General features: G+C 40.8%; 1 long non-coding RNA gene across 2 annotated transcripts; it reads right to left on the bottom strand.

The window, feature by feature from the left end:
- Positions 1-4,463: 4,463 nt before the first annotated feature.
- On the bottom strand, positions 4,464-243,096 carry LOC113748329 (uncharacterized). 2 transcript variants are annotated; one of them, XR_003464279.1, is made up of 4 exons: positions 242,736-243,096; positions 241,690-241,764; positions 24,121-24,186; positions 4,464-4,515 (listed from the first exon to the last, which is right to left on the bottom strand). It is a non-coding gene; the product is annotated as an uncharacterized LOC113748329 (long non-coding RNA). The 2 variants fall into 2 exon arrangements; XR_003464278.1 differs by lacking the exons at positions 4,464-4,515; positions 24,121-24,186 and adding exons at positions 195,027-196,443; positions 225,826-225,914.
- Between the last annotated feature and the right edge of the window lie 45,262 nt (positions 243,097-288,358).

Below are 288,358 nucleotides of genomic sequence, written 5' to 3' on the forward strand. Positions count from 1 at the left end.
TTTTACTGCTTTCAGTGGTTGATGACTGTGGGGCTGAAACTACACATTGCTTGTCTGAATTGTTCCAGACATAACTGACCTTTCCACCTTTCCACTTTTCATGCTGTTGGCTTTCTTATTCCCTTAAACACAACTACAAAATAATCCTGGACGCCCACCTCATGAACAAGCTGCAAGTAAACTTTGTGTTCAAGAACATGTTGTTACAGCTATTCTTTTTTTATTTGTGAGTGTGAACGATTGGCAGTGTTAATATCACACTGAAATGTCTCCAATGAAGTCATTACTAGCATGTTGCATGAGGTCATTTTTTGTGAAGTTTGGACAAACAAAGCGTGGATTGGCAATCTTCTCCAAGGACTAAATCCTCAAAACTCAAAAATTATCAAGTGTTTTCTTTCCTTATAACCTCATAAAACCTCCAGACTTCTTTAGTTTTCACTTAAAAGTCTGAAAGTTGATCGCCAAAACGCAGGCAAACGCAACTCTTTCGAATGTTGGCAGAGAACATGAGTAAAGAGGAATCTGGCAAAACAAGAGCATGTGTAAGCAGTCCTCTACTTACAGAGAACTAGCTGCCAATGAGGAGCAGCTGTGCAGGCATGTGACTGAGTCAGGGGGTTAACAGAGGTGGGGACACCTAGTGGGCAGGTGAGGGATTGAAGATCTGGAAGGTTCTGCACTCATTACCAGGATTGGAAACAGATGAGGGAGGACAGTAACTTAATTTTAATGAAGCTATGATGAAAAATGTGCCTGTGTGCACTAGCAGGCTTTATTTGGTAATGAAAACTTCAAAAAACTAGTCTGTTTGTTGAAAGTTTACAGACACATGACCATTTGGGCAACTCTTTTCTTTCCCCTGTTGTATCTTTTGGTCTCTATCTAGTGAGCTAGAGGAAATGTCTGCAGTGTTAGCACACTGTGACCCTGAAAAGGAAAGAAAACAAAAGCAGTAATTGGTTGCACTCTGTCCATCTTACTGTGTGATGAACTCTCCAGAATTGCAACAGCGCTAGGAGAAAACTTGAAACAGATTGAATACTGTTAGAGACTTGAGTGTAACACCCATCATGAAACTCTCTTCAAACATTACTGGGTGAGAACATGGAAAAGTGACATGCTGTGTTGGGAGAGTGGCTTTGTCTTTCAAGAGAAAGTCAGCTTCAAAGTATTCTTACATATGCACTGAGGACACGGGGCATCTGTCAGAACATCTACTTGGGTGCGGTGACATGCAGCTTCAAAGTGCAACTCAAAAATACATTGAGAATATTGGACATTCATCTTAACACCCCTCTGTTCTAACATATATCAAAGAGTCGCACAGCACCACAGGGCAATTCCTTCAGTCCAACTAATGGGATTTAAATGAGGGGGAGGTAGGAAAGTTGCTTTCTGCTAAATTTTACCTCATAAATTAACACATCGAGTGAAGCTCTCTTTCATTTTGTAGATATGCTTAGAGATATTGTCCAATGCTGTCACTATGCCTATCGAGATATGAGCTGGTTTGTTTGTACAATTGTTAAAGAGATTGAAAGGATAACATTGTAGTAATTTATTACTCTGTGAACCTTTTTATCCTGAATTAGTACAAGCCGATGGAGCTGCTGCTTTCAGCCTGCAGTTATTTAAAAAGGCCAACGAGATCACTTGTCAGCTCAAACTTTATCTTCTGAAACAATCTGTTCTGTGTTCTGACAGGCGTGGTTTCAAGGATGACTAAACCTTCAAAACTCCAATATCAGAGTGATTCGTAAAAGATGATACCAAGGGCTAATCCTCAATTCCTCATACTAAAATGACAATAACAGGTAACATGTCAGTGTCTTTTAATTCTGAGTTCAGACTACATAGTTTTGTTTTGAAAAATGGTCACTGTGTCAGAGAAATTATGGCCGGATATTCTTGCCGCAAGACATGTGGACTACATGTCCCTGGCCATTCCATCATTGAAAAGGAAGTACTAGGGACCCAATCCCTTGAACAAGAATATAAATAAACAATTGGCATCAAAACTGGTGCATATGATATGGAAAACTGAGTTTAATTCTGTTTCACGGTTGCACCTCACAGCACCAACATGATTTCTCCTTGCTTCACTCTGTTTTCACTTGTGCATGGAGAAGCAATCTCGGTTCTGATATAGTAACAACCGAACAACACTTGCGCAGGATATCGGAACAACAACACAACAACCCTACCCAAATTTGGGCCATTATCGGTCTGATAACGTGTAGAATGACCCTGGCATTTAATGATCGCTATAACAATTACAAAAAGACTCAAGTAAGCTTTTCCTGATAATCCTCTTCTGTGTTTGAAGGCTATGGACACCCAACAGGTGTTTTCGATTAACCTGACTGATTGGACCTCTGCTCAGGTTGAAGTTAGCTGAAGGCAACTACAGAAATGTCAATCAACCAAGTCCACACAGTCCAGAAAAAAGGTCAAATCACGTAAACACGTGAAAGCAACAGTATTGGGATAATGCAATTAAAAGAGGACGTCTTTCCGCTCAGTCCAGTATTGTATGGTAAGAACACTGAGAGCTGGACGCAGCGACCTTAACAGTGTCCTTTTCATTATGGGAAATCATTCAACAAGTCATTGTGATCAGGGTCATTAAAAGCACTGTCAAGAAACAGGCTGAAAATCTGACATAACTGGACTATTCAGTGTTTCACACTGTTGTCAGACCTCGATGTTACTGACTGGCGATTGGGTTAAGGGTGTAAAAAGATTATGGCAATCTTTGAGTTTCACCAAGAGAATGGTTAACAAAGTTACAATAGTCAAATCTTTTTTTTTTTCTGGTCTTTAAAATTCAATACATTTAGAATCATCAAAGAATCTGTTTATGCCCTAAAGCAAAAGGTTTTCAAAATGTAACACTGTCCCCAAAATCCCCCCAAACTATCTCTGAACTATCTTTTTAACCAAATCACACACATTTAGGAGATTCTCTGTGATCTCCTTTTGATAAAAAAAAAAGTTATGTTTTTTTTTTTCCACTTTCATTCACCAGTCTTTCCCCTGAAACCGTTTGGAGACCTCCTTAGGGACCTTGACGTGAAATAAATGGCTGTATTCACTCTGTGGGCATCTTTCTTTCGAAGGGACGACCAAGGCTGTTTTTTTCTGGTTGGTTCTAGCTGAGCAGGTATAGTGATTAAAAAAAGAACATCTTGAGTAGAATAGCACTGCAGAAGTAATATTTTGTTTTTCAGTACTTAATCCTCCTCCTGTCTCCTTATCTCCGGGATCTGCAGTATCCATTACCTTGGTCCTTGCAATCCCCCCCTAAAATTACTTTGTTATCATCCATCTATATCTGTCTCTCACTTTATTTCCCAACTCATGCCTCACTTCTTCACTTTGTTTTTCGCTCATACAGCCTCCTCACCTCCATCCTCCTCCTTCGTGTCTCAGCTAATTTGATTAATAGAAACCAACCACTCAGACATCAGTGGGTTGTAAAAAGGCCGATGCCCACCCCCCACTTTTCCGAGATAAAGAGAGGAAAGGAAAGAGACCGAACAAAAGAAAGAAAAAGAGCTAAAAAAAAAATAGACCAAGAGGGGGAGAGTGAGGAGAGAATCAGAAACAAGAGAGAAGGAGGGAGAAAGGAAAAGTAATTAAAGCGAGGGGAGAGGGGGAGCGACAAGAGACCCCACTTAATAAATCAGAGCTGCCGAGCAACCTGTCAGTCTCCAGGCTCTTTTTATTGGTCACTGAGGATCAGCTAGTATTAGTCACTGGGGTCTCGCAGTGTGGTGATTGGGTGGTTGAGTGGGCAGTGTGTGTGTGTGTGTGTGTGTGTGTGTGTGTGTGTGTGTGTGTGTGTGTGTGTGTGTGCGTGTGAGTCTTCGCGTCTGGAAGGATTCCATCAATAACACATGGACTGGGGCCACAAGCAGAGACAAGGAGTCATGTTGGAGAACGGTGGGAGATGTGCAGAAGAAGAGCAGCGTCCATGTGCGTGCGTGCATATGTGTGTGTCAGTATGAAAGAGAGAGAGAGACAGAGAGAGAGAGAGAGAGAGACAGAGAGAGATAGAGAAAGAGAGAGAGAGATAACAAGTGAGGTATTCATGTTGGGTAATGAAAGAGCATACAGCAGGAGAGAGAGAGAGAGAGAGAGAGAGAGAGAGAGAGCACAGGGATAGCCATCATTAGACAAGCCAGTCCTCACTAATGATCATCAGGACCAGCAACAGCAGTCTGTGTGTGTGTTTGTGTGTGTATGTGTGTGTGTGTGTGTGTGTGTGTGTCGATCTGACTGTGAATGTGCACAGCCCCGAGCATGCGCACCACCGAGTGTGATGAATCATGATTCAAGGCCTCCTTACGATCCCTAACACCCACAAGCATTAAGGTCGTTATTGATGACAGGACTCCTGATTCTGGGGTGTGTGTGTGTGTGTGTGTGTGTGTTTGAGAAGACACCATCGGGACTCACCCCACCCTCCTGACTCCTATTACAGCTGCTCACGGTAGCAGTGGGGTCAGCCTGAAAGAAACAGAGATAGGTAGGTGAAATCCGCTCTAACAAGTCCTGGAAGACTGATTGACTCGCACGCGCAGGAGTTGGCCAATCAGTACTCAGGCTGCTGCGATGACACGAGTGATACCTTGGGAATCCCCCACCACCACGTACACACACACACATCCCCATCTTCAGGTTGCTAAGTTGCTGACGAATTGAGGATGGCTCAGCGTTTAAGCTTTTAAGTGCCGGCTGACTGCCTGCTATGTCACCTGACACATGCCGCAGAGTGGGTCAAAAGATGTCAAACATACCCTGCGGAGTTCCTCTTGAAAACACACCCCGGTTTATGATCACATCCAGAAAACACAGCTTCTCTAGCCTTAAGGTCTAACAAACACAGGGAACACACAACCTCATATTTACCACATTTCAGAAGACATGTCTTTTTCACTGGTGCACGATGCTACTGTCAACAACTGTCAAAGTCAGTGGAGTAGTGTGAACCTGGGAGAGGTCAAACATCTCCTTTTTTCAGTGCATGGAGTGTGTATGTGTTTCAGACTATGCTGGAATTCTGTTTTTTGCGCAGTGTCTACAGTGTGTACAGAGAGAGGTTTTATGGGTAACTGCAGGTTGCAGAGGCTCACGGGCAAATCAATTCGCACACACATCCGAAATCTCAACACTGCGTATAAACCTGTGCTTCAGGCAAGAAGATTGGTTGATACAACTACTGTTAAGGGGTGAGCCCGTAAAGTATAAGAAAAGAAAGAAAACTATACTGAAAACAGCCATGAAAACATTGTCGTATGAACTGCAGGTTCGTCTACAGAAGCATGTTCAGGTGCAGATCATCCAAACATATAACAATATGGATATTCAAAAGCAGAGAACAATGGTGGTGAATGGTTGTCGGCCTCAGACTGCTCAGAAGCTCAGTCTAAAACTCTCTGGCAAGGAGAAGAAAACTCTTGAAGTACAGTACGACAGTGTCAGATCAAACGGGCAAGAGTGATGAGTTCTTGTGAGGTGCAAAATGAAAAGCCGCATATGACCCTACACATCAGCTAAGTATTCTACAGATACCATCAGAGAGATCAAAAAGTTTTTTTGGAGGGGGGGGGTTGCAACCTCATATCCCTGTCCTTTCACATAAGTTCTGCCATGGTAGAATTTTTTATTTCTCAAGCCTCAGCGGGATCGTAAAGTAGAGTTCAATCTTCAGGAACTTTTCCACCCTTCTTCTTTACAGTAAGATCATAGCTGTCAGAACTGTCACATCTCACCAATGACCGAATCGTTGGATACATGTTGAAGAGGTTAAGTTTAATTTCGTCGAGCGTTGGCCACAAAACCTGGTAGAAAATCGCAGTTGTTCATCCGTCCATTGGAAATAATGAATGGAATAGTCAAACTCTGTGTGCAATAGCCCAGTCATTTTAACTATGGAGCAATATTGACTGAAAAGTATTATTAAGAATTCATTTTAGATATTAATAGGTGTTTGGGGAGAAGTTGTATTTTGTTTTTCCTTGCTGGCAATAAAGTCTTTCAAGCGATTCGAGGTTTTTGGACTATGTTGGGCAGGTGCTACAAGTCTTCTGAGGTTTTTGTTCATTTTGTTTTGCAAAAACATAATTCAACCTTCGAGAAGACATTTCAGTGGATATCAATATTTCAAACATATGACAGCAATTAAATACACTTTAGAAATGCAGACTATGGAGCATTTCTTTTAGAAGGAAAGAAATCAATGTTTGACTTCTACAATCAATGTGCTGACTCCCATCAATCAAGTCTGCTATTAAATGAACAATGGTTTTGTCCGAGCCCTCTTTGAAATGTATAGGAAGGATAGCTCTTTAGATTTAGATGGAAAGTCAGAATAATTTGTTTACAGCTTTATGTTTGTTTCTGCAGATCTACAGTTGCTGCGGATTGAGGAACAAAGACATTTAGACGAATGAGAGCCTCTCTACTCAAACTGCTTAATGCCACACAATGGCATCTTTTTTTTTCCGGCGAGGCCTTTCGACGAGATGCGGCGCCAGAGTCTCATCCCAGTCGCGTGTGCAGCTCGGCAGCAGTGCAAAGGCATTATCACCTTCGGGCAGGGGGAGAAGGAGTAGAGGATTACCCCCGCAACAGTCAAATATTGCTTGACTCTGAGCCATTATCCCAAAGCCCCCTCATTCACTTCTCAGCCCTGCATTCATCGCCTCTGGATCCTTGAGCAGCTCGGCTGCCTTTCACTTTGCACAGACGGCATGTGTAGACGCTGCTTCTTGGCAACCACTTCTCCCTGTGGTGTGTATGTACAGTTGTGAATCGTCCTGCTAAGAAAAGAATAGCGGCAACAATGACTACCAGTGCCTATCTACTGAGTGAAGGGAATTACATCATTTTGTGTTTGAACATAATTTGTAATTTAATCCTCTTCTAGTTGTTGGAAAATGGCTTGGTCCTGAATTTGTTATGACAGTGATTTTCTAACATTCAGCTGCAAAATGCATCAGGCTGGGGTACTTTCACGTGGACATGCTTACAATAGGGCGGCAAAGTCTAGCCAGAAGTCTATTCATATCCGCATTGATAACAGTGATATTGTAATGTGTTTGCGTCTGAATTCATCTGCCTCATCTTGTTTCTCACAGAAAAATAACAGACACAGATGCTGTCAAAGCAAACCAACATAACAGGTTGTATATTTGACATAATAAGAGCTCTTCATTCACGTACACCTACGACCCTCTATCTTTTTACTCTGCGTACTGCAGCTTCCTTTAACAAAGTGCAAACTGTTGCACGTAGTATGCATACAGTTCACACTACCTCATCATCGTGTGCCTTGAACTTTGACCCTCCCACTAATACATCCATCACAGTTTGAAGTGCGAAATTTGGAAGTGAAAAGACGAAAAAGCATGTGATTAGGAGTAGATGCTACGTTACTTAACGTTCCCTTGGAGATGCAACAAAACTGCATTTGTGGAGCTTGCCAGAGACGGCGGTCAAGCCGGTGAGCTCTGATGTTGTTATGTTGCAATGTAAGTAACAGTACAGTATTATATTTAAAATTACATTTGGATAATCATAATCATGATGTTCCATCAACATGGTTGTAATATTCCTGGAAGTCTGGGCATAATTATTTGTGTATCCATCCATATGCAGACATTTGCTGAACAATTGTGTTGCATTGGAAATATATCACATTTAAATTTGGCATTAGTTAGTAGCCCAACTGAAAATAACAATATATACATGCAGTGAAATATACAGGCCTGCAAAAATGATGGAAAGCACTAATACTTGTCCTATTGGGAACAACATACGTTCAAACACAATCTCTCAGATATCCAAGTAAACAAACAGCCTCAAACTTGGACAACAATGCAAAGGTCAATAGTTTTCTCTATGAAATAGTGATTAAGCAGCCACAGAGAAGAGCTTTATGGGGAAATGGATCTGACAAGTCTTCAGCATCCAACTGACTAACTAGCTGGCAGACTAGAGACACAAGAGACGTTTTGTTTGCTGTTATCCAACATTCTATTGACTCAGGCGAAGATACTGCACTCTGCGAGATAAAAAGGCCTTTGAAAAGACATTTTGCATTTGGAAACAATAACAAGATTAGTGTGACAGTCCAAGCTCCAGTGTCTGTCTGGCCATCTTTTGTTTGAGGACACTTTGTCACCATTATAATAGAGAAAGAACATACACACACACACACACACATAAATTTGATTTTCTGTCACTGTCAGGAAATGTATTTCCCAAAATGTTTAAATCGAATCCAACAATTTAGGCTCAAATGTATTTAAAGATTTAAAAAAGGTCAGTAGCATCTTCTTTCTGTTTTTTTGTTTTTTTCTGCTGTTCTGTGTAGCCATTATTAAAACATTCATTTGATGTTCATTTGTGTAATGAAAAGAAGACGGAAATGTCTGGATCTTTTAGTTTTCCAAGCCATTATTTGCACATTTGCTCGTTTATTCATTCATCTCAAAGAAGGACACCTTTTTTATTTTTTTATTTTCTCAGTGCAATGGAAAATGGAGTGCGCGGTAATGAATACACATTATTAAACACTCAAGAGATATGCCGGCTGCTATGTTGGATGCACGGCTCCCACACATTTTTAATGGGTCCTTGTCGAGAGGCTGAGAGGAGGAGAACGCTGCCGCCTGTACAATTGTAAATGGCCTGAGTAAATAGGAAGATGTGGGGTTGGACGGGGGTCCTATTGTAGTGAAAACATGCACAAATATACAATATTCATGATGTAAGCTTGCACATATACCTAACACAGTCCACTTGTTGCATTCTTAATTTATTATTAAAATCATGCATTCATTCACTCGTTCGAACTCTCTATGTTCCAGCCATAGTGGTATAGCAAAAGAAGACGAGGAGGAGGAGGAGGGCTGGGTCAATACGAAGCTTCATCTTAAGTACGTCACAACTCAAATAGGACTGTCAAATCCTAATAGATGGTGCTGGAATTGTAGCAAGGCCAGGCACATGAGTGGGTGCACCAAGCCAAGGCTAACATACTGAGCTTAATACTAAAATAAATGTCAACTCAAACAAGAGGAATCAATCTTATCTGGCCGTTTCAATCTGGCTGACTGACTGCTAGGTGGTGACCCATGCACACCTGTGTGGAAATATTATCTTGTATTTGTTCATACTATTCATATTAAACCAAACAAACCATGGGTTGCTTTATTTGTCAATTTGCCAATTGTTGGGCTGTGTGTCCACCAAGATTAGTGACAAGTCTTGACAACTATTGGGTGGATTGACCCAAAGACATTGGTTGGACTGGGTGTGTTTGGAATTGATTTGCCACATAATGTGCACATGAATATTCCAGGCACTCAAATGTGCCTCATGGGTAAGTATCTATTACTAGGCCTATGTGATGGATAATTACCATTCCGTTCTAAGAAATCCTCAAAGCCCATAATACAATGGCATGAATTACAGTTGAACCACTCAAAATGACTGAGTAAAATTGAATGATTTGGTTGCAAAGTCATTGCCAATGGACCTACTTGATATGTATCAGGTGCAGGGACGTTGCAAGTCCATCACGGTTGGGGATGCTGAGAGAGGGTCACTGTATATATTATGAATTCATGCTAAATGGGGCGTAATATTCACGTGTTTGTTTGAATTAAAAATACCATTAAAACATAATTAAGAGCAATTTACAACAGTTTGAGAATGGTTCACACTAGAGCAGGCAACACCAACATATGACTACACCGTCAACAACAAGGAGCTACTGCATAGAACTGTAGAAGATGAAGGGCAGACAGAGGTTGACCAGTTCATCAGAGTTTCCAGAAGAGCAGCGCAGTGGTGATGCAGACGTTATATAATGGAGGTAAGAGTACATAACACAGATCTGTCTGCCTGTTTGTCACAGCCTCCAGTCTGCAGTGTCCTTCAGTTCATACACTTGAGAATAGTGGAGTGAAACTATGCTTCGCGCAAAGATAGACATGCACCGTGTAATCCTTGTGGCTACAGCTCTGAATACGAAGGCGAGGCAATGCTCATGGCTTGATCATTCATTATTTCCAGATGATCCCTTGCCTTTATTCAAGTGCAACCACCTTTGTGGTTTTAAGATCGATTTCTTGGCGACTATTGGATGGTTTACCATCCAGTCCGGTACAGAAGCTCATGAATTTAATGGCTTTTATACGTTCAGGTGTACTTAGCATTTACTTCTAATCAGCAAATATTAGCAGGCTTAACATATTAAAATAAGATGACATTATACATATTAAATATTAGCTTTGTCTTGTTGGTTGATCAGTTCAGCACTGGTTTGATCTTTGTCAAGAATCATATGAAATATCACCAGGCTAAAACCAGGGTGTGGATTTATTTGGTTCTTTTCATGTCACATCTTGTTTATGACGATTTCTCTACTTTAATATATGTTGAACATTATGTCGATGCTGTATGTTTAATACAGCGTGTTGTATGAAAAATAAAAAAAATAAAAAAACATAAAAGCTGCTTTCACAACCTCCTGTGAGAAAGCCTCTCTCAGCAAAAGGATTATGCCCTGTAGCCTTGATGGTGAACCAGCGGGGAAAAGATTAGCTCAGCAGACACCATCACGACTGAAGAGATGGTTGGAGAGTGCTTCCCAATTATCCTGGATATCTACTTTAAGGAGCTTTATAAACAGAATCTCTTGTTAAAGGAAATCACTGTTACACAATTAGATATCATCTCTCTGGAGTATTAAGTGGAGTTATTTCTGAACTTGTTCTAATGTTCACTTTTATGGCCACATTCAAGGCAACACATAATACGCAGAAATAAAGGATTCAGCATTTCAACATTGTAATTAAACCCTGGCAGCGTTTAAAGAGTTTCAAACAGCGTTCAGTCCTTTATGTTGGGAAATAATTATTAAAGCATTTTATTGTTTGGCAATGGTCCTGTCCTGGAGAATGACTTTGGTAACAAAACAAAACATTCATTAAACTCTAAAAACTATGGTATGTGGTATATATGGAACTATATTTTCAGCTGCAGTCTTTTTCAGTTTTTGCTTTGTGTTTTTCAAACCAAATATCCTCAGAAAAAAACAAACAAACAAACAGACTAAACATCTTTTATACAGATTAAAGAAATGCTTGGCTGCAGTGCTGCCTCTCAAAATTAGCTCCGAGTCTGTTCATCTATTGATGTGAGGAGGAAAAAGAAAAAGAAAAAAAATCAAACAAAAAATGTCATTTCAGGACAGAGAAAGTCTATTTGAGTGGGATGCACAAATAGATTCTATGCACAGAATTGCTGTAGCTGTGCTTTCTATGTGTAGGTGAAGAGTGCAATAGCAATAGTGATAGCATAGTAACTGCAAGAGAATGAAGAAGAAGTGAGTGTTCTCCTTTATTCAAAATGCGACATGGACTATTGATGGTTCTTTGGTTGAAGATATTGCCGTCTGTGCCTCTTCTTCAATTCATTTCTCTCTGCTGAATGTCAGTGCAAAGTGGTGAATGTAGAGCGAAGCTCTTGCTTAGAGCCTGACTGACAAAAAAAAAAACCCTGACATTTACCAATGATGTGACAATTTTTTTTCTCCCCCTCTATCTACATCTCTATTCCGTAGCCTTCGTTATGATTACAGGTCTCATATAAGTGGTATCCCACGTATAAAGAGTGAAACAAAGCGGGGGACAGGGAGACATCAAGCTTGACAGAGATGAATATAGAGACGGAGAGAGAGAGTGAGAGAGGTTGATGAAGTGAGGGGAGAGGAGGAGTACGGGGAGGAGAGTGAACGCTATCAGTCAGTGAAATATACCCCATGCCATCGGCACCAAAGGAAAACATCACTGTTCTGGGGTGTCAAGCTGAGATGGACGACCAGGACACTTGCTCCGTGTGATATCCTCTGTGTATGTGTGTGTGTGTGTGTGTGTGGGCATCTGAGTATGTGTGAGTGTGTGTTTGAAAAAAAAGAAAAAAAAAAGAGAGAATGAATTCCTGTTTGATACATCACAGGCACAAAAGTAATGGCTCACTGTGAAATTGTTGCAAGCTGCCCACTGTGTGCACTGCGCACACGCACATGGAAAGTCAAGCAATCAACACCATCACGGTGGTGGTCTGCAGTGGCGGGTAAAACATAAAAAAAATATATATATATATTAATGCATTGCCTCGGGAGGCGTGAGTCTCATAAGTGCAAGTACAGGGCAGTTATTTACTTGCCAGGCATAGAGCTTGTGGTTGAAACCCTGCAAAGTAAAACAGTGTATCATGGGTATTTTTAGCAACCAAGCTATCAGGAATGTTTTTATTTTTGTTTGCTTTTTTCTCACTTTCTAATGGAAGTGGATATTGCCCAAAATATGTCAAACTAGTCCCGGTATACAAGGGCACTTTTGTAAACTTTGAAACAATATGTTTGGAAGTTTGGAGCTGCTGACAAGAACAGAACAGCATTTCTTTCTTTTCAGCTCATATACAATACTCAATACATACAATTCTATATGGAGAATAGAAATAGGTATTTTTGCAATTTAGCACCCTGAGTTTTAGATTGCAATACCACTGTGGTACATATGGACAGCTGTACATCAGCCCAGCTTGGCATCTGTCTCCGTCAAAGTCCTCTTCTGTCTCAATTACATTGCCTGCTTACTGGGCTCCGGTTCTGGCATGACACCGGTTCCACTTGACACTTGAAAGCCTGAAAGCCTTGTATTCCTGACAGTCAAGAACGTCTGTGGTACAAACACTCCCCTGGTGCTTGGAGCTCGCGGTTTGGACAGCCCGGCTAACAGAGGTGACATTTGCTAACAGCAGCTACAGTTCACAGCAATTTACTTTCTGTCCATTGGAAAACTCTGTAAATCACAAAGAGTTGATGCAGAAGACACCAAAGGGAAAACCGGAAAACATTTTCTCAATGAATTGTGACCCAATCTTACCCAAATCGGAGCACATAGTTACATAATGCAGTTATTCACTGCACTGAATTTTCACCTGATTTAGTCAGTGAATGATTTAAAATCTGTTATTTTACGGTATAAAAGTTACACAGTGTCACTTTAAGTAGGGGAAGATAGTTATTAGAACAAAGACCAATCCTTACCTTAAACCATGTGTGCAATAATCCAAGCACACACTTGGAATAACAAAAGTTTACTGCTCTGAATTAATTCCTCATTTTTCCCAGAATGCACACTTTCCTTTCTGCACTTAGATGCCAAGTGGACCGGGTAAACTGAATTCTTTCATCTGCTCATGACTTTTTTTTTTTGATGTAATCCTGGCCAGAAATGATTGTCTATAAACACTTTTTTGAAGTCTTAGCTCTTCTATACACACATAAGATTTATTTCTTCAGGCTCTCAAATTTTCTTCACAGATTTCTTGCAATTTGTGTCAGTGAGCACATCTCCTTTGCAAAGGTAATCCATCTACTTGACAGGTGTTTCCCATCAAAATGCTGATTAAACAGCATGACTGTTACACAGGTGTGCCTTGGACTGGTCACAATAAAAAAGGCCACTCGAGGCGGTGCAGTTTTATCTTGAAAACAGACATTTGTCAGGGTCAGAAAACCCGTCATGATCTGCTATTTGCATGCAGTGCGACACATCTATTTCACATAGAGCCGATGAGGTTGTTGAGTGTCGCCTGCAGAATTCTGGCCCACTCCTCGTCAACGGCTCTGCAAAGTTGCTGGATATTGGCAAGAATTGGAACATCCTCGTCCAGAACATCCCAAAAAAATGCTTGATGAGTAAGTAGGCCATGCAGCAACTGGAATGTTTTCAACTTCTAGAAACTGTGTTCAGATCCTTGCAACATGGGGGTGGTGCACAATGATGCTACGGTGGTGATGGTGGTGAATGAATGGGCCTCAGGGTCTGATCTTGGTATCTCTGTGTATTAAAATTGCCATCAGTGATAATTCACCTGGGTGATCGCTTATGCCTGCCAATAGCATGGCTCCGCGGTAGCGAGGCGATCTCAATAGTGGGTTGATATCAACAGCTCTACGGGGAAGAAACTTCATCATGGAGCTGTGATTGGCAAGAACAGCTATGCTTCGGGCACTGGGTTACCCCCCAGTTGAACCACTCAGCAGTGATGGCCAGGCGATGATAGATCACTAATTGGATCGACAGCTTAACAAGAAGCCTGTCCGCTGAGGTAGCATGGCTGTCTTTAACCGATGTAGACACCCTCTGTTACTATATGAACACTTCCGCTTCCACCAACCTTTCTACTTGTCAATTAAAAGAAAAACAATTATATCGCATGGGTAATCACCCACCAGTCTTATGACTAAATCATCATGTGTACTTGTAAACCATCGTCGGCGATGGTTTGTCGATCGTCATTATCAAATGTCAAAGACGTGATTAGTTCATACTTGACTTTGCCATCATGACAAGTAAGTAGGACTAATCAAGAATGTATTCATATTGCCATGTGGTCAGGAAGTTAGGGTGCTGAGGGGGAGGTTTGACTTTGTTTCTGTATTAAACAACAGCTAAATACAATCTCACGTCCAACCCTGGTTAAGCCAATGCAGGTCAGATCTAACACCAAAACATACGTTGATGTGTTTTAGGGAGTATAGAGGGTCCCACTGAATCAAAGTGAGGAAAGACATTGGGGCACATGGTAAGACAGACCCAGCAAGTCCAATCCAGCGAGCTAGAGTAGAGTACAAGATACAAGAGTAAAAGGTCACTGCAATTACTGCCACATACATTGACACATATCAGCCATTAGTAGAACAGGACATGATTGAGAGACAGAAATTGAACATTTGATCATGAAGCTTCATGTCTAATTCTCAATAATTTATCAGTGGAGTGTATGAACTACACTGCAGACTTGAGTTCCTGTTAACAGCTGTTAACAGCAACCAGAGTGACAGCTGTCTCATATGAACGGGTCCATCACTGATTAAATGAGCATTGATAAATTCATGTAGAACGCTCGTCTCCTGTATGAAAAACAAGTCTAGGTGCTGTCTCTTTCTCTTCCTGTCCTTGCAGTTTTCATGCATAGTTAGTTTCCTGTCTGCGGAGTTGCTGCGGCTGCTTTGACATACAATGTGTTAGTGTTCATTGTTGTTCAGCATTTTGTGTGTATGATGTCATTAAATAGAAGCTTCTCTCAGCATCCCAACAGCGACTTCCAGCGTATTCTTCCTGCATATTGCAATATAAATCGATCAAAGCATGACCCCAGAGCCATTCATAGATTTCAAGGCTAACCCACTGACACTAAAACAGCCCCCTGGTCATCACCCTCCGAAGGGTCACAAGATAAATCTGAGATGAGATGATTAATGGGGTTGTGAGGGGGAAAGAACTTGCACGTTCATTTTCTTTGAGAATTTGCTCTGATCTCTGCTATTTTTTTGTCAAATGTTGACATCAAACAGTTAATGAATCAAACCATCTGAGAAGTCTGGAGGGGAAATGCCTTTTGCTAACAACTCATGTGCATGTGATCACAGCTTTTTTTTTTTTTTGGTGGTTTGGTTGCATCATTCTGTTCTGTCTCTCTTTTTTCATCTCCACAATACCGGATCACTCTAAAAAAACATGTGCATCCCTGGTCTGACGTATATCTGAGGTAGGTACACGCATCTCTTTTTATGAATACAAGTTGGGAAATGTTCCGTAGTTCAAGCCAGTGCAGGGATGTCTGCATTTGAGCGAGGAAGGTGGGTTGTACAGTAGGTAGACAACAGAGATCAAAGTGTGGGAATCAAGGAAAGACAGACAGAGTGGAAAAGGGCATGGAGGGTATAAAGGGGGTTGTCAAAGGGTTGGGGCACACAGGGGGAGGAAATGAGGAGGAGCAGCGGTGGGAATGGAGGGAAGGGCGAGCCAAGTAAGCACTTTCCTGTCCATTTTTCATCAGGCAGGCTAAATTAGGCCAGGCTCGTCTCCCTCTCCCTCTCCCTCTCCCTCTCTCTCTCTCTCTCTCTCTCTCTCTGTGTGTGAGCATCTGCTCCCACATTCCCGACACGTCTCTCCTCTCTCGGCAACCCAGAGCGCGGGGTAGCATCGCTTCGAATACCCTTCTCAGCATCCTGCCTTTTCACCGCCTCTGATTTATTAGTCGGTGGGTGCTGTCCATCACACCATGACGCAGGGAAGCATCGTGTTTTCTCTGTGTGTGTGCACTTCACCATTCTGTTCCTCCCCCTTACCCCTCTCTCTCTCTATCTTTCTCTCTCCCTCTCCCTCTCTCTCTCTTGTTGTGATTCCTCTCTGTCATCTCATTCGCTGTTTTATTCGGTGACCCGCCGACTCTTGGTTGACTTCTCCCCTCTGAAGCCTGTCATTTGTAGTCCCATCGTGTCTGCCATTTGTACTCTCTTACATAAAGTGACTAGAAGCTGACATTTGGATCAAGGAGGATATTTTGGTTTGGGTGCAACCTTTGGAGGCCAAAAGAGGCCTATCATATTTTTTAAACCAACACTTGTTTGCTTGTTAATACTATGCTGGCAGCTATTTTGGAAGCAAAACAACAATAAAGATTATAGAAGAATCTGCTAGAATCTTTAATCAACTGGAATCATTGTTTGGTTTTAAGCAATTCTCTGCTGATCAAATCAAAGAGTCCGATTCTTGGAAAGCCTGCACATGCTTTTAACTGAAGTCTTGCCTACAAAAAGTTAGATTTCTCCACCATGCGTTATATTGATTTTCTGGTTCAACAGCACACATTCCTCTCCTGTCAGTAGCAGTGGGTCTAGTTTCTGTACTTTTTCTTTATGAACCTCCAATTCTGTAGAAAAATCAATGGCTATATAGTCGTATAACACTCAGTTTTGCTGAATGTGGTGCTTCATGAGTGCAGCCAACAGAGGCACAACGAAAGGCTTTCTACGCGTGTTCACCTCATGCCGGGGGTACAGAGCACTGTACAGATGCAAAGGTTATTGACATGTAAGACAACAAGATTCCCTGATTTGACATCTCTGTGGTTAAGACATGGTTAGCATTGGGGAAGAAATCGTGGTCATTCAAAAGGAACTGATATTCATTGCTAGTTTGTAGGAAACTGTCTCCTGTGATAAAGCCTCAGGTTTGTCACCCCATCCAACCATCCTGACCTTCTACCTTTGTGGACTTTGTGGCTCTAAAATAACACCACACCATTCCATACCAAGGGTAATAGTTCCTCCAAAAGTGAAAGATATACTTTTTTGGGAACTGATGCTGTCAAATTTCAAGAATCCCAAACAGATTGACAGCATTGGCACCCCAAAATGACATAAGCTTTTACGCTCAAGTGACAAATCCCTTTGGCAGCCGTAGTTATTGTGTGTGGGGCAAAGGATGATCTAAGGTTATGGTGTTAAAGTCAACAAAACCTGACTTTAACAGAGGAGACTACTGTTTGCTGTTTCCAACAGACTTTCTTCCTTTTGCTTCCAAACCACCACTAGTCATTTTTGTGTCTAAATTCTTTCAAAACCTAACCATAGTAATTTGTAACAGTTTTAGGAGGCCAAGCCCTAAAAGGGGCGTCAGATCAGAAAATGGAATATGCGTCTATATGCCATTCTAAAGGGCATGGACAAACAGTGTATTTATCATTTAATTTTGGGACTCAGTCCATTTTTTTTTCTTGGACAGACTTGAAAGTGTTGTGAAATTCGAAAGACAAAAGAACAGGCCTGCCAAAAGACTGTTTGTGTGAATTGGAGTATTGTGGTTAGATACACAAGGTGACCCTCCCCACAGGATAAGCCGTTAGAGATAATGGATGACAGTTAAACACAAAGACAACACTGGCAATCCACTCTCAAAGAGGACAGTTAAGAAAGTGAACCCAAAAGAACCCAACATTTAACATTTTCCCTTTCATCATCTCATTGGCTGCGTGTCAAAAGGCCAAGACTTAAAATGAGAGCGACGCATAATGTAATGCTGAAGGTAGAGCTGTCACAAGGTTCAGCATCTCTACTCCCTCAATCCCTGAGCAAAGCGATTCTGATGCATTTCTACCATTATTGCTTACTATTATGCCGCATCACAACTCCTATTTTGCTTAACTTTGCAAAAACAGATCTGACTTGCAAGATTTTTCAACATTTTCAACTAGAGCCCGCAAGCTGATCACTTAATCATTGAGTCCTCCCCCCCTCATAATTCACAAGTATCATATCAAACAACAGATTTTTGTATGAAAGGCCAAATGTGGACCGTTTTCGTCACGTTGTTTTTCTCTTTAATCCCTTAATATATCAGCTTGTCTAATTTGTAATCATACTCCTCTTTTATCAGTGCCACATGTTCAGAATTGAGTTCTGATTACAGTCCTGTCATGTTTTCCTCTTCATGGGGACTCCCCCATCCAGCGAGAACAATGCAATTAACTAAATGAATAAGAAATGCCTCAACTGGCAGGTTACTTCCCTCAATTACCAACATGCTTTCCAGCTGACACCTGGGTAATAAGATAAGCAGGTAAAATGTGCTTAGACTAAGTGCTAACAACAAGGCACTCTTGGTGATGAATAAATGCCACTGCAGGCTTTGGGAAAAAGGAAGGATTGGCAGCTACTTGAGGTCTTCTGCCAATGTCGCCTAAACGCAGCCAGCATAGGTTCTTAGTTTGAAACAAATGCAGTTTTGAGGAGACAGTAATAGGAGCAATCAATCAGGACATTAATGCAAAAATATTTTTAATTTTACATGTGAGGGTCCTAAGTCTTCCAATTAATAAAGTTCATAATTACAAGAATAAGCAGGCATATGTGAAGTGATGAGAGACTGATTTAGAGATTACACAGTGAATTCAGAGTTTGGTCACGTCTTTCGGGACATTCAATAATACATAAAGGAAAATTCCAACATGATTCCAAGAGACGTAGCAAATAAGAACATTTTCGCCTGCAATAATGATAGTAGATGATAGATGATTGTATAGTAGCACACCATGTGATCAGAGCAGGTCCACTCAGATATATTTAGAAACCCAAGACCTGCTGAAATACACTACACTCTACACTACCTTGGTCTTTGCTAGAAGGAACTAAAATAATTTTTGAAGGCCCTTGCAAGAAAAGAGATGGTGTAGTCATTCTTGAATGAAAGCTGAACATGTATTAACCAAACTGAACTTCCAACAATCATCAAAAAAGCACATTTAAGGGTCCATTCAATCGGAGGTACTTTCCAAAAAAAAAAAAGTTACTAAAGCTACTTCCTCCAATGACCCTCAACTTACCGGTTGTGGTGTTGATGCAGTTGCATCACGGTACAATGAAGGATGGCTACAATAGCAATGAGCATAAATAGAAAAAAAGAAGGTGTTATTCATTTATACTTGCAGCAGCTTAAGTGCCCTTATGCAACAAGGCAGTTGAGCCACTATCTCCATCGATTTCCTCGTTTTTCCTTGTTATGCACAGTGAAACTGTTTTTTTATCAAACACCTCAATTGGTGCAGATGACTTAATACCAGTGATTATGGACACTTGAGTTACACAAACGGCCCTAAATGTTATGAAAATAACAGTGTGGCCGTGTGAATTGCTCATGCAACGTTAAAGGGTGCCTTTTAGAATTAATTAATGCTTCACTGATCCTATACTGTACACTTACTGATAATCCTCTATACATTTAACTGCAGAATGGACTAGTTTTGTTTCAACAGCAAAACCTGTTGGTTTTGTTCTTTCTTTGAATAATTACACACTTTTTATTGGTTGGTTGTGTACTAATAACATCCAACGCTGTTTTTGGAGCATGCACGTGCTTTTGCAAACCTCAGAAAAGATGCCGCGAATAGCAGATTTAACAACAAACGCGCTCGTCCTTGTCCTCTGGAACAACATTTCAAAGGGTTTTCTGATCTGATGCCTCTATTGACAGAATGAGATGGTTTGCTTCAGTTTACTATCTCGGTTAGGTTTAAGGAAAGATAACGGTTCAGATCCTTGAAGTTAGTTTGTTGTTGTCATGCTGTCATGGATTGTTGAGTCTCATTTACAGCTTGTCAAATACTGTTACTTAGGGTTGATTTCTGGAAGATAGTTGAATGCTTGGTCTCATTCCCAGCAGAGATGTCTCCTATAGTGTTGTGTGGCCTGCTCCAAGGCAGGCACTTTGTTTCACATTTTCAAAAACCAAAAGGATTGGTATTTGACAACCCTATCTGACCCCACCTTTAAGTTTCAGGAAGGATCACGATCGTGATTAATCGAAACCCATGACTGCTGGTACTGTAGTAAATGGCGAATAAACACTTTGCTCTTTAATAAAGTCACACTACATGTTCCCTTGCTCCTGATGGACAAGAGTCATGGATATAGTCATTTGGCTAGTAGACAAGATAAGATAAGATGGGATAAGACAAGATGAGATTTATCTTACACCGAGGAAACTCGCTTGTTACAGCAGCTCAGGATACAACATGTACAGGAGAAAAGTCATAGATGCGAAAATACAGAAGAAAAGAGAGAAACCTGATCTTAAACTGATCAGCAACATGAACAGAAAAGCCATTTTGAAGAATGATAAACAATTAAAAAACCTGCGATTTCACAATTTTCATGTAATGCAAAAAATACTGGACTTAAAATATTCTACTGCCCAACCAATCCACTCAAATGAAGCGGTCAAACGCTCACATGTCACTATTTCTGTACATCTGCTGCAGCCGTGCGCAGCGGTGACTCACAGCGAGCGCAGAGTTCACTGCATAAAGCACATGTTGAGATAAATAATGAGTCTCGGAGATGTAACATCGTTTTAACACATAGCCCTTGAAATCTCACACTACTCCCGCTGACCCCGACACCTTGTCTCACAGCCAAAACTCAATAATGCAAATGATGTAAGCCGAAATTTTCCGTGGTCTTTACACCGATTTGGCTGCCTGTGCTGCGCAAGGACATTCCTTTTTGAAAGAGAAACTCAGAACTGCATTGTCGACTATCTATTGATAATTAGAAGCTCTTTGAGTTCCTGAGGCCACTTAGCCTTCACTATTTTCAATAGTCTAAAGGATAAAGATCTCGTTTAACACACAGCTTGGAGCCAGAGGCCATGTGCTAAAGCCTCAGCTTTTACCTATAATCGCCCACGAGAAAACAGACACACGCACACACACAAACACCATCATTTTCTTTTCTGAATGCCCTGCAGGGTCCATCTCACCTTCTGAAAACAAGTGCAAAATATTTGATCAGCGTGCTGTTTCCAGAAGGTCAGCTTTTAAAAGCAGGTTTCCTTAATCAACAGTGGCGGAAGGCAGGCGGTGAATCAGTACTTCAAAGATCTTCACTTCTAAGGCATTATTTCCACAAGAAACATTCAAGGCCGAAATGTTGTGTTGTGTCCAACTTCCCCCCTCACCTTGGCTTTGGGAAGTGTTTCAGATGAGTGGATCAATAAGGGTATGGCCTTTTGCAAATATTCTGCTATTGATTTTTTTTTTTACACAACGTTTTGGACGAAGCTTTGAATCTGTTATGTTCCTCGAAGATTGTTGGGACAAAGGCAAAGACGTACAAAATGTCACTACTGTCCTACTGCTCCTCTCGCACACGCATATTATGATATACATCAGGGATTTGAATCATCAGTCGATGAGCTCCCACATTAGTTACTGAACACAGATCAAACCACGACTTTGCTGGACATCTGTATTACATGCTGTGCATTTAGACTGAGCTACAAATTGATTATGAAACATCATGTCTCTTATCGGAGTGAGGTCAAGCAAAATGTCCTCACCAAGATGTTTCTCACCCAAGGACAGGAGAACAGAAATATACAGACACAGATACAGACGCTATTGTTTGCATACAAAGCAGCAATTTCTCGACACCAGGGGTACTTTATAACTTGCAGGTGCACTCCTGACACTGCCTTATGGATGCTCATGAGTCTTCTTACGGCTAACACACACACACACACACACACACACACACACACACACACACACAGCACAAAGATGAAGCTCTAGCCGTATACGTATATGCGCTCTGAAGGCAAGAGGTTAACTTTAGTTGAACATCACCGCTACGCTCCTGATGTCAACAAAATTTAACACCAGCATCCAATGTATGGTGAAAGATAACTAGCTCTGGCTACACACAGTGAAACTATGTAATGCCTGTGCTGCTGGGTTGTTATGCTTATTACTGTAGGCAAATGGGGACAAAAGCTCACTGTAATTACTCCCTGCCTTCCCAGTGGGTGATGGCGGCATTCTCGGAGAGCTTAGCAGTGCCTTCCTCGTAGCTCTCACCACATATCAGCTGGGGAGATCCAACACATGCTGTTCCCAGCTTTCTTTTTTTTCTCCTCCCCATCCATCTTTCGCTCAGTTCCCTGCTTGTTTTTCTTTCCCCGATTTCATAAATATGGCAATGGAAGACATTCTTTTGAAACTTTATTGAATTTTTTTACGCTGTCGAAGTGTTCATTGATTCATAACTTAACTCTAGTTAATGCATTTGGAAGCTATGCGAGGACCACGCTGAGAAAAAAACAAAACATTTTGTGTTATTTTGTGAACATAATGACCATTTAGATTGATTAGCTGCTTTATCTCAAGGTGGATGGAGTATTTACATCCTAAAAAAACACTGCCATTACAAGTAAAAGTACTGCATTCAGGTATTATCAATATACTAAAGATGTCAAAAGTGAAATTACTCAACTCATGTATTATTATATATCACATTCTATGATTTTTTAATAGTAATTCAACAATGCCTAAGTAGCATTTTACTGTTGAACTACTCTATATACAGGTAGGTAATTTAGTCCAGTTCCCAAGTAGGGTTCGGACCCCTGAGGAATCAGTGATTAATATATTGCGTCACTGTGGGGGATCAAAAGCCAAATCATTGGTTTAATCTTTAACAATGCGTTGTATTTAGCCTATCACGTGTTGTAATGTAAGGAGGAATAAATAGCATGTTGTATCAAGTGAGAGTTAAGTAGTACCTCAATGCTGTACTTAAGTAAATGCACATACTTACTTTCCGCCATGAAATATCTCATGTTTTCTGTAAGGTACACAAGCATTTCCATAATTATCAAGACTTCCACTGTGGTAGTCTGTTGAGATCCTCACACAAATAAAAACCTCATCTACATGAGACAGACTAAATATATTTATGCCAACAAGTACCCAGACAAAGAGTGAGAGCCAACAAATCTCTCTGGAGGTAAATAGCAAGTGAAAATCACAAAGCAATGCCCAGAAAACACTGTTTGAAATTGCAAGGCCAATATTTCCTCTGCTGTTTTGTTTGCTGATTTTTTAAAATCCCAAACTTTTTTTTTTTTTAAAGCCAACTTTTCACCCACTCTTTCACTGCCTGTATGTGCATTTATTTTGGATAAAACAAATAAAAATAAACTGTTAGTTCACAGTTTTTGAATAAATATTCATGTGCAACAAATTTAAGTTTTATTTGTAGGTTGGGGTGTTATTGATCAGTTCCCCAAATTTCTCCTCTGCATATGTCAGCTTCAATAAAACACTGTCAGAATTCAGAAACAGCCTCCCACAGCCAGTCAGGAAGTCATTTGATCATCACTTAATATTAACTGGCTTTACAAATGTGTTTTTGTCTGTGAAAGTACTATCTTGTAGAAGTCCTTCCTGTATAATTTTCAGAAATGTGTGCAAAGTAATAAGACGCAAAAATGTTCAATAGGCAATAAGCTGTAAGATTCTGTTTTTAGTGGCACAGTACTCCCAGTCTGGTGTTGTTTAACCCTCTTACCCAATAATCACTTGGAGCTGTAGACAAGACTGTGGCATCCTTGCCACGTCTGGCAGCACGAGTGTTAAATATGTTTCTTTTCTCTTGACTGACAAAAGTTGTTTTGACGCTCAAACACATTGTCCTCATGCTAAGCCGATCACAGCCCAAAAATATCCTTGTGCCGTCGTTGGAATGGTGTGAAGTGATTTACCTGTGCACCTGGATTTCAAAAGTAGGTTCATCACAACTTGTGGGATTTCTGTGTGTGCCAGCGATGGATACAAATAACCCTGGCTGGCTAGGTAATAATGAGGACTTACAGTACGAGAAGCAAAGCCACCGTGACGACTCACCATTCTAGGGGAACCTTCAAAACCTCCACCGTCTGTGTCTATTCTCTTCATGAGCTGTAGTTTCATCTGTGAAATGAGAATGCAAATCATATTTAGTAGTGTGTGAGTGTGAACTGGCAAGGCAGAACATTCAATTCAGTCTGATATTACCAACAAGGAAAGGGAGCAGGACGATTGAAGCCATGTGCTGTGTGCTTGTCACAAGTCCAACTGTACAATGCCTGTAAAAAGGGTTTATTCTGCCTCATTTTCTTTATGAAATCATGTTGAACAGAATAACATACAGCTCTATTTGGGACTACTTTACATGGTAATACTGTATTTATATTTTTAGAGTGGGGCCATTTTGTAACACATTTATTCTAGACTATTCCACAATTGAACAAAAAGCATGAACACCAAATTCAATCCAGCGGAAGAGAACAGACAGAACAGGATGATACTTGACACATTTTTGAGAGTTATCCCCTGAGAGATGGTTTTTTTCCCCAAGCACCGACTCCACTCACATGTCGTAACTTCTAGCTGTCTGCCATCTCCTCCGTGCCCACCACTCAAATTCTACTGAGGAAGCAATTTATGTGCCCACCCCAGGAAGAATTACGGGCCTTGTATTAACTGCAGCAGCCCTCATGTTTATTTCTTGAAATGTCCCATTGGTCTGGGGTAAATCAGTCAAACTAAAAAAAGCCCAAGAGATCAAAAGTTTAGAATACATGACAGGTCTTTGCACTAAGAATCCTGGGTTTACGATAGAACTGCATTAAGGTTGATGTAAGTAACACATCGGCTTTCCATTCCTAACCCGACAGGTCAGAGATCATAACACACACAAGGTTGTATTGAGTGTGAGAAAGAGTAATAAAAGAAAAATACATTTCTATAGTTCCTGTCCTGAAACTGACATGATTTAAAGCCTTTAACTTGATTACAAGAAACAAAAGTTCAGATGTTTCTCACCCTGAAAAGTGAATCTTCCCTTAATGGGAATCTGAACCTTATCTTTAGCCTTGAAGGTTATCACAAGAACTCCTTGTATAGTTTGCTATCCACGGCAGGCACTTGTAGCAAGTCACAGCTGCTAGATAGAAAAGTTGCAAACTGTAGTCACATTCCTAAAAATACAGCATAGGAAAATACAAAATACGATGCAGTTAAAGGTTACCATTGTAATGGATAAATACAGATTCAATGAAAAGACGAGATTGGACGAGATTTCAACCAGGGTGGCTCAAACTGATGTGAATGCGTTTGTGTGAAGTGTTTTAACTCAGATTAAAAAAAGGCTGATGAAGACATGTTTCATGTCATTTGTTTTGAGTAATAGGTTTGATGTGCCCGATGCAGGAAACAAACTTCAAACTCTTTGAGTATCTTTGACAAGGCGCATTAGGAAACACGGGTTTCCTGTGATCTTTCAGATAAACTAGACTTTAATTTATTTACCAAAGTTCCTCCCACATTTCAGCCATCTTATGCAGTTTTCCAATCTGGAAGGCATTTGTGCCAGCCTGAGCAGATTTTCAATTGGTAGCAATCTGCCTCTTGGTACAGCAATTGGCTGAAACGCTCAAAGGGCTATTGAATAGAGGGGTCTAAGAATATACCAGTACTCTCCTGTATTACACTTAATGTCTGGGACAATTAAAGCCAATCAAGTTTGAATTGTGTCTCAATGGTTCTGTATAAATATGTAATGGTGAGTGTTAGAATGGGGACATGGAAACACTGGGAGCTTGTGAAACCCTCCAAAGAGCCCACACCTATTGATGTGCCAGGAACATTGAAGAAAACAAAAAAAAGAGAGTGAAGAGGTTCTTGAGTGTGAATTTTCAAAGATTTTAAAACCAAACAAATTCAGCTAATTATTCATGAGAGCCGCTTCACCTCTCATTTTGGTCACTGCTGGTTATAATTACTAATAATGGAGAACATCAGCGACAGCTTTGACTATTGCTCATACCATGGTTTCCTTTCTTGACCACCACAAACGACAAATAAAGCCCTCCAGCTGAGAGGAGCATGACTTTCTGTCAGTCACCGGAACAAAGTTTTTTGTTTTTTTTCGCCCACAGGTCATTGAAGCTGTGAAATGCGACCTGTCAGTCCATGTGAGTTATGTTTACGACTCTCGGCTTGGTTTGAAATAATGCACTGTGAACCCTATGTGTACTAGAAATAAAGCAAAAAAAGGAACAATGAGTTGTTTTTGCTCTTTTTCATGAATCAAAAGTGCTGAGTGGTAAGTGGTAACACTTAACGTGATGGACTATTTCTCGGCTTAAAGATTTGTAGGCTTTCATTTAACCCTCTAAAACACAGGAAAATTGTAGAATGTTGCTGCAGTTATTTCCATTTACCACATTTGAAAAACACAACTTCCTCTTGAATTTCAATTTTAGTCAACACTTAGCACTACAAATGTTATAAATAGCCTTTATAAGAACAAACAGTACAGCTACAGCAACCCACACTGTTGTAACAATCAACAGTAATGTGGTAGTAGGTAGTGTTTTTGGTAACTTAAGGGAGAACATGTCATTGAAGTTATGTAGAAAGTCTGTCTTCCCTGCTGACTCTAAGGCGAACTGCCCCCGGAAAACAGCATTCATCTCTCACAGTGAAAGTCAGGTAAGTCCTGCCATTTACTGATGGTGATTACAGTATGTGATGCGATGTGAGTGAAACACTTGAGCTCACAGTGCTTTCCACTATACCGTCAAGATCAACCTCCCAAGGCAATCTCAGGACTTCCATAAGATTGCAAACTCAGGGATTGTCAACTTGCCCGAGTGGTCCGGAGGCAAAATAATAAGAACATGACTCTTTGGGTGAATGTGTTTATTAACACACATACAAAACCCAAACACTTTACAATAATAATACTCACAATCCAATTTCCAATACTCTCCAATCTACAACCAACAAAGAAATTATGAGTCACTTTTAAACCTCTGACCTTAGTCACACAACTAATTAGGTTCAACCATTGATAGGTGTTTTCCATATTTACACAAATATTAATAAACCATAAATATTTACATAAACACAATATATACAATATAAAAACCTATTTACAAACCCATATACCCTTAGTAAACACCCAGAAAATGGCAGCGACATTTTTAGGTTTACAGTGGAAACCGGGTGGAAATAAATCATAGATATCAACCCAATGATGCATATTTCCATGATGATGACAACAATATTTCTACGATACACAGCTCAAAACTTTAATTTCCGTGTTTTGGGAATGGGAACCCTGGGGATGATTTTAAAATACATAGATATAGGCACTCCTGGGTGCTCACAGGTGCTCTGGGGCGCTACGGGGTTTAGAGGGTTAAAGAACCCATAGGCTTATTATGGTACTCATAAACTGATGTCTCACATTTGACTCAGTCCACTGGTGCACACTCACTGCACCCTGTTTTCCATCGCCCTTTTTCTACAGCTACAACACACTGCATGTATTTAAATTCCCCATATGCAAGAATCACTGACCTTCTGTCTTGTCCCGGTTCTGACCAACTCCCTGCATGCTGGTCCTTGTTCCTAAAACCGTAAGATTTACGACTCTGACCTCCAGATTCTCTGTCTCCGTCCATGTGTCTCCTATCGCTTGTATGGCGTCTTCCTTTGCCGGCAGATGACATCCATCAGCCTGTGTGTCTTGACCTGCTGGCTTTAACCTTTCACTGAGACCTACTTAAACATCTTGACAGCCAAAATAAACCTGCGCCCTTGGCCTGCTGTAGCTGCTTTCACACAGAACTGTAGGAACTGACATGCATTTAGTAACCTTTTAAAAAGGCCACTTAAACAATATAACACCCCCTTCGGAGCACACCACCACAAGCTTGGGCTACAATAAAATCTCATAAAAAGCTACGTTCCTCATTCATACCCAGACAGCACGTGAGGTTATGTAGAGAGGACAGTCTCCCTCGTTGGCCTGAAAAAAAAACATTTTCAGTTTCAGATACAATCTTCTGACTGTCTGAAGTGTCAGACCAATCAGTGGATATGACATCAGGTCTTCAGTGATTTCCTTTTGGATTATCAAAGACATGCTCATTTTTATAATGAAATGTATCTCTTCAGACTTTCATTTTAATTATCTGATCTTTTAGATTGGGCCTGTGCTTATTTGTCTAAAATGTCTTGAGTGTGTTTTTTTTGCTTTATCTGCTCGGGTTCTTGACCTTTATTAAACCTTTCTTAAGGGGGCAGAGTGTAAACTGCAACCCCCTCCACTCACCCATCCATTCCAAGCATGAAGGAGAAACTACAAGGGTCGTGAAACATGCAAAAAATGTGAAACGCCTGTGTTTCGCTTGAGCAATCTGGACAACTGTGCAAAACGCATGTACACTGTGGACCTGTGCCGTTAATTAAAGGGCTAATTCTAAGGGGACACATGTATTGATTCTTATTTTCTGATGATTATACACAAATGAAACCATAGTTATGCACATTAGATTCATTTTCTGTCATAGAGACCGCTAAATCATACACATCTTAAATCCTTTGCTCCATTGTCTTTGACATGATTCATGCTTTGGTCCATAGGCATTCATTATGAGAGTTATAGTTCTTTATGGTTATTTCCTGGAGTGCTAGATACATTTTTCATTGAACAAGCACATAAGGCTATATATTTAAATGGGCCTCTTTGAAGTTTCTGTATAAAACCAGAGTTCCAAAATTCACTTTTCCTTTATTTAATTTTAAATACGTTAAATGATTAATGTGTGGATTAAGTTTAGATTTCTTTGCCTCTCGTGTGGCTCTAAGGATGATTTTGTCTCTCAACGCTTAGATTGCCATGAAATCCTGCACCAACATTCATCATCCATTGTTAACTTTTAACTTCAAACTTCTAACTTTTCCACTAGAGCCTACAGACATTCATGTACCCCTCAGGACAGATAGTAATAATTTTGTTGTTCCCTTCACTTTTCATTTAGTGCAGGGGTCTTCATTTTCCAGGCTAAGGAATCCATAGCTGACCGAGACACAGACTAGGGACCCACTACTACATATTGTATATCGTCTACAATTATGTTGCATATAAATTTGGTCTAAAAGAATATGTAGAGTGGTGAGTACAAGCTCACATGACCCAGGATCTACTGCTATCATCTAGTCACAAAAGTAGGTTTATGAACAAAACTGATAACATTCCCAGCAGCCTCAACCACACGTTTTTTTCTATTGATAGCAATAGACACTATAAGCATGCTTACACATTAAACTAAGACAGCGGCAGTCATAAACATTATACCACACTAAACATCTGTATGCAGGCACTGTCACTGGGAGCAAACCATTAGCTCCAAGCACTGTCGTGCCTATCTTTTTACAAGCTAATTTCCATTGAGAAGTTTACAAGAGTGTAAAATAAACTTGCTGAGACACAAGCACAACACTCCTGCACTCACTTGTAGTCCATATGTAATGTTGCATGCTTTTTTATGTACCTATCTAGGGCAATGTGGACTAGCTATGTCTGCTTCAGTATGGTTTAACAAGGTAATGGGTCTGCTGGATTTGAACAGAGATGGCGGGGGAGGCCTTCAATGAGATGCTGTTTGGTTAACATGCCTTAAAAATTCACGAGTTAAATGTGATTTTTAATGACCATAAAGTGTTATGGCAACCTTCCCCAGTAATCAGTACCCGTGTGCAGCTTTGAGTGACTCCCAACACTGGAAGAAAGAAGTCGTTTGCAACACTTCATTAATACTATTTGTTCAAATTCCATCCAAGCCTGTTGATAGTCGCCAGACCTCTGGAGAATCCATTAGCGATCACAATCACAGACCAGGAAGGCTGATAAACCAGTGCCTCAAGCAGGCGTTTTCTCCATGCCCCGTTTGCACAAATGTGAATACACATTACAGCAGCGAGAGACAAAACGAGTCGCAACAGCAGAAAATTAACCAAATGAACTGTGAATCAACTCACGCCATTGTGACTCTGTGACAATAACTGCACCAGCTGGCTGACTCATTTGAATTCCTCCTTATATTTTCAGGCTGAACATAAAACACAAGCTCCACGGACGATACGAGGGATGAGTAAGCACATAATTCAACAGAATTCAAAGGGATGAGAGGGGGGATATGTCATGCGGACGGCGCAGTGCTTTGTTATTGAAAGTGTGCCACTGGCAGAAAGCACCTTGAGAATTCATGCACACATATGGTCTGGGGGAACTGGGGTACCACTTGGTGTGTGACTGTGAGTGCACATGTTTGGAGGTTGAATAGGGATAGCGTTACGTTGGCGTGTTTCTAACCTATCACCGAAATTCCAAGACATCAGCCCAGAAAGGAAATCTAAAAACAGATTCCATATACTCTGCGTAACACTATGACAAGATGGCAAAATTGTTGTTCCGGTGCGTGGTTTGTTGCTAAAATTGGCAATTGTTTGTATTCAGGGTTAATGTAAATGCAGGCAATGAGATCATCCTTGTATTCATTTTCACTGTTGGGTTTGAGCAAACAAATTGGCTTTATTAATATTCAATGCATAAACCTGGCTACTGTGCAGCGGAAGCACATTGAGTTTATTAGTACTAATATAAATTTTATTACTTGCTTCACATTAAGTTCATTAGGTAATTTATATTTAAACTATGTAATTCAAATGAATGTAAATCTAGGCCTAAAGTTTTTTTTTTTTTTTTTAGTGTGGGTCTAACAAATAAGAAACAATTGGGTTGCATTATGGGAAATGTAGGATCCTGTGTTTTTGGAACTTGAGCACTACTTGAGGATAAAAGTCGTGTTTTCTTGCACATTGCTGCACCAAGTTTTTTTTTTGGGACTAAAAACTTATAACAGTGACTTGATTTGAGAGCAGTCCTCAAAAGACTTGAGGCTCGACATGGACTTGATAAACAGCAGCAATATCATGGCGGACACACTTGCTCCATTTGTAATAAACCGTACAGAAAAAACATACTAAAATGCAACATCTGTAGTATCAAAGGATGCCGGATCAACCACTTAAAACTTTATCAGGTGCCTGAATAAAACACCCAGATAGGTGAGTCACCTAGATGGTTAGCTGGCATGTTTAACTCAGCATCGCCTATTTAACATTGGCTTGTTACTGGCTTTATAGCTACTGTAAAGGAGGTTAAGCTGTTGAACTTGCCCTGCACTTGGGAATAAAAAATCAGCTTTTCTTGGTCATTGTTGCACGTTGCAAGTTTGACCTTTTTTACAGGCGAAAAAATTATTTTGTTGTAATTTTTGTGTCTGTCAAAATAAGTCATGTCAGAATAACTTAATACAACCTGAAACAACAACAAATCCACAGCATACAAACTGTTTAAGATTCATTTGGTTATCATTACAATATCAGCATGTGGCAGCTACATTACGGTTATGACAATAAAGGTAAATTGGTGCTGCTCAGCTGAATCCCAAGGATCAGATGTTGGAAAGTCTTTGAACACACCAGCAGTGAGAGTTTCCAAAAAACAGTCTGCTTGCAACTGCAAACAATATGTCCCCTTGTCAAAAAAATACAAGCCGCTGTGATGGATTACACATTTACAGCTTGTTTCTGGGCTGTGGTTATTTTAATACACTACCGCCATGAAATCTAACCAGTGGCTGTGAATTGTTGAGGGACTATAACACGAAGCTGTTTTTCTGTACGTGTGTCTGACTGCATGTGTGCTTTATAAGGTTGCTACTGCAGCCCTCTCTGTCAGCCTGTCTCGGCTCTCTGTATTAAACTGTAAAGGCACCGCAGGGTGCTGACGGAGCTTAAACCTTTTAGCTGACTCAATGTTTCACAGCCAGACCCACTTTGCCGAACGCCAGACAGATGTATCCTCTCCCCTGCCCGGTTTGTTATCACCTGACCAAAGCAAAACTGCACTTGGACCCATAAAAACCAAAGAACGATAACATAGAAAGAGTGATGGCCGGAACTTTTACGAGTGATGTTTCTACTGTGGGGCTGTTGAAACAGCAGACAAGAAAAATGTGGTACACACTCATCTCAAACATTTGATCCCATTCTTTCGGCCTCAGATCTGCTGTATTTGGCTATACGAAGTTAGCCTATTAACAAAAAGGCAACATTGCTGATGTAGTAGTCAGTCCTATCCAAAATTAATGTTTTACAGTGGCACCCAGTGTGGGAAATACCCCATAACAATGAATGAACAAATATGGTGGCGCTGGAGAGGTATCTTTGGAGCTCACCTTAATACCACCAGATACAGTTTAGGAGCAGTTTCCTAAGTTGATTCACTCCTAGACCAGACAACAGTCAGACCCAAACTGTGTTACTCTGAGAATGCTTCCAATGGATTTCCTTTTCCAAGATGCTTGATAACATATAGAGACTCAAGTCTTCGACTTGGATTGGCAACTTGACTTGAGACTGGTCCTCAAGAGACTCGACTTAGACTCAAGGTTTATGATATTATTATCATTCCCAACCTTACATATCTGGTGTACAGATGACGGTAAACTGCAACATCATGGTAAGCACACCTGCAGCTGCTGTCCCATTTAATTACTTCACACAAAGTCCAACAAAAGAATTACTAAATGCAAAATCTGCACTATCAAAGGTTGCTGAATCGACGACTTCCAACTACATCACACCTGAAAACTCACCTAGATGGATGGGTCACTTGGACGGTTAGCTAACATGCTTAATTATTTAATGTTGGTTCACTACTAGCTTTGTAGCTAAGGGGGGTTAATCTGATTAGTGTTCATTGTTGAGTGTTTGCTTGTGGGTGACTATCAACCATGTTCCACTGCCACCATATACTGGCTAAGATTGAACTGAAAGCATGGTAACGTTAATTATTTCAGAAGATCCAGAACGCAGCAGCACGCCTGGTTTACAATCAACCCAAAAGGGCACACGTAGCAGCCCGCATTAAATTCAAATCATGATCTCCGGTACTGCAACCACCTACTTGAATGCCCTGACACCGGCATATGTTACCCCACAACCATTGCATTTCTCCAATGAACAATGCCTGGCTCTGCCACCCGTTCACTCAGGGCAATCCAGACTCTTCTCGTCTGTTGTTCCCCATTGGTGGAACGTCCTACCAGTTCCTACATCCTGAAGACCCAGCTCTTCAGAGAGTACCTACTCTCCGAGCACTAACAACAACTGAAGATAAATCTATCCCCTTCTAGAACTGTTGCAGTAATTATTGCTGCACTAACATGTCCTAGTCGCTCTGTACCTTGTTTCCTTTTTTTTGTTAAGTCGCTTTGGATAAAAGCGTCAGCTAAATGACTAAGTGTAATGTGATGAAATGTAATGTCTTCATCAACTACAGGCAGGTTACATCTTTATTGTTGACTATGAACATTACAGCCTTGTTAGGTCACCATCGCACTGCGTCTGAGAGGCCAGAGGAATGTTTCATTTACATTAAATTATAAACTGCAATTAGTTTGCAACTCAGTGTAATTATACAAAACAGTCATGCTCTGTTAATGAAAAATTGCTTACTGTTATTATTGTATGCCTGAAAGACTTAGACTTGACTTGGCCTTGCAAAAAATAACTTGTGGGCATCGCTGCTTGGTAAATATAAACATATGCCACTCCACAAACCACCTCCCTTTGGCAGAGGGCAATCTTGTAATTTTTTCATTAATGTGGTGTAAGCAAGGAAAACATAAATCTTTCTGTTTTAATTAAGTGTTCAAAGTTTCCACACTTGTTGCTAAAACTTTGTAGAAGACGTGTAAATGACACATTACAAGTGGTTGAAGTTAAAAATGGTGACATATGTATGCATACATAAGGGTACAAATAATCAAATAGATAAATAAACATATCAGTCCCAGTGTTTTTTTTTTTTTCCACTTTGTCATTACTGATGATATTACAGGGAGGAAATAGTCAACTGAACTTCTTTCCTGTGCTGATTTAATTTACTAAACTGAATCATCAGCTAGCGGGTCATAAAAAAGATTCTCCAGCTATTTTCTCTCCATAAAACAGGTTTACAAAGCAAAAAGGCATCAGAACACTTCAACTACAGTCCATTAGAGCGTACATTAGCAGTAAAAAGCAGCAGCAAATTGGCAGCAAGTTAGCTCTCAAGATCTACATATGGATAAATACAATAAGAATAATGAAATTAAATTTCCTCTGGCGGCCTGAACTCTTCTCTTTGGTCTGTTGTTGTCTTTGGTTTCTGAGTGTCCAACGGTAAGAGGTCGATAACAACCTCATTTTTCTCTCTAGCCCTGCACACTTTCATCATGCTCCATCCCTATTTGCTGGCTAAACATGAACTCGATGGGAAGCATTTTTGCCTTTTGATTGATGACAGGCAAAATTAGCCACTGGACTTTCAAATCAAACTCCAATCTAAATGCAGTGTCCTCACCCTTTGGTGACTTTTCCCAAACATGCCGTTTTGAATTGATATTTCTTTTTTTTTTACTCACAACATGAAAAAGGAATGTAATAATGTTGACAGTTTTCTTTACTGGAAATGGTCCTATTAGCTTCACGGCAACGAGCCGAAGGGGAAAGTGTTTATTTCAGTTCAATAAATACGAGTCCTGTCGCATTTATCAGACAGAGACAGTTACCATAAAAAACTCACCATCAACTGTGTTTTCACACAAACTGTATAATTGCTCACAGACCTCAGAGGATGTGGGTGATGATGAGGATTCAGGTAAGATAAATGATCTTTGTTTTTGTTTTGTTTGGTTCCACTAAAAAAAAACCCAGCAGCTCAAATCATTGCTAAAAAAAGTAAACACCAAACAACCAAACAACAGACGAGAGCCTGATGGCGGGAGTACCTGTTCACACAAAGAAATGACTCTTCTCAGATGGCTCATTTTTACAAATGAATGTATAGGGGGAAAAAAAAACACTGATGTCTGTCTTCATCACAGAATCACAGGCTACTTTTGAATAACCACCTCAAGTCCTTGAAAATAGTTTATATTTCTCTGCATCTTTAACTGTGATTGTTGCATATTTAACTCAGAAATATTTCAAGTTTTAGCAGTATTATTATAGACCTTAACACTCAAAATCTCAGCTGACGTGCTCATCATTGGTGCTCAGAAATACGCAACATCACCTTTTTCCAACTGACCCCAGAGTCCAGACAAAAAAAAAATAATAATACAGAAAGTCTTTTCATGTAAGAAACAGTTGCTCACACTAAGAAGTTGATACATTTTAGCGCCTTTAAATAAATGTTTCATATTTTAAATGGATTTACATGGATTTTATGAATGATTCCAATCATATGCAGGTGGTTCCGATCCCTGATTCTCCTGTTTATGTCCACCTCAGTTGGTAAATTATTAATTTCAAGGCTGTCCTTCATGTTTCCACAGAGCACATTGGCCTAATCAAAGCTATTTTATGATTCTAGATTGAAATCAGCTAAATCCAGCCTATCTAACACTGACAGAGTTCACAGAGCAAAATAAATAAATATCCATTCAAATCTATCCTTTTGTCTATGATGTAACACAATTTTTCCATTGGTCAGTAAGATTCTAAATGATGACGGTGGATGGAAGAGAATATTCACATTCCAGATTAAAGTCAAAATCATCAACAAAAGTGGTTTTCATTGGCGACAACGCATTCCTTTGGTTTGCCAACAAACACACACAAACACACACAAAAGATTCTTATGAGCATCCTCTGATCCTGTAGACCCTGACCCTCTTTAACAGATTTTACCAGCATGATACTTCTTGACTTTTTCTAATTTTATGAGAATTGTCCAGTCAGAAGACGACGGCTGTAAAACCAGCTGAACACTGTACGATACAACGGATTTACATCTTCTTTTATATCAGCACTTTATATGCAACACTATTAGTAGTCTATTTGGAGTTTACAACAATGACAAGAGGCAGTTAGACCTCTCATGAGAATAAGAAATGTCATTACGTTTGATGAGTTGCTGTGACGGGCTCTAAGCTAAGCCACACTTCATGGATGAACTCGTCTTTACACCCTAAAACACAACTCAGAGCACATTTACAGCGATTATCTGCACAAACTAGAACATAAGCAGAGCAAACACATCACAGACAAGGAAAATGTAACATTTACACTTTTCTAATGGTCATAAAACAGCAAGCTTAAGCAGCTAATTAGTGCTGTGCTAATGAGAAATGAGGGCTGTCGCTATAATAGTGTGTATTTCTAAAAAGATTTGTATGCATTTGGGGTAAAATGATTGTTAGCACTTCAGTAATTATCTATACATTGGCTGGTTGATTATTTTTATTATTATTAGTTGATTACTGGTTTATATTTTTACACATACACCAGTTTTGGAGGTCTGTGGGACCCCAAACTGTGAGCTGATGTCAGGCCTGCGCACTAAGATGGTGTTCCCCACATCATCAGCCCAGATGTCAGAGAGCGGCAAAGTGTCTGAACATGTGGGATGAGATGAGAGATGGGGATGATCTTAACCGGAGGGTGTGATTACCTATTCCAAAAGCGAAACCTCTAAAACTCTCTAAACATCTGCTGTTGACTATTAGAAAACTGTAACAGTGGATGAACTTTACACAGCAGGATTAGATGGGAGGGGTGAATTGTTCACAGTAGGCCAGAGGGCAGTGTGTGTTTAAGCTCAACTCGAGTGCATGAGCTGCTTCTTCAGGTTTAATTTCTTCACAATTTGAAGCAATAAATATCATCATTATAATATCATGAGCTGCATTATTCACAAATTATCTGGTGCTGCTTTTTTCTGGGCTCACTTTAGCACCTGAAGACTATTTTTACTGCTTTCTAAGCCTTCTATCAGACAGAATGCACGTGGATTGAATGTGGAATGCCTTCTTTTTTTTTTTTTTTTTGGGGAGGATTTTGCACATTTTTGTTTTTTTTTTTCTCTCAGTAATTTCATAATGCATCAGGATCAGAGAGGTGTGAATGTGTGAGCATGCAAGGCCAAATTTGGAATTCATTTGCTGCCACATTAACCAGCACCAACACGCACACATGCGCGCTGTCGACACATATCAGTAATTACCGAATACATTAGAAAGATCAGAAGGTTCTCCATGATCCTCGGTGAGACCGGGCCAGCTGTTTGCACTCTGAGCGTTCTTTGGTGTCTGCATAATCATCAGAGCGCTTCTGCATAGGCGCCTGCTGAGGCTGCACTTCCTGTGATGAGCGGGCGGGAGGTAAGGCATCTATTTTCTTCTTTTATTATTCTTTTTTTGATTTTTTATTTATTTATTTTTTCTTCCTCTGTCTTTTAAACTCGCCTCCCCCACTCCCCCGCACCCTGAGGTGAAGTGGTTATTAGCTGGGATGTGCCAGGAGTTCTGAACTGCTGCCAGCTAGAGTCTATAGAATAAAATCTGGGACTACTTTTCTCTTTTTTTTTTCCTCCCCGGCTCCAAAAGAGATCATCTGACACTTCATCTAAAAAGCAGATAAGGCTACAGCAACAACTGTTGGGGATGGATTGCATCTCCAGCAAGGCCAAGATGTAAGATAGGAATGAAAAAGCACTTAATTACCCTTAACTTCAACAGGATCAAAAGATATTCCACTTGTGTTTTAGACAGGAGGGAAAAATGTCAGAGAGATTATCAAACCATAGTTTATCAGAAAGATGTTGGTAGATCTTTATTTTTCCCACTGTAAAAGCTCAGCGTGTTTACGACACCCGGCTAAAACCCTTATTTGACTTTGAAATTATAACTCCGCTGCCAAATCGTCTCCTTTGTCAACGAGACGCAAAGTAAATCATACAAATGTCTGTTTTGGGGAAGGGTGGACCTGAGTGATAGCGCTGTTTAGCTTGTTATTGAATCGGGGCAATTGAAATACTGTGGGATGAACAGCTTGGATGGAGGGGCAGTGTGGCTGAATTATCTGCGCTATTATAGAGCTTATAGCCAGTAATGGTGATTCTGACTGTAATGGCTCAGATGGTTGATAGGGTAAGAGTAAAAATGGCCGGCATTTGATGTTGTGCATCACAGACTGTCATCATCATTGGATTTTCATAGCAACTGCATGTCAGAACTCTGTGGTATTTTCAATTATGGATTTTTGGTTGGTGTATGGAAGTAGTTCTATTTTTGGACCCAGTCAGGGCTAAATCATTTACAATGCCTTGTAAACTGATGCAGTCAGAAACTAACCTAAACTCACATCTACTTTCATTGATAAAGACCTGATACTTTGATAGACGGTGTGTATTTCCTCTACATCTCAACTAAAAAGATCACTTTCCCTCATTGTTCTTCACTGTCTGATCTGCAATTAATGTTCAATCTGTGTGTCCTATGTAGGAAAATACTACATACGACTCAACAGGCTCCAACAATCAGAGGGTTGGAGCAGCCTGTCATCATTGGGTTTTGCCTCAAGTAGTCTGCGAGGCAAAACCCAGGGCAAAAAAAAAAAAAAAAGAAAGCCCATTAAGCAGTAATTGCTGTTTGATTGCTGTGAATTCATGGTAATAATTGAAAGAAGGGCCATAGACACAAGTTTTAGAAATGCTATGAATCCCTTGATGCACCACACCCTTCAGAAAAGTATCAAAAATGTGTCAATTCTATGTTTTTAAGATCACAGAAACATCTTATTGTATGTATTTTATTTTAAAATGGTAGAATATGAACCCAGGAAACAAGTACATGACCTCAATAAGTGACAGGGATGAGCAAAATGTTGATACTTAACATTTCTGCAAAATGTTCACGGACAGTTTGATTTGTTTTTGGCTCTTGCTATGTAATATCTATATCTAGGAACTATAGGAACTATAGGAACTAAAGAATAATTTAATATCTAGTGGTGTTTAGGCCATTAGAAGCAGTTAAGGGTAAAGTTGTAAAAATATATTAACTTGCTTGGAAAAAGGGCACTATTCAGAAAGATTTTAAACATATACAGTGTTTATTTGAATGTATTGTCCTGCCTAGAGCTTCTGTGAAATATAAAAGGTCCCTACAATAATCCAGCAGTAGTGGAGCAATTTCTAACTTCACACTTTGAGGCACCTGTGCAACGGTAACCCTGCATCCTTGGATACCGTGACCTTGAAGCAAAGCGATGCGGAACGTGGTGGCAGCTCCTTGAAGCTGGTAAGAGAGACATTTCTCCACCGACTCTTTCACTAAACCCCATTAAGCACGCTCACACTTTTCTCACACACTCGTATCACTCCATTCCTGTTTGAGCGTTTAGTGTAACGTCCCCTCTCATTTTTTTCCACCTCTTCCTCCTCCATCTACTCATGCTTTTTCACAGTTAACACCCATTCCTTTCCCCTTGTGCCCTTCCACAGCTTGAGTTCAGCTCATTTATGTCCCCTGTGATGAATGTGTCACACCGGCAACACTTAAGCGGAAACGCACATATACGTACACACACACACACACAAAGACGCGTAAACACACCCACCTACACACAATGCGTGTACACTCCATTCCCCGTGTCAGCTAGCCACAGTGTGATCTGATAAATGGGTTTTGGTGCAGGTGCTTTTTTCATTAATACACCCTCGCAAACCTAGCCTCGTAGTGCCCTACGGCTATCCAGCATATTACAAAGAAAATAGACAGAAGCAGAAAAGAAGGAGTGAAGTAAAAAGAAAGAGTGGAAAACAATCAAAAAAGAAGTCATTTCCCGTCCGAGAACCTCAGGTGTTTCTGTATATCAAGCCATTACTTTGGATAAATTCTTCCTTTAACCTCAAAGTTAAGAGTTTTATTTTTTTTTTCATCGGGCGTATTGATTTCCCGATAGGGAATATATGTATTGAGCAATGTGTCACTTAAAATGATGCATGAAAGGATCATAGGTCCCCAGTTTGCCATTTCACACCGCTATCCATTTGTGTTGTTCCTCTTCAAATATAGGTATTGGCATTTACAATGAAACGGCCTCTGTAATTTGTCAGCTGTTCTTCTGTGTTCATCACTTTGTTGTTCATCGCCACGATTCAGAGAGGAGGTCACACCAGCTTAGAGCAGGGATTAGGGAATCAGTGTTTCATTATCAGCCTTAAATAGGTGGGAAGAAACACCCTATCAGACATATTACGAAGGAGTCAGAACTCAAACCCACCTTGAATCCTGCAAACGTGTCGCTAATATACCTTTCACATTAAAAGCCCCGCATGCCAGCAAGAACTCCATTATTTTACCTAGGTGAGGTGAAGGAGAATGCATAGTCAGACTCGAATGTCTCATTTCAAACTGACTGACAGGAAGTAGTTTGGCTATCATCAGTGATATTGCTGCTATTTGGCAGATGGCCTCGCACTTCACTCATCCATTTCAATGCCACTTTCTTGGAATGGATATTTCCTACAAGTAATCATACGGCCACATTTTATAATGATCATTTTGGCAAATAGGGTGAATCTACAGCATCTCATTGAAAACTAACATTAGACCTTTGACATGCTATATGATTTGTTTATGTCTTATGATTTCTTCAACTTCATTTGCTATTCTATGACTTAGTTTGGCACAAATCATACTCTAAATACATTCAGGTTGCCAGACTTTTCTTCACAGCTTTCATGATGATTTTTAACTCCATGAGATGAAAGATGCAGACATTACTGACACATTAAGGGGGGTTAGGGTTAAGGGAGTTCAAGAAATAAGATAAAAGTCTGAGATGCTTAACCATTGCAGGGCTGTGCATAGTTGCTTAAATGGTCATTCTAAATCCGCACGTGTAAACATTGAGGATATAGCGGAGAAAAGCTGGCAACTATCGGGTGGATTGTCAAGAAATGTACAGACATACATTCATTTTCCTAAGTGGTAGAAACTAACTGACTTATGTGGTCCCCCTGATCTTGTTCTAGCACCACCAAAGGGTTGAAAATGTTATTTCATGGGATTGCCATGACATTTGGTAGATATTCATGGTTCCCATAGGATAAATCCTACTGACTTTGAGCTGCTGATGACATGAGAGAAAATGTTAGTAAATCATACATTCTTTTTCATTCATTCATCATTTATTTTACTAACCCAGTGAAGTATCCTCAGCATCTGCTAGGTGGATTCATTGTCCCTAGAGGATACATCCTAATTACTTGTATGATTGCCTTAATCTTCCTCTCGAGCCACCAAGAGGTTGACATTTGTTGTTTAATTGAAATATCTCAACAATTTCATGGATTGTCATGAGATTTAGTGAACGTGCAGGTTCCCCTCAGGATAAACTTTAACAACTCTGGTGATCCTCTAACATTACATCCCGCAGCAGAGACCCACTTCGGGGACACTTCTCCGTGGCATTTTTGATGGAATTGCACTCATTGTTTTGAACAGGCATGATCTGCTCAGGTCACCGAGGTACAGCTGGAACGTGCCTTGACGGTGCTCAGTGGAATTTAGGGGTGAGACCTCATTGTTTCAGTAAGGTAAGTACCATAAGTTTACAAGCAGAAGCAGGTATACCATGGAAATTTGAAATTCACATAAAAATCTGTTTTTGGTTTGAGTTGCTAATGCCAAATGAGCAATCTGTTTGCAATTTGCAAAACTGAATGGCAATTTAATTACACCACCTCCATCCATTGCAATATTGCCTATTATCTACAGGTAAGAAGCAAGGTTAAGTACAAAATAAGTGTATATATTGTGAGGTTTAACTCAGGCAGTGAGCAATGTTCGTCCTTCCTTCAGAGCTACCCTGCCTCATATGTTTGTCTAACACTCCAGTCTGTTGTACGAGGCACTTAGAAGTCCAAGGGTGTTCTTTGATGAAAGTCAGTGCTGCTTTGGATCAGGTGCAGCCAGTTGATGTGTTATGGCTTTATCCCCAGAAGGAGTTTGCAGTAAGAGCTGACATGTCCCACAGGATGCAGAACAGGGGACCAACCCAGGACTTTTCAGTGATTTCAATGTCTCTCAGCTGGCCAGAGGACAGGTGGAACTCCCCAAGGAGGAGCTGGGAAAGGGGACGTCTGGCTCGATCTTTAAACCTGCTGCCACACTGACCCTCCCAAAAGGAGTTTGAAAAAAAATGGCCAACGGGCCAGATGTTGTCAGCACTGCTCATGGAAAGTGAAATAAGGCCAGCTGCTGCAGTTACTCCAAAAAGGGAGAATTTTAATGGGTTTTTCTCAAGGGAGAAAGTAAAAAAAAAAAGTGCTTTTGTTATGAAACTATTTGTATAACTGTGCTCTTGAATTGAATTCAAATGAATTTATCTGGGCATTGTCTTTTTCACAGTCGGCCAAAGAAAAGTACTTTCTTCTTTATCCATATGTGTCTGTGAAGACTACCCACCTTAAGTGTAGCTGCAATTTCCCAGCCTTTTGTTTTTAGAGTGCTGCTTCTCTGCTGTGTTAGAGCTCACATTAAGAGATGTGGTATACGGCAAGACACAGGGCTAGCTAAAGCTTTTAAGCTGTCGTCCATCGGCTTTTTGGATGATTGATGCAGCATATAGCGTATACACCTTTTATCTACAATAAAAGACAATGTGGGGAAAGATAACTGTGATTATATATGTCATTCCCTCTAAGAAGCTTTCTCTCCAGTTCAGACATCCGTCTAGTTACGATTTCAGAAAACAGAAAAAGAAAAGTTAACACGCCAGTCAGTTCACAGGCTTGATTAAGTGACTAACACAGTCGAGTAGTTAGTTTTCTGAGGCCGCTGCTCATCAGATGTTACTGTGCAACTGAAATTGGAATTGATTTTTGTCACTGTATATCCTTTGTGCATGCTTTGACTTGTGTCCTTTGAAAGACCGATAATAGTGTACCCTACATTAGAGAGTGTGAATTTCTGCTGCTGAATGGTAAGTCTGACTCAAAGGGATACGTTTGAACCTTTTTGACATTTAATGAAATCCAACAATAGCCCCAAGGCAGTATTAGACTCTCTGTTAACACATTACTTTTGATTGACAGAACTCTTGGCTGAATGCTGCTGTTATATAACCTCTGATTGGCAGAGCTCAATCACGTTTTGATTCACAAATAGCACCTAAAATGTGACCAGTGAGGTTAGATAGGAGCGGTTCACAGAACGGCTGAAAACAAATATCAAATTAGTGATGAAAATTGGCTTCAGGCTACAGTGTAGGATCATATTTTACATTTTAGCATGTAGTTATTATTACCTCCAGGAAACGACAATTGGAATAATTGCAGTGAGATTCATTAGAGCTGCTCAGTTCTACCACACAACTGAACTGCTGCCCAATGCTATTGCTCTGCCAGAACAATAGAGGGGCCGGTGACGCTCAAGGACATTCGCCTTACATATTTCCCAAACCGACTTGCACACATTCAAAGCAGATACCTTCGGGGCCCTTATCAGCACTGCAGAGAAAGAAACTATTGTACATCGAGCATGACAAATGAGCGACACACTGAGACATCATCGGCCGTCTCTCATAAGACTGAATGACTATAGTCTATCAACACTAGGGAATGTATTCATTATGTTGAATTTGTATTTTTAAGAATCATCACAGCGGCTAATGAAAATGTTATCGTAATGGCATTTAGGAAAAGGTATATGTTTCTATTCTTAGACTGGCAATTACCTGTATGACAATATGTATAATACAAATGTCACACATACACCATAGGGATGTAAAAAAGAAGAAAAAAAGTACAAATTAATGAGAACTAACATTCCGATCTGAATGTCATCCATGTGGGCTCATTTGCTCCGTGCAAGACTCTCAAGAGATCACCACAGCCTTCAAGGTAAGGGTCATGTCTTAGAATGTCAATTTGTACTGTGCGAAGGTAATCAGCGAACAAGAGAGTCCTTAAAGTAATACAGTTAATCAACCCACTGTATCGTTTCTAATTATGTTCACAGAGCTGTACTTCATCAACTATTTGAATGTAAATCAATGCAAAACTGTTCGAGTGTTGAAACGATGATTATGTGAGGGACAAACCAAATAAAGATTTGAAACAAGCCAGCTCCGTCCAAACAAACCTCTATCTATCTCACCCGGGAGGCGAGCTACTGTAGCAGGTGACTTGTGCTGAGGTTATGTTACTGTGACAAGGCCAGGTTTTACAAAGTCAACAAATACCTTCATCTACCATATTCCGGTCTATGGTGACAAATACAAAGACCGGTTTCTTACCAAACACACACAAACGTCGGCAATTCCCTTCCTTCCTCTCACGTGAAGTGCTTGGAATTTATGAGCCACCAGAGTGCTGTTTTCTCATTCTGCATACATTTAAAGTAAAAAAAATAAAAATAAAATAAATAATAATAATAATAATTCACAGAAGGAAGGAAATAAATAACTACCAGCATTACAACAACTGCACTTGCTTATTTCATTACTTTAAATCTATGTAATGAATATATACCAATGTCAGGGGATATATACAGGCCTGCACATGCAGTATAGTGTGAGAAGTAGAGCAACAATGGTGGTGTTACTATATTCAGAGGATTATATGGATGTTCTTTTGGGAATAAGATGACTGCATCTTATTTACATCTGACATTTGTCTCCATGCAGATGAATACACAAGTGTATGTAATGGATGAGCACCACACTAATCAGGCAAAAGCTCACTTCCTGTATTCCCAAGCCTAAAACTGAAACCAAGCCTTGTTTTTAAGGCAAATGCAAATGTGATAAGATTGCCCGTGAATCCCTCTTTGAAACCCCTTGCAACCAAATAAATGCAACATATTCTCCCGTGAAATAACCTGAGGGAGAAAATGAAGCAGCGGGATGCCAGCTTAAGCTGTTTAAAACAAGACACATACACAACGCATCGGTCTGAAGTGATTGTGTTACATGACTGGGGAGAGCTGCCGGCGACTGCTCAATAAAACATTCCTAGATTCCCCTTGTGAAATCCTAAATACAGCCTACACCACGGGCCGAAGACAGCGGATTAAGACCCAGAAATGTAATCCGCCTCTGGAACAAGCGTTAAAAACTACTTTTTGCATCAGCTTCAAATGCAGGAGTAGACTGGAATGCATAGACAGCTGTGCTTGTATCTCACATATATAATACCTGAAATATTAAAGGTCCCATATGTTCCACTTTCTGATGTTTTTTTTTTCAAGTTTTCTCTGGAGCTCCCTCCAAAGGCGTGTTGTGTTGTGTTGTGTTTTGTCCTATTAATATTAATGAGCCTCTGTTATTGGCTGACTTTTATCTGAGTGACTCCTGGCCAGGCCAACCACAAGTAATAGATTGAAACCTACCCAGGCGACAGGCTTGGGCAGGCCATGCTGGGGTCATAACTGAGGGGAGGGGACTCTCTAGTTGTGACATCACAACTTTACCTGATGACTCATTTAAAGGCACAGTTTTGAAATACAGGCTGTGTGCTTTTCACTGTAGATTGCGTGCTTTAATACTGCATTGTTATAGCACCTAGACCGGCTTTATGATAATAAAAAAAGGTCATGTCACCCTCTCCAATATGGGGCCTTTAAACATCAAGTATGATATGATTATAATAATCTGCCACATGTTCAGTACATCACAATTACTTAGATTTCGATCTGCATGTTGGATGGAGACTCCAAAATCTAATTAAAATCAACATTTTATCTGAACTAACAGTTGCTTGGTGCAGAAAATAAATAAAACATGGAATATAAAATGATCCGTCCTCAAAGAATCATTCGTTCTGCCAAATTTAATCATATCACGCGGACTGAGTGCTGTTATTGCACCTCCTGGCATCAGTGATGCTCGTAGCGTATTGATTTAGAAGTCAATGCAGCACATACCAAAATATTTATATAAAGATGTTTATTATATTGTGATTGACAGCTTAATTGAGATCATCTAGATTTGCGTGAAGGGCAATTATATTGTTTGTGTGAGAAGTATACAAATTAGAGTTCTCTGCAACACGTAGCATGTACCTGTTGATGTGCAATAATGCAATTTCTGGCATTGCATAAAAAGGTGTAGATGCTTAATTAACAAGCCTACACATTGCTTAGTATCACCAGCCAGCCATTTCAATGCATACTTATTATTATGTGAATGTACTGTATTAGTATAAATGCAGCATCTATTTCCAAAGGGCAAGGATTAGCATGATCACCCAGCACTTATCTGCACACGGGTGCAAAGGATTGCCTGCAGCTGTTTTTTTTAAAATTTATTATTATTTTTTTTATTTTTTTTTTATGAAAGAGCCAGTAACCGGGCGACAGGAGGAGCTTAAAGTTGCTGAATGGGACATGACTCAGCTCAGACGGGATTTCGTCTGCCTCATTCACAGACTAGACCTAGTTTTTTCTGTTTTTTGTTGTTGTTAACGTCGCACCTGTCACGCTGATTATGACTATCACCCCCACACGATGATTGCTCCTTTCTCTGCGAGCTGTTTCCATACCAACCGAATACACAAACATACACCGGCTCTCCAAAGTCACCTTCACACCTGCGGTTAGGGTGTCCAAACTCCATATTACACACCACTTCTGAGCATGTTTGCAGTTTCTGGGGTGTGTGGCTTTGGAAAAAGTGGCAAAATGAAGTTGGCCTCAAAGCATTTTAGAAACAGACTCGGAGCTCTAACCGCATCATGTGTAGCCAGTCGATATAAATGTGGAATATGTGCGCTTTTAAGGGATTGCATCTCGGCTCTGACGTCGTCACTCCACGTGGAAACACCAAGCTCAGCACAGTAATGAGTGAGGAGTGACGATAATAAATTACAGCCTTGGGTAATGTAGAGGTAGAACTTAATAGTGGATGCAAAGCCATTAATGAAAAAGGGGCGTTGGATGTATGTTATATATAATATATGGTATAAGGTACCACCTAACCGAGCTCACGGGTTCTCGCACATAGCTTTATTTATGTTCTCAAGTGTCATGGAGAGCTAATGAACAATAACTCATTATGCCTATTATTATTACATTATGACTAATGTAAGTCCTAATTTCTTCTTTTTTTCTTTACTTGATCAGGAGCACTCATGTAATGGTATGTGTTACCATGGTAACTAAGTTATTTTTGCATAGCAAAAGTCTTGGTATTAGTTTAGTCATCCAGTCTCCACCAAAGTTTGATGGACACCTTGGGCAACAACGTAGAGGCCAATGCACCCTAAGGGGGAGGTGCACCTCTACTAATCATATGACTCTGATTCATTTCAAAGGATCACTTCGGGAGCCCTCAGAAGGGCACCAATCACAGAAGTCAAGCAAAGAGGCACTCGGGCTGGTCAAGTGCCCTCCTACCATTGCATGCTGGAATAAAAACCTCCTGAACATTAGCAGGCATTTCCTTTTTTCAAACAAACTCTTACCAGATTCTGATTTTTACCTCATGAGGACTTTTGTGTGAAGACTCAGGCAGACATAATTCACCGATCAAAAATGTGACAACAAAGATATGCGCTTCAGCTTCTCATAATGTCATAGCGTCGCTCAAAATTGTTTCTTTCAGCTGCAATACCTCAGTTCAATCACCTGAGGTGGCTTTAATTAAAAACCCTCCTGCTTTCTCCCCCTAATTCTACGTATAAACATCTCCGTGTGACGATTTTCTTCAACACCTTCATTACAGGCATCATCAATCAAAAATCATTTTGAAATATCATGTGGTGACAGCGCGGCTTAACACAGTGATTACACACCACTAATGAGAAAATAAATGTTGGCCTGTGTCTGGATGAAAAATCAAGGCCCGAGTGTGGCTGGGCAGCCGGGACGGCACTCTTCTCTGAGCTGACATTTATAATCAAAGGCTGACATCTGTCATCATTCCCTGAGGGGCCTTGTCTGTTGTGATTACAGTTCAGATGAAGCATATTTACATAATAAATGCAGTTGACTCAATGGCAGTTTTTTTGACTTTTTTTTTTGTATTTTTCTTGAGAGTCAGTGCTCCCTTGAGATGAAACACGTGAAGTGGGTACCCCCCGTCTGATAATTGGTCAGAGAACAGAACGTGACACTTTTCCGTGCCACATGTCTGATTACAGTGATTCTGAAAACCCATCACGATGCTACGAGGCTGACTCACGGTTATTGGCGTGTTGATATGTCTGTGAAATGTGAGAAAATTACAGTGAACAACCACAGGCTCGCCCTCTGATATTTACTAAATACCAAGAGGTCGCCGTGATTTCACATCGTCCCCGTCAGCAAATGAGGTGTGAGTGAGAAAAGTAGGTACACATTCTACAACAGAGCGTGTAAAAGACATCGACAACTGGCATCAGAGAAAGAGAGGACAACAGTGTTCAGAAACAGTAGGTAATACACTGTATTAACATCATGTATAGTTTGTATTGCTGGTCAATTGGAAGATTGATTATTCTTTTCTAAAATGTTGAGCAGTGTGGCTGGTAGTTGGTTGGTCAGTCCAGCACTTTAGTCTGGACTAAAATATATCCATAGTTGTGAGTTGGACTGCCATTCATGGTACCCAGAGGATGACACCTAATGATTTTGGTGATCCCTGACTTTCCTCTAGCACCACCAGCAGGTTTATATTTATGTTTATTGGATGGATTACCATTAAATGAAGTACTTCATGGTACCCAGGGATAAATTCCAATGGTTTTGGCAACCCCCTGATGATTTACTGTATGTAGCACCACAAGCAGGTCAAAGTTTTCCAGGAAAAAAATGTTGACATATAGGATATGGACTGGCACAAACATAGTACAGAGGAAACACCTTATGACTTTGTCAATCCCCTGATTTGTCATCACACACCATCAAGTTCTATTTTTAATTTGTTCCATTCTTTGGTTTATGACCAAAAATAGCCTTAACTAGCATCACCCCATTAGCCCTCTTTGTGTTTAGTGCTAATTAGCGAATGCTAGCATGTGAACATGGTAAACGTTGTAGAGCGGAAACAATCTCTTGAGTCATTGACCGACAGATTGATTAATTAATCAATTGTTAGAGCAGACATAACCGGATAATGAGGATTCTCTGCTTTTCTCTGTCATATACTGTATGAGGGCTCATTGTCCAAGCAAAGTCCGTAATCCAATTTGAAGATTGGCAATTCATAGACGAAATGAATATGACTAATTGAGAAGCAATTAAAATAATTGTCAGTTCCAGCCCTATAACGTCACTGCTGACATCATCAACATGCTGTGCTTGACCAAAGCCTCACTGGTGTTGTTACTCAGCGCTACCTGTTTGATATTTTAGGAGAGCAGGAGAGAGTAGGAGAGCTATTCACTGTGTTGGAGATTTCAAGAAATGTTGCCTTTCTATTAACCCAAACAATAAAAAAAAAAAAAAATCATTTCCAGACTTCCACAATATCGATGGCATCCGATTTTATGCTGTGCTGCTTTGCTATATTTCAAATGCGATTCAAAGTCTTGGCCAGGTAACAAATAGCTGTAATACTCCCATCCCCGGCTAAGCTTTGTGAATGCACAGCAACATTTCCATGCTGAGCTCTACTGGTTCTCCTCCCCCCCCCGCCCCATTCCTCATCAAATATATTACCCCTGCATCCTTCCTCCTTAGCACCACACTGCGCTACTGGCTATTTATAGCACAAACATATTGATCACTCTCTGCACCACGCTCTATCACTCTGTCCTGGGTGAGAGCACCAAAAGAGAGTGAGAACGCTTTATGACCCTCCATGCAATGCACGTGTGCGTGTATGTGTGGGCTGGGGGGGGATTGTCTGTGTTTGTGCCTATACAGTATATGTGTATATGTGCAAGCTCAGGGAGAAGGGGCTGCCCTGTAATTCAGTTCCAGACAGAGTTAACTCTGATTAAACAGCCTCATGGGGCTATAAAATCCCTGAATATAAAAAAAAGGCAAAGCACTTCACCGGTGCAACCACTTTAAAGCTGCGATATGGAAATCGGCTGCCAACAGTGTCTTTTGGTTCACAAAAAAAACAGAAGAACGGGCCTTATTAATTTATCATGTCGGCTTCATTTCCACCGCAGCCACACAAATAAGGAAAGAGACATCAATAAAACTCAAGATGCATATAAACCCCTCTGGGAAAGTTGGTCATACTATATGCCGTGGGAAAATACCATGACGATAGCAATATAACTGTATGCACAAATAAGCTCTTATATATCCATAGATACACAATTAGTTTGTTGTATTCAGAATCTTCACTGCATCTTCAAAATGTACACACTTGGTTTTACAAGCAGTTGCAGAGTATTTTTAGCCGTGGCATCACAAGAGGACGTGATCATGATTGACACTTCCCCCTTAAGGAACCGTGTTAATCCTCTTGATTTTGCCAGGTTTGCAGCATTTGATTTCACACGTTTTGCTGCCTCCACTCGCAGGTTTGCATCATGAGTCACCGAAGCTGTCACTGCCTGCCAATCAGAACTCTCTAGTGTGTTATAACGTCAAGTTCGATGAGGTTAAATGGCCATTAACCTGTTTAAAGTTCAGTATTCTGTCCACTTTGCTCGACAACTTCTGACTGAAGAAAATATGTTCCAATATTTGGTGGAAAAAAAAAGGTAGCTGTAAATAAAGCACCTGCACCTTCTGGATGCCGGCCCTATCTTTTTCCCCCACAATCTTTACTGTCAAAGTCCAAACTGTCTATACAAATATCAGATATCATACAATATTTGGTTCTCCCTATCTCCAAATGGCTAGGATTAGATCCACAGCAAATGCCTGAATCCACCAGAATGTTGCAGAATATAGTAATCCCCACTGTTAGCCCCTCAATAGCTGTCTCATCAGATTTGATAATCAGAAAATGACAGCAATCCTCACACTCATATCTTTTTGGCAAATATGTTTCTCGAAGGCCATGTGGAGATTGTGATTGCAGAAAAGCTTGAAAATCTGCTTGGGGTTTTCGGGGGCCTTGCGACAAAAGCGTTCGTGGGTGTTTATCGAGCTGTCCAAAAGCCATACCATGGACTGAAAGCCAGAATCTGGGCTTGAGTGGCTCCAACCTGGCAGCTGTCTGGCTGCAGAGATGTCCATTATGATTTGGTGGTGGGGGAATGTACTGCAAAGGAAAAGCTGGTAAAACAAGCTACCACTGTGCATCAGTGTGCAAACACGTCTTGTTTACCTTCACTTGGCTGCATGCAATTTGCATTTTTTAAGGTCAGATTATTTGGTTTAAATACACCCACTGGTTTATATTACAGCTGCCCATCATTTGATATTAAATTATGACAAATTACGATGGGTGCTTGACAGCTTCCAGAAAGTCAATCAGTGAGTGTTTGATTTTATTTTTGACAAACTAATAGATAAAATAATTTTGCATTTATTAAGAAAAAGCAACATTTTTAAGTATTTTTTGATGTGCTACTGAGGTTTTCTCTCAAATAAATTGGCATTTGTGGAACTAAAGCTATCTACAGTCCTCATCCTCAACTAAACTAAACTGTTTGTGACCCCTTAGTTCAAATCACTGTTAGAAAATAAACCATCAATCCATAATAATGATCTTAAGGCTAAGGTTTGGTCAGATTTAGGGAAAGATTATAGTTAAAGGGCTAAAAACATGACCTTCGACATTATGGTTACAGTAATAACCACATGGTTATGGTTAAGACAATCATTCGAATGCTTTAAACAAAACAAAAAACAAACATATATACATACATTATATACATCCTTAGCTGTCAATTTTTTTGTTTTGACAGGAGGAAGGTATTCTTATTATACGGCAGCTGCAATATCGCCTGAAGGTTTGCCTTCAGTGCTTTCGCTTTAATCCCACAGGAACAACTTGTGGCCAGGAAAGATTTTAAAGGATTTCTAAGCACGTGACCACTTTCACCGCCTGTTGTTTGGGAGCTTTGCCAATCAACGTTAACCGAAAATTGGATGAATGAGTCAGTACCCTTGGTTTGTCCCTGTGTGCATTGAGGCGGCTGTCTGGCCAGGAGCCAGTGGCTCAGGCCAAATGCGTAGGTTAGGTAACTATTGTGCTAGCGTGTTGATATAGCTGAGGTGAGAAGTAGTTGGCCAGGGAAATATTCTGGTGGAACAGATGCAATTGTTCATTTTTCTTTAATTAAATTGGTTTTTAATTGCTTCTACAAATATTAGAATCAAACTTAATGTTCAGCTGAATAGCAGCATGCATGTTGCTCCCTGTTTGTTTCCCTTTCAATGTCTAGTACATCCCTGCACTCCTCCAGCTGCTTGTTCCTACTATTATTTGTTGGTACATTATCTCTTTCCAGCCTTATCTGTTGTTTGTTTCTGTTTCCGTTGCCCCTTTGTCATGTCTCTCTGTGTCTTTATGATAATCCCTAACTGCTGTCTATCAATATGGAGTGTTTGCTCATAATGGTTTAACCTTAATATACAAGCCTTTAAGCCTGTCACAGTACAGAATTCTGATGCACTGTTCTATTTAAGGCATGCTCATTCATGTCCAAACTCTGATATGAGAACAATGGAACATTTTCTTGTCCAGATCTCCGGTACTGTACTGTATGTATCATTTGTGGGTATAAACTGCTTTATATAACTGAAAGCTGTATGATTATATGAACAATGGATAGATTGACGCAGTGTTAAAAGGTTTATTATTAATGATGAAAACACCCAACCACCCATCTCTGGTTATTCTCTTGGAGCATTTCAGCAAGCAGTTAAGGAGCTGGAGACACAATATGCCACAAAAATACCCAATGCATTGGTTGCACTGCATATTTTGTATTGGTTAATTTAATTCTAAGTGAGTATCATTATACATTGAAATTTTTTCTGCCGTAGTGTACAACCTACTGAACTAAAGATGGAATCGAGAAGACAACTAACCTGATCGAACACAGCTGACTGCTGGAATAGCCAACCCCCAGTCAGGGCAACAACACAAAGGAACCAATAAATATCCTGGAAGTGGAACTGCAGTTGAAGAAGGGTATTTTTAACACTGAGGATGCCAGTGGAGAGGACGCAAGCTTATTAAAGGTCCATGCTACTGCTGCAATGTTGCTGTTTGGAAAAACCCACTGGACACCGGTTGAGATTAAGCCGAGCCAACGCTTGTACAGACCAGATTCTAAATGTACAACTGGTGTACTAGCCATGTGTTCCTTGCTTTACAACAGAGTTTATTGAACAATAGCAGTTGCGTTGGCTGTTAAGTGGTTCCTGGTGGATCTGTGTCCAGTACACTGGCCAGTCTTTCCTATTAACAGTGGTGCAGAGAGAGTGCATCATGGAACTGTGCTGAGAAGATGCTGCTTACCATTAAAGAGGATCTCCTTGCTGGCCATGAACTTGGCTACAAGCCAGTAGCCAGTGTGACAAAGAGAACAGATCTCATTGGTGGCAAGCACCATTGGATGAAGCTTCATAGACTTTTCCGCCAACACCAGACTGCTGGGTACTCTGTTCTAGCTTCTCACTGTATGTATTTTTTTATTAAATATATTGAATCTGTTCTGTTTTTGAAATAAACTACATCCTGGGACTCTTTAAACTTTACTGTTCAATTTAAAATAACCTACTGATAACTGTTTTTTTGCATGGCTTTAAGAAAATATAGCTCCTTTAGTTTAAAGCTATTTTATTGCCATAAACTGTGTTTTGTTGCCTGGATTTAGCTCAGTTCCCTCGGCTTTGGATGTATTTTACTTCAAGGTTTAGTTTAGTTTAGTTTAACAGCTTCCTAACCTGAGAGAAAATAGTCTATTTTTTTCCACAAATTCAGTCCTTGGGCCACTACCTTCCCTTGTTGAACCTAAATTGAAATCTAGTCATCGAGTCAAAGCCGTGAGAGTTCATAGGCTCTTAAAAACCAATGTGGCATTGTCGGACAACCTCATACAACAGTAATTGGGCCACAAACACTTTTTGAGTCGACATATAAAGAGTGAAAGCAAAGTTCACGAGATGTTCCAAGTTGATCTTAATAGACCGGTTTACATGTCCAATGGGACATAGTAGTTGGCAGAGAGGGAAAAAAATCCAAAAGAGCCTCAGGCAGGCAGAATAGGAAACAAAGGCAAGAACACTAACAGAGGAAGGAACAATGAAATGTGTGGAAACCGAAAGACTCAATCAAAGAGAGACACACAGAGAGTACAAACTGAAACTGAAATTTTTGATGTCTCATTATTCATGGGATACAAAGTATGACACGTCTTCTTTGGGACCAAATTCATTTTTTGTCATTATTAATTTCTGGAGGTGTATTCAAATGGATTAAAAAAAAAAGCCAAAGAGATGAGGTATTTTGTCTTTTGATCACATGATTACAACACCGTAGACACTTTTTTCCCGCATTGTTTCTACATTTCTTTTCAAATGAGGCTGATTAAAAGCTGCTGATTGACTGCTCGGTATCTCCGCAACATACTTCATCTACCACCCACACTGCATTCTGTTTTCTCACAATACCTTCAACACCTCATCCATCCCTCCTTATCCCATGTCCTCTTCAAAATGACAAAAAAGCAAATAAAAAATCCCATTAATTAGTATCACAGTTGCATACATTCAACGTGTCCAAAGGGACACCACTGTTTAGAGTGAATTCAAGTGATTCTACCGTCGCTGATATCACACGCTGCCTCAGTCTAGACATGTACTAAATGCTTGTCTCATCTTAGTGTTGTCGCTCTTGAGACGTCCATTAAGGTTTCCCTAATCACAGTGCGGAATGGTAATGCCTCCCACACTCACTCACTCTTTCACACACATACACACACCAGCCTCGCTCTCGAGCTGTCACTTACACAACGACAAAGCTACGTGAGAGTGTAAACTAAAGAGCTTGGCTGAGATAGGTGGTCACGTAATTGATCAAGGTTGGCAAACCGAGCTGTGGAGCTAATGAATCAAGACAATGGGCACTGGGTTTAATTATGGCTGCAAGGAGGGAATCATTAGAGGAGTTCATCTGCAGGAGGTGAACTCTCTCCCCACAGTTCCCAGCCAGGTCATACGATAAGGACCTTTATCGCTTGGGTCTAATCTCACACCATTACTTATGCACTGGAGCTCTTGCATTAACCCTCTTTCAAGGGCCCTGTGTGGCCTGGACTTCCTCTTAGGTTAGCTGCTATCAGGCAGATTAGCGCTTTAGCAGAGGGTGTCTTGTTTGACTGATGAGAAGAGCGCCAAAGCAAATCTTTATACATGGGCAAAGAGAGTTCTCGAGGGGCGGCCTTCTTTGAAGCTCCTCCACCCCAAGTTTTCTCACTGCTATTAGGTCATATTATTGCCTTGTTAGCTCCAACTGCAGGAAGATTAGGTTGAGTTTACCGCAACCTAATCATCCAGCAATTGATGACACTGGGAGGTCCAGCCCGGATTGCTATTGCGAGGTTGTTTACATCACGGTTGATTTATTATGTCCGTTATCAGGCCATTAAGCAAGAGGCAACTCCTACAGAGTGGATTCAATTCTAAACAACTCCTTTTGGTTTAAAGTGCTCAGAGTCTGAAACAGGTGGGATAAATAGTGTTAGTCCAAATGTGTCTAGCACTATCCTAACTATGATAGTACTTTTGGCGAAATGATCAGCAGGTAGTGCCTCATGCAGTACTCCTGGGACTAAGCGTTCATTTATATTCAATAAAAGTCGACCTGGCATTTTCTTCAGCAGGAGATTCCTGGGCTATAGCTCAAACAAATCCTAAAGCTTGTCACCTATAGCAATGTTATTCTTTCTGATTGGCCATCTATGAGTTGTTAGCTTAGATATAACACAGATACCACACATAAGCATTTACATTTGGCCAGAAATGTGCTTCCAGTGACTGTCAAAGCTTGAGCGGGCCAAGTCAGCTCGCATTTCCTGCTTTACTAGGTTGTGTCACTCACTCTGGTCGGTGTCAAGGACACAACCCTGACCCCTACAAGTCTTGTCCTGTGCAGAAACAAGTCTCTGCTGTTTTTTTTTTTTTTTTCAGTTTGCTGAGACAGGGACAGAGGTGTAGGTGTGTGCCCTGGAAAAGGGAAAAGCAAGGTGACTTGACTGATTTGTGAATAAACACGAAATAAGGTGTAAAATCAAATATATAGGGTAAAATGTGCCAAATAAATCCCGTACATATGCATAATTGTACCCCCTGTCTGGTGAATCACATTATATCACATTATATTTACTAATTAATCGAATTTAGTACATGCTCAGCCTGTGGGAAACACTCAATGATCTTAATTTTATTGAGGTTTGACTTTTCAACAAGTCTTTTCTGTTCTTGGGATATTGTGGCAATCACTAATTTGTACATTTAGCTCCTGGGTTAGTTCCTGTTAGTTGGAATGGGCACAATTATAACAAATAACCCAACAACACCATCACCCCATTTGGGAAATAAGGAGTTTTGCAGTTACATTTCTCAGTTAGTTAGACATACAGGCAATAAAAACTCTGAGAAATAACAAAGTTGCAGCTACTTTAAAGCTCGGGAGCCATGCACATGCTGAAAATGTGAGCACATCGTCTTATCGATGCCTCTTTTAAGCCACAGAGGGAATCATTTATATTGTCTTGTCACTTTGAGGCAATGGACCTTTGCTATTCACAAAGTCTGCACAACTTGCCGGAGGGCAGTGATGGGAGTTAGGGACCAATATGTGTTCATCACATCACACTTAGGGTTCGTATGAAAGGAGCTAATGTAGTTCATATGCAGCCACATATTAAATTCCTGCTACCATCTTTTTGATAGGTGATTTTTATTATTGGGTAAAGTAGAGCTATTTTCTAAAGGATGCTTTCCTGTGACAATTCCATTATACTACAGTGATACAGTCGTAATGCGAGTTGACTGTTGGAGCTGGTGTAACTGAACTTGTCATGGTAAAATTTCATGGTTATTGGTTTTGTGAGAGCAGAAAAGTTAGCTAGAAAGCTTTATTATTTCCATATTATTTTTTATTATGTCATCATGAACTACTTAAAGGTCGAGCGTGTGGGATTTAGCGGCTTCTAGTGGTAGAGTTGCGGATTACAACCAACTGAATATAGCTCGGCTCACCCTCCTCTTCCAAGCGTGAAGGAGAAATTATGCTGATGGTGAAACTCACAAAAAAAAAAAAAAAAGAAAGGTCCTACGTTGCTAGTGTTTTGTCTGCTCTGGGCTACTGTAGAAACATGGTGATCTAAAATGGCTGACTCCGTAGAAGAGGACCCACTCCCTCTGTGGCGTGTTCAATTCGTAAATGTACTTCTTTAAAATGTATTTACTTTTTTAATTGAAGCCTGGTGTAAACAAACAGTGACACAGCGTCTTCTTCTTCCTTTGACTTGTAGTTCCCAGTCGCACATTGCAGCTTTTTAATTGATTAATCTTTTCCATGAATGCTTTAATATGAACATTAATTTCATGCGCCGGGTGCACATGCCGCTCTTTTTGTGTCTTAAGCACACAGCTGATATGTTGGCCTTCATTAAACAGCCTCAATGAACCCCTTCACTTACAGACGGGGGCATTATTTATAACCACAACTATCATAACCCAACTGAATGCATGATGTGTTGAACTTGTGACTTTTAAATATGGAAGCGTGCACATGAGGGCAGCATGCATTATATTCCTTATTAAATATGTATCAAGGTCAACCTGTATGGGCTTCTTTCTTTTTTTTTCAGAACTTACAGTTTAGACTTCAACTTGCGGATTTACTTATTACATGTAGGATGGCAGGAAAGGCTTTCTGGAACTGTAAAATCAGTAAAATAATATATATTATTGATTCCTGTGGAGAAATGATCGTTTCACCTCTGTGGGAGGTGAAAGTACAGTTTCAGCTTCAGTGCGGCACCGCTGGAGCTGGTAGGAGCTCAGCGGGGTGTGTATTTACAACAGGCGCAGAGCTTAACATCTGGTTAAACATTTTAGATGTTGGTACACATGCTGTTCCAGCATGTACCTTTGCTTGTTTGTGTGCAAGAGGGAGAGATGGCGAGTTGTATAAAGCTGAAAGTATCAGTTTGAAGGTGACTGCTGTTTCTGATTCACAGGCTGCGTGTCTTCTCGTTTGATTCCTCCGTACGTGCCTGGCCCCGGGGACAGACATATGAAATGTGTCTCTGCATAAAAAAATGCACTGCACAATTTTTTCGAAGCGAGCTGCAGTGAGGGAGAACGGCTCGAATTTGGGATTTGGCGCCATGGATTAGTGGGTTTTTACTCACTGAGGTGATGCAAAACAAAAGTCAGTGATCAGCTTTTTTTTTCAGCGATTTTAGCAGACAGTCATGTATAGCATTGCTTCAACTGCAGGTTTTAGTCAGACATAAACCAATTTAATCATATCATGGTGGAATCGCGCTGCTTGCTCCATTTTAAAAGACTTTGAAACACATGACACATGGGTCACTTTAATATATTTATGGCCCAGGATAACTAGCTACAGTAATGAGCCATTTCCTTCAATTTCTTCACTAATCTGGACCCTCTCTTAGAGAGAAACACACGCAGACACCATATGATACTCAACAGCTCCTGTCACCCCTTTGGCGTCTTGCAAATGGGCTATATCAGACAAGTCAGGGATACTGCCATACCGCTCAAAGTGGAGGATGGCTCAATTTGGCTCATTCCCACATGTATCAGACACATGTACAGGCCGGATGCAATTTATAGCAATGCCCAGTTCAAATATAATTGGCAAAGTGGACTGAACTCGCAGCATCACCTCAGAGTGTCTCAAGAATGTTTTTGTTGCTTCTAGTCTTTGATTCAATCGATGTCATTCATTGTTTCTTAAATAAAAGACCACAGCAGAGCCTCAGATGTACTTCTGCATGGCACAAATCAAGCAGAATGTGGGCAACACTCTTGACATCAGCTTGTCCAGCATAATAAGTGCACTCTCCGCTGGTTCTGTGCTCACTAATGCACTTTCTGCCTCCAATTTGCGGTAATATATATATATTCAGTTTCTCCCGGATTTGCGTGGGACATGCACGGCTCCGAAAGGGAAGAGTTAAAAGATAGCAGCGACCTTTCTCGTTTCAAGAAAATTCTGAAGAACCCAAGATGAGTCTGCTTTCGTGAACATAGTAGATATAATAAAGACAAAATAACTGACAGAAATGCACCAAAGAATTTCAGCATTTGTAATGCAACAATAGTAGTAAAGGCTTTTATCATCGTCAAAAGAGAGTAGCCTCGACTTTTATGTGCGTTGGAATGTACAGTGAGCCTGAATGCTCTCACTTGAAACTGTGAATGCGTTATTTTCTTTGTTGGAATTTCTTCAGTTGAATCTTTAAACAAGGACAGTTCATGCCTAATGGTACATCGGGTGCATTTGAAAACATCTAATTTCTTCAGTAGAATCCATACATCTTAATAAATGTGGATCTTCTTGCACTGTGTGTGTGTGTGCGTAGATCGTATTCTTGCTTGCCTGAATGCTTGTCCTGAAGTGTCCTTGACTGCTGACCTTCTTCCTCAAGAAAATCCCTCCAGTGCCTGTGAGGTACACATTGCCCAGACACGCTCGCACACAATGTTCTGCGAGATACAAGATGCAAACACATTTTCCAAAGGTGAACAATGGGCTTTGGCGTCTGGTCTCAGCCATCGCTAATCTCTTTGTTTGATCTCTTCTTTGTCATCCAGCTGTTGCTCACAGCTGATAAAGGTCAGATACCTGGTTGACTGAAAGGACATATGGATGAGAACATTTTCCTGATCTGAAACAACAGACTAAAAGGAAAAAAGGACGTGTGTTTTCTGCCTTTGTCACACGGTGCTAGAGATGAGCCTCGAATTTTACCTTTAATAAACGTCTGAAGCGTTTTACAGAGCATAAAATATGTGCTTTGTGTGTCTGGGTTGTTCATGAAATTACTGCATTTATCACAGAATCAAAATGAGCAGAGACGGTGCGTCACGTCTGAGAACTGAAAGTACAATGAACATCTTAGATGTCTCGACACCCACCTCTGAGACACCCATGACTTTTTCCTCACAAACCATTGGTATAAAGTATGCTTGATAATACAAAAAAGAATTAAAAAAAATAATAAAAATATATATAGTTATGAGAAAATTCCTTGACCTGCCACTATGAAGCGGACATTTTTGGTTTGTCATGAAATGTCTAGAGCATCTTTTGGATGAATTACACTGGAATCTGGTGTTCACATTCATGCTCCCCTGAGGATGTACCATTGCACTGCTTTGGTTTATGACCAGATACCTGAATTACCAATGACATCCCCATCAGCCTGAACTGTACTAGTGCAGTCAGTAAATGGTAACATGCTTAACTAAGACGATCTGCATGTTAGCCTTGTTACTTTGAGCCTGAAGGCTATATCAAGCACATACTGGATATGGGTTACATTATGCTATTAATATAACATTTTATGGATTTATAAAAAGCAGTATCAAAGGTGGTACTTCTCTAATTTAAAGCACATTACCTGTTAATACCTGATGTAGTCAAGGACATGCATTTACTATACTTTAAATACATGCACATTGCTTAGTGTAAAAGGCTATATGAACCACAGCACTGATCGATTAGCTCAAGGCTGTTGAATACAAAGAAAAACATTCCAGCTGTGATGATACAGTATTTATATCCGTGGCTTTGGTGCCAACAAAAGTAAAATCGCCGTCGGTCTGCCCCTGAGAAGTTTGTTTGTGTGCAGAGATTTCCCGTCGCAGCTGTCTCGGTTTGGACAGTCGAAGTGGGAATGGATGAGGCTGGCGGCGTGTGTCACTCACAGTGACGCCATGTCTATCACACACAGTGAAGAGGCAATCCAAGTGACAAGAAGGGGGTCACTGGAGTCACACACACGGTGGACTCCACTGGAGTGTAAGGTGTCGGGGTCCGTGGACTTTCAGGGTGTCAAAACGGGAAGCAAAAAAAACAGTTTTTTTCATGAACAGTGTAAAATTAACGCATTCCAGTGGGACATAGAGATTTGAATTGAGATTATATTTACTTGAAGAGTCCATTTGTGCCTCACAACATTAATTCAGGATTTAGAAAATACAGGTTTTTAGTTGTTTACGCAGATGCACTGGGGGAAACCAGAGTGAAGAAGAATCACAGCTGGCTTGTATACAGTGTAGTATAAAAATGAATGCATGCTTTAATCTTTAATCAAAGGCCTCAGCGATGGGCGCCTCAAAGTTTGATTCTTGCTTTGAGATATATGGTCAAGAGTAATCAAGGGGAGAATTATGTGGAAATTAATACGATGTTATGTGAACACGAAATGCTCTAAATCAAGTAAATAGCACGTTATGTTTTAAGTAAAGCTGGTTATGTGTGACAAACCTCTTGTCAGGTTATAAAAATAAAAAAATAAAATGTGGTAAATCCCAGATTTGACAGACATGTCCACTTAACAATCTGACAAGTTGGATAAAATCTTCTGATCAAGAGAACTTTTTGACAACAACAGCTGCGGTATACAGCCAGGGTGCTATTTGGTACAATTTGTGCCTCTCTTATAAGTGAGGCCTGATTACTGGATTGTTGTTGGTTCAGAGACGCTGGCTCAGGAAATTTGGTTTGAGAGTACGCTCACAGTTTTGCCTCTCCATTTGTATTTCAGGCTAGTTTGGGTTTCCATAGTTTCCGAGCAGAGTTTATTGAAACCCACAGAGCAGGTCTCCAAAAAGATTTTCTACTTTACTAGCTGACTTCAGCTCATTGCAGATTTCTTCATGTGGTCGTTTGCTCTAGGCACAGCACATCCATGCATTACATCCACTCAATCTAAGTTATCTGATCTCTCTGCTTAGGACTACTCTCCATACTTTTGAAGGTTGTTCTTGCAGAAACTTCTTTTTTCGGGTTGTGAAGGAAAGTTAGTTCCTTCATATGGCTTTACTTGTTGCTAAAGTAACTGCAAACTACTGCTGTAGCTGCTGTTAGCTCAGTTAGTTAAACCATTCCTCTTTTGTCAAGCAGTTACGTGGATGATGCGACACAGCTAATAAGCTATGATAGCTTCCTCCCTGGCTCTCTGGTCCGTAAACAGTGTCAACAAAGTTTGGTATCGATCAATGTCGCAAATATGTGAAAGTTAACTTAAGCAAGGACTGTGGCGATTCTCCTGAAATGAATTAATTTCACAGTTTTTTAAGGCTGCTGTGATCAGGCCATTACTCTGTCACGCAACAACTTAAATGTTAAATCTTGACATGCATTGGTGAGTTGGACTCTACTAGGTCAACATTTCAAAGACTTTTCTTTGATGGAGACCAATAAATAGTTGATGTCCATTTCAATAGACATTGGGTCTGAAAGAAACACATGTCTCTGCTGTTAAACAGCTCCCGGGAAGAGCTGGTCTGTCTGATGTTTTCCAAAAAGCCATATATCAGAAGAAAGCCTGTGATGTCCTGTCGACTTCCTGCCTAAGTTTCTAAGCCAATCTCGGTCACGATTGGCATTTCAATTCTAAGCAAAAGAAATCACAGTGAATTGTCACATGAAATTAACTAGTTTGTAAACTGAACTATGAATACATTCATTTTCATACTTGTCTTATTTACTTTGTTATCCAAAAACTTTTTATTGGTCCGACAATTCAGCCAGTTGACACAGTTCCACTTCTGGCACTTTTTCGGTAATTAACATAATCATCTTTTTAGTGGGTGAGTTGTTTTTTTTTAAAAAAACATTTGTACAGACATCTGTTTCACTAATGATGTGATGAGATGCACAACATGCCAGCCTGAGGGAGAACCTTAACACACTATAAGACAAAGGGGGCGAGAGATACCGAAGTGGGCAGTTTTAATAAATACCTAAAAGGAAGGAACTATGCCAGGTGGCTCCACATGTGCAAAGGTCTAATCTAAACTTTAAAGTGAGTTAAATTTGCTAAGTGACAGTTACAGGAAAATACAAAATACTGTACATAATGCACGATGAGCAGAAAGAGAGAGCTAACATTAACTAATATTGACATTAATAAGCAAAAGCCATATTTGTTTATTGCTTATGAGCTCAACCTTTTATTAATAGGAGGAAGATCATTTTTCCCCCTCAGAAGTTAAAAACTGTAACCTTTAGCAGTTTTGTTTCTCTTTACGATCCACTATACTTGACATTTCAGATTGATGAATAATTATAGATATATATGTGTGGTAAATATTTACCACAGGGCTTCACAGATAAGTTCAAAATATATAATTGGTATTTATACTGAGTTAAATAGCAATATTGTAATATTTATATACCTAAAAATAAGTACAGTACAGGTATCCATGTAGGCGGTAGGTATAACAGTTATAAGTGAATCAGTGCACACTGGAAGGTTGTATAGTTCAAATTAAATGGGGCCTAAAACTGAACCCTGTGGTTCACCATTGGAGGTGGGCACAGATGGAGATGTCCCAGAAATGATCAATCCTAACTTGTAGTTACAAGGCAAGCAAGCCACTGCAAAATCAGACCCTGAACACTGGCCAAACAGTGTTTGAGACAAGAGGATCAGAATGACCAACTGCATTTAAGGGCAGCAGAGAGGTTTAATCGAATTTAGAAAAAAAACAAAAACAAAACAAAACAAAAACTCCATGTGTCCCAGAGACTAAAGACACCAAACAAAGTCATTTCTCATCCTGAGGATAGCTGACTCAGTGCTTTAGTGCGTCCTGACACCTGACTGGAGTACATCCAGAAAGGTGTTGTGGTCTAAATCTGAGAAGCTGTTAAAATGTGTGGGAAGTGAAGGTGCTGCAGTACCACCTTCTATCAGTACAACCATTTCAACTAATACAGTTCTTTCTTAATACTGCTGTATTTAAGTGTAGTACTTAAAGGTACCAAGTGTTTGTGGAAGGTTAGCACTATAATTCACTGTTATGCTGCTGATAGCATTACAGGTATTTCAGAGGACATTTCGAGAGTCCCTGAATAAAAATACATCAATGAGCACATTCATCAGTGTATGTTTCATCCCTAGTTGTACAGTACCATCAGCCACTGCATTGGTAAAAGAGGCCAGAGTCAAGTCCAGGCAGTTGCAGTAGCTAATCAGCAAAAGTGAAAGTCTACAATCCACATATGGTAAGGCTATAATTAAGGACTGCCACACTGAACTAATCACATACTGCTATTTTTTGTGGTGGCATATTTATAACTACTTATTAGGAGGTTGTTGTAGATTTTGAAGGTTTTTAGAGTTAACTATGATAATTCTAGTTGTCTCTCTTCCACACTACTGCGTCAGTTCAGTTCTGCTTTGCACGGTTCATATATAACATTCTAAAATAAGCCTGCAGTATTTTTTAATAGCGGTCCCTAGATATATATATATATAGATATATATAATATAAATAAATAAATGAATCAAAAATTCAACATTGCACAAAAAACTGAAATGACATCATTAAACTGAAATAGTTGGCCGGAATTTGATTGCCAACCCAAATCAATGTCAATGCAAACACTGCACATATGGGGTGGTAGTCTTGTAGGTTAATATTAAATGTTATAGTGTCAGCTACCAAATTATGGCAGAAGATAAGAGAGCATCTTATGCAATAGTTTTCTAAGAATTAAGAAATAACAAATTCAGAGCTGTGGCGGCTGTGGAGTTCTCCTTGGGGACAAGTCTCTGAACTATGAAGACTGAGATTAAACCTGATCTGTTACCATATTACAGAATGTGTTTTAACACACAAGTTCTGCACATTTATGCATATAAACCAACATTTATTTTGAGTCTAGATTGATGTGTGTTAAGTATTGCGTTAATGTAGATCTCCCATCCACTTCAGAATTAATCGTCACACAGTAATATCAGCTCTGTAGAGCCATAGAGAAAACACTGCATACTGTAGGTCCCATTAACATTTGGTTCATAAAGCATTAATTACATCTGCGATAGAGCAGGCTTGTCCTTTATGCTAAATTACACTGAGCGGTTTAACAGCTACAAACAAGCAGACACTAAATTCCAGGGGGTTCTGGGAGAGTTCGGGCTTCTCATCTTCCGATCCAACATTAATGCTAGTTCCACTCAGCAGGCCATTAGTCGAGATGCAGAAGCTGACAGGTTAAGAGAGCATACGCGGATGAATATTCCCCTTTGGATGTAGTTGCATGGCATTACCGACGTGACATATAGCACCTTGTTTGTTTTTGCACTGTTCACTAGAATCTTGTAGTTTTATCAATTAATTGCAATATAATTGTCTCATAGTTTAGTCTAATGAAATCATTTGATTCGAGGTATTAAAGCAAAGGTATTAAGTTTAGGCTCAAAGACAAAATTAGGTGCATTTAAGATGAAACGTTCCTTTTTTCTTTTTTTTTTTGAGTTGTTCCTCTTCATAGTCTGTGCCCCTAATGAAGTTATGCCTGACATTATTCTGTGCAAGGGTGGGTAGGATTCTGAGCAGGCGAGTAAGAACCTGTGGTTGAACTCGGGCCTATTGTCAGATTGTTTTTCTGGTGATGGATGGGAGCTGGCAAAGCTTGCAACTGACATTCATAGTCCGATACAGTCCATAGAGAGATGGCTTCCACTGGGGCATAAATCACAGCTGTTGCAGAGACACACAGCTATAGGGCCTTCAGAGGGCCATTTCAGAAGCAAGCAAGTATGTGTGCTTGCAAGGCGAGACAGAGAGTGAGCGAGAAAGAGAATGGGGGGGAAATTGTGCACGGACAATGGCAAAAAAAGGTTCTCCCAAACTCTTCGACATGCCCAACAAACTTCCATTTACCATTCAGAGTCGCATAGACGTGCAGCATACCATTCAATATTATGATTTAGTTTATAGGGCCAGGAGGTGATATTATCTTCAGAATGGGAACAATATAAGCATATGAGCCTGTTAACCTTAGCACACTGCTAAACCCCGAAAGCGCAAGGAACTATTCACGAAGGACATTGAAGTGTGAGTGTTGAGAAAGCAATTCAGTCGCATATTTATCCAAGATAGGAATGTAATAATGACACAGTGAGGACAGATAGAAATCTAATTGATTGGTACTATCCGCTAATACACACCGGCATTCGATTTCCATCTCCACAGCCTAAGAACACTGCTAAAAACTCCTCATACAAGTCTGTGTTTGGTGCCGGGGATCAAGATGTCCCCTTTTTCCAATTGTTTCCACTGTCAGTATTTATTTATTGTTCTTTCCAAACCTAGAGCATCTGAAACCCCCTTTTGACAGCAGGATCAGGTGGGAGGTGGATCTGACATTATCTTTCACTTTACCCTGTGACTGGACAGGTGTACGGAGGTGTGAAAGCAGACAGGGTTTCTTTCGTTGAGTGTGGAATAGGTATAAACGCTTTCGCCTTTGGACATACTGAGACAACACGTCTTACAACCTAGTTTATCTGAAGCATGCTGAACACTTTCACAGCGAGAACACCAGCAATTCAACCTTTTGTTAGGGGTAAGACCAGATCCCATCAGCTTTATCTTTTAACAAGATGGCCTGAGACACATTGTTATTAGATGTTTTGTGCTAGTTCACACATCTGGTGAAGCTCTAGGACACATTATCAGTGATATAACCCGAGGTCAACAGGTGTTTCGGATCTGTCAACATCAGATATGGTTGCCCAGGTGACCCAGCGAGAGTTGAACGGACTATAGCTTGTATCCAAGTAACATGTGGTCTACGTGTCACTTCTTTTAATCCACAACCATCCTGATGCCTTTTCTAAGCCATTAGATGTTCCCGATGACTCTTTTTCTTTCCAATCCTGTGATGCCAAGGAGGTGTAAGTCTTGATCCGTACAAATTGAACGGATAGTTCAAATTTCAGCAGGGCTGGTTGCTTTGCTTTTTCAGACATCTAGACCATTATCTGGCCCGAGTGTGGTCTCTGCAGTGGTATCTAGGAGCTTGAGTTGCATCTCTAGGTCAGATCGGGGGTGCTTCCTCTTCCTTGACAAAGCCAATTGTCATCCTCGTTGGAAGCAGTTGTTTACCGATGACAGTTGCTGCACAGATGGTACCTGCTTGCCCTCAGCACTTGGTTGAGATGCACTTGTCTGGCACAATAGGCATAATAGTGTTTCTGCCAGACATCAGTAAATAAGGTTGGATAAACTGAGAAGGAAATCATAAGCTGACTTGGACCTAATGTAGTTGCTCTGCCTTCCAGAGAACTAACCAAATAATCATTTAATTACACTTACAGCAGTGAGTAAACAGTACATTTGAGGGCTGGATAGCAGATTTGAGTGATATTTGTTGTAACAAACATACACTTTCAAACATTTTGTTTTTACAAGACCCAGGAAAAAAACCCAGGCAAGTTCCTTAGGCCATTTTGTGTACAATTACACAAGATGGTACATCAGATTTTTCTGTCAGTGAGTCATTATGCAATTACATAACTTGAACTCAATTTAAAATAGCCTAAATATATAAATATAATACAGGATCTGGTATTATTAGGCAGCTCAAAACACCCAAAATGTTGTGCAGTGGCCCTGATCAAACATTAATATCAGTTCAAAGAAAAAGAGAAAAATCCATTACTGGTCAAGAGAACTGTGTCTAAGCACTTATCAAGTCTCATGCCATTTTGCAACAGTTGCCATGGCTAGTGACTCGAGACCCCCCTTGGTGCACAATGGGATATTATCAGAGGGTAAGAGGTCATGTTTTGCCAGTGAGAGCTCATTGAGAGCTGCCAAGCTCCAACGTGGGAGGCGGATTCCCTGCGGAATATTTTGCACTCCGAGTTGAGACAACTCTCTGGTGTTCCACGCCCCCCCCCTACCACCACCCCAAATATGACATACTTTTTTCAACGCAAAATGTCAGCGGAGTCTCAAGAGGAGACGCGGAGGAAGAAGGGGGGGAAAGCGGGTTGTTCGTCGTCTCCTTCTAAAGATTAGTTTGGTTAAGTTCAAAGTCTCAAAGGCTTGCCGCTCAGACTCCGGGGGTCTACAGGGAGTAAAGGAGGCCGAGTGAGAAGGACTGAAAGGGAAAGAGGGGTGTGTGAGGGAGAAGCAGCAAAACACAGAGAGCGAGCAAATAGCCCAAGCAGAGCTGGCCCGGGAAGCCCAATATGTGCTTGAGGGGTTTGCTAATAGGTCATTGTTCTTTATTGCCAGGATGAAAGCAGCTGAGAATGTCAAACCCCGCTTGTTCATTTGCATAGTTGACTATGCTTTGTCTATGTGTATATGCGCAAGATAACATTAAGCCAAGATGCCAAAACGCACACAAACTGTCTATTTGGAGTCCATTCAGACACTTGCTGCATACCTTACACAATGTATACATACCCGTACAGTCATGCACGTACACACGCAGACGTTAAGGGCGCTAATGTAAGACTGAGTGTTCTCTCAGCTTAAATGGTGTCAGCGATGGCTCCCACCGTGAGACACAAATCTGGTGCCGCTCATCATCTGGTGTTCCCATCTGTCAGCCCGAGTGTGCCTCTGTGAGATAGCGTACAGTGTGTGTGTATGTGTGTTCGTGGTGGCTTCACGGAAGACAACGTACGATACATATGTGCTGTATCTATGTGTAATAGATACAAAGGAGGAGATACTCTGTGTGCATGTGCGTTTAGTCATGGGGGATAACAGGAGCGTGTGAGATATGAGGGAGGGAGGAGGAGTGTGTGTGTGTGTGTGTGTGTGTGTGTGCCTCACTCTCCCTTCGGCCAAACCGGCGCACAGGCAGATCTGATATATAATTCAGCACTTTACATAATGCGGCCTGCCCCAGTTTAGAGAAATAAAGACCGGTAACCCTTTAATACTTTAACGCGCAGACACACACGCTCGGTCAAACAAAAGACACACAGTGACTCACAAAAGAACACACATGCACGCACAGTGCTGTAGGTTGGCTGAAACACGCCACTTGACTTCAGCAGTTATTGGTATGAAACATAGTGTGATGCTCAGTGGGAAGTGTACCATGATCCGACATGTGTGCGCCTTTAAGAGATTCGATGTGTGGCGCTTTAACATCGGCTTGTATCTTTAGATTTTATATAATTAGACCGACAGTATATAATTACAGTAAACAAATGAGACCACTGCTGAGGAGGTTTGCTTCTAGAGACCATGCCCAGGGACAAGTTAGAACACAAGCCTGTAACTAACAAGGGCTCTAAAAACTTACAGTGTGCAAATAAAACTGCTTCTTGTTATTTTCTTGTTTATGGCAATAAAACACACATTCATACAGCTTATTTATGTGGAATGGTTCCATCCAGGCGAGAACGGGGACTGACTGGCAGTGAATCGCGAGGGAGAAGTGCTCACGTCAGAGGTTCCTAAAGAAAATTCTGTCTTCCAAAAATGGAAATAAGAAAAGACAGGAGAGAGAAGAGAACGGGCGACAGTATACACCAGGACCGACTTGGCAGTCTTGACATGCTGTCCATTTAAAGTCAGCTAGCGAGATAGCTGAATTTTAAAAGACTCGATCAGTGACTTTATGTGACGTTGGGCTCTTGGGTGAGTAAGGCTGAGCAACAGCCAGTAACAATGCATCTATAACCATGCGATTTAAGGGCTGTTGTTGTGCACAATGAAAACTCCAAGTGGAAGAAAGTTATTGATTTGGTGCCCAACGGGCCTTTTCATTTCCATTTTGTTTAAAATTTCCGCATATGTTCTACTTGGTACGCATAATTAGTCAAAAAAAAATCTGCTCCTGATTTAATTCTTGTGTTTGGAAATAACATAAAGTAGATATTAGAATACAAGAGAGTTTCAAGGGTGCAAGAGATAGACGTATTTAAATGAATTCATGGTTCAAATGGGTTCTGGAGGTTTGGATACAGCAGTTGTGCAGGGTTGGTGTGGCCTACAGTAGTGGGGCCCAATGTAATATATTTTCATGGGGCTCAAAAACCCTAGTTGCGCTGCATTGGTGCCGTGCATAAATATACTAGCACAACAATTGTGTATTCACCCATAGCTGAAAATAGTCCCCCTTAAAATACTCCAGTTTGCTATGCTAACCAAACAGAAACTGTGTTTCGACAAGAATATGTCGATCAAACACAGAAGTCTAAAAGTGTCTAAATGATGTTGAGAGCATCGGTTGATGATAGCCAACAATATACACAGTTGTTCCACGTCCAACAGCTAAAAAATGCTGAGAAAGCATCATTCATAATAACATATGACAAACAATGACAGTTGGTTTTAGGCACCCGTTAACTTCAGTTTACACTTTGCTAAAAATGTAATTACTTTCATACGTTAAGAGATAATCAAATTGCATTACTATGAAAGAGTAAACAGTCCTCTTTGAATGCAAATGGATTTATAGAAGCTGTTTTAAATTTGAGAAACACAATCTCAAACAGTAACAGCAGTAAGTGTGTGACACCGCCTACCCGATGTCTCAACCATGGTCACATTTAATAACAGTAATTATGTTAAGGCATCAATTAATTTGACAATGATGTTTCTTCTTTTTTTATCTAATGAAAATTACTCAGTGGTTGCATCACTAAGCGCAATCTACTCAAAGTAGAGGATGAAATAAAATACTGCAGGTGGAGATTTTTTTCACACATCCAGGACTATTTATCTTTGAATGTGGTGACTTCTCGACTCTGAGCAGTGCAACTCAAGGACGACTGGAATGCACAGCTTGTGTGTCTCTATGTTGTATGCTATTCTGACCTTGATGATTTCTCAGTCTGTACATTGCACTGAAAAATGGTGAACTGAATAGAATCGGTTTTATATTGTGGATTAAACCAAACTTGCAGGTGTTAAATTTGACTGACGTTTCTTTTGTACCTTAGAAAAACTGCACTCATGGCTTGTTTCCAAGGTAACCTGTACAGCAGTAACTTCCTTTATGCCATAAATCAACATGCAGTGAATTAAATGATAAATGCATAGTATCACTGTATGTTTCAGCTAATAATGTGATGGAATGTGTTTGCTTGATGTATTTATTTTTTTCTGCCCTGCTGTGGAATCACTCGAAGATGTTGTGCACAAACACTGTGTCTGCATGGGGTGCATATGTGACTAGCTGTTCGGCTTTGTATTTCTGGGCCTGCTCATGTTTCTTTTGTTGTTTTTTTCCTCACTCACAGCAGTGGGCATCCAAGTGATGCAACAAACACAACAGCAAAGAGTGCTCGCATACTGTACCATAAGGGATGCCATACAGAAATAAAACATAAGACCAGTAGTAGATGAAACAGTGTGTGGGAATTTTATTCATTTTTATAGAAGGTAAAATGCGATTAAGTCATTTGGATGCTTGCCATTTTTTAGCTTTTTCTTCAAATTCAAGGTTAACAAATATCATGTACACCATTTTCTATTCTGTTCCTTCAAGTTTGTTTTAAGTTGTTATGTTTTAATTCAGCATTTCAATAATTATCTCCAATTATCTGTCCGGTTACCTCTACCTATTACCCCTGTGATGGACCATTACTTGTTTTGTGTAATTCCTTTTTTAGACCTCTTCCTATGACATATGGCATGCCACAAGGCTCGATCCTAGGCCCCGCTCACTTTTATTTTAAAGTCAAATTCATTGTGTATGTTTATTGTGAGTTTTCTTTCCTTTTCGGCAAATTAATTACACTCAAATGACGAGTTCAAGGAGGTGAAGAGTCTGTTACCATAACTGCACAAAAACTTTCAAAAAGAATAATAACACCCAGTAAAGAAAAATAAAATTAAGAGGTACTATCTACACAGTATTTGTCATATGTTTATTATTAAGTTTATATCAATATGTATGTGTCACATTCTCTGTTACGCAGATGATACACAGTTATACATTCCTGTACGAGCCAGTAACTCGACTGTTTCATCTTATATCTGTGGATGACACCAAGTACCACAGGTCACAATTATCTTCAGCTAAACTTGCGAGGTTAGGTTATTGATTGTGAGGTTATTGATATGTTGAGCCTGTTGAAGTGAGTTGTGGCTGCTATCTGATAAGCGGCGGAGGGTAGAAAGCAGAACGCTTTTCAACCACAACATTAAAACACACAATGAAATAACCAAGCTACATTTATCAAAGTAACATAAACGTTCGCAGTCTAGCGGCTCACCACAGCACAAACCTCACATAGCTCACACTCACTTCTTTTTCAGATCTGAAAGGTATACATGGATCATGCAGAGAACACACATAAAAACCCCAAAGCAAAACATGTGCATCGAGGTGTACTGACAGGAACAAAGACGTGTGCCCTGAAGGTATCATATGTGCGAATTGAAAACAAGGAGGGCTTGAGGTGGCTTGAAAGGAAGCCGTCAACAAAAAGCATTTGTTTGTGAAATGGGTTTTGAATTTGTTTGTCTACTTTAGATGCATAGTGTTTACACAGAAAGAAAAAAAATAAAATTACAGAGAAACACTGTTATTTTACAGATTATCCATGAATTACAACTTCAATGTATTTCTACTTGACTTATACAGTCTACACCCATTTCCAATGATGGCATCCTCAAGAATACCACGCAGATTCTTCCTGCATGTGCCTCTGCATGTGCAACACACTCTCCCCGCTCTAATCCACATCCATGCTGGCTAATACTGCATGTGTGCAAACATGCCACACACAGAATCCGCTCACAGACACACATGCACATCCTGTACCGCATACACAAGTTTGGCTACTTTGGGCCAAATCCACATATGGGCCTATAATCTGGTCTCTCAAGGTGTTTGGACTTATCTTTAATTCAGCAGGGGAACGGGTCTGCCAGCTCCTTGATTGCTTAAACCACATTATCCCTCTACTCTGCATCCTAATGAATGTCCACCAGGCAAAGAGATGTGTGCGTATGTGTGTGTGTGGCAGAGAAGGTATGTGAGCATTTCTTTGAACCGCAGTGTGTATTTGCATGCCTGGTATCTGGCACGGTTGTGCGAGGGTTTGGCCACACATCACTGCGTTCCCTGGCACGCCTTGAATCTTCATTATGTTTAGCTGCGGGGCACAAAAACAATTTGTAACTTCACAAGGTGATGTAGCCACTAAATGGAATCTTTTTGGGGGTCGATGGCTTATCTGCCATACCTGCTACCATCTACCTCACCATGCTAAATAGTTTATCATAAAGACAGGGTGTTAAGATGTCCTTTGAGCGTGCTTCCTCACTGTAAAGTCACAACCAACTAATTTTGATATAGTCAGGTTAGGATTTTAAAATCAGCCCTCAGCTAGTTATTTGTTTGCGCTGGTCATTGTCTGACAAAACAAAATAAAACCTCAGATGCAGCTTGGCATGATTCTTTTTCAAATCACAGGCAATGCAGAGTTGCACAGCGGGAATAACAGTATAATGTATATATATAAATATAAAGTGCCTGTGAAAAATGATACCATTATACTGCCAATAATGTGGTGCTTTGACTTGTTTCCACAGTTTTGATATCAACTTGCATTACTTTTTTCTTTCTCCATGATGCATAAGATTAGATGCATTGCCTGGAATAGAAATATATGTCAGACAAGACCAGCTGAGCAGCATTACAGGACCATACCAGGTGCATGTTTAAAATGTTGTACGAATTATGATTTCTCAAAGCTTTCAGCCACCTTTTAGCTTCTGTAATACTTTCATTGATTACCATTTCCTTCATAAAATCTGTAAAATTAAGCACTCACATTACATTTACTTCAAGTGTTTAACATTCAAGCCAAAACACTACAAAGAGGTGAAAATAAGCCACTCTGTAATTTTTGAATACAACTGTATAATAAGTTGTTTTAGCCACAGAATTAATGAACCGGGGAACAGATGGTGTGCCTCCGAATATTTTAGCCACTCTCAAGATTACAACTGATTCAAATAAATATGTGTAAGGATGTATTTGTGTTAAGACGCATCTGACAAAAGTTTTACGTGCTTCCTGAAGCCTTAGGGTGAGCAATGAGTGACTTATGTTGGGGACTGTAAACAAAATTCACTAACTGCAGTTTATATGTTCTTTGTTGCCTAGGGAGAATATCCCTAGACTCCCTTTAAACATCTGAATTTGTTGAGTTGGGGGAAACTTTATGAGCTTTGTGAAACGCTGTTCCTTGGCACCCACTGTCAGTTGATTGTTGTGTTGCCGTACCTCCTCTTTTCAGTCAGAAATCATTGTACTGAAAGCAGGAATCCTCGTTATGTTTCATACCTTCCAAACATTTTTAAGACCCCTTCCGTACATTTTAAGACCTCCCTGGCACTTTGAGTTATTTCGTTTCACGAGAGACACGGCGCACTTATATTTACCTGATAACTCCTCAGACGAGTTGATTGGGTGCAGCATAATTCAAATGTTGAAATGATGAGGCGGACGTGAGTGATGGTAGTAAAACATTGTTTAGGTTGTTTGCCAGTTTCGCTGATTGTGTTATCATTTTGCAGACTGCACAGCTTTCTGTAAAATGTTCCTCAGAGGAACCATTACCTCCCTGTTAATGATGCTTTCATTTGATCCTGAACTGCAAAGTAGTCTGTTAATATTAAATCGCTCTTCTTCTTTGCCGGTCTTCTCATTGACGGGTCTATAGAGTAGAGCAGAGCAGACAGAAGTATCGATGTGCAAACGGGGATGTTTCTACATCTGTTTATGGATAATTGTGGGAATGAGGCTCAGGCAGGTGCATCCATTTCCACGATGATTGAGATTCATAAAAACACAATCAGCTTTATAAATTGGATGAAAACATTGCATATTTCTGTCTTCTGTCTACAGACTTCTTTATGAATCTAGCCCATGCTGTAAAGGGACGTTTGCGTAGCGTGACTATAGAGTGATCAAGTTCACGTTTTCGTGAACTCTGTGCCGGATGCCAACTGTTGATTGTTGGAAAACCAAGTGTTTATGTGCCGTCGCGTCCACTCTGAAGTCAGTAAATCATTTCCGTAGAACATTTTGTACAAGCCAAACAGACTTTGACAACGTCTATGTCTTAAAATCATTTGTATTCCTTGTTGAGTTCCCGAAGATCGCTTCTGGATCCAATGCTATGGCGGCGTTGGAATAGCACCTGAATGCACCAGGAAGGATTCACACATCATTGGGCCATTTTAGAAACTCTAAAATGAAGTGACTTTAACAAAAAACAATGCAGACATCCGTTTCATTATGATGCATTAGCCGCGTCGAGCAACTTTGGAGTCTCGAGGTGATATTGATGCCGCATTGAAATGAACTGAAACTAATGGGCCCCTGGAAGGTAGGGGGGAAAATGCATTTAACAATTACGGGCGCCACTTACATAAATTGGGAAATGCTGTCTAGGATTTACTGCGCTGACACTGCGTCACATTTAGAGGTAGCACCTCTCTGTATTCGGCTCCAGGTAATGATCTGTTTTCAAGCACAAACATCCGCCATTTTTGTAAATGAACTCTTCATCTATTACCATGTAGTTAGTGATCATTAGCTGCACCCTCTTCCTTTCCAACATTTACTCTATTCTAATTTCATGCTTTTAAGAACAAGCTTTAATTTCCCCCAAGTCGTCAACCACAGCCACCCCCCCGGAGAGACATGTTCAACATTAATGCAATTATTACGCAGGCATATGCTGCAGTTGTTATTTTGGCACTGCGAGGCCCTGTGGGCTAATAGGCCTGTCTGTTGCCCAGATGCTCATAGGAAAGGTTTTGCCTTTGTGGAGGTGTGTGTGTGTGTGAGGGACCAGACAAAAGCAGCATAACAGGTGGGATTGTGTGTGATGCATTTAGGGGCCAGCTAACTTGAAACCCTTCTGAATTAATTCCCGCCTGCGGACGTGGCTTTGAATCTTCTTCCCTTTTTAATGCCTTTTCTTGTAATTAATTTTCATTTGCAACCCCGGCTCCGTCTCCATGCGTGTAACCCACAAGTGCTTGAGCGTGTTTGTGTGCCGCGAGTGTGTAGGAGGGGCTTTGAAAAACCGGGAGGACTTTCTCTCGCACATGCAGGGGCACATTAGTCATGTTCTCTCTGTCTCGGAGATGATGATCAAATCAAGTCCTGTGCCTCTGCCCATACACCCCAGCTTGTGCATGTTGACAGTAACCTCCCACAGTACACTCCCAGCCCAAGGTGACGCTCGCACACACACACACACACACACAGAATCGCACACATGCATGCACACACACAAGCCTGAGGTGACACAGATGACAGCTCAATTCTGGGTGAGTCAGCTTGACTGTGTCCTTGCCCAGACATGAGAAGGAGGCGGTATGTGGTGTGCATCGTGTGTGTGTGTGTGTGTGTGTGTGTGTCAGTTGGTTGGAGGTGGTGGTGGAGAAAGGTGCAAAGGTGAAGAAGAAAGCGTGAGAGAGAAAGAGAGAGAGAGAGAGGACAGGAGGGGGGGAAGAGGACAGCGGGTGACTTTGAAACAGTCACTCAAGAGTGTGTGTGTGTGTGTGTTTGCAGTACTCAGAAGCACCCAGCGGGTGACAATTAATACATTCTCATCTCACAGTATGTGTGCATGTGGCCGGGGAACAACAAACAACGTTATCACCAGAGCTCTGCTTGACTCTCCCCATATCTTGACGTCCCAGAATCCTCCTCGGTTTCAGGCCTATAGTACGTCTCGATGCTATAGAGAGCCGGCAGGCGATTTAAAACACCGTCTGGCTGCCATATGTCACGTCCATACGGGACTGACTATGAATATAAGGTGCCAAATGGGCACAGACCCATCGTGATGTACCCCTAGTGGTATAGGACATGTTCGATTTTGTCATGGTGTGACTCGTGATTAATTGAAAAGTGTCAGCACTGGCAGAAAAAAAGTAAAAGGTAACAGAACTGCAGCTCCAAACACACCGCACTGAAGGTATTGGACCACATATTTTGCATGTTTCAGCTGAATAAACATCACTGTGTTATTCTATTCTTAAGTACAACCTTTTTTTATGACGGGCCGACTGGGCTTTAAAGATTATTTGATGGTGTTTCGCCTCCATTAGGCTGTAAGCTGTCTATGACGATGGGGAACACAGGAAACATTCTGGACCAAAATCAATTCACCTTTGACACTCCATTGACCAGTGCCGGCTTGGGCCCATTTAAACCACCAGGGCCAGACTGAGGCCAGCTGTTGTTTTAAAGAGGGTGGTTAAAAAGCTACCCCGTGGACAGCGGAGGAATGCTACCAGAATATTAATTCATAGTACTTGTAATTGAATATTTCCATTTTGTGCAACATTATACCGCTCATGAGGCACGCAGTCCACTATATTTGTCTAACAGCTTTAGTTACTAGTTACTTTCCGGATTACAATTGTTCAAACTCAGCTGCGTCTACTGAAAGCCATATCTCCTAATTTGCAGACTTTGAATGTGATTTTTTTGTTTCCTGATATGAAATGAAAATAGTAATTTATGGGTTGAGGAAATTCTCCTACTTCTTAAGCTAAATAAACTATTTAATCCTATTTTGGCTGGTTTTGTAGCGTCTCCTTCATGCTGCGAAAAATAGAGAAATTAGGGGGTTGCAATAGCTAACTACACCACTAGAGGGCACTAAATAATGGATAGTGGTCCATTACTACTTCTTTCACTGGAATTTTTGGCCACTAGTAGTGCAATGGGGCAACATTTTTTGAGTTTTGAGTGTTTCAAAGATTCATGCTGATGACCTCCATTCTAGCCGTCAGTTTCACACTGTTCCAGTAGGTGGAAGGCCGCTGAGCTCAGAGACCAGGAAAAGTATACAAACTTCACTGTGTGAGCGTTTGACCACACATTTACTGACATTTACCACCCGTCACGAGCAAGAGGGGACGCTGCTTCATAACGAGCTATGAAACACGGGAAGACGTGGCCGTGAAATAACACTGTTACTGTACGTGACAAAGACGATCATTGTTAAAATGATAGTCATGTCTATTTTGGATGAAGATCCACCAGGAGCATTATTGCCACAAGGGCACTGGCCCCCCTTGGCCCCCCGCCTAGAACCCCCCACAGCTGCTAACAAAATGTGAACAATTTTGACAGCGCTGACCTCTAAGTCCAAAATGGAGGCTATTATATCAGTATGTGAATGAAAAGCAACACCTATACACCTCTTTATATCCATTTTGCCATGAACCAACAGTAGCCATTGTATGACCCCCAAAGCACTCACTCAAGGACACACATGTTTTTCACTTTGTAACTTTCTGGTGCCGTCGGGCTTGTGAACTACTTGAAGTCCGACATTTAAGACATTAACAATAAAAGATACAAAAGCTAATAAAGAGGTGCAATAGGATTCACAGGATATACTGTCACATTCTGAGGCATTTAGTTTGGAGTCAGCACTGTTTGTTGCCTTAAGGATGACAGAGTTCTACATCTTTTATGCCTTACAGGATCCACGTCTTCGGAATTTGTATTTCATTGAGTAAGGATCAGAAGAAAAGAATATAATGTGACAGTGCCATATGCCAAATGTGCAAACAATGTCTGCTCCACGCTGATTTAACACTTTTTTTCCCCCTCGGTGTCTTTGTGAAAATGTTCAGCGACATCACTCAAGAACTTTAAATAGCCCTAAAAATAAACCGATGCTGATTATTTTTTTTGATTGTAACAGCACAGCACTCTACGAAATCTAAAGGACACTTCAAAACGCTGCGTCAGTCAAAGTCAAAATCACATTCAAAGCGCAGAACACGGGGGCAATCCTTAAAAGCATTTTAACACTGAGGGTATCATAATGGCTGTGTGTCTGAAAAGCTTTTTAAAAAAAAAAAAAACAATAGTTGCACTTGAATGTCTGCTTGGAAATTGTCGCCAGCTGGTAAGAGCAACGTTTCAAGCGATAAATTAGTACATGTCATTAAGTTTTCTCTAGACATGGAATCACTACAGTATTATGTGGATTTAGACCATTCAAAATAGCATTTCATCTAACCATTAAGCATACAGACAGGATGTAGTGATGCTGTCTTCTAGAGACAAACCCTGGAGCTGCTCCATAGACAGTAATTCAGCATGCAGTGGCAGCACACATGGTGGCTTTGCAGTGTTATGGGCATATTCTCTGCTACTCAGCTGGAAACACATTCAACAGCACCTCATTTGAACTTGAATTACAGGCCGCATCATGGAGTTGAAAGGTCCAGCTTTAGGGGCAGATCAAAATAAAAAGTGTTTTCACCCACGCTGGGAAAAATGATACTTTTTCATCAGCGCTGTAGCATCGCTGATGGATATGAACAACAACAGACTGTTGAATGCATCTTCTCTTTGCTTCAGTTAAAATGAAAATACATTATTTTGTCCCGGGAACGGATAGCCTCACCTTCGGCGCTCCTTTAAGGGCTTTATCTTGACAAGATTTATTTTTGGAGGCGGCTATAGCTCTCATCTATCCAACACATGCTGTACAAGAGGCGAATAAAAATGCAAAGTTTGACATGTCTGATGTCCGTGAGAGGCATGGGAGCGGCTTTGAATGTTTTCTCTCGCTGTCAGCACTAAAGCTCTGCATCGCTGTTAGGGCTTCGTAAGCAATTCTGTCTAAACTATTAACATTTGTGGATTAGTTTCACAAAAATAAAACCTGTAAAAAACAGAAGAGAAAAGAAGCGTGCGGCATCACCAGTGGCTGCAATCACTCGCTTTAACACCATCACAAGGACATTGATATCCCCAGCTGAATAGTCCTAGCAGAAAAATGGAGGCCCTTGAATTGACCTGCCTCGGCGTGTGAATAAGACACACCATTAGTACAGTCTGTTTTCACAGAGTATTTATCATGAAAAGCAGTGCAGACTACTTCATGTTGTATGAATGAATAAATGTTGCATGTTTGTTACATATTTAAAAAAATCACATTTGATTGGCAAATGAAGCACAAGTTATGCGGCTTCATGGATTTTAACGATCTCGCACAGAAGCCAAGGCAGTTAGGATTAAAACCACAGTCAGTAAGCATAAATCTAATTTTATAATCTGCTTTGTTATCATCGCAAATTATTATTATTTTATCAGTTGCAAGTTTGCACAAGTTGGTGTTTCTAACATGAATCAACCAGATGGTACTCCCACTACTCACAAAATGGCCAAAACTTCAGGGTCTCTGTAGTTTTGTGCCAGGAGTGTTTTTTTTGTTTTGTTTTTTTTTTCTCACCACTGTAAAAACTTCATTATATTTTATTTTATTGGCCCTCAAACCATCATCCTTTATAACATAGTTTTGTGTTTGAAAGACAAAAAAAAAAAACACATTTTGTTTGTCTCCACGTGGAGAACAAAGTGAAATATTTCTCAGCATGTGACAGCTAAGCAGTTTGACTTTGAAACTGTATCCAGCTGTGAGGAGAGTCTCTAATGGTTGTTTACTTATTTTTTCGAGTTTTTTTTTTATTGTATTGCGGTCTATGGGATAAAAGTTGCGCACGCAGTATGAATAGGTGTGAAAAGAATTTTGACTTTGGTGTCAGTGAATCCTCTTGGCTAAAAACTCCCAGGTTAATGTGAGAGAAACCAACAAAGACTGTTGGTAGAAAGACAGGACATGCGTGGTCTCAACATCACACCCACCCTGACTTTTGATTTGTTTGCAGGAGTGCTATATCACAAAATTTTCACCAGTGCTACTCAACAACAACAAACAACCATGCATTTTTTTCCCCCAACTCAACGGAGTCCAGGTTGGACTGGTAGAAAGTTAGCCCTGAAGCCTTTTTCGCTAGATACCCCAAGCTCCAAACTCAAGGGATTCCAATGCATCCCAAGGCCTGATGTGGTCAGATATGTAATCCCTTTTGTGTGTTCTAGGTCTGCCCTGGGTCTCTTCCAAGTTAGACGTGTCTGGAATACCTCTGCAGGAAGACATCTGTAAGGCATACTAAATCTATCTATCTACTAAATGTCCAAAACTCTTCAACTGCCTCATTTTAATGCAAAAAAGCAAGTAGTTATACCCTGGTGAAGTCAAAGCTCCTCAAACTCTATGTAAGGGTCAGCCCAGATATTAGGGATGCATGGATCAGTATGAAATTCACCCCGTCTCTATGGGTCACCCAAGATATTATGGATGCATGGATCAGTTTCAGGTTCACCTCGTCTCTAAGGGTCTTCCCAGACACTAGGGATGGGCAATTTCGATACACTGCATTGTTCTTGTCCATGACATTACCTCAGTTTGTTTGTCTGTGTTTCCACAGTCAGTTGAATTCATTTAGTCACAGACAGAGAAACACTAACTCTTATTTCAGCCTTTTCACTGACAGTGTGTGATAAAGGTCACAGGTTAGAGATCACCAGCAGAAAACAGATACTGTCAGTTTTTCTAAAAAAAAAAAGACGGTGATTATCTGCACAACCATAATAGGCTGCTTGTCAGGAAAATACAAACATGCTACACTTTAGGTGTTAGAATAACAACGCTATTGATAGATACTAGGAAATCTGTCAGAAAGAACCTCACGACTAAACTGAAACCCATAATTGTCAGTAGACTGACAGTCCACTTTGAAAAGACCTTACCTTATTTCTACCTATGAAACCATGTGGCCTCACAAACACACACGGATTAATTAATTCACAGACAGGCGGCCTGTTAGGGCATATAACTTATTCATAATACTGTCATTATCCCTTTGATCTCATTATACAGAGTCATCCCAAGTCCCGTTTGCAGAGAAGTGAGCCTCCCAAAAGGTTGCAGCGCCTTAAAAAACCTCCGTTTAAAAAAAGTACAGACATGACATAATACTCTGATTCAAACCCTGAGAGGTTGGCTGAGTCTGTAGATGACACCGTTCTCTCTGAGTGATTATGTTCCTTAAGGGCAACCTTTCACTCCCTACTTTTATTTTTGCATCGACAATGCTCCATTTCACACACTAGCATATTTCGAGTCATATCACTGAAACTGATACATATATCAGTCCAAATATTACCCATCAAATTAAAAGCACAGACTGTGAGAACATGATCGGAGTGTGAGATTTAGTCAGAAACACGACTGCTGGGTCTTGTCTGATGAGGTGTCTTGCAACCACCAGAAACTTTGTATTGTTACAATTGCCTACCATCAGTACTGAACTACAGATTGTACCTCTGTAAAAAAAAGTACTGCCATCTTTCTACTACAAAGACATCCCAGTTTATAAAAAAAACATCTTTCCAGCTGTGAAATACCCCTTTAAGCACAGATCCAACTTGGAGGCACCTGTCACCTGAGTTGCATGTCCCGATAGTAGCGCACTTGTCAACAACGGATTGTCAAAATTGTGGGGAGCAAGTAAAATCACTTGTTTACTGTCATGTGCATGACAAAATCCACCGTGTGTGAAGTACTGAGCATTTTTTATTTATTTATTTTTTTAACGAGGACTGTATAAAAATGACTAATTAGCCAAATGTAAATATAAGACAGCAGACATGTTAATGCCAGAAGGAAAATGGGGGGCTGTGTTTGAAACAAGGCAGTCTGGCAGGCGGACACGGTCCAAAATTTCTTTCCGGCCAACTCCAGCAACAACATGTCTGTAGGTGATTGAAGCAACGCTGAAATAACTACAAGAACACCTGGAAGTTAGAGTTGCCAAAATGATTGCCAATGATTTTCAAGTGTTCGCTGTTTCCATAAATCCTCTTGTTCTTTGTTTGATACCACTTGCATGTTAGGTAGTTATGTGCTGTGTTTTTTTGAAGTAACAAAAACACAGTTGTAGTAGTTTTAAATGAGCTGCAGGTCACTTCTGTCTATTGAATCCAAGAAAGTATTTTTTTTAACCAGTGAAAAAGGTACTGAGGAATTATTTGAACTCGTCTCGAAGCGTCTTTCAAGAAGAATTAAGTTGTGTTTTTTTGTGTTCTGGTTCTGGTTTGTGTTCAGATACAGACACATTTCTACGTCTTAGAAAACAAAACAAAAAAGATTGACTTTAAGGCAACTGGAGCGGGTTCGACTTGTTGCAATGGAAGAATTTAAAATAAAGAAAGAAAAAGAAAAAAATTAATTTCCACCTCGTGTTCAGTCAGAAACAAATAATGTTGAACGCATCTCCCGAACATATTACAACATGTCAAAGCATCGACTCAGAATAGTTTATCTGCAATATCTGTGGATCTAAAATATGATGGACTGTACAGTTTCAGGAGCTCAAAGTAATTCAACGGTGACTTGAACACAGTGCACACTGTGTCAAAGCCCACATGCTTTAACCTGAACCCTATAATCCAAGCATGGGAAGTGTTTTACAAGGTGAAACACGAGTAAAACAAACATTTTGTGCAGCGGTCTTGTTCTATTTCCTTTCTGAAGAAATTCTCAAAACACTGGTTCACAGATAAGATGTCTATTAAGTGTGGTGTGTACCCAGGTGAGGTAAAAAAAAAAAAAAACTACTCTGCCCTCTTCAATGTTCAGAAAACAGGTAGGGGATTTGTTTGCCCTCCCTAATGGACTGCTTCAATCAGTGAGGGCAAACAAGTCCAGAAGAGGAGCAAGCAAACCGGCGAAAAACCAAAAACAGATGGAGCACACAGAGATGTGGTGGCGGTAAATATGATCTGACAAATGGTGAAAGGACGGATATGCACACTGGGGTTGATGAGGGAACAAGTGTGTTCTGATGGCAGGTGGGTGGCCCCAAAAAGGCAGGAATGTCCAAGGGGCATCCGGTGGACAGGTGGAGAATAGGAAAAACTGGAAAGATCCATTATGAGAGAGCCCAAGGCTGAGGAAGGGAAACAAAAGGCACAGAAAGTCTTCTTATGACAGCTTGAAGAAAACGAGACAAATAATAGACAAAAAATGTCTTGGAAGGAGATTTTTTTTTGCAGCATTCATATTGGGACTAACAGCTGCAAGCTGTCTTTTATCTCTTTTTTATGACTCTTTTCTTCAGGAAATGGCCGGAGAATCCCATAAAACAGTATTGGCTCTATGACGATGCAAATAAACCAAAAAGACATTGTTATTTTCATTTGAATGGCCCTCAACCTAAAATAACACGGTCCTGTGAGGGAGAGTCTGCATCCTCATAAACAATCTGGGAGTCAGCCACTCTGCTCTAAATATCCTGTCAGGAGAGGCGACCAGACACCAAATGAAAACACATTACAGTCCATCTTCATGTCTCATGGCCTGCGATGACTACAACCACTGCGGAGTGAATATTTGGTTTAAAATGTATGAGTGGAATTCACACGGGTTTTGGCAAAGAGGGGAGGATGAGACCCAGACAGAGGATGAGATATGAATTTCAAATCCAAATAGAATATTTCATCACCGCTGAGCATATAAATTAGGGGAGAAAGTGTGTCCACAATCCCTCGCTGAAAGAATACTTCCACCTTCTTTTGATGAAGACAAAATTGTGCAGTTGCAAAAGAAGGAGTCATGTCTGTTCAGCTGGCATATCAGGGAAACATTACACTTATTTTTGGTTAGTTCAGACCGAACTGATCCGACAGAGAGGTTGAATCAAAAAGCCAAAAAGAAGTAGTTTCCAGTGCTTCAGCACTTAACGCAGTGTGAAAACTACTGGCTAATGTGTGATAAGCACATGTCTTTAAATATTATTCAGCAATGTTTGGGATTATTTTTTTTTTCTTCTGTCATCTTTCACACCTCACAGAGCTTGCACCAGCCCGGGAAGTGGCTCCATGGTACTAAAAGTTCTCTCCAGCGGGGTCAAATCACACACAACAAAGAATGATACAGCAATTTATGAAACATCTTTAGTGTGGGTTTCAACTTAGGTAAAGTGGCTATTAAATACTTATCATATGATTTGCTGGATTTATGTTCTGTTTCAGGCTACATGAGCACTTTTAAGCCGCTTAAGTGTCTGATAAAATAAATCAAGCACTTCTAAAAACTGTATGAATATATAGTCAACTCCATTTTTATGCCCAGGTCTGCAGTTCAGAGGTGTCCTTGTCATCCATAATAGACACTGATGGGAAACAAAGGACCCTTAACTTTTTTTATTTTTTTTTATTTTAATATATTAGCCTATAAATCCACTGTGCTTCATTTAAAAGCTGGGATGTTGTAACAGTCAAAGACCATTACTGACCACGATGGAGCTGTTGAAGAGTGCCTGAGTAAACTCACAATGCACACGCGCACACACACACACACACACACACACGCAAGAAGGCCGATGCTAATACGGTATAATTATGCCCGAGTACGAGGTAACCTGCAGCAAGCTGCAGAGGCGTGATGAGAATGTTTCTCCTTACTGCACTGTGTGTGTGTGTGTGTGTGTGTGTGTGTGTGTGTGTGTGCGTGCAGGGCCAGTGAGTGGATAGTGTTTCACCCTCAAATGTTCCAACTGTGGAGAGGCTGCAATCTGCCTGACAAGTGAGTGTGTATAAGAGAGTGACACACAGTCTCTCAAGATCCAACCACAAGTATTTATTTTTTTTCCTTCTGCCCTGCTGCTAGTCTCAGATACTTTAAAGAAAACACACAGCGAGACCAATTTGTCAAAAAAATAAAATAAAATAAAATACAGAAAGTGTCCCTGCAGATGTCCAGCAGGGTTCGAGGTCTGTGGAGGGGAGCTTCATGTAAGTCATCACTCCCCGCTCTGCCTTTGACTTCAACATCGCCTGCTGGAAAATAAATCCTCCCCCCGCCTCGGCACAGTCGGATACTTAATCAACCCCGCAGAAGCACGAAGAAATGACATATTATTACAGTGACAGCCATGCAAACTCACAGAAACAAATGGGGCTGGATAACTGGAATGTCATTGTTGCATTAAAAAAAAAAACACTGCAGGAACAGTCCAAAATGTGCAAAACCAATTCCTTTTTTTCAGCCGCTATGCATGCATGAAAACACAAGCAACACTGCAGCTTAATTAAATAGCCACAATAGCAAAATGTATCAGTGGTCATCTCATTCCCTATAGATCGGGATGGATGGATGGATGGATGGATGGATGGATGGATGGATGGATGGATGGATGGATAGATAGATAGATAGATAGTGTTTACCATACTATATCAAAATGGCTGCTGTGAAAAAGGTTCATGGCGGAGTTTGGCCTTAGTTCTTTCTTGCTTCACACCAAACGCCATTTCAAGTTTTTATTCCTCATAGACAAATGTGAGAGTTTTGCATGAGCCTGCCACCCAAGTGAAAGGCACATGCTGGGCAGGCATGTGTATTACACGCTTTGGTGTGATACCGCCTTTGGGCTAATGGGAATTTGGTTTTGGGATAATGGATTGTTGGATTGGTTGAACGGGACATTTTTCAGATGTTTCGAGTTTCGGAACAACGGGCAGTCCTCGTCACAGTCGCTTCTTTCTATTTCCTCTGCACTATGCAGTTTACTCCCCATTGGAATCTCTCAGGATCGTGCATCACTTCATTCAATAGTTACTGAAGAGGAGGGCAAAAAAAAAAAGCACTCTGACCTCTCTAGCTCGTTAATGTTAACAAGCTCATTAGCTAGCCAGTTCACACAGTTTATTCAAAAGTGGTATCTGTATCATCGACTCCTGTCTCATAATTGCCTGGAAACCTTTCCTCTATTGTGGAACAGCTTAACTCCAACACGTTAGATAAAAGCGGATGGTGCAACACAGCTAAAGCCTTATTCACACCGGGGACGCTGCAGCGCTATCATTCCGTAGCACCTCTATTTTTGATGTGAGCCGCTGCTAAACCACGTGAATCTCAACAGAGCGGATTGCACCAGAGAGGAAATCCGACACAGAATCAACCTAATACCCCCTTTCAAAATAAAACACAATATGCAGTTCATGAAGCCTATCACAACTTCACATCAACGTTACGTCATGACCGGTGGCACCAAGTCAGCAGTCAATCGATCAAAGGGTCTCAACATGAACGACAAGAGACTAATTGTTGAAGTGACACGCCTGGTGGGGATTAGCGCTTAAGTCCCTGGTGTGAATCCTCAGTAATAGGCAACGATAGCTTCCTCCATTGTGGCTCTACTAAGGTCAACACTGTCAAGACGGGTTGCCATTGGTCAGCGGTTCGAATGTGCGTGTCAAAGTTCATCAAAGTTAAACTGATCGCTGACTGCGGCATAATTTGTGCCGTTTCAAATGCCAGTCTTAAAGTAAAAAATGGTATCGTTTGACCCACGGCGAAAAGATGAGATTGCTTTGCCAGCAGCGAAGCGATCCTCTCTCAACTTTTCAGGTTCCATTTCGTGTTTCTAAAAACAGAAAATAATATTTATCATTTATGAATATATTCGCGGGTGAAGAGAGAAGCAAGGAATTTTTGATGAGCGATGAAAACAAACCAGTTCTTGGATGTTGTTCCATACAACATGGGAGTATAAATAGCAGACTCAAAGTGTATTGTGTGTGATATGTGTGTGTGAAAACCTGCAGGTATTTACCTCAAACTGGGTGAATGATAAATAATTAGGCAGCCTCAGTCCACGAGTCAATACAACCACAAGTTTCCCATCGATATTTCTTTTCTTAATATTTCTTGGAATGTCTGTGCAAGTTTATCAGATGAATAGCCTCTCTCTCGCTCGCTCTATCACTCCTTTATTTTCTGCTGAGTCTTTATGAAAGGCGCCCACTCACTTTCACCTTGCATCGCCTCCAGTGCTCTTATCTGCTGGCCTTATCTCTCCCTTGAAGTCTCTGACTTTAGCCGGTTACCCCGTCGGCTAAATTCAGAGTGTTTGCACCCTCCTGCCCCTCCGGTTTGAGTCCGAAGCCACTCTCGCTGCTGACATACCACATTTTCAAAGTTAGGTTTGAATACAGTGTTTTCATCAGGTCACGGCGAGGTTAGAATCCTGCAGGGCTGAATAGTTTTGCAGTGGTAATGATTTAGGTTTTGGCAGATTCTCAGAGTGGATCGACTGGCAGTGTTTAGTTATTTTAATCTATGGCCCTGCTACAGTGCTAATGAGAAAACGTGCTAGTCTCAGATACCTGATGGAAATGACAAGATGCAGCCTTGTCCCTCGATCAAGCACACTTTGTTTTCAAGTCACACATCAAAGACCTTTTTATAGTGAAAGAGATTAACCTCGGATAACCACTGACAATCTCATTTATCCTGCCCGCATCCAGCGCCAGAGTGTGCGTTTTCACAAGAGAAAGCACTTAGAAATTCCTGTCACTCTTCAAAAGAAAGAAGCCGAAAGGGGAGGTGGTGTGCCTGCTCCTGTTTCCAACCAAATATTCCCATCACATTGACTCTCGTCATCGCAGGCCACGAGACATGAAGATGTGCTGTAATGCGTTTTCATTTGCTGTCTGGCTGCCTCCCTAGACAGGATATCAGAGGACGGTGGCGTACTCCCAGACTGTTTATGAAGTACAGCGGCTGCCTCTCAGGACCGTGTACCAGATGAGAAGCGACTTGGCTCTTGAAGTGTGAGACCTTCATTTGAACTCCGGTCCTTGGAGAGATGGCTTGCACATGATTCCAGGAAACACAATTTATTTAAAAAGAAAAACAGCCTGATGACCGAAAAAGCAAGTCAGAGAAGCAATTTGCTTTAAAAAAAACATGCTGCGCATCGCATCAATTATTAGAGAGATCAAGTAAAAGTAAACAATTCATCCATTAGTTCATTCATCTACCATTAATCAATCCATTGATTTGTTAATGAATGCATTATCTGCACCACTCCCCACGTCAGGTCTATAAAACAGATTGAACTAAGGTTATTGTAGCCTCTTCTCTACCACACTTTTGCACAGCGTGAATGCACTTTTTTTTCCCCCATCAATATTTTATTAGATTTTTAATTTCAACACGAGCACCAGAGTGCGGGATGATGAGGTGCTGAAATGAGTAGGAATCCAATACATTTGGTAGATATTTTAAATTATAATGCAGCAGCAGCAGCAGCAGCAGAAAGAAGCTGCGAACACCAACCACCTCACAGATACAGACCAAGATTCATTTAGTAGAGTTTCCAGCCCCCTGATTAATGTGAGCGCAAAGTTTTTTTCTTTCTTTAGTCCTGAGGGAAGTATTTAGGTCTTTAGTTGCTAAATGTGTTCATCAGCTAATGTTGTCTGAACCAAAACAGCAGTACCTTCAGGGCCCAAAAACCAAAACATGCTTTAAAATCTCAGTCTAGCACAGTAGAACTGCAGGATTGGGTGATAATTATTTGTCAGTCCATCACTATGAGTGACCCCTTTTCACATTTGTTCACTGGTAACATAAAAATACATTTTAGAGCCCCGATGTAACTTTTGCTAAACAGCGGACATTTTGGGCCCAAGCTAAAATCGCAGGATAAAAAGATAAACACTAAAAGTACAAGTCGAGAAATGTCATGAGGTCAACAAACCCGCTCCTGTAATATCTAACATTAGCCACCATGAGCTACTCGTCATACCAGGTCAAGTAAGACTGTAGCAGCAAAACCTCCACATGCATTGGATTTAGAAACGGTGCATTTTAGACTTGAACTTTTGATTTGCGAGACAAAGGCTGACTTCAAGACTACAGTACCAGTCACTCAGAACTGCAGCTCCACTCAGCTGCCAGCCAGATAATATCCATTCATTCTATTCATATAAGCAAGTGCCTGTCATGGATCTGTCACAGACCAGCCGGCAGTTTTAAGCTGCATTTATAAGTAATGTTTGAAAGAAGAAACGCAGAGTACAAAGGCAGCACAAATAAAGATATGCAGTGCATTGGCGGACTTAAATGGCAGCAAGCACTGCAGTGAACTTAAATATTCAGAAATCCACTAACACCATGTCAGTAAACTGCAAACAAGACGTACATGTTTACCAACCGTCACTGTTCGCTGCTATTCGGGAGCGAGGCAGTTTCTATTTTGGCTTTGTTTCTTGATTCATCACTACCTGCAGGTGGAGAAATGTACCCGACTCCAGAACTTCATTTGTGCAAACAGGCAGGTGTATGACGATTCATGAGTTTGTATGGAAGCACCGCATTTTAAGGGGGCTAGATTGAGTCAAATAGTAAAAATGTGAAATTCAGGCGGGAACGGAAGCCAATTTTATACAGGACCCTTACGCCCAATATGATGCACAGGTTTTATTTTAGTGGAAATTATATGTACTCCCCGAATACACCTCTCTATACGTCCTTTCGGTTGACAGACCTCACCGAACATCTATAAATAAGAAGCATAGACCCATTTTGGGGCTTATTACAAACACGGCGACTTGATAAAAGGTTGGTTATGTGTAGAGATTGCAAACCAGCACTGAAAAATGTAGGTAATGTTTAAAAAAATCCAAAGCACTTTCTTTCTGGGATATAAGAGAACTGATGTTATGGATACTTTCTTTTCTTTTTGAGCCTATTATCATGTATCTGGATCTAAGACGGCGATACCACATTTATGAATAAAGTACCTGCAGTGGGACATGGGGGAAAAAATAAAAAAACTTGCTGTTGCTTACAGCTTCAGTGTCTTTCTGTTCTAGCCTGGTGTCTTTTTATGTTGTTGTCCTCAACCTGAGTGTGAGGTTAAGAGAAAGACGGCGCGAACAGAAGGCAGTGACAGGTTGCCCTTGAGGAGTATGCTAAATGTGGGTTGGAAAAACATACGCAGTAAAAAAAAAAAAAAACGCAGTCATCCCAGCATGATTCGATTGTGCAGCTGTAAAGTACTGCGGTGCATCTTTTACTCAAAGTTTGACAAGGGGTTTTAGGCTTTGAGAGGTTCAGCGCCAAGCACCGGGGGACTTGAAATGGCTGTTAGCATAATGAGAACAAAGAGACAATGACAGCGATCTAAATAATAAATAGGTGTGTTTGTTTTTGATGGTGTTTATTCCAATATGAAGTTTGAAGGAAGACATCAAGATGAACACTGTCAAAGCTTTTCCATGTCTGACGAATCGATGTGAACTCAATACAGTAGATGACTCGACATCCACAAAGGATGCACATTTTGACTGACATATCATAGACTCTGAGTCACATAGGAATCTGCCTGGGATGCCTTTTACATCAAAGTCTGAGCAGTGTCTTTAATATGCTAGAAACAGCATGCACAGTCCATTAGGTGACGTGATACGAAGGCTGGATTATCAACCACATGACCTGTGCCCACTGCATGCCAATATAATCTTGTGGAGGGGACCTTTGTCAGATCCCCCATTTACACTTAGTCACTTTATGCATCTTGGGCAGATCAGATAGCAGTCTGATCTTAACAAAGCTAAGAGTAATTGCATCCAAGAAGCATTCAAGACAAATTGAAATCAGATTGCCTCAAACTGCCAACAGACGGGGGATTTGAGACTCACGGCGTAAATGCTTCTGTCAGTGAGCAGTCTGTGAAAATAGCCACTGGCTGTCTGATGGTGTTAAAAGGTGGAGACAGTCAAAACGGTAGCTAGTAGTTGGAATAATGGTTTAGGTATCCAGGTCATCAAATAATTAAGGGGGTGAGGGTGAGCTTTAACTCATTATTGGCACTTGATCGCACCGTGCCAATAATGACATTAAAGCACACCCTCTCGTGTAATATTGCAGCTTATACAACAATCACCAACTTAAATAAAATATATGATCAAAAGATTCATGTTTGCTTTCAAAATAACTTGTTGTGACTAAGATATATGCTGGAAAATAATACTAATTGTTCCATGGACAGATTTAGCTCCTAGGTAAGTGTATGTGACGACCGAGGTGCAGAAATGCCACCTTTGTATGTTTCCCTTTTCCACCTGGAAATAAGTCTCAACAAATCAACTATATTTCTCCAGTATGGACCCACATCCATGCTCTGTCTCCTCTCTCCTTGTGATAAGGGCAACTTTTATCAGCTAGTGTAAGTGAATTCATACACACACGATCAAATACAAAGTGCACCGAGCTGCTGTGGCATCTATCTGATCTCTGATCGGTTCAACCACTCAATGATCTTGTGTGGGTGAGGGAGCAGTACGAGTGAAGATTAGAAAACTTGTGTTGAACTTGTAGCTCGAAAATATGATTCATTTATGTGTTTGTGATGTTTAATAGATAAGTACTGTGTTAAATCACTAGATAGCTAAACTATAATTGTTGTAACTAAACCACTGAACAGAAAAGCAGAAGTTATTTTTCCTTTTTGACTGCTATGGCCAACCCGTATTTGCATGTAGCGGTGCGATTGAGTTGTGATCCAGCCAACGGAGTTGTGTCTGACGAGAACGAAAGTGTCTTAAATATGAAGCTCATAAACTGAGCTGGAATGTATTCTGATATAAAAAAAAATAATAAATAACAAAAGATATCCAACTCAGACTACTGCATTTAGCAGATGCTGTGAGACAAGTAAGGCATTGTCACGCTATAAGTATGTAAATTACATATAATGCAACTTTTGTGAGCGTGACAAAGGGTACTAAGTGCATGTAAGCGTGTCCTCACACTTTAATTGATTTGTTTGTCGGTCTATACCTGGAGAGTAAGCAAAATGGATTTCCCATCACATTCTAGCAAGCTGGCTACCCGTCATGCAAATAAGGGAGATGTTCCTCCTGCACCGAGCCACGGGAATGAGTCATGCATTACTGTGTAGCGATGCTAAACTGCATTAATCTTAATGAAAACTATGTCGCATCAAAGTATACTGAGACAACATTTTTCAAGGTCAAGGCTGGAGTGGAAATATTTAATGTAATGCCTATGTGGCATCAACAATTCATTAAAACTTGTATGTTTGTGGGTTTCAATAATAAATGCATGCATAATGTGCCAACTATTTTAACATTAGGTTTCAAATAATGAGATTGCTTCACTAAAAGGATTCCCAAAAGGAAAAAGTAATTTTTTTTTCTCATTATTTTATTCCCTGCAATGCATTAAATGGTATCATATGATCTCACAGTTGCATGTGGAACTTCTAAATTAGTAAAAATCCAATGGGACCAGTTAACAAATCTGCATTAATGTGGGGTTCTTGGCAACAATACACTTGGGCTATACTTGTATAAAACTATGTTACACAACTATGATACCTGAGTGAAGCTAAGTGAGAAATAGTTTGGTGAAGAAGCAATTAAAACTGACTGTACAAACATAATGAATGAGCGAGCCGGCACGTCAGCCGTGGCATTATCTATATTGTTTTAGATTAATGTTGGAGGCACTTTTCATTTAATTTAACATATCGTTTCACTTCCATGTTGCAGTGCGACTTAACAGAAGCCGAAAGAAATGTGGGTGACCCTAACTGTGAAATTATCACCAAGACATCTCCTACCTCTACTCGCATGAGAAATGATGGCATCAGTGATCGTGATGGATGTACATTATTCTGATGATCCAGCATGTGCAGGGTGAGATAGATATGGCAATCCGTGGCTAGAATGACCTCTTATTTTTGTTTCAACCTTTCGACACTAGTTATTTCAAGTGTGTGCTCGGGGCCTGCATCAGTTGTCTTTTGTATTTTATGAAGAAACAACTCGCCATCTCTTGAGTAAGCTGACATTTCGCGGCACAGAGAAGTGAACTTCAAAACATGCTTCGCCGTGTACGCTTTAGGATTCATGGTAATCAGTATTCAGTCTTTATGGAAGTGTGTTGCTGAATGATCGATGAGGTGGAATAATGCAGAGACTTCAACAGAATGCTGATCGTTGTGGTACGTTGTTTCCCAGACGAACTGTGGGCGAGCTTTAATATGATTTTCTCCATGTATCCTCGACTGAGTCTTAAAGTCAACATAAAATTGGTGCAACTTTCTATATACAATGTCAGAACTGAAGTAAAATTGTAGACTCACTAGACTTAAGAACTGTTTAACTCCTGGCAAACTTCTCTTAAACATGCCTGCATCATTTCCCATGAAATTACAAGGTTTATGGAATATCCTCTGTGACTGTTTATCTTGGCTTTCCACTGAAATAAGACCAGCATGTACCATATCTGTCCTGCAAAGGTGTTATTCAAAACGCTGCTGTTTACTAAGAGCGCACGCTGAAGCGCGAGCTAAGAACTGCTTGTCCCTTTGGGTATTACCAGGTTCTTATCACATCCTTCAGAATCAGTTTTAAACCTCTGCACACAGCAGCTATGTTTGGCGCTTGGATTTGAGGGACTCATGTTGCCTCTTATTACAATACAATTGCTTCTATTTAAAATGTATGAGGCATACTGTGATATTTCAAGGTGTTTCCCATTGGTTTTCCTTTAACAGCTTAGTTTTGACTTGCTAGTAAATATTATAGCATTATAGCGTTTCTACAAACCCAAGAACTGACAAACGGACTCTAGATAGGACAAGTTTCACGGCCACTGTAGTTTACCCTTCATGCTTTAAACTATTCAGTTGGTTGCAATCTGCAACTTCGCCACTAAATGCTGTGAGGTCAAGCTGGGTTTTTGTCTTGTCTTGTCATTTCCTGTTTTATTTTGAAAAGTCTCTTTCCTCTTGTTTCAGGTCACTTGCCCTTCCTCATGTGTCACCAGTCCGCTTGTCGTCCCTGATTCCTGATTGTGTCCACCTGTTTCCCATTGCCCTCATGTGTAATATAGTCTGCGTCTCCCTTTGTGCCAAAGTGTTTTGTCTCTGTTTGTACACCCAAGCCCGCTCCAAGTCTTGTTCATAGCCAAAGTCTGTTTGTTCGTGAGTTTTTGTTTCTACCTCGTAAGAGTGATTTTTGGTTGTAACTTTTTTCTTAGTCTTGCTTTTGGTTTCTAGTACTTAGTTTAGTGTGTAATATCATCTAGCCTCCACTTTTTTATGAGAGTTTTGTTTGCTACTGTTCTTCTAGTAGTGGTTTTAGTTAATGTTTTGTAGCCTTTTGATTTTCCTCCTTGAGAGTGATTTTGATTTTGATATTTTGCATAACCGATAGAGTTTTTCCTCCTTAGGAGTGTTTTTTGTTGTATTTAGTTTGGCCTCGTTCTCTCTTCTGAGAGATTCTGTGAGGGAGGTTTTCAAAGCCTTTTGTTTCGCCTCACTCTGTCGAGAGGTTTTGTTTCCTTCAATAAAACTGCTCACGGACACTGAGTCCTGTTTAAGTTCCAGCCTGACAGATGCCACTAAATCCCACATGTAATCTAAGGTTTTGGATAGTAATATCTGTCTTGCATAGAACATTAAATGACCCTTTTTAATTTCAATAATATGTCTGCAGCTATGCTAGCAACTCTAGGGGGGCTGTACCTAAGTAGCCATCATCTTGGTAACGTCAGCATCAAATCCAACATGGTGATGTGATGTTTACCATGTCTACCATCTTCGTTTAGCTTGTGATCATGCTAAGCTTTGTCAATTAGTGCTAGTCACAAAGTACAGCTGAGGCCAACAGGAACAATAATTTTGACCTTATGATGGTGTTCAATGAAAAGTCAGTGGATCACTAATGTTTTTAGTTCACCATGAGAGCAACTTGAACTTCTGTCCTGAATTCTTTGCCGATCCATGTAATAGCTTTCATGACATTTAGTCCAAACCACAGGTGGTGTTTTTGTCCACACAAATGGAAACTATACTCTGGTAAAAGTTTGGAATCATTTCATTTATTCAGTCTGGATAAAAAATACTCATTATTATTTTTTGTATTATGTATTATTATGTATTAAACCTTCTTAACCTAGCTAGTTCCAAGTATACACATACTTTATGTTTTTCCCTACTTACAATGACACTGAAGTGAATTAATTCTCCTTCAGTGTTTGTTTTGGCCTGCTGGCAGCGCCATATGTTCCTATGGTAGCGTAATAACTTTGGGAACAATGAAGTTTCCTACATAGAGCCAACAGAGATCAATCAATGCAGAAAACATTTCAATTCATTTCAAAACAGTTATTTCCATACTTTTGTGTGCTTCCTCTTTCTTGCATCTACTTCTCATCTAAGTCCCTGGCCTTCTCTCAGTCATGTTTCTTTTTCTGAGTCTTTGCCCCCCCCCCAATGGAACGACAGTGCAGCAGATTACCAAACACAGATTGCATTGATTGCTAGGACTAATTGAAAGGAAAGCATCCCTGGTGCGGAGTGCATCTGCTTGCCTGTGCAAAAATGGGCATCTGTGCCCTACCTCACCTCATCAGGAAAAGGAGCCAAGAAGCCTCTCTGTCGTCAACCACTTAACTCAGTGCTCAATCACACTTTGGGAAGACTCCTTTCAGATGAGGTGGCAGGCCTGATAGACGATGTAGGAAAAAAAAGAAAAGAGAAAAAAAACTAAACAAAACAAAAAAAAAAAAAAACACCCCCCACCTGTTCGACGGCGAGAGACCACGGGGGAAATCATCCACGAAGATGGATGGAAATTCAGCAGAGCAATTGATGCACTTCCCCATTTGGCTGGGACAAGATCTGAGGGACTATGAAGCACTTGTCGGGGAGGATGCGAGAAGAGAACGAGGGCTCTGCCGTTGATGCCTCGACCACTTTGCACAATTGCTCCCCATGCTGGACTCCTTGGATTTGCACTGATTGAGGAGCAGCATTTAATATATCGGGGCATTTTTGCATCCATCACAGGCCTCTTGATTTTTAGACAATGGCATGTTTGATTGAACATCTGGGTTGGATATTGTCTCAGCATTCTCAAACAACAAACTAAATATCACAAATTGCCACTTTCTGATTTCATAACCCTCGCAGGAAAACAAAAAACGAAAGGCCACGCAAGCTTCTTTTTGGTCTGATTGAGCAATTTTCCACAGCACTGTTGAATCATCTGTGTCTAACGAGGTTAAGGATTTTCAGCCTGTCCCCTGTTCTCCACCAGGCACAGCTGCGAAATGTTAAGAGCCAGTGATCAGATAATCTTTGACTTGACGTGTTTTGAGCCATCCACACTTAAAAGAAAAGCAAAAGGGATGAAGACTTTCTCAGACTTACAAGGGCATTATCTTTTGTCCGTACTGTTACCACTGAACCAGTTGTTAAGCCCCTGCGGGGATCCATGTGGCTTTATTTTCATGCCCAGCACCATCTTAAGGAAGGAACAATTGGGCATGGGATTTACGCTGTGCAATGTCATGATTTTTAATACTTAAGATAATAGTGTTGCTGCGTCTCTTGCTGTTTTAAGACGCCCTGCTTCAGTATTGCTGCTGCTAAGGACGGTCGTGCTCGGTGGCTCATGAACTTCTGCGCTCATTTGCATGCAAATCCCATAATATGCAAAACTGCTGAATAAATGAATTACAAGCATTCAGACGTACATTGCTGAGGAATTTGACAGTATCCAAACTGATGCCGCAGGTTTATTAGTCATATGTCTTTTTTATGGCTTCTGACAGATGGTTTAGGTGTCGATGTGTGAGTATGGAGGTTTTGGAAAGGTGATGGCATATTTTTCGGGAGACTTTGACATGTTAGCTAACACAACGTAGCCACAATCTGCAAGATGTCGCTACGAGAATGTCAGCATGTTGTCAATGTCAGTAAAGGGAAGAGGAAGTGTGTGTGTGTGGATTGCTGGGGATGGGTATGAATGTGTCCTGGAGTGAACTATCATAGCTCGAAGGTAACGGGAGGCAAACTGGATAAAAAATTTGAACTTGAAGCGTAATGAAAAAACATGTTTGTTCATGGAAGTAATTAAGAAGCCTCACATATAGAATACAACATTTTAGACATGTACTCCAATTTATCACATACTATGACATGTGTATTGAAAAAAAAAAGCCAACATGGAAGTGCCAAAAACTGTAGTATCTTGAACGGCCACTTGAGGCTGGCTACAGGAGGAAAGTCCCCATGCTACAAATGTCCAACTTAACATCAGAAATAAACATGTTTCCATCCTGGTTTTGGTCTCTATAGCTGCTTTTCCCATCTGAGATGGATGGATGGATGGATGGATGGATGGATGGATAGATGGATAGATGGATAGATGGATAGATAGATAGATAGATAGATAGATAGATAGATAGATAGATAGATAGATAGATAGATGGTTGGTTAAAAGTGTCATTAGTGGATGATAAGGATGAAATGGTCTCTTGGCCATTTTACATCCATTTCTGACTAACATCAGCCCATCACAACCTGCAGACTAGAGCAAAGTGCTGGCCTTAAATATGTAATCACACGGTAAAAATAACACCTGAGCAACATCACTCAAGTTTGACCGCCCAAATCTGGTGAAAACTGCTAAAAGTTTCAGAGAATGAAGTTCTCTACTGAAAGTACAAACCTTTTTTTTTTTCTTACCTATAGCCTGTTTATTCACATTCTGGCAAATCTGCATCAAGGATACACACTAACAGTTTCTGTTCAAAGTGTACAGAAATCCATTAAATGGATGAGTGCTGATACTGAATGAACAGTCCGAAACTTATGATCTGAGATTTCAATTCCTATGAGATGCCTTTTTAAGTGCAAATTGCAAAAATGTGAAGGCTCTTTATGTCTGTTCATATCCAAACAATGTTTCTCCTGTATTGACCTTCATCATTTGCACTACTGGGGGCGCCCCACTAAAAAAAGAAGAAAAAAAAAACAGCACGTTGCAGCAAGATTTAATGATACCAGGGGAAAGGTGACAGTCGGTGAGAAGGTGTCTCCTGCCCGGACAGCTATGGACCCCTTGAGACAGTCCAGATGAGTCAATCCTTCATTTCTACGGCCGGCAGAAAGGAGAGGATAATTGCTCTGTTCTCATGGCTGCTTCAAATTGCTTTGAGAGATGGAGGACAATCATAAAGCCAGGAGTAACTAACCACCTTGGCTCTGACAAAAGCCCGGAGTAAGACCGGGAAAATGTTTCTCCCGTTTGTTCTGTACTAACCCCAAACTGACTCCATTATGTGAAATGTTTGCAGTACATACAGCACGCCTACTGAGCTGAGCCTGTTTAGAAAAGGTAGATTTTACAGGTACTTCTCAGTGAAGAGTTAAAAGGTTGTATTTTTCTACGCTGGAGTGAAATTTCTTTGTCTTACTGCCGGCAAACGCAACATAAGTGTTTCTCAAATGGTCACTTCACACCTCACATTTGCAACGGTAAGTGTGTTTTTGATAATCATGCAAAGACAGGGGTGCTCTTGGATTCTGTCAAGTGCCTTTCACAAACAATGCAATGAAAAACAGCCAAGTCAAGCTTTTTATATACTACTTCATTATGTCATCTCATGCACATTCATTCTAACTATTACCGTTTGACCTGAGAAAGGTTTTCTGTCAATACGCTGCAGGCGACGGAGGATCTGTAGTGCAGTATACCAGCTGTGCAGGTCTTAACAGATTCCCCTTCAATCTGCAAATGTGATGAAACAAGGAAACAACAATACGACGGCATCTGCATATCGTAATGAAGAGGAATATGCAACCGCAGCTGCTCACAGTATGCTGAGCGAAATGAGCAAAAAAAAAACAAAAACTAAATACTGCGAGCGGTTATTCCCACGCATGCATTAGCACGGCCATTGCCTCTAACACACCCCTGAGCGAAAGCAAGCTCGTCGGTGCTGTTACCCCGGTGTGCCGCGTCTGTAGCCGGTTCGGCGTGGAGAAGAATGGTGCAGAAAAAGAAGAAGAAGAGTGCACACACTCAGCAAAAAAAAAAAAAAAAAAAAGTAAAAGGTCAAAAGAGGGAGCCTCATTAGCGCGTTTGTAACAATGTCAGTCTTTAAATAGAAAACGCACAGAATAGCCGACCAGAGCGGGTGACAGATCTGGTTTAGGGAGAAAAAACAACTGGGTAATGCTAAACAGGAGTGACATAAGTAGAAGAAACAACATTAAATCTAATTAAAGAATCAGAGGGTTGTTTTTTTTTTGTCTGGGACGCCTGGACAGAAATAAAATATGAGTCTATTTTGGGGTTCGGGACTCTAAATAACCTGATGTTGACATCCATGATCTTTTAAGGAAGGGGACATGTACTTAATTATTGCTAATGGACATAAATAATGTAGTTAAAAGCCAGATATGTGATGTGATTTAGGTGCAGCAGACTGTAAAACACATTATGTGTTTATGTCAGAGTTGGGAATTGCTACTAGTGACCGAAAGTGGTGCAAAGCTATTTAATTCCTGCCTTCATGACCTCTATTTCTACTAACATGTAGAGTCTTAAAATGGAGTTCGATCCCTCGCACTCTTAATAAGTGCCTTCTTTTGATTCCAGACAGAAGAGGAAATGTAAAAGCAAAGCGCGCTGTGGTGAAAATAAAAGCACGGCATACAGGCAATATCAAAAAGACAATGAGAGGGAGAGGGCAGGAATGCTGGGACGGCACAATGCACTGTGTGTGGCGAGAAACCATATGGCTGAGGGACTGGTGTGTGTATACCAGGGAGCGCTGATGAGAGGATTGGGAGCAGACGTGCAGGTGTGTGTGTGTGTGTGTGTAGAGGTCAGGTGACGCAGAAAGGTGGAAACGCTCTGAGGACGACTGCAGGACGGGGGAGGGAACAGCAGGCTCTGACATGGCAGAGGAGATTAGTGACTGGCAACAGAGCAACGTCCCGAGAATGATTCAGCGGTCGCCATGACATTGAGCCACCCTTTTGTTCATTTGGCTACATTTTGATTCGCATCCACCTTTCTACCCTTGAATAGACCAACGCCAACAGGGAATTAATCCTACTAACAAGCATTGTGTGTGTGTGTGTCCAGAGCCTGACATTATTCCTCTGTGTCATAGAGCTGTATTGTTAAAAACTCATCAATGAGCCAAGCAAGCACTATGTACTCCAATTTGAGTAACATTACCTTAAAACTACAGTGCCCAAGTATTTTAGATTTCAAATTTAATTTATAATGTATTTTATTTCATCCTTTGGTTTTTGTTTTGGAGATAAAACCATCTGCAAAATAGAAACACCGCTCTCACTTTTACTTTGAAATCCTTTTTCCCAGTCAATGATCATCATATATACGACATGTCAGAGCTGCTCCTTAAATATTCTAGTAACAAAAGAGCAAAACTTGCTCACACACACTCATGTGAAATTCATTCTGACGACCGGGGGCGTACACACTAACAAAATGGATTCTCCTTGTTGTTGTTGTTGTTGCACGCTTCACAGTCACACTCTGAGTCATTTAGCGTCTTAAAAAATTCAGCTGCTCGCCTTCTGAAAATGTTTTTTTTTGTTCTACCAAGTTCACAGAGTCGCACGCCGATGTGGCTTTTATCAACGCCGGGCATCCAGATGAGTGCCTCTGGAGCCTCGCTCAAACAAACAAACACACGTGCTTAACAGGCACATGTGAACACACACACACACATATATACATACTTCCTGTCTTGTTGGAAGCGCCATGGCACAGAGCCTTTAGCGGGCGACAGCAGTAAGTGATGGATGCTGCGATGTTGACAGGAGGAGTAATTATGCTTTGTCCCATGGTTCCCGGTATGGGGGCCACCCATCACTCTCCATTACGCCCCCTGTGTTGTGGCAGCCTTCCACTTTGTTTAGCAAATGAAATGCTTTTCCACCTGAGTGCTCCTGAGAAATAAAGAGAGGCGTGGTGGGGGTGCATGTCAGGGGGATGTCGGAGAACAAGGGTGAGCCGGGGCGCCAACAACAACACCCAGGGTATATTTTTGTAGCAGCTTGGCTGTGTCTGTGTGGGAGATTTAGGGCAAGCTATGAAGGAAAACACGTGGAAAATCATATGTTTTGGAGAGGCGACGCAATATATCACTCATGTATCTGTGTCTAATTGTGAATAGATCCAGTAGGAGCTGCAGAGCAATCATTTCTAACCTATATACAATTCTCTCCGACGCGCCAACAGCGGTTTCTTTCATCGGAGTTTGTGTGTTTTCCTTCCCGTACGTTGCTTTTATGTCAGAAACATCAAACGGATATGAGAGCGGGACATAAATAAAGTAATGGGACAATGGTATCGCTGCTTGTGATACAACACATTGTTCTTGAGTTTGAAATGACAAAGAATAGAGACAGCTTTTTTTTTTCAATTTCTGTCACAGCGTAAATAAGAAAGGATGCAATTATTGACTTAGCCTCTGATCGACAAATGAAGGGAACAATCTAGCTCAGGGATGGATATAAACACAGCTGGTGGCAGGGAGTTTGTCCTACATGTCTTATTTATTGAACGAATATATGTGTCTGCCTGTAAAAGTTTCCGTGCGATTGCATGTTTACACCGCCGCGTTCTCCCCATCCAGCTCACTCGGCCTAATAAGATTTCAGCCACCTGGTTCCTGAAGGTATTATGAGCAGTGATTGGCAGCAGCCATTATTGATATCAATCATCATTTGCCTCAGCACATTAGGACCATGTGTATAATCAAGCCTCCGGCCAAGGTCAAAATTATGAAATCATTACGATCTTTCCCATCTAAATGACAAGACTAATCACTGCGTCTCGCAACTATTACGCTGTGTGTGTCCTCGTCCGCGTGCCAGCTCGCTTGTGTATGTGTGTGGGCACGCCTTTGAGCAAAGTTGCACTTGTACGGTGATTAATCCTTGCTGTTGGGGGTTAATAAGAGTAATTTGGCCATACGTAATGGTCCCAACTTCCCCAAGTTTAATGGCGTTTTGATTTTATTATGCAGCTTGTTTCTCTCAAGATTGTTAAGGGATGAAGGAGCCGTGTAGGTCGAAGGGAACATACAAGACCATGCGGCTATATTTAACCGGAGGGGAGTGTGTTTTTTTTTTTTTCTCTGTCATTGAGTGAGGAAAGTTTGCGATGTTCTTGATGCTAATAGCCTCATTTCCTCACTCTCTGCTCCACTAACCGACTAAATCCACAAGATGCAGGAAAGCCTCAAGACCTAGTTAGAGTAGGTGAACGCTGGAATAAATTTCAATATGAATGGTTCCATTAAGTCCGTTTTCGACAGGCTGAGCATAATATTATTTAGAAGCGTGGCTGGGAGATGATAACAGGAGAAGGAAAAAGCACCAGTGCGACCAAAATATAGAAAGCGATTGGTATTTGGTCTAACTTAATAGGGTTTACTCTTTGCAAGAGGAGAGTTGAAGAATCGTTTGACGAGATTATTTCCTGATTGTTGTTGGATTGGTATCAGTTTGCCAGACTCATAACAAATATGTAGAATAAACGTGTTTCCAGAGACTATAAACTCTAACACACACACTCAAAAAGAGGATTAAATTCAGACTTCACTTTAACACTTCAACCTACGCTGAAGCCCTGATGTCGACCAAAACACCGTCGAGGTCAGCGAGGCTCTGAGCAGGCCCCCACAGGGGTTTCCAGCTGTTCGGGCTAATTACACCTCTGCTGAGATTGAAGGCGGGTGGAGCCATGCTGGGAATTACATAATCTCATTGGACCATCTATAAATAGTAACGATAGAGCAAAGGACAAAGGTGTGTAACCGACCAAAATAAATGAAATGTGGGTGTGCGTGGGTGAACTTCGGGCGAGCGGGAAGCAGGAAATATATTAGTAAATAAGTGTAAAAAATAGTCGTGGAAAATGGAGCCATTTACTATTAAATGAACTTACAATAAAAAAAAAAAAATCTGGCATTAAGCGACTGTGAAATAGCAACGAAGCCTACACACTGAGCCACCCGGTGAGTGAGAAAATTGTAGTTGGCCAGCGTGGACTGCGTATGTTTGAAACCAAAAGTAATCCCAGTATTCTCTCTGTTCTTAGTAATTCATATAGTCATCTCCACTAGATATTAAAAATGGCTAAACATTGCAATTAAGTATTTACAGTAGCAGCGGCTTATGACTCAGCTGCCTAAATGACCATGTTGCCAGACTGCTTACAAGGTGTGATTCTTTTGGATTTCAATCAACGTTTGGGATCCAAGATTTGGGACAGTTCACCAGATCGTGTCAGATATTTGGAATCTGTTACAGTTTTTCAACCGTGTAAAAAAACAAACAAAAAAGTCTTATGAAAGAAAATGGAAAGTACAACCTCAAATATGTCTGCGTATGACAATTTCATGTGTGTGTAGCACAGGCAAAGCAGTCTTTGTAACCAGCCAGTGCCACTGGATGGAAATTAGTTAAATGAACGTTTAATTTTTTTATTGTGTGTGATTATTATTTATTGGTCTTCACATGTCTAAGCAACTGTTCTATGTCCATGGTGTTAATGACATAATAAAATCAAATCAATCTTTTTTTTAACTCGTGCTGGCTATTAACAATTACAGGGTAAGAGTCTTCTGTAGCAGCAAGACAAACCCTCATAATGTCTATATTATGAATTAAAAAGAATCAATCTGATGTATGGAATTACAGCAGGACATGGGCTGATAATGTAAGACAGATCCGTGCCATGGTGCCATCAATAAGTGAAATCTGATGAACTCTTGGAGCACACGAGGCCTCTAGTAAGCTTTCAGCAACTAGCTTGCTGAAAATGGGCCATTAAAAAGGCAGATATGGAGAGTGTTAACGTAGCTTAGTCAAAAGAAAAGTCCTGATCAACGTTCATTAGTTGGTGAGATGTAAGTGGCAAACTTCAACTCTAGGAGGACCCAGTAGGGGTTGCTGCATGACGTTAGAATGTATTTAAATGAACATAATGTTAGTCATTAGTAATGTTGGTGCCTCTTGTAAAATGTATATTTTAAGAGCTCATTGTATTGCTCTGTAATATGGCACAATATCAAATGTGTTACTAACAAAATTCCTTTTTTTCAGCCCTGGAGCTCAAACCAATTTCTGATGCCTTGAAAAATAAATACATGAAAATCATATATGTGAGATAACCAGTCAAGTAATCGGCTTGAACCATGCAGCAGCCATGCTCCGGACAGAAGCTGTTTCCACCTGCTTTCAGTCTTTATGCTAAGATGTCCAATCCCTTTGCTCTAGCTTCATATTTGTTCCAAAATAAACTATTCCCTATATGATAGGTCATATTGTTTGTGCTCTTTCATCAGTACATGGTGTGTTTTTTTTTATTCAATAACCTCCTATTACATTAGTCTGGACATCCCACTGGTGACAATTAGCCCAATTATTTTTTTATGAGACATTTTCTCATTTGGCTTCCTCGTTAGTGCTTATTCTTCACACACTCTTGTCTTCACACGGTAGTTAAAGGAAGTATTTCACTGGAAAGTACTCAATTTACAGTTTTTAGAGCTATTTATACTGGTTATGGGAAGTTTCCTCATGTTTTTTTTTTCTAAAAGCATCATAGTGACAGAAAAAAAGGGCCAATTAAACAGCTGGGACTCAACATGGCAGATTAAGCAGGCCGGTAACAACTGCAACTGCAACTTCTGAGTTGCTACAAAACACCTGTTGTGTCAAAACTACCACTACAAATTGAACAGCTATCGCCAGCGAGGGGAAGACAGATATATCAGTCACACAGTGTAAGCAGTAAGTGAACCATTTCACTTGAGTCTGGACTTTTCCAAACAATGGACAGGTCAGTGATAACAGTAAAAAAAAAAAAGTATGTTCAAGGAAAACATTTTCCCCTGCCTGGTAAGGCAGATCTGCTCAACAGTTTACTGTCCATCCTATTGATGGGCTTGCACTTTGTGTGCACACACCACACACACACCCGTTGACCAGTCAAACCACTGGGTAAATATTTGTATATACCCCCCTGAATGTCCGCTTTCTCATCACAAGTGAGGTGCTGACAGTCAGTGCAGGGTGAGCAGCAGGGAGACATTTTGGACAGTTCAAGTAAATATAAAAATATATATATATATAATATATATAGTTGTAGTCTCCAGGCTACCGTGTGTGTGTGTGAGTGAGTATATGTCTATCTGTCAGAAGCCCGCGTAAGGCAATTGTGACACCTGGGATTGCACTGTGTGTCCTGTCGAAATCCACCAAGCCGTTGGCATTTTAACAGGCCTGTAAGCTACGTAGTAAAAAACCAAAATGGAAAGAAAACATTTAATGTTATTGCAACACCTGTATTACAAACAAAAGCTTATAAACCTGTCAGAGCTGTCAATGTGTGGTAAGGCTGATCCTGAGGGTTCTTCTGATAAAGCAAGTGTACATGAGCAGCATATTGTACAAACACATCAGATATACCCACCTAGACATAAAAATAGAAGTTGTGTTTATTAATATTTTATCACCACAGTTATTATGATAGCTTGGAAACTACCTAGATGATGCAGCTCATATCTCTAAGACATCTGCAAGGTGGACACCCGCCTCCAAGTTGGATCACTTTAGCATTGAACACAAAGTTCAGCTGAGACTGATGAAAATGGGAAATTCCTCAAAGTTTTGTAGGGATTACATCCCAAACCAAAGTACTGGATGAAAAGGTGTGGTGGTTTATCCTCACGAGAACATGAATGTACCAGATTTCATGTAAAAACAATCATGTTTCACTCAAAACAACAAGTGCCAGTAGATGGAGGCGCAAGAGGAAGAGTTCGAAGTCGCCAAAGTCAGTATGGTTTATCATGTAGGGACCATGAATATCTGTCTAAAACACTTGTGGTGGACAGACCCACAATACAACACTCTAGAACTAGCATTGCTGCAAAGCTTCTCCATGGTCTTTCCATCAGTAAAACAAGCTCTGAAACTGCTAACAATAGTGTGTGATGAATGCAGAACTGAAACCTCCAAATGGAAACCGTACTGTCTCACTGAACAGCTGTTGGAAGACACCGAAGCAGAAGTTTGCTGAATCATCTTCATGACCTGCTGCTCTTTAATTATCAGCTAATAAGAGAGTTAACGACGTACCTGCCCTTTCACATGCAATGCACTTGTCACAGCTGTAAATAAGCGAGCAGTACTACACAGTTGGCCTTTTTACTAGTTGTCGTTAAGCTCACCATTACAATTGTACATTGCGTTGCCGGAACCCATGACTGCAATAACATGCAAGATGGCAGCCAGGCCTAGCACGGCTAGCCAAAAAGTCCACATTTTACATAATTTAGGATGGCTTGTGAGGTTTAACTCAACCAATCACATCATTTCCACTTCCAGAGCAGCTCAGGCTCTAATCATGTGTCTAGCTGAACTCCTTTTTGGCATATTTTGGATATATACTTAAAAAGCTGGGTCAAGAATGGTCAAACAAACTGAAGCTGAAAGCTATTCCTCTGCTAGAGTGGAAGCTTTTTAAGCTGATTCTTTTCAAAAAGCCCGACCTTTCCTGACCTACTCGGCCGTTCATTACACATGTCTCCGCTACTAGGGCAAGACGTTTTGAAGTGGAGCTGTGGGCAAAGCACCTGCTTCCAGTGCACGGAGGCAGCGGAGCCTTGCTTCATGCTCGAGTCAGTGATCGTGCAAGCACGCTCTTCTTTCACACTGCGCTTGCTTGGCTTGTGTCTGACCATTTTAGCCTAGATTATAGCCTCCGTCATACTGCATAAACAGATACAGACAGACAGACATGGCGTGGGCTGCAGTGACACACACACGGTACACGAGCACACATGCAGGCTCAGGTAGCTTTTGGTATCGGTTGTCTGCGCTTACAGGTTTTAACCCAATGCACCGTGTGGCATGCACCCCAGGTGTATGTGTGTACGTGCAGAGATACCCTCTCTGGCTGGCTCAGCTCTCTGATAATGCTGGAGACAGACCAAGGGCACCTCTCCTTCACTGTTCTCATCAGTCGGGTATGTTAAGTTCACGGAATCGCCTTCTCCAAATAAACTTGTAGGATATGCAGTCAGAGTTGAGAGTGTGTCCTGATCCCTCGTGGGCATCTTTTGAAGTGAAACTCATTTCATACAGGTCAAAAAGCGACTTTCTGCCTTTAACTACAGTTTAAAGCTTACAGCTGACATGCATCATTGTCAAATATTTAACCCGTCTAATCAGTTTGGCTACTTTTTTTACTGAGACAAGCAAATGATACCACACAGGCAGCAAGGAATCCAAAGATTGCCATAAATTATATGTTGTTATATGTAATAAAAAAATAAAAAAAATCAATCAATCACTCGATACATGGGAACAAAGAACACACTCTATGGAGTCAATACAAACATGGTGATAATGAAGCTGATCGCCGCCTGCAGGTATTCTACATAATTCATGCAGACAACCACACACAAACAAACACCAACGATGAGGCTACAGATCAGGGGACTTCACTTGCTCCCAGAACTTAAATTAGGTCCAAACACATACACACACACACACACACACTGAGTGTTAATATTGACTGAATATGATGCCCATAGGCTGGAGAAAATTGAGTGCAGATGCTAACAATTCATCACATGTCAGATCTTCTCCTTTGGCCTGACAGTCAGAGAATGATATCAATAACACGCACACAGAGTGCCACCCACCTACACACACACACACACTCTTGGACATCTATTTAGACTGCATGTTGAGGAGTTATTAATATTAAAAATGATTTAAATGTATGGCTATTGAAGTTGTACTAAATACATAAATGATCAACGCTATGCAAAAGTCTAAGACTACAAGTTCTTCTTAAAGGTGCAAAATAAAATGAAAAAAATTTAATTTTTCTTATACGTTAATTATAATTATAATTAGAACATCTCCCTAATAGGGTTGCCAGACAGGGCCCGGGTGCAGACAGAAGGCGTGCAGATGCAGGAACAGAAAGCAGACGATGTGGAAAAACTGACTGAAAATTACTGGCAGCATAATAGAAGGAAAAAAAAAAAATACACAGCTCACATCTGGACACAGACAGACAGGAAACGCTTGCAAAAAGTTACATATATTGTGACATGAATACTAATTTTACCTCCTTTACACGCTGCTTCACTTTGTTGGAGAAAGTTTTTTCAGTGCTGGATGCTGGGGTGGTGGTGGGGGGTCCTCACCAACCTTTTTGACCAGTTCAGGTAGGTCTTGATGAGGGTATTAACACTGTTTTGTCACGTTGCTGGTGCACCGAAGCAAACCAGACAACTGGCTACTGAAGTAAATACATAATGTATGTTGTGTGTGACTGTCATGTGCGACTGGATTTATTGATTTTCCGTAAAGCTCCGCAGAGCCCAGGGCAACTGCATTGCAAGTGATGAGCAACACCTTTCACATGCAGGTGATCCATTGCTGATACGAAAAAAAACAGCGACTATAGCCACGTCAGCTGAAGCTGGAACTACTAGTTTCATCTCCAGCAGTTCCAGCTCGAGTTTAAAAAAACTCCAATAATTCTGCATATTTCAGCTCCCACTTTGCTGAATTCCGCCTCCGGCTATCTGTCAAATTTTCTCGTAGAGAGTCGACCTTGTGGCATACAGTGTCAAATGTAGTGCAGAGACTGATGGAGCCTGCCAACTCCTCATTATTGATCTCATTCATTTACTATAATAGTATTTGCAAATTAATGTGATAATTTATTGAAGTTACAGTGCTATGTGTAGCCCATGCAGAATAGTCTTGCCCTCGCTACAATGGCATACATGTGGTTTACATATGCTTTGTGCTCTTGTAATGTATTCCGCAATGCATGGCATGACTTGAGTATTAATATGAAATGTACTGCTGATTGGTTTTCATACACAGCTGTATTACGCAGGACAAAGATTAGAAAGGAATGCAGCTACACACATTAAATTTGGAAAGTAGCTACCACGACTCCAGTGCGCTCAACCATCTGTTCCCCTAAGTTAAGTTTATAACAACTCGGACTCATGGGATCAAACGCTGGCTCTCCATTTAGATTGCCAATTTTGTAAATCAATTTTGATGATATACTTTTTTTTTTTTTTTCTTCTTCGTATTTTTTTTTGACGGCCATCTGCCACACGCGAAACCGCGTCAGCGTTTATTCGACATCGCAGCGGGTTCTGATCATTTACTTTTATGCAGAATGCACTTTCTCCTTCACTCCGAGGTGAGGTGAGCCTTGGCTCCGATCCATCCTGATTTAAGAGGTAATGAGGTCTATGTTTCACTGTGATGTCAGTCGGTGGGGGGTCCAGCTAATGAGTCGGACCACCGCCGATCACGTCTCTGTCCATGTAAAATGCACGTCGAACGTATGCCTTAAAACAGCATGCGAAATGCATGCGTCTTTGATCAGGCGGTTACTCAATGATATTTAGTACGAGTGTGGGTGAACACATGGTGCTGCCACTTTGGTAATACATGGAGTCATTAGCTGCTACAAGTTCATATTTTGTGCCCAAAGGCTTTGTTGCCGTGGGTCCAATTAAGATTATTTAGAACACTTGGCTCTGGGTTTTAGAAGGCAAACTGAGTTCAGTCATACATACACACAAATGGACACATAAGGTTATCCCGTCTTGCTTTCTAATCAGTGATTCATTCACTCTCACTCTCTCCTAATCGTTCATATTTAGACATGCAAGCAGCATAGCTCTGGGGATGCCAATGTCAAGTTGTTCGGTCAACAACTTTGGTCCGGGTGTGACATAGCTCAGAAACTATCAGATGGATGGTTGTGGGATTTTGTACCGACTTCAGTGATCCCGTGACTTCTCTAACGCCACCAGCAGGCCAAAGTTACGTCATGGCTTGGCACAGAACTTCAAACAGGCATTCATGCTCCCCCGAGGATGAATTCTAACCACTTTGGTGATCCCTTGACTTGTGGTGGCACCATGTTGCCAAATGTTTTGGTTCATGGCCAAATGCCAGCACACAAGTGATGAGACAGCCATCAGCCTCAGCTGTACGGTGCGTTTTGTGCTTATTAGCAAATATTAGCAACTAACTAACACGCTGAACTTTAATGGTGATCATGGCAAACATTGTGTCTGACAGCCTAACCGAGCTGGGTAACACTTAAGTCTTTCTCTAATCCAAAAAGAAAATATCAAATTATTTTGAGAGCTTTATTTTGGAAGAGTGATGAAAAATGATACAAAATAACTTTTGAATGTTTGATGTGATTTTCTTTGTGCATCTCTACTGGGCAGAATGGTTGTATAATCGGCATTTGGTTCTAATTATGGCTCTGGATATAGACTATACTCTGGTCAGTGACAGATCATTCTCACACTCACATATATAGACTCCACTAATTTACCTTGTTTTCAGTTGACAGTTACATGCCGAACATTTATCTGGAATGAAAACTGACTGACTATAAAAAGGAAGTGCAAGAAAAAGCTGCTAGAAATGGCAAAATTTTCGAGCACATACAAGACGCAGACTTGTAATACTCATTTACAGCCGAGGTTGTCCTTGTTATAAGGGTGACAGGCTTTACGGAAATGTTTGAACATGTTTTTCTTCAAGGCAAAGCCAAATGCACGGAGACAAATCAAAGTCGAAAAAAAAGTTGAATGAAAGCCAGGGCGAGACATCACAGTTTACAAGCAGACACAGAACTAATAATAGACGCACAATCATGTCATTAATGTCACTCGACGTCGCCCTGCCTCTCTTTCCTCTCCCTCTCTCCCTCTGTGTTGCTCTCATCGGGGAGGTTAGCCAGATTGCAGCCAGAGGTTTAGGCAGCGCCTCTGCTCCTCTCGCAGATCTCCCTGAGATCAGTCATAATTACAGCGACTCCTGCCGCTTACTGACGTCTCTCCCTGCGTTACCATGGAAACGCCTGCCATCCCGACGAGGCGGGAGGATTGGCGTGAAGGGGATCTGTATTTCCCATCGGCCATATCTGATTAAAAACCCCAGCATAGCTAACAAAGAGAGAGGGGGGGGGGGGGGGGGGGGGGCTTTTTAATTTCCACACACTGCTGGCTCTTGAAGGTCTCTCTCATCCCGGAGAAAGATACAGGGTCGCCGCTCGTGGCTCTAATGGCTGCCGCGGGGGTAAACCGTACTTGCATTCTGGATAAGACAGAAGGGTGATGATAGATCATATGGGTTAATCTAATAGGTCTTCACTTGTACGATTTAAGTCCATTACGGGTGTGTATGTGACAGGAATTGTCTTCATGATTTAACGGGTGAAGGAGATACGCATACACACACACACACATTCCCCAAGACTTCTTCAAGGTGAAGGTATAAATTGTACTTTTATCGCAACCAAAGTGTGCATCTACAAGTTTGACGTGTTGTTATAGTGCCATAAATAATAAAAAACCTCATTACTTTTCAGCATCGGAGAGAAGCCATGCAACTTAAGGGGCTAAATTATGAATGTTAGACCAAAAACATACTTCATTATAAAATCAGGTAAGGTTGAGTTAGGAAGCAGAAACCTCAACTGGGAATTCAAGCTGTGTTTGGTTGTCTCCTCCACCTAATTCCCCTAAGGTCTGGCTCCAGTCGACCAACAGAGGGATGGTCAGTTAATTAAGCAAGCAGGAAATGGACTTCATGAAAAGTTAATTAAGGCGTTAATGAAAGCAGGGTGGGCTGGACCGGTGCTACACTGATAAAGCAGTGTGAGGCATGCATAGACGTCTGCACATATGCACACGCGTTTTGGCATCAGCCGACAATAGGCTCAAGGCGGTTGAGCGTCGGGAGAATATTGGACAACACTCATGACTTCCTCCCGGGATGAAAATAAATAGTTTCTTTGCCGTGGAACGTTGTGGCCGTTTCAATTGAATCCATCAAATCGTGCGGAGAATGGGTTCACATATTCGAGGTTGCGGTCGTGTTTGTGAGGGGATCAAGCAGACTCTTATCTGCAAAAGGCTGTTGTTTTGGCCTGGATTTCAAATAGGTTACCAGGGATTACTTTCCGTCTCATCTGCCTCACAGTTCACTGTGTGTAAAAGTAGTATTTGGATTTGTGAGCTAAGACTAAGCCTGTTTTGCTATTTTTGTTCTCAAATACAAAATTGCAATGAAAGAGTCAACAGCCAGTTCTTTTTCTCTTTTTTTTGAGTCCCTCATACAGAATGTATGTTTGCACATGGATGTCAAACTAATTAAATCATAATGCATCCACGCAAAACATTAATTATAAATGATTGTTTCGGCTTCTTACTAATGTATCAATTAAACGCATGCATAAATGTATTTATCTACTGACAATTGCTACAAGTTGCTTAACATATAGCATAGCCTGCAGGTGTGTTTTGCGTCATTGTCATGCTAAGAAACAAATAATGGTCCCACTGAACATGCTGCATAGCTATAGTCGATATGTTGATTAACTGTGCCTTGAATTTCAAGGTGGGAACCACACATGCAGATACTACCCATATGCCTTACTGCATCTCACAAAGGTGTGGCCGATGGAATCAGAAATCTCAAATTCCATCACTCATCGGACCAGAGTCCAGATTTCCACTGGTCTACTGACCACTCATTGTGTTTCTTGGCCCAAGCCATTCCCTTCTCCTTCCTCAGTTGCGGTGCCTTCACAGCAATTCGACTGTTAAGGCCTGATTCACGCAGTCTCCTCTGAACAGTTGATGCTGAGACGTGTCTGCTACTTAAACTCTGTGAAGGATTTATGGTGGGCTCTAATTTGAGGTGTCATTAACTGGAGGGTGGTCGTAATGAACTTCTCCTCTGCAGCAGAAACAACTCTGGGTGTTTCCTAGGGCAGTTCTCACAAGGCCAGATTCATCATAGCACTTTTCGCAACCGCATTTGAAGGGATTGGACTGACCTTCATGTCTAAGTAATGATGGATTGTCGTTTCGTTTTATTTGATAGTTGAGAGGATCTTGCCATACTACAGATTACTACAGTAGTGGGATAGGACTATTGGCTGTAAGCCAACACTATCTCTGAACAACACAACTGATCTCCAATGCATTGAAAGGGCAACAAATTCCACTAATTAACTGTTTCAGATAACTACCTTATTTTGCAGTTTTGACATATTCAGTGTTAATCTGCAGAGTAGAAAGTAATAATTCTTTGTGCCCACTTAGCAACATGATCAACGGCTGCTGCAGCAAAGGCAAATTAAGGTATTAAAAATCTAAGCTCAATTTTTGAAGTTCATGTAAAAAAAAAAAAAAAGTACACTTCTACACTTCTTCCTAACTTACTGAAATATGTAGAAACAAACATAATACACAAATATTTAAATTCAGTGGGGTTTACACTGTGAGGATATCAACATATCTGATGCCCAATGCGAAAAAATAAATAAATCCATAAATCTGTTTAGAATTCAGAAAAATTATTATGCTCTACCTAACTCCAGAACTTGTCTAAATGTAGTGCAGCATGTGTTAATATGAAGCAGGATTTTAAAATAGTTGGGAAGAGGCAGTGTTCTTCTCTGAGATTTAGATTCTAGACTCACTCTTTGCAGGTGGCTAAAAATTGTTTTTTGGTTGTTGTTTTTCTGTCCATTAAAACGTCCAACCACAGTCGATTTTCCTATCCAACTTCATCACAGTAGCTTGCAAAGAGATGCTCTTTACAGAATAAATAAATGTTTTAAAAAACACCCAATGACTCACCTATTTTGACAGACGAATGAAGTGGAGAACATCATGTGCTATCTGGGGGAGGGGGACTAACAAACAAAAAATGGTTAAATGACAAATTTTGGGGTTTTTTTCCAGGATGGAAACTCTTGAGATGAGGAAGGAGTTGTTGTGCCATTATGAGCAGTAATAGAGGATGGAAATGAAACAGAAATAACAGTTTTTAGAGAGCCAATCACATACACAACATGTCTTTGTTTTCTAATAGTTTTGGCCAGTTGTATTCACAATCCATACATAAACATGGACGCATCATTTGCCAAAGATAAACTAGTATTTGGTATAAAAAAAAATAATAAAAAAAAGTTCTGAGATTTTGCACCATGGGTGATTTTTGACGTGGACATGAAATGTAAGGTGAGAGATGTGGGCATATTTCTTTGCCAATTTAACTGATTGTGCTATTATTTTGGAGTCTACACAGCATTATGTAAACATCCATCAAAGGCACACATGGGTGAAGGAGTGATGAATTTCGCCATTCTTTTTTATTTAGACTCGAGACATAATTTCCTTGTTAATGATCTTTTCATTTGATCATGAATTCTGGAGCAATTTGTAAAGTCTGTTTTAATGAGCTCTATAAATGAATCATCGATCGCCATTGTGACTTTTAATAATGATTACTGAGATATCGCTTTACAGGTGCATGTGATGAATTAATATGGGAGCTATAAATAGCTGCGTGTTATTGACGATGCAACACTACTAGTTAAATTGCACTTCTACTTCTTTGCTGTTCTTTCCATTGACATATGTAATGAATAGTGGAGCGGACATGTATGAAGGAGTTATGTAGTCTAGTTTTCTGACCACTCATGATGCTTTTACAGTCTCATTCACACATTCAAAGGCTACCAAGCAAGGATCCACCTGCTAGTCAGACACATTCCCATCACACACACTGATGGGACAGCCTTTGGGAGTATTTCAGCACTCAGTATCTTGCCTAAGGAAAACTTCAACATGCAGACTGGGGATCAAAGCACAGATCTTCTGATCAGTGGGTGACTCCTGAGCCACGGCCACCCCGGGGTGTTTCTACATCCATTTCTGAGAGTCCAGCTGAGCTTGAGATTGCTATGCATACACACGACTTCATAAGTCCACCGAAGAGTCTCTGGTCTAAGTCTGTGCACAAACAGATCATTCGAACACGTGATACGTGACAAATAGTTCATTATTCAAAGCTTCCCACCAATAACTGCAACAGGATGACCTTTTTGCCTGAAAGCTTTCCATAGCGCATTTAACCGCGGATCTGCACATTTGCGACTTGACATTCTCCCCGTTCTTCTTCATCGTCTTTGACCATTCTCTCCGTTTTACTCCTGTGGCTCAATGCACTTGTTGTCAGCGCTGGAACACAATGCTCTTGGAAATGTACCCACGGGTGGATTATGTTAGCCCCCACAGTTTGAAAGATGAATGAATGTGGTTTCCTACCCCTGGGCATTTCGAGCTCCAATCGGAGCCGCTTTGTGAAGTGCTGCACGTGTGGTGATTAAACAGCAAATGCAGAAGAAAAAAAAAAAATCTGTCACTTATCTCTGCACGTGTCAGTCATAATCATTCCTAGTGGTGTTGCTATAGTTACATACTGAATATTAGGAAGGGCTTCATACTGTTGTTTTTTTTTAATAGAAACTGTCTTAATAATAGAAATCATCTCTCAATCCTCAACTTAGTCATTTTCAGGGAATTTAACCATGTACAATCCACACATTTTGATATGTTTACAATATATGCAGCACTTTATTTAACATTTAAAATATTTAAATATGTATCAGCTGAAGCCTGTATAATATTAATGTTGCATTGTTCCACACTCGAGCTAGTGTGAAGTTAAGCGGCCGCTGCCTCACTGTCAAAATACACTGTACTTTTGATATATGAAACTGTATAAGCTCGGTTCTGAATATTTGTGGGGTTTTTCCACTTAAGTGAGCAACTGTTTAAGTCAAAGGGATGTTTCTCTCTGCACTCTTTACTTTCTTTTTGCATGACTTTGATGGATTACCCAAAGTCTATCAAGTATCTCAAGGAAATTTTTATGTTTCCGCAACTTCATTTTCATTCTATGGTGATACTGAAACCAGCCTAGAAATGTATCTCCATCTCGGTTTAGTGTGTTAGAATGCTAATTTGCAATAAAACCAAAGTACACCTGAGGCACTTTGGAAATGTCATTATTCTTTTTGCAGGGATCTGGTCATAAACCAAAGCAGGGGACAAATTGAAAGTTGAAAAGGATGATGGCAGCAGATGAAAAGTTAAGGGATCATAAAATTTTGTGGATTTGGTGGAGTCGATGGCAACCTATTCAATAGTTGAACAATTTCACTCAAAACTCATGGTGATGAGATGCAGGAAAAGTCATTGGGGGGTAAAGTCATTTGGATTCATCCTCTGGGGATCATGAATGGCAATACATTCAGTATTTTTTTAGATATTCCAGGCTGCACCACCCATTGTACCAACCAAAACTTCTAAATATAATAATAATATGATAATAATGCTGCTAAATAAAGAAATTACTGCTTTTGACGGGATATTTTTGCACATACTCCTTTTTAACGTACTCAAACCTTTGGTTTAGCTTCCTATTTGACATATCACATACCAACCTTGCACAGTTAGCTACAGACAATGCAAATTCTCACTGTGAGCTCACAAACAAACAGTATGTATGAAACATGTCTGGATCAGCAGTGCTGCACATTATATTCTAGGCCCTGCAAATGGAATAAGATCTCTCATTCCCTCTGTAGCACGGAGTTTTGCACTTTGGGTAGAGAAAGGTTAGCTGTCCAATTGGCAAGGGCTCCCGCCGAGTATGCCGGAGTCAGACTTAAGTCAAAGCTATTACAAGGGGCAAATAAGTTGCATGAAATATTCACCTGAGCCCATGTCCAGAGAAACACGACCATAAATAATTCACAAGGGCAAGTTCCTGGCATGCCTGTGTTCCGCTGGAACATCCTAAGGTCTGCATTATTGGTTGTTTTGTTGATTGTGTAATCGTTCTTCCATTTGTGTATGTATTTGTGGCGCACGATGGAGAATTAGTTCCTAATTTCACATTCAAGAACTGGGTCTTCGTGCATTCTTGACATACTTGAAGCGATGCCAAAATGTTAAAGTGGTTCACTTATAAAAAGCAGGAAGACAGAAAGCTATCGCGCACACTGAAATCATGCTTTCATAAAAAAAAAAGGGAATATATTTGTAGGATGCTCAAACAATTTAGAAAAGAAGGAGCAAAGCGAATCACACGGATGACAGTATTTTGGTCTGAGCCAGCTCTGCAGTTGTGTAAGCTCGGGTGAATCCAAATCCTACATAACAATTTGTTGTCATGGAGCTTAGCATCCTGGACAGAGCTCACTCTGCGTGTGTGTGTGTGTATTTGTGTGTGAATGCGTACACAACTTTGATGACAACAAACCGCAACGAACACAAGCGAGCACTCCCCTGCGCTCCGGCTCTCTGACCTGAATTAATCAAGAAAACTTTCCGATCAATAATGCTCCGTTGGCCTCGGGCAGAGTTTCCAGGTCCGCCGGTGCCAGGCATGCAAAAGATAGTTATCACTCCGGCTGAGAAATGAGCTGCTCAGCATCGGCGTGGAGAAGTTTAAAACTCAGCTTGAGGAAACGAGAGGAGGAGGATGATGAACGACATCTCTGGGAGAGAAAAAAAAAAAAAATCAGACGATGTAGCTGCGGTGGAGGTTTGTGTAAAAGATGATGTGTGAGAGGGAATAAAAAGCTGGTATGAAAAAAAAAAAAAAAACACGCGGGTGTGATTCGGAGGCAGCATTCTTGGAAAAGATAGAGATACAGAAAGGCAGGAAGAGGGAGACTCAGATCAGAGCTTTCTTTCAGGCCATTAGTGGCCCTGATGTGGGCTTCAGGGTACACCTCTGTGATGAACTAGCAGCTTTTCTTTTTTTTTTTTTCTGATGTACAAAGTTTTCATGACTGGAGGGATGTACCAGAAAACCTCATTGCCTTTCAGGAAACTGACGCACGGAGCGACTGCAACATAAATAGAGAAGGTGAGAAATCAAGGAACACCTTTTCAGATCATTTCCTTCCGACTCGTTCACATGTGGGCTGCCTCAAAACATTTTTTTTTTCTTTGACTTTCCAGTTTTAGCCTCGTACTAAAGGTGACGCAGACCCGAGACATCATTAAAAATTGGATCGGATGTAGATGTAAGTCAGGATGTATGTCTATCTGTCCCTATTCGGGTGTTGGATTTGAGTTTGCAAAAGTTAATTCTTGCCTCTTAAACATTTTGGAAAAGAAATTACACTTTGTAATAAGTAGAAATGTTGATTAACTAACTGTACCCATGCTCGAGACAATCCACTCTCTGGGGCTTTGCTGATACCACCTTTCTGGCTCTGTTATGACCGGTAATCTGACCTCCTAATTGTCAGAAGTCGCATTTAAATAAGTCATTTGAATTCCGACAGCAGTCATTTGAATGCCGAAAGCTTCTCTTTCTCTTTATATTATTACAATTCTTTAAGAAGGATGGGGGGCTTTATAAAATAAAAAAAAGAAGAAGTACGGTTCAGTGGATCCTCGAGTGTGTGATGTTGTAATGAATCAATCAATCAGTCATTACATTTTGTCATGTCTTTTGAACAGCCATCTCTCTCCGGAGCTGCTACAACATGTTGAATTTTTGAGTATCTGGTGTTGCTAGGAGCATTGCACATCCGTGTGCCACTGTATATTGTCAAAAACTGAACATAGTGCTCTATTAAGGCTCAAAAAACCCTGAATTTGAATGCACACAAGGCAACACATTGTACTCATTATGAAAGAAGACCAAGTTGAGGGACAGGAGCAGCTCGAGCTGTGTTATATTTTTTTACTTTTGCAGACACATTAGGCGTATGATATGTGTTAATGTTCCACATTTGTCCCTGATATTCATGATGCTTGTGCTACAGTCATTTGCATCGCTCGCAATGTCAATAATGAGGTCCACCCACGAGCTATGAATAATTTTAAGAGCCCAAACTGTCTCATTATAAAATCAAGGACACCTAGCAGACGCTGTATCGTTGCATGCAGTCTCTATGTGCCCATTAGCTGACCCGGCGCCTTTGAGCTGGCTGACTTTGCTCAAATTCCACAGGCACGCTGGATGACCTCTTTGATCGTATGATCTCGTCTCGTGGAATATCACCCTGAGGCGTACAGTTTTTTTATCTAAGGACTTGGATGAACAGGCGATGCTGTGCACTGCAGAAACGGCTGTTTTTTAACCTTCACCATCGTGCATGTTTAAGCGACGTGCAGAAATGTAACTCAAAAACATCAACTGGGCACTCCAGCTCACAAATGAGAGGTCATCCGCTGGCAATGGGTCTTTTTTTCTATTTAGAGCAGTCACAGTTTAGAAGCAGACGCTCGTGCACGCTGGATGGGAGCACCGAGGAGGTAACACTCGGCTCAGCATTTATTCCGTCGTGAAACGAGGATCAATTTTAGTGCTGCGTAGAGAGGTGAATATGTGATGGGTATGACACAGTTGGCGTAAGACTTCACGTCTAATAAATGTGATTGTCAGGGCTAATCACTCTAATTGGGCCTGTTGTGTTAGGATTGTTAAGTATAACAACAAATTAAGCTGCACTCGAACTGTAGCGCAGGTGTTTATTTATTATTTTTCTCCAGTGTGACAATGAAAAATCCGATTTTTCTGGATATAATACTATTAATTATATGTAGGGTGTATATTCTAAAATTATTTCCATAAATCCACAGACTGGGCTTGTGTATTTTACCGACATGTACTGGACAGGAAAATGAGGAAGCAAACAGAATGTTTTGGCCTACAGAGAGGATCTGCGCAGAGTTCAACTGGCTAACAAGCTTGTGAAATTATTTATTGTCCTGCTGTTTTCTCCGACCAGTAAATAATGCCTGATGCCAAACTTGGACCAAATTCAGCTGACAACACATGCTATGATAGTGCTGTCTGTTTTGCAATACAAAGCTACAGTAGTAGTTTTTTATGCTGTTTTTGATCAAATAAGTCCAGAGTAGTTCCAATGTTTGTTTTTTTTATTTTTTTTTTAAATGAGGACATCTGATCTTCTCTATTCAAATAATACTCGATCTAAGAACCCATCAGCTATTGTCTGACGATGATTTAGCCTCTAGAACCGCTGATGTTTTCGTCATGAGACAATCGCCAATGGTTTCCGAGATTGCCCCTGTTGGTTCTGTACACGGACAGCTGAAACCAAAGCCCACTCAAGCGTATCTGGCCAATACCACTTGGACTACAAATGGAAACCGGAACGCTTCCGGTGCCAACATATTGGTCTCTCTGCATTCATGTGCAGATATCCCTTTGTCGAGATTAGTAAAGCACCAACGACAAACTATTTGCACATAAAACCTTCCATCTAGTGCCATCATGAGGTCAAAATTTTAATTTCTCTATAACCAAACACTGTAAAACGACTGATAATCCCATAAGCTTTAGCTGTACTTTGGGTTTAGTGCTGATTAGAGAGTGTTAACATGCTAACACACTAAACTAATATGGTGACCATGATAAATATTATACCTACAACACAACAGCATGACGTCATAATTGTGAGCATGTTAGCAGATTGGAATCCATTGTAACCAACATGACCATCAACAAATATAGAGGAATCTGTGTTGGTCTTCATGTTGGGTGGTCAAGTCGTGCTTATGGCAGTTTGTAGTAAGACATTTACAAACAGAAATGCTGTCCCTGAAAAGTGACAGTTCAATATGAAAATGTTCCTCTTGTCTAGTACCTGTCTCCATCCTGTTGAAGAATTGCCACGATGAGAGAATGGCAGTTTGACAGTTTAGTACAACTTCAGCTCCAGAGTCAAATAACTGAAACTCCGAAGGGAATACATGATTTTACAGTGATGAATATTAATGGTTATGGTAATAGAAGTTACTTCCAGTACCTTTAGTTAAAGTTCACATCAGAAATGCAAGATTTTAGCATATGTAAGGGAGGTAGTAGGTAGTTGTTTAATATCATTTTGCACCCCAGCTCTGTTTCATTGAGAGGTTATCAATAGATATAGTGCATTGAGCAATGAAAAAACAAGAATAACATTAAAAATACAGAAAAAGGAGAAAAGCAGGCAGCTGAACTGCTACACTGACTAATATAGGCATAAAAGGGCACAGACAGACCGCAGGACATGTGAATAACAACTCCTTTTTAAGAGGGCAGGTCCCAAGTCAGACCACTGAGTTGTTTACATGCAGTAAATTTAGCCAAACCGTGTATTCCCAAACCAGAATTAAGATGCTAGTGCACTCCCCTCCCCCAGGGGAGGCCACTGATGGAACGAATCTGACATTGTGCTTTCCACACGGACATACTGAGGCTTCGCAGTCAGGAAATTAGCCATCCAGCTTGTCAGCTCTCCATCGAGATTACGTCTGAGGACACCAGATAAGAAAGGAGAGACGGGACAAGAGCTGCCTGTAAACTGGTGTATATTGACTCAGCTAATTTGGTTGAATCAATGTCACATACTGTACGTGCAGATCTACAGAACCGATCGTGTGCGTGCTCATGCTTCGCCCTGATGCCAAATTATGGTCTTTGTGTCAGGTGCTGCTGGTGCTAGGTCACTGGGTCAGTGCGTAATGCAAATTATAATTAGCTAGTGGAGCGGGAGGAACACTGAGTACCTAATCTGCTCCCACGGTGCTACCTTAAGGCCGACTGAAAGATGAACTTATCCAATGCTGAAACCAGCAGCTGTAAAAAAACTCTGCATCTTGATGAACCCTCAACTATCAGTAATGTTGCCAGTTTGAAACGTTGCCAGTTTGAATGATTAATTGCTTTGTGATTGAAGTAAATGCATTCGAGTTCATTAAAGGCAAGGCGGTAATCTTAATAATCAGACCTTCTTTCATTGTTTGTGTCTTGCCATTCTTTCATTACATCTTCCACTTCCCCAATGATGAACCGTTTAATGAATAAAAGGTTGACCGTAAGTGATGCACCTGAAAATTTGACTCAATGAATATGCAATTAAACCTTAACTAAGAGGACTAGGGGCAGCACTCAAGCAAAGTGGTTCTTTGAGCTACATCAGCACGATAATATAACTGCAATGCTAAAATTGAGCAGGTTATGTTTACCATGTGTATATTAGTTTAGCATGCTAACTTAAAATAATGTAAACAGAGGACTGGTCATTGGTTTTGAAGGTATTTGGTCAATTTTGGACTGAATAACATTAATCCATGCAATGGTTGTCAAAACATTTCTCTCCAAAACCATGATCATCATCATGGGGTTGCTAAAGTCACGAAAACAGCCCATGGCTTTCAATCCTCCTGGTTGTTTCCTGCAGAACTGTCTCTAATTAATCAAAAGTCGAACCAGTTATAGAACCAAAATTTTTAATCCTGTTTCCATTATTCCTATCGCTGGCACCAGTGTTGTTTTTTTTCCAGCATACAAAGCTTATTGATCTACTGTGGCTTAGATTAAACTTCATCGCTTTGGGCAAAAAAGTGTCTGCCAAATGAATAATGTACAATGGAGCTCCTTTGTTTTAATAATGTTCATGTTCAGGCAATTAACATCACATCACAGCAGCGATCAAAAAATTGACAAATCAGTCAACCTCATCTCTGCAGGTCTGGTCCTCAGCATTTAGTATGTGGCCAGAATTATTAGAAAAGTCCTGAAACTGCAATGACGTCCCAATTTGTTGTTATCTTTGTAAAATCTGGCAAAATACAAAGGCAACCAGTCAATTTTGGAGGCTGTTTGTTTGCTAAATAGCCTCTGTCTTTGCTATCTGATAGCTGACCTTGCCACACCTTAGCTTCTGCTGAGGTTGACGCCGCTAATTAAAACTCAAACCTTCCATCTGAAAGTTATCAACGCTAATCCCAAGGCTACGTGTCATAACCGATAAGGAGTATCTCGCGCCCGGCAGCCCTCATCAGAGGAACAGGCGTCTTTCATCTTTGACCAGCGAGGTGAGGAGAGCGAGAGGCCACTGCATGTTAAGCAGTTTATGAAGCACCGACAAGCAGCGTGTGAACATATACGCCATGCATGCATGGGTCGACGCGCCCACGCATGCAGATTTAAATGCGCGTGCGCGGCTTCACATGCTCTCCCATTACCCTTTACCCCCCTTTGTTCCCTTCGCAGCAGTGGTCTTCCAGGCTAAGCCTGGTGAATCTCCTTTTAATGAAGTCCGGAGGTAAAAAGTGCACACGTTCCCTCGCTGACAATGCAGCACTTCCATCATTACAGTAATGGTTCCCATCCCCCCACTGAGTAATTTACTTTTAATCCACGTCGATGACGCATATTACTGAGGGATCTAGACTGAGTTGTTTGTCTGTCACTTCTTTATTTATCCCCCCCCCAACAACACTGTACCGTGACATTTCGACTGCGTTGATCCTAAGTCCCCCTTGTGTACTGTGACATAATAATCCAAGACATGTTCACATAAAAAAAAGCTCTGCTGTTCTCAGTCATGACTCAACTTTAACAGGATAGTGACTTCTTGCGTGGCCAGTTAATACCTCGAGGGTGCTAGGTTATCCTTAGAAGTGTTCAACTTTTTTTTGGCATCTCATTAAAATATTGTTTCAAAGTTGTTCAGGTAAGTTTGAAACTTGCCAGAAACAAGAGGTCAGAAACTATTCTGAGAGATATATAGTGGACGGAGAACAAAAGCACCTAACTCAAGACGAAATAAAGTGTCGTTTCCTTTTTTAAAACTCCAGGGCACATAGAGATCATGTCTGACTGGTGAAACATGGGAGAGCAGTTGCAAAGGGCAGTGAACTTGTAGGGAGCACAGTAATGGCCACTTTTCTTCACTTTGTCCAATATATCAGTATATCTGTCTTGAGAGAAGAAGAAAAAAAACAGCATCGACTAAACAGTCTGAACCTTCATGAAGATCTGAAATCTGAGATAAAAGAAATGTAAGATCAGCATGATGACTTTGGTAAATGCTCAGACTGTAGCTATGCTTTCTACTTAATGAATGCCATTTTCATGCCTGATGGGTGATGTGTGCATAAAGAGCAGCTCCTCAACAGGTGCACTGTGCTTGGCTCTAAACTGTCCGCCTGGTAATGCATCTGAAGGGTTTTAACAGCTATGCGGTGCAGCATTAGCCTGTACGATTTAGTTATGCTGATTTTGGCGAAGAAAATGGTCCCCCTCTTTACCTATTTACTCCACCTACCTCTGAATTCCCTTTTTCGATTCTGCAATGAGTCAAAATGTGCAGTTTTGTAACAGTCTGGGTCAGGATTTCCTGTTCCTGTTTCCTAAAGTGTTACATCCCATAGCCAAATATTGATTGACTCTGACTGGGAGGTTATGTTATTTTCAATGATCTTTTGGTTGCAATTTCTGTGCTACTTGGAACACCCTGCACATTACAAGACAGCTTCTTTGATGCATCCATTGCCGTTTTTGTCAGTTTGAAGGTGAAGATAGGGACAGTCTCTACTGTATTTTAGTAGGTTGAGGTCGGTACCATTGATAGGCTATAAAAAGCTGCCAGTTTTCAATAGATGCTACAGCTGAAAGGACCACATGCTGGCATGTGCTTCACAGTGATTTGTGACCGGCTTGCTTGTCCTGGTTGCTCTGCATCTTGCATCACTGACTCAAGCTCCCTGCACTGTGTATCCAGGCATCACCTTAAAGAGACTTTCTATAAAAGATTGAACAGTTTTACACATGAAAATCTGTTTGCTCATCGCAAAGAGTGCTACATGGACGGGGAAACAGTTATGTTATGAACAAGAGATGCAAGGATGTCCTTGATGAGTCGTTCAAAGGCTATAAAGTGCTTAAAACTATTGGTACTAGTAGGTATTGGTATCACATGAAACTTAGGGACAGAAGGCACCCATAACATTCCAAAGTTAGGGTACATTTTGGCGATGTAGAAATTGACCTCTCACATCAAGATATCTTCATTAAAAAAAAGTTCTATGGGTCCCCCGTTCACAGATATGCCCACATTATACAAACCACAAAAAACGTTGGTGCTGTATTACAGTGGTCCCCAACCTACCTGTCCGGTAGCTGTTCCTACCGGGCCGTAAAATGGCTCATAATTTTTTTTATTATTATAAACCATAATGATGAGCCACGGGGGTCTATGAGCGCCCCTGTGACGGCTTTGTGGATCATAAGTTCCTGACACTGGTACCCACCCGGACTAATTAGCAATGCACAGGTGCCGTAACCTAGGTTAATTAAGCTAAACTGGCAACCTGGGCACGGCGTGTCAACTAGGGTGTTTTTGACATGTTCAGCAACTTGTCCAGCTTTTCGGAAGAGCCAGCGGAACTGGGTGAGTTAATGCACAGCCACCTGACATTAGTGTCTGATGCGTTTTAGCGCTATTTCCCATCTACAAAGGAATGGCAAAAGATGGATGCGCGATCCATTTCGAAATGACGATGGTCGAGACCGGCTCCCATCAAAACAAGACGACCAGCTGATTGAGCTCAGAAATGACGGAGGACTGAAAACACTCTTTGATTCAACATCACTGTCATCCTTCTGGATTAAAGCATCAGGAGAATACAATGAGATCAGGACGCTCGTTCTAAAGACGCTGCTCCCGTTCCCAACGTCATATCTGTGCGAGGCCGGTTTTTCTGCCATGACCACCACTAAGACCAGACTTAGAAGCAGACTGAACGTGAATAATACCCTGCGTGTCTCACTGTCTCCCATCACGCCCCGGTATGATGTTCTTCTGGCCGACAAACAGGCCCAGGGGTCTCACTGATACTGATTTCAGTAAGTTGATGACATTATTTGTAAAGTGGATCTATTTTTTGTTTAGTTTTATTGTATCCTGGTTTTGAACTGTATGTTTTGGATGCATATTGTTAATGAAACCACAGGAAGAACAGCTGACAAGTCTTCTGTACAGCTAAAGAGGAATATACACGTTATGATCACGTACAAACTGTTCTGTTCTTGTTGGTCTGGTCAGGTATTTTCCTGTGTGGTTTGGTCTAAGATTTGACAAAATTTTTAAAGCCTTTACATTTAGCAACTTTTAGAAATGATAGGCTGAAATAAGTTGCCTATTGAAATAACGTTAATGTCTTTTGCAATGTATATTAATATTGACAAATTGCCAACCGGTCCGTGAATTTTTTTTTATGCTTCTGCCGGTCCTTGGCACAAAAAAGGTCGGGGACCCCTGCTGTATTGGAATGGCATTAATTGGGTATGACCGGAAAACCCTTGCGGATTGAATGAGATCAATTGTATTCATGTGTGACAATGTTGGTCCCTGCAGTGGCCATTTCATTGCAGGGAGATACTGAATTCACTGTATAAAAAGACCTATTGTGTCAGATCCATGAAACTGTACAACCACAAACTAGAGACCTAGGGAATACAGAGGATGGTCTTCCTACATATATTGGCATTGAGGGGGTTTCTGAGCAATTCCCAGAAGAGAAGTACTTGGCATTCAGCCGATGAAAAATGCAATTCTTGTTATATGCTGGACACATTATTCTACAGGTGCCCCAGAGTAACAAAAAGAATGCATAGTTCTGTCTTTGTGGGTACACAGTTCTAGCCTTTTGACTTAGTAAACAGATGGTGTGGACTTGTCAGTAGATTTTCTGCATTTCCTGACATTAGCATTTGTCTCATTCATCTTGACAAAATGCCAAAGCGAACGGTTCTCATTCCAAATGACCAAACAGATCAAAACTAGAGGAGTGCACTTTGTTTATTTGGAACTTCTCTATTTGTTCGGCTCTGTTTACTTGTACCGAAACCATGTTTTATTTGCAGATGTTTGATTTAATTTGTGTCTGCTGTGCAATTTCAGGCCAATCGAAATGAAGCATACAGACAGAGCAAACACAATAAAACATCCTCTCTGACCCCTTCCATGTTTTTCTCAATCCAAACCATTTTTTCTCTGCACTTAAAAACACCCACAGCCCCAGATCACTTTATATTGACGCCTGGTAATAGATTCACTTCTAATTCTTCTTTTCCAATTTATTTCTTTTCTTTCATTGGGCCTCCCTTGTGATACCATGCTATGCAGAGTGAGAATTCTCAGCTGAGCCTATACATTGTTAACCTATTCATCAAACATTGTGTTCAATACATATTTATGCTTCATATATCATTGGTTAAAACATTTCACTCAATAAAACATTTGGCCGATCGCTGAACCAGTCTACAAAGAGCCAATTCATCTCCCGGGCCGCTTGCACTTCTTGTGCATTGCACTTGGAGCCACATTATTCAGAACATCCGCCATATTCAGCTATTAGACAAGCCAGTGTAAGTAAAAAAGAACAGCAGGCTACTCGACATGCTGAGAACTGGAGCTGAATTCATAGAGGAGTATGGAACAATGTCTGTGCTAACAGAGGAATCATACTTTGAAGATTAGACTTATTAGAACACAAACACATGGATGCAAAAAAGCTAATTATCTAGTTTTGTTGAGTGCAACTCAGTGGTCACTTTTCAAGTCGAGTTCCCGATTGTGCCTGAATTTTGAGACATTTTTCCGCAATGCACATACCATAGACTCTTTGAAAGATCCGTACTAAGCCGCTCTGACATCACCATTTGGTTTAGGGAGGAAGTTTGGTATTTGGTTGTCGCCATCTTGTTTTTTTTGGAGCAAGAAGTGACCATATTTGGACTAGAGGGTAGAGTTAGGAAGGAGCAAGGTTTTCTTTTGGTTAAGAAAGGTCAGCTGGGCCAGGTACTACTAACATAGAAAACAATAAGATGTGTGTGTTTCCACTGCCATTTCTCTTTCACATGGAGGTAGACAAGGATGAAGGCGAAGGCAACAAGTGCACCTCTACGGTAGATGCTACTAAACCCTACACACTGGACTTTTAAGTGTATATTAATGAAGTTTGGAATTTTGTGTTAGCTGCTTATCTCGGCAGGTTGTTTAACAGGGTTATTAAGGAAGCTTTGAAAGCACTAGACTGCATCATTTTTCAATGTTTCTGCTTTTATTTGAACCTGCCTTTAGGTGTCAAACACCTTCCTAACTAAAAAAAAAAAAAAACAACATGCTGAGATGTCGCATTAACACGTAATCAAACAATCCGTCTTAAAATTTCTTTACCAGACGGTCCCTTTTAGAAATCCCTGTATCACGACACACCAAAAACTAGTAATTAGTGTCTCTCTCCTCCACGACAGATTGCTAGTGATATTTTGCTCCGATAAAACCCTCTCAGAACTCTGCATGAATCCAAAAAGCTGTCACCACCTAACATTAGCAGCCATAAAAGCACAGCAACCTTGTCTTAACACGCCAGCATGCACCTACCCTCCCATTAGCGCTACATACAAGATCATTTCACAGGTTAGGTTTTTACCTGATGCTATAAATCACATTTGTACACCAGGGGGATGATTTATTGATAACACCTGAGCAGATCCTGACATATCAGCTTAGTATAGGGTAAATATGTGTTTTCCACATCACCCAGTGTTGTCACAATGAAATATTAACCATCATAGTCCGATGAGATATTTTGCTATATGGTCACAAATAGCAATAACAAGCTCTAATTACACCGCCATTCCAAACCATCCATCTACGCTTATGCTAATCTTATGAACTGATGTAATATCTTCAGCACAACACTCTCACCGAGTTCTCCAATGACCTCTGTTGTGATTAAAGTGCGCCATTATACAACATCACACTGTACAGCTGCAGGCACACACACACACACACAAGCACTTATTGTATTTGACCCCTGGAGAATTAATAGTGTCTTTACTCGAAATCGGTCTTTTGTAGAGCTCACCATTAGCTGCTAATAGTGGTGTTATTTCATCGATGGTGACAACTTGGCAGCATCAGACATAATAAGGATGGTTATCGCAGGCTATTTACCATAGAGATAGCCTTGGAGTGAGATACAGCATGAACTTGATGCTATCATGGGGACTTAAAACACATGGCTGGACCATAGGAAATACGAGAGTGGCAGTTTTATAGAGCGAATAATTCTTTGTACTTGATTAATGGATTTGATGGATTAATGGTGTGCAGTGTTGAAAAGGTAAAATAAGTTAAGCATGTGGTGTCAAATGCATTGAAGGTGCATTAGGAGTGGGAACACAAACAAAGGGGGAAAAAGCATGAAACGAAAGCCTCTATTACTCCTGATGTGTTGAATGTGCTACACCTCACTGTTAAAGTGCATTAGTATCTAAAGGTTTTTTAGCATCTAAAGGTAATTGTAACACAACTGTGAAAAAGCACTTTTGTTTTTCTGTTGGTATTCTTCAAAATTTAACTATTTTTATCGCCCCAAATTACTATATTCATACAATTCTGTTGTTCTTTTCAAGATGTAAAAACTACCATCATTATAACTCAACTTAAATAATTCATTTTTTGTTGTAGGTTTACCCACTTTAGCTAGTGTTACCCGCCAAAAGCTACTGGTCATACCTGGCAAAGTGAAGCTGTGTCTGGAAACCCTCCCCCCCGAGTGTGTTGAATTGAGTAACGGTGCGATTTATTGCTTATAAATGCAACCTTTCAGTGGTGCAAAGAGCATGTGTAATTATCTTCATTCAAAAGTGACGCAGTCACACTTTGAGGCAGGATGAGGCACGTGCCGTTACAAGATTAGCGGCTCTGAAGCGGATGGGAAATACATCCCCGTGTCATGCCGGAATTGCTTTCAGTGGACAGTGATATATGTCCACAGGCTGTGGTCATGCAAGAACTTTCATAACATAATGTTGGTGGCTAATGACAGTGACCAGAGAGTATTGGATTTTTAATAAAACGCCAAATTAGCCTGATTTATTAGCAGATGAAATGCTACATACAGTATGCCCAACCCGGTACAGTGTGTATGTCAGGGATTTTTTTAAGAAGCCGAACTGTGTGCAGATGATATCCGCTGCTCCGTTGTTCTAATTTCAAGGTTCTGGAGGTGCTGGAGATGCTTGGCTAGTGGACAGTGATATTGCTCCCGTGTTGGCGGGGATGTAAACCCCCACCACCGCCCAGATGAGATGTCAACGGATTTATGGTTATGGATTACTTGCAGATTGTGTCACAGCGGCTACAGATGTTGAGTGTCACCGTGGGAGAGGGAAAGAGGGAGAGACCGGAGAAAGAGAGGGGGAAACTGTTACCCAGGGTATACTTGAAGAGATTCACTCCATTTGCACATACTTGTCAGGCTGAATCCCACAGAGTATGATGCTCATTTTCACTTCATAGCTAACTAACAGGGCATGCAATATAGCTGGATGTGGCTGCTCTCAGAGCAGTCTTGCCCTTTTTTGGCGGGGCTATTTACCCATGATCTGCAGCAGTCCTGTATCTCCATAAATATATGATTCATTCTTTTCCATGGCAGTTATTTTTGTTTTGATATTTGATTGCGCTGCTTTGTTTGGGATTTGAATTTCCATAAAGCAGGATTCACTAATCTAAATGCAAAATTAAAACCTAATTACGTGGAAGCAATATTCTTATTCTAACGACGTGCCCGACTGAGGCTTGGGGCCTTTCCTTATTCTTCGTCTGCCTCATTTCCTAAAGTTTTAATTAGCACAACAAAGGTTCATTGTCCTCCAGATGCCATCACTCAGTGGACGACTTCGGTTGTCGGGAAGTTTTGAATCGGAAAGTTTGAAAGCGAAAGACGGCGTGACAAACTCTGCAGCTGTGCTTGCATTTGTAAAAGGGTGTGCAAAATATGTCACCCGTGGTTTTTTAATAATCGTAAACTTGTAATGAACAAAAGCATGCACTTTAAAAGGAATAACAAACTGTCATTTCCTAAAGTGCCTCTCATGAAATGCCCTACTGACTGACAGTACAAAAGCAGATTGCAGAGCGAGACAAAATGAATTATCATCTGACCTGTGATGGAAAACTACTAGTTTTTTCGCAAATTTCCAACATCTATTGGTCATGTCTGACATACTAAATCCAGCACAGGCCAAAGGGTCAATATCATATTCATGTCACTGAGGTTAAAAAGGGTCAACACAGAGAACAGCTGGTCAGGCTGAGTGGAAGCTGACAACAACAGATGAACTAACATTTAGCTTCTGGAATAGTAAGCCTGGCCTGGCATTTAGTGACATTTGCCTCGCCACACAGATGCATCTGGAGGGTCAGAAGAAGAAAAAAAAAATGAATAAAGAAAAAAAAAAATCAGGGTGTATAATTGTCTGACTAATTCATATTGGACCTATTAGCTAGTGAATCTCCTGACAGAGTGGACAGTGAGTAATGCTAAATGAAGTTGTGACATGTCACTTATTTCCAGATTTCTCTTTCACACAGGCTGCCCCCCTTTAATGGAGCTCTAATAGAACCCAATGTGCAGTATGTGATTTACCAAACGAGATCCTGTTCAAGTCCGTGAGGGATGGATTTTTAAAAATAGCAGCATGGCACTCGTCACCTTGTCATTAAAGCTGCACTCATCAAGATTTTCAGATTACCAAAGGATGGAACGGTGAGAAATGTGAAGGGGGGTTCATCAAAACGATGGATTCACAGAAAATTACTGTTTGGCATAAAAACTCAGTTGTGACTCAGGTGTGAGAACAGGGCGTCTAGTAATCAGGGTTGCTTGTTTCCAGCTATCCCAGTCAAAGATGAACTGTCCTTGGGAAAGATACTAAACCCCAGTTTGCTCCCAGTGGCTGTACTCAGGGATTTCCTGATAGGCATTTGGTACCTTGCATTACATCCTCTGCCATGAGTGTATGAATGTGTGTGCCCGCTATAAAACACTTAGACAATCTGATGAAGATGAACATACGCAATGCAACTTGGCCAAGACAATCAATTAGTGCAGGTTGGAAGTTGCTATGAAATAAGCTGGGTTGAGCTACTCCTTCCTGGCTTAGGTCTAGACTGGGAATAACAAGTGAATAATCTTTGTTTTTCCACCTCACAATATTTGTTTCTGATGGCAAAGGGTAAGTGATGAGGAGGATTTGTAGTTTAATTCCTACTTAGCAGAGTTAAGATGGAAAAAGCAGTGTTCTCCAATAACTATGTTCAATGAACATGTACAAAAATATTTACTGTCACTTCAAGCATACAGACTCCCTTTAAAAAGCTCTACACCGACAAAAACAAAGCTCATATCACAATCTGATGCCGCCGTGGTTACTGCAGATGCCCCGTCCCGCTTTTGTCTCTTCAAAGTGTACGAAAACCGGGCATCAAAGCAACATTCTGATGAGCTGACTGCGAAGACTCAAATGTTTCACCGAAGCAGTCTTCCAGATTGATTCTCATCTCCTTTGAGCGTCTCAAAATGTAAAGTTTGGGAATGATGCAGCTCGCTGAAAGAAACATGAAAGAGCTTTAAGTTGTGAAAAAGATTTGGTGACGCTAAATTGCGAAGGCTGCCTGTTTTCGATGTCTCGGTGTGGAAATTCTCCACTGGATTATGATCCAGCCTCGTGTTCGCTCGTGTTTTCAGCTCCTCATGCTTCGAATCAATAATTGCCTGTCTCGCTTTGAGTTGGGGGAGATGTTCCACGTTGCACTTTCATCTTTTTTTTCTTTTCTCATTTGACCTTTATAGCAGCAGCCATCATGCTTGAGAAAATATTCTGCAAATCAATGAAGACAGCACTTTTTATTAACCCTTTGCTCAGTATCAGACTCTATTTTTATCCCATTTCCTTACCTCCTCTTTGGTACTTGAGTTGCCGTTTTATCTCATCAGGTTATATATCGCTGAGGCTTTGTGTGCACCGCTAACCTAAAAATGAGACCTTACTGGACAGTTTTCAAATGGATGAATCTTAAAACACCTGCTGCGTTTTTTTTAGTCTTTGCAGTCTTGATTTAAAAAAAAAAAGACTTTTGATCTCAGATTTCAGCTCAGAGATGAAGCGTTCTTGTGTTCATGTCAGCTGTAAAACTTCCCTGAGGGGTAAATGGAGAATTCAGACTAAAGGCTCTTTCAATTACCAAACATAAAAGTGTTACATGCTGCACAAACACAAACCAAAAGAATTAAGTCATAGCTTGTTTTATGTGTTTTGGACTGCTTGAATAAATCCGGATGACATAAAAAAAAAGCTAAATGTTTGCTACAGTACGTCAGGGTCATCCCTCCCGCCTGCTCACTCTTGTGGACGAACTCGTCCCACTTCACCATTATGAGTTTATCTCCGGCTGGCAGAGGTTGTTGTGTCACTCCGGCATACACAGATCCATTGCGGGAGAACAAATTAGGCTTGACAAGAGCACAGAGAGCTGCTCTGAATAAAGCATCTTCATTCTAGCACCGGGGATAAATATACTTGCACGTTTGTCACTCTGCCCTTTCTTTAAATGATGAATCTTACAATCCGTTTCAGGTTCAGTTTCAAATTAAATACAGTCGTGAATAGACGTCTGGGTGTTTTCATGGGCTGTATTGTCTAGTGCCGCCGGAAAATATAAGAAATTGCCTTCATGATTTTGACTCATGAGACATTCTAAAGTGTAGCATCAATCCAATGCGAGTACTTCTGCAGTGGTCATCCATCTTAAAGCCTCTTTAATCAATATTAAAACATATGTCGCGCAAACTTTATTACGGCCAATTTAATCTGGCTTAATAGAATCCAGGCTGCTCGTTTTTCAGGCGCTGGCAACAAAAAGCGAACACGACAAAACAAGCATTACAAGTATTATTCCTGCTGTCCTCGCTTGACTCGGTTCAGCCCCCCCCCTGCGCGTTCGAGTCAGCAGATGTTTGGGCTGGTTTCACACCGTGGTAGACGAGGAAATATGGATCCGTTTTTCGTGCACGTTTTTTTCACAGTCGGTAACCTTTGAACTCAAAAACGACGGCAAAATGTATCACAGCGTTTGTTGAGAAATAATGAAACAGTGCTGTGAAAGACGAGGAAATAGTCCTGTCCGATGTCCTGCATGCATCAGCAGAATCACACACAGCGTGCTCCTGACCTGAATGGTAAAACGTATCCTCCTCCACCCAAAACTCTCTTTTGCAGATGTTAAATCAGCTGCTTGACTTGCTGCAATAAAAAAAAAAAAGCACCATCACACATTTCAGTAATGTTATATATCTGTTGCAATGTTTGCTAACATTACCCTTTCTTGGATGGGAAAAAGTAATACATCCACAACTCTGCAGAAACACGAACAGCTAGGATAAAGTACATGCTGGCATTTTGAAGACGTCAAGTTAACTAAACATCAGCACAGGCTATTGAACTGGCTGTAACATTAACCTTTAGTCTTTTGCTTGCTGACACCACGTCTGTGGGAAAATTAGTGTAGTGGAGAATACCGCATTACTAATGCCAACTTAAGTGGATGGCAAGCATGTTCTGTCTTTGCTTTTTTAGGTGACATTATGTAAGTTTTCTACCATAAAACAACAGTTTTTTAGGTGACATTATGTAAGTTTTCTACCATAAAACAACAGATTTGAATCATTTTGATGCTATATTGACATATAATTGGGTGATGGGGGTGTCTGTCATTCCCACAATACACTCCATTAAAAGTACATAACATGGCAAGTCACACACCACCAACTATTTCACTGATTTTGGTGAAACTGGATGGTATTTTATGGCAATAATGTTTTCTGATTTTCCCTCTGATGTCCTCCGACTGCTTCGCCTCAACTCACTGTGTTACAGACTTTCTTGATGCCAACTGTAGCTGCCGTTAGCTCACTTTGTTAGCCAGGCTGCCCAGACTCACCACGGGCTGCTCAGAGCACCGTGGGAGTGTCAGCACTTGTACCACAGGTGTTGGACCACCGGAAGAGAAGGTATGGGGAGAGTAGCCTGTGTAGTGTAGTGCCAGAACAGGAGCTGGTCAAGCGAGCAGTGCAACTTAACTAATTTCTAGCATGACCAGATTTTTCCAAGCCATAACCATGTTTATTATTGTAACCCTCTTTTTAATCCAAACTATATACTGTTCCTGAACCAAACAAGTTGTTTGATTGCTAAAGTAATATCAGCATTAATTTAGTTAAATGTTTTACCTGCTCATCACCAGCTAAACCCAGAAACTGAACAATAAAAAAAACCAACACTTCAAAAAAGGCTAAAACATTTTCCTGTTTGTACACACTGGTACAAAAAAAACAGTTTTCTTTCATTCCCAGCAGGTTTACCCAAAGTTCAGTGCCTTAATCAGGGTTTGTCAGCTACCACTTTGATGGTGGGCAACACAGATGAAACACTTGCCAGCCGCTGTGTGACATCTCAGAGCTGGGTAACACCCTGCAGTCAGCTCTGTGGAGTGAACCTGCTAATTCATGTTTAATTTGTCAGCTTTGTTGCTGGTGTGCCAACTTGCCAAACAGCTATTCTGTTGTATTCTAGGTGAAAAATACCCTCATTCATATACTGTGTAGGATTTTTTTTTTTTCAAGTAAGCCCTCTAAATTTGGATCTTGGAATAGCGAAGGCACGCAACGCTACTCCCTTAATGAGTTTAACTTACATTAAAGCAGATGATCTGTCAAAGTGGATGTTTATCTGTGATCAGTTTGCACTGAAGGACACCAAAGAGATGAAAGGAAGAAGATGCCGCTGAGCTGCTAATGAACAGACAACTTTTTTTATCTGCCAAATATGAGATTCTGAAGTTTAGCAAGATCATGGTGAGATATAAATGGCGATGTTGTGCTTATTAAATATGTTTTTTGTGCTTTTCAGCAAGTAAGATAATAAGTCCATGCACTCCATCACCTGTAACAGATTTCCCCTTCACGAAACAGTCCTCATTTTGGATTTAAGCTGATTATATGATTGAAAATGTGAATTTTGGCGAGTGTTACTGCATTTTAAAGTGACACTGAAGCTGCATTACAAAAGCTCATGATGTAAAAATACCATGTTGTGTGTGTCAGAGTAGCAACAGATTAGCCAAAAGGCAACTTGCTTTTTCTGATGCCTTACACTGAGCTGTGGGAAGGGGGGGAATAAAAATGACATGGCAGAGACATTGCAACCCACCACCAGCAGCGAAGATATTTAGATCAGTGTCTCTCCAACCCTTGATCAATGACATCTGCTGATGGTTGTCTACGCACATTCTGCTCAAATGCTGGAACATGTCATGAAAGCAAGGATTTATTTGGCCTGCTGAGAGCAGAGAGACATAGCACCAGCTGGGTAAACCATTAGACGGCAAGAAGTGCAGGCAGAGAATATAAATTGTAAGACACGATAAGATAGACGCGTGATGCATGAAAGACTTAAAAAAAGTGATGGAAAAATTGCTGTCAGTTACATCTTTGGTGATCACGCCGTCGTCTACCACGGCGGCAACCATATCCTGAAAAATACTGGGAGATTTATGGAGCAATGAAAGCACCAAACGCTCAGTTCATCTTCTAGATTGCATCTATTAACTTGAAAGAAAGTACCGAGACAACGTTTCGGTCACTAAAGGGCACAAATGTGGGCAATTCACAACAGTTCTTTAAAGGGACCTCTGATAAATTGCCTCGAGTGATGTCACTTGAGTCGATAATAGTTGGGTCTGAAGACTGCAAATTTGAAAATGGAAAGAAAGGAAGGAAGCGACCTCACCGGATCTCTGTAGCCCACTCCCTGTTTCCGCTTGAGGCTACATTAGCTGCCACTCGAACATACTCCAACAGAAACTGCAATTCAAGTATTGGCGGTCAAGGTGCATTGTGGGGAATGTGGTTCTGACAAGGAGGAAGCAATATAATTCTGATTTTGATGTTTTTTTCCTCTCACTTTCAGCCTGAAAATGCTAAACGTGTGGGGCAGTCTTTTAAAGCAAGCTACATTAGCTGCTTGAAATTGCTGTATTAACCAAAAGTCACTCTAAGTGAGGCTAAAAGCATTTTTTAGTATGAGTCAGTTAGGGTATAATAACGAAACGCCACCATTTAGACCTAAAAGGGCAAAATGTAATGTGAAAATTTACATTTTAAGTTTTAGGAATCACAAATTCAAGCACTTAACAACATACATGGGTTCTATTAGGTTCAAAAGTATGCAGGAGGATATGATAATGGTGTAATCTCACAAACCTGCTCTGGATTTTAAACTTACCTGCTCAAGATAATGTCAAAATGACTTGACAACTAGAGCCTCAAAAAAGCTAATAATCAAACTCGTAAATGTGTTTCTTTTCCATAATAAAATAAACGACGACTGAATCTTAATAAAACTGATGCCAGTAGATACTGACTGAATTCCAAATTCTGGCGATTGAACGAACCGTGACTCAGCTCAGTCTTTGTCATCAGCTGATCGAGTAGTGAACAGTGAATGTATAAAAGTCCCATCAGTCCCAGCCGCAGAGCTGAGTCGCCGTCATCAATTCATTATCACTCACAACCCGGGAGAAAACCAACGCAGCAAAATATTTCTGACTTAAGACTTGACTTTGGCGACGAAAGCCAAGTGCTATTCAACACGTCTCAGTGGAGAGACTGTGGGAAGAGGAGTGTAAAGAAAGTCAAAGTTGAGTCTCGCCCAAAGAGGCCTGAAGAACAAGCGAGGGTGTAAGCGAGGACGAGCGTGGCTTTTGGACACAAATCATTTGTGAAGAGGGGTGTTCAGTTGTAGACGCAAGGTCGTCCCCTGATGCAACCAAACCCTGGTGACTCACGCCTTAAGAATATGTATGTGTGTGCGGTCGGGAGGGAAGGAGGAGGGTGATGAGTGTATGTTTTTGTATGTGTGTGTCAGTTCGGTTACTCATGGGAGGTTCTTTCAGAGACCGACGGCGGTAACTTCAGCAGACACAAACACAAACGCAGATTCATCTCTGGGTAACTAGCTTGTGGGTGGAAGGACAGAAGAGGATGGCTGGCCATGATTTCTCAATGTTGTGTCGTCTGTATGACATTCATGAAATATCATTATTCATTGTGCTTTCTACTGGAATCAGGAGGTTTCACAGACCCGAGCACAGATTTAGCAAGGGTCTCAAAGAAGTTAATGCTAAAAATACTTGAGTACTTCAGGTTCTTATACATGCTTTCATCAAGGAGCTCCTCAAGAAAAAAAGGCTAAAATTACTGTTTTAGAACACTCTCATTTGACATATAGTGTTGGCTTCATATCCAAATAATCTAGTTAGAAATCACGGACAGTATAAAGAATGGACATAACCGCATTGAAGCTCAAAATCTTGGCAAAGACGTAACTCAACCAACTCAGTTCAGTTGGACATTTGAGTATGCTGTATGTATGTAGCAGCTATTTCAGTTTGACACTTGTAGTTTTCAAACCCAACTGACCAATCACAATTAAGAACATGGAGTCATCTCTTCCACTGCCCAACCCCACTTTTACTACACCTTCTCTGTTAAACTTGTGTGTATCAGAAATGTTATTTCTCCAATGCTATGTGGAGCATATTCCCAATATTAAAGCCCAAACAAAGAAATTCCTGTGAAAGCAGCTTGTTTTTGTTTTATATTTTCACAGCTGTATTTTATGCCAAACAGCACAAGGCTGCAAGGACCCTGGTTTCTGCAGCGTCAGCATGTGTTCTCATTTGCATCCTGCACGAGGTCAGTCTGAAATTATTCCCCCTTTTGTGCAAAACTTTTTTTTTTTTTTAAGCAAGCTTTGGTAAGTTACCAAACATATCTCCTCTGTTTGGCCTGAACTCCATCCCTCCTTGCAACCTTAGGTTAGAACACTTTGCCGAAATGTAGGCTGATATAGGACTCATTTTCATTTTTTCATCAAATGTACCGCTGGGATTGTTTTTGGACGGACTCCCGACAATGAGATGATGAAATACACGGCGTGGGCTGACTTTATAGCCCTGTAATCAAAAAAACTTACACATCGTAGACATTTTGCAAAGAGATTCTGCCATTTTTTTAGACCTCCCATATTTAAATTTGCATCACCCAGAGAAAAATAAATAAATAAAAGAAAGGAGTCTCATTGCCTCAGTATTTCAAAAATAATGGCTATGGCCCCGCTTAGGGCAAGATCATACAGTATGTGACCATATTTTTCTGCTCCACGATATAAAAAAAAAACATTCAGGATCAGAGAAATACAGCAAATAGGGACTTCACATCCTTATTCTCACCCTCTGCCTGAATATATTTAAGATGCATGCATGCTCTGTTGAATTTACATATAGAACATATCGTAGTTTTCCATTTGTAAGCCCCCGAGCTAACCAGTAAAATGATCCACAGAGTAGCAACTGGAACAATACAAGCTGTAGATGACGGTGGGGCTCAGTACACCACCACGAGTGTTTAATAATGTGTCATCTCTATCTTACATCTGAGTGTGAGCTTCGCCGTGTGTGCCTGCGTGCATGTGTGTGTGTGTCCGTGCGTGTTTGTGTACCGCCCTGTCACATTTGCTGCGAGGCGACTAGTGATTCCCCCCTTTATGCTTTTTCCTGCAGCAACACTTCAACACACCGAAGTGACAGAACTCGCAGGAAGAGTCGAGCTGTGCAGGCTCACAGCGGGGTGTTTGCTTATTGGGATCGGGCGCGTGTGCGACCACTGTTCGGGCATATGCGCGTGTGTGTGGCTGTGACCGAGTGTTTGTTTAGGGCCTGGAGATATAACAGAGCCGGTGCTGCAAAGGTGCTTTGGTTCTGCCCTTGAACCCAAGTCAATCTGCCACGTCTGGTTCTCAGATTAAGCACATGATGGCTGTGGAAGACCAGCCCACGCACCTTCTGGCCATAGCTGAACGTCCTATGCTACCAAAAGCTGCTACTAATAATCCCAAATGACTGGCAAGTTGCTTAAAGTAAACATTTAGGGTGTTAGACAATAAATATGAATTCATATCGTGTCATAAAATAGATCCTACAGACTTTTTCATGTGGCTGTTGAGTGAGTTTGGAAGTAAATCCTTGTTCTCCAGCCATATAGGTGGGCACCAAAACACTCCAGCATCCAGTTCTCACAGGAGTATTCTCAAACTCTTTGAGATATTGGCTCAGCCACGTTAAACTATTCCATCTCATAGCCTGTGTTTCTTATTTAAACACATGATCTCACCTACTGGCGGGGCTTTGTGTACGCTTGCAGCCAGCACTGTGAACCACTTTGGCCGAAAACATGTGATTAAGCTATTTTTAAACAGCAGCTCATGGGACAAATTCTGAACTTTTCACATTGCGGGGTGGCGGAAAAAGGTAGGCAGACACAATTCAGTGTGGGCAATTGGAGGGAAGCTAGTGAAAATAAAGCGCTGGCAATTTCTTGAATAATGTCCCGTCTGATCTGTTCTGCACTGTATGGGATGATGCTTTAAAATTGAGAAGGGCTTTTATTACACTGTCAAGTGGGTGCTAAACCAAAGTAAAGCTGCAATTTGGCTCATTTTAGTGTGGTTTGATGTGCTCTGATTCATCAGAGGATGAACTTTTAAATCACTCTTATTCTTTGACTTGCCTTTTTCTTTAGCGGGAAAACAGGATCAGTGAGTACCGAGCATCTCTCTTGACCCACGGCGTGTTCAAGGCCTTATTTGAACAAATATCCGCACGCAGGTGAATACAGGAAGAACATGCCGTGTAAACATACCAATATACAGTGTGTTTTCATTCCAAAAGTCAAATTAAATTAATTCTCACACATTTTAGTTTGGGAAAATTGCGCTACCTCTACGGAAAGCCAGGTCTTGCAATTCACACTTAATTGCCACCATGGAAATTGGTGTTTGAGGTTGTAATAAACAAACTCAAAGTTGCGAGGCGCCCGCAGTTTTAATACGACACAGTCGATAATTTCCCCACCAATAAACATAAGTATTAGATTAGTTTGTAATCTGTGTCTCCTGAATGTGTTGAAATAACAGCTTGACTACTGGGAAAAAAGTAGATGTTTTGTGATATTTTATGTTTTGTTTTGTTTTTCTCAAAGGTGAAATTCTATTCTCTCAGAACGTGTGGCTCCGTGTTTAATTCATACATTCAGGAGTATTTATGGATGAATCCCATCATATTTTTATCATCTTATTTGTCATTCCCCTACAAATATGTGCAATGTGAGTCCTTGTTAGTTGCAGTTGTATGATGTTGGTGTCATCACACCTTCTGGGAAAAAAAACAACAAAAAACATGATGAAAAGAAAGAAATGCATCGTTGAACATTACAAAACAGAAGCCCAAAGGCCTCGACGACTTGCTATGCCCTTTGTATTTGATCCTGTGTTGGAGTTCTTGCCAATGAATCTTGAAAAATCTAAGAAAACCCTCAAGGTGGCTAGAAAGTTGTTCATGAAGAGCAGCAGGGAGCTAAAAAAGTTATTTACCAGTGGGTGAATCAAAATTGCTGGTCATTGACCCTAAGCTCTATAGAGCAGTGATTCCCAGACAGGGGTACTTATACTTCTGCAGAGTCTAGGGTGCATGTGGAAAAAAAGGGTGTAGTAGCTTAACTTATTTGTAAAATATAAGAACTTTTGATATATAGTTGAATAAAAAGGTAAAAATAATAGATACATGGTTGAAATAGTTTGTCATAAAAGAATGGAGAAATCAATTAGATAGTAGCATGGCGATGAAAACCAGCAGGTCAAGTTCTCCGACTATAGCTGAATCTAGATTTAATTAATATTCAAGAGGTCATTAAACAAATATCCAAATTCAACCTTAAAAAATCTGCCCTCAGTACAACAGTAGCAAATGAAAAATAGCACATGATCTGTTTCGTTTCATACCTAGAGGGTTATTTTGTCCATTTTCTTGCAAATGATGGTGGCATTAAAGCTTTCTCAATTAGCCATCTGGGGGTCGATGGAAAAACAGCACTCAGACTGTAATCACGGTTCCCCTACCTTGCTTGCCAAATACTCACTAACCGGCTGGGCTCTCCAACTCCCTACTCTCAAATGTCCTTATGTGCCTGATAATCACTCTGTGGAAATGTTCACAAATCTGCCCGTGTGTGTGTGTGTGTTTGCTCGTGTGCAGATCACAGTTAATCTTCTTGTATGAATGACTCTGTCTGTGCAAATATGGATGTGCGAGTCTTACTGAGGCCCAAAACCAACCCTCTGTGCGACTGATGATCACAGAGTGAAAACATTTAGATTGCCTGCTTCTTGGTGCCAGTCTGGATTAGGCAGCCGATGAGAACATTCCACTTTGATTACCGCTTTGGCGTTTAACCTGCGCGGATAACAGGGGCCATCAGCGCGGGAAAGCTCTGTGGACCCCCGCTACATGCATACACACTCACACTTTTGAGATAATTGACTCATCATGTCTTCCTCACTCCCCCTTTCCTTTCTCTGTACCCCCCCCACTCCCATCTCATTCACACTGTTAAGCACTCAGGGCTCAGTGAAGCTTTTTGGATTAAAAGCATCCGCCATGTGTGACATGTGAAATTCTCCCCCTCTCTCTCTCTCTCCCTCTCTCGTTGTCTCTCCCCATTTATGCTCAAAGGCACCTCTGCATCTTCCCTCCTTTTCCTATTGCATGGGTTGCTCGACTCAGGCGCTGTATGCAAATCAAGTGATTATCTCACCTTCCGAAAAACCTGTTATTTCTCTTCCATATGTGTCTTTTTTTGTATGCGCTGCTGCATGTACAGTAGCCTAGGGGTAGTTGTCAGGTTCAGAGATGTAGCAGGAAGTAAACAAACATTTAAGACCATGTTCCCCACCTCCCGTTTTCCTCAGTTCTATATTTACAGATACCGAGCATTGGGTCAGTGTGGGGAGGGTGTAAACTATACGCATGGAATCACCAGCTGCTTTTCAGCTTTTGCAAGACAGTTTATCATCCTAAAACACCCTCAAACAGTGGCAATAGTGTTGAAGCGGCCAAGTTAAAACCGAGCTACAGGGAGCTGGACTGGGATTTTTCCAGTTTGGGACCAATTGTTTTATCCCCGGGCACTCACAAAGCGTGTTTTAGGGAGCACTCAGCCGATTTTAAAGGTCAGTTTATTCGTCACCACTTAGCCTGTGAAAACTGCTGTATAATGTCTTCTGTGGCTCTGGAGGAGCTTTTTTCTAAAGTGAGAACTCTGATGATGTCACCAGGTTGTCCACAGTCTAGGAGTCTTAAGATTTATATCTGAAAGCCTGTCAGCCCAAACTGAAGGCAGGGAGTTTGAAATATGTGGGTGTTTACAGAGTGAAATAAACTTGACGTTATTGGTTGCTTTATGGGAAATGTAGGATCCACTGTGTTTGAAGTCCGACCCATACTAATGACTCAAAGTCAGAATATCCCGGCATCTATTTGAATTCTGCCTGTCTTGTGAGTACCTCAGCTTTATGTAGGTGATAATAATTTGCTGGAATACCCTGTTAAATTGATAATGGGCAGCCTGGGACATGGCACAGATGTCAAAATGTCCCTAAATGCCTAAATTTACACCTGATATGGGCATCAGCGTGGGTGTGGCAAAACGGTTCGTGAGCACCAACTAAAGAGCACATTTTACCACAATGCATGAAAAATGGTAACCTCATGGAGCCATACACTAAACCCAACAAGAAGTTGGACATTATGAAATCATTTTTTGTCATTTCCAGGTGTTATGCGTGCAACTTCAAATTGGGTCCGTGCAAACTGAAGACCATTACGCCGAAAAGCTGGCATGGTGACAAACATGAAACAGGAAGTTGTCGCATGGTTAAATCTCCCCTCAATTTCATGTTTGATAAAAGCCCCTGCCTGAATAAATATGTATGCCAATATACAGTCAGAGCTACAGCTTGGCAACAAAGTTTCCAGTACAGTTTGTCTGGACTTGATATACTGAAACATAACGTATAATTAGTGGGTGCCATATAATGTACACAAGAAATAACATTTTACCTCAATTGTTTACTCATGTGTCATCGGTCCGTCAGGCTAATTATCATTTAGAGAAATGTTAACTCGGTAAATCCTAGATGAACCTGATGAAGCTGTATTTGCCCAGCAGTCCTTGACGCAGGCCTAAAAACCTTACTCTGAATTAGTGTTAATTAGCAAATGACAGCATGCTAACGCAACCAAATGAGATGGTGAATATGGTAAACGTTGTATCTGCTAAACCTCCGGTCATTGTAAGGATGTTAGCATTTTAGCATTTACCATATATATATATATATATTTATTTTTCTACAAAAATCAACAATGGTTGCATGTATTAAGCCACTGCTAGCTTTTTTTCTAGACCTCTCTTTAAGGCTAGTGTCCTTCTGTACAGCAGACCAAACAACTTGGCCCCTGAATAGCACTGTGTCTATGATTTCATCATTTAAAGGTCACTGTCAACAGGGCAATCTGCAACATTTGCTATAATCCTTTAAGGAGGGGAAAGGGCATAAATTAATGCTTCGCCGTGTCTCTTACTGACATTTGTTTATATTTGTGGTCTTGATGCCTTATGATGATCACCGTCTGGAGCTTGTAGTTTGCCCGGCGTTTTATTTACTGCTACATCACCGGTCGTGTGCGTGCATTCGCTTTGGCGAACAGCTCAGGCTTTAAATCTTTTTTTTCTTTTTTTTTTTGCCTGTGTACATGCCCCTATAGTTCATGAATAACTCTTGCTTTAAGATACTGTGAGTGGATTCGGTGGTGGTGGGTGGGTTGGGTTGGGGTTGGGGGTGGGACATAAATCTGAGGCTGACACGCTCGGAGAAAGTCATTAGTCAGCCGTCACCGACCCTGGCCTTCTGCCACGTCACGAGAACCTCGCTCTCTCTCGCTTCTTCTCTCCCTCTCTTTCTCTCTCTGGCTCCCTAACGAGGGCTATCTCGCTCGCCCATAGCCTCATTCCTCTAATGGAACCAATGAAATCAAGAGGAGGATTCATGTTGATGCAGGCTGTTTTGAGACTCAGCACACACACACACTGGCAGAGTGTATATAGCACTGGATGCCATGTTTAAGTAAATGGATATTAAGTGTAATTTACATTTAGCAGAAAAGAAGGGTATTGAGTTTCAGTACGAGGATAATGGAGGCATGAGTCAGTAAAAAACTTGATTAATAATACATTACTGACTTTTTTTCCTCCCAAAGAAGGATAGACAATCATCATAAATTCTTCTTACTCCTACTGTATGTCAAACTTTTTTTTCCCCCACCAGCTTTAAAACACACAGCAAAAAAACAACAACTAAAAAACGCACAAGGGGAAGAAAGGAGTGTTCAAAGTGCAGGCAGGAAATAGGTATGTTTACCAAAGTGCAACCCAATTCATTGTGGCAGGGCACTGAGGAGAAGGTAACAGCGTGTGCTGCGGCAAAGTTCAGAAGCTTATAAAAGATCCTTTTGTACCTTCGCTGAATGTGATTGATGTCGGCCAGGCCCTGAGAAAGCGGGTGGCTCATCCACTGTCGTGTTTTCAGAGGAGGGGTGATCAAAGCTTCTTTATTTTTTTGGAGATTCACTTTCTGGTGATATTAAGAAAGATGCACAGCTCTTTGGGGAGTTGGCAATTTTCAATTTGCTCAGGCGGCGATATACAAAATGCTCCTCTCTCTCTCTCCAGAGGGACACGGGCGCTTGATATCGTCTAATCCTGCACTGCATGTGTGTAATTGGAGATTGCAGAGGTCAGACTTTGAATGAATCAATGCCTGGATCAATTCAGAATGCATTTCATTTAGCAGAAACGCGGGGCTCTCATTGTCCGTCCAGCGGCCTTTTATTAGATGGAATTTAATCATTGCGCTCAGGCCTTATCAGCAGCAGGAGAGACAGGAAATTAACTGCTTAGAAAATATTAGTCAACTTCGTCACGCCGAATACAACTTAATTGCGTTATAATCCCTCAATGGCATTTTCACTTGTTGACACAAGACCGGCCAATAAATGCTAAAGCCAAACAAGCCCGGAGCAATGTAAACATGTACATTTGTATTAAAGCTTGCATTTATGAACGCTGTTATCATTTGTGCTTATTTTAAGCCGTTTCGTGCTGCAGCTTTTTGTATCGCCTGCAAAAAAAAGAAAAGGTGCTCCTGCCAAGAATAAACTGAATGTATTGTACCCGAGATTTATGTTACTGTGGGACACTTGGATCTGTAAAGCAGGCGTGTTTTGAATGTATGGATGATTTTTCTTTTTTTTACTCCTTCCAAGCCTTGCCAAGTTCTAACACAGCTATGTGTTGGCAGCTCCGTAACAAACGAGGTTGCCTTCAGACAGACAACAGGACTGAGTGATAAAAAAAAGAAGCTTATTCATCTAAATGAGATCGCTACGTGGCATTGTGTGGGTGTCAGAGCTCTGGTTAAAAAAAATAAAAAATAATAATAATGCAGGGTCATCCAGCAGTATTATAAACCGCCGTGTAGTGTTTTTGCATCTGATAAGCCTTCAAACTCTTCTATTTATGTTGTCAAATCGGCTTCCCTGGATTATTTTTCATCTCAGCAGTACCTTACATTAACGTATAATTACTGATCCATCAAAACGTGAGCAGCATTTTACTGTTGTACATGGTTGAAGTGGAGCTACTTTATATTTGAGATAAATCTGTTGGGACTTCAGATGATTAATGGAAGAAGAGAGAAGAAAAAAACAAAGTTCTGCAACACTTTGGAGGCTTTTTTTTATTTATGTATTTTTTTTTATGTTGAATATGATTAATGTAGAGCAGAAGAAAAGTATTCCTTTCTTCTGAAATGAAGTAAACTGATTCACCTCAAAGTTGAAAGTAAAGTAAGAATAAATGTGTTTTGAGTTTGTCAGGCCGAAATCAAATAATTAAAAATATCAACAAGTTTATGAAATTAGGTTTCAAAATCGGATAAAAAAGGGGCAGTATTCTCATCTCCAGGACTGTGGGGGTGTGTCCACTGAATGTGCTGAAGCCATGCCCACTCATCGGAGAAGTTAAACACCAATTTTGAAGCGACTGAAACGTGTCAGATGAGTTCAGAAAATGACATGACTACCTTTTAAACACTGAGCAAAATGAATGAATCTATATCTCTCTGCTAGGGGTGCAGGGTTATGCTCACGGTGGCCTCAGCGTGTCATCGAGCCACCCTTTAGGACCGCCCACAAAATCCTGGACTGAACAGTTTTAACGTCTAACTCCACATTTCAGAAATATATCGTTTCACATGTTTTCAGCAAATATTTTCCCAACATATTTAATGTATTTTGAAAGAAATCTCACAATTTTAAGCATTTTACCAGCCAAAATTGTGACCAAAGGTAGAATTTATTTTAAGAAATTATACGTTTAATATCTCCGAATCAATTTCAAACATGGCACAGTAGAACTGAACTTTATAATTTAAATTTGTTGGTTTCCATGATGGGCAACTTGAGCACCAGCAGCTCTACAAAGAGAGTAAACCTCAAAGTCAGCCAATACATAACTTCACAGGACGCATGACATTCCTTGTGACAATTCACCCTTTAATGCCGAGCTCTTGATGCATGACCTGAAGACGCGGTAAAGCCTTTTCCACATGGGTGGCATCAAATGAAAAGCAAAGGTCAATGATGGCGCTTTTGTATTTTTTTGAAGTATAATGCAAGGATTTAAACCTTGCATGAATATGGGCGCACATATACAGTATATACTCGTTTTGACAAGTGTGGCAGTCACACAGGAATATCGGACTTAACAGTTCAGAAACCAGAGGCGGGCGAGACGAAAGGGAAACTCGAACAAATGAATAAGTACAAACAAGGAGGAGATATCTCTCCCATCCTTCCACTTTCCCCTTGCTGCAGTCCTTTAATCCCCTTCACGGTCCGCTAAACAATCCCCACACAGACTGAACCGAGGCGACAGGGAGCAGCTGAAGTGCAAGGCGAAGGACGTGCATACAGTATGCGACCGATCTGAGTGTCCATCCCAGCTGTCTGTCTCCTTCAATTGTGTCCGTCTGTCGGAAATGTTTCACTGCAGCTTATTTTCCTCTGCTTCCTCTAAATGCACCCCCTCTTAGTGCAAGATTTCTGAAGGAAACAGAAAAGCTGTATGTTGGTCTCAACTGCTCTGTTACCATGGACACGCTTAAAATCTTTTTTTTCATTTGGCAACCCACTGAGGGGACCTTTTGAAAGCATGTATGTGTGTCCAAGATAGAGTGCTCGCTTGTCTTTTGTTTGCGTAATTATATCATAAATCTGTTCTGCAACCTGTACAGCAGCGCTCCTTAGAAGAACAATTATCTCAGAGCGATGAACAAGCTGGGGAGCATATTGTCTTTTGATTCTTGGCCGTGTTGTCCCCACTCGGCAGTTGGAATATTTCTGCTTTGATGCCGCCAGCGTCTTCATTGATTTGCCGGTGCCCTCAGAGGCCTGCAGTCTGTTCCCCGGACGACACTTTTGACATCATTACAGATCCGGAGAGAGGTGTAGGTGGTGTGTGGTAGGGCGGAGAGCCAGGAGTGCTTCTCTTTGATATGACAAACATCAAGGTTTTCACCGCTTTGTTGAGTGCACTTTTTCATGATGAGTGTGAGTATGTCATGAAGAATCAGCGGGAAGGTGCACAGTCGTCTGCATAAATGGACGCATGCGTCAGAAAATAAATATGTTAACTGCAATCAGGACTTCACCTGGGGGCTGGCCTTGTCTCTTCTTTGTCTTTGTCGCAATCGCACAATCAAAACATGTCAAAATGCCTAACATTTACTCCCTCCTGTTTTTTTGTGTCCATTTCAGAGCTGCACGCGCACACAAAAGCAAGCGAGGGAGGCAAACAAAGTAATCTAAAATTGTCTAAATTGCTTCAAGGTCTCAGCCGGCTCTTGCTAAAAAGGCACAACATTTATGTAAAGCAGGAAGGAGAATTATTCTCAGCACGACGACTCCAGTGAGACATTTCTGTGACAGGGCATTGATTGGAGTCAATTTGGACCATTTCACTGTCACAATGCTCATAAATAACGAACAGGGACAAAGTTGAAGAAGCGAAGTAACTCGCCCGGTGTGACGCATACTCACACACAGTCACACGTGTTGAGTTTGTTTTGCTGTAAAATGACATTAAACAGAAAATATTTCACTTCTCTCTACAGTCTCGCATTCCTGTGAGTGTTTGGGTTCGTTGCCTTGCTGAAGTCCACTTCCACGGTACTCACTGCTCCGCAATCATACCTCGTCTCTTTTGCTAAATTTGACTAACTCTTTCAAATGCTTCTTAGTGCCATCCCAGTACTTTAATTTGACTGAATCCAACCCTGATAGATAGAAGAGGGGGCTGGTTGAGTGGCTTAATGACCTCTACATTAAGAGTGGGTATACTGAGGGGACACATTCATTTGAATATCCTAGAACATCCATTTACTAACTCCCTCTACCATATTTACACACATCATTTATATACCAAGCAAGCAAAAATAGAAAAAGAGAAACAGTCATTCACAGCTGTGGGTGTAGCTGATGTGCCAAGCATTTGGAAACCTGCAGCGTGTGATTTAACTGTGAACGGGGGAATGGATTTCAGTGGCCCTGTAATGGAGGGCTGGATGTAAGGAGAGGATGACTTGGCTCGAGATGAGAGTCATGGACCCGTAATGGATGCTAACTGAGGGGTAATCATAGCAGACACAGAAATTAGTCCCATCAGTACTGGTAGGCTATGAAATATGAAATCTGCTGAATAATAGGTCTTCTGCTTTAACAATCTAAGGGATGAACTTCCAGGAGTAAAATTTGGTACAAAAAAAAAAAAGAAAAAGAATCCGTGTTTAGCTGCTGTTTCCTTTATTTGCTCTGCACCTTGGACAGTAGATGCTCTGTACAGCATCCAATTACGCAAGGCTCTTGCCATCAAACATCAAATAATTGGACATATTATCATATGGGACCATCAGGCGAGATGTGAAACCACTAATAGTGTTTGCCGCAGAAGACAAAAGGAATTTACGGCTCATGTTCGGGCGATCTTTCAAATCTAAATGGCCCTGATGTCGTTTAGAAAATGAATAAATAACCCTTGAGCTGTGGCATTGTGATGGGATATTCGAACAGCAGGCTGAACACAGTGAGGTCAGAGAGACCTAAAGATGCAGCATTGATATTTTAACATCTATGGTGCTAAATAACTAATTAACCACCTTTTTTTATTTTTAAACATGAGATAATATAAATAAAATTGACTTTAATGACCCCACACTGGGGAAATCCACTTCACACCAACAAGTATACACAAGGTTGATAAGAAATTACTCATTAGTGAGAAATAAAGAAAAAGTCACGCTAATGTAGAGTTGTCACAATACCAAAACCACGATACTATACCAGACAAAGTATCACGGTTCCGGGTATTATCGCGATACTGCAGCCTTTTTTTATTATTATTATTTTTATGAATTTTTATGATGTACTTGTACAAGTTATAAATACTTATTCATTAATTATAACATTGTTTGGTGCATGATAAACATAATACTGGTGAAGTAAGAATTAGACTGAAACAAGTTCCATGTTGGTTTGTTTACAAGGGGGGAATCATGCAACTGTTTAATGTTTTACAGCGTTCCATATTTTAATATGTGTAATTTGTATGCTTCATTGCTTTTTTTGTTGTTGTAATATGTACTTTGTAGTCCTGCAGTAAAATCCAGTGGTAAGTTTAGTGCAAATGCAACAACAAATGGTGGCAGAAACTGGGGGTTTTATACATTCTGGGTAATATTCAGGTCATTCTTGTGTAATGCAAATATTTGTTAGATCCTGATGACCAAAATTGTATGTTGGTTGGATAGTGAGGCATGTCAGGGACTCTTCAAATGAAATAATAAGACACCATTTTCTCCACAGACATCCTCCTAGTTATAGTTCTGCATGTCACATCATTTATCTCTATAGTATGATAATCCAGACCCTTTCTCTGCACTTCATATTTGTGTCTTACAACGTGCAACCACTTACATAATTGCCGGCAGTTGTTTGGACAGTTTAGCAGCTCCTTTAGACAATGACGCTTTCTTCTTGACACCTCCTGGCAAATACATTTGTACTTTTTAACATCATACTTTTTGTAAAAGACCCATTGTACTTGAGAAAATGGGAAAATTGGGTAATTCTGAGTTCTTTTGCGCACCTCTCCTCGGCTCGTTAATTTCAACCACGGGAGCCCGTCAGTCAGTCAGTCAGTAAAAAGACATCAGTGTTCTAGGCCAGCCTGCTTAGCGGTGCAGCAAATATAAAATGAAATATACTTTGAAATATTCACAAGATTCTGTGCACTGGAAAAACTGGGAACAAATCCCTAGATAATACTCCTATCAACATATTGTGCCTAAAGATAATATCTGCAAAAGTAGAGAGCCTAATTATGAGTAGGACTTGTATGACCATTCACAGTTGGACGGATTTCAACAGTAGTTTCAAACAGGCTGACTAATTAACGTCAGTTAAATGAGGTCCGCCATATTTTTTGAAAGGTAATTATATCGTTTTACGATTCACTGACCATTTGTCACCACTGAGTATAAATTAGTTCTTGTCTGCCTAATTGTGCCTCAGCATATTGGGCAAAAAACGCAGGGAGATGAAAGAAATTATTCCAGAGATAGTTCAAAGTTTTAGACATTAGGCCAAAGATGGTGTGCCCAGGGGGCAAAAGAAGTGAGATGAAAGCAAAGTTGGACCTTCAGCCCATACCGTAGATACAATGCTTTGTTAAGTTTTGAAGCAGCAGGGCTGACGCTGTCTACTGTACTGTGCAAAAGCCTACATAAGACTAAAAACTGTGTCATATCAACAATCAGCCTTTGTCAGTTTCTAGTCTTTTCATCATAGAGCTGCTCAAACATCTGATCCGAAAGGATCAGACAGATTGTCTCGGGATAACGTCAGATTGCTTTGATGTTATTAAAGGACCAGTACGACAAGGCAATAAGACGGGGGTGCATGATTGATCCTTTCACCCATGTCTTTGCTGGTTCAAAGGTATGCCCGAGGAAATTCAACCTTTTTCTTCCACTGTCTAAATATCTGGTGGCCATGTGGTTCAAGTGCGACTGAAATACCTTATGAGATGAAAATTAAGCCTTTCAAATTATGGGTGCATTGTAATTTTAATGAATACCGGTTTTGATATTTTGCAAAGACAGAGATGTCATTGCATAATGAGGCCATGGGCAGTGTGAAGTACCGCGCACTACAAGAGAACAGAGGAGCCGACACGCCAGAAGTGTTCAGTTGAAAGGGTCAAGTTATGTTTCATTTCAAACTTTTATTTTGGGTCGCTTGCCTGGAAACACGGTTGCTCATTTGTCTGGTTCAAATGAATATAATCAGTGATCCAACTTTCAAAATAAAAAAAAGAATCAAAAACCACTGCAACTATTTCGCTTGGTCAATAAAACTTCAGAAAATGGTCAAAAATGTCCATCCCGGTTTTCTAAAGTAACATGATCAAATATCTGGTTTCAAAGTCTAAGGATACCTCTGTTTACATATGAAATGATGAAGTAAACTGAAGCAAGATACATGTGATTAATTGATTACCAAAACGGTTGCTGTTACCACTCTAAAGTATATTTTCCTCCTTCCTCCACATGCAGAAAGAATCCCAAAGTTCCCACAAGACCTGTCTGCATCCGTTACTCGGTCTTCATGCTCAACCTGGTTCCTGTCAGTAGTTTGTTGGGTCGTGGATTTCCACGCTCTCAGGATAGGTGGCTGTCGCCTGCCACATCCAGAGTAAGCATACAGGACAGCCTTTCACCTCGGTCGTGCTAGGCTGGGTGCCCATCAGCCTGATGTCAAAGCCCCATTACTGCCTGAGTATCAGCTGTCGACATGTCAAAAGGACTCCGAGGAGGAGCCGCTCACTGAAGTGCTTTTCACACATTTGTTCTACTTCTTTTCATTTATCAAGTCTCACTCCCCGCCAGAGCCTGATATCTGAAGATTGAAGGTCTTTGTGAATCTCTGACAGTGTCTGTCACTGGATCGCATCACATCCTTTAACTTAAACTACTTCTAAGGTGGAGTAATAGAAACTTAGAAAACTTAATGTTCCAGCTGAGTGAGCATTTTCCAAGGGAAAGTTAAACCAATTCCACAGTGAGAGGGGAAAACACTGATACTAATATGGCTGAAAAAAGTACTTTGAATATAAATGTCTTTTTTTAAAAGGGCACTTTCCTGCTTGTAAATATGTTTTCTGTTCTGTGGACTTCTTTGCGCTCGTGGGCTGTGTTGTCTAGTCTGCTCAAACTAAACCGTGAACCCCAGTGGGAAAAAGCTTAATTACCATTTGATGAGTTTGAGAACAAAGCGGCTGCGTTACAAGTTGAAAATTGGTTATCGGCTGCTCGTGCTGTTGCTTTAATTTGGTCTTGGCTGTGTTCAATGTTTCAGTCCAAATTGTTCTGTCACTAGAGGTTATTGGGGTAAGGTGGGGGGGTGAAAGCGAAGACCTCTACAGAGACTGAAGGCTTCTAATTATCTTACGCCTTTCCAGCAGTGAAATTCAGTGGATGGAGTCGGCTTGACAGGAGAATATTTATCAACTTGACAAAAGAAAATGGCAATTGTGTTTGTTCTCTGCACACAAAAGGCTGTTTACTTGTGACATCTCGGAAGGATAAATGATAAGTAAATGGACTACTTTACTTGATCAAATATTTGAAATCGACATGGCTGTCTGTCCAGGTAAACACATCCCATCAATGCAACAATATTGCAAATAATTCAGGATAGTGAGGCGGCTACTGTCTCAAGAGAGCCAAAGAGGAGAAACAATGTTATTATTATCAGCAGATTACAGTTCCCCTGGTAAGTAAACTATATCGGACTAATCAAATTTTGAATGAGTAGCAGGATGCCTAGAAGATTGCCAGATAGATTGGACAATTCTGCAAACCTGGGATTAGTCTTTTGACAGAAGTGATCAACTATTTTAAGCATTGACCGATGGTTTAAGTCATTTTTTCAACATTTAATGGTTCTACCCTCTTTTTCTCACATCTTACATTCTGTTGAGCTGAAACTTAAACACTGAAAACAAAACAGTTGATGGCATCTCTTCCTTCACTGACCAAACATTAGATAAATTAATTATGAAATTACAACAACATCTTTAACGTCCAATACCGACAATCATTTGGACTACTTTAGGGACAGTGACAAGACCAGGTAGGCTGCACTGAAACTTTGTTCAGGGTTCACCTAATGAGTAGTGGGCTCTACTTGCTACATACTTCTTGCTATGGTGTAATGTATTCCCTAGAGATTCCTGGGCTGAAGACACTAAATATTGCTGTGTGCCATGTAAATGCTCCCAAAGCTGAGTTCCCTTCACCCAACTTCAAAAACTTGAGAGGTTGCTGCCACAAATAGACCATCAAACACCCAAACACTGTTCACTATTCACTACAGAGGCTTGACCAGATCAGAGACAGGAATCCTTCAAATATACAAGATACACTGTTTCAAAGAAAGTGAGAATAATACATACTGCAAGAAAAAAACTAAGAATAGTAATGTATAGACGCTGTTCTCACATTGACTCAAAGAAATCACAATAATGGTCAGAACTTGTTTACGTGAGTGCAAGTCCCAAACCTGTGTAGCCTATAGAACCCCAATATACCGTAAGAGATGGATATTATACTGCAGTACCAATAACAACTTGCAATCCAACTTTTATGAAATACTGTAATGAATCAAATATTATAGGGGTGTTGTTAGACTGGGGAAAAAAAAGTTTTAATATAAATGAATCCAAAGAAAAAACTGACATTTTTAAAGGTCCAATATTAAAACCAAATAACGTGTGGCACTAGACTGTGACAAAATTACTGATGCACAATATGTGATTAGCAATTGAGACTTACTGCGGTAGTCATTTAAAAAGCTCTGAATTCAATGTTCCCCAACTAGCATCACAGTGAAATGATTTATTAGAGCAGAGAATATAATAGCAAAACGATTAATAAGCAACGTAGGGGGAAATATATTGCGTTTCTATTGTGGTTCGCTATGCCGAAAGCCTCTCAAAATCCTTTCAACACTTCCTTCTGCCTCCGGTTGATTCAGACGAGAAAACTAATTTGCACTTCATCACTCATCAGATTTCAAAAGGTAAAGACGCATTGAGATGCAGGAATGCACGATATGCGCGCGACAATGGCGGCTGGAAGAGAAGGCTTACCTGTCAGTTCATCTAAATTAGATTTTTATTGATTTTTATGCTCTCGTCGTGTCGTCACACTGAACCGAGGCTGACTAGACTTTAAATATGAAAGGTAAAATGCTCAAAAGGACATGATGCTGTTGGCATTTTACAGCTGAATGACCTACACCAGCTGGTGGCAAAGATCAGCACTCTTTAGTAAGTAATATAACTCACTGTTATGTCAGCAAGCATGCACAGATGATATATATCTTGCTTTGAAATGCACATCTGGCTGTGCGAAGATAATGTTGGAACGGCTGTATAGTGGGAAAAACTGTGGCTTTGTGTTGCTGTTCTGTGTTGTCTTTCTCTGCGGCCTCACATTGCAGGTGCTTGGTGTGACCCGTCCCTGACAACATTCACTATTTTTACCTGTAATGAAAAGGTCACAAGATCCGCTCTCTCTAATAATGTCACATAACCCAAAGTGAGCATGACTGGAGCTGCCTGATTCACATCATTCAATCATGGAAACAATCATGTCTAGAAAAGGTCCCCAGATACTGTAGGTCATGAGCAATGCAGGTTACATGTCCTCCTGTTCACCAAGAGGATTATTAAAACTGTATTTCTTCTTATCAGTATCAGTGCAGTACACTGGGCTGTTCTCTGTTTAGAGAAAATCCAATGAAGGTTGCATGTTTAGTTACTAATCTCTACAAGAAGTGGGTTGGAGGTAGATGAAATCAGTGTGGCTATAACCAGACTATACATCTACTGATATATGTGAGGGTCTTTTCAACAACAGGAAACACAGGAAAACGTCATAATCATGAGTTTTCCATAGTGTGCACCTCTGAGAACTTCTAAGATTTGGTTCTTGGTCCAGAAAAAGCTTCATACAACCTGTTCTCACCAATGCTATAAGCAGCATCCAGGTCAGTGACCACACGCTTCACTTGCAGTGTGTAGCTTAATGGTTCGATGTGAATCAGAGCAGGAAAGTCTGCATATGGATGAAGAAGTGTGGATGGAGACTGCTGTTCATGACTCGTTTGAAACCAAAAGTAAACACTGACTTACAGGTAAGATAACTTGAGTTGTAACAGGTACTTTTAGAACGCTCAGTTTTTGTGATAAGGGCTATGGATTCCTCAAACAGATTGTTAAGGCCTATTTAATGTAATTGTAAATCATAAAACACCCACACACACATGCATACAGTATACTTAGAAATATACTGTACGCATATACACAAAAACGAGAAGATGTAGATGTGGCTGTGGATTAATCTCAGGTATAAACGGCCTGACTACTCATTGCAGCGGAGCAGACTAACGTTTTATTCTCAAGCCCTTGGAAATAAAACAGAAGGTCAGCCTGAAAGGCACCAGCAGTAGTTCAACGTGATAGTTTATTCTACAGTTAAGAAGTTTAGTGATTAATGTTTTTACTTGAGAAATAAAAAAGAGAAGTTTTTTTCTTTTTTTGAGTTCACAGCAGCAGTCCAGTTTTTAATTATCTTTATTCTGGCACCAATAACATCAGCTGTTAATCTTCAAACTCTAAAACTTCCCTAGAGCAGATGGAGCCACAAATACAGGCTACAAGCTCTTCATCATTCAAAACCACACCTGTTAAAGCATGCTAAATTGAATATTTCATATTTCACTGGCCTTTAAAAAGAAAAAGAAAAAATGTCTCTAATGGGACTGACACCTTCGGGTCTGCCAGTCGATATGCTCGCCAACAAAATTCTCCCTGGTTAGACAATCGTTGGTGTTACTTTCATAAAGACAAAAGCCTTCTTAGTGCATTGTTTTCACTTCACGGTTAGACGATAAGAACTGTGGAGACTTCTAGTTCTAACTTTGCAGTTACTGAATATTTAATCAGCTTGAAGAGATGTTAGACAATGTTTCACAAAGTTAACAAGGACAACTCACTTCATTGGTCCCAGATAATGTTACAACTTAGTTTTACCATGTTGCATGGCTAAGCTTCTTCTTCCCAAGTTGGACAATGTTTGGATATTGAGGTAGAGTCAAGAGAAATCATGTGAATGTGAAGTCTCTAAGCCAACTAAATAACCAGAATAGCAGCTCATGCAGAAGCCTGTATTGCTCTGCGATCCTCACTTGTAATACTACTGTACTGTATTTCAATGTACTTTACAGACATGCTGCAAAGGTCACAATATAGCTACCCGTGCAAAAGAAATGGTCAGACTGCAGGAATTCATTTGCTTGGCATCGACCAATCAATTGGTTGAAGTGGAGGTATAACTTCAGTCAATTTTCTCTGGTTGACAACAGCCCAAATCCCTGTGACATTTTCTTCTCTGTTGCAGTGAGTAAAAAAAAAAAAAAAAAAAAAAAAAGCCCACCTGCCAGGCTGACTGATACGACTTGGGCTATTCAGTAAAATACTGTGACATATGGATATCACACAGTTCTTCGCCGAGGCCTGAATGTTCCTCATTGGAATGGAAACCTCTCGGTGCGAGGTACTGCCTGCTCTTTTTAACAATGTTTCACGACACTGTTTCATTAGTAAAAACAAGCTTGGCTTGTATTTGCAATGCATGGTTAAACATTTGCTCAGCATGCAAAGCGGAGGAGAAATATCATTGCGTAAATTGTTTTGGCATTCGTATTTGTCTATTATTTATTTTCGATTTATGTGCAATGTACTGTCTAAAGCACATTTCTCCAAAGTGCATGTATTTGTCTCGGTACAAGATGAGATTGTGCAACATTCTGGCACCATTATAAATTCAAATGTCACACTTTGAAAGTTGTACTCTAATTATAAATCGTATTTAGGCTCTTTAAATAATGGCCAAATGCATAATGATGATGTTTTCATATTTTAGACTAAACTGAAGTAAACAAGGCGGATGTCTCGGTAAAAGGCACAAATTCTGCAACTTGTACTCAAACTACAGGCGACAAAGTTCACATTATCCGTTTTCATTTTTCAACTCTAGAAGGACTTTCCGCTGAATGGCATCATTAGTACTCGTCCATATGGCAAATATACCACTTGATCAGTGGAGCTGCAGCTGTAGGTTCATCATAACTGACAAACACCCTGGTATTACACTCTAGGACCCCCAAGATGGTGGGAAAAACGCTAGCACTCCAAATGTTCACTTCAGCTTCAACATGTGGCTGAAAGGGTGCTTTACTTACCACTGACATGCTAAGAGTGCACAGCTCTAATTAAGCTATGGCAGTGCTGTTCTGTAATTACCGTCAGCGCTGCTCTGAGTGCGACTCTGAAAACGAGCAGATGCTCTGCCCTCCGATTGTGGGGTGCCACTTTAATTGAAGGTGATCACACGCTGTAATAAATACATATGGGTTGTTGTCAGCTAATACACTATTCATTAACCATACAAGGACCTATTAAGAGTAATCTATTATTTAATGTGAAGGCAGAGGTGAACCTGGGGGCTGGGGTGAAATAATAAATATGTGAAATATTTTTTCTTTTTTTGGATCTTCAGCATCTTTTTCCCAGGAGCTCATGAAAAAGAACAAGCACAAAAGGGCCCCGCACACATCGTTTAGCAGTGGAGGGATGGCCTCATTTAGAAGCAATCCCACAATATACATTTGAATTGCAGATGTATAATTAAAACCTACCGGGGACAGCGTGTTCGCCATGAAGTTGAATTAGTTTCACGCGATGTAAAACAACACAGCTAAACGACGTCCTTGGCACGCACGGCCTTATGTTTCAACATGTGCACTTTAGCTAATTTCCCCCATGGGATTAGCCCGATGTGTGTGTGTTCATGTGTGAGCAGACGGCGCACACGGAGGACTTTCGCCGAGACAATGTGCATATCGTACAAGCAATTTATTCAATATGACACAGATCAAACAAACACTGTGAAGTACTTTATGGATAATATCATTAAGTTGGAGTTGTCCTTGGGAAGGAATAAACAATTAAATTAGCCCCTTGGTGCTTGTTAAGTTTACAATTTAAAACTGTGGCTGGAAATCTGTGTATTCAATACATGCACTTGAGTTGAGTACACATAATATTAGAATGGTATTGGAGTGATTTTGACCACATTGACAAGACATCCACATTTTCCTCCTTGATATCAACTCTTCCGCTCCAGTTGAACATTGATAAGACAGAAAGTTTAATCATCTGTCCCAATCCCATCGCAGAGGCATTTCAGCAATCCCTTGGCTCCCTATCTATCCACCCGATGCTAGCATCCAAGAAATTTGGGGTGTATTTTCGATTCTTCTTTGCATTTCAATCAGCATATTGCTAAACTGGTTCAGTCAGGCTTCTTTCATCTCAGGAATATCGCCAAGATCAGACCCAACGTGTCATTTCAAGTTATTCACGCCTTTGTCACATTGCACTGAGATTCATTTTAGCTTGTGTTCCATCCTTAAATCAACTTTAGATGTGTTCCTTTGCATAGTTTAGACTATTTTTGGTTAGGGGTTTTCTTTATTTTTCATGTTTTTATTGCATTAATGCCTGCTGGTATGATGGCATAAAAAGTCAGAAAATACTGAGCCTTCTATTCAGCTGTTTTGGTATGATATGACCCTACAGCGAGTCAAAAGGTTATCTGCAAGGACAACATTCAGGATGAATAAAAAGCCTGCTTTTCTACAATATCAGCACATATGTGTCACAGTTAATGTCAGGGAAAGATTGTAGCTATAGCAAATAAACTCATCAAACCCTATATTTACGCCAAGCACATTTTCCATTCAAAGTAATTATAGAAAGTACAATATCTGTAAAGATAGACGCTGCTACTATAACTTGTGCAAGAAAGTCCTCTTCCTCCGAGATTACTAAAAGTAACAATAATGCATGCACCTTATTTACTGTCATTGACAAACCCCTCTGCATCAATCTCTCCTGAACTGCTGTCCAACAAGTTATGCAATGGCATTATGCCATTTTCTTTTTTTACAGATACAATTCTAAAGATTAGACCATCTGCAACTCCATCTCAGGAAATGTCACCTGTACCTACGCAGACCACTCAAGTTAATTCTGAACACTTTGACCCCCTAGATTATGCAACCTTGACAGAAAGGCTCTTTTTTAAAAAGGCATAGCATCAGACATACTACAGACTGGTAATAGGCTCTTCAGTCAGTCAAGGTGCTATAACTACAGTTGCATATCAAATATACAGTTTTGGTATTACTGGGTCTAATACAGTTGACTGCAAGATACTGCTTGACAAACTAGAAAAGTTAGTAGGCCCTACTGTTACTGTGCTAAATTGGTTCAAATGAAATGTATAAGATAGGAATTACTTCGTGTCATCTGGCAATTATGAATCTAAACTAACAAAAAAAGCACACATGGAGTTCCTCAGGGGTCCATTCTTGGGCCTCTTTTACTTAACAACTCAACTTGTACAGATGACAATCGACATTCAGTGATGTTGCAAGTGCAACATTTTCGGTCTCTATCCAGAAGTGTGCAGTCATAAGAACAGCTAAGATACTAATCACATATGTATGTTGAAAATTAGTTCCTTAACAAACAAACTCATGGACATCCATTATTTCAAGGCCATACTTCTCCTCTTTGGCACAGGACAGGCTTTTGTTGTCTTATAAGACTATTTATCAGTCACTTTTTAAAATCTAATTCTAATCTAAGAGAATATGTCACTAAAAAAATTACTGACAAAATAACTGCTGTGTTAACTGCATGCCAAATTAATCAGAGCACACAAGGCCAAATCGCCTCCTAAGTTACCATATGACTGTCTGCTGAGAGCAATGCGGCATTTAAAGGGATATTTTTGAACAGATTTGAATGTGTCAGACGAGGATCCCTAGATAGCAACATCACTGAATTGCATGCAACAGTGTTTTGACATAACTACAGTCCCATCAATCTGCTGAATAAGTTCATTAAACATATCGATCCCTGGATCTGCTGGTTCGGCCTCAAACACGAAACATTCAAAGTCAGTGCTCATCTTGAGGCCATGACATGGACATAGACATGGAACTAAATTTCAACAACCACATAAAGACATTTACAGAATCACTGTACTGCCAACTATTGTAATGGTGTCTTAACAGGTCTGAGTAAGAAGGCTATGAGACAGCTATAGCTTGTCCAGAGTCTTCACTAACACCAAAAAGGTGGGGCACATTACACTACTCTTCAAATCACTGCACTGGCTTCCTGTGTGTCAAAGGACAGACTCTAAAATCCTATTACTCGTCTATTAAGCGCTAAATGGTCTGAGGTCTAAATACATCTTTAATTTCCTTGTATGTTACGAATAACCCAGACCCCCTCAGGTCATCTCAGATAGTTTTATTCAGTATTTTCAGGGTCAGAACCAAGTAAGAGTGAAGCAGCTTTTCGTTTCTGTATTCCACACCTGTGGAACAAACTTAGTGGGTATCTGAGGTCTGTTCGAGCTGTCAGCTCATTTAAATAAGAGCTTAAAACATCATTAATTACTGTGGTTTGATAATAAATTAGATACATTACTTCTTTTTGACATGCTTTATCTATTTATTTGCTTGTTTATGTCCTTTGATGTCCTTCAAGTAGAATCAAACATACTGGAGGTCGGTAATAGGGAGTGGAAAAATCTGATATAACAGTGCGTATTCTGACTTTCTTTGTGCAATGGATCCTTAAATGTGGTTATCAAACACTTGACAGAGTTATGTAATGGATATTTTCTTGTACTCCAACAGTAAACCTCACTGGGAATTTGATATTTATAAACAACTATGAATCTTAAAACCCACACAATTAGAACAGAATTCATGGATCTTTTAATCTATTTCTCTTTAATGTATTTTTCTGCCCCTCTAAAGCACTTTGAATTGATTTGTGTCTCAGTGGTGCGATATACATAAGTGTTTGCTAATGCAAAGCAAATATCCCATTGATGTTGCTTCACATTAAAAGCTTAGACTCACAAGGTCTGAGTTAGGACATCTGTCCTTTGTGATGAGTGTATTTTTTTATACTGCAGTAATGGTCATCATAACTGAAAAGCACTTATTCCCATGAAAGCAAGCATTATTGGACCTCTAAATCTCATTGCCTAGCCATAGTCACCTCTAGAGATTGTCAAGGAGACACGTGGCTTCCTCGACAAAGCGTACATGCATCCATTTCTTACAGACCAGTGATGAAAATAAAAACATATTCCTTGAACATGAAAAATGAAACACACTGAGAGGGCACAAATGCACAGAGGTGTCATGAAAAGGCTTTACCCGAGGTATTCACCATAAATTTGCGAAAAGGCGTGAATATTAGAGGTGGCGGTATTTACGGCAGCTTCACGTGCGAAGGACAAATTGGATTTTAGTGCATATATGCATGAGAAGACATTTCAAAGACAGGTGGAAATGACATCAACGGGGTCTCCGTGGCAATATGGATGTAAAACACCTGCCAGAAAAGCAGCAGCTGGGATGAAGCAGGATGAGAGCCAATGACTGGAGGGTATAGTTTAAGTACTGCGAGAACACATGACATAGATTTTTGTTAAGAATTAAAGATATGCAGGGTGGTGAAAACCAACCAGTAGCAAAGTGTTTATCACTTACAGACTGGATGAATTGGAAGCCCCAAAAAGGCAACCACAAACTGGGGTCTACAGCGTCATTGTACCACCCCATGTAAGCCACCCATTTTGGACAAATCCAGTGGACTCCTGTAATCCTTGTCTAACTCTCAGTTGGCCAACCTCATGAGCCCCATTTAAAAAATAAAAAAATAAAAAAAATAAAAACCTTTTCAAGATTGCCCCTCTAATCCTCATATCCTACCCTATGAGTGCTACTTGTTCTGTGGGAGGATTGTTGATGGTTGTTTTGTGTGCGTGTGTCCTCTTTGTATGAAATCCTTGAGTGCTTTACATCATTTTTGATGAGAAACTTCAGTTCTTCAGATATGCTAATAACTAAATATGGGGGTGGGGGGCACAATATTATCAAAGTATTATGTATCTAAATCACACAAAATGTTCATTATTCCGAAGCCTACTCTATGCAATCAACAGCAGACAGATGGATTAAATTAGACTCTTAATGATGCCTCCAACGTGTATTAATTATGTTATAACAAGGCTTTGTGTGCCTTGAAGTGGAGTGAAATGGCTGAGAATAACAGTTGAGCCTTTTCGATTTGTAGCTGAGCAAAAGAGGCATTCAATGTCACAACGCTGCTGTACGCCGGGCCACATGAGGCCACGGTTATGTTTGCAATATAAATCTCGTTGCCATATGTGTTCAAGACACAGCCTGACAGGTTACGCAACGACATCCATTCTTGTATCACTTTCACATGAGGTGAAACACGTCCACTTGTTCTCGGGAGTCTAATAGCCAGTTTTCCTTTTGACAAAAGTGGGGGAGCGATTACTGGATACTGGACTGCCACCGTCTGAAAACCCTCCGATGTCAGGGGCAACCCCAGCTTTGGCAAGCTTTCCGTTTTTCCATGTTTTGTCCACTCCTGTGACTCCACTCTCATTTTCTTAATCATTTAAAGGTTTCTTCCCAGGACTGTGTCAGTGGCCCTTTACTAATCTCTTGACCCTCCTCTGCAATATTGATTTTCCCTGGCTCAGAGTCTTAACTGGGATAACTCTCCCTGCCTCGCTGTGTATTTGTGCTCCTTTTTTTTCCAATTCTAAAAGGCACACTTTCTCTTTTTTCTTCTCCTCTATCTTCTCCTGGACTGCTATTGAATGTGACATAATTGTATTGTATTGTGCGTAATCTAATAGGGCAAGTAAAGTTAATTGCACTTTATTAAGAAAGCATTCATTTTAATCTGAAACCCGCCGTAATAACTGGCATGAAAGATCACAGATGAAGAAATTCATGTCCTGATACAAATTTTAAAATTTGGAAGACAGTGTTGTCCTAATTTATCACACTTAATCTGACAATTATTAAAGAGAGGTATTTTCAAATAGAGTTTGGATTGTACTGTGTGCTTTCAAAGCTATGGGTCAGTAATTTTCACTTAGCAGATAATGCACACACACACACACACACAAAAACACATTCACATTAAGGTTGCTTCCCTTCGTCACTCCGCAGCAGCATCAAAACGGTTTTCTCATTAATCTTAGTGGCTTATCTGAACGACTGCTTAATTAGTTGGTGCTGTAGTTGTAGATTGCGCTAAGAATGCTCCTATAGACTGAGGCAGAGTTTAAAAGTACATCCAAAATACATTGGAAACTGTCATTTCAAGTAACCCAGCATTTATCTTATGAGTCCAACAAAGACTAACGGTGGTTTGAAAGTTTGAACAAACAAACATTTGAACACCGATTTAACAGGATACGTGATTAACGTGTGGGTATCTTTCGCAGAAAAAGAAAAATGGCAACGGCTGACGTGATAATTCACCCAACTTTCTTACAGCTTTCAGTGAAATACTGCCATTGGGGGAAATTTCTCTTCTTGTTTGTAAAATAAAGGCAGTTAAATCGTATTATATCTGGGGGCAGTGAGGCACACCATCATTTGAATTCCTCTTAAAAACAAGCAGACGTGGCTTAATTGCAGCTTTAGTTCAAACACAAAAAAAACAGGCCCCATTTCCTATCTGGCTCGGGGTCTAGTTTGTTGCTGACAAAGGGCGCATTAGTTTTGAAGCAGCATTTTGACAAGAGCAAACAAACAGGAAAGTGTTGCTATAAAGCATAAAGCCTGCATTTTGTTTTATGCTTTAGGTTGTTATGTTGTTGTTGTTTCAAAAGGCACTTTCTTTATTAAGGTCGAATGCTTTGAACCACTCTGAGGTGAGTTTTTTTTTTTTTTTTTTTACTAAATAAATGAGAAAAAGGTGTTTTATGTGAATGGCATGGCTCTACAGATGAAAATTATAGGTCTGTCTAGTGGTTCACCACTTTGGTCCTGAAGTAGCTCAACAACTATTGGATGGGTTGCATATGTGTATGCATATTTGTGGTCCCTAGAGGGTAATACCTAATGATTTTCTGTTTATCTCTCATCTACATCACCTACAGTAGTAGTACAGTTCTGCAGTACTTTTCATTTGTGGTATTAAGTTAAATATATCTGCAAATGTTGGACGGGTTGCAAGGAAATTCTGAATGGATATTTATGGTCCCCAGAGGATATATTCTAATGATTGTGGTGTTCATACCTCATCTACAACCTACACCTACAACATATGTAGCACTGTTGTTTGTGGTTTTGAGTTAAATATATCTGAAAATATTGAATGGGCGACCGTGACATGAACATTTAGTACATATTCATGGTCCCTTGGGGATGAACTGCTATATTAAAAGTGCTACAATTTGGTCAAATAATGTGGTTTATGACCAAATACCTGGAAACCAACTACATTCACATCAGCCTCAGCTGGAATTTGTGCAGAGTGCAAATTAAACCACGGCGGTGAATATGGTGTATCGCAAGCACTTTAGCATGGGCAGTGTGAATGGGCTAAATGCATCCCTAACAGAAAGACTAGCATGGTTCTACACTAGGGCAATAGGGCACTTCTATATGTGTCCATTTTCTTCATATTTTGTTTGTTTGTTTGTTTTTGAACAAAAAATCAGTTATGCAATTTGTTGTTTTACGCTTACGTGAGGGCACATAATTTTCCCCATTAGCTGGCGAGTACGTACTAAGAGCAGCTTATCTCACTGTGGTGCTAATGGCTCATATACAAATGTGTACGCTGCGTTTGGAATGCAAATGATGAATTAACGGTGACCTGGTTTCATTTATGGTTAAATAAAATTGCAGTTGTTGCTGCCAGAGATTTTTTTTTTCCTTTTACACAAGCCTGTTACATTTATGAATAATTATGATGTAAATAATTGCACAGTATGAATGGGAAAACTTCTACGGACATATGGTCCATTATTTGCTGTAGTCCTAACCATGATACATGCATGAATTTAGTACATTTAGCTTTTACATCACCTGGCCTGAATTTCTACTAGCACTGTGGACCATCACAATATACTGTAGTAACCTTTTATTTTGACAGTCTGCAAACAATATCTAGTTTTATGTAATTTTCGTTGTATTGCTTGTAGGTGTAAGGCTTGAACAGAACATATTTCTTGACATTAAAGTCCTTCAAGCTCCTTCCTTTCTCCATCTTGCCTCTTTTTCTGTATTCAATTTCCTTTTCTCTCCCTCTCCCTCTCACTCACTCTCTCTCTCTCTCCATCTTTCCTTCACATCTCTCTTTCCCTTCAGTTCAAAGCCAGGCTTGTTTAGTTCCTTCTTCCCTTCATATCAATCTCGCTCACTCTGGTAGTTGTCTCCCTTGCCTCCAATCTTTGAAAATTTCCATCTCTGCCCCTCCAGGAGCTGTGCAACTTTCTTGCCTTTCTTGGCTCTTTCTGGAGCTCACACTCCTCTCCTCTCATCCTCTCTCTCAGTACCTCTCTCCTCATTTTCTCCGTAATTTCCTCCCCCTTTTCCTCCCATGCCTGCCTTGTCATTTTCCTGTGCGCTTCCGTTTCTGTTCACCATGTCCCCCACCACCACCACCCACCACCTCATCATGCTCCCTCTCTCCCACCCTCCCTTCCCCGTCTCGCCCTCATTCGCCCCCTGCTTCATTTAGAGACTTGGTGTGGCTCTGATTTCTTTAAATAGCTCGCGTTGCCTCGAGCAGGTTGAAGCTGCAGTCTGGTACTGCTAATAAATGACAGCGAGCACATGTGAACGCTGAATCCGTCGCGTGCAGGCACACACATTCACACACACACACACCGTATTAGATCAGACAACATGGGAACAGAGCTTTGGCAGAATAATGACACGATGTGACATGTTTTCGCTATGGAGGCATTCATAGAAAGACGGCTTCAAAGTCTGTGTGTGTTTCTACGTGGCTGCTCAGTACAGACACTAGACCTAAATCTATTCCATTCAACTCTTTTCTATTCACTCGGCGTGAAAATAAGTCACAATAATGGATTGCAAAGTCCTAGTAATTTTGCACATTACTTCTGAGTCATTGCCTTGCATAATGAATGCCTGCTAATGCACTTTTTCTGTTAATTCGCCACAAAGGATTAACAACTCTTATGAATCACTGCAAAGCAATGCACATATTCTTAGCACACTGAATGTGTATCTTATCATCGGCCCGGGTTGAGATGAAACCGAATGTGAAGGTGGAGGGGACGGCGGCGGCAGCAGCGGCGGCGGCAAAGTAATCGCCATGTCTTGATTCATCGTCTGTCCTGTCTGGAGCTTTGCTTTGTCCAAAATTATGTTATCATCTTTGCGGCTCTGATCTATCCTCTGAATATCTGATTCAATCTATCTTAAAGAGTCAGTCAGGCTCATATTTTATCTTTATATCTGTGTTGTCAGAGAGCACCTGGATACTCAGATATGCCAGTACATGGCAGAGTGAAGGAACCTCTAACGGTATATGAGGAGAAAACCTGACTTTTTAAATCCCATATTATGATATGTACACTAAATAATATTGTTTTTTGTCATGCCAGGATCAGTCATCATGATGGATGAAAGGCCTAATTACATGCGAGAAAAGCATGCCTTCACCTTGCTTTTAACACTCAGAACTCAGAAGCAAGGGTTGCCAGCTTTCCATTACAACGATGGACAGGTTAACTGATAATACTTAAGATTCTGTAAAGTCTGTCTCAACACAAACTAAATAAGTTATTATTAAAGGTTAAATAAAGCTTTCAAAAAATCACGTTGTTACATTGCCATTTTAATGCTAGCGTATAAAATATAAGGTGACTAAAAATAGAAACCGTACTTTCACTTTTGGAAACCAAAAGCTGATGCTTGGCTGGCAGCCTGGCAACCACTTTCAAAAGTTAGTGTTGAGCCCTGTTGGTGGCAAATATAGTTAAAATTGTCAGTTTGCCTTCCCATATTTTGTGTTGGTGAAGGTCCTGGAACTACACTTGTCAGACTTGCCAGTCTCCCTCTTACCCTTGAGCATTCACCTAATAAATTCCACGTTTCACAGTCTTGTAAGAGCTGGTGTCAATTCAGCCGTCTTTTCGCCTCTGACCACATTTAAAACTGTGGTCTGGAAATTGTTCAATTTTATTTAAAGACCTTTTTTTTTTTGGCATTAATACTTTAATTTCATTTGACACTTTCATGTATTTTATGAATAATTACAAGCCTGAAGTTTCGCCATGAAGCGTTATATATGATTTGTTTCTTTCACTCATCTGCTCTTTAGAGAAATGAACAATAAGACAAATCATGTAACAAACCTTGAAGGTCACATCTCAATGGTATGCGTTGCCATTCAATACATCAATCCTCCCAACACTGACCAAAACAAAAGATGCCTGAGAAAAAAAAAGACCTTGATGTAGCTATCCCTGACATCACTTGGGGTGTCTTCATCGATTGCATTCACTCTTCATCTACTTGCATTTGTCACTGCTACAGTTTGAATTGAATCACTGTCTCTTTTTCACCAGATAAACATTGGCTGAAATGTATTCCACTCATGCCAGCTTCCCTAGATGTCCTGCATCCTTCCCTGCAACTATTTTTAGACCTCAGTATTTGTTCTTGCACATCTGTAACAAAGCAAAAACACCCACATCTATTTGTGCGATTAATCCTATGGATGTAGAATGGTTGGATGAGGTCCAGTGCAATATGGCAAGCTTGTTCTGAACATGGATAGCCAGTATGATGCTACAAATGTGGGATGACTGCAATTTAAATGTAATAAATGTGTATTTTTTTTATTTTTTGGCATCCTTTTTTGTTGTTACTCCTTCTTGGAATTGGGATCAATGAATAAATACGTTTATAAAAAACAACAAAATACAACAGAAAGAAAAAAAATTGACCAAGATATTGGATTGAATTCCCAACAGCTCCGAGGTGCTTGCTCTGTAGGTGACCTTTGACCTGCAACGCTCGGCAAGTAGCTCTTGCTTGTCTACACTACAAACTAATCGATAGTTACTCAAAAACACAGAGTCTTAAGATGCAGCCTCTTGTTGTTATTGATCACACATCCGGTATGGCTAGAAACCCAACTTCAGATCTGAGGAGATCATCTGAGAAATGTTGCAGCATGAAAAATGAATCTTTGAATTCTGCCAGCACACAGAAGCACGAAAAGACTCCATGTAGAAGTACATAACAAACCGATACATGAGAATCAACAACAGAATAACCCTGCCCTTAAAGTCGCATACTGCCTTGGGACACTCCATTAACTTGTCGCATTTGCCCCTATACACTGATTTTTTGCTGCAAAACTACGCACTGATGGTTCAGCTAAGCACAGAATCTGAAAAAGAAGGGAGGGAACGGATCCATGGGGAGATAGAAAGCTCTCAGAGTGACCAGCCAGGCGTGGGTCCCTAACATCAGTCACCATAAGTGTCGCTTCAGCAGGAACCCCGATAAGTCACGGCGTCTGCTCACTATCCAAATAGGTATGTATGGGTTCAATGGCAAGTGTGGAAGGTTGGTGACAAGGAGCGGTACCTTTACCGCCTGTCACTTCCGAGCAGTACTTACGGGATCACGGCTCTCTGTTGTCAGCAGTCGTGTCGCCGTTGTCAGCCACCTTCTGAATTCAACAAAAGACTGCTTCCACAAGTCTCGTTTTCCAAAGTCAATCGGTTAATTATGTGCACTTTGGGAGCCAAAAGGGCACTGCTTGTGTTCTTCAGATTTAAAGTAAATTTGAATAAATACTGGAGCTCAAACAGAACAAAGAATCATTCTGTCAGTTGTCTACAAATTGTTTTGTCACCACCCAGCATACAAGTGATCTGCTGGTAATGCATTTCTAATTAAGTTGCAGTCTATTTTCTGAGGGTTTTTTTTTTGCACGTTAACTTGGCAGCCACTTTAATCAAATCCCCGGCAGCTGTTGACCCAGCGTTGTGGCTCTCCGTCTGACAACCTCTGACAGATGCTAATTTGTTATGCTTTTTTTTTTTTTCCTCTCTCTCCTTCCTTCCCCCTGCAAACAGCGTCACCTGGAGGCATGATTGACGCCGTGGATTGTCAATCCGTCTGTCAACAGAGGCGGTGCATGATTGAAGTTGTTTTGCCTCCGGTGGGAAGGTTAGAATAGAAATGGATATGCGATCTATGGCGTGGCAAATATTGATTTTATTTTAGTTATGTATACTCAGGAACAGGAATCAATTCAACTACAAGATCATGTAAACAGTTATTATTTCAGTGTCTACCATCAGTGTCACCGCTCGGGTGGATAGATGGAAAGGAATACAGTGTAAAACAAGGTCATTTATAGTACGGATAGAGTCAACTATTTGTTTGCCTGCAATAATAAGGTAAATTCATAAACATGTCAATAAACCATTGCTCTATTCAGTGTACTCAGCAGTTTTGTTGGTACATCGACACTTGGTCTAGTATGACCATTGACATACATAATGATGGATGACGCGTCTCCATTTCCTCTTCCACTGTACAAAAAAAAAAAAATAAAAATGGGACTAGTTGCCAGGCAACCAATAAGGACTACAGGAAGTTATTGGCACCAGCTTTCCGCTACTGCTTTGGACTTTGGACGACCCTGCATCCTTTTGAGTAATTCCTCCCTTTTGGCACTGTTGCCTCATTGAAATGAATGAGAGGAACATGTTTTTTTTTTTTTTCATATGTATCTAATTGGTCTGAACGTGGCCAAATAATCAATGCATAAGTGTCAAAGGGTAGTTTCTAACCTAGAGGACCGAGATGAAAAAAAGATTAGATTAAATCGTTCCCAGCGCCTGCCGACACCCACCACCATGTCAGCTAATTGTGTTTGCAGCTACATGCAAAGACAAAAAAAAAAGCATCTTCCTGTCATAACAGACTCATTTCCCGAACAAAAGAAATCTTCCAACTGGTGTGTGTGCACATTAAAGCTTGTGAGAAACTCAATGTCCATTCTAAGTATAGTATTACAGCCTTGTAGTCTTTTATCCATATAATATGAAACCATGAGCGAATTAACAGCTAATCCACCATGCACTGTAACAGTTTGAGAGTAATATTTCAAGGAACATAACTGTTGCCGGTATATTTTTACAAGCAACGCTGTATACTCTTTGTAAAATATTGATAAATTGCATACGTTTAGGTATTTTTTAAACTTTAAGTCTGTATTAATAAAAAAAAATCAGCAACAAACTGTTAAATATTCTGTTGGCTGCAGGCAAGTTAAAAAATGTACACGTTTGAAAAAATAAACACCAAAAGGCAGCCCTGTGCCGTGTTTTGTTCAATGAAAATTTCATGCTAGACTGACCGCAGGCCGACGTGGTTAACCAACAGTCCTGTTCTTGTTCCAGGTTTGTTCCTCGGAGGACAGCCGGTCACACAAAGCTGAGATAACGTCACTTCTTCTGACAGAGTTGTACGTCTGTCGCAGGATGGAGATGGTAAACAAGGTCTGCCTTTATGATGAGTTATTGTTTGTTACTGTATTGAGTGTTTTGTGTATTCGTGTTAAACAACACCTTTATTGGGTTTGTCAACACAACTTGAACGCACTCATCATTCGCATGAGACATGAGTCATCCATCCTTCTGATTCATTTCCATAAACATGCTAATTACGTACACACAGAGCAGTGTACAAGTCTTTCATAGACGCTGCCTGACCAGCTGCGCACTGTGCATTACAAGCACTGTGCTGTGCTTTATGGCCATAAGCACAATTTTTACAGCGTGCAAGCGTTTTCCTTTTTGTGTGGAATTATCCCCTCCAGATTGCTTCTAACTTAAAGCCACAGGCTATATATTCACTGAGATTCTTAAGGAGACGAGCAGAGCATGTTGATGTAGGCGTTCTCATTTTCTTCTATGGCCGGAACCGAAAGATTCATCATATTTTGTTATTGGGCCTGTTGTCTATCATTGGCTTGTGCCACAGAGCCACCAAAGCAACAAATGAACAGATTTTTGCATAAAAGTGATTTGAAAGAGCATGGAAATCACTTTTAAATGGATCAGAAAGTTAAATAAGTTTGCTGATGGATGCTAATTTTCCCATTTCAGCGTTGAGAGCCTCTGTTTCAGTGAAAGCACATCACATATTATCAGCAACTTAAAAGTATGATGTTAATTGGAGTTCTCATTATACAGAATGGCCTCTGCCAGGGTGTAACAGTAAGTAATTATTAATTAAAACCTGAAAATGCATTATATTTTAACAGTAAAACTACAGATATAATTTAAGGTACACCATTAGTACAAATACAGTCATATAGTTATGAAGGATCAGATAAATATGAAGTCAATCGTTGACTTTTTAAAAAGGAATAATTAATTCTTCTTCTCCTGCCTCTTCCGCCTCCCAGGTTAATCTAATAACGGGCAAAGACGTGGATCATCGGCAGATCTAAGGCGGGATAAATGAAGGCTGGGTGTTCAAACAGAACCGTCTGTCAATCAAAGCGACTATGATGTTACTTATGCATAACTTTAAGCCTTAATATAATCTGAAAAATTAAGTTTTATATAAAAAAAAAACAGGCTGTAAACATGTTTATTTCTGCTGTGGTCTTGGACATTTTAACATGGGGACTTATGGAGACTGAGTCATTCTGTAACCAGGCCACTTCTGCATGGGCTTCACTTTACAGCCACTTGGGTATGACTAGTATCTTATGGTGGCTAATGTTAGTCAATGATAACACACTAGCTTTGTATTAACCGACAATATGTTTTAGCATTTTCCCTGCAGTGTGGTAATTCCTATTAATATGTCCACAGTGGCTCGCATTAACCCAGAGTACCTCAGAATTGTACTTAAGCCCAGTTGAATAAATGTACTTACCACCACTGGATGAAACCGCTTTTAGAATGAGAGTGGTACAAGACGGCACGCCGCACTACTGCTATTTCCAAATGATCATAATGTATCTGAATAGCTATTCGCTGATGTCCTTTTAAGCATTTCTGGCTTTCGGAACTCGACAACAAAAACATCCCCGATTGAAGTGAACTGTGAAGTGTCAGGTTCATGTTGAGATGGCTCTCTTCACTGGATAATACGGCAGGGTGAGCAATCCAATTAGCCAGCTCACCGTTCTCCAGTGTTATAATGCAACTTTATTGTTTGTGTCGATTATGATCAATTAATAAAGGGAGAGTCGTTTTCAGTCGTGTCTAACTCATATCACTGGAAGTCACATCCTGTGCTAACTGAATTATTCGGTGCGCATGAGCGTCTACAGAGGATGTACGAGGCTGTAATTAAAACCGAGGCCTGGGTCTAATATGGAAAGAGATGGGCAGATGAGTTTTCTAATGATGGTTTGACTTCTAATCCCACACAGGACAGGCAATGACTAGCAGGTTATTTAAACAGAACTGAGCAATATAGCTGCTATTAAGGGAAAGACGATTGCGGTGCCGACTTTATTTCAATTATACACACTAATTTAATATCAAAGCATAATTATAGCCATTTTACACTTCACCTCCGATCCCTCCTTTCGCTTTAGATCCCCCCCTTTTTGCTCGTTACTGCCTCCTCTCCCTCTCGCCCTTCCTGGCTTTCTCCTTGCACTTAGTTAAGGTCTGGACACAGCTGGGAAACCTTGGCTTGTCTACAGAACTGTCCTCCACACACACTGCAGTGGTGTATTAAATGTCAATACAGGCTGCTGCAATATAGGAGTCATTAGGTAACAGAAAAAAAAAACTACTTTCATCTAAAGAAATCAGCAAAAGGTCATAATTGTCTAAATTTTAACTACACTATCATGCAGGACTGAAGATAACTTGCATATAGACTGTTTCCCACCCGCCACGTATGGTATTTCCAATCAGATTACACCTCTAACTAATGGTGCCAGGAAATTAACTGCACGCTGGTTAAATTAGGCTTAATCCTGTCCAGTGAGCACTGATTACAGAGCAGCAGGTGCCATCGTGCTTCTAAGTATTGAGCTAGTCGAATTAAAGCCTGCACAAGTAAATGCAGCTATGAAGAAAGTGTTGCATATTGCTCGGCTGCAAACACATCTCATCACCTGCTTAGCTGTTCGGATTTGTTTTAGGATGTCGCCCGTACCTGACGCCAACACAAGCCGACAGCCAAACTGAGAAGACTCACGTGTTTCACGCTCATAACATTACAGATAAATGAATAAATGTCACATCCATGTTGGTGGCGGCACTTTTCCCACACAGGAATCTCCCTTTCATTTGCATCCGTCTCACGTGAATAATCCAAGTTTTATTTGGTGTAACGGCAGTCGTTTCAAATATGAAATCCAAAATAAAACAACTGAGCAGCAAAGGGATAATGACTTCCTCTTCTGCTACAAACACCCCCTGAAAAGGTGTTTCTAACTGCCACTTTATCTGTAACACTCTAACACTTGACTTGAAACTCGCTGCCACTGATTATGTGCTGAAAAATAGATTTCCTCACTACCGATCAAGCTTCCATCAGAAAATGACCATGTGAAGCAGATACTAGAGGATACTACAAGCTGTAGTAGGTCTTGTTCATGTCATTCAGAAATACAGAGACATACATAGCATCGTATTTTAGTTTTGTGGAACCTGGAAAGCCCCTCAAAAAATTGTCGTCCGCTGTTTAGCGACCAAAAGTAACACCTATAGTACCTACGAGGGCAAGGAAATTGAAGAAGCTTGTGGACAACCTTTTTGAAACCTTGATGTTAACATCGTGGATGTTGCCATCTTGGTTTCTAGGAGCCAGAAGTGACCACATTTGGACGAAAGCGTGAAGCTGGTGGGTGACGTTGGCTACAGTGGTTTGAAGCATGAAAAAATGTGGCAATGGCCTAAAGCACACCCTGCTTTATTGTCCATTGTACTCTACATTGGACCTTATTTTACAAAATGAACATCACATTGTATGGAAGAAGACAATATGGAGACTATAAATTCACAAGGAAACTGTGAAACTGCTAGAACAGAATGCAGGTTTTAAGACACTTCAGTGTTGGCTTTACCTCAAATACCCGGAAGCTCTGTGCACTAATGATGTACTGTCAGTGGACTGGACACTTGCTGAAAGAGGCTTGAAAAGGCCTGTGTCCCAGCTACACTTGCTGAAAGAGGCTTGAAAAGGCCTGTGTCCCAGCTGCCCATAACAAATGCCTCAGTAAAAACCACAAAATTACCTCACGAAATGTTGATCAATTGCTTGTATTAATGGTTTTTGTAAATTCTTGCTTTCTGAACATGAACAGTCATCAACCTGTGGAGTGCATTAATGAAACATGCTATCAATAGCAAGTAGCCAACCTTGCCCTTTCTCTTAGTTTTTCAACATCTTCCATTAGGGGAAAATTGCTCACAGCAGCGTCCTTAATTGATCTCAAGAGGAAACTCTTAGCTTGGAACGAGCCAGGTCATTTAGAAGAACTTCTAGTGGTAACATTATACTTTGTAATAATGGCCTCTGTTCTCTTGTTGAGTGGACAGTCGGAGATCTCAAACTAAAACATCAATTAGATGCTGAAATTCCAAAGACCATCTGAACTTCATCTACAAACGACAAAATATAGTCTGTTCATGATCATCTCTCATACAGCAACATTTATGGTTAAAATGTGTTAAATCAGGACCCGCATTAAAATCTGAAGCGCCCCTTTGATCACTGCCTCATGTTCTAACTTTCATTTGCATTTGATGAGTCCATAAAGAGGAGCTGTAATCCTCTTAGGCCATCTGAAGAGGCCTTCTCATCATAGGTGATTATAAGACCAGAGGGCTTTTGTCATAGTTTTCTCGTCGGCGGCTGAAGCCGAAATGTGTCATTCAATCAAATGACAGCTCATTCATGTTTCAAATGCAAAATGACTAATTCAGTGTGTACTCGGACTCAGGCTGCTTTTCTGAAAAATATTCCAACACGTCTTGGACTTGAACAAAAAAAAGAATCTCAATCTATAAGCTTATGTTGAATCTTGCAAATGGTGTCATGGAGATTGAAAATGTTTCAGAAGTATTTAGCGTCTTCATTTCGCTCCACTTTTTATTGACTAGATGAAAGGCAAAACAGCCCATAAGTTTTAAGAAAATAACAAGCAGGAGTAAGGGGAAAAAAAACATTTTTTATTAATTGCGCCTCACTAAACCTCAACAATAATGTATCCAGTTTTCTTGGGCTTTTTTTTTGTTTTGTATCTCTGGACTTTTTAAGCTTTGAGCTCTCGCAAACCAAGAAGATTCCAGCAGAATTACTCTGACTTAATGCACTGATTTCTTGGCTACATTACAACAAGAGCATTAGTAGTTTATAGGTGCTGGGGTGGAAGGGTGAAGTTTAAAAAATAAAAAATAAAAAATCTACCAGTCAACACATAATGTGCTGCACTTGCACTGTGTTGTGGTATAACGGAGAGATTCACTGAATAAAATATGCAATTAAAACAGACTGCAGCTATGAGAGAGGAGGCAAAAGCGTTAGGAACTGAAGTGTAGAAGCCAGAAAAGTAGAATAGGTGTCAGAAAATAGAACACCCAAAGGGCTCTCTGTATGTTTGGTCTGTTAAAAAAAACCATCTGCTTTGCTGGGAAATGTGAAAAAGGAAGGATACAGGTTATGTATATTGACAAATTTGAGATGTTATTGTAGAAAAGCACTTGGCCAAACATGGTTACAGAGATCAGAAGGAGTAAGCAGGGCGAAGCCATTCATCCACTCCCTCACTCGCCTGCACTCCAGAGTCTGGATCAATACATGGGAGAGCTGCAGCAGGCAAAACTAATTGTGGAGGTGGAGGTCAGGCAGTTCACCTATTCTTTAAAGTGCTTTAAAATGTGCAGTGACTTTTCTGTACAGAGGGAAGACCCCTCCAAAAACACAATGTACCCAGTGCCTCTTTGATTGCCTATCTGCTGTGTCAGTGAAAAATAAAACGGATAGTAGAAGTCTTCAGGTGTCGAGCGCAAAATGATTTAGAAGTTATTTGACTCTCTCGCGGGTGGTGGCACAGTGGTCATAACTGTCACCTCTCCGGGACTGGAAATGTCTATGGTGCTTTCTGTAGGGAATTTGATTGCTCTCCCCGGACACCTTCCGTTCGTTTCAAAGTCAGATTGATTGGAAACTGTGGGCACAAAAGTGAGTCCGGATGACTTCCTCTTTAATGTATGCTCGAGCAGACTCAAGCCCCTGTTTCGGCAACGATTGTCCCTAAGCATGACAGTGAATGTGTTGAGCTCCTGACGTGTGACCTTTGCAATAAAGCACAAAATAAAGTGTGTGCTGGGTCACCGCGATCCACTGAATCAGCTTCGGTCGCTCCTTAACACAGATTCTGAAAGTTTCCGGAGTCCTCCTGGAGGGATAAACACCAGTCTTCAAAAATATATTTCCTCATTTGAGGCTTTGATGATGGCTACAAAGTGAGCAGCTCCAAAGTTGCTTTTAAGATGAGTTGAGGCAAGCGACTGAAGGCCATATGAGTCACATCATTTTAAAACAGCCAATCAGTATCTCCTTGTGCTTTGTGGATAGTGGCAGGGGAGTGATCACTCCCACAAAGACAGAAATGTTTTATCACGGGGTGCTTTTTATTCTGCTAATTATACCGCCCTTGCTCCTCCGTCCTCCAGACTTGTGACCCGAAAATTCATCGTCGAGGATCTTCCGATCCCTTCAGTACGTCTTGGAGGGCACAAGGAGAGAAGGGGCTCCCAGAGGAGCTCAGAGTGGGGGATAACAGGTTGAACCCATGAGAAAGTTTTTAATAGGCAGCAGGTGTTTTCCTTTTTAACCGTAATTCAATTATTTCTACGCTTTTCCTCGTTGAATTCTGTGTGTTGAGTAGTTGCTGTCTTCCTAAAAACTAACCTGGAGAGAAAGGATGTCACGTTTTGTGAATACAACTCTTTTGTCCTGAAATCTCCCAGCTCTAATATAACCCTCCTCGCATTAACACATTAAATAAACAGAAATGTCATATATCAGTCCTGTTTTCTGTTTTGTTTTCCACCAGTTGAGGTTTGACTGGTGCTATTCAGGCAATCTGACGCCCTCATCTTGTTTTCCAATTGGAAAATTAGAGGCAACTACTGCTTATGTCTTGAAATAAAGATTTGAATAATTCGAGTGGATGGAAACAAGCATTCTTTTGCATTTTCTTTCACCGAATTACTCAAAATTCAGTTGAAATTTGCAACACATTTGGATGGGAACTACTTAGAGCTTTTCTTCTTGTTATCTTGATACAAGACTTACGTCAACTGCACCCTCTACACTTTTCTTTTTTTTTTTTACACGTTAGAAAGCACGATAGGGCGTTAACTGTTTAACAGTGTCATCCAGTGTGCATCTTTATTGTGTTTTGATCCTTTCAGCTTTTTTAGCCATTTGTATGTAGTTTGGTTACCTTGGTCTAGATAAAAAGAGGAAAGGATTAGATTGCATGCAGATCTGGGCAATTTCGGGTTCCCCAGGTGTCAAAACGTTGACACTGACCAAAGACTGAGTCACAATCATTCCTGTAGGGGAACTTGCACTTAACTGTGATGGAACGTTTCATTATCCTAATTGGTGGCGACAAGGAGAGAGCTCACCCACACACTTAAACTGCAATACACTTCACCACGACTAAAAGATAGTCAATAGATATAGCAGAACTGTTAACACTGGAGTCTCACCAACAATGTCGGTAGAACTTATGAGCCATGAGAACTTATGCATGTTCTATACTTATCCAACAGAACAGACTAGAGCAGACTATTTGGATCATTCATTTATAAAAATGCATGTTAATTTGACATAATCTTTCTCATATTACTTGAGTCCGTCTACAGCTTCCCATCAAGTCGACTGCCTCATTTTAGCAGCTCTTGATTTAATCACGGGATTATTGCGCAATACGTCACAAGCTCAACTCATTTTCAGGCAATTTCCCAACGCATGATAATATCCACATGCACTCAGACACATATACAGGCAATGCAATTTGAAAAAGCGACCGATAAAGTCCAATAAAAACGTGCTCAAGTTACATATGAGTGAATATTACAGCGATTCTACCAGCGTGCAAATCTACGTTTCCTCACATCCAATCACATCAACTGGGTCTTATGGGTTACCAGGGAAATAATCATCTCTAGACACTCGTTGTCGTAGCCTTCTGGGAAATAATCATCTCTAGACACTCGTTGTCGTAGCCTTCTCGCACTTAAATTTAATTTTTGGTATCAAGACTCAATTTGTCATATGAAATTGCTGTTTCGTTAGATTCTGCCAGACCCCTCTTTGGCTTTCTGTGTGGACGAATATTGAAAACAATACTGATTTATTCATTTTTATTCTTTGTGAGTGTGTGTGTGTGTTGGCAAATGAAGATGTAGAAAGGCCTTGTCCATTCTGGTTTAGTCAATGAAATCCTATTTCAAACTGTATTGTGTATGAGATGAGAGCTGCTAATTGATAACAAGCTGTTCCTCTAAACCAGGAGTTCAATCACAAGAGCTATGAAAAATCTAATCCTGACCTCAAGAATGAAATTTACCACCCTATCAGCGTATATGGGGAAGACTAAAAAATGAAAACTGCTGCTTCTTACACTGAGATCCTAGTATTATGTTAAATACTGCATGTTGTAGAGATGATTGCTTTATTTTGAATGTGCAGTCTTATGGTTTACATATTGAATCCAATCCAATCAGACTTGTTGATGCAAGCAAACTGTCGACTCTTGATATGACTTCAGTTAATGTTAGCAGGGTAGGATAAGGAGCTTCCACTTTTACGGTGTAATACATACAGCTCAAAACAGTACATGACGGATGCACTGATGGCTTCTATCAACGTCGGTAGGCTATACATTTCAGTTGATAGTACTAGGAAACAGATTCTGAAATTTCAGCCGACTAACATCCTTAGTTCACATAATGCCATGTCCTTACACTGTTGTATTCTCTCTTGAGAAGAGTGTACAAAAACTATAAAAAGCTCACCTTCAACCAAATATAAAAAAGAAGAACTTAATTTCATGATCAAAACAAACCTGCAAAAAGGAAATCTGACCTTGCAGGCATTGAATTGCTGGTGGATTTTTGATCGACTGGCTATCCAGACAAAAAGTTTTGATGAAAAGACTCGGCTTTGCAACTCACTGTAATTGACACATGTTTCCCGACAGAGGTGCACAAGCTTGCATGTAAATCTTTCCTGGCAAAGAAAAAGGAGCTGACGTGTGCAATATGAGGGAAGAAAAAACTTCTCCCGCATGGTGCACAGCATCTCTGGGGGTAATCAACAAATCTGTTTAGCCGTGAAGGAAAGGAGTTACTGTGAGAACATCCGAGAGGACTCTTTCAAGACATCAGAGACCCACAGAATTGAGAGAGTTGGATTTTTTTTTCTTTTTTTCCATCTCTCTAGCCTGCCTTTGTACTGCTACCACTCCTTTTCAACGTTTGAAAGGGGAGGGATGAGTGAGAGATTTCAGTCCTCTGGCAAGACTTTTTTTATTTTATTTTTTTTTACTTTTTTATCAGAGATGCCTTTTTAAATCTCTCTGCTGATCTCCTATTTACCTGGTAGAGTATGTCACCGGGAGTAAAAGTGAGACCTCCTCCTACGTGATCATAAATTTATACAATTTAAAGTCTGAGAGGTTGTTAAACAATGCTTGAATATTTGCCCTGTATGAAGAATCGAGCATCCTAAACCTTTGGTGTAGCCACCTAAGCTACGGTAGCTTGTGAAGTTGTTATTGTAAGCCTTCAGAAAGGGTACAATTTGAAATTATGTAAGCATGAAAGTTTGAACCGCACGCGGTCGACTTTGCAGCAGACTTCCTATCTGTCGGAGAGTGAAACGTTTCCGGATCATTTAGTCATTTGGAGGTGTACCTGCTGATGTGGCAGGTGGATAGATTTACACAACAGAGGTGTTGTAGTTTTAATATTTTTGAAATATTTAGAAAGTTTGAAGAAGCTGATTATGAGGAAACCCGACAGATCACTTGTGGCACTGTGGTTCATTGTATTAACAAGCAGGCACAGTACGGCTCATGACAAGCATGCAGGGATGGGTTGGGGGTCTTTTGTTGCATCCTTAGCTCAGGAAATAAAAATCTCAAGGACCATTGAAATATAAACATTAAAACCCTGTTTTGTTTTTTTTTATTCCAATTTTTTCATTTGCTCTGCTCCTGTTTATCGGGTTGTGCTGGCGGGCAGTTGAAGCAAAGCGGTCAAGCAAGACATTGCCATGGAGTTTGGCTGACCTTGTTGGTAACTTGCAGAGTAGTAGTCTATTTTCTTTTTGATCTTCATATCAAAGCGCTTGATATTGCATCCTAAATTAAAACTAATTTAATTACACGTTTGGTTAGACATTAAAGACACAGCCAAAGATATTTTCCAAGTTCTAATTCCTTCCTTTCTGTAAAAGGTTTAAATATTTTTGATGACTCATTCTGATCCCATGCAGTCATGTAATCACATTTGACATCGTTTTAGCTCATAGGTCGTAGCAAAGTGATCTGACCGTTGGGCGGCGTGTGTTTGTCTATAACGCTCACACTTTCATGTCACATTAAAAAGGCGCAGAATAAAGCACTCCATTCAAATCCCTTGCATGGGGTCGCAACTTTAAAACTCGTCCTGCAGAGAGTCGCTGAAAGGCTTGACCTCGGCCGCAATGTCAGAACAAAAAAAAACAAAAAACAAGAAGAAATAAAAAGGTGCAGACACTGTTAACAGAACTGGGCCTTGATGAGAGGTAGTGAGACTACTGTTGCTGGCTTTATATCGCTGACCTCAGGCTATAATTCTTCTTTTTTTTTTTACTTTATCAAGTGGTCGAACAATTATCACTTTATTCCAAACGTGTTCTGCGTCAAAACTCTAACATATGCAAACAGCAGGGAGTTCAGCAAAAAAAAAGATAAAATTACTTTTTTTGATCATCTATACACCTGAGGGATACTGTGTGCACTGTATGACTATATGTTGGAAACTAGTTAAAATGATCTAATTAAACTTTTGGGAACGGAATTTAGAGATATGGCCAAATTGGGTCTTGTGCTTGATATTCTCTTTGTGGGTCCATTGCATGCGGTTTGAAATGTGGACTGGACTCCAAAGAGACTGCAATGATTCCAAATAATACTACAGGCATCTGGTCGAATGTTACCAAGATCTTTGAAACCCTTATCCAACATTTCACACGGATAACTTTATCATTTCCTGAACAAATGTGTGCTGTAAGAAAGTGCTGATAGTTGCCCAGCTCTAAAATGAGAGAAAAAAAAAAAAAGACTTGGACCTTACCATGGGCAGAATAATGGGAAACCACGCTGATAAATATTGAACATCCTCTAATGAAAGAAGATCAAAAAGCCTGAGCTGAAGACGAGCAGCGCCGACACATCTTCGCCATAAATTAAACATGAGATACTGCAGGCTTCTTACTCCCAACCCAGATTTAATGAGAGAAAAAAAATAACAAACACATATGGTGAGACATAACATTGCACTGCACCCTCAGATTATCTCACAGCGGGGAAAACTGGTAAAAGAAACCCTAAAGATGATTTCAAAACCACAGTTATTAATGTATTTGCTCTGGTTTGAATAGCGCCTTGTTAAATTTAAAGCGGGAAACCGTAAATTAAATTGTTTTCTGAGGCCGAGGGCATTTCTATCTGCAAATCGAAATGTGTGCATGTGTGATATGGAATTTCAAGGTGCGTTATGTTTGTTATTGCGGATTAATAAAGAGCTGAAATGTATGTTAATTTATGCACATGTAGGCAATGATTTATGATTCTGATTAAGAGTCTAGTAAAATAGTAATCTGCCCTATGCTGGATGGTTTACAGACCAGTCTCCTGGTCACAGGTCCGATGCCCAAGGAGTCAGGGAGCCCCTTGATGGGGCCCATCAACATTCAGGATGTCTTGGTCTCATTTTATTTTTCAGTCTGCCCACGCCGTCTGAAAAATTGTTGTTTTTCTTACATAATACAGCTGCATTGCACATAATTAAGCAACACTAAGCCGACATAGTGATTTAATAATGTTGATAGCAGAGGAACTCTGTTTATTTAATTGATTTTCTGACTCATGACTGAAAATGTAATTGTTTTTCCTCGTGTTGCATAAAAACTTGCAACACATGCAAGGCTGTCATGTGCATGCCTGTCTAAAAAAACACGGATTTCAGTACCAGATGCCTCAACCAAGTAGAGCGCGGACATCCGAGTGAATAATTACTTTCATCAGAGTTAGAGCAGGACGTCCACGTGCTAATTCGTCTGCCCCAGCTGTTTGTGATCAGTCTGCTATGTGCAGACAGCTGGCTAGCTAGCGTTAGCGACCCAGCAGGTAGAGGGACTGAAAAATGTGGAATCCACACATCGGTGCCGTTGTGTCCCGCGGCGCCACATTTTGTACCTCATCAACAAATGCAAACAGATATCAGATCAGCGTGCCACTGGAAGCCTAAATCAAACAACTCATAATTGTGTAATTTAAGGTCTTATGTACATAATAATTAGTATATTAAAAGAATTTGCCAAGTTCTTGTAAATCTTTCTGATACTGGGTTTGAATTTAAACATATTTTATGCGATCATACAAAGTTTTTCTTAATAAATCAGAAAAATACAACTGTACACCTTCTGGGTTCAAGTTTCTCTCTTTTACCAAACCGAAGGAGTTTAACTGTCTTGTTAACTCATCATAAAATACACACTACGCTATTTAAATGTGTCCAAGACAAAAATAAAACTCACATGTCAGTCTTTCTACTGTTGCAACAATCACCAACTCTGGTTTGATCCATACAAATCTTCAGTTCACAGTCACCAACTCTGGTTTGATCCATACAAATCTTCAGTTCACAGATCGAGATGTGAAAATGTTCTGGTAAAATTGCTGGGTTTTTTTGTTGTTGTTGTTTTGTTAAAGGATGGTTTAGGGGCTTTAAAGAGAGAGTAGATAATATGTAGCATACACATGACTGATATTAGTTTATGTTTTAAGCAGATAAAAGCATCTGATATGTATGGATTTTCAATGAGATGCTCATCTTGTGATGTATCTGCATTTTAAACATTCCCAGAGACTTTCAGCTCTACAAGATAGCTAGAGGCAGCTCATGTGTGCATGTTATACTAGATCGATGTTTGTAGATATTATAGCAACAGCAGAAATACTAATGAATGGATATTTCAAACAGTTACTACTGTATAGTATTTTCTAACATATAGTGTGGAGGATTGTCAGTGTGCAGCTGTTTCTCAACTCAAAATGCAATTAATTCATTCAAGACAGCAAATCTACTTCTACAAATCTGCTATTCTGTAACTATCGGCTGTATTTTCTCCATTATAAAAAACAAACAAAACATTAGCTGTGCAGCCTGGAGACAAGAAACCTATAACAACAAAATTAAAAAATGAAATAGTGACCTGACAATGTGCAATGCAAGCAGAGCTGCTTTGGGTATCAAACAGTTTTCATGGACAGCATACCTAAACTGCTGCTGCTGGTTGAAATATTCAATATTTTGTTCATTCTACTGAAGAGTCAGTCCCATCCAGAGACCTTCCTGCCAGCACAACCGCACTGACATCCTCCCTCTATGGTCCTGGTGGTAGTCTGCACTGACTCAAAAGCAAATGTTTTCTTTTTTTTCACCCCCCCCTCCATCAAATGGACAAGGCTGACCTTAACTCCTACCCATACCCAGCTTCAACATCCAACTATAGATGGAGCACACGGCCAAACTCTGACCGCAATGCAACACAATGCATACTTTCATAGCACTTCCCCCCACACTACAGAGCGACTGTCACTCCCCAGAGAACTGTCCATCTGATCCCTCTGACCCGAGCAGCTGAACCAGACACGGCGTCCACGCAGGCGAAGGCCGCGGTCACCGGGTTTACTGACTTTGGACGGAATGACCAAGGCATCTTGGCATTTGATGATGCACTGGCCGCACACTTTGTCTTTAGAAAATGCTCCTCCATCTGCTGCAGAAGAGCTGAAAAATGGTGTTTTGTCTGATTGCAGAGTCTTGGTCACTATTATACCCCCACAATGACACACTTCACTCCTGTCCATGGCCAGCTTCTACAAAAGCTCATTCCCCTCAGTGACGCTCCTTTATCTGGTCACCTTGTATTTCTATTGTCACCTTCAAATGAACTGCGTACCATTCATTGTCGTGTTGATTGGCATGTATTCACATCTATATTCTCGAGAGACATCGACAAAGCTGTCATTATTATGCCTCTGTCAAGGCTGCCTTTCAAATTCATATCTTATGCGCACATTGATGCTGAAATGTCCTTACTATGGAAATCAGAATCCTCACTGTGTCGTGGTAACACTGACTGAATCGTATAGAAACATATGCCAACAGTCAGACACGACGTGGTCGAGACTCAACACAGTTGTCGCTGTGGCGGTTTCACATGTACAACGCACAAACCCCAATAAAAATTGACAAACAACAGTTGCATCATCAGGCTCCCCGATCTGTTGCCACAGCAACCGACTCAGCCCCAGCATGTTCACATGTCGCTTTGCCCTCTCCCAATTCCCACCTCTCCAAAGTCAGGCCAAAGCGAATGCCTGTGAAATTTATCTAAAGATTTCTGAACACAAGGTCTGAGATGCAGTGCAGGTTTGAAGTAGCAGCTCTGTCTGGCCAACAGTTATCCTTCAATATGGACTGCCTTCAGCACTAAGGGCACTTGAAGCTGCTTGTAGAACAGACCAAAACAGTGTCTGGGCCACAAAGTTACAAAGACGTACACGGTGAAGTTTTGTAACAATCTCATCAAACGACAATGTAATTTTATAGTTGTTTGCATTTGTTTGAGGGTGCATTTGCCCCTTCCCTTAATAACGCCCAATCAAATTAAGTGCATTAACCACCTGGCTGCATATATAAGACAACCAAGTCTTCAGCACAAGGATTAAGTACAGCTGATAAAGAGAAGCACTTATCAACTGAGTCATTATGGCCTAAGTTTAGACACATTTCTGCATCTGTTCTTGTATCCACCGATGAGAACATCTTGAGTCAAAGAGGTACTCTGCTCATTCAAATCAGTGTCTTGTTGAAATGGAAAAGCTTTAAGTTTCCGGCACACTGTGAAAGGTTCTAAGCAAGGTGAACTGGAAGCTGAAGGACCAGCACTTTGTGCTCATTAGTTGACATAATTGTGTTCATTTCCAAAAGGAGTCCTGCATAATATTAGTAGAGTTAATAACAGTGCCCGTGCGGTTCTAAAAGACACCATCCAAGGTTAGAGGGATACATTAAAAAAGCTAAAAAAATTTACTGGAATGTCTGAGGCAAACAGTGGGTGTCGGAGAAATGTGAGTTAATAAGTTCAGTTCAGGTACAGGGATGGAAATAAGCCTGATAAAGTTAATTGAAGCAATTTCGACTTTTGCTGGAATCTAAGCGCTACCATAAATAGGTGGAAGGGGAAAAAAAAATAATTACATTGCTCTTTGAACACAGGCGACATCCCAATTAAAATAAAACGGGTTGACATGAAATTCCAATTACGCATGTTTAGCAAAAAGCAATTCATAATCGGACCACTATATCTTTAATTGCTTGTCATATAGGTAAGAGGCGACCTGCCTAATTTGTCAGGGAAATTATGCGCTACCCCCTCTCTGGTGGGCTGTGCAGATGCCAATTACGGCGAAAGCCTCCGCACTATTTGTTTTCTAGCAGTCATGGAAAAGGAAATGGAACCTGGGCTGCTGCCAATCAAATGCACTAAAAGGGTTTTTAAGGGGCCACATTAATTAATAGCCAGTAAATACTTGGGAGGCTGGTTAAAAGGTGACTGCTAATACCTCACAAACTTTCCGTCTCTTGCTGCATTAACCTGTCAGTCTCCTCATCTGAAAGTCCTGGCCCTCGATAATTACACGTTTTATTGTAGTGTACATGCTAAATTGTATAATTACATCCTGATTTAAGGCTCGGTAGGCCTCGTAGGATGACGGGAAAAGTAGAAGTAGGGCAGTTTAGAAACAGGCATGGGTGACTCACCACTCGAAGCAAGAGGAGCACCAACTGATCATGGAGTATGACTAAGGCAGGTTAGCTTTTTGCACGGCTCATTCTCTCCAAGAGAGCTGACTGGCTCCTCGCTGCTATTTAATATTTGACTGCATCCTCTCACTCTGAATATAAATCGACCCTGTGTCACAGTCATATTTTAAAAAGCCAGTTCCACTCTAATAAATACCTTTTTTTTTGGAAATTAGGGGGGTTAGAATAAAATACAATACAGAAGGTTTTACCTTTTATTACGAGAGCGGATACTTTTGTCCAGTCCAATGACATATGCCTCTGATGACCTCAGCGAGAACTATAGAGTCAGGGTCCAGTTTTTAACTCTTTGTGTTGGCTATGATGTGAGCCTTATTTCCATATATGCCCTTGTAGCACCAGCACCTTTCAAAGGTTTTCTCCTGATGGTTGTCCACAACAAGTTCTCAGAGGCATCCGTCCTTGCTCTCCAAGTACTTTGGAAACATGGATAGTAGGGGTCAATTTTTCACAATAACCAACCCATGTTCTGACAGCAATGGTGTCAAAGTTTAATATTTCAAGTCAAGATTAACTATTGGACTATAACTGGAGGCAAATATTAGTCTATAGCATTGTTACGACCATATTAAGGGGTATGAAAGAAGTAACATAAAAAACAGATTTTAACGGTTATTAAGCAAAAGTTGTTTATTAAATGAAAGTTTTTAGATCGTTTTTTAACAAAAGGAGGTGAGGCAAAAGGGAACTAAGGGCGAGCAAGTGCCGTTAAAACGAACAAACCAACATAACAAAAAGAGAACTCTAAACAGAGCCTATATTATCTAACTAGAAAACCAAACGAGAAAGAAAAACCTCACTAACTAAGTCTAACTCTAAATAACAAAAACACATCCAAAACAGCACTCTTAATCTAATGGGTCTAACAAAAATAGTCTACGTGTAATCAGTAGATATCTCTAAACTAACTAAACCCTGCCCAGTCCCAATAAGCCAAACACAAAACCTCCAGTTACGAAATGCAAACGAACGAGTATCATTGGCAGCGTGGAAATGGTGCCGCACTAATCCTGGCCCTGTACAGCTGACGACATGTTGTCCCCGCCTCCATCAGACCGGCAACCGCACACCTGCATTTACCTATGGGAAAAAACACTACACACCCACATGTGCGTGGGGCGACACGGCGGCAGCCGTAACAAGCATGAAATTCAGGCCTGCTATTTTTACTGTGGTCAACTATTTGAAAGAGATAAATGTGACTTTTCTTCTTCCTGTCTCATTGTTTCTTCTTGTATTTCTCGTTAGTATTTTTTTTCAAACCATTACCAGAACTGTCGCAGTTTGTTAACTAACACAAAGTCTGAATTTGAGTTCAAGAGAGCAAATATTGAGCTTTGTTTCACTGCCATGAAAGTACTGTAATGGCAGCACTCATTATTTTTAATGTCAGTGACTATATGGGTGGATATGTGTGAGCACGTAACACATTTCCGATATTTCCTTGTTTTCTGTGGTTACATTTCATCATTAAAAGGCTGTTAAAATATTCATCGACTGTTTTAGTGTAGATGCTCGTTCACGGGGTAAAACTGTGCAAATCCTGCCAATATTACTGAAAGTAATATTGTGTGGGTGCATTGGATTTTAATGTTTCATTTGTATGCTTTTCATACACGCTGAGGATGTGTAAATGTCTGGAGAGACAAGCAAAATGAGTTACAATAAGCACCGAGTTGAAATGGAAAAAAAAAAAAAGGATGATGCATAAACAGTTAGCGAGTTATGTGAATGAATAATGGCAGAGAATTCACATCTCCCCCAGCTTAGCAGACAAATCATATTTCTTTTCTGACCCCGATTCCTTATTTGCAGTTCAGCGTGGTAGTTAACCATCTCGCACACTGACCAAGTGTGCTTTTGTGGCTCCTCACACTGAGGTTTAACAGCCTGGAGAACATTACTGCCTCCTATGAAACTCGGAAAATTGTGTGTATACTGGGCAGCAGTAGCAGTTTATATACTGTAAGAGCACCGGAGCATTTATTGCATACTGACACATATCGGTGCCCGCAGGTATAAAGGTTAGGTATAATCGGATACTCCTTTGAGCCTCCTTCTCTGCCCGTACCAACACTTTCATAGTGCGCAGTAAATGGGCTTCGGGCTTCGTGCTATGATGCTGTTATGGCTTCACTTTAGCCATCATGTTGCCTCTCTCGCTCTGCACTGCTTCCCCTTCTCTCAGTGGATTCAAATGTCAGTGAAACTCAATTAAATCTCCCAAACACACAACGAATTACTGCAATCCCCTTTGGACTATAAGTTCTTTCTCTCCATTATTTAATTCAGATGTAATTAACACAAACATTTAAATTCCAGTTGGTGGCTGCACAAAATTTACATTTTAAATGATGGTTAAAAGTTGTTTTTTTTTATAACTACAGGACACACAAAGTCTTCAGTTGGGACACCTAAGCTGATATATTATAAATCATATGTTTGACTGTGTTGGAACAGCTGCTATTGTAAAACCACAGCCCTTGGATTACAGCACAGAATGAAAATATTAACGTCAACAAGGCCTGTTAGCATTATCATCTATATACCAAGCTTAACATCAGCCATATGCCACATGCTGCACACAGGCATGCCCGAGCACATCTTCCATCTGTCGGAAGATATTTTAATTCGCATTATGCTCGATGAAGAACAAAAACAATCCTTTCTTCTAATGGAGGATATTGATTGCAGCCCATTTAACATTCGGTTGCATCAGAGGGAAAATGAGCTCGTGCTGACCTGTGAGGTGGAGATAATACTCACAAAGCATCCCTTGATCCCGTATTTTCTGGATAGAGACGCTGCCAAAGTTACACCATTAGGATGAGCAATTAGTTTCTCCAATTTAGAAAATAACAACAAAAAAAAAAAACACGTCAGGGAAAGAGCTGTTGCTTAAAAGGCGACAAATCATTTTTACCAGTCGCTACTCAACACCCTTTTCACTGAGATGTTAAATTCTCGGTGTCTTCTTACTGTAACGCTTTGGCTGAAATGCACAAGAGTTGTTTTTTTTTTTGACACCTAGATATCCTTGTAAACAGTGGCATGAAACTTAAAATCTTTAATTCCGTTTTTCTCAACCACTCCGATGTGTTACTACTCCGGAGGATCATCCCACAGCGCGTACTATAGAGCGAATTCACTTAAAAAAAGAAAAAGGGGACTATTGAACTATAGCTCAGACAGCTAAACCCAACCAAGTACAGCTGGCTTTTCTTCCCCTTCCATATGTTAAGCCCCTTCTCTTTAATAGAATGTCTTTAATCCAGAGGCATGTTGTGCAAAGCACTATGAAAAATCATGTTTAGGAGATTAGCATTGCAATCCTCGTTCTTCTCGCCAAAGCTTATCACTTGAGGGGCTTTTTTTTTTTTTGATGCAGACTGCGGGGCAGCGCTGACTCAAACGTTTGTGTGCATGCGCAAGTGTGTGTGTGTGTGAGTCAGTGTGTCTGTGGGGACCTACAGTACAACTGGTGCATTACTCAGCAGTTTTGATGCTGGGGGATGTATACAATTCAGACACCCCTCCTTTGGATTTTCCTCTTTTTAACTTTCACTCTCTCTCTCTCAGCACGAAATGCTGCTTATGTCGAAGAGCCTGCAGCATTTGCCCTAACTTGGAAGACTCACGACCTCAACGTCGCTCACGGAATAAAAGATGTTGGTGATTGTGAAGCATCAAAAATCGTATCAAAGCTCTAACTGATCTCGTAACAGCACCAGAAGAATAATGATCCAAGAGTCATGGCCCTACACAAAACGCTCCCCATCTGGCCTTCCATTGAGTCTGAAATCCCAAGTGTACATGGAGACCCATGCAAACAGCAGTGTAATTAATGTAGTTATCTTGAGAGGCATGTTTAATTGATCAGAGACCTTAGTTTCCGAGACACACTTGCTATGAATAGTAACACAGCCCAGGAAAGCATTAAGGGAGACTGACTTAGAAAGAGACAGGAGATAAGTGTTCTCTCCAAAGCTCTAAGACGTCACCAACTTTTTTAATTGTTTCGCAACTTTCGGTTTTAAATTAAACATTCACAGTTTCTTTAGAAAAAAGCTGTCAGATAGTATCAAACGAAATCAGTGAGCAATTCTGTATTAACACCGAGTTGCAACCGGTGCTGGCAGTTGATCTGTGATCTAAAATTTGTTTTCCTCAGCAGTGTCTCAAGACGTTTTAATATGTGCATCCGTAATTTCCGTAACATCTCGCTTGTTTCTCTTGCATTGTTGCATAATTTTCACACAGTGCCTACTTTTGGAATAGATCCAGTTCTCTATCTACAGTCTTGGCTTTAATTCTTCAATTCTCAGTCTCTTTGAGGAGCTGCCATTGTGTTTGACGTCAAGGCTCGCTCCCGAACTGTCCAAATACTTCCCACAAACCTATAAGTAAAGCTATGTATAACAGTTTAAGGAATAAACGAAACTCTACCGGTCAAAATATATTTGCAAGGCTGTTGATATACTGCTTGTTTGTTGACCAATCAAGGCTAAAGTTGTAACACAGCCTGACAGACCCAGATTGACTAATACCACATTGCAAGGACAATTTGTACATTATATTGAACTTCATTTATGCTAAGTTTACTTCATTTAACGAGATTTATGCACATCATACCAAGGCACAAACAAGTCTTTGAAAAGAGCCCTGCACACGCAATTAGCCCCAAGCAAATTGGGTCGCTTTGGGACTAATCCACCCATTCTGGCAGTGGATGAGGAAAACAGGTGCAGAGAACCGTCATTTATTTTTAATAGTTACACTGGTATTGAGCGTTAAGCTTAAACATTAAACTGTGTTTTCATGAGCCCCTTGTAGGCTAAGCTGTTCCCTGAGAGCTAGTGGCTAATTGAAATTGAAATAGCTCAAGGGCCTCTGGTTGCACCAGTTAAGAACCAGAATCCAGACAGGGAGAGTTTCATTCCTGATCAAAGATTTGAAACAACTCAAAAGCAATCAAGGGTCTGGAAAAGTTTGTGGGTGGGCGAAAGCTGGAATGCCAATGCTAAAGACAAATGTTGCTCTTTATACTCCACATGTGATGTTTGAAGCTCGACAAGTGAGGGATAAGATGGGATATTAGGAGGATGTTGGGTTAATCGGAGGAACTGTGGGAGTAGGAATGAGAAAAAGTCACTGCAGTGGACTGGATGACAGTGAAGACATCAAGATCCTATATAATGAATGCAAGCCATCACCTCATTGGCCGCATGAGTTAAATTACTGAGGGGTATAGGACTGCCTGAGGGGACAGAGAGAGATCTGAGGATGGCTAATTCAGTTCCTCGCTGTCAAAAGATGAAACTTCAGAGGGCTGACTGTGACCAACAGAGGGCTTATATTGATGGTATTGCTCTGAAGCCACTCCAGCAGTCTTAAGCCTTGAAACAACAGCAGCAACATACGTCATCCTTGCTACATTATGCCTTGACAAGCAATATAGCTGGAGATATTAGGTGAGACGTTGAGGCCGTATTGATCAGCCTTCACCTGTTGCTCGGCGCTGTGGCTTGACCGCGCCACGGTATTTCACAGGTTTGTAGTCATGTTTTCGATTTAATCACATTTTTTGGGTTTTGATGGATGTGTTTTCCCGGAGTGATGAATGGATGCAAACACGACACATTCCACTGCAGCCATTCGCAGTGGACGGCAGAGAGCGGTGTACGTTTTTTTCGGTCTAGCACAACAGTTGATTTTATTGATTGGTTCCACTCTGGATGAAGGACTGCTAATCAGTGAAATCGCCTGATGGAGAGGGTTGGGATAACCTCAGCACACTTGGCTATTCGCTGCACATGACTGCTATACACACTAATGGAACAGACAAATAAATAATTGATTCTCCCAACAGTTTGCTGGGCTGAACTCTGCACTCAGCACCTTCTGGATGGAGCGGTATCATATTCATACTTTACATCCAGATCTCAGCATGCAAGCATAATTAGAGGGGTAATTTATTTTAAATGGTAAATCTTGCAGTTGAATAGTTTCAACCCATTGCTATGATACAGCTGGTTAGTTAAGATTAAAGATAGAAAATTCATCTGAGTATTACAACCCAAAACAGGCAGATACCGTCTTAATTAGAACCTTGTGTCCTTTGGGTGTACTGCTGTATTTGTTGTTACTGTGAGAAAAAAACATCTATTAATCAGCAACCCACCCATCACGCCTGTAACTACACGACATGAATATTACAAATTAAATAGCAATTCAGTTGAGACCTACGTTTGCATTTTAGTTTATTACTTTGAAGGGGCTTACACGGCCTCCTTTTCAAATGTAACAACACTAAATTGAAAAGCTTTGTTTCATATGTAGCCACAGTGTACTGACCACACCCAAGTACAATTCTACATCACTGCAGCAAGGCCTGCCTACACTGGATTTTGATGGTGTTTTAGGATTGCGTTCACATTAATTTGGAGATCTTAACTTTGAGGGTCACCTCCAAAAACACTGGATCCTATACTTCCCATCATAGACCCTAAAGTTGATGAGTCTCCATTGAGTCCATGTCAAAATAACATTGATGGGGTTATTTTTGTCATGTTCGATGACTGTCACATATCAAAAAATTCTAACTAAGTGATTTAAGCTTTCAATTAAATTGTGTAACTGCAGTTTAAAAGTGAAAAAAAAAAAAAAAACATGCTTTAAGGATCGATTACATTTTCAAGTTTGGATGTAAACTACGACCTAACGAGATGGGTAGACTTATGTATAAATACCTACAACCAACAACCTATGGCTGCATTTAAAAAAGCTGGAAGTAGCTGGGATGTCTCACTCTATTTGCAGATAACATTAAGTATGAATTATTTGTATAAAATAAGTATATTAGCAAGATATTATGGTAGTTTGGCAGGATGCTTTGTTCAATATACTGATAGGATGTCAAATAATTAACTCCCCCTCAACTACTTCTTCTCTGCAGGAACATGTGAAAGCAGGGAGAAAAATATCATTACCATTATCTGAAAGTCATCTTATAGAAATTGCTCTCGTTGCAGTGTCGAGGATGATGCACTGAGCCGCAGTGACCCACTGTCCAGGAAGATATCTTCAGTGTAACCAAGGCAACTGAGCCAAGTTTTAACATGGACTGAGTTACTTGTCACTGCCTTCGAGGTGACATGAGCATGAATTATAAACGTCCTTTTTGGATACAGAACATTTCCCCATGCTGGGACTGGAGGAATATGCATACAGTCAACAACTTTTGAGGAAACAGAAGTAAAAACACTCTTTTTTCGGGGGGGCTCTTAGAAGTCAAAAGCATTTGTCTCTTCTCCCAGCCGTGGCTGTTGAGCACACTTGACACGGCTGTGCTCACACAGGGTTGAGAAACAGCCCACGGGTGTTTGAAATGTGCGAGTCCCCAGAACTTGCAGAGTTGTGAACGACTGGAGCGAGGCTGGGGCAGCATGTGATATGCGGTACTCGTTACAATTTAGTGTCACTCAACAGTTTTATGATCGAATAGATTTTCAAATGCTCAAGAGTAGTCCAGGAGAGAAGATTTTCTTGCCTCTCCGACTGGCTTGACCTTGAAATTTTTAGGAGATACTCCCTCAATCAGACAGGCCAGACATCCTTTGAACTTCCTGCCACAGCACGTCTCCAGCTTTGACTGGTTAGCTGAATCCTGGTCTATTTTCAGCCGTGGGTTCCCAACACCTGGGTCGTGGGAGCCAGTAAGTAAACCTTGGAGCATTCGCTAGCGGGTTCGAAAGTGTCGCCAAAAATTGGACAAAAGTCTCTGCACATCTCAGTGTGTGACAGGTGCATCGGTGAAAAAGCATAACCTGAATAAAAATGAAATGCCTCTCGCTCACTGCTGGTATTTTTTATTAATCTTCGACGTTTCGGTCTATTCGACCTTCACTGGGTACAGGAGCGAGCCTCATAACAGTTCCATACAGCGACGTTGCCTTTCGTTATCCAATCAGAGGGCCGAAATATAAATAATGATACATTTATAGGCTGTTTTTGCAGTGATACCCTTGAACCTGGTGCAGTCAGTACTCTGTCTTTTCACTCTTTGTCCTGCTAAGTATACCATCAGTACACGAGGTTAACGAGGTCGCCGTTACCACCATTCAGCATTCAGCAGTGAACCAAATCTCCTTGAAATTGCATTGGTGTAATTCTCATTTGTTTTCCCAGTTAAACCTGTCTGCAAACTCAATGATTAAGTTCTCATGAACACAAATTCAATCTTATGTTCGTGATGTCCAAACAAAAAACATGATCGTTATACCCTTAAAATATATATATTTGTATCATTTAATATTTGTGCTTTGCTTGAGTTCAATATCCACATTTTCACCCCACATGAAATACACCCACACTCTTCATGGTTGTACAGATGTTTTAGTCAGCCTGTCTGATATGTCTGACAGCCTGACAAACGCACTGGACTTTGACATTGAAGTCCAGGCTTGACATCCTCTCACGGGCTCCATGTGTGCTTTTGGTTGAGGTTAGAAAAACATTGTGGTTTTGGTGAAATGTCATGTAACGCACGTCCTAGATATCTCAGTGAACATCAACGATATTTGTTGCTGAAAGATCTGTTGTCTTGCAGTCTTTTCTCAATTGATAGAGAGCGCCTTTTTATGTTTTCAGAGATCATGCCTGAACCAAAATGTACATGATTTGTTGAAAATGAACAGAATCATTTTATCAGTGTGTGATAGCAATTAGGTCCGGGAACAGATGCTCATGCGAGTACGGCAGCAGCACGTGTTTGTGGGACTACGTCTAAACAGAACAGTTAAGAAAAATAGTCTGTTTACAGATGAATCTCAGTTTGAACATGTAACTGGAGGAGGTGAAGAGACGTTAATGAAACAGAAGCAGAAAAGGTAAAATTCGTGTTCCTGTCGTTATGTATTCCAGAGTGAAAGACTTTGAAGTTGTGCAGGATCAACTCCACACTGACCAAAAGAGAACTTTCACTCTCTTCTGCAGTGGGAAGCCGTGAGCCTAAACATGCATCAAAGCTGTATTTGAAGTCCTCAGGAAGAGCTGACTTGCAAGGATTTCCTTCTGCAGTCAGCAGACCTCAAGCCCCACCGAGCATCTATTTAGAAAAAAAAGAAATGTACAGAATTTGTTGGGGTACTTTAAAATGCTGTTGAAGTTAAAAGGTGTCAGATTTAACATGATCAATCTACAGAATATGGCTAAGATGGAAGATAATATTGATATGTTTGTTTTCATGAGTGTATAATCACCTGAAAACGAAAATCATTGCACTTTTGCGACCGTAGAATGAGCCTAGAGAGGAAACAGGTCCTCTATACTTTCTCTTTTATGCTTGAAAGGGGAGGTTGAGGTGAGGGGTGTTCAGTCGGTTGCCACTAAATCTTACACACTGGAGCTTTAAATTTTGCCTAAAGTGCTGTGAAATGTTTTTGCAATTCTTTTTTTTTTCAGTACAAGTACAAGGCATCGTGTGCTCCGTCGGCCCAAGTTACACTTGTTTTATTTAGCTCACATAATTTGGTTGTTGAAAGGACACAGCTTAGTCGCATAGATTCAATTAAATGAATTAAATTGGAGTTTGTGTATGTAAATGCAGTTTATCGATGAGATCCAAAGTTTAAGTGGAAACACAACATTTCTACTTTCTTCCCTTGTGTTTTTTTTTTCGCCACTGTCACAAAGTCCGGATTGCTTTCTGTTTTTTCCTCGGAGCCTAGCTCCGTGATAAAATGATCAATACCACTTTGGAATAAGAGAAAAGAAAGAAGCATGTTCAACTGACGAAGTGAACCGTGTCATTATTCTACAACAATTAAAGTGAGCAAACATCCATTTCATCTTGGTAAGTATTTTCACTTTGCACAGGAGCAACAGCACAGTTTAGTTTTTTTTAATATCTCCAACATAAAATTGGTTTCATGATATTTATCTTTAAATGTGTAAATCTTTTCATCTTTAACAAAATGCCTCAGCTGTAATTGTTAACAATCAAACCGATTGCCGTCAGAGCGGCCTCACAATAATAGCTCACAATGATCTTTAAACTGTTCCAAACTTTTTTGTTTCTTTTCCTTCAGGATAGATGATGTTGGGTTGTGGTTTCTCATTAGAGAATAAAGTTTGTGCAGCCTCCAGTTCTGACCTTTAATGTTTTAATCGCTGTGCTAATCCCAATTTGACTTATTTATGTTTTTAAGGCAGCAGAATTCGGGTGAAAAAAACAGGATGCGAGGCCGCTCTCCCAATGGCCTCAGCATTTCAGGCTTGGTGACAGTGATACATTGTGATAAGTTAATTAATATCACAGAGTCTTGATAATGTGTCTGCTGCTCAAGATAACAGTGAAATCATAATAGCCCCAAGCCTCCCCGGTAATGCCGGCACTTGGCATGAACTGAAGAACATCCCCAGCTCATTTGTGTTTATTTCCTTTTCAGGGATAGACCCTATCGTGCTATTGTTGCAAAAAACTTGTGGGGTTTATGCCCAAACTGGTCATGCAATTGTAGCAGCACAAACAAGTGAACATCATCTGTTGCATCAGATGACGCCCTTTGTGACTTCTCAGTCTATTTTTACAGCCAGAGTATAAAAAGAACTTCATGGCCTTCAGGAAAACTATGTAAGAAAGTGCTGGGTAGTGTTTTGATCCATATTTTCAGGGTTTGTGTGATGTACACTGCCACAAGAAAAAACAGTACAGATCTCAAGGCAGCCAATTAGAGGCTCGGCTCTTAGCTGCCGCGGCTCTAATTGTCTGGCTACCACTGAGTCGGCCGGCTCCTCATTAAAAACAAGTTTGGTGACGCACGTTGTGGATTCAATTGCTGAGATTTTGCTCACTGTCAGAGTCATTTTCAGACCAAATAAGTTTGCAGTGCGGATCATTGGCCTCTGTTTGAAGGAGCTTAAAAGATTTATTTAGAAATGTACAATATTTACTGTTTCTTCTCAGTCGAAGTGCTACTCTCACATGTGACTTGATGCTAAAACAGATAATGGGATAAGAAAGTATTGTAAGATTTATTTCTTGCTTCGCATTACTTGGTTTCGTATTTGAACTGCACCTTCACTCCACATTCAGAAGTGAGTACGACTCGTCTCTAATCAGTGACATTTTTACTTCTTTGTCTGATCATATCCTACTGCTTGTCAGTGTCGTACTAATCGAGATCGACTGCATTTTTACTCAGTCTTGGACAACGAGGACTAGAAGACCACATCCGCTGGGATATCACCAGTGTTTCCATAGTATCACTCGTCTAGTTTGTCCCACTACAGTTTGATAATGAACTGAAAATACTTTTACACTTTAAACTTTGCTTTTACAGTCTGTAGTTATAGAGCAAACACCTGCGTGGCACAGAAAACTAAATAACACATAAATAACTTGACTCATTTCTAATTTTACATTTTCATCACCGTTAACGACTTTTAGCTGCCGCCGCCTTCCTTCACACACACTCCTACACTGTTAACCCGAAAGTTCATTCTATGCAAACAGTTTGAGTAAATACCACTTTAAAAGATTAGTTTTATTTCATTACTTAAATAGTACGAGTATATGAACAGTGTATGAGTCATTGGGTGTACTCATTTTTGTAAGTTTAACAAACTTAAACTATCAAGTTTCACCTCAGGCCACAGTGCTGCCCTGTTGTGAATCATTGGAGATTGAGGTGAGTTCTTTTCTCTATTCAAGTGTTAAATTTAAATTTCACTGCCAACTTTTAACATTAGACTCGCGCAAAAAGTTTGGCTGTCTGTCATGTGAACCTTGCACTGAAACTGAATACTTTGCTCATCTGCGGAGTATTCACTTAAAAGGAAATCACAAAGTTGATTGTCCTTATAAAGACTGTACAGTTCAGAGCAGTGTATACTCCCCTTTCAATGCACACAAGAGTAAAACACAGAGAGCGCATACTTGGAAGAATTTCAAATCTGAAATTATCCACACAGCTGATTGTAGACAAACTGCTGTTAACCTGAATATCCTCCTTTTGTCTTGTTTCTCGCACTATAGAATCTTAATGAGGGAGACTCTGTGGACCTTCCTGTGGGAATCCTCTGCTATGAGGACACCAGCGCTGCAAGCCCAGCATCGCCACAACTAAACCCCTCAAGAGTGGGGATCCTCCTCGAGGGCAGCCTTCGAATGGAAGCACTCACCAACCCACCTTGGGCAGTGTTTGGCTTTATCTACGCACTCTACCTGCAGTACCCGAAATGCTCATGTTTAAATTCAATCAACTTATCCAGGTTTACAGTGTAGAAAGTGACTTCCTAATCATGTTGTGTTGCATAGATTTAGTATGTTAGAACACGTGTGGTTTTTGTCTATATTTGTCTTCAGATAAGTAATAATAATCTAAGCCTGCATCTAGTCCAGGCAGTATTACATGTATGTTTGACCAAATCCTGTGAATAACTGAGTAGTTTACAATACATGGATTAGACCATCATGAGTCAAGGCGTTCCTTTAACGGTGATATAAGCAATTGTGCAAACGCTTAACGTGTTGTCATTCATGAGGCGTTTCGATAACATTATGTGATTATGAGATTCATTTCTTAGCAAACAGCGCACCTGTCGTCGGGTAAATAATTAAAATCCAGCACACAGTAGAGACAGTAAAGAGTTTTAAACCTCAGTCAACAATTAGAATTTACAAAGACAGCTGATTAGTGTGAACTAATTAGCAAATTTAGCAGATAGTGAACAGGCTGACTATTGTTTTATAACAATATGTTACTGTTGAGCTGTTGAACATGTTTTGCCTGAAAAGGTGTGAACAGACGTTGAGGTGAGGAGGTGACTGCTGGAGCTCTGCTTTGGTAAATCTTTTGCCGTTTTCTAGAACTGAGTGTTGAGTGTTGAGTTTTCTAAATATGTTAATGTCTGTTTTAATGAAAAATAAAATCTAAATGAAGAAAATTTCATTTGTTCATTTGTTTTGTAATAATAGAGATCAACTGATCTGATCAAAATTAGCAGTTTATGGTCGATGCCACCCACGTCAGGTTAAAGCCCCACCTATTCCGAGTTATAGATAATGTGATTGGTTGAAGAGATTACTTATCCCTATCACAAGAAACTGACACATTAAATATGTGAAAAGGGATATTTGATTCGCAGCTTTACCATCTGTCCACCTTCTCTGAAATGTTCAGACGCACGCTCCTGTCAGTTTCTATTCATAAACTCAGACTTTTCAATAGCATGCATGATTTTTTTGGTTTGCACAGCAGTGAAACATGTTGGTGCAAAGTGATATATAGATCTTTAAAGTCCTGTTTGTAGGTCCACGTTACAGCTTTGTTTTATTGGCCTTCTTTTAAAAAACGCACGCTTGACGGCTTCCTGCTACGGTTTTGTCTATTTGCAGTAGAAGTGTTGTTTTGGAAACTGGAAAGAAAAAAAAAAGAAAGAGACATCTTCATCTTTTTTCACGTCTGTTTGAATTAAGACGTTTCAACCCGAGGGAAAAAAGTGTGAGTGTACTTCATGAATTCACAAACGCACACAGAAAAAGGAAAATATCAAAGAGCTTCACCACCTGATACGTCGTACGCATACTCTACAAACACACACACACACACACAGAGTTGTGAACTGGCTAACATCTTCACCGTCACATCCTGAGAACAGAACAATGCAGCTCTGTCTTAGATGCTATCAGATAATCAGAAGGTGTGAATATGACTAAACCACATCACTACACAACAAAAGGAAATAATACATGGCAGACAATATCCTCATTTGATACCATTATATTCTACATCCCAAAAAAAAATGCTGGGTTTATGCTGGGTAAATGCATGAAGGTGGATTCGAACAATAACACAGCTGTCGCTGCGACGTGATCCAGGCCCCGTCCAGATTTTAAACACCTTTCGAGCGGCGTCGCAAACGCAGAGTTGTAAATGAGCCGCGAGGCTGCGCGAGTGAGATAGTGTCAGGCAGACATCCTTCCGTCCATCTGTGGTAACTAATTATGTCAGCATCGGCGGCTAATTAGAAAGGGAAAAAACTGTGGAAATGCCAGATGCTGAACACCCAGATCAATCAGCCCGGGATATAAAAGTAGCTGCCTGCGAGTAAACGTCGGCGCATGGTTGGTTTAGTCTCTTTAGGACCGGTGAGCTCACATTGGGTGTGTTTTGTGAGTGAGAGCTGGGAATTGTGTGTCTGTGTGTGTGTGTTGTAATAGAAAACACAGCCTCGGAAATTGAGAGCTTTCCATATTTCCATTTTTTTGGATCAATTGTGCAGAACAAAGCGACAAGTAAGATTGCTTTTTTTTTTTTTTCCACCCCCCTCCTCTCTTTCGCCTGGCTACTATTATCCGAATGGAATCAGCACTGAAAGTTTCCCCCATTAATCACTACGGCAACCAAGTCGCTCTCACTTTCTCCTGCACATACGACACACATATACACCCACTTGAAAGCCACAGCTGGAGACCTGGAAATAATACAAGCTCGTGGTGACTCAAACGGCCTCGGAGACAAACAAACACACATGTACAAGCTCCCCGTCGCACCGTTGAACTCCCGCCATGATCTCGGCGGGGTCAACGCGCTTGACGGGTTTATCCAGAGATGGCGAGGAGGAAGACATGGAGGAAGGCATGTAAAACTCGGTTCATACCATCTTGTAAGCACAATTAAAGCTTTTACACGAGAGTAAACCTTGATGTTAAAAGGTTTAAAGGGAAGAAAGGCGCTCTTAGACTGAAGATGTTAAGTAGGCTGCGATAACCCAACATGAAAATACAAAGAAAACAATAAAGCTATTATATTACTAATGCAAAGAGTTTTGTTGCCCGTAGTTACAACAAAAAGGCAGCTCAGGAACATGGCTGAGACAGTATCGAGAGGGTTCGTCTTTCATCCCTCATCCAGTTGTCCTACTTGGAAAGCAACAATAATGTGTAACGTATGTAGCGCCTGATAAACATTGGCTTCTGCCCGCGTTTAGGAAAGGATGTGTGAACATGCACACATATGCGTGAAGATATTAAGAGCTCTGTAATCATTTACACCTCCGTGAAAATGTTTCCACACCCTGCTATTAGGTTCAAGCTGCAAACATAAAGCCTTTAATGGACTGGGCCCTGATCGGGTGATGTTAATTATTTCTGCTGATTCAAAAAAATAAATAAAAATTGTTCTGTTTTGATGACAGCATGAAGTAAATACTCCAGCACAGCTTGTTGCACTGAGAATGACCCACATCAGTTGTTTAAACGCAGCTCGAAGCGCTTTTACACTGAACTCCAGCGTCTTATATTCGCTGGTGCAGATGTTTTTTGTTTAATACTAAAAGTGGCATCATGCACCAGACAGAATTTATCCCACAGCGACAGTAAAAACGAGCCTTCATTGTCCTCGTCTTGCACAGGCTGTAATTACAAGCAGCCGAGCGGGAAGAAAACGTCAACATCCTAAATGTACCTCCGAGTCGGAGATATCAGGCATGTTAAGAAAATCTCTCACTAGTAGAAAAGATAGATGCATCTATTCTAAAATAACTCTTTTTCGGGGTTCGATGTCTTTCTCGAGGACCGTTCCAACATGTGGACTAGAACCGCCAACACTGCTACTTTCAACAGATTTGGTCGGTTTTGCCTGTGCTGGTGGGAACCCTGAATTTTTGAGAATTTTATTTGCAAGCTTAAATAAAAACCTGTGGGGTTAAGGTCCCAATTTTTTTTTACCAGTTACAGCATTTTAGCCAATGCCTCTTTTGGCCTGCTTACACTAGCATAGTGGTGAAGGTTAACCATTTTTGAATAATGTGTGAATGCACCCAGTTTGAAGGTCTGGAAAAGGATTTGCTGGCTTATAAGCAATCAACACAATTCTCTGATCCACTGTGGCCGTGTTATTCTTTTTTTTAATAAAAGTAATACTGCTGCTTTTCACAGGTGGTGTATAGAGCAAGCTGAGCTTTGATAATCCGCTCTGCTTCCACCTGCACTTGTTTCCCTTGACCCTGAGCAGAACTGTTGTCAAACGCAGGCTCTGCTGTGACTTTTTCCTCACTTAGCCAAACACTTGACGTGACCTTAAAATTGAATGCATGCTGTTCTTAACACATACGTTAGGACGCAAACGAGCACACACTCGTATAGATTTGACTCGAATGGCACTTCAGAACACTCACAGCCGATTCCCTTTTAGACTGCTTGAGTGGCCGTGAGATGTGTACGCATTGCAGATGTTTTTTACAGTGTGGCGAGTATATTTTTTTATAGTGAGTCAATTTAGTATCGCCCCGCTCGGCTGATGATCCGTGCAGATTAAAACAAACGCCGCTAATTATTTGCACAATGATGTTTGAGCTGGAACAGCAACTAAACGTGCGGGAGAAAAGAGCACCGGCGTCTAAAGTAAATGTTAAAATTCAGAGCGACACAAGGCGGAAAAAAGTGCCACTTCTGTAAACAAAAACAGTTCCATTAATAAGCTCTTGTCAGGTTCTATTTGGAGAGCAACTTCTGGACCCCCTGCGAAGAGTCCAGGGGAACAAAATTGGATGCAGCCCCTCCTCTGTGAAGACCAAAGCAGTGATGCTAACACTCTGTGAAGTCGGGCTGACTGCACACACACACACACATATCCACACACACACTACCTGCAGGAGGGCTCATCCAATCTGTCAGCTTTCTGTCAGCGTGCTCCCCCTTCTCTCTCCCTCTGCTCCATGACCTGAACACAAACAGGAGCATTTACCAAACGATCACGTCGGAAGGCTCCCTCGTCATGTCCCTGTCATGTAATGTAGGTCAGGTTTAACTGTACATTTTTTGGAGGCGCTGTGATGGCATCTTGTTTTAAGCGGACATGAATCTGTGAATGACAGAAATCATGAAATCATGAAATCAAACTTGATCTGCAAACTCAAGTACCGTTGGGACTAAAACTAAACTACACTGATCAACTCACAGACCGACAACTAACAGCCAATAGACTTTGAAAGTTGTAAAAGTTATCGGAGGCATCCAAAATAAAAAAGTTCTGTTAATTGACTGCATATATATAATGTCAAGTTTATCATACAAATTTAAAAGAGAACATCCAAGACCAATCCATTCATTTTGTAATTATAGGAAACTATGCTGTAAATACCAAAAGTCCAATCACAGGCGAAATGTCTCAGTGAGTACATCATTCTGAATATGTGTTGCATCACACACATACTCAGTGTTATGTCGGAAGTACGTATGATGTAAGGCGTTTTTTAAATTGGCTCAGAGGTTCTAATGTCCCCGGCCTGGTGTATTAGGGGTTTTGAAAGAAGCTCCAACGGCCGATGAGCAGATCTGAGGTCTCTCTCCTGGTGCCTACTGAAAAATGGCTCCTAATTTCTGAGGCTGCTGGTTAATGAGCTTTCCCCTGAATCATTGGTCCGAGGTGAATTACCCATTGGGCAATACCTGTTGAGCATACTTAACCCCTAACTGGTCTGGGGCGCAATTTCCTTCCAAAGCTATAAAGACCATATCATGACCGACTTTTCGTTTATGTCTCCAGTGTAATTTTTCATCAGCTCAACTTTCTGTTTCCCCCTCTCTCTCACACGCTTCTCGTTTCACACCAATTCAAAAAATAATTCCACAATGAGCTTGTCACCTGATCTTCACAGATTATCCATCATATCAAAACAAAAGTACCCGGGCAACCCGCTCAAGAGATTACCGCCATCCAACTTTTATGAGCTTGTGTACCCAAAATTTCATGCACACAACCTTCAATAACCGTCACCAAGTGGTGCACCGACAAATCTGTTAATACACAAAAGTGCTCTGGCAAAGTGAAGAGAAGAGGTTTCACGAAGAGAAGTATTCAAAAGAAATGATAAAGTCCAACTTCACTGCAAGAACTGGGAAGCTTCCAAAGCTATCTCTCTGTGGACATTTCAAAAGCAGTTTTTTTTTTCTTTTTTCTTTTTGGGTTACACATCATATTAACCAAAAATTGTTTTGGGAGTTTTATTCCATAATGAGATTTAATCACTAAAATCCCTGCATGTTTTTTTTTTCTAATCGCATCATCTCCATCTAGAAAGAAGCTTTATAGCCGATGCCATCACACATGACACGCACCCCGATCCATATTAATGATCGCAGCCTGTTGTGGCTATTATTGCCAGATGAATGCATACGTTTATTAACCCCGGGGTGTCTGTTGCAGAAACACAAATAAACACATCTATTATTTTAAGTGGTGTCAATAAGTCGACCTTTGTTTCTTGTTTTTTTGTGTGTGTTTAGCGCGCTTGATTTAGTAATGTTTCCACCAACAACCAGTCCTGCAGGGCCGGAGCTTATTACATGCGCTGATGTATGAATATTGATGTTTCTTTTTTTTTTTTCTGCCTTTGAGATCACACGACGATGAGTTTGATTAATACAGATTCTGAAATAAAAATGTGTTCTCTAGCTACCAGACTTAAGCCTTGGCTCCCACAAGCCATCTCCTATTAGCATATATTATTTCCCCCTCCGTCCTTTCTTTTGATATGCCACTTTGTCGACCGAAAGAGCTCTGGCAAAAAATTTGTTTCAAAGCGAGCTGAAAGAAAAAAAAAATACTTTGAAAGTGAAGTTGGGTCGGGAAACTATAAAAATATTGATGTAAATCCACCAAGTATCTTTATTTCCATGTAAATAGTAAACTCTTCTGAAATTAAATTATCATGACTGTCTTTAATTGGGAAAAGTTGCAAATTAATATCACTGCTCTAATAAATTTTGACTTATTTGGTTTGATCTTTCTGTCTCTTCAAATCCGCTTTACTTCATAAATCGCTTCAGTCTTTACATCTCTACGAACGCGGCGTTCAAAAGAGACGCTGGCCTGTGATCTGGGATCAGCGGTCCGAACAAATCTGACAAACAAACAGCCTGGAATCACTTCCAGCTAATTAGAATCCCTTTTGTAATCATCTGTTCTGATCGACTCGGAGTCCCGGGGCTACGATGGCTGCACCTTGGGACGTGGCGTGATTTGATGGATGGAAGCTGGTGGGACGTGCGCGTGCTGATTGAAAAAGTGGTCTGTCAGCAACTCGGAGCACTCTAACAATTAGGCGAGAGTGTACGTGGGCGTACCGCATGTGTGGACGCTTGGCTGCGTATGTGCCGTGGCATATACGGGATGTTTTGTACAGCTTTGTCTTGCCTGTGGGCGCTCTTTACATACATCACATTACAACTTATTTAAGCAAGGCCTGATTAATTACACTGCCATGGCCTCTTTGTCTCTTGAATTTCAGGCCCATAAAAGAGTCAAACAAGTCATTATTATAATGAGAATGCAAAATGCATGTTTTTCCCCCATTAGAATAGCAATACACACAGAATACACTATGCACGCACGGGCTTGTGTCTCTAGGAAACAACCAGCAGCTAAATGGGAATTTTACAAAAAAAAAAAAAAAACAGTGAGGACTGGCGTTGCGATTTTAATTGCAAATGTGTCCGCTGTCGGCTCCTGTGATGACTTTATGGATGCAGATATGCAAACAATACGCCGCCTCAAGGTGGTAAGGTGCATATTGTACATATAAAACACCTATTCTGTGGCGAAGAATCTGCATTTTAAGCACGGGAACTGTGCTGAATAGTGTGATTTGATATGAGGTGACTGATCGTGTGCATGTCGGATGGAAAATGGATGTGAAACGGATACACTGGAAGTAGTCCCATGCGGTTTGTATACATGGAGTGTGTATAAGAGTTGATAGACACATTCTGTACCCTTGTGCTGCCTGTGTGGAGTCATATATAATAAGAAGTGGCCCAGACGGAGATCAAAAGCAGAGTTGATCTTCTGTTGACTGTATCATATTCCGTTTCATCCTCATACCCCCCGACTGCATTCTGCCCTCCTTCCTTCCCGCAGACCTGCTCCTCTTCTGTGATCTGAGACTGTGGCCATGGGAACTCCGGGATCTGCTTTGATCACTAGTTTTTATTTGTTTTCATGAGCACGATCAATCGGGGGAGAAAACGTCCAACGCCCAAGTCTGGACTGGAGCGGATGGGGTCATCGGTTCGGTTGAGTTTAACTCATATCCAGTTTCATCACATCAGGAAGTGACAGGGTCCCACCACAATAAAGGAAACAATCAATTTCCAAGAAGTGTTCTCGAGCCTCTCGGTTAGTGGCGGTACAAAGGTTTGAAAGAATTCGTGGTTGGCAAATTACACGTCACCTAAAGTAGTTATTTTAAATGTAATCAAAGTGGCCACTACCTCCAATTGAGTCACTTGACAAATGATTGAAAGTTGAATTATAAGAAGGGAAGCAAATTTGAGACAACTTACGAAGACTGACAAGGGCTTTTCATCGCTCAGCGTGCGGGACTGACGTGAAAGCTGAAGGCAAATGCCAACCACTTTTGATTTATCAAAGACGGAAACAAAACCATCAACCTTTTTTTTTTTACTTTCTTTTACAGGAGCGGGCGAGCGTCTTCAGAGAATAAGCTGTTCAAGTGAACATGACGTGGAAGACTTTTTGATTTGTTACAGTTTGGGGGGGGTGTGTTTGAAAACTTATTTCAAGCACATTACAACGTGTCTCGACAATGGACCACAATGCAGCAGGGAGGGAGCTCAGAGATTTCGGATCCAATGGACTTGGCGCTGTTCAGATCAGGTCCAACTGCAAGCTGGTCTATATAACTCATGTACATCAGGTTTGGTTAAGTTTTGGTTCTGTTTTTGATTGGGTCTAACCTCTGCAACAATGACAATAAAACCTTTGTGACTTCATTAGATGTGTAACTACCATATATACAGTACATCATATACTTTAACCACAATGCACGCTCTTGTTGGTGTCACTTCTACATTAATCTAACATATATGCTCATTAGAGCTGAAACAAATAGTCGATTATTGGCCAAATCCTGGCCGGAAGAACAAGTCAGTGTTGTATGAGGTGGTTCGAACCACTTTGTTTCCCATTTACAGATCCAGGGCTGGGTACAACCACACAAAGAACATCAAGAGCGGAAAACCGGCAGACCGTGACAAGATATATGCTGAATTTGGTAAAAAAGACTATTGGATTAGAATCTTGTTGTTTAGCCTTACACTTTACCTCTAAGTCATTTTTTTCTTTTTCTTTTTTTACTGATTTACATGACTGAACATTGAATAGATCTGTTTTTTGAAAACATTGCCTTGGGTCTTTGTGAAGGGAACAATTTGAGGTTTATAGGTTTTGTAAGCCAAACAGTACAGTAAATGGATTATTTATGAAACTAACTGGGATAAAAATAATTCAAGGATAAAAATAATTCTTAGTTGCAAGCTTTTTTTTAAAACGTTTTATAACATATTAGAATAATTAAAAAAGGACCTTGATGCAACAATTTGCTTGTTATTCTTGTAACAGGAGTATTTCGGAGCCGTACTCATCGAAAGCAGAAATATTTTATTTTTTATTAATAAACCAGTAAAAAACAAACAGACAACAAATCCAGATAACTTTGAGCAGATATGGCGATTCAAACAAACATTTTTATTTTGAGTCAGTGATAACTGAAGAGAATTATACATGCTTTCAATGTTGGGTGGGGTTAGTCAAAATGTCCGATGACCACTGGTACAATGACCCGTCTCTTTGCATTCATTATGCATGAAAATCGAAGTCATATATTCCACACACACACTGTGGCTTGTCCCCCCCCCCATTTAAATACCAATCAGCAAGAATAAAGTCGTGTTTACAGGCGCTCATTAGTGGGGCCATTTTGTCAAGCAGTTCCAAGTTGTTGTTTCAAGTGAGCTTTTTGGTGTCTCTTGAAGTTGGAGGTCATGTCGGGTTGCTCTCTAATTGGGTGTCAAGAGGATTCTAAATATTTTCACACCCACACGGCAGACACATGCACATACACACACCCAAACATACACACACACACACACACACAGCAAATACATCCTGGTTTAATTGGTCAAATAGGCTTGCCTGGCCGGTAGTGCAAAATCATAAACACACACACACACACACACTGCAGTGATGTACAGTAGAAGCCCTTAATAAGGATTTGTCAGGCCTATAGCTTTGCAGTGCACTGGAGGAGAGCCGCCGTTGCCGCTCCGGAGACAGACCACCGAAGCGCTTCAACTTTGACTGCTGCGGTCGCAGTCGCTCTCTCTATGCGTGCAGCCAATTAAAATGCACGGCAGAGTGAGGCAGACAATCAGATGTGGCGAGATGTTGCGAAATTTGCGAGACGAGTTTCTCAGTTGTTGTTTTTTTTTTTTCTTTTTTGGAGCTGCAGAGGTGTAATGGATTATTTATTATCGATGTGCTGCGCAGGAAAATGGGCATCACGCCCAGAGTTAGTATTCTAAAAAAAAAAAAAAAGGCAAAGATTAAAAAACGTGGGCCAAAACACCGAGTGCTGCCAAGTAAATTCTGACTCACTCAAGTGTTCTCCCTGATTTCCACCAATAACAGACGACACTCGGATCCAGTAAATGTACGGCGGGTTTTTGGCCAGAATGTGAGACGACCCTTTCCTCCCTTTTTGCAACACCTGCTCCTGAAGATAAGAAACACTCGTGCTGATATACATATTTAACGTCTCTCAATGTCACTTTTGATTAAATGCTCCATAAAAAAACAACTAAAACATGACTTAAAAAGAAGTTATTAAATAAATCACTCTCCGTCAGCCACGGAAAGATATGACAAAAACAAAAACATATTAGTGAGCGCTCCTGTTACTGAGCTTTGTTCATTTTAAAAGATACTAAAAATGATGAAATGTATCTATTTATGTGTGTGCTTTGGAGGAGAATGAACACAGATAGGAACAGAAGTGAAGCTAAATCACAGAAGCTAATAGCTTTTCCATCAGACTACAGGAGAAACAGAAGCATTGTCAGTTCCAGAATCACTATGCCTTTCTTGGATTCATACATGCAGCGTATTCAAAGCCGGGGTGTTTTCTCACAGGGAAATACTATCAGAGTGCCACGTGGGCCGTCCCATCCATCAAAGGTACCTGACGAAGGGGTACAAGAGCTCGCCTGATAGGGCCGTGGGGGTACATCAGTCAAACAACATTGGGAAGTACTTCTTTGAGATTGGTGATGGATGGGTAGACAGTCAGCGGCCTAGCATTATTAATGCTACAAACAAACCGTAACATAACTTACAATATATCTTAATATTAAATATGTATTGTAAATATCTACTCCTCATACACAAGAGACTGTGAGACTTTCACAAACTAATCTCCAGAACGAAAACTAAGAGAGCTAATAAAAAGAAATGATAGTCAAAAGTCTTCTATTTGGCACAAACCATGAGCAAGGGATTAATACACACACACAAAAAAAAAGGATCATAATAGAACCCATGGTAATATTTCCTTCTAGTATATTTCACATTTTATCACACAGACTTATGTGGGTCCATAAAAAGTCATGCGCCGGTGGAAAAGGCTGAAGAAAACTGACAGACTTGTAACTTGAACTAACTCCTAAAAATAAATGTCATGGTGTATAGATAGGGAAATGGTGAAATCTTTTAAGTGTTCTAGCAATGAAAGCCAAACTTTTTTCTTTTTTTTTTTTTTCAATTGATACGTGCAGTCCAATTGCCAATGTGTCTAGACGGCTTGAATTTAAGTTCTTAAAAATAGAAGATTGCTCAACTAAACGGATGTTTTCGTATACTTTTCTCATTAGCATTTGTGAAATCTGGCCACATTTTCTTTCCGGGCTGAGTAGGCACAAATCTTATCAGCCTGCGACGACGTCGGAGGAGGACTCGCGCTATTCCGTGTGAAAACAACAACGCTGTGACGAAGATGGTGCAAAAAAAAACAACACGTTCCTCCTGGTGCCCCATCTGTAAAGGCCGCGTCGTCTGCAGAGTAATTTGGGATGATGCACTCAGCGGTGAGCTTCTATTTTACATTCATCATGGGCCCTAATGCAATCACACACACTGAGTTATTAGAGAGGAGGAGGGGAGGGAAGGGCGAGGCAGCCCATTGGATGGATACGCGGGGACGATTCGCAGCTGTGAAACAAATCTACAAGTGACATTTGATTCCCGCCGACAGCTCCTCGTGAACACCGGGCTTTATGAGGTGATTTATATGAGTACATAAGAGGGCAGCAGCAAAGTTGAAACCATCTTACAGCAATTCATAACACTCTATCTCACTCATTTGTCTCTCTCATGCTCGGCTCTGTCACCGTCCAGTATATTTCAGGTCTGTCAAAGACAAATTAAAAAGAGATAACGCAAAAGTTTTAGGTCAAATTTATTTATTTATTTGGAATCCAAACAGGCAGACACGATAGTTCAACTGAGGAGGAGTAGGAAACGTCTCTGACCTGATGTTTCTCTCCCCCGGCGTGACAGCACAACAGAGCTCGCATCATTATCAGAACTTATCCACTTCTCTGAAATTGCCTTCTGCCTGCGAAATTAATGACAGGCATTTGTACAGTGACAGGCGGCACCCAATACAACTGTAATCTCTCTCCAACTGTGTCGCGGCGCGGCAGAGGACACGAGGAAAACAAATGGAGAGACAACAAGGCTTGTCATTAGTCTTGGCGTGGACTCAAGGGCGAGAGAATGGTTGGGATGCTTCGCGCCGGGAAATGGGAGAACAATCTCCTGGCTGTTTTTTTTTTAATTTATTAATTATAGGATTCATTTAGGAATGGCAATTTGAAGGTGAGTAAGGAGGAAGCATATTCAGTAAAGTACTTTTTAATAAGGCTTGATGAATATGGGTTACAGGACAAAGCTTGATGCTACCTCCGTTAAATCACACTGCTTATTGGACGAATGCTGAGCAAGGTGAACGCTTTACTTAAACATGCTCATTTCTCATGAGCCTGGAGGATCTATGGGGTTCAACGGAAGATTTAAAGTGCCTGAAAACTTGTTTCAAAACTTAAATGAATATTTTTCACATTAGCAATAAATCATGTGACGTGAAAAAGAATTATCATCCAACTGCACCCGCCAATCTAACATCTAAATTCAGTGACAAAATAGGCTGTAAACTACCAGACAGACTCAATTAATAGAAATAGCTGGTGAACATACTAGAGCAGTTAGCATCTAAAGAACCAGGCATTTCCTTTGGGACTTGGAGGAGACCAAAACAAAGCTACAAGGGAGAGTGAAATGTAACTCCAAATGAATGCTAATGCTTCTCCTGGAACTGTAAATGTTGAACCATAGGCTAAAAAGTTTGGCATATCAACTCTAAAGGTGATTTTATATCATGTTCTTTGCTATTTGGCAGTAGTTTGATGTATTACTTTATAAAAGTTCATATTCAAATTGAGGAATATCCATGATTAAATTAGGAACAACCCCAAAACTTTAAATTAAATTCCTGTTGGTGCACAGAAGTTGTTGGAACTGAACCAAAGTTAAACCACTAAGAACAGCACAGACAGAAATGACAAAAAAAAAAAAAAAAAAAAAAAAAGTGTTTTCAGGGCCTTTAAGTGTAGGAGGTGAAGTCGGGACAAAAAGTTACTGAGTCACAAAGACGAATCAACTCCATTTTCCAGAGAAACACAGAGAGGGAGACGTTATCTGGGATTCGTTGTTGTTCATAAACTACTGAGCTAAAAGAGCACCGGTCATTGAACATGCTTATGTTTTTGGTGAATGGTGAACTGAACAAGTGTTATATTAAGTCCAGCAAGAGACAATGACAGGATAGGAGTACACATGAAGAAAGGAAAGGAAAACTATGCCAAGTTTCAAGAAGTAACCTCAGTCAGAGGATAACAGATCACAGTGCCTGAAGAAATTAACATGAACTAGTTCATCTTTGAGAACTTTAAAATAGTTAGAGAAAACACTAAAACAAGGAGAATTAAGTTGAATCAAAATGGTTGAATAGGAAATAACCTAGTGCAAAAAGAAATATACCTTCTCCTGAGGGAAACTTTCTATATTTGTTTAGCCTTAACTGCTCCCAAGCATAGGCTGCTCTACTTCACATTGTGACAGAAGACTTTAAATAGACCCTGTGATCCAGCGATCCGAGAAAATCCTGGTCAGATGTGGATTCTAAATGAAGAACTCCAACCCAGTAATGTGAACTCTTTCATAGTCGGATTGGTAAAAGAATCAGCTTCTTGACCTCAGTTATCCGATATAAACGAGACCAGACATCCCAAAGGGAGACCGATTAGGTTGAACTTTATTTGGGATACCGACCCTAGAACCCTGCTGCAAGGCCAATTTCTCCCCTTAAATGTATTCAAAAAACAATTTTGGTGGGTAGTTTAGAAAGAAATGACTTTTTTTCCCCCAAAAACAGCTGTCGTATTTTGCCAGACTGAAAATCATAAGTGAGGACAATGACAGCCCAGTGAGCGGCGCGTCTGTGCATTCATGTGTAAGAAGGGTTTATGTTGATGTCTGCGAGTGAAGTGTCCATTGAGCTGTGCCAGACCACGATGACAAATGTGAAATTTCAGAGCTGAAGTTGTGAGACTTTCCTCTGAGGAGGCTCGTTTATGGGATTGCACAGTGACAACCAGAAAGTAGAAATGGTTGTAGCCACTGTTGCCACATCAAAACACACGACATCTCTGTGCGACACGTTCGGGAATATGCGCGTTTGAAAAGTATGAACTTGTCGGCAGCGCACCAGTTTGGATCCTGTCAATATAAACAGCATTAAAGCCATAAAAAAAAAAACAGATGCAATGCATATTTTCATGAGCTCACAGTATGACAGACAACAAATATGCGGCATCAAAGGGGGATATTGCTTTTACTTGATCTCTCTGTTGCCTTTCTCTTCCTTTCACCTTTGATAGAAGCTTCAGAAAAGAAAGATAATAAAAAGAAAAGAGGAAAGGGGGGCTGCTTCCTGTTGCCTGGCAACATCTCTCCGGGGAGATGTGTGTGTAGATGTCGGTGTGTGTGTGTTCGTGTGTGTGAGTCTCTCTATAGGCTAATGTAAGAGCAAGTGGGCTACGTTTTGTTGTTTATTTGTGAACAAGGCGGTCATTTCCAGGGAAGGCGTGGGGCGAGCAAGAGCACTGCATCAGGCGAGCGTTGCGGCCATTAAAGCTCTTCAGACAAAGGCGGTAGGTATTTCAAAAGATCCAATTAGGCCCGGACATGTCGCCCATAAATCATTAGCACTGAGGAGCCTCGAACAGAGAGATGGGTCTTTACCTTATGAGTCACTGTCAGAAGTTCTTTTTCCCCCCACTCCAATTCAAATGGACTCCAAAAGTTTCCATCTAAATTTTAAAATTAGGCAAAACGGGTGAAATGAAAAGCTTCCTGTGGATGAATGGTCGACAATTTTACTTCATTTGAATCTTGCTCCAATACTGACTGGACCACTGAGTCGAGGGCATGGTGGCTTGCTTCCACTGAAGGTGCAAATGACGGCCCACGTCCTTACTTAACATGCACATGAACACTGAGTTGGAGGAGTTCATTGGTGGGAGATGTCTGTCTGTACATCCGCCTGTCTGCCTGACTGTCTGTATATTTAGGTTTTTAATGCTTTTTGTGGTGCAGACATTGAAAGCACTCAAGCATGACTCAAGTCTAGCTAGATGAGGCGTTTGAGGACAAAATGCGTTCCATTATAAAATGGATTAAACCTGGAGGCGTATCTCAGGTGGTATTAAGAGTATGGCTGTGTTCGGGCGCCGTTTCGAACATGCGGAACGGAAGATGTAATGTTGAAAATATCAGCATGAGAGCATGAAACATATACATACAGCGTGCCATTTGCAATCATACACATTCTCCCTTCCCGGCCCGGTTCCCTCGCTGGACCTTTTTTAAAAAACGCACCGTGCAAATGGCGGCTGATTCGATGCCCTTTTGGCTCCGTCTGAATGGCCTATGAATACCTGCTGCATTGTCACAGCCGCTTTGACGGGAGTTTAAGAAGTGTTAAACCCACAAGAAAAAAAATCCTGAGGGTTGAATAGTGTCATAGAACATCAGCTCAGAGGCTTGTTAACTTTCACACCTCGAGATGGACTAATGGAAAAGAAAGGGAAGTGTGAGGCTTTGAGCTCGCTGCTCTTTTTTAAAGTACGCTGTGAGGCAACCAATCACACAAGCGGGCGGCGCTTTTATCCCAATTAATGCACAGCTTCAAAGTGACAAGGTGATGAAAGATGGGCGAGGGAGTGATTAGGCATGTTTGGCAGCCAAGGTAAAGTTCTTTTTGTTTGAGATTTTGGCCACCAGCGGCGGTATGAAGGGTGATAGCTGCTGACCACAGAGAACAAAGACATGCTCAGAGCATAAAACTATATATATATATATCTAATTATATATATATATATATATAAATAAAGGATTCTGTGAATCTAATCTACACTATTATGTACTCTTGATTGATATTTGAGGTTATTTCTACAAGTACAGACGGAGGAGTTGTAATCGAGGGAGGAAGATAATTTGAGATAAAAACATCTGCTCCATCAAATCAACTTCTCGAATGTCAGAGTCGTAAATTGTCTTCCAGCAGCAGCCAAATGCACATTTAGGCTGACACGGACATTTAGTTGCTCAATAACAATCTTGTTTTTGTTTTTTTTTTGTTCATTTCCAAAAACCATTACATTTATGCTGCTCACCCGGTCGCCATAGTAATACTGGTGCAACAGATGGAGATTTGTGTTGTACTGCTCAACCTTTTCTTCTTTTCTTTGTTAACGTGCTCAGTTATAGTTAACCTTGCCAGGCTTTTTACGCTACTATAGACTGTTTCAAACTAAATAAGCCATTGAAAGTATAAAAGATGTGCCAATATTATATAAAAGGTGGGTATTAAAGGGTTAAGGGAGGCTTTGGCTGAGTCATCCGGGAGAGATGTTTCATATGAGTTGTGCCAAGATAAAATTTTGATTAAATCTTATGCACACTACTTGATATTAGGGATGCAACTAATTATTTCCCTTCGTAATTCCATTATCTGATTCATCTAGCAATTATTTCCTGGCTTGATTTCACTTTTATCTATAAACAGAAACCATAGAGAATAGCACAACGATGACATCTCCATGTTTGTATCTTTTCTCCAAAAACACAAAGAGAACCAGCCAATGAACGACGACAAACCAAAGCCAGTTTGCAGATTTAGCAGTTCTAACAGACTCGAGAGTTGGGACTTATTGAAAAAGAGTCAGTAAATATGGGAGTCAAATAACAGTGGTGTGAAATTAATTAATCACTCGGTGGAACAAACAGACAGTCGTTGGGTGTTCTCCAGCAGGAGACGACGCTACGCTAAGGCGCAGCAGGAGCTGGCATTTGAACTTAATCAGATAATGGCTTCCCAGGCGAGCATAAACAGATCATTCGGAGCTTCATTATTCCGGGGGAAGGGCTGAAGCTTGTGCACATGTCATGCTTCGGATTCGCCGGGTTGACACCTGGAGGCTACAAGGGCAGGAATCTAACCGCCGGCCTTGCAGAGCAACTCCACAGAGCGGTAGGGCGCCTCACTCGAGGGCAACTCGGTGTTAATTGCCGACGGAGAGCACCGAGCGTTGTTCAGTTGCCTCGCAGTCTGTCACCGAGTTTAAAACCGATGCCACTTTCCAGCCCAGAGCTCACTTTAACCAACGGATGTGCAAAATTAGCGGGGTGCGTGTATTATTGACAAAAAGAAAAGCACATTTTCTCCCACCCCCCCGCTCGCCATCTGCAGTTGGAGCCTGTTGCCTTCTCTCTGTTAGAAGCTTAATTAGTCCGTCGCTGAGGCTTCCCTGCCAGCCACTGCTTGCCTCCGTACGCTTTATGCCATGATCATACACTTGGGCATTGGGCAGCTGGTATACTCTCAAAGCAATGAGTCATAGCAGATGAAAATGTTTCACACTCAAACAAGGGCAACGCCGATGATGATGGCTGACTTGTGGTGTGTGGCGCAGAGGACGAGGACAGAAAGATGAGCGCGCGGGCTTTCTTGTTGTTCGTGGTTGATGAATGAGGATGAAACGGAGCCACGGGTTGCAGGGGTTCGCTCGCCTTCTCTTCAGGGATGCGTATCCCCTCTGTGGGTGTACGCTCATGTGTGGCTTTAGTTGTGTGCAAACAATCTCCTGGAGGGGGGAAGGAGTCGACATCTAAAGCGCTGGTGCTCTTTCTTCGTTTCTTTATGCACACACACACACACACATGCAGGCAGACATACATAAACTCACATCCACAGCCTTGTTAAACCCCTCTGGGTTCTTTCACATGAGGCGAGCTGTACATAGCTTGACTTAACCATGTCTTATTTATGCTACACCTCGGGCTTGCTGTCAACCCGGCGCAGCTTCCCCCCTATGTATCCACTGTGGCACTCCTAACAGTGACACGCTGTATCTGAAACAGCTCTGTTCCACCCAAAAGCTCATCTGCTTCATAGAGCCGCCTCCATTTCTGTCTCTTACACAAACACCGCCACCCTCTCCCCCCCATTGCCCCCTCTCTCTCTAGCCCTGCATGTCACTTCATTAAACCCTAAGTAAAAGGGGCAAAGTCTTGGCATTTCAAATCATCTGCCACCAAATCCTGCTGCGTTGAGGAAGAGCAGCGGCTGACGACTGCTGATACGTGTCTGATAATTCTGTCTATATCTATAAATCACTTGTTAAACTGCCTCGGGACAGATGCGCAGCTTAAAAGGCAACGTCGGTGCCCAAAATGCTCTCCAGATGTGGATTTATTCAAATATAGCAAAAAACTAATTTGGCTTTCTGATATCACTAGCCTCCTAATTAACTTCAACTCCAATCTTTTTCTGTAGGTTTAGGTCACAAACAAGAGACAGGAATGTACCGTAGCGCTATAAATGTAAAACATGAAATAGTTCCATTCGAGCCACGTTTGTGCAGCTCGTCAGATTCTTGGAAGTGGTCCGAGTTATTTCCTCTTTTCATCCTCTTTTTCGAGCTCCTTGTCGTCGGTGACACGGGCACTTCTTTGGCTGCTTGATAAATAGAATTCAGTCCCCCCTCCCCCCTGCTGTGTGTGTCTCTCTCTGCTTTCGGGAATTTATTTCCTCGGCTGCGACATGTGAGACGAGCCGTCAAGAAAGCTCCCGCGGTAAACACTTTTGGGACGGACTAATTCGGAAAAAGACACACTGTGAATTGGACTTGAGAAAACTGGCTAGCCTTGCGACAAAAAGGCTAAAAGCTTGAGATGTGGCGCTCTCCTAAAAACGACACTTTCCGTTCAGAAAGAATATCCAGTGTTGTGAATGTGTCCTTAAATGTAGCTCAAATTGAACTCCTTCAAACATAATTATCAGGATATGATGACGGAAAGTGAAGTACATGTCCAATTAGGAATCAATGTTTTCTCAAATGCGCACTTACAAAAAGTCAGTAATAAGAGGAGAATAAGAACTGTTGAAACTGATGGAAAATGGCTGATATTTAACAAAGTGCTACACTCGCCATGATCTTCATCCTCTTTGACACCTCCGCTGTGCCTCTTCAGTGGAAAGCTTCCTTCCTAACCTCTGCTCTTGTCTGCGAGCTCCGACTTTACTCTGCTCATCCGACTTTCCTTTTCTACATTCAGCCTCTGTACTGAACAGTAGAGAAAAAAAAAAAGGCCAGTCAAATAATTTTGTGAATAATTCTGTGAATTTTAGTATCGGATCTTAAAGCGCTCAAAGTGGCGTTCTTCTGCGCGACTTCCTCCACACATCTCCGGTTTGATTTTCAATATCGTGCTTGGGAATAAATAACATTCAAAACTGCTGTTTTCCTGCTTTGAAAGTGACATGCTGGTGGCTGTCTGTGTGTGCTCCACCGCTTCTCTCCTCCTCTATCCTTGTCTTAATACTCCTCCTGCTCCGTTTCTACTGTCACTTCATCACAGCGAGCATTGTGGTGTTAAACAGACCGCTTAGAACCTGTGTGGCACCAAAATAAAAGCTGAGACCTGACGGTCTGCCTCGGTGTGAAATCTGAGCTTTTTATCTGTCAGCTCGCAGAGCTTTTAAAAACTTTTAATTTTAGCCTGGTGTAATATTGGGAGGCTGGTGAGGTTTTTCTGGTTGAGCTGGCCAACTCCTGCAGATTTGGTGGGTTTTCTCCAACGCTCACACACACACACACACACACACTTCCGCACCATCTGCGACCGATGGGAGTGATGTGCTGCGATCAGCTCCCTGGTGTAGGAGCACGCGGGAGCGCACAGCGCAGCAAACTCTCCACCGCCCCCCTCCGCCATCCACCCTCCACCACCCCCCCCCTGACATTTTGGAATCCCCTGGCTGGCTCGCCTTGACTCGATTAATGATCTAGAGAGCCGCTGTGTTCACGGATGACACGGCTTCGCGACGTGCACGCGCGCAGACGCGCTCGCTCGCGCACGCACAGTGGCGGCACGGCGTGATTAATGGAAGGCCTAATATGATGAGAAAATTAAAAACTGCAGCTCATTTGGTGCAGTGGCCTCTTTGTGTTGAGTTGAAACAGGAGCACCTTACTGGAGGCCTGATGCTGTTCTTAGATGAAAACAAGCTATGCAGACGTTTCATTTTTTTTTATTTTGAAACCCATGCCTCTTTTTTTTAAGTGCTTCTAAATTTAACCACGGGTTTTTGACATTTCTCCGGGGTTCGGGTCAGAGACCAGGCTCAACGCTTTAATGGCTGTAACAACTTAAAATCAAGGAAAAATAAAGAGAAACCGCAGTGTCTCTTTTTCTGCAGCGGCAGCACTATGACAGCAGCAAAGCCAGCTGTGGCAGCGAGCCAGTTTAAAGTCATATTTCCTGCTGTTCCAACACTGCTTTTATTGTACCGCAGTTCTCATCCCCTGACAGACACATACAGTAGATAATTACAGAATCAAGTTCAGCCAGAGTTAGCAGTGATAATGACCTGCCATATATATATATCTGACTTTTTATAAACGTTTTTTTTGGGTGACAATACAGTGCTGCAAGTCTAGGGATTTAAATGTATGTCAGTGACACTGTTACTGTTTACTACTCATTGTTTTACTTCACACATACTGTGGGTCAGCTTTAGTTTATGTTACAGCACACAGTGTAACACATACCTGTGGAATGTTTACAGTGTCTTCTAGCTTCAAGTTCTTTATATTATATACTCTATAAATACCTCTATAAACTGGTGCACTGGATTTAAATTGCTGTCGCACGCACGACAGATTCACAGGAAACCATTCATGCGAGTCATCTTGGCTTTAAAAGATATAAGATTTCCACATTATATAATAGCTTTCATTTTTGGTGGCGGGGTCCGCCAGTCCTGCGCTGCAATAAAAAGTGCCATGACACACACTAAGGGATTCACAGGGAACGATTCATGCAAGTCATGTTGGCTACAAAGATATAATATAGAAGATGTCTGCGTTCAAATGAGTTTTGTACTTACATAACCCCAAATCTTTCCAGCAATGTTTAAATTCAGGGAAATCCATCACTTTATTCAAGGTGCATTCTTCGCTTTGAATTGCATTTAACTGTGGTGAGGCTAATTAAATCACCTGGAAACAGCACGAGAAAGCTAAAATCTGTGTTTAAAGGGCACTCTGGTGATTTAGTATGGTGAAATTGAGGGACTGTATTGAATAAATACATTTTGGCAGGAGGTACCGATCCTGATTTTTAATCTCCAGCACAAGCTGGAAACAAAAAAAACCCTGGATCCTACAGTTCCCACAATGCAACTCAGCATCTTTCTCTCCAAGTAAAGACTTGTGTTTTTCAAAATCCACATCCCCACTTCATAGGGCCTAGCTTTGTTAAAATGTTAAACACACAGGTCAGCTGCGGTTATATTGAGGCATTAGCTGGAGATATATTATTGCCAAAAGTGCATTCTTTCTCACACACACACACGAATGTACGGTCCAAAGTCAGAAGGTCACAGAGGCCTCGATGTCAGAACTCCTGAGCCGTTTCATCCATCTGAACGGGCCGATTTAAATAAATTAGAATCCCCCGCTACATTGTGTGTCCTTTCAGGTGAGCGGAATAAGGTTAAACATCCCGCAACACAGGCAGGGTGGGGAACATCACTCAAAGGAAGTGACATATCTATCCAGCTGTAATACGGTTTTGGGTTGAGAATTGGTTGAGAGGTGTAATAACGTCATATTTCATCACAGGGCAGTCTTTCACTTCTTCGCGGCGAAAGAAAAAGCTTTTAACAATGTTTCATGTGTGGCCAATGTTTTGCTGTAAAGCTGCCATTTATCTCGTTGCCTCGTTAAGTGTTGATTCTTTGATTTTTTTTTGGTTTTAACGCTGACGGTGAGGTCGTCCAAGCGTGATGCATTCAAGGCCTCTTAAGAGGGAGGGAGAGGAAAAAAATGGAATTAAAACTGACGAATTAAAAAAAAGCCTTTTTGCAGCGTTCTTGTTTTTGCCTTTATGCAACTCTTCCAAAAGGTTAAAACTACTTCTCTAAGCATTGTAAAACACCCCCTCTCCACCCTTTCCTCCTCCGCTCCTCCCCTGCCTCCTACAGACAGCTTTACCCTGGGGCTAACTAAAGAACGGCCTTGGTCGATGAACCAAAACGACTAAATGACTTCTTGTTCCTGCACCAAGCTTCAAAGCCAGGTGCATGTACGCTACTGTAGACGACGGGGTTGAGGAGATCCACAGGAACGCCGCTTGTTAGTGTCAGTGTGTCAGCTCAAGCTGGGCGGAGAAGGAAAATACAGCGTCGGGGAGGATCAAGCGTTGTCGTGGGGTAATAAAAGCAAACCACAAGCCGAGGCTGTGGGAGAGGAATAGGAGGGATAGTGGCTCGACCCTGGTGGGGAGTAACACACCGGGTTTTTATTGTCATTGTTATTGATGGTGAGGAAAATGTCACGTTGTGGGAAAGAGCTGCCATTATCTCTGTGTTAAGGTTCACAGCAACAGCGTGGAATGAAGGTAAAGCAGAGAGATGAGCAGCGGTGTGAGCAGAATGGCGATGATCATTTTAAGACAGATTTAAGCGTGTGGATATTTGCCTGAAAATGCAATTGGGAAGCTAATTAAACTATCACCTGGAGTTAGCGGAAAACAGTCGGCAACAGGAGCCCGACAATTTCCCGCCGATGAAGTCAACAGTAGCCTCATCAGGTCGAGCGTATCGCCAGCTGCTACAATCAATTCTTCCTAGTTAACACCCATGGCGGTGCATAATGAAATAATTATAAATAGAAAAGGGAGAGTATCTTGTTGATTTGCAGAATTTTTCAATCTCATTTTGAAAAGGGGATTAGCTTTGTCAGTCGAAACCGAAGCCGGCGCTGGCTCAATTACACAAAACGTACAGAGAGGAAAAAAAAAAGAGAGAAAGATTTTTAATTAATTCCAAAGATTAGTTATGATCTCTGAGATTGCATTTGTTAATGGAGTCATGGCACTGTGGCAGCGTGGCTCTCAATAGAGCGCTGCTCTGCTGAAGGCCCGGCTTTGTACAATCCACCCTCGCCTGATGCATTCAGTCCTGAATATAATGCCGGAATTATTGTCGGACTTGCAAAGTGGGGGAAATTGACTTCATTCAGACGCCTAGTTTCATTGGTAAGACTTGCAAATTAATTCTAGGTCAACAAGACAGAAAGCATGACTGCTCGGGATAATTTGAAAGATGCTACAATCGCTTACTCATTTTGCACATTAAAACTTTAATCTGAAAGATATGGGTCATGGAAAAAAGAAGGGAACTAATGGATGAGAGCTCTGAACACTAACACTGTTTAGTTGTGAAACCACCTTACAATAAACTCCCTTTCTCTCCCTTTTTCTAAACTCCAGACAAAGTAATTACTCTGTGCATCCATTTAAATGGATAACAATAAAAGAAGGCCTATGATACCTTATTAATTGGCCTGGAGCCATTGATGCATACGCAGTATGTTCGTGAAATCACTGAGCAGAACAGACGTCCAGGGTGAAACACTAATCCTCTTAATTAACTACAATAAATGTGTTTTTTTATTTTATTTTATTTTTCAATCGTGAAATTATTGAAAAGAAAAACAGTTTATTCAAATTGTCACAACATATGTGATCAGTCAGAGTAGGTTTAATGAAGATTTTCATGAAATCAAAACTCATGTTGGATATCATTACTATTATTATTATTACCTCTTAGTAACAGTTTTCATCGGTAGTGGCGGAGTCCACCATTCACAGGAAACGATTAACGCATAGCAGGATCACTGTTAATTGTTCACGGTGAGGTAACAGAGCAGACTGTCTCGTAATCTTAGGGTTGTAGGTTCGATTCCCGGCTCCCCCAGTCCGGCCATTTATGATACTGAAACGGAACCCCCACGTGGATGTGTGATGACTGTGTGGGTCCTGTTGAGTGCTTTGGTATAAAGGGCTTTTGGTGTTTTCAGGAAGCACTTTGCATGACTATCTGTGTGTTTATAGATGGGTGCATCTGAAAAGTGTTGTGAAGTGCTTCAAGTGGTTGCTAGACCAGAAACGCTCTGTAGAAAACCATTCACAATCTTTTTACAAACAGGACACCCCACTGCTGTTGCTACACATTAAGTAGAGTATCAAAACACAAGTCACTTGTCGCAGGGAACTCAATGCATCTAAATTTACTCAAAAGGCAGTCAAGACTAGCTGAAGAAATCCACAGTTAGAGTTACAATCCACAGAAATGTGTATTTCTGCTCAGACACTCTCGCCTTTTTGAGCTTCCTCCGTTGACCTCTTTGGTCTCTTCTGCCTCTGCTAAGCCCAGTTACATTCCCCTCTCCGGTTCTGCTCCTAGCCTAACCGCCCCAGGTCTGAAAATCTCACACTCCTGTAAGTTCTGAGCCCACACTCTGGGCCACCGAGCTAACAAACTGAGCTAACATGAGCTAACAGCGGCTACAGCTGGCAGCAGTTTAGTTTACTAACCATCAGGAAACTCGGTAAATCACACACTGTGACTGCGAGAAAACTAGAAAACATTTTCATGAACCAGTTTTATCAAAATAAGGGAAATAATGATGTTGGTTAGGTCAGTTGGTAGAGCATCCACCCCATGTACAAAGGCTCAGTCCTTGCCGCCGCGGCCCAGGGTTAAAAAACATGTCATTCCCCATCTCTCTCACCCCCACCCCTCCACATTCCTGTCACTCTTCTGCTGCCTCTGCCAAATAAATCTTTAAAAAAATATTTTTTTTAAAAATAAGGGAAATGGTTAGTGCTGTGTGACTTAGTGAATTACGCTACAGAGACACCTAGTGGACAGGTGTAGAATAGCTTGTCTGGTGTGAAGTAATTTTGCAGAATAATAAACTGAAAACAGGAGGTAGATGCTATAAATTGAGGACAGGAATGACATGCTATGAAATGAACCAGTAATTCTCTTCACATTCTCTGCTTAGAGCTGTTCTGTTACAGTCTTTCAAACATGTCCCTGCTGTAGTATGCCTCATGAAAAACACTTCACAAATAAAATACAATTTTTTTCTCTCTCCATTTGTATTCTTATCTATGTGAAGATCCAACCCACTACAACATGCCTATGAGTCACAGCACTATTGTGGCTTTTTCCAGATTCATTAATTCAGCCGAGCTTCTCTCAAACACCCCCTCCTGAACCCGGTGCGGAGCCTTTGTTGTACAGCGCGTCCTCTGCTTTGTTTGGCCGAGATGTCTGGTCACTGTTGTGGTGGAAAGGCATTTGATTTTTACAGCACCTTTCATGTAAAATGGCAGGTTAGTACAAGCCACGTCTGTCTGCTGAATGAACACTGGGATTGGGAAAAAAAACGTGTCAAAGGACGAAGCCTCCAGAGTCTCGACAGTTTGATGGCTGTTAAAACTGTAAAATCTGTCCCCTGTGTTAGAGATCATTCATGACAACTGCAGCCACCCGGACAGTCTTTAAACGGTTACGTTTTTTAATGATTAAATAAAAAAAACACCAGAAATTCTATGATGGACTCGACTGTATCACCCAACCAGTTCTAGGTAACAAAATCCAGTTTATCATCATCTCCAAAACACATCCACATGAACAGTAATGAATGCAAACTCCTCATTTACATTGCAGAGGCGTATACTTCTACTCTGAGAAACAAATGTGCGCACACTCAAACGCACACAGATAGTGTGACAGATCACATGTCTGGGGGATGCAGGACAAGGATGTGAGAGCTAATGGATGAATCTAAGTGTGTGTGTGTGTGTGTGTGTGTGTGTGTGTGTGTGTCTCTGTATCTGCCTCTGAGGGAGCATCAGAGTGCTTTATCTGTCATCATAAGGACAGAAACAAAGGCTACGCTGGCTGCAAACAACAGCCAGGACGCTCAAACTGAGACACAGCAGACTGTGTGTCTGTGTGTGTGTGTGTGTGTGTGTGTGTGTGTGGGTGTGTGTGTTTTGGGGTTTGGGAATGCTGCGACACAATATTGTCTTACAGTTTCCTGTGAGTCAGCTGATCTCAAACTGTCTGAAGAGATACTTACAGCTGTCATTCAAATGTGAAGTTGGAGATCTGGCCAACAAACTTCTGAAATGTTCAAAATTCCCAGTGGGTGCCTCATATTTTGTAGTCCTGTAAAAACAGAATAGATAGGATGGGGCTTGTCACAGATATTGATTGGCCAATACCGCTGAGTGTGCATTACGCCCCCACTGTTATGCAACTTCCAATACCAGTGATGCAGGTCAAGTCCGTCAGGGAATACAGTAGCCTGCCAAGGTGCAATCCTGAGTCAGTTCGGTTTGGCCAGGTCGACGACAGTTTGTAGTTAGTTTGCTACGTAGCAATCCTCCGAGCGCAGGATGAGTCAGCAACAACTTCTTACCAGTTGAACCAGTTTAACAGTCGAAAACTAGTGTTATATGGGTATTTTGTAATGTTGTTGATAGACTTAGGTTTAAATCTGAGCAGAAACTTCACTTTAAGTTTCGTGCAAAGTATTTAAAATTCTACATGTTGTGCTATGAATATGCAGCACTACCTCCCTCTACTGGTTGAAACCTTAAATTTCATTATTGGCTGATTGTGGTGGCTTTCATCACCAGTTAACCTTCCTCTGATGGTGCACCTTTCCCTGTTCATGTGATTTCCTGTTTGTAAATCAGCATATATTGTTATTTTAGTATAAGGTAGTCCGCTCAATTTTATTACTATGTTATAATATTTGAGCTCTTACTATTAAACTCCCACCTCTTTAACTTGTAATTGTGACGTGTAAAACACACCTCTGAAAAGTTGAGCATATTTCAGCTTGAGCAGTTTTATGATAAGAGCTACATAAAAAATAAATAAATAAATAAAAAACCTGCAGCCGTTGATTGATTTAATGCACATGTCCATTAGAGGGATTTTCTCAATCAGCTTCTTGCTATTAGCGGAAGGATCCAAAACACTTTTTTTTTTTGTTGTTGTTGTCTTACATTAAGCGCTTTCTGCATCAGTGCCAGTTGAGTTTGTTTGCTTTATTGACTGCTGTTTTCTTGGGGCACAGACAAATTGCACAAACAACGAACCGACGTGCTCAATAGAAGCCAAAAAAGCTTTCAATGTGTTATCCTGGACAAGTTTGCTCGCTCTCTGGAAACCACTCTGCATCTGCCACCGCTGTCACCCCGATTAGGGAAAAAGCAAACAACACAGCGAGGCGACAGGTGATGATAGTGTTAAACTAAAGGCATTGCTGAAGCTCAGCTGGGTATGGGACTCCTGTAGCTGCATACAGGCTCACATACAGTAGCACAAAAGAAGGCTTACTTTGTCAAACTCGCTTCTGAAACATATAAAATGACTGTCAGATGACAAACTGTCTAGCGTGTATAACTGTCAGCGCAATGACACGCACGTAGGCTGGGGAACATTTCAGTGTTTTACATTTGCTTTGTTTCGCTTCGCACAACAGTGAAACTCTTGAGACACAAACACACAAAAGAAAAAACACACACAAGCTAAATTTGGCCTTAACTCCCACAATGAAAACATCTGTATCAAAATTAGAGTAAGGGTTGCTAGGTTACCATTGGCACGAATATAGCTGACGCTACATTTTGATGATCAAACTTGTGAAAGAGCCCTGGCGCTTTACTTTTTTCCTGATCTCTGTGGACCACAAACTCTTTTTCTCAGTTTGGACGACTGTAACAAGATGTTCAACTCCAACTTTTTGGTGGCAGTCCAAAGAAAAGACAAACGTATTCTTCCTGTTCTCTTCGTTTTACCGCTGTCATACATTTGAAAAGTCTATTGCGTTGATTCAGTGATCTGGATGTCATAATGTGTCTTTGAATCGAGATTTCTTCACGTTGGACATCGAGTAAAGGACGTCAAGTACATAGATCTACACCGGAAACAGAAAACATGGCATCCCATTTTAACACACTCTTTTCCTAATCCGCAATGATGCAACAAGTGACTGATCAACCACCAAAGCACACATTTGAACAACAATGGGCCACCGCTGTGGCTGACACTGATGTGATAAGGCAGACTGTTTACATTTGTTACAAACAATCAAAAGGCAAAAAGTTGCAAATGACCCCGAACACACACTGCATTAGAAACATAGTCAGCTGTGAGTAAATATGAAGTCCCTTCTGCAGTAAACCCCGTGCTGAATTCATGGTTACTCCTTCCTGCTGTTTCACATGCAGCTATTAATGCCTGGTATCAACCTTGACCATCTAAGCCTCTCTGTCAAACGCATCCGACATGTCGAAATGTTCAAAACGGCCACAAAAAAGGAAGCAGCCTGCTCGAGTGTTAGATCCCTGTGCTAAACACACAGACTGTTAAGTCTTCCAAATAGGGTGATAGAGGGAAGAAAGAGATGGAGAGACTCACAGATGGCATTCAGCAGAGAATATTTTGCTCGGGGGCCAGTGTGTGAGACCTCTGCGAGCTTGATTCAAAGAATGTCATTTGCCTAGTTATTCAACAGAGCACAGCAGCGACAGAACATGCTGTAAAGTACGTGTCTGTGTGTGTGCCTCAGCCCACCCTTGATATTTTCCTCCGTGTCACTCAAAAGCCTGGCACTAAAGGCAAATGTCCTTGACCTACATTCCTTGAGCTTCAATATATTCTTTGTAGCTTGTAACATTTGCTTAGAAAGGCTCTTTAATTAATTGATTGTTGTTGTTGTTTTTTCCTGTCTGTCCAAAAAGGCCACATTCTGAAGTTTGCCTTCGAGCAGCCTTCTGTTGCTTCCAATGCCAAATGTAAGTGTTCCACGACGCTGAGGCATCAAAGAGCACTTTTTCACCAGCTCATTTATTCCCTCCTAATTGACATGAAGCTGCTACTTCGTCCTGCCAAAGTAATAAGCTAATGCTCTCTGGCATTGACTGTTTGCTGTTTGCTATTGATAGGCCCAAACTGCACGACGCTCACTGGGGAAAGTAATGATTCAACCAAACAAACAAAGAAATAAAGTCTCATACTTGATGTTGTGATATGGTGTAATTAAGCAACTTCGATCACTGACGTGCGTGCACATCCCTTTAGGACCGGGTACGTGCTTCATCCTTGCAAGCTGGATGCAACGTAAACAACTTTTAGTGGCATTGCGTTCGGAGCACGTAGCCGACGAAACGCGACACGATCTGCTAAATTACACATGCTTAAGGCGACTCGAGCATCATTGGATTTGTAGTTTTCAGCCCCCCCCAAGTGAGTTTTAGTCAGTGTGGACGCAAGAAAGCTTCTTAAGTTGCGCTTCAGGCAGTAATGATGCCTGATGACGTGAAGGAGGAGAGCAGCATTTGCAAGTTTGACATAAACGTCAAGTGTTGTTCCCTCGTATTCCACTGTGATCACCGCGACAGCTATCATTTGATGGAGATCTGCCTATATTTAACCTGCATGTTGTTTACAGTGAATGCCGGGCCAGCTCTCTCCATCATCTTCATTTATCCGTGCCGACAACAGTCTGCATCCCCTCCATCTTCTCGCATCAATCCATCTATTTGCCGCAATCAACTAAACGCAGCCAGGGTAAAATGTATAGCATGTACATCTAGTGGTGCTTTTAATGGCGCCATTAGCCTCCTCTAATAATACGGGGGGAAATGGTCGAGCTCCAATTATCACATGCTACATGAAAAGGAAGGACTCATCAGGATCATTTCATTTCCTCTTGCTTAAGAGGGAGTTATTTGAATCATTACATATCATGGTGCTTGACTTAAAAGGGTCTTTTTTTCCAGTCATTATGTCTTTGAACCTCACCAATAAAAGGAGTGCATTATGTGAGTGCTTATTTCATGAAGAGAATGGCTCTGCACACAAATCTGTCTCATGTCGGGGATTTTTCATAACGGCTTGCATCATTGGCTACTTTGGGAGCAGTAAATCGCTTATGAAAGTGTTCACATGTCAACATTCAGCCATTAGATGGACTCAGATGCTTGCTTTTGTTATTGGTATGCGTTTTCCAATAATTATGACGTTAATGCGTTTTTCTTTTCTCTGGGTTTGATGATGAAGTCCACATTTGCACCTCACCCGCTCTGACTAGCAGCTCCAGCTGTCACCCTGTCACCCCTCCCCGTCTGACCCACCCATCTGCACTCAGGCCGAGCCATCTGCAAGGAGGATGTGGGTCAGCTCTTCCACAGTGGGTTAGATCAGCAAGGCACCAGGACCAGACGCCATGTCACCCTCCAGTTATAATAGATCACTGGAGCTGTTTGAAGTTCCACGCCCCGGAATTAAATGACTACATGCCCGTCACCCTGACGTCTGTAGTCATGATGTCCTTCAACAAACTGGTGTTAGAGCACTTAAAGGACATCACAGGCCCCCCTGCTGGCCTCCCTGCAGTTTGCTCACCAGGCAAATAGGTCAGCGGATGATGCAGTCAACATGGGACCAGAGACAAGGATCATGTTTGTAGACACTGTGTCAGCCTCCAAATGTCATGCCCCCCCAAAAAAGACTCATTGTCTCCTGCAGACAACACCAACTGTAATCATCAGGATGACGTACTTCCTGTGCCGGCTCAGAAAGCTTAACCTGCCTAAATGAGCTGCTGCCAACTTTACACCGCCGTCATCCATCCGCACACCCATCACTGTCAGGTTTGGATCTGCCAACAAACAGGCTACACCGGAAGATTATTGGTGCCAACCTTCTATCCATTCAGAACTTATACTTTCCTGGGTCCTGACGTTGCAACTTGTCCCATTCCATCCAAGTTGACTGAAGGATGGAAATTGAGTGTGACGAGTTATCAATTCCACCTGATATCAAGCTCGGAAACATCAATGCAGATCCCTGAAACCTGTTGGAGTCGGCTCTACAGAGCTCTGTACATTACAACAACCAGCCATTAATTCCTGACATTTGTAATATGTAAATATTATCACTTAAACATAAACCCCGTCTTACTATGAACAGATGTTTTTGATTGTTGTTCATAGCAGTTTGTATATCCATCTCTGTGTATGCACTGCACATTATGTACAATTAGAATGATTCTGATTACAGTCGTAATAGTAATAATAAATATGACATTGCTACCTTCTCCGTTCATACTCTCCACGTGATCTCTGCAGTGCAAAACTGCAGCAAAATGTTTGTATCCGCAGGTCACGCTGGTTTCAATGGCAATTAAGTGTGCCAGTCTACAGACCTTAACGGAATACGCCTCCAGCCATGGCTGAGCTTCTGATTGTCAGGTCAGTGGAAAAGTGGTTCAGGTTTTGTAGCAGTGTGAGTGTGTGTCCCTGTGCTCCAGTGCAGTTTATGCACTGCAGCATTGTTTGTCTTGTCTTGGATACCAGTTTATTTGCTGATATCTTGTATCTGATACAGTTTTTTTCCCCCCTCATTAATTCATTTGGTGATTATCTCTTTGATTAACTGATTCATCGTTGACATTAAAGATTGGGCCTTTAAAATATCAAACAACTGAAGCAGGTAAATTAACTTTAAAAAGGTACAAGAAAAATGCAAAACAACTCGAATTTCAGGCCGTAGAGAAATGAATGAAGTGTATTGCTTCACACTGAAGGTGAATAAAGTTGCCTCAACCAAGAGTCGATACCTAAAGATACTTATACTATCACACAAGGCAAAGAAAAGTAAATTTCCCCATTGGAGATGATGGAACCATAAATTGTTACTTAAACAGTGAATGAACTATCAAAATACTTATGAATGAATTATCAATATCCTGTTTGTCGACTAATCAGAAATACAGAACCAATTTACTGAAATACTACAAGTAATACAAAGAAACAATACAGCTCAGGACTCTGACACCTGTGGAATGTAAGTAATAAACATGCTCTGAAGCTTCAGGTTCATGAGAGGAAATTAGAGTCTACCATCCCATGTCCATATGTGTGACAGGACTAAACAAAAGGTTTAGGAAAAGATGATGCCTTTGGTTCCATCCGGTCTTATATTAAGTCAGCTTGGACCATAGTTGTTTGTGGACAGGGTTGCTCCCGTCACACTTCGATGAAATCCGGATCTTGAGCATGCAGACAAAGTTTTTTCCTTGGCATATTGTGTTGCTCTTTTAATTGTTCAATTTGATTTTTTGTCCATTTTCAAATTAAGCGTTTCCCCTGAAACCATTAAGTCAGTGAAGTGCCAACTTATGAATGTCATTATCCTGGATTTGAATGCAAGACTGTAAAGAGTGTGGTGGAGGCTTTTCCATTCTGCCAAGAATAAAATACTGAGGCAATATTGAATACTTATAATTTGTGGCAGGGAAAAAAAAAAGATCTTCTTTTGAACAGAAAATGTTGAGCCAGCTGAGCCCTGGTCAGTCCCAATCCTGCCCTCTAGCCTTTTCTAGCCATACAGTATGAGAAGCGTTCCGGGTGGCCTTATACCCACCAGGCAACTGGCAACTAACTGTGCAACATGGCATGGAACAAGCAGAAAGGCAACCAGAGAGAGACGCAGCCGAGCAAGCACAAGTGCTTGGCCTCAAAGTGACCCGTCTAATCCACATGAATGAATGTCAGTGTTAACAAACTGGAGGCAGATGAGAGCGAAGCTTGTCCGTCTAAAAAGGACAGACGTTGGGGACGTTAGGGAGTCGTGCATTTCTCTACAGTGACATTACTGTAGCTCATTTCCAGTGCTGTCGCCACATTGTGACATTTGCCTCCGTGTTTTTCAAAGCAAATGGCTTCCAATGAAAGACGCCTTCGTTAGTTATGCAGATTAAAAAGGTTAATGGCGCCGTTGACTTCAAATTTAGTTTGTGTTGCTTTCAAATCACTGCGAGCGTCTTTGCCCGCGCACACACACACTTCTTCAAAACTTTAAAAAATATCAACTGTGAATACAAAGCAGCAGCTGGCTTTAAACTGTTGATTGGCGTAGATGGTGAGATACGCTGGGTTTAGAATTAACAGACCAGAGTTTGTAGACTGACACCCTGGTATATCTGTCATGTTTGATTGACTAGTATGCAATCACGGTGCATTCTTGTAACAATTGTAGACATTGTGTCTTTCATTTCATTTTAATAGAACTCATTTGTTGTTCCAAACATCATCAGGACTAAACTTTTGTTGGATAATACCAACATGGCAGGAGAGTTTCATTAAATTTATGAGCATCTATCTCAAACAAAAAGCCGATACCAAATTGACAAAAGATGGCAGAGCGGGTTTTGAAGCACATACCTGAAGCATTCATAATAAATTAATTTAGCTTTAAAGTTCTATTCATCTAATACCTTTACACCACCTCCTGCAGGTTTCACCAGATCATTCTTCCTGATGAAATAGCGTTCAGTTTTCAAAATGAAAATGTAATGACTTTGATAGGACTTGGTGGATTTTATAAAACATTCATCAACTGATAAACAAGATTAAAAAATCCTTCTTTCAGAACAGAGCCCTTCTAAATATGAATATCGTCTCTCCACAACCGGCTAGCTGGCTTGTTTTGATCATCATTTTTAAAATTGACTTCTTTAAAATCGTATAAAGCAAATCCACGAATAGATAAGTATGAGTTTGAGCATGCAGCCATGTTTGGACTATGGTGTTCTTCCTTTATGTAGAAGAGCAGGAGGCTCTGCGGTGGTGGTATACACATGATATTGTTTTCCCTACCATTTAGTTGAGCATATTTAAAGATAGTTTGAAAAATACTTGGATTTTACTCATCTTCACTGAGCTCTTGGTTAAAGAATGTAAGCCCACCCCCACGTAAAGCATGCAGGGGTCACCGTAGCTTTCCTAACCAGACCTTTAAAAGATGGCTTCCATCCAGGAAGTTAGCGGTAGAAATATTGCTCTTGGCATGTGGCCTGTTAATGGTATATGGCAGATAATGTTTTTTTTTATGTCTTTTTATGGCTTACTGAACATATTTGATGAAATTGTTACATCAGCACGGTTTCTGATATGTTGATTATTTTTGATTTAAGACACACTTAATAGAAATTGCTATTTTTTTGTGATTTAACACACCCGGGGCTCAGAGTGCAATAGCGCCGTCTTAAATATGGACTGTTGGAGACGTGTACTTGTTCAGATTATGTTACTTATGTTAAAAAAACTAACGAGTGGACAACTTTGCTAACAGCCAACGACACAAGACACAGCAGACAGCTACCCTAGCTCGGTGTCTGTCTTTCTTTTTACATCTCAAATGTATCATTTGTCACTTCAGCACTTAAATATTCTGCACTGAACTCCGTGACTTCTCTTGAATAAGCATGAGTCAACTTTGAGCTGTAGGTGACAGTACGAGCAGTTCTTACCTGTAATTTCTATGCCATTAGTAAATATCTTTAGGTAAGAAGCAGACAGACATCAGCTTCCTATACTTATTATGACCTTTGTTTCAAGGTATCTCATTATATGTTTTAAATTGTGCCGAGTTTGATGCATCCCACACTTTAATTGGGTTCTGTCTCTTAAGGGATGAAGGGTGATAATGAGTGAAAAGCTATCAGTTGTCATATTTTGATCTGTTTGAGTGAGAGGTATTCTAAGAGACGCCTGCTAGAACACTTACACAACACTTTGGGTTAGGAGTTTTACAGTTAACCTTCTGCTGCGTCAAGTCATTGCCATTTCCATCCCCCGCAGAACATTTTACAGGTGCCAGATGCAATGTTTTAATCCTTTCCAGCGGAGGCCAGGTGAGCAGCCTTCAGATGACGAGTGTATCACAGGAGGGGAGAGACACTTAGTGAGCAGCAGACTGGGGCTGGTGTCAGCTCGAGCTGGCAGATTCACCGCCGCCCCTGTTATCCGTGATTTTTGTGTTTTTATTTGTAGCGCCCGTGTAACTGACAGATCTCGCAGAAATCGTCTATACTGTTTATCTCTGCCTGATTTATGCGTCCATAAATAAATGATTCACGCTTGTGTGTGTGTGTGTGTGTGTGTGTGTGTGTGTGTGTGTGTGTGTGTGTGTGTTGCAGTCATTACAGATTTGCTGCATCATTCCTGTCTGGCTTTAAGAAACAGCCTCGAAGCAAGCCTCACCAATGTGACAACAAGCTGATCTGTTACAAAATCTACCTCACTGTGCTGCTACCTTTACTTCTAGTTCTTCTTCTAGTGTTATGTGCTTGTGTGTGCCGTGTTTGTCTGTGCATGTGTCCCGTCTGCCCCGCCGTTCACCCGCCCACCCCCACCCCTCTTCCTTTTCCGCGTTACATCATCCCAGAGGTTGTTGTCACCTAGCAGAACAGCGCTTGGTGGTCTGTTGCATCTGCAAACCTGTACACACACACACAGCCGACAAGCTGTTAAGCATTCAGGTAAGCGCTCATCGAAAGGCAGAACACACAGATTGACTCCTGCCGGGCTGGAGGGATTTGCATGTACACACACACACACACGTGCACACGCTCAGGTACTCAGACTGGGAGACTAAGTGACGTGCGTGTGCGGACGCAGTGACAGGGTTTAGTGGCCTCGCGCCTGGATAGGATGATATCACTCTCCTCCGGTGTAATTAAATGCAATTCATGGCACTGTCATAATGCGCAGAGTACAATTTCATTTGCCTCTAAGGATGTGGAGGTGGAGAAAGAAGGGAAGGGGGAGTGAGAGACAAATAGTCAAAGGGTGAAAAGGGAAGCCCAAACGACAAATGTAATGCCGGCTACGTGTCTCACGGGGCGAGATCGAATGGTGCACGTTTTTATTTTATTTTATTGCTTTTCACAATTACCCATAAACAAGACCCGGCCTTCGTCAATGAGGTCTGAGGTATCTGTTGTAATTTTCTGTAATCTCTCCTCCAAGGATGTTGTCGTGAATAAAAATTCATCTTACCCAGAAACCAGCAGGGGTAATAATGGGTGTAATTAACGCAGCAGGAAGACGAAGATATGATGTTTATACCACATTTACCCTCCACTCACTACCCCCTTGTTTTTGCTCTCTTTAACCCCTCTCTCATGAGCTATTTCTCAAACTAACTACCACCCCTCTTCCCTTCCTCTGCTGCCCGTCCCTCCTCCACCTCCGCCCAGCGCTTTCTTTCTTTACTTCTCCAGCTACTTCGCTTTGCATCACTATCTTCCCGGCCTTCACCCCTCTCTCATTGTATCCTCCCCTCTGTCTCCCTGTGTGTTTCACACACACACACACACACACTCTGCTGCGTCTCTGGCTTCCTCCGCGTTAGTCAGTTCAACAGCGCCACCCAGAGCCTCGCCGCTAAAGTGACATGTTTACATAACCATTGTTGATGAGGGCTTCATCTTGAACATCTGCTCATACCTCATTTTTTTTCTCCCTTCACTCATTAAGGCCGTTAGATTTTATTGATGTCAGCTTCGCCCGCGTATTAATGATTTATGCGCGTGCGCACCGTAATAAGTTGGATTAATTGAACAAGGCTTCCTTGTTTGAGGTGCAGTCTGGGTCACGAGAGACACTGTGGCAAAATTTGATCTTTTTATCCTGACAGCAAAAGTGGGACGGATAATATTCCCATGTCCATGTGACAACTTGTTTTGGATGCATAAAGGAGAAAGAGAGTAACACCCAGCAAGCGTGTGATAGAACCACCGAAAGCAAATCCACGAAAAAAGCTGCAATACGGTTCAGATTCTAATGCTGATGTTCTTGTATGGCACCGACTGAGTTTGCACTTTTACAGCAATGTATCCAAAAAAGAAATATTGCAAGCTGCTGATTCATTTTTTATATCAAACTTGAGTTTCTTTTCCCAGCACTGCAGGGTATCTCTCCACAGGACTTGCTCGTGTGTGTGTGTGTGTGTGTGTGTGTGCGCGCTCGCTGCTGGGTTGAGGGTCAATGCATTCTTAATCCATTTCATTCAAAATGGAAATTGAAACGTCTTCGCTAATAATCACTTTTGAACCCTCAGTCAAATCCTTTATTTATATCCTGCTAATATGAATCATTTAAGGGCAAAGATATCTTATATTTTCATAATGTAGACGTGTAATATCTATTCATGAAGTCAAGTAATTAGCACCAGTGTAGCCTATAGCTATCATGAACGTATGGTACTCATTGTCAAGGCTATACAGATTTACATAACATTATCTACATAATTAACCAGTTGCCTCCAGTATAATTTTATAATCCAAATTGAGCTTTTTCAGTAAATTTAGGTAATCATTTTGTCGAAAGTGTAATGATAATGATGTACACGGGATAGCTGGCTCTAGAACTATATGTTGTATTTCACAACATCATAAAATGTTTTTGTCTTCCTCGTTAGAATTGAGATTTGTGTCACGTCTTTATGGCCAGTGGAAAGCTGGGCGCTTTACTCTCAGCTCTTCAAAATAAAAGGCTCGTGATCATTTGGAAAAAACAAAAAGCACAATCAGCAGCAAACACGACACAGTGGACCATACCTCGTTTAAAAAAAATGATACAAAGGTATCGAGATGAATGTTATTGAAGTTCCCGAGCATAATTACAGTGGCCTCAGTGTGTAGTATTAGTCAAAAAACAGTACATGTAATAGTATTAGAAAACCAACACACTGACCCTTGAAGAAAAAGTCAACCCCTGCACTCTCACTCTGTAATACGCAGTATCCATCATCAGCCGGCCCCTGGAGGTGTTTCATGATAAGGGGTTGTAATACAGTTTGTGCTGTGCACATTTTACCCTCAACCTGCCTCATCTACTTGTAATTGCAGTTTGCAATTTCATATATTTCCCATAAGGGCTTTTTTCTTTTTTTTTCCCCCAGTCCCACGAGAGAGAGGGCCGAGGTGAACTTCTGTTGGTTCTTGAAAACAGGGGCTTCCATCAAAAGAGAAAAAAAAAAGGATTCCTCGTTTATATGCGAGATGACCTACTGGGCTATATGTTCAAAGTACAGGATGTATTATGAACTTAATTCTATTCATCTGCTATAAAACACACAGTGAAACTCATCATTTAGAAAAGATTACATTTAGAAGGGTCCTGTTCTGTCTATCAACACAGTCGGCCTTAATAATAAATAAGGACAGACTCAATTTGAATGCAGCCTTAGTATCCCTCCTAACCTTATGCTGATGCATTGCATTTTGGCCTTTGTAGTTCTCTCAATTGTACTCAGCACTGTGGCACTCAGCATCGTAAATTCAATTTTCTATTCCAAAGGGCATCATAATTCAATGAAAATTTGACTTTTTTTCAAAAAGTAGTTCATAGATTACATTCTAAAAGGTAAAAAAAATATATAGATTATCTATATAGAAATGTACTCTATGTACATATACATACATATACACTCTTCAATCTTGTGAGGGGTTAAAAAAAGAAAAATTAGAACATCCTCTTTCCTTTTCTTACTTGGTGCATCCTATTTCTTTAGTCACAGATTGTCAACATCACTGTCCATTAACTCCACATCTGTGCTGTTAAAGGGATCAGTGTGTAGCGTTTAGTGTCGTCTAGCGGTGTATTTAAATCCCCCATCATTCGTCCTCTGGTTCCGAGTGTGAACAAACTATGGTGGCTGCAAAACAAAGGAAAAATCTTTATATTCTGTAAATAGAGCCTCCTAAATCTGGACGCACTGGACCTTTAATATCTGGACGTGACATAATATTGACTACCAGCGGACTAATTATTCGTAACAGTGAGACAGATAACCCACAGGCTCAGAAATGCATGGCATACTGCTTCTTTTATCTTTTCTGTAACGTTCTACTTCAGTGATGACTGGTAGTGACAGTTCAGCAAACCAACAACCACACAGCTACCCTAACATAAAGAGAGAGAGAGAGAGAGAAAAGCTTCATTTGGATCAGGCTGTGCAAAAACACGCACTGTACCCTGCTGCAGCCTACAGTCTGTTCCAGACAGCCCCCTCAGACTGATGGAGGAAAAACACAGACCTGGGTATAATGTTTTGGAAGACTTGTTCTTGGAGACGGCTTGCTGTAATGCTTCACACCGAACCTCTTAATTCCTCTCAAACTAATGCTGTTCATTTGCTGTCTGGCACCTGTACACACACACACACACACACACACACACCCACACACGTACGTCATCATCTCTGCTGCTCTTGGATTTGTGCGCATGCTGCATGTGTGAGCTGAAGTCTTTAGCAGTCCTACATCGTTTCACTGTTGCACAATGCCAGTGCCAATCCGACATTCAACACAAGTCAGGACTAAGCTATCTGTGTGTGTGTGTGTATGTGTCTGGCAGTCAGTCAGATACCTCTGTAGTGGCACTGAGAACGTGACCGGAGTCCCAAGTTGCCTTACTCTCCCAAAATGCTTCACTGCCACACAAAAGGTGGTGTCAATCCACGCAGGGGCGGTCAGCAGGAATCCTCCTGCTAACTGCAGGCAATCGGCCACATACAGCCACACAGTCAGCAGCATTACAACATACTTTTAGTCCTCTCTCTCTCTGTTCCAGCCTCTCTCTCTTTTCTTTTTGCTGTCTCTTCGGGCAGAAGTCGTTTCTCAGATTGGTCCATCTCCCAAAGGGAGTGTTTTTTTTTCCCCTCCCTGCTTCTCCCTCTCCAAGGAGTCTGCTTTTGTGAGTCCATCACTCTCTGAGGAAGTTCTTTGAAGGTCTGTCTCTCCAAAAACTTTTTTCTTTTTTGGTTCATATATGTCCATCTTGAAAAAAAAATAAAATAAAAATTCTTCTCCAAAATGAGTTAACTATTCCTAAAACACAAGTACGCACTTGATATTTTTTACCTCACAGATCTCGGTTTAGCCGTAAACTGAACTTCCTCAAACTATGCTCATTTCAGCATAAGATTGGCTTCCAAATACTGAATAGATTTCCGAGAAGTGATGTTTGCAAACGAGACACTACACTGAGTGATAACTTGTAAACATGTCATTTGTTTTCTTGGCTCCATTGTGATGTACGTGGGCGACATCCCACAACACTTTTTTTTTTTGACACATTCATGCTTTACTTTATATGGCGTTCTATTGATGATATCAATGACAGCAGAAAATCAATCCAAATGCATAAATCATACTGAGGATGCAACCAAATGGTAGCGGTACTGTCGACGTGATATGACTGTATAGGTACATAGTAAATATTAAAATTGGAGTGTTCAAAATTCAAATATTAAAAATTAAAAGGGATGAAATTCAAATGGGATTGTAGAAGGAGATTGACAGCACTAATATATAGTATGTAATGTATGTATGCAGCATCATTTGCATGTTACTGTATCCTCCCCAAGTTTCGAGTGCGGCTCATCCAGCACTGTCCTCAGCGAGCGAGCATCCGGTCTCACTTTGATGTGAGTGCCAATCCGAGATTGAAATGTTAGATCACGGGCCTTGGTCCCAGTGATAAACACAGTGCAGCAGTGCAAACACAAAGAAGAGCGTGCAGAGGTAAAATAAGCCCACAGTTTTATGTCTGATTTTTTGGAATAATTGGACATGAGGAAAGGTGTCGTCTTTATAACAGCAGGTGCAGGCAGGATTCAATTAAATACATTCTCAAGCTGCATGAAAGATATTTACTTTACCATATGGCTATATGAGTCTTTTCAATTTTATCGCGCTGGAGCATCTGGGCTACGCGTCCCCGTGAGTGATTTCACCTGACTCCTCTTCAAACCCAACTATGAGTGCTGACTTCTCACTCTGTGACTGTTTGGCTTTGCTTTAAAATGAGTTACTGCTGTCGGATCAGGCGGCAAAAAAAAAAAAAGACTGATGTCCTCTTGCTGTACATAAAACGACGCCTTCGATGTGCAAGTGTCGCTTTATGGAAACAGGGTTATGTTGCTTTGGTGGCATCATTGTTTTTGCACTCGTATTCAAAAAAACGCAATAAATACAAAGTGACAGCAAAGGTAGAGCCTTTTGAAACTTAGTGACAAGATAATCTGATTATATGTTGGACGACTTTGTCCTTGTTGCGTGAATTGGCATACTAATGAGGGAGGGGGGGAAAGTACAACTCGAGGGCCTTGAGTTGTTTCAGATAAGCTGCATTGGGAAGGAGTGAAAAGTTTCACCCCATGTGTTTAAAAAAGGCTGAATGCAAGATTTATTGACTTGTAAATGACAGCATTGTTTAAGTTATGAATGCCAGTGGGTCGGCGCGAGAAATAACGAGAATCCTGTGTGTTTACAGCGCGCAGAGGAGAAATTCGAACCAACAGAGGTGCCGCGATATCGAAAAATTTGATTTAAGCCACCTCTTAAACTGAGTCAATCCTGACACCCAAAGCCATTTCAAATTTATTTACGACCAGCTCTCGTTATAAGCTCCATTCTCTCCCTTAATACCCCGTAACCCTTTTAAAATTCCTCGCCGACTAAAAAAAACAAACCCCTCCAGCTGAGGAAAATCTGCTGCCGCATGGTGTGCAGAACTACTCGCGATTCCCTTACAAGTCATTATCAATCTGTTCCTTTTTCCCTCCCGTTCCTCCCACATACCGGAGAGAGAGAGAGGGCCAGAGAGCTCGGATCTAAGAGAACTTTACTTGCATTAAGCTCCCCATCTGTCTCTATCTCTTTTACAACACACACATGCACACACAGACGTTTACAAGCGCACGTTTATGGTCTTGTTCTACGGCGATACTTAGTAGATTAAGGATTAGATGTCTGCGATGTGCTTGGGCGGAAACAGCCCTGTCGTAATGAGGGAATTATTTCACACGAGGGGTCGTGACATTTATTTCTCTCTAGTCGTCAGATGGAGACGACAGATGATTTACGATGGAAGATCGGCTCCAAAATCCAACTACTAAACAGTAAACAGTGCACGTATCATAGATACACGGCTTACACGTAATTCTCATGTGCTTTCTTAGCTTAAATACATAACTGGCACCATCTTATCTATTTGCTTTCGACAGCAACGTTACAGAATATGACCTACGAACATAGCGGAGTATTAATAGACACATGTGTATGACTCACGTTTTTGAAGTTGGTAGTTCAATTCTTCTTTCTTTCGTGTAGACGAAGTTTCCACGTCCAGCGCTCAGATGAAGACTAGAGATGATTTACAACATACGATTATTATTATTGGCCTTGTCCTGTTATTTCGCTTAATAACTTCTTTCTTTCTGTTTTTCCCTATACTAATTGTCTATGTAATATTCCATCAGCCTGTCCAGGGACTACAGGTGGAAAATAGCAATCTGCTAGAACCTGGCACAATACATATTCTCTTGTTGTACAAGATTAATGTTTTATTGTGCGCTGTCCCTGTCTTGAAATACATAAATTACAATTAAGATCAGTTCAAAAAGTAACAAATAACAAAATCAGTCACTGGCTTTCTTATAATCAATGAACTAATGAAGAACACTGACAGGATGTCCTCTCTTATGACAAAACACATGCACAGGGGCCAAATTTCTCACTTTCTGGGTCTTCAAATGGGGGTTTGTGACCCCTAGGGGCGGTCCTCAGAGTTACTGAAGGGGGCCACCAAATGATTTTGTTCTTTTTTTATTATTATTGAATTATGTCTGAAATACAAATTAACATGAATGTAACGTTATTAGATAACCCAGCCTGTTAGCAAAAATAATCATAATTGACACAAAATCGATGATGGACTTATGCAGTCATGGGAGCCAGCACCACATGCTCATTATAGGCCCAGTTTAATTATGAAAGTTAAATCAATATTTGAAGAAATAAAGTGGGACAACACTGACCACAACACAAGTATCTTGTATTGGCATATTGGAAGATTCAAGATAATAACATACTTTTGCCATTTTGACATTAAATAGTCGGGTCGACACAGGTGTTAGCAATTATGCTAATTAAGGTGCACTAATTAGTATCATTGGGAACACCTGTGTTCACCTCATGTCATAATGGTCTGTTATACAGGTCAGGCTTGAAAAACACAACACGAATGACGAACAAGTAAGCAACAAACAGTCACGTATCACACCTAGTCAAGCAAGAAATGCAAATGTTTTGTAATACAGGTGAATCCGACTCACGTTTTTGACGTTGGTAGTTAATTCTCCTTTCTTTCAAGTTGATAAAGTTTCAATGTCACACTCCATTTGTTGCTGTAAAAGTCGCTTTGTCGACAAAAAAGTTATCTGCGTCACACGGACGCCGTCGACTAACCTGCACAAGCTAATTAACCTCCCACCTGTTTTAATTAAAATGTGCTAAACTTTCTGTTGTTAGTTAAAAAACCACTCACTGTTGACTTCAGTGTGTTTTTCCTTTCACGGTTTCGTAGTGGCGTGGGAGTGGCTTCAGCTAATTGTTTTAATTAAACTTTAAAAAAGTCAGTTCTCTTTCCTCCTGTCGACTTTACTAAGGATGCAACTCTCCGTTTGGCCACACACACTGCATGGTGTTTACCGTTATAAGCAAGGGGGGCGCTGTTTCACACATTTGAGGAAATACTAATGTATCAATCAACACTTTAAAATTTCAACTTAAAATAAAAAATAAAAGTCTGAATTTGATATGTATTTATTCATACTAAAACGTGTATAAGGTAAGATGCTGTATGTAGTAAGTTTTTTTAATTGCTTGCGCACTGACATTTCAAGTAACCTCTGCAATCTGGCATTTTCCTATCTCTCTCAACTTAATTATGAAAAAAGTTATTTTTATTTTGAAAAAAAATCCTAACTTGACCCATCTTCAATTCACATCAGCCAATTAGTACTGGCCGATATCCAATTTCTGCAAAATAATTGAGAAAGTTTGTTGACTGTCTTGTATTTTCTGCCTAGATTTACACATTTTTAATTTCTCTGCCAACCACAGAACTAAAATGGCCCTTCGTGATGGACACACACACTTAAATAAAGTGAAGCATTAATTATAATTAAAGGCTTGATTGTGTTTTTACTGATTGAACTGTATGTCAAGAAAAGCTGGAACAATGCCTTTTATCATCTGTAAAAAAAAAGAAAGTAAGAAGCGTTTTGCCACAGGTAGAAACAGAAAAACCTTTATCTCTTGTCTGGTTAAATACCTTACTCGATGGTTAGACAAAAAGGGGGAAAAGGGGGGTCTGTTGCAGCCAGAGATAATTTTATCACATCACACCTGTTCTCTGATAAATGCAAATGGCTTTTGGCTAGCCTCAGGACTGATTACAAGATTATACTTTCTGCCTATGAAGCCTTTCATGTCTGTACCAGTCTGACCTGCATATCAAATATGACCTATTGCACTCTTGGCAATACATATGTTTCATGTAGAGGTCGCTTGTCAGTGAAGCATAAACACTTTTTTCGTTATGTGATTTTTAAAAAATTTAATAAAAAAAAAAATCTTATTCACTGTGGGGTTTTTTTGTAGCTCTAACCTTCATCAGTTCAAACCACCCCCATTATACAGGATGTCATACCACAGTATCAAACATTATGTGTGAGAATCTACATCTGCTGTAGAAAAATATTTTAGCAAAGATGTGTAAAGGGCTGTTGGGATTACCACACCCACAAATAAAAGGATCTCATGGTCAAAAATTGTGGAATGTTGTAACATATGCCGCACGTAAAACTATACTGCTAAAATGGATTTCAGATAAGCCGCCTACAGTTCTGGATTGGCACAAGGTAATATTTGACCTCTTACCCATGGAATATTTGACATACTGGTCCAGAGGGAAGATTGGTGTATTTTATCATATTTGGACCCCATTTATCAATTATGTTGGACCTAGAATATCAAACATATTCTGGAAGGTCCTTCCCAGACCGAGGAATAATAGCTGAATGTTGAAGGAGAGGTGTTGTTGCTGTCTGTTTTGCTATTTTCATTTCTATATTTTTTTTGTTTTCTGTGGCCTTTTTTTTTTAATAATTATTGCAATGTCTACTTGCTTTCTATTTTAGGTTATTAATTACTGTTGCTACCAATGCTTGTGACTGACTGAATACTGCGCTGAAGGTTCAACTTTGGGTGGGGGGAGGGCGCTCTTTTAAAGGGGGGAGAAATGTGTTTACAAAAAAGAAAAATGCTGTATATGTGAATAAGATGTGAAGCATAATTATTAATAAAGATATACTTAAAAAAAGATGTGTAAAGGGTTAGCCAATAAAAAACATTTTTCTATCGTTCAAGTGTTAAATGATGTTTGGGCGTTCATCATCAATGTGTAATCTCCTTGGATAGGAAAATGTAGAAGTGGGAGAAATACAGGAGAAGAAGCTCAAAGAGCATGAGCATTTTACCGTCTTCTTAAGGATATATGTGGGTCTGAACTTGAGTATACCACGCAGCGCATTTAAATAGCAGTTCTAAGGTGGTCCATTGCTGTACCTGTCATTAAGCACTCGATCGCAGCAAGGTTGGAAACCAAAGGCGTTGTTTGCCGACTTGGAAACAGCGGTCGGGCTCAGTGAAGAGATGTGAAAACAACCACATGTTGAGAGTTTTCATCTTTTCCTCACACAATCATCTGATACCTGCTAAGATTTGCAATGTCTGCTGATGAGATATATAGAGAAATAAAATAGAATCAATTGAAATGGAAATAATCTTTCCAGGGGTGTCCAAAATTCTTTTTTCAATTACAAGAAGAAAAAGTATGTTGTCCCTATTTAAGTCGAAGTTTGACATGAATTGCTTGTACAGTAAGAATCCTGCTGATGTTCTGACAGCATGGCTCAGTAAATGCTGCTTGAAAGGCCTCCTGCCTTGTAATTGCTCTAGTGAAATCATCTGGTCATCTGCAGCAGTGATAGCAGAGTGACATTAGTGGTGGAGCTGCGCCACACAGTGAAATTAATTTCAGTAATTATTTAGATGGATCGCTTTCTGTGTAAAGGGTGGCAGCTCTGCAGGATGCACACAGGCGCTGAGTGTGAGGAAAAACAGTGAAGGAAGCAGATCGGTCCCCTCGGGTGAAGTATACTTTACCTGTACAGTAATCTGCAAGATGTTAAGAAACAGAGATTCTAATATGTGAATATTATGCCTCCATTTGTGTTTATTTGTTTCCTCAGCGTGTAACCAATCCCAACAATATTACCAATAACCCTCAAATAATGTAGATGAATGGTTACCTCACATAAACCTTTTAGATTGGGTACACTGGGATCATGTGACATTAAAAACCCTTCAGCAACCCCTGATCTTTGTCGACATCTAGTGGTGAGAATGCGTCAATGCAGGTGGACTGACAAAAGCAGACATCCAGGATGTTCATTTATTGAAATGTTTCTCAGTGTGACAGTACAAGCAGGTGGCAAAGGTGTAACACAATATACAGACATCAACACAACACATGCTCATTTCTGTGAATATTTGCACACAGTATTTGGCACAAAGTCCTGTAGAAATTATGCAGGAAGAAGAAGAATGTGATACCACCTGGCCCATTTCAAATGAGTAAGTAACAAAGACATGGATGACGTGAACATACCGTGGCTACACACACACAAAACATATAAACAATCACTGAATATATTATGTAACACAAAAAAACAATGATTAAGACACCATTGCGAACTCCACCTGCTGCTAAACATCATGTTGCCTGATCAAAAGCTCACAAACAGCTACTGAATGTGGTGAGATTGTTGTTTCCAAAGTCAAGATGAACTCTGAATCTCATCAATAATACTTGTAATATTATATGATTTTTGTCCAAACATTTTGAATCATTTTTACCAAGTGTTCCATAAAAAAAATCTAATTTGTGGATACAAGTGCAAATTAAATTTTTTTCTGTTATCGTCGCCAACACATGCCAATCATATGGGGAAAACAGGCCCTGAAAGAGTGTATTATTTGGTCTCTTGGGAAATTTTACACCCAGATAATAATAATAGATAATAGATTGTCCATCAGACAGACGGTACAGGAGCATGACATCAGACTTTTGAACACGTAACCTAACAGGACTATGTGCAAAATATACACCAACTGCATGACTGTTACAAAAATATAGTATGTTCATATCTATGTATACAGTAATACAGACAATTTTCATATTCTGTTTCAGTATTTTTAGTATATGTTGTATTATTTTTTTCTCTCAGTCTATTTATGTATATTATATCAAATCATATTTGCTACATGAGTGTCTGAGACTTCTATCTCATCAACATGTTCAATACTTGCCTTAAAAACCTGTTGTGTGTGATCTGATACATGTATTCTGCCCCCTGGTGGACTATCATTGCCACTACAGGCAGTTTTTGTTTTGGTCATTTCCAAAATGTAATTTCCAACATGTCTGCTCCCGGTAAATCATCCACTCTATAATTTTAAAATGTTATGGACATTTTTGGTCTAAAATTAACGTTGTTGTGAGCAAAAATCTGCCAAAAGCGCCCACTGTATCAAATGTGATACATAGACAACATGATGTAGCAAACATTTTTTTATGGATTTTGTTATATGGGTTAATAAACATCTCAGTTCCAAAAAATCTGAATTTTCTGGCTATTTTTTGATGGGATATGTTGTATTTTATCTATATTTGTAGTATTATCTACATGATTTATAGTATTATACTTCTTTAGCTTATTTCTATTCTTGTTACACTGTTTAGTGCTCTTAATGCTGAGCTGACTGCTTCCTCTTCGACACATTTCATTGCATTGTTGACCCCTTGTTAACCTGCACATTCGAGGAAAACACAATAATGAGTGAAACAATTTTAGATTTTTGGCATTCACTGCTTTATTGGATAGTGACAGATTGAGAAATGCACATGAATTTTCAGGGTAAAGAAAAGGAATGACATGCAGCAAAACACTCGGACGTAAACTGAATCTGGGTCGCTGTAAGTAAGGTATCTTTCAGCCTTCGTAGTACACACCTGCCAGGTGAACTGGGGTGAAGGTTCACTGGCTAGTTGTGAGTGCTCTGACACTTGTAGTTAGTTACAGAGATATACATTATGCTGGGGCTTAAGAGGTTAATAGAATTGAATTTCCAACAGAAGAGTTTTCCCCTTCTTTCCACATCTTCATGTCATTACATGATGCACACCTGTTTCCACGATGACTGATTGAGCAAGCCTGACCCCCTTCTGAACGTTCCTTGTCTTTAAATACACAAGTGTCAGGTTGATTTGAGGACAGGGGATGAGGAAACATTGATGAGACACGAGCGTAAATTAATATTGTGCTGGTGGGAGGGTGCCCACATCAATAATCCCCATCAATCTCTGGAACAAATTAAGAACCGTGTTCATTTAAAATCCAATTATCCTCGTTATTGTCAGCGGCTGATGCATGTTAATGATGCGTGAAACAGCTGAACATTTTTTTTGAGGCCACTGCTCTTTTTTGGGGGGTGGGGGTTTGCGAGATGACACCGAGGCGCCACAAGATGGAGACAGAGCGCTGCTGTGTTTTTGACTGAACACAAAGGGAAAGAGGCTGCAACTCAGTTTAACAGAAGAGCTTAGGCATGATTAAAGATTCAGGGAGAATAAGTGTGACTCATGATAATTAACTCCCATTGAACGACTTTGCAAATTCGCGAGTCTTACTTGTGGATGAGGGTTGTTCAGGGATTGCTCAAATCAGGGAGCTGATTCTGTTTTAATGTTATGCCAATTAATATCAGTCCCTCTCTTTTTGTTATGTGTGAATGTGCAAGCATGTTTGTGATTATGTTTGGCACCCCTCTTGTTTTTAGTATTTCCTGTGCACTAAAGGTAGGTCAGGTATTAGTTGTCTTTCGGATCACGTTCCAAAACTGCCCCGGTGGCACATATACAGTAGCAATAAATAATTGAACACTGACTCAATATTTCGGAGGTTCATAAACGCATGCATATAGATGCTTGGTGGTTTTGCTGATGCTACCTCTCCTGGTCCGGCTAACGTGAGCTTATCTTCACTTGAAGCTCACTTGATAAATAACTTTAATGTAGGTATTTGGTGATATAAACACGCTAATACAAAATATGGACTTCCCCCTAAAAGGCTTACAAGGAACTGTTTCTATGTCAACCTGCAAATAAACTCAAAACCTTCACCCCTCACCTTCTAAATTTCACCTGAAATGGCTCCATAATCAAGTTTATACACAGGCACAGAGTGTTTCTCAGATGCAGCCCAGAGAGAGCTTTTACAAGTCATAAACATCATTGATGACTTATTATAGCTCCGACGCACGATTTAAACCGCTCCCGTCTCTGAATCTCTTGGGTTACAAGCAAAAGGAGAGCGGGATCTTGCCTTTTTATAACATGAGGGTGAATGTAGGGCCCCCTTTTTATTGTCGAGAGGCTTTGACAATGCTGTGCATGTGTTTTCAAGAGACGAAAGGAGGAGGTAGGATTAGGAAAAGAGCGCAGTGAAAGCCTCGTCTGTAAACAACATGACAGTTGCTAAAGCAGTAAACTGGGTTTAATCCCTGTTCTGTGATGGGTTCGACTAAACACAAAGGGGAGCATCAGGTCAGAACTCCTGTTAATCATGTCGCTTTTCCGTCAAGTCTCACTGGATGTCGGCCTACATTTCTTTTCACTGACCGTCTCATTTAAATCACAATTAAACCGAGAATCAGAAACCAGATTCTGACACAACGACCCTCTTCATCTGCAGCGTTTGCAGTTTTTTTTTTTCTTTCCCTTCACCGACTTTGAACTTAAAGGCGCTTGACTGTGTGCCACCTATCACAGATGGTCACACATCACACTGAATTAGGGCCACGGCACCTCCAGGATGCACAATAAGCTTCTCCCAGCTCCGAAACTGCTTCTTCCTCACCTGCACTGTGGAGCCTGGCAGCTTTTTGAGGCTTTATTTAGTAGACTGCAGTATATCTTTGGGCCTGAGCAGTGGCTGGCAAGAAATACAGACAGTCCCTATAGTTAACTCCCAATAGCTATAATGAGAGCTATAAATGATATTGTAATTGCTCTAAATAGTGTTGTAATTGCTGGATGCAGCAAAGACTGTTAAGATGCCAGATGTTTTTACATCCGTTTCGTTCCATTGTTCAGTTTGCAGGGACAATACTCATTGATCAATGTTGATTAGACTAGAAAAGCTAGTTTCCATCTGTTGTCCCCTGGTCAGATGTCAAAATGCATCCTGAAAAATCGACTTGTGCACACTCATCACATCAAGCAACTCTTCTATTGATACAACTTGAAAAATCACCTCTGCTACTCCACCTGGTGCCTTGCCAAATTCGGTTTTAAGATACAAGAACTGTTTAGATGTCTTACATATAGGGTCGTGTTGTTCCAGCAAGTCAGCAGAGGATGATTTTTCACGGTGAGTTCATTTTCAGATTGACAGAGAAGCATCTACTGGCAGGCCCCTCGAGGGTAAGGCTGCATAGTATGTGGTGCATCAGCATGTAGATAGTAATTGCACTACATACAGTAAAGTACCGCGGGGGCATTGGAGGCTGAATGCATCTGGTAAAGTGGCGAACATTGCCAAGATGTTGGAAGTCAACTGGCCGTGACGATTCTACATTATTGTGTGTATGATGCAAAGATGCAACCACAATCAGCAAGTGTATAAAAGATAAAAGATATTACAAATACAAATGTTCTCACTGGTTGAGTCGTACTTGTAATTAGTTTTTCCATTGCTGGAAATCAGTATTAATGACCATTAAAAACTAATTACAAGTACGACTCAACCTGTGAGAACATTTGTATTTGTAATATCTTTTGTGGCTCTGACGGGAGCTCTCCAAAGATAGAATAAACAGCCCGCATGATGTAAATAAGGTGTCCCAGTTTGAGCTTAAAAATATTTAAAGGTCCAACTGTGGAAGATTTAGCCGGCTACAGGAAGTGGTAGAGAAGTGGAATATAATGTGCATAACTATGTTTTCATTAGTGTATAATCATATCTTTGTTATGTTGTTGTTGCCCTAGAATGAGTCTTTTCTATCTACAGACGCTTCCATGGGGAGGTCCAGTATGTAGAATGCAGTGCCACCTAGCAGTGAAGTTGCAGATTGCAACCACATGAATACTCTTCCTACCCTCCTCACCCTCTTCTTCCAAACATGTAGGAAAAACTATGGCTGTAAAATTCACATTAAAAGCAAAACTCCATATTTAGATCAGTGTTTTTTATTTGTCTGTTCCAGGCTACTGTAGGAAAATAGTGGTTCAACATGGCGGGCCTGCTCTCTCTGTAGATATAAAGGGCTCATTTTAAGAAAAAAACCCCACAATGATTTTTATTTTCAGGTGATATTTCTGCATATAAATCTTACTCGCTGGACCTTTTTTAATCTGTCTTGTGAGTCCCAAAAAATGTATGGAAATTGAGTTTCCATACATCTATCTACTATTTACATCCAAAAACTAGACTTTTTAATTGAGTAAAGTCTCCATGTAGAATTCTGCTGAAGATTCTGCTGCTGCCAATCGACTTGCTACTCCCACACTATGAGAAGGGGAGGCCAAGTTACCGCTCAACAAAACCATGACTGTTTGCTGTCCTGGCTCCACAATGGTTGAACGAGCTCTCCATTGACATCGGGACAGGAGAAACTCGACACATACTCCGCCGCAGACTGAAAAACCCATCTGTTCACGGTTCACCTTAAAACCCCTCTTTCTCCATCTTTTTTTTCTCTCTCTCTCTCTCTCGCTGTTTTCTCAATGTGGCACTTCAGCATATTTGATGAAGTTGATGTACTTGAGTGATTCTTGCAATTTTTCGGGGGGGATTTTACTGTCAGGGTTGAATGCATTTATTGTAAGTCGATTTGGATAAACACAAATTTGCATCTGAACTTAAATGGAATAAAAGTGTAAAGTCACTCAAAACTGCTGATTTCTAAATTAGCAGCAGTTTCTAACATCGCCCCACAATTCTTAATGGTGGATTTAATCATCGAAAAACCTTAATCAATTAATAAAAGCTGTCCTTGACTGAAAGCGCCACACTTTTTAACGCCGTCATTAGGGAAAGACGTCTCCCCCTGTTACTCTTCAGAGAGTCTGCAGATAATTTGCGCCCTCTTTTCACTGTAAGATGTTCTCAGTTATTTTTCTCAGATTGCTGGGTTAATGAGTGGAGGGTTGCAAAAAATGAATGGACGTTGTTGTTGTTGTTGTTTTTCTTGGTGCTCAGAAAATCTGTGATTATCTATTCATTATCTTTTTAACTTTAGAGGTATTGAGCCCGAAAAGCATCTTGGGCGCAACGTGGTAATAGAACGTCGGCGAAAACAAGTTATTTAAGCTTTGTGTTGTGTGTTTGTTTTTTTTTCTTTGCTGCTTACATTTTGTCCTACTTTCCCATATGTGGTGACCGTCGGCTTTTCATGGCCCGTGTTGCAATGGGTAAGCCAAAACGTGGCCTGTCACATGCTGTTGCCAGCTGAGCCACCAGGAAGCCTACAGGCCTTTTTTTTGTTGTTTTTTTCGTTTTCTGACTCAGATGTGATTTGGTTGATTTTATTTATGGAGCTAAAACACATAAAACAAGGTGATTTAGTGTGTGTGTGCTGAAAATGATTAGCTCTGATATGTAGATCACACTGTAGAAGTGGTTGCATAAGTGTAGGAGACATGTTTTTTATCTATCTATTTTGTTTATGTCATTTCCCATGATGTCAGCCAGCAATTTACTCAACATCCATTTTTTTTTTTCACCCACAAGCAAATAATAATCACGTGATCACAGTCCGAGACATCTGGACATACTAGATTAGCACTCCCAACTACTGAGTTTTAATGTTCGGTTCCTGGCGTGTTCACCTTGCACACACACACACACACAATTCCTCCAGATGAGAGGCGCTGAACTAACTCTCCACATGACCTTATCTGTACAATGTGCCCCGCTGAGGAGATTTACTTTAAAATGACACCAAATCCTGTTCGGCGAGGTAAATAAAATGTTGGTCTCCCTGCGTCACAGGTACAGCCGCCGCAGGGTGCGGACGTGTACACACATGCAGAATAATATATGTGAAGGGTTGTACTTTGGCTGGCTTTAAAGCAGAAACTAGATGACTCATACATTATCTAAGGACGGTGTTTTTGTTTCTCCTAAAGATGACAAGTCAAGTTAAGCACCCAGGAGAACAAATTCTCCCCTGGTGATAGATATATAAACCAAAATCTGATTTAAGCAGCTATAAGATTATCATGTGAGACCTTGAGTTGTTTTAAGTTTGTGTAAAGTAAAAATAAATATGTGTTCTGAGACCAATGCCATGCTTTATCGACTAAAAACTACCTAACGCCATCTTCTCATCATTGGATATGTTTAATCAAATCAACCATTGATCACTCGTTTCAACACCCAGGCAGGATGTGTGGGCGGCGCAGGCAGGTGGGTTGGAATTAATGCTGTCCCAACAGCATCAATTCATCCTTAATGTCCCAGCTAATGTCAAACTGTCTACAGAATGAAACATAAAGTCCTAATTATTCAAGTGGCGCAGTACAGTAAACAAGGTTAAATAAATGAGGTCGGATGAAGAAGGGCTCCGCTTGTAGATATCGGGATTAAGAACAAGCTGGTTTCTGTGTCTTACAAACCGACATGGGACTCAAATAGACATGCTGCGTTGCATGAGTAAGCTCTTCTTTGTTTGGACACTTCTGAGCCACTATGAAATTGAGATAATGTGATTAATTCCCCTCATCTGCAATTATATGCTGTGACATAAAATTGTTAATTATCATTTGAGAGCAGAAAATTACACTGGAGGGGTGTGCTTTTCTGTGTGTGTGCGTGTGTGTGTGCACGCTCCAGGACTGCCGAGGTTGTTTTCTAACTATACAGTAGTCTGTGACACAGTTCTGATTTCCTTGCATGAAATCTTGTCATTTTTAATGCATTGTGTGTTTTTAGGGAGCTTAGTCGGCTGGATTTATTCTGGGTTTCGGCCTGATTGTTTTGTTTTTTTAATATTGAGATGAATGTATTATTTCAGTGCTTTCAAATATAAATGACAGTGTGTTGTTTGTCATTTCATTTCAAAATGAACCATATGAAAAAAAAACAAAAAAAAAACAACGACGACAAAAAACTAATTTTCTGGTCCGGCAACTCGACAGGTTAAAAAGGCCGCTCCACCAATTTTATTTCCAGATTTCAAGATCAGTTTGCCCGAGTGCTACTAAGACTGTGAAAATAGTTGTATAATGTCGTCTGTGGCTTTGAGGCACGGTGTGTGAAAGACGTGGGTGTTTAGGACTTTGAAAGATGCTAATGAGTTGCATCATGGGATATGTAGGATCTAGTGGTTTTGGACAAAAAGAGAGGATATTCTGGTCTGGCTCTGCCGACACCATCTGATGCCTTTCTGTGTGGAGTTTGCATGTTCTCCAAGTGTCTCTCTTGTACTCCCACAGTCCAAAGATTCTAAATTGCCTGTAAGTGTGAATGCGAACATGAATGGTTGTATGGTTCTCACCCAAAGCCAGCTCGGATTGGCTCCAGTCCCCCTAATACAGATAAGCTCCTATGGAAAATTCATCGATTTATCATAATTATCACATTAGATTTGCCTCTTGCAAACTTAATTTATAATGTAAAATAGTTTGTCAACCTCACTGTAGGGTCCGGGTTTGATACTAATGTCACTCTCCCTCATTTCCTGTATCTTCAGCTGTGGCTATTGAAAAATAAAGTGATTACAAAAAATCCCACAGGAAATAATGAAAGAAAATACTATTTGGTTATAGTTATAGGAAAATTACAAACATGGTAAAAAACTAAACAAAAAGAAACATTGGAAGTACGAAGATATAAATACATGTTAAAGTAAAAATGCAGCAAAAGTCTAAAAACATGTAAGCAACCTTACTATTAGGTCATGCATTTAATCTATAACAATACATAATGTTTTAATAAACTGATCAGATGTTTTGTTTTGTAAAAATTTTAAAGTTGACTGCAGCTGTGTTATGTTCAATATTTGTCTCTGAAATGTAGTTTCGAAGCATAAATTAGCATCAATTGGAAATACTTGGGAAAACTTTTGGATGAAATGAAACAAACAACGAACGTAGGAGTGAAGATCAGGTGAACCACAGTCTCTAGTCCACAGTTCCACATCTGTCATCACCTCCTCTCGAGGTGATTCTGCACTAAAACGCTGCTTTCACATTTAATTTCTAAAGAAACAGGTTTTTATTTGCAAAAGATTGCTTTTTGGTTGCTTGAACAAATGACCAGAACTGCTGTTTTTTTTCCTCGGTTAGAACCGGAAATGCAGATTTTTTAATTTATTTTGGCATTTATTCAAATTGGATGGATGATTTTTGCTTGGTAATCAGATTAAAGTCACCGTGTGCATTCAGTCCCTAACAATGATCTCGGTGAGACAAGGTGTGTGCAAGCACAAATGGGTGCACGCCGACGCCTGCACTCATTGTCAAGGGATCAAGACCACTAAGCTAATTCAGTGGAGTGATAAAGGATTTCTGTAAACTCCAGATTAATTGGGATTAAGCACTTTTAGGTGTTGTTGAGGCTGAAAAAGAAGGTGAGAGAAAACACTTTCCACTCGCCACTCGCCATTCCCCGTTCCCCGAGGGAGCAAGCATTCACAAACTCTATGATGTCTGCCATTTAAGAATCAGCCTGAATGAAGGAGCCCCACAGCATTAGCCACCTGTGTGTCGGTTAATGCCCTTTTGTAAGAGTATCCCATGTGTGTCCCCTTTGTGATTTCTCATCAATCTTTTTCCACTCACTCCTTGGAGGAGCTGTTAAATGACGCAACCGAAGTCTGGATAGTCTGTAAAATAGGGCCTTGCGTGGATGTCTGCCAGTCTTAAGCAACACCTTGGATAGTGTTGCGTGAAATGAAAAAACAGGCCAGGGATGTACAGCAGTGGAGCCGGGGTATAAAAAGGGTTTAAGTTGGGGAGTGGTTGTTTTCAAGAACCATTGCAACTTATCTGCCCAATTGCTTGCTGACAACGAGGGCTGTTCCGCTCTGTTGCACAGTATTTGTGTCCACAAGCCCTATTAGCTTCAGAAGCTCGGTCTTTTTTTTTTTTTTTTTCAAAGTTACAACATTCAGAGCGACTCAGAGTTGCTCTGTAACTATAATTGCTCTCTCATAGCGACGTTTTAGTTCAGCAACGCTGTGATTTTACAGCCATTTTCTCTGTTTCATAATTATTGGCGATGGCGAAACAAGATTTGTTTAACTGACTGTTTCATGTTGATATTGTATTCATAATTCTTAAAAAATGGGAAGTCTTTAATGTAATATTTTTCTTCCAAAGTGGAGCTTGTTTTCGTCTCTTTATTTCATGGTACTCTGTGGGAAACTCTCTCTACTTGGGCTCCTGCGAAACCTTTTCAAAAGTATAGACATAACAGGTCAAGCTGAAAATAAGAAGTCCTTGGTTTTCTGAAAAGGATACTTTGGGGAGAAAGTGAGGACATACATTGAGCACACAGAACTGCAACTTAGCACAGTTGGACTTTTATTAAACCCATAGAAACAGTGCGTCTTGGCCCCATGAAACCACTTATCCAACTCCCGAAGATCCACCGGTCTTGCGAGCAATTCCAGCTCCAGCTCCTTTTTACAACACATCCCAATTAAGAGCAATTTGTTTTCATGACACATATTTGGATCACACATCCACACATGCAGGCCAGGTGGAACCGTGTTAGAAAACACTGCGCTGCATAATTGGTACGAACAAACAGATTAATGAACGGGCAAAACTGCTAATCAGAAAATTAGCCTTGTGAACCCGAGGCTGTGTTGCACACACTTAATTTTTACCTTCGCAGCAGATTCGCCGCAACCCTCAGCCTGGCTGTCATATATTATCTTCAGGGCAGATCAGGCTTTGAGGAATTACCATCAATTTGCACTTGAGTGGTACTTTATATGACCCATAGGATCCTTCCTGCTTGTATAGTAGAAGGTGCAATGGGTTGAAACAGACAAACAGAATAATGAATGAATGACAATTTGCCGTCAAAGCACATAATGTAATTTTCTGGTGATAACAGTGGAAGATTAACCATCCAATAATTAGAATTCCTGCTCATTGTGTTAGTAGAAAACATTGCCTCCAGCGGCTGGTAAACTCTGGTAGCTGTTCTGAAACTAGGTGGATAATCTTGGGTTTACTCCCCACCACATCCCTGATCGCAATGCTATCTTGCATAATGAGTTTGGCTGGGTTTGCCCTTGTAAGCAACCATCAAATCCAATAATAATACAGTTAACTGATCCCTGGCCTCACTGAGTTTGGTTACAGCGAGGTAGTTTGCTAGACATGCAAATGTTTGCAGCTTACGTCGGAGCAGATAAACACCATTTAATCCACCGTTTACACTTCTGCTCTTGTATTCTTGGGTTTTTGGGAAGCTGATTACTCACCGTGCTCTTTAAATACAGCATGTTCTCACTGCACGCCACTTTAGCATGTGGATAAATCCTCCAAAGGCCTGCTGCGTGGATGCAAAGCTATTTGGAACAATCGCAGTTCAGAGGACGGGTTCAGTCAGTCATTTACTAACTTGTTCAACAGGATGTTCTTTGGAAGACAATAAGTATAGTGAACTCGCATGAGGCCATCACATCAGCAGAGCCGGAAATTTCTCCAACGTCATGGCTGACCCTTGGGGCTGTTTAGTATTTTACAGACTGTAAATTATATTTATGAATGATGAGAGTGGCGCCACCTGGAAGACACTGGCTCCTGTTCAAGGTTGCCACACAGAAGACGATGATGACTGAAAACATGCACTTTAGTACTACACCCATTCATTACCCAGACTCCCAATGGACACCGATGTATCAAAACAACAGGAAATTGACAACAGCAGATGACAGACGAGAAACGTGGATGTCCCTGTCTTCATATTTCTGCGCGTATGTTCTGCATCACTGTGTCTAATTTTGTTGTATCGCTGTTGTGCAGACCAGAAATGGCCCACAGGGCACAAATCAGAGAACATAAAAAAAAAAAAAAACTACGTCGAATAGCCAGTCCCAGTGCACAAAAATTGCTCTCCTCCAGCCTCATGATTCGCTTGATTATCCACGCCGTTCACCTCCGAGTGACGTGACACGATATGAGAAATGATGAATACAGGAGCTCGTCAGCTGTATCGGCGACGGCTGGAAGGGAAAGACAAACAAAGAAGAAGACAATCCTCAAATAGGAACTGCTGTTTGAAGGGGGTATTATTGAAAAAAAAACGCCTCTCGGAGATGTATTCAGATTCTTTGTCAGCCTTCAAAGCCTGATCTCATGGGGTTTAGTATCAAATCCTGGACATGACAAGTGACGGCTATTTATAGCACCGGAACTGTTGAAAAAAGGCTTATTAAGATCACTCAGTGTGACAACAAGGCAATCCTAGTTCTGTCTTTTGTTTATTTCTATATTTATTTTTAAGGGAAAATCGTGTTTGACACTACTGTTTATTGACAAAGCCAACACCACTATCCCCAGTTCTGATCCTTCTGTGCCTCTGAAACCACTGTGTACATTAGTGCAGCTTACTTTCGCTAAAACAGCACTAATTCAACAAAGAGTAAATTGAGGCGTTCAGCCGTTTAAGGCCCATCAGTCATTTAATGGGGAGGGGGAGGTGGACGGCTATGGACATGACCCAAGTACAGGCTTTCTTTGGCACCGTTTTACAGGCTGTCATATAAACATGAGTCCGGGGTCAGGTTGTCGCTAAGTGTTCTCCAGCGATGTGGTGTATGGACAAGTTCCAGTGGTAATCCTTTTCTTCCTGTGTCCTTCCTCATACACCTACTTCCCTTCCTTTCCTCACTTTCTCTCCATAGATCTGTCACATATCCGACTCACCACATTCCCTCTCGATTGTTTTTACTCTCTCGTCCCTTCCATCGCATCTCGCCATAGTTCTGGGACTCTTCTACAAGAGTACACAGTGAGGAAACTGGAAGACTGCACCACTCTCTAACACACACACACACACACACATACACACCAGTGGGCTCATGCAGGGTTTTATCACAGTCAGCATTGAACAGTTTGACAGTGAGAAACGAGCGAGGTTCCCCACTTTCAAAAAGAGGATTTCCTCTGGGGCAAGATTTCTCAAACTATAGATCTGGTCCTTAAATAGTGCATAGTGGTAATATACTTTAATGAGCATAAGGGCCCAAATGGAGACCTACATATCTTATTGAGGGCATACTGTAAGCAGGAAGAAGTTCTTGGTTAGTTTTAAATCATTTCTAGCGATCGGTTGTTTTGTTGTAAGTACGTAAGTAACATCTGCGGTACACAATTACAGAATGACGGTGTTCCTGAACAGCAGTGATTGCATTATAATGCCGCGTCAGTCTCCCCTTGATTTCCCATGAGTCAACGTGGCTTTAAAAGATATCATTAAGTGACCTGAGTGAAAGCGAGCGGAATGGAAATATAAGCAGGATGCTACAAAGGTGTCTCCTGGTGAGGTACAACTTCCTGTCGTGATAAACCCATTGACGTATTTGATTAGACATGTTGAATTACAGCGCAACAGTTACACAAGTAGAGAGGAGTCACATAATTTCACGTACAAAACAATGATAACATCCAAAGCTTGGTAACTTAAGTTAACATTAGCCACCATAATGCTACTTGTCATATCCATTGAATGGATGTTGAATTTATAATTTTAGGACTTCCTTCGGGATCAATAAAGAATTTATCTATCTATCTATCTATCTATCTATCTATCTATCTATCTATCTATCTATCTATCTATCTATCTATCTATCTAGCGGTCCTGCCTCTGTTGCCTTCCGGTAATCTAAAAATGGGCAAAGACGTGGACCATTGGTGAAAAGTCATCTGTATGCTCAAACAAGCCATCTGTAACAGCACCCACCTGTCAACGAAAGCGGCCACGCTGTTAATTATGCATAACTTTAAGCCTTAATATCATTTGAACAGGTGCATTATATAAAAATCCAGACTTGGTACGGTTGTCATGGATGACAAAATTAGCTATAGAGACCAAAACTGTTTTTTGTACCAGGCTGTAAACATGTTTATTTCTGCTGTGAAGTTGGACATTTTAACATAGGGGCTTATAGAGGCTGACTCACTTCTGGAGCCAGCCTCAAGTGGACGTTTGAGGAACTGCAATCTTTGGCATTTCCTTCAGACATGGAGGTTGCCATACTAAAAAAGGATGTAGAAGTGCATTGACCTGTGGAGGAGTGTGTTCTAATACGCATTTCATTTGTAACAAGAAGATTATTTTTTTATTTAAAGAGCTTCTTCTTTAGTCGACAGGTGCTTAGAACACTCTAGAAATGCATTTTTAATGAGTCTGCTGGTGCTTGTCTGAAACAGATATTTCGACCGCAATGGGAAAAAACTGGTGAGACAGCAAGCCCTATCTAGTCGAGATGTGCAGCTGACGGAGCAATAGTTTTTGTCACCACACAGAGACAGCGGATTCAAAGTGACACTTTTCACCCATTTGTTCAACATTTCGAAACACAAATTGGGGAGAGAAAATAAAGAAATAAACAAAACACATCATCACACTTAAAAGTTCCCATGCTGTCACCGAATCCTCCCTTTGCTTTTTCTCTAAGGTACTCCAACAACAACAAAGAAATGACAGCACTATTATACCAAGACAGTGCTGGCAAACACCGGACGGAACAACAGGGGCCATTATACATAATTAATAGCCCTTTGGTTGTTTTAAGCACCGGGCCTATGCATATTTTAAAGAAACATCCAGTGAATATGTTATGTATAGGACTTGTAAGAAGATTGGACAAAAAGAATCAGCATCCCAGAAACTGATGTGAACTTCGTTTCCCAGCATCTGCACACAGCTCCCTCCCAGAGTGTTCAGTTGCTAGGGGACCAGAAGACTAATTTGGCCACTGCATTGAATATGCAGTTCAAAGGCTTTCCAGAGACACTTTCTTTTTTCTTTATTCTACATTTTTCATTACATGTCAGGAACACTCCGAAGGGAAACATAAGCAATTTGTCACTTAGGGATTCATGCATCCATGATACCTCGGTGCTATTTTTGATAAGACAAAGTACCCTGTCAGGGATATCTTGTACATAGGACCACCATAGTGCTTGAAGAATGACTTACGTGTTAATATTACATTTAAATAATAAGAAACATGCTGCCCAGAGGTGTCATATTAGAGTGGCATCATTAGACGGTGCAACAAGATGGAGAGGGTAATTAAAGTTGAATTAAAGCTGCTCAATATTTTTATATTATGGATGAAATGACTAATGTGAAAGGTGTCCCTCACCGGGATGAGCCCTGAGAGAACCGTCACCCAATTATGCACTTCCCCTGAGCTGGATAGGGTGCTTCAGCATCTTTTTAATTCATAGTTTTGTTTTTATTTTCCAACCCACAACTTTACTGTTTTGTGTCTCATCACTATCTTCATCATTTCCAACAAGCTGTTTCCAACAGGCTATGCAAACCCCACTGTACACGACATGCCCAGAACCAAATGGTACACACAGCTGGCAAATAGCTACTAGTCATAACCCAGTGACCAAAAAATTGAATAATTTCGAGTTTTAGCGGCACAATAGCAAATGTGAAAGTGGTTGTGTGTGTTAACAAAGCCACAGATAATTACCTCTAACTCTGCAGTTCACCTCGGCTTAACAAGGCATTTTAGCCTCTTTCAGGCCATTGTTTTGGTCTTAAATTCTACAATATTGCACTCTCAGCTTCCATTTTAGCTGCAGCAAGCACTTGTTTTTGGATTAATCCATTGTACCTTATGTGCCCAACAGATTGACAGCAGTAGTGACAAACTGGTATTCTTCAAAAGACTTGGTGGGGACCAAAATGGAGCTAAAAGGAGATTGAGTATTGGCCTTATATTCATCACAAACTCAAAATCAATGCCAGTGTTGCTTCATGGCTTATAGATATACAGGCATCAGCACAGGAAGTACATGGTGTACACATGTACTACTAATGGACGCGTCTGAATTGAGACACAGCACAGTCGTTACTAGCAATTATGTAAGGAGGACTCATTTTTGCAGCTTTAAAGCTCTAAAAATCACACATTTCTTTACCTTATTAAAATTCTGAATATTAAAAAAAGAAAACATCAAAGCAGCATCCTTGTCTGTATCTATAACAGAGTACAACTCAGCGTTCCTACAACAGCTGGTATGGTAATACACCTTATGGGAGAGCTTTGCGTGTGATCCTCACAAGGCAGCTTCCCACCCCGAGGCGACGATCACACCAGCCCCTTCATCCCCCTTGACTTTTGTTTCGCAGCACCTTTTTACGGCGCAGGCCGAGCATCAGCACATTCAGAGGCAGTCAACGCTGTCCCTCCAGCGCGCGATCAAGCCTGTCGTGATGCTGCCAGCTTGTCATTTACTGCCTCAATGAGGTACACACACACAGACGCACAAACATCACTTTCAAGAGGGATTCTGTGAATAATAATAAAAAATAAAAAAAAATAAAAAAACGGAGAAAATAAACGCCTGCAGCAGAGAGCGCAGCAGGAGTTCCGTTGATGGTGGATGCCTTAAGCGCTGACAGCTTTCAAGAGGCAGCGATCGCCTTGTTGGCTTTCTCTTACATTTCAGATTTCAGAAGTGAAGTGGCTGCTTTTGTAGTCAGAGCAACATTACAATGCATTATACATATTCTGAAACAATGTGTACTTTACTGCCCTATTCCAGCAGAGCATTAGGAGGAGTTTCTCACCACTTCTTACTCAGATGTGTGCATAATTGGATTGGTTAAAAATAAAGCCATTGTATGATTAAAGGCTATCTTCTTTGTTGTTTATTTCCTCCTCTCCCCGTTTCATGCCCTGCTTTTGTTTCCCATGCTGACTCAATAACTTCTCCTCGTTTGTAGGAAGCCTAAAGGACAAACACGGTATCCCTTGGGTCGCACGATACGGGAACACACACCAAATAGCTTTGACGCATGAACACACGCGCGCACAAAAAAAAAACACACGCACACGCGCGGGACTCAGACAGTTTGGCTAACAACGCTGCCCTCTCCTCTTTCATTAGAGCCATGCACAGGTGCAGAGCGTGCTCTGTGCTGATGAAAAATAATTTATCAAAGTCCGTGGTGGCATTGCGGCAACCTTTTTCTCCAAATGTCACCTTCAAAGGGGGCTCCTTGCTCACGCATTATTGTTCTAAGGCAACAGAGCCCAGAAATTGCCTGGGGCAACTAAATGAGGTTCCCATTATGAACGCTATGATTAAGTGTCCCCCGGTGCAGTAACAAATCCACAGCTCACCTCACCCCACCTTTAATCTACATTGTCTGCCTGAGAAAAGGGCAAAGTCACTCTTCTCACCTATCAAAACCCCTTTTCTTAATTGATCATGATTTCACTTTGTTCAAGACTTTCATGGTCTTTTTTTGGTCCTGGCCTCAGTAATGCTGTGGTTTCTTTTTATACTACACACACATAGGGAGGAGGTGGAAGGGAGGAGGTGGAAGTGGCTTTTTGGTTATTTGAGCTACTGAAACTGTTAGTTAAAGGGAAACTGGACACACCATTGATTTTCCCCACATTAGGTTCGGTTGCTCGTAATGGGTTATACTACCCAGTTGCATGTCTTCTGCGGATAGGGATGGCGATTTTCTAGCTGTGTGATCAAACCCAAGTTTATTACCCTTTTATTTCAATGAGGTGCCCTGTGGAGTTTCCTTGTAAACAAACAACTGTTCAGTGCCAACTGCATTGTTTATATCCATGTTTACAAGCCAGCAGTATTCCTCCTTCCTGCCTCCTTGCCTTTTGTGGGTGCACTGCTGCATTTCTTGGAATGTTACTGTTGTGGAGAAATTGCTGAAGTCAAAGGTCAGGAAGGAAGAAAGCATCCAGGAGCCTCTGATGTCTTATGCTGTATTATTTATTGATGCTTGATCAAGGAGAATTAGAGACACTCTCAAAGTTCATCAGAAGTGCCTGAGTCGGTCTCGCATTCTGACGAACTCGTGATGGTGGATGAACCTTAAACCCAAAGATCACACCCCAAATACTATACGCCCCAGAATTAGTCAAAGAGAATGTCTTTACTCTTGGAGGTGTTATTGTCAACATATTCTAGTCTGGAGACACAGATGTCTGTTTACACAGATTGGACCATCAACGGCAAGCTATCTATTATGTCTATGAAGGCAGCAATAGGTCTCTTCAACCCCGGCCACCACAGTGTTGAGATATGGTGGCACCTAGTCAAAAGACAAACAATTAATACTGCCGAGGACCTCAAGGCCCACACGTGACCATGTGTAACCTAAGGATAGAAAATTGCATAACAGTTACCACCGCCGGTCGATCAATGGAATAATGTAATAATAAAAAAAAGATTGCTCCCTAGTGCTACTAGTGGTCAAAATGTTCCCATTGTACCTTTCAAGGGTTGGTTGAGCGCTGTCGCCTCAAAGCAAGATGGTCCTGGGTTGAATTCCTGGTCAGGGCACGACCTCTCTATGTGGAGTTTGCATACGTTCTCCAGGGCGTAAACATGACTGGCATCACCGCCACTGCTCCGAGGATGGTTAAATGCAGAGAGAACGGATTTCACTCTGTATAAAACCGTGTATGATTGATTTGATTTGAAGTGCATGACATGTATTCATTTCCATTTTGATTTGATACTGCCTCTAGTCTGATTGAACTCTGACCTGCTGTTGTAAGACCGCTAGTCATGCCGGCTCCCACATAACCCTGGTGATGCCATCACCAGTTACCGTCACGGGGTTATCTCGACTTCCAGCTTGGAGACTACAACACTGTAACATAAGGTTGAAAGACTTATGAAAAAATGGCATGGAGCTGCATCATAGAAAGTGTACACTCTAGTGTTTTTGGAGTTTGACCGAGGATTGCATAAAGCGGGATAGCTGTGTGAGCAGAACATTGCTGGTCTGAAAAAATGGAAATCCTTGGTGGTTAAAGCTTTCAAGCATCCTTTCAACCTCCTGTCCAAGTGCCATTGAGCAAGCCACTTTGTCCCCAGTCGCTCTGATTGCACAAGCCTCTAGTTATAATGAGCATCTCCCGTGTGAGGCAAGTAATTTTATACACAAGAGACGGGGTGCTATACTGTCAAAAACAGGAAAATCCCTTCCCTGGAGTTTTCAAGTGGATGCGGATCTGACAGTTTAGACAGCTGTGGCATTTGTTTGATATGGTTTTCATGTTCATCAAACTAGTGAATGACCATGAACGCCCCGTGGATGACAGTGCTGTCATCTTGTGAGAAAGCACTCGTATCCGGGAAAACTGCAAAAAACATATTATGAAGTGAAGGCGGTCATTATTCAGCGGGTTCTTACCTCGTCCTCAAAGGGGTTGAGTGGACCAAGAGAGAGCCAGAAAAATGCATTTTTTCGGCCGCTTTCATGAATTCATATCTTCACGTTAGCCAAGTGCGTCCTCTATTTTGGCAGTTACAGTATATGTATGATTCAGCACCATGTGAGATAAGCCACCCAGGTACTCAGACATCTTTAAAAGTAAAAGTGAAGTAGGATTGAGTGTTGATAGAAAGGCGCTCCTTGGACAGGTAATGGATAAAAAAGGAAATAAAAGACCGTTAAATGGATGATTCATATTTTAACATTTAACAGAGAAACCTCCAAATGTCCCAACGTGGTGCTGTTATCTACTTTGTGTCCCCAAGGCTTTACACATTGTGATTAAGAAGCCTCTTAAATCTATTCTCCAACTAACTACAAACGTTTCTATCGAAGTTAAATATGGCTTTGAGTCCATTCCCAAATGGGGTCATTCTGGGAGCAAGGGGAGGAAAAAAATATCCTCTGCTTTAGATTATGTATTATGAATTCTCTTACAGTAATATATTTAGTCTGCAAGGCTTTTGTTTATGGCGTTGCACACATTGAACAGATAAGAGTTGAATCATCCTGCAGCCAAATTTTGACCACAAATATGCTGTGTGCTGAAGGTTATTGCCGTTGTTTATTTTCCTCCTCCTCCTATAGAACACCATCAAGTACGACTTCAGAGAAAAAAGGCTGTACACAGTTGTTATGCAGAACACTGAACAGAGTGAAGATTGGAGCAAATTGGTATACACCACAGGCCAGAACAGGAATTTGAGCTTGCAGTATCAGAGAAAAGCAGAGATTAGAGCAACGCAGAGACGAAAATAATGGAAAACATCACAGATCAGAAGGATAGAAGAGTTAACCCGGGGAACAGAGCAGAACCGAAGCTCTGCAGTCGTGTCAGGAAACTGCAAGAAACCACATCTGGTGCCAACATGGAGGTGCATGGATGACTGCAAATAGTGCCTAAATATAAGGACTCACGGTAGAAAGGCTGCTTTAGTGGTTGATTGTTAAATTTCCACCAAAAAGTGCACTGCCTGATCATGCTGATTCATTGCTGTCACCGAAAATACCACTTCCTCTGCAATCCGTTTGGCCCAAACACACTCGAAATCACGATAAATTGTCATTCACAGCTGTCCTTGCCCCAAACCTTACAATATGGCTCCTAGAGGGTTTGTTTTAACACCTTGCCGTCTGTAACGGTGGTTTCCAATGCCTAAATTGTCTTTACTCTTGCCTCTTAATGAGCCACATATGGGTTGCAAGGTGAATGCAATTAACTGCAATTAAATAGTGGGTAAAAAGGAAAAGCAGCAACACTTTACCTAATGGAAACTGAACTGAACTGAAATCCAGTGCTAAAGCAAAGTGAAGCAACCCAAGAGCTTAACAGCAATTCCCAAGACTTTTACCACTCACGCTTCAGATGGAGCATCTATTGCTGTGCAGTGAGAGGGCCAGAGATAGTTACAATGAGTGCCATGGCTCTTTTGAGGAGGTGGACAGACCACTAAAGCGTGTGGTCATTGGTGCCTATTAGTTCTGCTAGAATGAACAGGAGCAGAGGCCGGTGTTGGATTGCTAAAAAAAGAAAGATTGGAAGGTTTTGTTGCCATCAGTTGAAACCTATATGATGCAGAGTTCTGTTTGCTTCCTTATTTTTATATTTCCTGTAAAAACAGGAAGATGGGAAGGGACTTGTCACCTGCTATGCATTGCAGGTAGTGCCATGAGCTAGTGCCAGCATCTACCGTCTATTACAATCCAGAAACCAGTCTGGCAGGGAATACAGTAGCCTACCAAGGTGGTTTTTCTTGCTGGGTTTGGCCTCTGGCATCCTGCGGTTGACTCAGTTCACTGAGCTGCATGCCCCAAAGGGCTAACAACACTTAGTGGTTCGCTACTTAGCAATCTTTTCATCTGGGAAGTCCTTAAATCACCTCGGTAGTGTAATGTTATTCCCTGTTGGTCTCAAATGCCATGCTTGAACCCGGGCTGGTCTGGTTGCTGACGGCAGATTTAGTTAGCTGGCCAAATTTGTCCATCAGGAAACTCATATAGAGTTTAAGCTGAGCAGCTGGATATGGTATTTTTGTATAAAATATAATCCAATCTCACCAAAATAAGTGAATAAAGTTGTGCTTTTGGAGAGTATTCAGTGAGGCCCGGCCATGGATGCATGTATCAGCCGTCAGAATCACTCACTGTATCTGGATACAAAATTAGTATATGCCCCAGAGTGCAGGATGAGTCATCAACAACTTTTTTACCATTTACCAGGAAACTCTAAAATATCATACCTGAAAATATCTCAAAAATAACTTCTCTGGACGAGATACTGTATGACGTATGTTATTAAAAACACTTAAACATCAAGTTTGACTTCATGGGAATGGTATGGTTTTCTGCTTTTGGTGAAATAGAGGCTAAAATAAAGACAAAGTTGATTCTGACAGAACATTTTGAAGTCGATTTACTGGCTTTACATATTAAACCCTTCAGTTACAAAATGTCTTTGTAAGAAGACGAACATGAACAGGCCAAGTTTGGGAACGTTATGTATAAAAAAAAAAAAAAAAAGATTTCATTAGGAGCTCCCTGAACTGAAGCAGCGGATCACAGAGCCTTGAACAAATCAGTTAGAGCGAGAGCGAGTAACTGCAGGTCTCTTTTCATGTGTTGAAATCCGTTTGCATCGAAAAGCTCAAGAAAGGTCAAAGCTGGCTCAGCAAAGGCCGACTTGATTTCACACTTACCTGAGATGTGAATAGAATCACACAAAAGTTGAAGTTTTAAAGAAAGGTGGGGAATATAATATCATCACTCTAGAGACCATAGAGAATAACACATTGCTTTAACTCATTGTTGCATCATTTATATGACCATGTCTACTTTGTCTCCTTTATGCTACCATGCAATACAAAAGGGAGTATGTGCATTGTAGTTAATGACATAGAACAGAACAGGGATATGGTCTTTAAAATCACATTATGTGCCTTTTTTTTAAAAGATGTTACATATACTGTATACACACCCACTGTCAGTACAGGTTTTCCCATTAAGAGTACTTCTCTCCAGTGGCTCGAAGGAGTTAAACCGCAGTTTATCCTGCTGGCCTTTAATGGATAAGAAAAGGTAACAAAATCCCCTGAAATACATGAGTTAATGTGTCTCACATTTCAATTGCATCTGGACATGCAAACGGCAATACAAAGCAGCGTGCCGTGTGTTGAATTACATGTAGTATCTAATGTCTTGCCAAAGTAGTAGCGATAGTTCACACATACAAATTGAATTTTACCTCAGCCTTGAAACACATTTCAGGGTTGGATTTCAGTGGTACTCCATGATGCTCACAGTCCCGGGGCCATAAATTCCACATGATACTTTACAAGTGGAGACTAATGCTTGACTAGCAGAATGTAGAGTTTTACTATAGTTCTACAGTTTAGAGAAGCTGGTCTCTTAAATATCTAATGTATACAGACAAAAACAAGACCTCTGCACTAATCGCTGACACATTTTAAAACAGCAGGGCAGACAGCTAGTGTAAGCATACAATGAAGTCTGGACAGCAGCATTGAGGAGTTGCATGAACTTCGATTTGTTTTGCAGAAACCTGCGACTCTTGAGTTTTGCTGCTGACAGATTGCTAGAGGGCTTAACATACCGGAACATCTCTTGAGGAAACGTAAAAACCTCTGGGGCTGTAATGCTTGGTGACTTAGTCCCATCCTGTATGCTGAAGAGTTGCATTGAACAGGTACTCAATGCAAACACTCATGGAAGATCTCAACATTGGTGTGATAACACAGCAAATTTAAATGTGCATAACCTGTAATTCTGCCCCGATTAGAACATGGTACAATGCTAAAACTTGGCAACAAAACTTAAAAACAAAATAAAAACACTGGCATATTAAACAAAGTATCTCTAGCTTGACCCCAAATTTAACTGAAGTTGTTGCACTTGACTGAATTTCACCTCTGGCTATCATTTTCATGACGTGATGTGCTGATGTGTGTCCAATCCAAGATACTGCATTGTCTTCTAATCCCTAGAACATGTTGTGATGCTAAAACTTAGCATGTAAAGACAGATTTTTCTATGGCAACACAAGAAAGTAGACGTTTTTGGTCAATTGTTTGGCCAAGTGTGTCAACACAATCGTCGAGTTAACTAAGGGGCTAATGTGTTTTAACACAGGTGCTTGTTGGATTGGTCGATTATCTTTGGAAACCTTCAGATATAAGAGTTATGTCTGACATTTCTGAAACTAATAAACTGACTTTCATGTCCAATTCAGGCAGCAATTGTCCAGCTGTGTGGAGGGGAGGAAGCTGGCAGGGTTTGAACTTGGTCTTCTGTCATTTTTCATACGGCACAACACTATGACTGCCTTCATCTCCACATTTAAATTACTATTGCATCTCGCCCCTCTCTGACGGCCAGCTTTTCCAACTACGTTTGATTGGGACTGTTTGGAACAGTTATAAACACCTCAGAAAAGGTGGATGACAAGTATTTCTGTGTTTCTAGGCTACATTGTTGACAGCAAAATAGGATTGTTTGATTGGGTTCATCCTTGATCAAACGAGTAAATCTGGGACTGACTTTTAGTCGTTGGTGAAAGCTTTGAGTAATAAAACGCTGGAAGACAGACGCCGAGCTTCTTGCAGTTGGACTAGTAAGTAATATTAGTGTTGTGGGACTTGCATGATGTTTGGCTGTTAGCAAAGCTGTCAGATCACTAGTTTTCAGTCATATGTAATATATTAGTGTTGATATTATTGTCCACAGCAATCTGAAACAGATGGTAATAAATTGCGAAAAAACCTATTTCCATGTAGTATGACTTTAAACCACTAGAGGTCAGAAAACACAAGATTTCCAGCTGATGTAAACACCTCACCTCACTGCAGTAATATTAAAATGTATCCCAAGATGTTCCAGTACACTGTGACATCACCATTGCGTGTGGTTAGTGCATCATTGCACACTGAGAAGGCAGTTAAAATTGCTTTTCAGACTAGTTTATTTTTTTATATTCTTTGTGAATGGAAAAATGTATCTCAGGTTGGGTTTCATTATACATTGCATACATTACTTAGGCCTGATTGCTTCAATAGTCAATGGAGGTGCTCTCCTCTGGGAACAGAAAGAGTGCAGTGGAAACTTCCCTCTCCATACCGCTCACATGGAGTGACATCTTGGTGCAGAATGAGGAGGACGGAGGATGGAAATCAGCAGGAGAGGCTGCTGTTGTCAGAGAAGACGGCTGATGTGGATTCCTCACTGTAGCGCCTAACGAGAGCCCCTGCAGGCTTCAAGCCTCTGGCAATGCTTCAAGGTGACTCAATTTATCTTAAAGTGCCATACATGAGGACCACCTTGAAGATGTAAATAATAGAAAAGTGCCCTGGTATTGCATAGGTGATGATCTCTCTGCATAAACAGTACCGGATGAAGATCCCATGTAAATTCTGTATGAATGTTTTAAAGAACCCCATGTAGTGCTGGTGGTGGTGGTGGTAGCTGAACAGGCAAAATCATGACTCAAAGGCTGTTGTCTGAATCTCTTAACCACCTGGAAGATGCGGACGTGGGAAATGAATGAGACATGCTCACCCTGCCCTGAAAAAAACATCTGTGACGGGTTGCCTGGAAAAAAATGACTTTTTAAAAAATGTTCTAACATGTTTCATGCACAAAAAAAACCCAAACATTTCCTTCTGACATGAAAAGTTTATGAAGGGCAGGGAGATAGAACATCGGAAAGCCTGGAAGGCATATACATTCATCTCCACATTGCTTGACTCAGTTCTGAAACATTTGTTTTTCTTGGATTGCTTCTGGCTTACGGGCTTTAAAATGCATCAATTAACACTAACACTAATTCCTCTGTTTGACGTGTGTTTTACTCTATTTCAGGATACAAGCGTGTCCCCATTCTGTTAGACATCATAAAACCCAGATTGAAACTCACTGCGTAGATTTCGGGTGGAATATCGCCAACTATCCTGTTATTATGGCCTTCGATGGTGACCAACTTCAAATCTATCAGGGGATAGTTGAAACAGATTGTCTGGAGAATGGTTTTAATTAGCTACGTGGCCAACACACACACACACACAAAAGAAAATCCTGTTATTTAAAATGATGGATTGTGTTTGCCGGTGCAACGGTGCATCTCTAGAGGTTGTTTTTTAAAATGGATCTCGGAAAAACAATAGGAGTCTGTGACCTTCAGGAGGCCGGCTAAACTGTTTGTCGCTTCTGACTATGTAGCAAATATACCGGCGGGGTCTAGATTGTTTTTGAACAAAACTTTTTTCTTAAAAACACTGGCATCCTCATATTTAGCAAAGCATCTGTAGCTTGACCCCAATTTTAACTGAGGTTGTTGTACTCGACTGAATTTCACCTCTGGCTAACATTTTCGTGACGTGACGTGCTGACTTGTGTCCAATCCAAGATACTGCATTGTCTTCTAACCCCTTTGTTAGAACTGTATGTGGGTGTATTGTGTTTTGCATTTGCCTGAATCTACTTTGCTGCTCTCTCAGTGGCTGAACATACTGTACAGCATTCAAGTGTGACTACATTTGACTGCAAAACCCTCCACACCCACTTCTCTCCACTACTTATCAGTAATGATAAAAATGAATTATCATCTAAATTAGAATTAACTCTGGCCCGTCTCTTCTTACTGTTTTGGATTTTTGGCAAGTCACACTTGTCCCGTAAGCAATTTTCTCCTGCCATACTTCATTATCTGCAGTCCTCGCTGTCTTTGATCAGCCCTATCGTGCACATTGCAATGTTTAAGAACATCACAGGGTATGTACTGTGTATGTTTGTGAGCTGAGGGATGTTATATATGAGATAGCGAAAGACAGCTGGCTGACAGTTCCCCACATCAAGGCGTAGGCATTTAAACATCGCCTCCGAATTATCTATCGGTTTCTGGTGGCCTTGCTGCATTCAGCAAGAAGTGTAAGAGAAAAAAGTTTCATATGAATCCTCAACAGCTCCCTAGACAGGCCAAGGTTAAAGTGGTGTTAAGAATTTCTTTTTTAGGTCTTGTCAAAATCTTTGATCAGTATGAAATAGCATCTCGAGAAGCCAGAAATCGGAGAGTGGCTGCTTTCTGATTGATCGATTATTTGAAACCCTGAACTTGTAGAGCGCTCTGTACGTTTGAGGATCGCGAGTTGTTAACGTCTCTAGTGCCTCGAAAAACTTACAGATGTGCCTCACTGACTTACTCAACTATATATATGTCTAGGCAAAATAATAACTCCGCTCAGTCGCCCTATCCCTGCTCAATTACAACCAAAGCCCCTTAATGAACATGTTAGAGAATAAATCATTCCCAAGTTCCTCTTCACTGACGTCACCGCCAATTACGAAATTACATGAAAAGCTTTGCCAGGAAATCAGCCAGCGCTTTGCGGGGTGAACTATTGGTAACAACAGGTTCCTCCTAATTGAAACCGGTGCAGCTGTGCATGGCTGCACAGCCTCGCCCCCCATCCCCTACCTCCTGCCGCCGCACATGCAAATCCCATTTTGCTAAGGATTGTTACAGCTACAGATAATCACTCCTTAGATGAGCTGTTTTTCACTGGAGCTTATACATATGAATATGGTAATGAAGTCACTCGAGGGGGGCTTTAATAAGGGAGGTAATCGATAAGGCAATTGACGCTAAACAGCCGAGTTTATCTCCTGTTGCACGTGTGACACAGGTAATGAGTCACTGGTACTAGGGGGAAAAGTGTAATAGAAGCATTTATCAAACATGTGAAACGGGAAGCAAATTAGCCGCTTGCTGTATCTCTTTCTGTTACACCTCAAAGCATAATTCCTGTGCACAGGTCTGTAATTGGAACAGTGTGTGCTTATATGTCACTGAATAGATGGTGAGATTTGCTATTTGAAAAGTGCATTGCATGTCAGTGTCACAGAGAGTGAATGGATAATAATGGTCTCCTGAAGATGGTCTAGCAAAAAAGAGGTTATACATATAAGGAAATATAATAAAAATGGAACGGCAGAGTAAGATTGAGGCGAATGTTCTTTTAAATTAATTGTGTTTATTTATTAATACAGTTAGGATAGGAAGGCAAAAGCATGGTTGTAACACATAATGGGCAGAGATTTAACACATGTACTACCCATGGTGCAAATGAACCTGCAGGATACAGGTCCTCACCTCCACTTAGGTCCTGTTTGCCATGACCCAACCTGGAATCTAACCCGGGGGTGTCAGCTCAGAGAGAAAGGGTTTCAATGGATGTGAAACTAGCATACGTCTTTGTTTGCTGTATTAGTCATCAACAACTTTTTATACCGTATAACAGGAAATGACAATTTCGAAAATACCTGAAAATAAGATGACCCTAAAACTTATTTTTGGCATTGTTGGGCCAGATACTGAACTATAGGTGAAATATAGCACTAGACATAACACTTCAACATCAATTTTGACTTTAAGGGCACTTTAAAAAAGGATCACCAAATTTGTTACAGTTCACCCTGAAGGGGACACGAAGGTCTGTAAGAAATTTTATGAGAACTGAGTTTTCACCGAAAATGTTAAACTAAGGAAAAAATCACAGGGTCACCAAAGTCAGCATTCCGAGAAATGTCTGCACCGAATCCATCAATTAGACATGGAAATATTACAATGGATAAATGACCTACCAACACCTTGTCATTAATTCCATCTTTAGATTAATGCACTCAGAATGGTAAATAATAGTGGTAGACTGCAAAGGTGAGGTTGTTTTTGTTCCCAGAATCCAACCCGGTGAGAGCGAAATGCACTTTGTCCTAAGTATAGCTCTCCATGTACAATTTGGATATTCTGCATACTGGACCAGAACTCTATTGGCTTATTAAAAGGCTGAATTTACATAAAAAGCCATCCTTTGTTCAGCTTGAATCCTCACAGAAAGACAAGTGCAAAAGGTCTGTCTCTCAGTTTGATCTGTCACATATGCATTGTTCAGTCTTCTCTTTTCACGGGTCGCGCAGTCAGTGCTGTTCTAGGAGTTCAGCTGTGCTGCTGCTGTCTTGCCAGCTGATTGTGTCCATCCGAGCTTGATGTAAGAACAAATCAAGCGGGGGCAAGCTCCCTTGTTTCTTTTATGCTGGAATAAATTAATAGGCAAGAAGAAGAATTTTAACAACTGACTTCACTTCATTTCTGATGTATGTTCCGCTGTGTTACGAGGTTGACACCGAGTTGAGATTTATTAGAAGACAGCAATCCTATAGCTGCCGCTGAAGCGAATTTTCGCTTGACATCGGGCTGTATAATCAAGGCGAATTTCCAAATGCGTGTCATTAAAGTTAAATAAAGTGCTTTCAGAAACGTTTTACGACTCCTTCCTGATTCATTATCTTGTCTGATGGAGCGTCCACGTGCGAGTGTACGCCCGTGCGATGTCGAGGGCGTTTTTGCAAAGCAGTAGATGTCGCCGGGACTCAGCTGTGTGTGGGTTGACAGAGGCTAAGGGGGCCCATTGTGGCACGCTAAAAGCCAGGTTAATGCTTTCCATGCATAATCTGAAAGCTGGGGCAGCGGCAGTACATCTCCTCTCATTTAAATCTCACTGGCTTGTGTAACATCTTTTATTCCATGAGTGGCAGCTCTCCTTTGGTTCCCCCCCCACCCCCATCCCGGCAGCTGCTTCCCACCTCAGTCGCAGCGATAAGCATGTTCTGTCTTGCGGCGGGGTCTAAATGCTGCATCAGGAAGTTTACCCCCACCCCCCACCCCATCTCTTCTTTTGAAAATGTGCTCACGCCACTTATCTACACAGCAGCACCACAGGTACTGCAGTTGGAGGAGCGTACCCTCATTGACTGCTGCACTGGTTTTAAATGAGCATCACTGTAACTGCCCTCTGCGTTGGCGTTTATAGCGAACAGAGTATTTTAGATTCTCGTTAGCGCAAATCAATAGGTGTATCTGTGTCCTTTCAACCGTGGACTCTTATTTTACAGCGTTCCTCTGCAAATTTCTTCCTTGTATAATGTTACCTGTAAAATAAAAAGCGGTGAGTCGCAAAGCCATTAACTTGTGATTATTTTCCAAGCTGACCCAAGGCCTTTTAATTTATATTTCAAACACTTGTTTGGGGGTCTCACAGACAAAACAAAATAATTGCAAAATCCCTTACATAATATTTTTTTTTTCTTTTTCTTCTGACCTTATTAAAACCCAATATGTAGAGGAGCAGTGAAGCGTTGTGAAACTGTTGCCTTTGCATTTAATGATGGTGACAAAACACAGAAACGACTCAAATAAAGCAGTGGTATTACAGCAAACGAGGACGCATATTATGTTGTACACGTGTCACAGCCCAGGTGAAAGCAAAAGATACAAAAGAAAGTAGTCTGAAGTCAGAAGTGGTTGCAGTGTTGAATGTATGTGTGGAGCCAAAACAGACGCAATCCAGAAAGGGTAGATAATTGCTGCGGAAAATATCAATCAGTTAAATCTGGAAAAAAAAAAAAAACACGAAGCAAATCGTCTGATAGCTTTATTCGAAGGTCAAGCAGTCATACAGAGTGCAGACAGTCTGTGAGAATGTGACAACAAGCGAGCCTTTCTTACAGTTGTACAGAGATGGACTCATAATTCACACTTTCTCCGTGATAAAGGAACATGGCTGGAGTTGAGCTGGATGGACCCGGTCCTCAGATGTAACGGTGCCCCACGCGTGAACCCAGCCAGTACAAGGATTCAGAAGGTTACACAGAGGTCAGGATGACAAGCTGCACTTCTTTTAAACTAATGATGGGGGGACGACCAGACTTCCCAAGGGGCAAGAAAGTTAGATGGCTCCACCCTTCTCTACCTGCAGACCACCTGCAAAGGAAGAGCACCATCACACAGGTCATATGGACAAACATTCAGCCTCCAAAATCCAATATCCTGAGAGAGGTCCAATCTCTTATAAACTGTCATTAAACAAATAAATAAGAATAAGAGACTCATTCAGGATTTAGGAGGGTAATGCTGCGTGAACAACGCTGTCAACACCCATCACAGATGTAGAGCATGAAGAAATCCATTGTACAAAGCCGGTTTTGCAGCTTGCGGTCTTGAGATGCTAAACAGATGTCGTATGCCTTTTCCGTTACGGATTTCTGAAACATGTCTTCGGTTCAAAAATATCGTTGAAGCATTCCAAAAGAGTTAACGAGACAAACGGAACATATTTCTATTGTTCTCGTGCTAGAATGGTATGTTAATTGAAAGGGACAGTATCATTTGTCAATAATCAGAGCGCTGCAAGCAACTATTTAAGGGACCCACAGCTGAAAAAAGGTTTTTTTCCATGATGCCTGTTATTACTGAAAGTCAATGGTAGCAAGTCAGGAGGGAAGAAAGCATCCAGGAGCCTGTTATGCTGTAATATTTATTGAAGCTTGGCCAAGGAGAGATAGAGACATTCACACATACAATCAGGTTTGCGTATGAGTCGGTCTCTATTCTATCCAACTCTTGCTGGTGGTAGACTTTAAACCCCTACAGATGACGCCACAAATACTATACGCCCAAAAACAGTCAAAGGGAATGCGTCTACCCATGTTCACCTTCAGCACATTATAGTCTGGAGCCACTGTCAACAGTTAGTTATGTATTATATCTACAGTAGGAGGCCATCATTGAGTTTCTTCAACCCTGGTCACCATCAACTCTAAGATAAGCTGGCACCTGTACTCTTACATGGCCTCACATTCCAAAGAGAGAGCATCTTCTCTGATCTGGCTTAATGCCGTCACCGTCTACGACCCCAAGGCAATGCCCAGAATTCATAGCAATAAGAAAAAATTAAAAATAGTTGACTTAGTACTATCTTTAGGTGGCAAAACAGCAACAATGGTAGATTTAAAGCTGCAGCGTAAAGACACTGGGATAAAAATGGAATGAAAGATTGACACGGAAGACACCAATTTTTGCTAATTTCTTCTAAAATCAAGTGATCCAATCTCTGACCTGACCTCCTCCATCATGCTCACACTGGTCATCAAACATATGCACGCCCAAGCTAAAATTAAAAGACTTGTAACATTATTATCCTTCAGTGACTGGCATCCGAAACAATGAACTCAGTCACTTAAAACTGTCTGTCTCCATTTGTGTCTTTCTCTCCGCACCCTTTACTTGTCAGCAGTTCCCAACCCCCCTTCCCCGACGCAATTTAAATAACCTCCCATCGCTGCAGTTTATCGCTCGTCAGGAGGACAGTAATCACGCACTTGGCTTGGCTCCACGTGTCAGGAGAAGGCCGGCTGCCCTTCAGTCAATAATGCGGTTGATATGCTTCAAGGAAAGGACAAAAAAAAAAGAATAGATACACTTGGAAACTTTGGTATCTCACGAAAGCTCAAAGTAATTAGGAAAGAATTGTTACCTCTGCAAACACAGTCGTAATCAGATCTGGGGGTATTTCAATTATCTGATGAGAAAACGAGCTGTAGTTATTCCTCAACCACCAACAATCAGACACCACCTTTGTTAAGTCAAAGACTCAAACGTCCAACCTTAGATTCAGCACCGTGATTTGATTGTACATGTGAATACGAACAGCGTCAGCACTCCGTGCTCATGAAACACGATCAAACTTCTCCTTTTTCTGATCCACATCAGCTGCAGCATGTCAAACCAGCCGGAGTAGGACTTTTTTCTCTCGCGTCTACGATAAGCATGACCTCCCTCGTTGGAATTTAACACCCTTGTCGGCCTCCATCGCCGCTGATGTTGCTGCACATCAACGTTTGGGTGTTATTTCCTGCCCCTGGTGTCGCCTCTTAGGCTGTGCCTTGCCCTTTTATCTGTGTAATCACTAGGCAGCTTACTGAGATCAGACACACTGTCCGAGTGACTCCCCTCGCAGAAATGTGAGCGCTCGGAAAAAAACTAAACAAGAATGGTGTTGTGTAGGCATTTGCATTTGCGGTTTGTGTTTGTGTGAGTGTCAGAACTGTAGCTTTATAGAGCAAACACTGCTTGAAGCTCTCTATAGCAATCAAATCACACGTCACCAAGCCCGGCGTGGATCAGCTCTGAAGTTCAATCAAGTTTGAAAGTGGCGTGGGTTTGAGTGCTTGTGAAAGAACAGGCTCCTCTGCAACGTCTTTGAGCCTGTGCCACGGCTCCGGCGAGGTCACCACGATGCCATTCATAGTCACAGTTTGTGACGGGTGTCTGACAAGCCCCACAGGAGGACCGCTTGATGTGCTGATACAGACAAGAATGTCTTCTTAAAGCGGTTTGCAGAAAAGAAAATAGAGGCGCGGGATCAAGAAAACACACTCTCAGGAAAAGTTAAAGAAAAACTTTACCAGAGAGTTTGGCGGGATCACATGTTTTATAATTTAGATACTACACACTTGATATAATGTGAATATCCATTGTGCATAGGCAAACATGAAAAAAAGTGACACAAAAATAAGTCAAGGCAAGTGAGAAAGAAAACAAAACAAGGGGACTGATAAATCACCGCAACTTTAAAAAAAAAAAAACTAAAAGAACCCAAAAAAGAAATAAAAAAATGAACCGGATAACAAAACAACACAACTCGGCAAGAAATAGCTCACGCTCGCTATCTTAGTTATATCTCCAGCTATGAAACCAACACATTGCACCAAGCTCCTTCTCTTCTACTTCCCTGAAGCGAGGCGTTCTCGCTCCATCTGTTTTATTTTGGCAAAGACACATAGCTAATCCTGAGATCTGATTATGTTGTTAAAGAAACTTTTTTTTATTTTTTTATTTTTTTCCCCCCACCGTGTGGCTATGATCAAAAACAAAAACATTATTCACATGATTTGTTTGGTCTTTCATCACCTTATCTTCTTTTTGTTTTCCTTTCATACTCGGTGCAGGTCTACTGAGCATAACATGCGTAGATCTGTATCTGCTTTCTCAACCGTCGTCCATGTGTTGACGTGCGTGACATCAAGTGAATTGTGACACAAGTCTTTAAGTTCATAAATTGTTTGACATTTTGACAACAAGTAGATTTAGATAAGATAAGATTGCGTGTCGATTGGTTGCCTGGTGACCTAAGGTAACAAGAGCCCTGCTTGTCAATTATGACAATCCGTTGAGCATCTTAGGTTCAACGGCATTTTTATCAAATCAAAATCCCTGTGAATCTTATATTGTATCTAATTAGGTTTATCTTTCAACAGTCACAAGCGACTGAAGTTATAAATAAGCAGAACTCAGTCGAATAATCTGTAATCACCTTTTGTTTACCGAGAAGGCAGAAAAGAGAGTGGCAGCCTAATTAATGCTCGCAACCTGTAGCTCTAACCTGAAAACGAGATAAGCAATGAGAAGGTGCTTAATTACGTCTGACACATTGAAATAGCAGATGTAGCCTACTTATTTTACACCTTTTTTTTTAAGGAGAGACTCTCTATCTCTGCAACATGCAGCCTATTGTGTTAAGCTTAAAATGTTGATGTGATGTCCATGAATAAGTTTAACTGAGATTGTCCAGAAAGCTGCTTAAACCAACATGTTTTAATATAGTGTTGATAAGGGTAGCAGGTAGAGCCTGTAGCAATGAACCTACTGTGAATTATTACCTGAATCAGTGGCTCCCCTCTAACTGCTTTGGTTCACTCTCACTGTTTTCAGCAGCAGCAGGAAAGTTTCAGCAGAAAAAGCTCTAAAAAACACATTGTACATGACCTGCTCAGCACCAAATAGCAAAGAAACACAGTTGCTGGTAAACATAATGGAGCATTAAGCAGCTAAAGGGCCAGATATTTGCTTCTATTGTTGGTGGAGACCAAAAATGGAGCAAAAACAGTGAATATTAGACCCGCATTCATCAGGTAGACACGAATATGACAATGTTACTCCTTAACGCTGTTTTGTTCTGTTCTCCGCGAGGCTTCAAACCACACCAGGAGCATTTCAGTCCGTCAAAAATAGAACAGCCTTCAGCGTATTTTGGGACATATTCTTTGACACGTCTGAAAAAAGCACTGCAGCATTTCTAGTGGGTCCGCCAACGCCATCGTCTCAGGTGGCCACCTGGAATGCGCCACAGCCAAAGCTTGATGGGATCCAGCAGTTTAACTCCTAAGATGTGGAAATAAGCAACTCATCCAGTTGAAAAAGGTGATGCAGTGTTGTGTTCACAACTTGTTTTTTCGGGCACTTCCAAGTAAGTATTGCTGTTTTAAATTGACCTGATGCAATCAGCTTTATCTTTCTCCCTATTTTGTACATAAACACTGCCAACTTGCTGTATATACATCTGTACAATATATTTTATTTTATCGTATTTACTATTGCTTTTTTGATATTTTATTATGTATAGTTTGCTTTATAGTATATTTTTATTTTTTGTTGTCACTTGTCACTTTGTGTAATGCTGCTGCTGCACTATAATTTCCCAGCTTGGGATAAATAAAGTATATCTATCTATCTATCTATCTATCTATCTATCTATCTATAAGCAGAAAAGTTATTCACACATCTAAAAGTTTCATTTTAGCCATTGCATAGTTAAAGTTTTTATAGCTGATAATCTGACACCAGTATCTCATTTTAACTGGTAAATTTCCCATTAGTGAGGCTGAAAATGAGATGCCACGTAAATTTTTGCTCATAAAAAAAGGGCAAAGTGATATAAAATGAACTGATTCTTCAGCTTCAAGAGCTTAACAAAGTTTTACCCTCTGGGAACTGGATCCAAAGCGGGACTAGCCATCACAGCCCAATCCTAGATCAATTACTCGATAATCTAAATATTATCTGCCTAAATGTCATGAGGATGGATTATTATCTTCCCCCCCCAAAAGATTTCAGCCACTCCGAGCAAAGATCAAAGATGCGAGCTCCAATTAACATCTCTCTGAGGCACAAGCAACCAAGGAGGAAGGAAGGATGAAAAGGAAGACAGAACAGACAGATGATGACGAATCATCATTTATGGAACAGAAGCCGGTTTGTTTCAGCATGACAGCTGCCCCCGTTGAATACACCCGTCTGAACCTGAGCATTTCTGTACGAATCCGGTGAATCGAGCATGAATGAGCGAGACCTAAGAGAGGAGAAAGAGCGTGGAAGCCTGTAGAACGAAATGTCACCAATTTCGCGTTGCTAAAAGCAACAAGTATTTGAGTAATGAATGAACGTGTTCCACTGGATTCCTTTCCTGGTTTATTCCACACCTAACAGTGTTTTTGTGTGTCAAGTGTGTGTGTGTGTGTGTGTGTGTGTGTGTGTGTGTGTGTGTGTGTGTGTGGGGAGAGCTATCACATTTGTCTCTATTGCAAACCCTAAAGCTAGGATAAATGAGTTTAAATGATGGAGTATTTGCATCACTGAGCAAGATTTTGGATGAATGAGCCACGGCTTATGAAATTCTACTCGAGGCTCACTGTATAATTTCCGTCACATGTGAGGCCGATGCAATTCAATTATTCTCCTGGATCAACTCCAGTTAAAGTCTATCACATTTACATTTGTATGCGGATGCAGCAAAAAAGTAAGTAGGCATATCTGAATGGTGTTATTATGACACGGTAGATAGATATGACTATTAAACGGCGAAGTCAAAGCCAACCTGCAGAAACCTGGAGTGCAATCTATTTCTGAATTCATGATTTCGTCTTATTTTCACCGTGTCTTGGTTGTAATATTCATACGACATACATCATAGATAATTTACAGCAGCATATGCACGCCGGAAACAGTCCAACGTTAATGCATGTTGGCTTTGTGCCCATAGCGTGTCTGGCATTGCCCGACTGGGGACATGTGTTCTGCAAACATGTGTAAAATATTCATATATCAGGAAGTAACACAGTGAGCTACTGTAGGACTGTTGAGCCGCATTTTGTAATAACGGTGCATTTTGTAATAAACGTCCAAAATGTAATAACTTTTTCATTTCATTTTGTAATAAAGCCGCATTTTGTAATAAACTGCCCCAACACATTTTGTAATAAATTTTGCCGCATTATGTAATAAGTTATTACATTTTGACAAGATTATTACCAAATGCAAAAAATCTGCAATTTACATAATATTCTCTGTTGAATAGTGTACTGATAGTAATTGCTAAGTACTGCTACTAGGCTAATACAGTGATACTAATAATAGGCCTAGCTTTTACAAATACTTAAAGTAAAATATAAATACAATTAACAAACAACTAAATGTAAAATGTAATACTTTACATAATGGGCAAAATTTATTACAAAATGCGTTGGGCAGTTATTACAAAATGCGGCTTTATTACAAAATGAATGAAAAGTTATTACATTTTGGAGTTTATTACAAAATCACCGTTATTACAAAATGCGGCTCAACAAGGGACCCAATGTTGTAATTACTATCTCTTCCTGCCCTCCCTTGAGGTCAGCGCACAAGTTTACCTGAGCTGGTGTGCACACGCCCACGCTATTTTTGCCTTTGTTACAACTTTCATGAAGGTTCTGCAATCAAGCATTTGCGATGTCATGCTGTCCCCCGCTCGGTGTTGATGAAAAAATGAGTCGCATGTATTCGCATGCAGCTTCAGTTCAGCATTTGTGACAGCAGGATTTCACCATCTGGTTGCGAATCGCTCAGCAGCGCGCTGTCATGGTAATGTACTTTGATTTGTGACAAAAATGAGATTGATACCGCTCTCATCTTTGCAATTATAGAAATAAAGTTGAAACTAGTGGAACGTTGCTTCTATTCCAACAGGATGTTGTGATAGCTCCATATCCGGAGAACATGGTGGTCTGTTTTTGACAGACGCCACGATTGGATGTGCCAAGCACAGCACAGCACAAATTGAGCTGGAAGTCAGACATGAAATGACACAGGGAGATATATTTTCAAAATAAAACACCCTGTGTAGGCTACTTGTCATAAAAAAAACAGGAAAACAATTGACCTACGTAGCCAATTTATGTATATATTGCACATAAACCAAGGAAAAACGACCATTTTAAGATTCTTTTATTTGTTTTTAAATCCTTAAATGGTCTCGCCCCGCCTTACCTCTCTGAGCTGCTCCGCCCATACACTCCTGCCCGGTGCCTCAGGTCAGCTGATCAGTTGCTCCTGGAGTTACCAAGGGCTAAACGGAAGCTCAGAGGGGATAGGGCCTTTTCTGTTGCTGGTCCTAAATTGTGGAATGACCTCCCTTTACGCATTAGACAAGCCCCTTCACTGTCCATTTTTAAAAAAAACGTCTTAAGACCCATTTTTATTCCTTGGCTTTTAACCCAGCATGAGACTCTGTTTCTGTGTTTGCTTTAATATTATTTTAACATTGTTTTTAGTTTATTATTGTTTTTATATTGTTCTTTGTTTTATATGTCTTATATTTCATGTTCTATTTTATGTACAGCACTTTGTGTCAGCTGCGGCTGTTTTTAAAGGGCTTTATAAATAAAGTTGAGTTGAATTGAGACTGAAAAAGCATCACAGCAGAGAAGTGGCATTTGGAGTCAATCAGCAAAAGTCCTGAAGTTTCTTGTAGTTTATCCAATCAATTTCAAGGTTAATGAGATGGGAGCATTGGCGTGGACAAAAGCAGTGTTTCCACCACCATGTTTGGTCTAATTTCGAAGGGTATCTGACCGGTACCGGCAGATACTTAGAATAAAAAACCTCTTGTTGTACATGCCTCATCTTCTGTAGCATCCCTGCCTGACATTGCACTTTTAAAAGAACCTCAATACATAATCTACTATACCACTGCACCAATGTCATCAAGTTGCTTCTGCTGCTGTATTTATAGCGACTATACTATCTGTGGCTATCTACTTGAAAGGGTTAAGTGACCTGCTTACTCGGCTTTAAACTGTCTTCATTTTTTGGAAGAAATCCCAAGGTTATTCTGGGGGTCACACAACTAGGTCCCATTTGAAAAGTACTGCCGCAGCACAGGACTGAACAAAAGCAGTGAACTTCTTGAACACTCTTGAACTTTTAATAGTGTATTTCGGGGTCACTGCACACTGAGGGTACAAGGCAATGTGTCACAGTTGGGCTCTCAAGTTGGGCTGCGTCCCAGGGGATTCAATATTCCATTAGGACTATTATTTCTAAAGTAGATTAATCCCTGTCATTTAACGCTTGGCTGATGTCCATTTGAAGTCATTATGAAGAAGCACTGACATTGTTTCATAAATTATTCACAACATTATCTGGGACTCTCTACAGTCACCAAGCAGGGCTTTAAGGCCGGATCACTTGTCACTGGAGAGAAACTTGTTCACCTCGATGAATTAAATGGACGTATCATTTTCAGCATGCATGCAGGCGCTTTGTTTGGCTATCTTGCTATTAGCATGTTCTCTGCATTCACGGATATATTTTATTCACCCTGTGAGATTATTTTTTTTAAAAATGAGAAAAGCCGTGTGCAAACAGTAGGTCTGTGGTTGCAAGCAAACTAATAATCAATATGTTCCTTTGCTGGATACATTTGTGGTATTAACTCGAACACATCATATTTGATCTATTCTTATCCGTGTCTATTCCCTGCTGCAGCAATAACCCAGTTTCCCCGCAGGGATAATTAAAATTTCATCTAATCTAATTTAGGAGGTGGATTTCCTTTAAAATTCAAAACACACAAAAAAAAGAGAAAAAAAATGTTCTAACGTGAAGCCTATAAAGGAATTGTGTGGAATAAATGGAGCAGTGTACTATTAGGAAATGCACTTATATTCTGTCTGAATCGACGCGAAACCTGCTGAAATAAATGTTTCCTGCTGTTAAAGAATCGCCGGATAACTTGCACTTCACAACTTCTTCATCTTATTGTCAGGTTGCCCCCCAGTCACCTCATTATAAAAAGTACTTCTTAGGAAGGACGATTTATGTTGTCTTGACTCCGAGAAAAAGGTTGGTGATATTCCACATCTGTCTTATTGTCAGCTTGTCCAAAAAAAAGACAAAAAACAACTCTGAATTGAACATTCTGAGTATACTCTGCCTTGCTAAAGCCTGATATATCTTATCCCTTTCCCATAGAGCTGTTCTGTTGTCCAAAAACTCATCGATGAGCTACACTGAACTTGAGCACAGGTCCTGTCACTGTAAATTCTTACTAGGATGTATTAATGTGCGGCAGAACATCAGTCCCCACAGATGCAGCATTAATTTTTCTTTCAAACCCAAAACTCCCAGCTGTTTTATGGAAGAGTCATTTTAAAATATGTACATCTTCAGTAGGAACCAATGGGTTTTGGGGGCTGAGTGCCACAGACAGGGTTGGGAAGCCAAAGTTTTGAGAGATGAGCAAATTGCTGGCATTTATGAAAGCACTGAATAATATAAGACTAATCCTTTAAGGGCAAGTTTTAGATACTTGGCCTTTAGTTGAGTATGTCTATTTTGGTTGAGTTTATACTCCACTAAATTGATTTGACATATAATTAGTCTTTTATCTTGCAATGCATAATTTGTACTTTCGACTAGGAAACAGTGTTGGGAAAAGTCACAACCACAAGATTTACATACAAATGAACCAAAGGGGAGTCTTTGATTTAATAAATGGATTCTGTTCTTAAACTCAGCTCAGTGAAATTGTTATCAACCACATTTTCTAAAGGTCTGATACAATTTACACAGCTACTTCCTACTGTATTTAAACCCAAAATACTTAGACGTAGACCCAAAAGGTTTATACCGGACTGGCTACATTTCGTATAAACCTTAATAAGCTACTACTAAAGCTGCATTTTACTGCTAAATTTGTCTGACTCTTATGGGAGAAGCTCAGAGTACAGCTGTTTCTCTCAACAGCTGAGGTGTTCACCTGAACGGGGCTCCTCCCTGCGGAGGTGTTTACGGGAAGGTGTGACTAGGGATTGCACCCTGTGGCAAAACCCAAAACCTGCTGGTGGGATTACTCATCCCAGCTGGCCTGTAAACTCGTCGGGATCCCCTACGGAGGTGCTAGAGGATGTGGATGGTGCTACACTTTTCAGTCTGCTGACCCCACAACTCGGAAAGCTGAAAGAGGAGCCAAGTACTGTATCATGAATGCACTTGGTTTCTATGTGTTGGTGTTCTGTTGACAAGAACAGTCAGGATTAAGGGCACAATACTGACGCATAATGCAACTGTTACCACTAAAAAACCAGCCTTTCTGTGTAAGCACTAACTAAGTCAACTCATTTATCAGCTGTCATAACATGTTTAGTTTGGGCACGTGATACGCCACGGCTTGCATATCTTGAGAACTGTATGCTTGAAAGCCTCAAAATATGCAGGCGTGTTAGATTAAGCGTGGCTATTGTTTGAGTCTGTCACATCTCTTTCATGTTAGCACCGACGTCATGTTGCAATATTTTCACACGCACATGTGAAACATCTAACGCTGATTCATTCATGCTTTTCTTTTTCTTTTTTTTTCTAAGCACTTAATCCTTTTCAGGGTCATGGCAATAATTAGCTGTATAATAACTTCCTGGTTTGGCTCATGTTGATTTTGCATATGGTAACCATTGCCTCTCACACTTTATCTCAAGGCTGCTTTTAATATGTCAGAGAAAGGATTAAGGAGAATGGTCATTTTTTTAAGATAATGCACTTGTAATTGATCTTTGACTAAATCTACCCTTGGTGTTGAGAAATTAAAGCTGGATTGACTTTTTTTTTTTTTTTTTGCCTGTCTTGGAGCAAGCAGTAACCTCTGTGGCTGTGAAATGAAGCAAGTGCCAAAGTTCCAAAAACTGCAGTTCACCAAATGGCCACTTGAGGGTGGTTACAGAACAAGTCATCTCCATAGCACCTATGTTAAATACCCAACTTCACAGCAGAAATAAACATGTTTACAGGTTGGTTCCAACATGGGTGGGGGGGGGTTTTGTGTCTAGAGCTAAAATAAATAATAAATATAATAATAATAATAATAATAATATATAAACTGGTCTATGATTTTGAGCTTTGGAACACAACATTGACAGCCGACAAGGACCAGCATTAACATATTTAATAGTATTTCTGGCCATCTAATGAATAATAATCCACTACTTACTCTTCTTTTAGTTCTGTTTTGGTCTCCACCAACTCCCAATTAAAATATCTCAAAGCTCTTTAGCAACTAAATGGCCTAATATGTTAATGGCTTAGTTGCTAACTACTAACTAACTGCATAGGTGTGATTGGCACACCCCACCGAAGCGATCGGGGGGAGATAACCTAATTCAGATAATCTTCCGCAACGATTGCAGGCTCTTTGGTGGAGCTCTGCTTTGAATGAAGTTCCATCGTTGACAGCGGTGAGCGATGACAGCGGTCATTATGTTTACCAATACCCGACCCAAACCTCATTTTCAGGTCGGAAAAGCTGGATTTCCAGGAATTATCCGGATTTTCAGGTCGGAAAAGCTGGATTTCCAGGAATTATCCGGAAGAATCACACCCACGTAACTGAAACGGCTGATAAGAGTGAGCAAAAACAGTGACGTCGAAGGCGGTTACACCGAAACAATTACCCTAAATATGCTAAAACAGCTGCAGGTGCACTGCAGTGTCAGGTGAAAATTCTCTGTAGGGGTTCATGCTTTCACATTGCATACAGTTTGATCCGTTGTTAATATAAACACATTGATTCGTGCAGTCTCAAGTTTGACTTCCTCACAATAATAATGTCAGCACCTGTCAGCATTTGTTCTTGCAAGTTCCCTCGGAAATGACTTCCAGCATCTGCGGGGGGGGTTTTTCTTGCTCACGTCAAAACTCAGCACCTGCATTGCTGACATGTACACAAGAAAACTGCCTCCCATAACACATGCACACAGACACTCCTCATCCATCTTAAACTCACTCCCTTCTTCGTCAGTGAATCCGATCTCTGCAAGGAGGGCTTCATGTGTGCTGCAGCTAATGGATTCTAATGATGCATCTATAATAATCTGACAAGCTTTACAGCCAGCGGACAAACAAGACAACTCTCAAACCAGAGGCACTGAAGAAAAAAACGCAGGCGGCATGCAGCAGGTTGTCACCTCATATTACCTTGTGCAAAATTATCCAATAAAATAACCTCCTCCTGCCTCGCTCACACCTCCTCCTCCACCTCCTCTCGAAGCGAGACGATATTAAGATGTTTCAGAGCAGCGGCATATATATATTTATACGGCACCCCGAGTTAAAGTTCTTTTTCGAAATATTGCCGAGAAGTGAAGGAATTGCTCTCTCAGAAGCTCAGGTGTGATGCAGAAGAGAAAAAATCTGCAAGGGGTGCTTATTCGTTTTTCTTGTTTACTTTACTTTTTTTATATATATATATCAACATAAGCGCAAGAAGACGAAAAAAAAGGAGAGTTAAATAAAATTGGTAAAAGTG

This window comes from Larimichthys crocea, chromosome XIX, assembly GCF_000972845.2.
Source record: "Larimichthys crocea isolate SSNF chromosome XIX, L_crocea_2.0, whole genome shotgun sequence".
In the NCBI taxonomy this organism is placed as follows: Eukaryota; Metazoa; Chordata; class Actinopteri; family Sciaenidae; genus Larimichthys; species Larimichthys crocea.